The sequence below is a fragment of the Atractosteus spatula genome, chromosome 3 (genome assembly GCF_055471065.1).
Source record: "Atractosteus spatula isolate fAtrSpa1 chromosome 3, fAtrSpa1.hap1, whole genome shotgun sequence".
Classification (NCBI taxonomy): Eukaryota; Metazoa; Chordata; class Actinopteri; order Semionotiformes; family Lepisosteidae; genus Atractosteus; species Atractosteus spatula.
Window position 1 is genome coordinate 34,674,828 of NC_142708.1, and position 243,606 is coordinate 34,918,433.

The 243,606-nt window shown below is 36.8% G+C and overlaps 1 protein-coding gene across 2 annotated transcripts; it reads left to right on the plus strand.

The window, feature by feature from the left end:
* The first annotated feature begins 71,852 nt into the window (after positions 1–71,852).
* On the plus strand, positions 71,853–184,499 carry pdzd2 (PDZ domain containing 2). 2 transcript variants are annotated; one of them, XM_088911796.1, is made up of 24 exons: positions 71,853–72,186; positions 109,010–109,469; positions 124,014–124,159; positions 126,145–126,277; positions 129,024–129,194; positions 138,837–138,936; positions 139,332–139,480; positions 144,272–144,391; positions 145,062–145,176; positions 146,156–146,229; positions 148,545–148,767; positions 153,961–154,078; positions 156,292–156,424; positions 160,428–160,515; positions 162,645–162,748; positions 163,472–163,643; positions 164,689–165,560; positions 166,500–166,644; positions 170,785–174,010; positions 176,241–176,358; positions 178,145–178,246; positions 180,705–180,978; positions 181,518–181,658; positions 182,368–184,499. In XM_088911796.1, exons 2-24 carry the CDS (start codon positions 109,056–109,058, stop codon positions 182,532–182,534), a joined length of 7,305 nt encoding a protein of 2,434 aa, XP_088767922.1. In that variant the 5' UTR covers positions 71,853–72,186; positions 109,010–109,055; the 3' UTR covers positions 182,535–184,499. The 2 variants fall into 2 exon arrangements, with proteins under 2 accessions (XP_088767922.1, XP_088767923.1); XM_088911797.1 differs by having other exon boundaries at positions 148,548–148,767.
* The last annotated feature ends 59,107 nt before the right edge of the window (positions 184,500–243,606 follow it).

The window sequence follows — 243,606 nt, forward strand, 5'->3', positions numbered from 1 at the left end:
CTTATCCTGTACCACTTGCTTCTGTTGCTTCATTTTTAATAATGGGGATAAAACCATGTCCAATATATGGAGGGGGAGCCTTCAAGTTGCTTGTGGCAAGTTTGCCATTGTCTTGATTAATGTCACTCTCAAGATGCTGCATGCATTTTCTCTCCAGTTCTTTCTTCTTTTTTGTTCTTTGTGTTGATGTCAAGTGCATCTCTCAGAGTTGTTTTAGGATGTAGTCCTGTGCATGACATCACAAGAGGGGATGACAGAGCCTACTACAGGCAACTTGCGTGCTCTTCGGACAATTTTTGTGACATGGCCAGCTGCCATATCACCCTGCGACTCGCAGCAGACGACCCACTGAAGCTAAGCAGGTGTGAGCCTGGTCAGTACCTGAACGGGAGACCTGGGAAAAAATAAGGTTCCCCTGAAAGTGGTATTAGTGGGCCAGTAGGGGGAAGTCTGTGTGGGTCCTAATGCCCCAGTATAGAGATAGGGACACTATACTGTAAAAACACGCCGTTCTTCGGTTGAGGTGTAAAACTGTGGTCCTGACTCTGTGGTCATTGAAAATCCCAGTGCGTTTCTCGAAAAAAGAGTAGGGATGTTAACCCAGCATCCTAGCCAAATTTCCTATCCGTGAAGTGCCCAGAAAAGCACTATATTATAATGTTGTTATTAATAATTATTATTATAACAATTATTATAATGGTTATTATTATTTTTATTATTATTTTCTTTATCGTTACAAAAGGAGCATGAGAATGCAAACAATTACACAAATACAACCAAGTCTTAATAAACAGAAATTATGTAAATGGTTTTGTTGGTGTTATGATATTGTAATAATTGTAGTACAATAGTGCACACCACTGACAACTGACTTCTACAGTGAGAGTATTCATCCCCCCGGACTGTTTTACATTTTATTGTTTTGATATGGAATCATAATGTATTTAACTGGGAGTTTTTGCCATTAATTAACAGAATATGCTGTAAAGTGTGAATGTGAAGACAAAATTCTACAGATCCTTCTTAATTATAAAATGCAAAATAACTAGTTGCTTATGTTTTCACCCCCCTTTGAGTCAACATTTGGTAGAAACACATTTGGCTGAAATTACAGCTATGTGTCTTTTTAGATACGTTTTTACCAAATTGCACATTGCACAAATTGCACATTTGGTCACTGCAATTTTTGCCCCTTCGTCTTTCCAAAATTGCTCAAACAACCTCACATTGAATGGGAAACATAGGTGAACAGCAATTTTCAACTCCTGCCACAGATTCTTGTTGAATTGAGGCCTGGGCTTTGACTGGGCCACCCCAGGACAGTGGATTTCTCTGTCCTCTGCTGCATCTATTTTTTCCTTCTATCTTCACAAGTCTTCCAGGCCCTGTTGCAGCGAAGCATCCCTATATCATGATCCTGCCACCACCATGTTTCCCAGATGGTGATCTCAGGATTATGTTCTTTGATGCATTTGTGCCAAACATAACGCTTACCGTTGAGGCCAAAAAGATTAAGGCCAAAAAAGACAATAGACTCTTCAATTTGGTTGCAGAATTTCCTGCATGCCTTCTGGCAAAGCATAGTCAATGAGAGGTTTTTGTCTCTCTCCCATGAAGCTGAAATTTGTGAAGCACCCAGGCAAATGTCAAATGCACTTTCTCCATCTCAGCCATGGAAGACTAATTCCTTTACAGTAGTCACTGGCCTCTTGGCGGCCTCCCTGACTTCTTGCCTGGATTCTTAGTTTCGGAGAACACCTTGTTCTTCACAACTTCAGTTGTGCCATATTTTCTACATTTCTTTATAATGGACTTTACTGTGCTTTGGTGCTTCAAAATGTTCTTATCCCCTTCCTCTGATTGGTGCTTTTCAATAACCCTATCCCAGATTTACTTTGAAAGTTGGATTGTCTTCATGATGTAGTTCTGTTGGGATTTGTGCTTACCAACTGTGGAACCTCCAGTGAACTCCTGAGCTCATGTGAAACACCCTAATTGCACACAGGTGGACTCTATCCAACAAAGTATGTGACTTCTAAAGACATTTGGTTTCAGCAGAGCCTATTTTGGTGGGTCATAGTAAAAGGGGATGAAGACTCATGCTATCACTTACTTTCTGTTTTATATTTATAATACATTTCGGAGGATCTGAATTTTTATTTCAGTTTGACATTATAGAGTGTTATGTGTTGGTCAATTGGAAAAAATCCCAAATTAATACCTTGCGATTCTATATGGTAACACAGTAAAATGTGAAAAAGTCCAAGGAGGGTGAATAATTTTGATAGCCACTGTAGCCATAAAATTCACTATTCTAATGCAGAACCAGAGCATAGATGAATTCATGTCCAAACAAGATTGCTTTTAATAATTTGAATAATCGCACTTACCAGTTGTTTACAGAAAAAGAACACACATCCATGTCTTTATTGAACTGAATTGTGCGGAGGAAATAGAGGAAAAACAGTCGAGATAAGAGGCTTTGAGCTCATATCAATAAAAATCATATTTTCCACAGCTGTCTTGCCTTACATGTCTCATGGAAAAAGTTTGATCACAGAATTTCTATCCGGTAAAATCAGTTTTAAAATAAAGCTAATCTAACACACATTCAAATTCCAGTATGTTTTATTACATTTAGTAGAAAACTATTCAAATGTAGCAACTTGACTGTATCATGGATATACAGATTTTGAAAATTTGAGTATATGGTGTTTTCACTTGATATGAAAAAGACCATCTAGATCAGACATGAGACAGGCCACATCTCTTTCATTCCTATAGAATTTAAACTAAATGTTAGAACTGGTGATTAATTGTCATCAAGTATTATGTCATCACTGTTAAAAAAATAAAAATCAGAATCCCTTTTTAGATATGCTTATTCATGCCTCATTGTGCTGTATTACAATTTCTTTGAGGTTAATTTCTTTCTATAAGAAAGTCTGTTTAAAAATATTGTTTGTATGTATGTAGTAGGCAAAGAAAAATTGCCAGTCCTTGTCATGTCTGTTGAAACTGTGTCCTAATTCCTGGCGTTGCTGTGCCTTGTTTTTGTAGATGTTTAGATAAAATGTTCTGTTTGCTCAGACAACAGTGATAACATTCAGTAGTGAATCTGCCCACATCTTGGTCAGTCAGGTGCACTCTTGAGCATGCAGAAAATGACTGTTTTAATAGGCAGTTGACAATTTTGCCATGGCCAAATAAAGTGCTATACAATATCCTGATTATTTTAGAGGATTGTAATTGATACATGATACAGAATAACATGAGTCCAGACAACTGTTTAAGCAATTCAGGTTGTTCACTGGGTAAAGACATAAGCTTTAAAAATGTTTGTGAGGCTTGTGATAATGAAGCATTGAGGACAATGGTACCTATTAAGCTTAGGAGTTTCAGTACCAGCCAGTTTATACTAGTGCAGAATAAGTTTTTGCAAGCGTGCCTTTTTTTGGGGGTATGAACCATATCTTCTGCAAAGGGCTAAAGCACAGTTGTGCCAAGCTGTGCACTTGCTACTGTACTTTCACAAAATGACTTTGTAGAAAAACTAAGATCATTATCACCACTGGCAAACAAATAGATCCCCCCAATCATTTTCTAACTGCTTTATTCTATACAGGGTCATGGGGGAGCCAGAACCTATCCCAGCAAGCAACAGGAACAAGGCAGAATACACCCTGGACAGGATGCCAGTCTATCACAGGGTAGATATTGACACAACACACATACACTAGGGCCAGTTTCCCAGAAGACATGTCACCCATCAGTATGTCTTTAGACTATGGGAGGAAACAGGAGCACCCAGAGGAAACCCACACAAACTGCACACAGATACCACTCCAGGTCCTGTATTGAACCCAGGGCTCCAGCACAGCAAGACAGCAATGCTGACCACTGTGCCATGATGCTGCCCATCCTGGCGTTATTTCTGTAATATATTTCTAAGAATAAAACTAATTCAGAATTCTGCAGAGTACTCTACATACTGTACATGTAAATAAATGCGCATAACCAACACAATATAGTTGTGCTAGATATCACAAGATAAAAGAGAGAGGAAGCCATTAAGTCTGAAGGATGAAGCCAGAATGTAAAAGTCATTTCTCCTCTCTTTGCTAGAAAATATAACATCACACTATAAGCAAATGGTTTGTGTTTGCTTTGTGCTGGGAAAGAAGGCTTAAAAATAAGTTAATGGAAATTTAGTTTGTAGGCATAATACACGCAGCTGGTTAACTTTAGCAGTGGATACTTTATCACTGGTGATAAGTTCCACATCATTACTGTCAGAAAATCCCATCTACCTATGAGCTCGCTTTTGTTTTACTTTTTTTTTAATCGTAAAACTAAATATTGTCCAAGAACATCTTCTTCCTTTGTACTTTCCTGCTGCTGTGCTGCAGTGCTCCTATTTTCCATTACACAGCAACAAGTGTCAACTGGCACAAAAGACAACAGCATAAACACATTACTGCTGGACCATCAACGCTGGTTTCCAGTTGGGTTTTGAATCACATCCAAGACTTCTGCCAAGTGTCATCTTACCTTGCCCTCCACAATATTGTTCAAGTACTATGGTCCTTTTGGAGACACTGCTGTGGTTTGTAACTTGGATTGAATGGGAATTGACTCTTGAATATCAAGTACCCAGGTGGGTGCACTAACTACTGACTTAAGATAGCTGTGGTTATTTTAGCCAAGGTGCAGACATATATATATATAATGTGCAGTTCTGTGGAGTAGAATGAAGCACTCATTGAGGTGGTCTGGAATCTTTAACGGGGGACACATCTGCATCCATTCTAATTCAGAGTTAGATGCCAATTCTATGTCTGGAAGAGAATCAGTTTTCTAAACAGCAGTACATTAAAGACAGGCAACATCCATTCTGTTGCCTGTCTTTCCACAGAAAAAAAGGGCACATTGTCTGTTCAAAGCTAAAGCACATCAGACATCAATACACTTGCGTTAATTGCTCCAAGACTCATACCAATATATACCAATATTCTTTTGGTAGGTGAATACAGTGACTGAGCTGTTCTTTCCTATCCAGTGGACATTTTTCTTTTGGGTGGGGAGTTGTAACTGTGTAAACCATATATAAAGAGACATTGTCTGATGCAATTCACAAATTTTTGCCATGCAGACCACAGGAATGCTTTGGAAAGCATATTCTATCCAGTCCAAGCAGAACTGTGTCTAGAAAAAGAATAGAACCACAGGATTACTAGTTTGTCAGTTTATTGGTTACACAGGCAAGACCAAGAGGTTTTTTTTGCTTATAAACACAAAACCTTTCCATATGACCATTGGCACCAATGTTGTTTTCTCATCTTGAAAAATAAAGGAAAAAAAAACTTCATTTACACAATTAGTCAACTCCATAAGGAGACAGACTTCAACTCACTGTGCACATACACCATATGCATACGTTAGGAGAAACACTTCTTGTGTAATTTAGTCTGTGGTAGTGAACTCCCTTAAACTTTAGATGCAATCAAGGTCACATTTAATTGAACAAACACTTTATTTTCCATTTCCTATTTTATTAAGCAAGTCTTGAGGTTTCTATTTTATACTATATGTAAAATTAAATAGGAAGAATCATTTTATTGTAACAATATAAATATATGCTGTTACAATATATAAAACAATAAAAATACAGTATATCTGTCTAGAATAGAAAATGTCAAATCCAAGTAGTCTGATTTACATTAATCTTTACAATACAGCACTGAATTGAGAGGTCAGAAGTTAATCGATAGGACCCTAATGGTGGCTAAAAAATAAATAGCATATGACCAGGAGCTAAGAGTCTTAAGTACATGTTAAAATCATATAATTGGCACCATAGCAGCCTTACTGTAATTATATGACTGTGTGCAACTCTCTGTATTTCACCACCACAATGATGTAATTTTACATTCAGATTATTTACCTTTACAGCACAAACACCCATGCTTTATTTCCGACTGCATGGTGGTCATGGTTATTTAGTGTAGCACAACACATTGGACTGACTTTGGAAGACGTACTCTCCATCTAAATGTGATGAAATTCATTTGTTTCTTCTAAAAAACTAAGGCTTACATCACTAGAGCAGACTAGTTCTGTTGTATTCAGTAAGAGTTAATTGCCTGTGTATTTTAGCTGGTCCAATAAATCAACAAACATCTACATGAAAACACCTGACCAAATGGAGACCTCAAATCTTCAGAGAGACAATGAAGTGCTTCACATTACAATCATTCAGTGTATAAGAACATTTTCCTGTTATGGATTAATTGTCTTTATCAGGCCTAATTTTAATAATTTAATTATAAAAATATCCTAGTGGTATACATAATGGACTTTATCTAATGTGTCAAGTGTGCTGCTGAATATTAATAAAAGCTTGCAGTAGTCACAAAACTTCTTGGCACATTCCTAATGGAGCAGCAACACTGTTTTTCCTTCATTTTATCCAAAACATAAATTTAAAAACAGGTTAAACAATTTAACTCTATAGATTGTATTTTAGTACTGTATATACAATGAGAAAGGCTTTAAAAAATACCTACTGTATCATTTATTGTTAGTGTTTTTAGAGCTCTTTAATGTTTATATTATTTGTGGCATTGTAGCAGAATTGTTTTTGGTTTCAAGTTCTTGTATCCTGGGTAAACTATAGTCTGTAAAATACAAATATGTTGCACAATTCTAAGGATTTAAAAATCATTTTGACACATTTTAATCAAATTTTGAATTTCTCAAACTTAGAACAAAACAAAAACAGAACAGTACAGCACTGCTCTTCTAAAATACTGGTTTCTGAAAAGTAATAAATGCAGCATAACGTTTGCAAAGATTTGAAAGTTTCCCATCAACACTGTGGGAAGAGAATGAAAAGTTGTAGTGGAGGATCCAATCTGTAACTGTAATTCAGAGTGAGAGAAGTGTCATATGATCCTTACCATCTGTTAAACAGATGGGATTTTAAAATAATGTGTTAGACAACATAGTGATGAAAAGCAACTTGCCAGCAGACGTTTTAACAATAGGATGTTGCAGGATGCCTAGAGTGTGTTTGTCTAGGGACAGCCTATCGCATTACTGAAGATTATACTATAATAACTTATAAGATCAAAATGCACATTTTTAATATTACCTTAATACACTAAATCTCCCAATTAGTTTTTTTAATATCTTGCAAATGTCTTCAATAAGAGTAATTTTTTTTAGTAGTAGAACACCTGTTTAAAGCTGTTTCATTAGCTTCCAGTCACAGTGACCATCATCTACTGCATATTCCAGTATAGGAACCCTAAAAATGCCCAGAATTTGTGAGTGATATTTTAAGCACTGCCTTCGAGTCTGTTGTTAGATTTTAGCACAGTAAAGCAACTATCAAAAAAAGTGCCTTTGTCAGTAACAGAGTAATAGCAATAAAGCTGCGGAATATTTTCTCATTCCACCACACCTGTGTGGGTGTTTCTTTATTCCTAAACCTATCCCAAACTGTTATCACCTGCATCCTATTCAGTAGTATGTATCTGTTTACCATCGTTCCACTGAACTGGAGACATGACTGTGTGTAAATTTAGTCAGGTCCCTTCTGCAGGTCAGGACTGATAAAATTTAGTTAATATACAGTAATCTATTGTTCCATGACAATCCCCTTTACACTTGGGATTACTCTGGTCTTTTTTGAACTCTTTGTAGGATAAGGGTCTTTTATAGTAGAGATCACAATTGTACATAGTATTAAGATATTGTTATCTTAATATTGCTTCCATCCATCCATTTTCTAATTGCTTTTTCCAATAGAGCCTATCCCAGGAAGAAACAGCTATAAGGCAGGGTATTTCATGGACTTTGAACTTTTTGAAAAAAATGGAGAACATGGAGGAAATCAATGCAAACATGGAAAGAACTTACAAACTCAACACAGACAGAACCTCAGGTCTGGAACTGAACTCAGGGCTCCAGCACTGCGAGGCACGAATACTAACCATTGTGCCACCATGCTTTCATTAGTTCTAAAAACTGTTTCCAAAATCTTGTAGTAATCAAAATAAGACATATTGCTTTATAACTATTTGGTTTAGTTTTGTTGCCATTTATATGGAAAGGCACTGCATTAGCTATGTTACAGTGGGTATTACCCCTGTCTCGAGAGAACTTCTAAAAGAGTTTTGTTAATGGCTTATAAATAGCATCTCTTGTTTCCTTAAATATAATGAGTAGTATATCAACAGGCCCTGGAGTATTGTTTAACTGGTTCTAGCAACACTTCTGCTTCTCATATGCTAATTCTGTTAATTATAGGACTTTGTGTTTGCTCAGCCTGAAACATTTTGTCTGTTCCTTCTTGGTAAACACCTGAATTAAACATTCAGTTAAAGCATCAGCCATTTCCTGTCATCATCTAAACATTTCTATTTTTATCTCTGAAACACTTCATTCTTTACCATTCCTTTGCTGCAATAATCCTTTTTGACTCTCTCTGGTCCTATCTAATACTCCTTTTAAATTGTGCTTGCAGTTATTTCACTCCTTTACTAGTTTATTTAGCTATCTCGGTCACTGCATTCCTTATTTTTATTTACTTATAGCATTCTTCTGGATATAAAATGTATTTTCTTCAGCTTCTGTTGTAATAGGATAAATGTGTGCTGTGCAAAAATGTTCTATTTAATTCAGGATTTTTATTTTAAGGAGCTTTGCCAGTGGAAAGTACTCGCTGTATTCAACAGTTGTTATCCCATCTGAGAAAAAAAGCGTGTTAATTGCACAAAAACTGAATTCATAAAATCAGATAAGCATATTTGATTAAAACCACCTGGATAACAAAAAAGCTGTGTTTATCAGTGTTTCTTGTTCTTAGTGGTGAACAGTGCAGTTATGGATACAAAGGAAATTACAGTTACTGAAGCAAATTGCTTTGTATTTAAAAAAGTCGCTTGTGGGAATTTGCAGGTTTTGGCTGGATACCAAAATATACAGTGCTGGCATAAATGTCACTAAGGGAGAGAGATTTCAGGTTAAGATTAGTTTTCCTGACTATAGTCCAGATAAGTGCCTCTTAGATTTAATAAAGCCAGCCTCATCAGCTCATTAATTGTTTTTAAGTGAAAAACAGATCTATTTACAGTATACAGTACGAGAGCTGGGAGAGCTGGGATGTTAGTCAAAGTCAATTCAGAAATTTGATGAACTCCAGTTTTTATCCTTGTACTACTAAGAAATTGTTTCCCTATAAAATTCCAATGTGGAGGTGCCTGGAAAGGAGGTGTTAGATCAAGGATGGGATTTCTCTTTCTTCAAAGGCTGTCAGACGAATTCCAAATTGGACATTCTTACAAAGCTTTGTTTTTCCATAGATGTAAAACAATATGGGTGTAATCTACTTATTACTCCACATATAATGCTTTTTCTTGATAAACTTTACCTGTAATGCAAATATATAGTTAGGACTGGCAGTTGTTTATGCTGTGGATATACAGTAATTAACATGAATAACTGAAGTGAAAGTTTTGAACAAAAAATAGATTTTATTTAATTTATTTGTTGTCTTAGTTTAGGTATAAACTAAGGTGTTAGGTTTAGGCAACTGAGGTATGAAAGTTTGCTAACGCATATTATTACGTGTTAGCACGTTAGGAAGTCCTGATTTATGGGTGAATTGAATTGCTGTGTCCGCTCAGTGTTGGAACCCAATTGAAAACAGTGTGCAGAATTCTGGCAGGAATATACAGTTAATGTTAAATTGATATTTATACAGTGTCCATCTGTCCAATAGAAGGATGACAGTTGGTTGGCTAATGATAAGAAAGGTTAACGTAAAGAAAGAGGCAATTTGTCCCATCTAGTCTATTTAGTAATTAGTATTTTATAGATCCAAAGATCTCATGCATTCTTTCATTTCTTGAAAGAAGCCAGGGTATTGACTTCAACAACATGGCTAAGTTACTTGTTCCAAACGTCCACAGCTCTCTGGGTAAAGAATTCCTTCCTGTTCTTGGTTTTAAATGCTCTTCCCGTTGGCTTCACTCTGAAGAGGTTCACTGTTCTTTGGGGATTTCGAATATTTGATTCATTATAAAAAGCAGGACGGAAAGGCCAGTACCAGTGACTGCTGAGCTCTGCTACCTAGGAAGCTTTTCGAGCCTCTCTTATTTGTAGCACCAGAGCAAAAAAAGGAGCAAGGAAAGAAGTGACCAATAGAACAGCTCGGGGACATGGTGTTGTGAGGTTTCTTTGGAATTGAGAGATTTTGATTATGAAGCTGGTAAGAAGCTTATCTGAATTTGTGTGGATTTAGAGAGGAACATTCATAGAAGAAATAGCTCATAGAGTGCTAGGATTCTGTTTCTTTTTTAGCTTTCCTTGCACTATAAAGAATAGCACTCTAAATACTTCATGCTTGTCTTTTGTGCATCAGTTTTCCCTAAGACCATGCCTAAAAAAATCCCTGTCACACAAGAGAGTGGTGACAAGCGAAAAACCTGTCTTACTTTCAGGGTATAAAATACTCAAAATAAAAACCAAAGAACTTAAAGTAAAGCAGGTTCTTATGAAGCTGAAACGAAAATTTAATCAAAACTATACTGTAGCACAGCAGTTGGGCAAACCAAACAACAATATGAATATACTGAAGAAAGGAACCACATGTATAGTTACCACTCAACCACGTCTGGGTAAGCTGCAAAAAACATCTGCAGTTGATGACAGAACAGATATCATATTTGTCAAAGAAAACACTAAAACAACTGTCAGTGATATTGCCAACAACCTCTAGAGTCCATGGGGTGAAGGTATAAAAATCGACAGTCAGCAGAAGACTGAGACAGCAGAATTACAGGGATATAAACCTCAACTGGCACCGAGGACAAAACAGATCAGTACAAGAAAGATCCAGGAGAGTTTGACACAAAGCTATATGTATGAAAGAGATCAAAATAAACCTCTATCACAGTGACAAAAAGGAGAAAGAACCAAAAAACATGAACTCAGCTGTGAAGTATGATGGAGCTAATATCATGTCCTAAGCATGCGTGGCCACCTCTGAAATCGACTCACTCATATTTATTGATGATGTTCCTAATTATGGCAGCAGTAGAATGATTCTGAAGTTCATAAAAACATTTTTAGATGCACTAATAGTGATTGGGTGCAGCCTGTCCATGAAGCATGACATTGACCCAAAACATATGGTCAATACAATTAAGGCATTCACCAGGAGACAAAAGTGGAAAATCTTAAACTGGCCAATTCAGTCTCCAGATTTAAATGCATCTGAGTAGCTGCAGAAAAGCATTTCAAATGATTACTCAAAGGGTTTAGTGAACTCAGTTAGCCACAGGCTTCATGCAGATTTGGCCTTAGAAGAATATGCAAACAAATACTGACTTTTACAGCCTGAAATTTATTAAAAGGTATTAGATGTTTTTCCTAATATGATCAACATTATGCAATCACCCAAACATATTGTATTGCACTATTCTTTCATAATAATGATACTGACTGAAAATATCAATTTCATGACTAGTAGTTTTGTTGTACAACTACTTTTTGAAAATTACAGTTATTGTGAATAAAAAGTCAATTAATATTTGGATGAGTTAATGTTTGAAATGATTATGTCTTCCCAAATTTCTTATATTCCCTGTATGTACTTTTGTGTACCTTCTCTGCCCATAAATTTCCAATAAACACATCTCTCTTACTTTTGCACTATTAACAAACATTGGAAGACTAAACACTGTGACCTAAAAAAACAGCCATTTCCTGTAACTTCAAAGAAACACATACACATGGAAAAGTAACAGAGTTTCAACACTTGTGCAATTAAAATAGTGCAGAAATTTAAAGATCAAGGACAAAATAACTTTAATGTTAATTATTTATGATTTAAGTAATAAAACTATTGACTGCTCCGAAAACCTAATATAAACATAAAGTGCTTTAAGCATCTTCAATGGAGAAGTGATCTCGCTTTAGATTTATTTACTATGCACACTCAATTCATAGTTCATTTATTAAACAACAATGCATATTTTCTTGAAAACACTAAGTTTTAAACTCTGCTAATAAAACTATCCATCCATCCATTTTCTAACCACTTCTCCCAATTCATCCTATCCCAGCAAGCAATAGGCACAATGCGGGATACACCTTGCACAGGATGCCAGTGCATCACAGGTCACACCCAGACATACACACTCACACCTAGGTGTCAAGAAGTGTTTTTCAGGACCCTATGCAGATGGCAGAATCCGGAGGAGAGTGAGACCTACACGGGGAAAAAAGACTAGGATCCGGGCTGGAAGAAGAACGGGGGGCGTGTCCAAGGTGCACCGGTGCTTGGGGGGGGGGCGTGTCCAGGGCTGACAAGTCCGAAGGAAGTCCGTAAGAATATCCATTGGAATACAAATGTCCAGAGCTGGGTGGTCCATCCTTGATGAAGACAAGACGAAGTTAAAAGCCGCAGAGGGATCCGGCAAATGGTCAAGGGAATAAAAGGGGTAACAGGGCCAGGCGCTCCCAGCCCTGGACCCAGATGGTCAGGACATCGTTGCGAAGCCTATGCCGTCGAGCTTCTCCTGGACTCACTGGTAGGCGGGCTTCCGGATGTCCATTTTCCAAAGCTGAGCCTGGAATGGTGGGAACATCTGGCTTTTAAAGGGAAGGCTGGAACCGGAGTGCAGGAAATCTAAGGTAAACAAGAAAGGGCTGGAGCGTCCTTAAGAGGAGGGGTTTGCGATCGTGACACTAGGGCCATTTCTCCCAGAAGCCTATTAACCTACCAATATGTTTATAGAAACCACTGTAACCAGAGAAAACCCAAATGAACACAGGGAGAACATGCAACCTTCATGCAAATAGCATCTCACATCTGGAATTGAACACAGGGACCCCGTGAGACAGCAATGCTAACTAAACACTGTGCCACTGTGGACAAGGTTATGGGACAAGGCCAAGCAAACAGACCAGATCAGCAGAAGCAAATCTAATGAAGAGCACAGATGGCAGCAGTCTTTCAGTGTAATTAGAAACATTTGGTAAAAATTAACTGGCTGATGATCCTATCTGTCCTGTCTAGGGTGTATCCAGCCTTGTGCCCATTGCTTGATGGGATAGGCTCTGGCTCCCCCTTGACCCTGAATTAGATGAAGTGGTTAGAAAATGGACGGATTGATGAGTATATTGTTTAGTAAAACCTGAGAAGGGGTTTAAAGTTCATGAATATGTCTATTTCTAGTTGTGGGACTAAGTTGTGATATCTAACTATTCTACTGCTATTTACACATTGTAATGAGTTTAGTTAACAAATTAGTCATTAACTACCATATCACTGACTTTAGAATATCACAAAAGATTTATCTTTGAGTTTAAAATACGGAATATATATATGCATTGCGTATTTAAATTGTTATATGTTGCACAGAAACAGTAGTGTTTAGCCTACTTAACTTTATTAATTAATTCTAACGTTTGAAATCTCACTGATGATTGTGAGCAAAGCTTTTTCAAAACTGTCAGTTCTCAATATCACTACTTTAGTAGAAAGAAGAAATCACAAGAAATGACATGCTTCATTGTTAATTGGACTTGGCCAGGTGCTAATTATGTAGGACATTATGTTGCACCATTAAAGATAGAGAGACTATAACACACTTTACAAGAACAATTGTGAAGAAGTATCTGAAGGATCAGTTACAAAGAGGAGCTTTTCATTAATCATAAGGTTCTCCATCATTTGCAAAAATAATTGCCCTAAATAATTTGCATTTGCAGCTGGGAGAAAAGGCACAACCATTTTGCACCAGCACATCACATAATAGATATGCAAGGAAACAGCTCAAATGAACACTAGTGATTATTGAACATGTATCCACACCATGCTGGATGTACTGTATGTTACTTTAGCATTTTTTACTATGTAGGTCTGCATCCACAAATCACTAGCACAATAATCTTTGAGATAATGTGGATTCAGTCCTAGGAGTAACTGGGACTCAAACAAATGTGAGTGCATGACAATTGTATAACCAGTATCATTGAAGCAGCATTTGCTAAATCTTGTTAGAATCAAATACTAGCAAATGCTGGCTCCACAGTTTACAGCCAAATGTCTTAAAGTAATAGATAAATCCAGAAACCTTCAAAGCTGTTATCTGGGGATAAATGGAGAACCCCATTTATCGCTGGGTTAAGAGAAGAGACTTTCCTACATTATCCATAAGCGCAGGTATTATGTTTCAGTTAATTATAAACAGAAAACAGCAGCACATGGATTTCATGTCTCATATTTGTCTCATAAATTTGCATAGGTTATGCTGCACTAAGTAGATGGCATGTCTGGTCTTATCTGAAAGAGCAGGTTGCCATGGAAACAAAGTAAAACGTTCACATGAAACATCCGTAACCTTCGAGTGCCTTATGATGTGGCAGAAATGTTAACTGTTGCTTCTCTTTTTGACAAAATTCAATTGATTGTTTTAACCTGATTTGTTAAATATCATTTTCAGAAGTAGAACTTTCTGAGGTGAGACACTTATTTGTTAAAAGTAAACTATACAATATTTGAGGAAAATAAAAAAAATTGAATTAATGATGTCTTCCTGGTATGGCGTTATGAACATGTTCCAAGTGCATACAAGGTAATATTTAAAACCCAAACAGCATTTTTCCAACTATATTTTTCTAAGGCTGACATTACTCAGAGATCCATAGTATTATTGAGTTCAGTCTCTCTGAACAACTGGCCCATACTTGTTTGCAAAATGTACTTAGTTGTTCATCAGCTTTTGATCAATGAATGAATCCTATGTGGTTCAGTATGATATCCAGTATTAGTTTCATGTCAGATGGTAAGTTTTATCCAATGATCTTGATATACATTAAGAAACTATTTCTCCTCCATTTTCCTTTGCAGAAACTTGCAAAGTACAGAAAAGTATGCTCTGGCATTTTCAACATCAACTTCTATTCATTTTTTTTCAGTTTGAACATCACTTATGACTGCACAGCTTCCCTTGCGCTAACCAACAGTGGATTATAAGATATTATGTCATTGAAAAAGAGCGTACATATAATTAAACTCCTAATTATACTGTAGTACTACTGAAATCCTGCCCATTTTACCAAGCATTGGATTTCACCTGCCTGTAGGAACACATTCAAGATGATATGAATAAACTCATAGAAAACACTTTAAATGTTGAAAGAAACTGTCCTTATCACCCTATTGCATAGTCCAGTTTGACTTTAAATGAGGTCCATAAAAGTCTTATACAGTATATATGAATGAAAAACAGCATTGTCTAAGCAGATTTCTTGAATTCTTCCTGGGATTTATTTGAAGAGGCCACAACGTCCAGCATATAATCCAGTATGCATACTGCAAATTCAGTTTACCTTCCATTTTGCATCTGGATATTTCCAAAGATTATCCAATATTGTCTTAATCTGAAAGGTGGACAAAGCAGAATCCATATATTTCTAATTTACCAAAAGAATTGTTTCTGCTACAACTAAAAATATTAAAATGAGCTGTAATTGAAAAGACATCTGTTTATAATCAGAAAAGTCACTTTTAAAATCATTTTTGGGGGGTTAAATGGTGTGGAGCATAAACTAGTATCTTAATTATTTAATTCCAAAAATTTAAAATCTTGATTTGGCAAAAAATGTGAATGAGATTACCTCCGAATTGACCAAATTTTGGACAAATGCTGTAAATGTCATAGCAAATGTACCTGTTTCTACATAAACAAGGTTTAGCTTGTAACATTTAATACGAAACTAATTTCTTTCTGTATATTATTACAATATATAATTCTAAATTGTAAGAATGCTATAATTATATAAAACTAGCTAGAATTAATTGATTTTTTTTCTTTTTTCCTTGTGTTTTTAATTCATTTCAGATTTTATATACTGTACTGTATCTTTATTATAAGTAAATAAAATGTAATACCTTAATAACTCCTATAATAAATGCTAAAAAATTAAGTACATTGCCTTTAAATGCTGCCATTATTGTTGCTAAGTGAATCATGCCAGCAGATCCAAACTAAACAGATGGTATTAGGGTGCGTTCAGTTCTTAGGGTGCCTGTACCATATACACATACAGACTTCAATCTGATTCAACATGTGTGGTTCGAACTCAAGAAGGCAGTTCACGTATGGAAACCAAAGGATCTCGAGGAATCCTGCCTGGAGGGATTCAAAAATCCTCCCTCAGAAGTGCCAGAACATCATAGCAGGAGGCATCTTCTCAGTGTAATCCTTGCCAAAGGAGGATTTACAAAATACTAATTGAGGGGTGTGATGGAAGTAAGGTTTTCGTCTGTACAAAGTTATTAACAGAATTTTTAGATTTTTTTAAGCAAGAAACATTATACTTTATATTGCTTTTTTATTTGGGATATGCATGAATGCATCTGTATATATTGTATAGTAGTGCTATGCAAACGTATCTTAGAGATACTATAGATATCTAGATACTTTAACCAGATAGATACAGTGCAATCAGTAATAATACAGTATATGTATGACTATAAATTACTCAAAGCTTCCACCAGTAGTTTCTGATATCCATTGACTGTTTAGCAAAGCTAAGAAAAAAACGGCTTATCATTTAACGATTTTACCTGCAGATTGATTGTAATCGTCATAAACGGGATCCCAACAATTCAAAGTATGCATGTGCAGCTAATACAACGTGTGTAGATACAGACCTTTTCATAATGTTCATTGTTTTAACTGTTCACTTCAAACAGAATGGCAAAGATTTCAGTAGAACTTCCATTTCATCATTTCAGTAGATACCGTGTTCCTGAAAAATTCACTGAAAAGAGCAGAACAGTTCCAAAAATGTAAAAAATATCTAATGCTTTGCACAGCTACTGAATACTGTATGGCTACACTCTTTCTGCCTCTTAGGCACTGCGTTCAGATGTCTGCGTAGCTCTCCTGCAGCATTCCTGGGGTTTCGCCCTCTCCTCGGATCAAGACTGCTTCTGAAAGGTTCACCTTCGTTCAGCTTACTAACACACTGAAAAAAAGGTGCGAACTCAAAAACAAAAATACAAGGATAAATTCCAAAAAGCACTTTTATAAAGCCTTAAGAATGCTTTGTACATCAGGGATGATTTGTTACTCATCGATAGCATACGACATTCAACACTGTACATACTATTCATCCGGAAATATTCAAAAGATCATTCTTAATCTATATCGGAACCCCGTGTACACATGATAACAACTTGTGATTGATGATTTGCATTCAGGCATTTGACTTCCAAAAATAACGTTTGTGAAAGACATACTGTATATCGTTTGTAAAACAATATCCCTACGATTCAGAGCTTTAATTCAAAATCTCGAACAGCTTTGAGATGCTGGATTCTCAATCAAGCACAAACGCATCTGCCACTTGTACTAGAATACAATAACTGCGAAGTTAATCAGATACTTTCCTGATGTTTAAATCAGGCTCAGTAAAACACTAAGCCCTCTATAACACAACTATCTCGTTACATTCAGCTACAACATTTTATAATGTTAACTTTCTTGTGGTTTTTTTCTTTTTTCTCACATCCTATTGGCTTTGAGGACTTGTATCATCACTGCCTTCTTTTTAATATCGATTGCCGATTGGTCACAATTGTCATAAATCAAAAGTGAAGACTCCTCCCAAATCTAACAGCGCTGCTAGATTTAGAAGAGGAAAACTGGTGCGCCTAACTTCTGTCAGGAATAGAAGAGCTTCTTTGAAAATGACTAGATTCGGAGTTTTCCCCCCGTTTTTCTTCTCTAACGAAGCCGCACTTGGAAGCAAAGTACTGAAATTCAAGCCATAGTGTCCAGGTGATTAGCGATTGGTCTGAATCTCAAAGTAGAAGATTTAAACCTCTTGAAGGGCAGTAGCTTGTTCATTCTTGCACCGTAAAATTTGTTTTTTGATCAGAAAAGTAGTGGGCATGTGTTTTTCCGCTCGATATTTCTTTTACAGTTAAAGTTAAATAGCGGAGTGAGAGTTTAAAAAGTGAAGGAAGCGACAGTTCTTTATTCAAACCCTGAAATAAAAGTACAGAAAGTACTTCTGGAGATAATTATCCTATCTCTGTATCAGTCGCATTGTTTGATCTCAGTACTTTAGTTTCAATGAAGTGGGGGAAAAGTACGGTACATACAATGATATGTATATAATTTGTGTGCAAAAACACACAAAGCCCTTTCCAGGAATGTTTTGTTCAGCTCTTCACATTGTTATTCATCGGAAAGAACAAAGAAGCATGTCAATTTAATAATACAAAACTGTCCTGAACCTGGGAAACAACTGTTCTTGAAAAGAAAATAATTTAGCAGCCACAGTGGATTATCGTCCTGGATTGCTTCGGGGGATGTCAGGGAACGTCCACATAGAAGGAATAAATAATTTCCGAATGGAATATAGAAATGATGCAGTAATATATAACCCTGATGACTAGGTGGTCTGCTTTGTCGACCCAGATTATCAATGGGGAAAATACAAATAGCATCCAGCCCATGCTAAAGGTAAGTCAGCTACTCTTAAAATGCTAGCAATTTATATATACTAGATCCTTTAGAAAACAATAACCTAAATGTTTCTGTAGAAATATCCAATTTCTGTGGAAGGTCTAGCGTAGTTTTGTTTTGGTAAGGGACATCCAAGAAAGGAGACTGCTAATTTCCTACATCAAAGTAGAATTAAACAGAATGATTTGTTCAGATTAAGTTGAAATCCCATATTACATACAGAATAATATTCTTGTAGTATTAGGGATATTTGACATTTTAAACAAAGTTCGAGATAAGAGAAGCTTTCATTGTTTGAGCGTTCGATCTTTGTTAACAATGTAACAACATGTACAGTATAAACGTAAGCAGTTGAGACTACTGTTTGGGTGGTAATTGGTGACAGATGTACAGATAATGTAACAGTTCAGATCCTGAGCTTAAAATATCAAAACCATTGCGGCTTTAGGTGGTGTTTCCGACCATTTAAAACATTTTCAATAGCAACTCCTTTCCTTTGAATCCATTTTACCAGCTGTCTAATAATTCTATCTAGTCCTCGTTTTTTGTTAGAAAATACCCCCTCACGCAGTCATAAACCAATTGCATTAGATCACAGCTCCAGAAAAGTTTATTGGAAAAACGTTTTAATGTATCCTGTGAACTCCATATGGTTATGACACACTGAAGAGGTGGCATTTTTTCTGTTTTCTCGGTACTGGGTAACATTCAACATTTTCTTTTTTTAGATCGGGTTTCGAAAAGACTGTTCAAAACCATTATTTGACACTTAAGACACTAAACTGAAAATTGACTGAATTTTCATGCTTTCGTTTTGTGCAAAACTGTGAATGCAAATAAATACGAGCAGAATTCTTCAGTTATATTGGCCATGGAATATCTAATAGTGTTGAGGCGCGTTTCGTTTCCTATCCTAAATCCATTAATATAAAGTTAAAATGAGTGGTGGACTGTGGATGGTTGTGCTGTACAGTATGTCGAGTCTTTTCTCTGAAGAACACCCAGTGAGAAGCATGTTGCTTATTTAAGGAGGACCTAAACTTAATATTATATTACTGTAGATTTGCTAACACCTTGACCAACACACTTCTTTTGGGATATGATAGGACTATGATATGATAGGATTGGCTCTGCAATGCTGAGGAAAACGCATTAAGTATTTCACTTTTGTGTAAATGTGAAGTTGTGGAAATCTGCAAAGCACACTGTGGTAGTGGATAGGTTAAGCAAGTCCCTCAGTACCAAAATAAGTTTGTTATTCTGCACCAGATTTCCAGTGTACCAATGGAAAAACTTGACAAATGGATACTTTACTGGGCGGAGAAGACTTTTCAGCTTTTGCTAGCATGAGACTGTAAATTAAATGACAAATGTTAAGAGCTAGACAGCTCACTTCCATCATTTCCTTTACCCTTCAACATGCTTTTGGCCCAAACAGATCAAATTAAATATCTGTCCCTACAGGGCCTAAGTCAACACCACAGCCTTGAGGATGAGGTTGATACGTTGGAAAATCAAAGATGAGTCATGGTAGGGTCATACTGGAACATCAAAATTGATTAGTTTACTTGACAACTCTTAGACAATGCTTAAACCTTGTATGTTTATATTACATAATCTTTTTAACAATAGAACTCTAAAATGTGTCCAAAACATTAAACTACACTCCCAACTAGTGTAATTATATTAAAATAAGCATAAATTAATCCCCAACTGCTTGTTCCTTAAAGGGGAAAATAATTGAAAATGACATAAAGTAATCTAATCTGTTATACTGTATATTTGTACATTCGATCAGGAGTGAGGAGGTCTGAAATTACTGTGAGCATGGTATTATAGTTTGTATTTATATAATACTTTTACATTTCTTGTATTTTAAAAAACCTGGAAAGACTTTAAACCCGCATCTTTAATAAAATGTCTTACTCATAGTCTACTATTATTATGTACTGGTCTTATCTCTCTGCAATTTAATATTATGCAAAAGGTGAGGAAGTCCCACAAAATCTGGACATCCTACTACTCTGCCATATCTCTTGGCTCTGTGATTGCCCTGACATTTATTAATTTTAACTTGTTACTGTATATCCATCCATATTTTAACTGCTTCTTCCAATTCAGGGTCTCAGGGGAGCCAGGGCCTATACAGGCAAGCAGAGGGTACAAGGCAGGGTACACCCTGGACAGGACACCAGTCCATCGCAGGGCAGACAGACAATAACACATAAGAGCTCACACCAGCACCAGTTTTCTCAGAAGACAACCTACTGTACCAGTATGTTTTGGACTGGACTGGAACATGCAAACTCCACACAGTTAGCACCCCAGGTCCTGTATTGCACCCGGGGCTCCAGCACTACAAGACCGCAATTCTGACCACAGTGCCATCATGCTGACCATTCTGGTGTTGTTTCAGTAGTATACTGTATTTCTAAGAATAAAACTAGCTCAAAATTCTGCAGAGTACTCTACATACATGTACATAAATATGTAGAACTGTTAACTACTGTGCCACCATGCTTTCTTTAATTAAATACTGTACATACAAGTGATGAAAAGCTATAACAGTAAATGTGTACTAGACAGATGCTTATGAAGGCTGTATTTAATCTTAATTTACTGGCTGCTATGCATCACCCAGGTTGAAGTGTATTGCCTTCTGTATGCAAAAAGCTTTGAGATCCCTTCGGTTGAAAAAATTGCATTTGTGTTGGACGTTACTGTTTCAGCAGAAATGTTTGTGCATCTACAGACAGCATTAGCTTTTTCTGCATTGACTGAGACAAACATTTTGTCTTTCAGTCCCATTGAGATGAATATTTGTAACAGTTTAATCATTTCTGAACTAAAACTACAGAGAGTAGTTTAGCTTAGTGTTGCCTCCTCTCGGTACTTTTCTTCTTTTTAATCAAACTATTATATTGATGCCACATTCAAACGGTCTTACATTAACAGCTTCAGAAATAATATGCTTTTGTCATACCTTTTTAAGTGAATTTTACTTTGCATTAGCTTGTCTCTCTGATATTTTCAAATACACAAATAAGAGCTTAAGCAGTCTTGTGGTGTATTTTCCTGAAAGTGGAGTGGTACCACACATCTGAGGTTGCATTGCTGGATACCAATTAATCACCTGATGGAAGCCTAATATCACATGACTGAGAATTCATCCACTGAAATTGAAAGGAAAGTGGAACCACTGTCAATGTTTTTACAGCAGAGCCTTACTTCTTCCTCTTACAACTTTTCATGTTTTTCCAAATCAAATATGTGTTATTATGATTTACAAATATTATAGGCTGTTCTCAAAGGTTGTTCCTGTAATGTCTGTCATTATAACTGCCTTTATCGTTAGTCTGATTCAACAATTGTTGAATATTAAAGGAAAGCTGCCTCTGTGTTGTGCTATGTCACTAACATGAACTGTATTGAATGCACCACATTTGTACAGTATTTGAACATACAGGATATGTCTGCTGTATAAATAGACATGCAAAGTGTTATAGATAATTTTAGCAATTATTTAAGCCAGTGCTGCATCAGTGGAATAGATAGCAAGGCTTAAATGTCTGTCTGTTTTAGGAAAGAAGTCTAAAAATATATATTAGCAGCATAAGGAAGGAACCATGATGTTTTCTTATTATTCTTACAATGCAAAAAGGGACTGTGCTCAAAACATGACTACATTTCTCTGAAAGTGTAAATGGTACTGGCAGTTCTGAAGCAGTGTGTGAGTTTGACATCGTTCCCATGTTTGTCCTCTGGCATTTAAAACAGCCAGAGAAATCCATTGTCAAATGCCATTTTCTCCTTTTCCTCAAGTGTTCTTGTACTGGTGCTTATCTGAAAGTATTAAGAACACAGTTCTGAAAACCTTCCCCCTTAAAATAAACTGTAGTATTTGTGTCTTCTTCATGTTGCTGATGTTTTTAGAAGTGACATTTTAAAGACTGTGCATCAGATATTTTTTTGCTCCAAGATTGTTGTGAGAGGCATTTAAAATGTGAAAGCATGAAACCCCATTTTTGTATTACATAGGAACTTGGAGAGCAATACTTTCCTATGATACAAATGGAACACAAACCAGCAGACCAGACAGGTAGATTCACAAGGTCTTTGCCCACTGTGGTTTTGAGAACAGCTACTGTATGTACAGTACTTTTGAAAAGGGCGGTAGACTAGGTATAGGTGTGGAGTAGACTAACGAATTAGTCGTTCCACAATTAACTTTTGAAATTTCCTGAATACACATTGGGGACACGTGCCTTGAAATTATGGTTCTATTTATTGAAGAACTGCTTCACAGAATACAAAAACCCATTTAGCACTGAAAATACTAAATACTAAAATGTTTTCAAATTAATTGGTCTCGGATTTGATTAAAATATAAATGAAATATTAAAATGATGCATGCTTTTAAATCTGTGATTTGTTGTTTGTGTTTAATGAGAAACAGATGTTCTGTCATTTACAAAACATGGAAGTGGCTTAGATTAAGACAGATTTTCCAGAATAGAGTAAATGCATTTGCAAGGGAAAATGTAATGTATTGGGTGTTGTTAAAATAAAAAAAAATACAAATATGGGTATTCACTTTAGCTTATTTATGTTTTGAGCTAGCTTTGCCTGATTCCCTTGAAGCAGGAGTCTTTGGGGTCACTGAAACTGGAAAGTGCACATCGGAGAAAAAGATCATCATTGACAGTGCCCAAGCAATAGGCAGTAGTGATAAAAAGACAAAAAGAATACTTCTGAATCAAAGTCCAGAGATGTTATTTTGAATGTATACAATACCATGTCTACAGCACATCTGGAATTTTACATGCAGTTGCGGGCTCCATGCCATAAAAAGTATAGATGCCTTAGAGAGCAAAGTAAACTGACTGATCCCACTGCTCAAGGGCATGAGTTATGAAGAGAGATTGAAGGAAGTTAAAGACATATTCAGAAGAGTATTCCTGTAAAACAAATTGTCCTCCAAAAATCTGTTTTGTAAAAAGTTTGTCCCTATCAAATTCAAGATCAGAGTTCAATGTGGGGAAATAAGAAAAAGCTTGCAATAATTTGAAAGTTCACGTACAGTACAAGCACTTTACACTTTAAAATAACAAAGGGATGGTTTCACTGCCCTTAATTTACTTGCCAGTGCTGTGTAAAAGGAGAATCCTTTTTGTTTCATCTGGTTTTCCAAAATTCTAACCATAAGATCCTGGAGGGACAATATTAAGTTGCCTTTTCATGTGCCTCATTGACATGTGACAAGTTTACTATCCTTTTTTTTTTCAAACTAGTCTGCCAAAGTTTTTTAGCTCTCTCTTGCATTGAGTTTCTCAAAAGTAACATTTTTTCTGAAAAACAATTTTAATTATTATTAACATTTGTTTTTCAGTATAATTTGTTCTGAGGTTTGGTTTCTTATCTCATAAATTGTCATGGGTGATTGGGTTTAGTTTTCGGTTTAGTGCAGTTAGAGTTGCAAATGAGTTCTCACTTCAACTGCATTAACATTTGATTAATCCCATTTCAACATTTGTCACCCTTTTCCCTCATGTGTACTTTATTCAGTTTTGCTCACTTGTGTACCTAAGACGTGAGCAGAGGTGCTAAAAAAGGATACAAATGATTTAAAAATCTATTATTAATGCCATAATAAGGACAAAGTTGTATATTGTTATATGTTGAAATCTTTTCAAACTTAGCTTGAGACCAAGATAGAAATCCTCAGGACAGTGTTTCACAGTCCTGGTCTGGAGTAATCCCTGTGTCTTCTGGTTTTCATTCCAACTGATTTCTTGATCAATTAAGCTTTTCAAACCATCAATTAATCAATTTCCCTTCAGGATCAATAAAGTCTTATCTATTTTCATTTGACTGGTGTTTGGACTCAAAATTCAAACGTATCTCCTTTGTGTCTGGAATTTTCACTACAGTAAATACAATGGTCAGAATTCTGTTGCAACCTGTTTTATAAATATTATTTTAAAGTATTTTTAATGTTTAGTAATTGGAAAAAATAAAACTAAGTGAGAGAAGAGATTAAAGTTTCATGGTGAGCTTCTAACCTATTTATTATTTGCTTAGCAGACACCTTTATCCACGATGTTGTATGAAATATACATCAAATGAATGCAAACAAAGATATTTATAAACAGTAAAAAGTAAAACAAAGCACAGTATAAACAGTAAAAAAAAAAAGGAACACACACAAAACTGAGAAGTGCAGAGCAGTGTGAAATCAATGTCTATTGAGCAGTAAACAATATCTGCACAGCAATCATTGATTACAGTAAAGAAGGTTGCTGTTGGGGAGAGAGCTACTGTATATCTGTTGGTGGTAAAAGTTCATGACAGTGTGAGATACAGATGCTGTTTAAACAGTTCAGGTGGGTAGCTGCGTCAGCTTGCGTAGTCTGCAACGGAACAAGTAATAGGTTTATTCCATGCTGAAAAGAGAAGAGAGAAAACACAATGTTTCGGCTGTGAAGTCCTGAAGAAGGCTTCACAGCCGAAACATTGTGTTTTCTCTCTTCTCTTTTCAGCATGGAATAAACCTATTACTTGTTACTGTTTAAACAGATGAGTCTTGAGGTAATACTGAAAGGTGGTCGGGACTGAGCAGTTCTGAGTTCAATGAAAGACATTTTCATATAAGATGTTGTTGGCATGGGTTGTTATGTTAGGAAATTAACAACACACATAGCAAGAATGCAGAGAATAAGAAGGTGGGTCCTTTGAAAAATAGTTGAAATTGCACCTTGCTGTAAGTGTCCTACAGACATGTCCTTGTAAAGATTTTCAGTTTTATGGTTTAGGCTGTTATTTTGTTTTCCATTTCTAACAGTGTAAACATGATTTAAAAAAAAAAAACAAGCATCTAGGTCAGTTGATGTTCCCAGTTCTAGGTGAAACTGTTATTTATTCCATTTGCTTTGCTGCATTTATGCTCCTACTTTTTATTCAACAGTCATAAATTGAGCTGAATGCAGCAAACTGTCAATTATCTGGAAAGCCGTGTTGATTTAAATATTGCAAATTGCTTTGTTTTGGTTGTGTTCTTTAACTGGGGATTGGATAGAGATTAGTGGTGGCTGTTTTAAGCATCAGTAACTGATCAACCAAAAATAATAGTACATCGTGAAAACAAAATCCTGTTAAATTATATATTAAAAAAAACCTTACTAGTGGTTTGCATGAGTCATAGTTCTCTGTGAAAGATTACCATCTGGTATCTAGGGATCTCAGATACATTTAAGTCATATTTATTTTTCTTCTTTTTTTAGTATCTGATGCTAGTAATTAAGAGTGGCCAACTTTTCTTCTCCCACTGCAAGCTAAATTACTTCACCCACAGCTTGTTTCACTCACTGCGAAAAGCTTGTGTGCCTTTAAAGGCACAGATCACGACTACGGGAAATTATTGGAGCTGCAATGAGGCAAAGAAAATGTGTGTGAAAAAAAAGGCATCTACACCTGTAAATATTAAATGTGAGAAGTACTGGCAGAGGCAGCCTATGAAAACGACATGAATTTGTGCAGTATATTCTTGCTTAGTTATCTGTTGTGCAATGTGGGCAAGTGATAATGAAAGTCACTGTAATACTTGGATATGAAATAAAAAGTGCTGAATTCAAATCAACTGAGATAATGTTAAAACTGTGTAATTCAATGGTATTATACCACAGTCTATATTACAAAAAAGACTTTGATACTCCAGAAGGTGCTGAAAAAATGAAACAAATACAATAGTATTGTGGACTGAGTAGAATCTCTCTCTTTATCTGGCTCACAAAGACTTCCAGTAGGTTTCCGTCAGGTATTCAGAAACCAGAAAGGAAGTGGTGAAGTTAAACCAAACTACTTAATCTGGGGAAAACTAGAACCGACAGGAGTGAAACTGCTAGTTGGAGAACAGGAGGCCCTTTGTTTACTTATAGAAATGTTGGTGATTGGTACGAACTGTCTGTCTGAATTGTGGAGGATGATTCTGTGGAGTCATTTAAAAAGCAGTTTGATAAGGAAACGAAACACATAAGATAGGCCCACTTGCTTCATCTTATTATAACCTTCCTTAGATGTCAGTCAGCTACAAAAAAAAACAAGGAAAAAGCTATTCTTATACACTGAAATTTGAATAAAAGGTTTTGATCTATGAAGATCCATTTTTCTGTGTTTTTATTATAGACATCTTTCGAATACATTGCAGACGACCCTACTGAAGTAGAATTTTCCTGCTGTGGTTAATACATGCTTCACACAGCAGGCTTTGTTAAATAAAGCTGTTCGATTTTTGTGATTCAGTGTGTAGACAGAAGAAAACAAACCACTTGGAGAAACCTTTAGAATGAGCTGTTCCAATAAGAGCTTTAGCAGCTCTTTAGAATGGTTGGTTTAATAAGCGAATGTCATCATTATTTTTTTAGAAATATGGAATGTTTAGATCCAGAATAATCAAACAAAACACTTGAGAGCTACGTTTCTGTTGTTCCCTTTGGCAACAATTTGAAGACACTGAAGTGAACTAAGGTGAACAATGTGGTGTTATGTATTTTTATGGGGCAAAGTTGCTGAAAAAATGTTAATTATTGTTGTATTACAGGTAAAATTATGTTTTAAACATATAAAAATAAGCATGGATGCTGCACATTGGTGGTGGTGGAGGGGAGTCCCCATTACCTGTAAACATTTGAGTAGAGTGTCCAGAAAAGCTCTATATAAGTGTAAGCAATTATTAATTATAATTTGTAAGACAAATTCTTACAAGTGAGAGTCTTCATCAAGCCATGTTGTTAAAGCTGATATCCTAGCGTCTCTGAAGAAATGTCTGGGTTCAGATACTTGGATCAATCAGCTACTATCAAATGACCTATGATGGGCCAAAAGGCCTTCTCTTGTTTGCAATTCTTCCTGTGTTCTTAAATGTGAGGTTGAGTCACAAGATTATCATGTTTAATGTGTATACTACTGTGCATGTGAAATCATATCATATTCAAAATGCACCGATTTAGATGTATTCCTAATGCCCCCCACTACCCTCAGTAACAGGTTTAAGGTTTGGTGTTTTCAGGACATAAAAGAAGGGTTGGAGAACAACTACTTAATAGAAAAGCTTTTTGTAAAAGGATAAGGGTACATTTTTAAAACCCAGATAGTGGATTAGCTCCATGAGCCTTGATTGTCTTTTTCATGCATTAGATTTATCTTACATAATCTGTTTAATGGATTTCTAACTAACCAGTTACAACTGTGAAAGTGTGGTTCATTCATTCCCTCAACAGAATTAATAAAAATTGCTTACACTTATATAGCACTTTTACATTTTACATTTTACAGTACAGTGTCCCCGTCACTATACTGGGGCATTAGGACCCGCACAGACCACAGGCTGAGGACCTCCTGCTGGATTCTTCCAGCAGCAGCCAGGTGCTCTCACATCCAGGTACTGACCAGGCTCACACCTGCTAAGCTTCAGTGGGTTGCCAGTTGTGAGTTGCAGGGTGATATAGCTGCTGCCATTGGCTGAGAGTATACAGCCAGGTTCTTATCTACTAATTGATTAATAATTTCTTGCATGTATACTGTACTTTTCATCCCACAGGAACCTGTTTTTGCATGGGTTTTCTTTGGGTGCTCTGGTTTACTGTCACAGTTCAAAGGCATACTGGTAGGTTAATTGGCTTCTGCGAAAATTGATCTTTGTGTGAGTACCCTTCAATGGACTGGCATCCTGTCTACAGTAGGTACTTGCATGTTACTTGCTGGGAAAGGCTCACCCACCAACGTGAATTTAACTGAAGCGTTTAGAAAGTGGATGGATGGATAGATCTCAAAGCACTTCAAAAATCGGAGGGGAGCCTGTCAGGAACAGTTCTTTCCGGGCCCTATGCGGACGACACGATCCGAAAGGTGAAGAAACAATAGGGAAAAATATCATGCAGGAGTCGGTCAGGAGACAGGGGGGCGTGTCCATGCAGTGCTGGTGTCCGGGGGGAGTGAATCCAGGGCAAACAATCCAAGGGTAAATCCAGAGGGGGAATCCAAGATGGGAGGTTTAGTCCAAGACCAGGGGATCCATCCGAAGTTAAAACCAGAACCGGGTCGGGACCGGCGGGGCAGGGAATCAGGAACAGGAACAGGAACAGGAACAGGAACAGGAACAGGAACAGGAACAGGAACCTAAAACCATAACGGAGCCAGACGCAGCAGGACCCCGGGCTCTCACGATGCGGAAATCAATGAGAAGCCTCGGGCAAACGCCTGCGTCTGGCTTTAAGGTGGAACTAAAGAGGGGTTGGAATAAGGAACAGGTGTGGGTAATGGGACAGAACGAGGAAGGGCTGGAGCGCCCTTAAGAGGAGGAGTAACGATCGTGACAGAGCCTCGCTATGCAGCAGGTCTGGTGGACAAGTGAGAAGTTGCTCAGTTCAGTTAAGGGAAGATTTAGTGTGACCAGACTGTGTAAGCCCACGATGGCATTTAGCCTGGACGCTGGGGTTGACACCAAACATAAAAGGAAGGAGTTCTGCCAGTTGGTCCACTAACACTATTTGCAACAGTGAGCTGATTTTCCCTAGAGGTCTCCCATTTCATACCTGGCCAGGACTTGCCTTGCATTCCTTCTGAGATCTGATAAGAGCAGGCTACAAGATGGTAGCAGTGCTAACAGATTACAGATTTCCAGCAGGAAAACTTGCAAGACTCAATTCACAGGAAAACTAAAAAGACTAGCAAGTAATCTGTAAGGATTTTAGCCGCCCAATATTACAGGATTTCTGCATGTTTCCTGATGACAATGTTATAGCTAAGAATCCTGCACAGTAGGTCCCATCAATCATAATCTCCTTAAATAATTTCTCCCACAATCTGTTTAAATATATGTATTTAATTTTTGGGACACTTGTGTGAATTTCCTTCTCTTTGACTTGTTCATTAGTTTTAAAGAAGCTCTGTTGACAGTTATTTTGGCTTGTTGTTTGAGAGCTATTTTGACCTTGCAAACTTTGAGTTGGAATATTTAAATATGTACATATTTAAATCATATTAAAATATTTTGTTAAAACCCAGCTTGTAGCTTCTTTGGTTTTGGTTTGGTTACAGTATTAATGCTTTTCTTTCCACAGCTACTGTAGCCAACACAAAAATGTACCATGCCCTTAAAAGTCATTAAATGTTTCTGAAATACAGAGTTCCTGTCCCATAGAAGCAGGAGAGGTAGTACCTTACTCTTCTTTTTCTATAAATTCAAATTGTTTTGAACAAATTCCAAAAACATAAATAAAAAGAAAAAAAGCCTTAACAGAAGAATTAATATATTTTTGATGGCGGTACTACAGTAACTTTCAGGTAAAAACAAAAGGAAGTAAGAATCAAGATGGTGCCAAGAAAAGCAAAACACAAGGTTCCGGTACATCAGCTATTGTCAACAGATTACATCTGCCTCCTGCATTGTTGATATACTGTAATTCCAATGCATGTATTCCAAAATATGTTAGATGTTTAAAGTCACATGCCAGTTTTTTTCCAAATGCAGTGTCTGTGTTGCCTGGGAGATCCGATATTGGCAGCTTATCAGAAATGCACTGATAATACAATACATTCTTGTACAATCAGCCAAAATTATTATAACGTGTGAAAAGATGGACAGCATGGTAGAATGTGCACTTCAGTCCCACTATTAACAAACACAAAAATGATTCTGCTAGTAGAGTGGGATGGAGCTGCACTGCAAATGTTTCCAAAGCATGTACATCCAATTAAAACTGCAGCACATGTTATTTTTTCTGAGTCTGTAGTGTTTTGGCCTGGGTGTATATACAGGATATTACAAGGAGCACCAGCTCCATCTATAGTTATAATGGCTTTTTAAAAGACTGTAATCACTACGCCTTCTGGGCATAAACATGAAATAGCTCGTCTTGTATCATGATGCATGAGAGACGCAACTGTTTAATGACTTTTAATCCTGCCTTCTGCAAAATTTCCACACTTTATCTACACAAAAAAGAGGAATTAGGATTTAACAAAAGATAATCAATATTTTTGCCCATAATATTTGTGTGGCAGTTTATTCCTGGTAGAGTAATAATATTGTTCTGTCAGTTTCCTTCCATTCTCTAAGCCAGATGCTTCTTAATGCAAAACATTAGAAATCAAGTCTTTTATTGGCTCACTAATTTCTAGTGAAATTTCTAGTGAAAAAGCAATTTCACTACTTTTTAGTGATAGCTGTACGTGTTGCTGGCTGTCATTTTTTATGGCTAGAATTAAAAATGTGTGGCTTGACATGGATCAAGGCATCACATGAAGTTAGGCATTAGGTTAGGGTTAGGGCTAAGGCCAAAATTACAGCTACTGTATATTTAATTTTAGAATTAAATTTAGCTTTAGGCTAAGGATTCATTTCAAATTTAAAAATAGTCTTATAGTGTATACAGTGAGACAGTGTTATAGGATAGTGTTCAGAATTAAAGGTTAAAGGGCTTCGAAATACATATTTAATATTATTACATACAGTAAATATTTTTTTCCAGGTGGGCAGTTACAGTTTGTGTTTAGTTTTTCCAAAATAGTGTGTTCATGGTTGAAGGTTTCTTAACTAAGCATCTGCCTAATGAACTGAACAGAAGCATTGAGAAACATTAATAGAATAACTCTTTGGCACATTATCTCCAAGTTAGTACTGTAAGTGCAAATGGTGTGGGTCAGCACTTGTGCAGTGCAGAAGTGGCTCTTGGCATTCTACTGATGCCACACAGAAGCGCTTCCTTATTGTATTTATGTTTTTCAAAATGCTCAAGTAACAAGTAACCTGTGTAACAAGTAACAAGTAACCTGTGACCGAGGAATATTTTTTTAATTCGACTTATTTTAGATTTACGGATGAAATTGTGTCATTGTAGGTCAGCGCAGAATGCCAGGGTTAACTGCAAGTGTATTTTTTAGGGTCATTTCAAATTTAATGATGTACACAGAAGTGGTGGGAAGTGCAAATGAATGAGGTAAAAAAGCATAAAATAGATCAGCATGTAGCATTAGTACATGTGAATGTTACTCTATATGTTTAATACTGTAAGGAGAATATTGAAGTTTCATCGATTTGAAATGTAAAAACAATCCTTTCTTGGTTTTGAGGGATGTAAAAGCAACACTAAATCTATTAATTTCCCTCAAAAAGGGACCGTTATGGAAATGCTGCGTACTGTATGTGGTTGAACTGTATCCTTAATAGTGAAATATGTACTTATATTCAAATACATTCTGTGTAGCAAGCAGTCTTGTAAAAAAGGAACCATTTGTACAGTGATGGGGCTTATTTATGTTCTAGTATTAATGTTAATGGAAGATTTTATCCAAAATCAAGAATTCTGTCTGTGCAGCCCAGAGCCAACTAGTTATCATGCCATACTTCAGAAAAATCTTTGGAGACCTGATAATTACTGTAATTGAAATGTTACTTCTTGTGATGGACAAAAGTGATGGACAAAAGTATATGATGTGATGCATTGTTCATAAAACATACGGTATGTTTACTCACAATGTGAGTAAAATCTGAGTATTATCCAAGGAACTTGGCAAACCTTAAGGATTAAGTATTTTAAAATAAAATCTCTAGTAATGTGAAAAGCAGTTGAAAAGCAGTTTCCCTTTTTCAGACACTGTAAGGCAAGGCAGTTTTGCCTTGAGGTATTTTGTAGGTTTGTAAAGCTTTTGGACATTGTTTCAGCCAACACTTTGGGGGAAAAAAAAAGAGAATATTTACATGGAATCTTTTGCCAGAGGCAAAGGCGTCATTGCTTTATGTATACTCCATAAGAGATTTGAACAAAAATAAATGATCTCAAGATATGGTTTTGAAGTTGCTTTGCTCTGCCTTATTTAAGGAACTCACTGGGGAGCAGCTGTCTTGTTCTTTCCTTTACAGTACTTGAAGCATATAATATTACTTTTTAAGTGTAATGTAGATGTCATTTAATCAGTCTTCAGTGACAAAAACTCTGACAGTGAGTGGGAGAATGTACTGCAGTATAGTTTAGAGTGATACTCAGGAATACCTCTCTGCTACTATATTAAGTAAAAAGGTCACTAAACATTCAACCAAGTGTCAATCTTGGTTCATGTATTCTTGTATCCTTTTACGACTCAGCTTAGAGTACATAACACAGTAGAAGTGCTTTCATATCAGTGCTGACAGGATAATTTGTACTTATCTTGATGCAAAGCATTCATAACTCCCAACATTTTGCTTGCAAATAAGGTTTAGGATTGTAAAAATGGCAAACACAGTGTGGAACACATAGTTAAATTCTTGTTTGGAATCCTTTTTAAAGCAAATTTCTTGAAAACCAGAGTTTAATACAGCTCTGAAAGCCTTATACTATAGAAAAGAGATACTATGTACTTATACTATGTACAGAGACCACAATACAGTACTAGTCTGGTTTGAAATATTGTGTATCTCCTCATACATCAAGCTTTTAATTAGCTGCTGCTGTTTTAAAACTATTTAATGGCAGAAGTATTTTTAGTGATTATGAATATCTCCACAGTGAATTATAGTGACTTTATCAAGAAGCACACAACTCTGTCTGGATTAAAGGTAACAGTAAATGTGCCTACATTTAACCTCCAAAGTGAAGTAAGTCAAAGTGGTGCTTCAGCTAACATTATTATTATTATCATCATCTTTGGCCTGTGTTTTTAAATAGTAAAAATGGGGAAGACTTTTTTTCTGTGAATGTTATTTTATGGCAATCAGGAGTCGTAATAACTTGTTGTACATGTTTCATTGTGAATCTCCTTTGTTCATTTTTTTTGTCTTAACCTGTTCCCCCCTACTTCTTTATTGAATTAACATTTAGGCTCGTGGAATGGTCTTCCAATCGAAAACCTTTTCAACAGCAATCTTTGCTCTCTTGTTCATGCTCTGTTGCTGTAGGTTCACTGAGATGCTTGTGTGCAGCTGGCTGGCTCTGCAGTCTGCAATTAGAAAAAAGGCTACCGTTAGAGGATGCCTGGGAGGGGGCCTGATATTCAGTTACTTGTAAATACGTTCACCTGTTAGTGATTAAAATGTGTTTTAAGTTGCGAATGTTTGAGGTTATCACATGTTTTTTTGGAACAGAAAAAGGGTGTGGCACAGAGCACACTCTGTAGCATAAGTGTCAGTTTCTCTTTCCTCTGAAATCTCTTTTGATCATTGTATGACGTGTTTCCACTAACCTGTGAGGTGAAGGACAATCTTACAGGTTTCTGACCATTCCATTAGACAAACTAGCAAACTAGGGTTCAGTTATTATTTCACATACACCGATTCTTTATTTATTTCTATGTCATATACAGTACCTATAGAATTTCTTCTTAAAACACATTGAATTGGTAAATATAAGCCTTTCATGGTATAAAAAGGCTGTTGTTAATTAAACAAGAGTATCATGTTAAGAACTTGTAGTTCCCATAAGTACTGTACATGTATTTTAGACTTCACAAACTTTCTCTCAGCACTGTACGTGCATTAGAAATGCAAGAATATTCTATATGGTATAAATCAGTTGAAGAAATCAATGTTACCATAGAATAGTATTTTCTGCATATATTGCAGTTCTTTTCTTCTAGAGCAGATATTTTGTCTTCAAATTATTAAAGATAAGCTTTTGAAAATGTCATACCATAGTAAAAGCTTGGAATCTCAGACTTCCTGAAACAAATTTTAATGTCTTGTCTTAGTGTGCCAAGCAAACAATATTATACTCTTTGCAGTTTGGTAAGGTGTACCATGAAGCTGTAACTTTCTGGTTCAAAGGCCAGATAATGATTAACTAACAGCATAGTAAGCCTGCTGTACTACACCTGTTGAGAGTATGGAGAACCAAAATCAGACCACTGCTTGACTCTTCAGTGCTTGACCTCGGTGAATAATGAAATATCATGAACTTTGGACACAGATCAGTTTAAATGAATTAAATGCTTTCTTAAAGCCAAAACAGCACTAGCAATAATCACTTGTGGGATCTTCCTTGTATTAATGACATTAATAAATACACACAGGGCATGGGCTATGGTACAGTATTTAGGTTTTCAGAAAGCTTTTGATAAAGTTCTCCATTTAAGATTAATTCTGAAAATGCTGGCGGTAGGCAATTAAGGAAATGCATGTATTTGAATTGAAAATTGGTTAACAAACAGAAAAGTGAGAATACAGAGAAGAGGTGAATACTAAATTTGGGGTTATGTAATTAGTTGCAAACCACAGGGATCTGTACTAGGACAACTCAACTGCTTTTCTTAATTCTTATCAATAATCTAGATGGTGATGAAGTTAATAAACTAGTCAAGTTTGCAGATGATCACAAATTAGGAGGAATAGCCAACACTGGAAAAAAGCACATGAAATTCAAAAAGATGTAGCTAAAATTCAGGACTGGTCAAAGACATGGCAGATAACATTTAATGTAAGATGGTTTGCATGCAGGCAGAATAAACATAAACTCTGTATGTGAAAGAGGAAATGCTGGTCTACAAGACCAGGTTTAGGTATTTAATGTGTACATTATTTAGATCTTAAAAAGGGAAACAATGGAATACAAAAATAATATAATTTTAATCAATAGATGTTATGCTAAAATTGTATAAAGCACTATTAAGGTTTCATTTAGAATATTGTGTACAATTTTGGTCACCATGTAATAGCAAAGATGTTGCTGTTGGCTTAAAGGAATGTCACACACTAGCAGGCTGAAGGAACTGAACCTTTTTAGTCTTTAACGGAGAGGATTACCAGGGGACATAACACAAATATCCAAAATCCTCCAAGGCACTGGCAAAGTTCTTCAAAATGAACAGTGAAACACAAACCCAAGGGCACAAGAGGAAACTAAGTGGAAGTGCATTTAAAACTAAGGACACGAGGGATGTGTGTATCCAAAGGACTGAGGGAGTGTGGAGCAAGTTAACAGCCATATTGTTACAGCTGACACCCTGGCTTCTTTCAAGAAACAGCTGGATGAGTTCCTTTGACAATTAGCTGCTAAGTACCAAATGGACTAGATGGGCAGCATGCCGTTAGTAGGGGAAGCATTTCAGATGAATTTCCAAATGTTTAATAGATTGACAATTGTGGTCTTAATCCACCATGAGCACTTAAAAAAGGATTTGCAAATACTAAAACCAGATTTCCTTTTAGGGGACATAAACATACTGAGCCTGGGATAACATCCTAATACTTTTTTCCCCTAACAGAATCACAGAATATAAACTGTACTGACTAAAGCCATTTAAGGGATATACTGTAAAACTGAAGCAGAAAATTTCAAAAGAAACAAATTCTTCTTGCTAAAAATAAAGCAATTGTGTGTACCTTGCCAAGCTACAAAATACCATAGTGTATGGTTCATCTCTGATTCTGTTGTCCAAAATGCACTTTTTGGCTGAACTCTCAGTTAAGCTAGGGCTGAATTATGTCAGTAACTGCTAGGTCCATTGGGAAGGTAAAACATAGCTTGATCAATAATTGCTTAGTTTAAATCATTTCCATTTTCCATTATTTTAGAGCTCAAACTGCTTAAGAGATCAAAATGTAGAGAAATACAGGTAAGATCTAATAATTTTATGTAATCTTAAATTTTATGGTAAGTCTTTTAACTCAAGAATCCTAGGTATGAGATGAATGTAGTGATATCTCAGACATCAGTTGTATTAAAGTGTCTTGTATGCATGCCAAGCTGTCAGTCAGGCCAATCAAAAGCAGAGGTTCTCTTTTGGGCCTTATTGTTAGCACATGTGTTAATGTCTAATGAATGGCAACTACAAATTACTTCAATGTGTTTTTTTTATCTTAAGGTTTTTTATAAACCTTACGAAAAGGAGATGGGTATCGGAAGTCTGAATTTTAAAACAAACTTCTTGAAGGTACTGTAAATGATGTCTGTATGAAACAGGTTAAGTAGGAAATTATCACAACATATGTTTATTAAAGATAATGTTTCTGAAAATATCAGTGCTGGGAAAAAATATTTAGTTACCTAGGCAAAAACATTTGGATGTCACATCATCACGTTCAATAACCTCTTATCCAGTTCAAGGTCGTGGTGGCCAGTGCCTATCCCAGGAAGTATTGGGAGCAAGGCAAGCTCCATTCCAGGCAGGATGCTAGTTCGTTGTAGAGCGCACACGCCACGACCAGTTTTTTTATAGAAGCCAATTAACTTTCCAATATATCTTGGACTGTTGGAGGAAATTGGAGCAACCGGCGAAAAACCCATGCAAACACAGGGAGAACATACTGTACTGTACAAACATCACCCAGACTGCAGCCCGGGAATTGAACTGCGAGACAACACTGTGAAGCAGCAATGCTAGCTACTGTAACACTTTGCCGCCCTGGCATAATTATATTACAGAACAACGTCTCACTCTAGGCCGACAAGTTTAACATCTCCTTCCACTGCTACAAGAAGCTAATTTGAAATCTGTGTAAGATGGATGATGGACTCAGCCTGCAATTGAACTGCCTTGTCCTGTCTATACATTGTCATCCACAAGTATCACTGCTGGCCACCAAGTTGTCTCTTACCACCAAGTTGTCTCATACCCTTACCAGTTCCAGCACTTCTACCAGATAAGCCCCTCCACCAGTGATCCTTTGCAATATTTCCATCTTCATTGGTGTGAACAGCGCAGGGTTTTGTCTTATTTCAGAATTTTTAGTTTTGTTCATTACATGCTAAACACCAAACCACCAATGTTCTGGAACCTACTGTGGGAATTATTGATTGTACATGAAATAGCTATATTAATGTACAGTATGTCGGTAATGTAGGTACAGAGACAAAATGAAAACCAGTGGTGTGGCCTTAAGCCAAGATGGCTGCAGGAAAATCTGCAGAATGAGGTGGGAGCTGTTGTGAACGAGTCATTAGTATTCAGAGGGAATAAGATTTCAGGAAAGGGAAAGGAAGTGTCAGGATAGGCTCTGTGTGGAATTATTAAACTTATAAAACCAGATGGAATGGAATGGGTCTCGGCTCTAGGCTCTTGCCTGGAAGGAATGCGAGTAAGTGCTCCAAGGAAGAACTCTCACTAGTAACTGATGGAGCTGGCCTGTAGGACTTAAATACTGAGAAAATACAATCAAATACTGAGGGCATCACAAATTCTGGACAGGCAGGATGTGTTTGCCAGAACCACTGGAAATGAAGAGTGCTGCTGAGGAACGGGGTTGGTTTGCTGGACCAGTGCTGACTGGAAACCTTTGCACCTGGAGGAATGGGGCAATGCTTGGCAAGGTAGCAGTTTATCTTCTCCCCAAAAGCTGAGAAAGATATATCTAGAGGAGCTGGGTTCTCCCTGTACATTGCAGTCAGCAGACAGATGGTCAGAATCAGCAAATGAGAGAGAATGGGAAGCACAAACCCAGCTGCTGCTGTGTCAGGGATATAGGCCATTTAACAGAAAGGAGTCCTTTGCCAAACAGCATGGTCTGAGAAAGTGAGAAATTATTAGTGTGTGATGAAGAGTAGAGGTGAATAATGTGTAAACAGAGAACTGGACAACACAGAATTCATTGGGTATAATTGTATAATTAATAATAATTAATAATCATTGCTCATACTTATAGAGTGCTTTTCTGGACACTCCACTCAAAGTGCTTAACAGGTAATGGGGACTCCCCTCCACCACCACCAATGTGCAGCATCCACCTGGATGATGCGACGGCAGCCATAGTGCGCCAGAATGCTCACCACACATCAGCTATCAGAGGGGAGGAGAGCAGAGTAATGAAGCCAATTCATAGATGGGGATTATTAGGAGGCCAATTATGAGGAGGTAAAGGTCAATAGGAAATCTGGCCAGGACATCAGGGTTACACCCCTACTCTTTTAAAGAAATGCCATGGAATTTTTAATGAACACAGAGAGTCAGGACACTGGCTTTATGTCTCATCTGAAGGACGGTGCCTTTTTACAGTATAGTGTTCCCATCACTGTACTGGGGCATTAGGACCCACACAGACTGCAGGGTGAGCACCCCCTACTGCCCCTTCTAACACCACTTCCAGCAGCAACCTTAGTTTTCCCAGGAGGTTTCCCATCCAGGTACTGAACAGGCTCACACCTGCTTAGTTTCAGTGTGTTGCCAGCTGTGAGGTGCAGGGTCATATGGTCACTGGCTAATTATTATTATTAACTAGGTTTTCGGAGTGGGTGGGTGGTGAAGTATGTGCCAGAATTGATCACATTAGGCTGCTGCTTGGAACACTGAATCAGAATTGAGAATTAAGAACAGAGGAAGAATCATCCTTTATTAAATTCAGGGATCTTGGGGTGGCTGGACAGACACCTTTCCATGATTAGCTAAATAATTTATTCAGTACCTTATTCAGTGTCTCTTGATGACTGAGTTAAATAGCATTTTGTGGCTTGTTTTATATCGATGCACAAACCCACAACCCTCGAACCTCACACATTTAATTATTTAAAACAGATATGAATTAAAATATGTACAAAACATAAATCAGGCAATTACATTTCCAACATGAAATGTGACATTGTCATAATGAAAGCATTACCAGTTTAGTGTTGGCCATGACCTCATTGGGCATTTACACAGTGTAAAAACACTGATGCGCTTTAGATCAGCCTCTGTAATCTTCTGTGGCATGTTTTGACATTCTTCCTGTGCAGCTGTGGCCTGTTGGTGAAGTTTAGCCAGTCACAGTTGTCTAATGTTGATAGCACTTGTGAGATTATCCCACAAATATTCTGTTGGATCTGGGTCATATAAAAAGCTGGCCATGGTAAGTTATACCATTGTAATCCTCAAGATGGGTGTCCTTGCAGTGTCCTGTCTGGAAATTCCTGGATTTCCATCTTGACTTCCAGAAGCAGAATAACCGTTGGCTCAAGGACTCTGTCAAGACATTGCTAGACACTATAGTTGCCCTTAATGTGCATCATGAGCTGTTGTTTTCAGGGAGATTCCTCCTCACACTGTTATGCTGTTCTTGCTCTGTCTCTGCACTGGTTGACTTGAACAACACAATAATGAGCATAATGCTCACCATGACACCAAACATTCTGATTTTCAAGGGATATTTCTCTAGTTGTCTTTCATAGCCAGGCCTTCTACAGTCATGCTGATAGTAACCAGGTGATCTTCATTACTCAAGTAAGGAAGGGTTGTACAGCATCTTTTTGTGTTCTGGCATTGATTAACACAATTAGTTTCAGGAATTTTAAACCTATCCACTCACTATCTGAAGTGTAAATAACATATGCCCAACAGGCTATCATTGAACAATTTTGAATGCTATGTTTTTTATTATGCATCAGTATATTTTATATTTTCATAAACACATGTAGTTTTGAATACAGTTTTCCTTAATAAAAGGATTGTATTTCTAACACAGTAATTAGACTGATTTTCAAACATTAGACCACTCTTTAGACAGAAAGCACGCTCAGAGTACTCATATTAATAACTTTTATTAATAGCAAAAAAAACATTTATTATTATTTTGCATTGAATAAATATATATTTTTTGATAAGTAGTCAGCAGCATGCTGTAACCTGCTGCTTATCTAAAAACATGCCTCTGACGTGCTTACAGGATCTGTGGGAGTGCTACCCTTTCAATATAATTAACAGTCTGAAAGAAGGCTTTGTACCTTGTGAGATGAAAAGACATGAATGTGTTTTTTTTGTCTATTAAATTAATCACGAAAATACATTGGATTCTGTTCAATGGTTGCCTGTAAGGAGAGATTATTCATTTCTCATTGTGAAGTGAAGAAAGAGCTGTTGGTTTTTGGGGCAACTGGAGTACTTCTTTGTATGATGATGTGCATCAGCAGTGCAAGAACACTACCCAGGTGTGCTGCAGGTGCCAGACATGTTAGCTGAACTATTTCAAAATTTAAAAAAGACATATAACCTTCTCACTATACTAAGTTATGAAGGTAACATTGGAAGCCTGTGGAAGAAAGATTTTAAATGTTTTACACTGAGTTCAATGCTTTGTTAATTCACTTGCATTCCATTAATTGTTTTGTTTAATCGTTGTTAGAACTGTCAAATTCCAATGTAAGATTGCTATTAGTTACTATATTACTATTATTAATGTATTTTTCAGGAATTTATTCTGTAAATACTAAAGTTACCTGCTGAATTAATTACTGAAAATCAAAACCACAACAAATGACTCCCTGAACCAATAGCAGTTATTGGATATAAATTATAACTGCAAATTATACATTTCAATAATTATAAAAGATTTCTGCTGTTTCTCAGTGTATGGTAGAAATGCAGGTTACAGAGTATTCATGTCACCTTAAGTGTAGTGCTTCTATTCAATTGTTTCTTTGTGAACATTTACAAAATACAGTATGTAATTGAGAAAAGTTCGTTCTTTCTCTTCTTTTGCTAAAAGTAAATGATTAAATTGAGCTTTCTTTGTTTAATATGTTAAAATGGTGGTACTGCAGAGTATGGGAAGCTGCAAGATTAATATCTGTCTGCAGACAATTGTTATTTTCTTAATAACAATGTTATTCCATCTTAAGTTATAAACATAATAATAGCATATATTGTAAATATAAGTGAAGGCCATTCTGAATAAAAATGGAAAGCATGTTGAATACTTATACAATTGGAGATGTGGACAACTGGCTTTGGCGCAGAACATCTATTTCAACAGTTCGCCAGTTACAGGAAGCCGATCCTCTGTATCTAATCAACACTTGGCGAGTGTCCTTGCACCCTCACATTTACAATCTCAGAAAAACAAAAGTCTCTATGGATTACATGTCATGGCATTTTCTCTGCCAGAGGGAGTCGACAGCTGTAATGTTGGTTTTATATTAATTGTTGTATTAATGAAGAGGTTTATTTTGCAACCATCCTGCAGGAGTATACCAAAGCTTTGCACAATATGGCTTTATCTTAGCTCTCCTCTTCTAGAGTGGATGAAGGAACACCCACCTTCCTATCTAAATTAAAAAGGTTTTGGCCTTGATACAAGGCAGTAAAGATTTCAAGTTTTCACAAAAGCATTTAAAAGTACAAAGTCATACCTCATTTATTTTAAACTAGGTCAAAACATCAAACAGCCCACAAGTGGTCTAGTCTAGTTTCAAAGCAGTGTTGTGTTTCAATTTGCCTGCAATAAACATGCATTCTAGTGAAATAGTGGGTGAACTGTAGTTAACTAGGTATAGTATAAGTGCTAGGGTGTGCCGCCCCAGTAGTAATTGTTTATATGAAAAATTTGTTTTGCTTCGTCTGTTCTTTGGCTTTTCACCAAGACCTTTTTCATAATTAGTGTTTCTGATTTTCACTTTTACAATTACTGTACATATGGTAGTTCTACTTGAACCATAATGAATAAGCCTTGAGTGATCAGTGTTCAATTAAGAGCAAACGGTATTCAGCACCTGCCTCGGTTTAGAGTGCTTTATATAAATTATTGTACTACACCTGTCATTTTTAAACTGGATACAAGACTGAAGACTGAATTTAAGTATTATTGATCACCAAATCTTTTGTAAATCCAATCATGAAAATGAATGGAGGATTGAATTTATTTGAGGCAGAAGTAAAACATCTAGGACTGAAGAGTGAATTAACCTGTTTAAAGCTTCATCAATCAACATCTTCTTTAAACAGCTTTTGTAGACAGGTAGATGAGTTAATTTGTCAGTTGATTAAAACATAAAGCAAAAAACATTTGAAACTATGGCCTTGTTTATAATTTAACATATTCAATGCTGTGATATTTGTATCAATATAAACAAATGTAGTTATTTTCCATTTAATAAAAAGGCAAGGGATTCATTTTATATTGTACCTTTTGAGAGGGCAGTAGAGTCACACAGGATCTTGCCTAGACTACAACTTTTGTCTAGACTACATTCCCCAGAAACCTGTGGGGAATGACCTGCCATCCCCAGTCACCTGACCGATTGGTATAAGACAGTTGGTTGTGTGACAGTTTAAAAACCAGGACACTGAGGCTTATAGAGTCAATAAACATCTGGTGTGTGGAGACAGAGGACAGATCTCATGTTATGGAAACTGCACCACAGGGAGAGAGAGAAGGAAGTATCCGACTGAGTGACAGGTAGGAGTGAGAAATTTGTGAGTGCTGAAAAATTTTCAGAGAGAGAGAATACCTAAACCATTACACATTATAGGAAACCTTTCTATAAAAATTAAGTACTGCCTGTGTTATGTAGGCAGCCATGTAGGCATGGTTGTACCTATACATCAGTAAGTGACACACCACTTCACAGCTGATGTCAGTAAAGGCAATGATATCATTCTTGCCTTATAAATATATTTTAAACACTTTGGCTTTTGGCTGAAAAGGAAACTCACATAAGTATAAAAATAAGCCTAATGAAGGGTACTTTTGTCAGCAGATTGCAAGACAAAATCATCTTTCATCCAAACTCTTTCTTTATTGGGTCATGTAAACAAAAGAAAAAGGATTAAGCAGAAGTTTCTGAGAAGCCACAGACCCATTGTGACAATATTGTGTAGATACTGTACAAAAAGTTTGCAATGTTCCTTTAAAGCAACTTTTTTTTTATTAAGGAACTATTCATTAAGTAATTTGAGCGCTTGGCTGGAATTAAAACCAACTGGTTATGGGGTGCAGATTACCAGAAATATCACTGGGGCACATCAAGAGATCCAAATGAGATTTACAATTGTGTAAATTGTAGTCAGATGATGCAGACCAGTGTAGATGTTGAAGTTATGAATTTATCATCTTATTTTTTTTTTTACTTTTCAGCAAAAGAGTCATTAAAGTCAAATAGCTGTGGTATGAACAAACACTGGAAGCTGGCAGTATTTCTTTGTTGGTTTCAGATGAAAAGCCTCTGAGCTAACTAAACAGTAGTGATGTGATTTAGGTGCTCAAGGTAAACTTGGCATACTGTACATAAAGATGTTTGAGCAAATCTATGCTGCACAAAAATAGCTTCTTTAAACAATTTAATAATGTGGCTTTAGTAAGATGTGAAAATGATCATAGGCAACCATAACCCTTTTAATACTATTCATTTTAGAGTCTTTGAATAAATGTGTCAATTGTCCTGTTTAATTGTCCTCTATGTTTTTTTTTTCTGGTGCAGCTTTCAGTATTTACTGTATCAAAGGCAAGCATGGTGTTTTAGTTAGCTGTTGTTTTTACAATCCTCATTGTATTGGAGGAGATTAGAATGAAAGGATAGCTTTGCAGTATCGGTAAACCTTTGAGCTGGTAATTCAATCTGAATTGCTGACTTGAGTTGTTGTGAATATGAGATTACGTGAAGTGTGTACATTTGTTTGTCAGCAGTAAAACGTTTATACGTTTATCAGCATGTTCTGCATTTGGGCTTTCATCTGTCATTTAAGTGTTGACACAGTCTTAGCAAAACAATAAAGCCCAAAAACCAGTAAACATACTGTACTGACATATACAGTATATGGCATATTTTTATCAGAAATATTTATTATTCGCTGAATTACCACTATATTACACAGCAGAGGAGAACAACAGACTTGCAGTAAGCTGAACCCTTCCTAATCGGGCAGCACTACAGCAATATTTCTTGGGATTCAAATTTACAGTCTAGGTTTCAACCAGTGCCTCAAAGTTACTTTTTAGGGGACTAGATAAGAGACCTCACTTTCAATTCATTCAAAGAAATATTAGGTATGACACCTTAATTTTGAGATTTACATTATTTATATCATCTATACTTTGGAAAATGTAACACATCTTGAGCCCTAACAGCCTGAATTCAAGGCACATTTAACTAGAACTATTTTACCATTATTTACAAATTGTAACACACACGTTCTAAGTGGGGGGGAAAAAACAAATGCTCAAACATTCTGAAAGTAAAAACAAATTAAAACCAAGGAAAATGTGTTTCTAGAACCTGAGACCAGGGATAGAAAGTACCAGCCCAGGTATATTAACCTATCCCACTCTAACTTGATCTGTATCTTATAATAATAATAATAATAATAATAATTGTTTACACGTATATAGCGCTTTTCTGGACACTCCACTCAAAGTGCTTTACAGGTAATGGGGACTCCCCTCCACCACCACCAATGTGCAGCATCCACCTGGATGAAATCCACCTGGATCTTCCCTTTGTCTGGTCTGATATTCCAATAGTTTTAACTTTGGGGAAAGCAATGTCCTCTTTCTCAGTCTAACTGTAGCCCTCAGACTAATCTAACTAGATGACCAGATGATCAGACAGTGCTCTTTCCCTGTTTAAAGAGAAAACAAATCGATTGCAGGTGCTGCAGATTTCAGTCTCTCAATCTGCTGCTCAATCAAGTCACACACCTGCAGTGCAAACCGACACAGACAGATGGGAGAAACAGCTGCTTTGTATACACTAGGCCAAGTGTAGTATAATAGATACATTTCACAGTTTACCAGATTATTTAAAAAAAAATAAAGTTAAAATGGGGACGTATGGTGCATTTACTGTAGCTTTTAGCATCTTTTCTGATTAAAAAAAAAGTTTTAAGAACAATATTTAGTCATTGTTCATTCTACTGTATATAAAACATTCTGCTGGTTAAAACTTCTAAACTAAGATTTACAAACCTTAACACGAACTTGTAGTAATTCTCTGATTTAGCGGTAAACAGGAGAATTCAATAAGAAGAACAGTTTTTCCCAAAGTACTTCCAAACTTTCCATACTCCTTTCTGCAATTTCCTATAGTTTAAAGTTAGACCTACAGTATGCCATAGCACAGCAGCCTACATGATGCCTATTGATTGAAATTATTACCAACTTGAGCTGTGTTAATCAATACTGCGCTCAGTTAGGTTGTTAATGTGCTTACTTGAATTTACAAACTGTTTTATGTGACCAAAGGGGTAGTTTCTCTTTAATCATTAGATTATTAGATTTTGTAAAATAAATATTTTATTTCAGTTGCTTGCAGCACATTCATACTTCATTAGCAAATGTGATTTTAATTGGGGATTCTGTGGAACTGCGGGCAATATAATGCTATAGAATTCAGGGCAAAACTTTTACATTCTAAGTTACATTAATGCTCAATTTTATGATCAATGCATGATACAAAATCCAATGGATATTTTAATTTTAATTTTCTCATTTTTTTTCTCTAAATTGTCCTTGTCTGTGGGCCCTGATTGGATTGGAGTCCCATCCTGGATGTAGACCCACCCATGTCCACATTAACAGGCTCCCAATTACTGTAGCCCTCCTTTAAGTGGAAAACTTGGCTTTCTGAAAATGGATGGATTTTTGTATTGTATTAATTTGCCATTAATAACAGGTTATTAATCAGTCATTTCTGATGTTTAAGCTTGTTTGACATTAAATAAGTATGTGAAAACATATGAACTTCAAGTTTTATGTGGTGTTGACCAAGGTAATACATTGTAAATAAAGCGGCAAAGCAGACCCAGATAATCTTAAATGTACCAGACAAGCTGGTGCTCATTTTGACGTGGGAGAAAATGTTGCTCAATGTTTTTATCGTGCAGCTAGTATAATAGGTTTACTGTTAAATTGTGACAGAAATGAGCAGAAGTGGAGTTATTATTTGGGTGCATATCACATGTACCTCAATGAGATTTATAGAGAGCACTGGCACAAACATATGAAAAAACATGAGGATACACGTGACATATTTTGAGTTTCAGTGTTGTCAAAAAGGATTCCACTATAGCTTTCTGTTGTACAGCTATTTTAAAGTACTTTAAAGAATACACATTTCTTCATTGCCTAAAACAAATAAAACTTTCTGTATATAAACAGCTAATACACAATACCCTCAAAAGCTTGTGTAAACTGCAACCATTTCCCTTTAAGCAGATTGTTTTCACAGCTTTACAGTGAGTATCTACTTCACAGGTGACATGAAACAGAATTGTCATTGTCTCTCTGAACGGATTTACTTTGTACAGACTGTCCGTATTCTAGCATTGTACCAAAGACTTAACTTTTGCAAGGAATACCATGTAGTCTAGCGATACTGATGCAGAAAATATCTCTCTCAAAGTTGTTAAAAATTCCTTTTTCTTCACCAATTTGTAAGACATCTCCTTGTCTTTTCAGGAGAGTTATAATTATCTAAATTTATTTTGCCAGACGCTGTCAAGAAGCTACTGAACTCTCTATGGCTCTCTTAAATAAGCAGTAATTTATTGCTCTAATAACCAATTTTTGTTTGCAGACTTGTCCCACTGCATAGACTGTCCCTCTGCTTTTTAGAAAATCCTTAAACCACTGAACAGAATTATAGTGGTAATGTAGTCTTAAACCACAAGGTCACAGGAGTGGGTTCTTCCTTCAGTAGATCAAATCATTTCTTCCGCTGTATGTGTTCAGTTAAGGTCACTCTTAATGATTGATATTTCAATGAAACAAAACCCATGAAACTATATTCTCATGGTGGTCAATCAATCAGCCCCAGGCAGATAACAATAAACACGTTAGTCATCATGGTAGTGCAGCAAGTGCCCCTCTTTCAAGGATATACACTGACATTTTATAGGCTCAATTCTAGCCTGTGGCACAATGATCTCATTGTTGATCACGGAATGAGCATATTGTACATACAGTACATATTATATATAGATATACGGTACAGTATGCCATAACCCTCAAGCATAAATTCTGTAATACTAATCAGATAACCTGTTTTCAGATTTTCTCATTGAGATAAGAAATTGTGATATAGGAAATAGCCAGTAGTTTAATAAGCTCATCTCCCAATTTTGTGTTTCATTTACTTCTTGTATATAAGAGGACAAAAAGTGTAACATGTATGGTTGTAAATGTGCACATGAGAAAATGTGAGGAAAAGTTTCAATCAAGAGCCGATAATTTGTCTAATCTTGCCGGTATGTTTTGGTTAGATACTATCTAATCTAATTAAAAACCTCTGACCAGCCATTTATTGTAAGAAGACAGGGTATTGGATTGAACAACATGGCTCACTCTTGTTCCATGATCCCACAGCGCTTTGTGTAGAAACACTCTCCTTTTCTTCATTTAAATGCACTTCCTCTTAGTTTTCGTGTGTTTCCCTGATTAATGTTTCACCATTGATTCTGAAATAGTCCTTTAGGTTGATTTGAAGATTTTGTCTTTAAAGAGACATAGTTTGAATAGTTGAACAAAGTCCCTTTATAGGCATCATGTACCATCTTTAAAATACCATCAAATATTGAGTGCATGTATAGAAGGCATACAGCTTTGCCACTTTTAATTGTTCTGCAGCAATGCTATGGCTCAGTGAAATACAAGTAACATGTTTTGGGAATTTTGTGCGCAGGAATATGACACCATGGTTTTGCTACGTCATTTGGGATTCATTCATCCACCTTCTCTAGATTCTAGGAGCACTACAAACTGGCAGGAAGCGTAGGCAATTGAGCTAGTCCCAGTTGATTGAGTATAATTACAGAGCCAATGGACTGACTGCCTTATTTTAAAGGACACATAAATTCAGTTGCAGTCATCAGGTGCCCCTACAACAGGAAAATCATGGTTCAGGCTACACAGCTCATTGCACACCAGCATACAGAGTAGCCCTTGATTACTAGCAAAAGATTGTTTTTTGTTGAATCTCAATTCTGTTTCCCAAATGTCCACAGGAGAAGTTGCAAAGGGCTCATTGAGATCTGTATGGAGGAATAACATTGTTTTACTGGCAGTAACATAACAATCTGGAGTGTCAATTATCTAAGTTTTGGATCCAGCTTGTTGGCACTGACATTTATGTTGCTGCGCAGCATAATGTCAACAACATTTTGAGGCCTATTCTCTGTCCATCTTTACAGCAAAATCTATTAATCTTTCAGCACAGAAGTGCTCGTCTCCACATGATGGAGGTTACTTGCTACTTTATGTTCCTATCTGTGATCAATATCATGGATAAGCCTGCTGTATTGTTGGATGTGGTACAAGCTGGTTGGATCTGGTAATTACATTACATGTTGCATGGAGGAGCGTCTCTGTGCTCTGAGCACAACTTATCTGTTGGTCTGTGCTTTGGAGTTTGGATGGTCGTACCTGAACCGATGGTAGTATCTGATCAATATCTGACTTAGGTGTACCATGTAACCTGTACCATAAGTCATTTTTTTGGTTAGAAGTATACTCGTTTCATAAACAATATCACTTTTATCACATCACATAATTTTTAGTGACTGCTTATCCAATTAAGGGGCATGGTGGCCAGGAGCCTCTCCTAGAAAATATTGGGTGCAAGGCAGGGTGCACCCTGTAAAGGATGCCAGTGCATCGCAGGTCACACACAGACACAAACATACACACACTCAAAAAGGCCAAAGAAGCCAATTAACCTACCAGGATGTCTCTGGGATGTGGGAGGAAACGGGAGCATCTGGAAGAAACCCATATACATGGGGAGAACATACAAACTCGCACCCCAGGCCCAGATTAGAACCAAGGGCTCCAGCGCTGTAAGACAGCAAAGATGACCCTTGTGCCACCATATGTTTTAAATATGGAACAGAACCATAAGAGTCAGAGGAAGATGGGGAAATGGCTTCTTCCTGAGTCCTGTTTTTTTTTCTGCAGTTGATCACACAAAATCTATCTCCAGGTTACCTCTTGACCATAGGACGAGAAAGTCTCTGACTAAAGCAGATCCAGCTATCACTAAACATCCTACACTGACACATCACTCCACAGAGCATCATAAGCCCAGGATCTCCTAAAAGACATAGCTATTTTCTGTACTCGTCATTGTAGAGTCATATCAATAACATTGAATATCAATCTAATTTTTTAAATATAAGATCGTAATGTACAAAAGATAATTAGGGAACAAACCTCTGCTCTCTATATACACTCAAGACTGCTATAATAAATTAGTCTTTATAATAAACAGCCATCCATTTTGCATGTCTTAATTTATACTGAATATAAGCACAACCCCCCCTAAATCAGACTGTATTTCATAGCTTCACATTGACTTTTGTCACAGTTCTATTTGTTCAATGTCAATGTCATTGTAATTACAACATTTTAACGGGCCTGCTTTTGAAGCTCTAAAGCTGAGTATGAGTCTTTTTGGACTATTAATTCCAACTATTATCAACCAAAGAACAAAAATAAGCCATTCTTATCTGGTTATGGAAACCGTCAGGTGCTGTAGGTATGCTTCACTACACAGCACTACTTACCATGTATTAAAGAAAGGAAGGTAACACTAGATTTAAACATTAAGACTGTTTTTTGAGACAAGTCTGCCTGGTGTTTAAAAGATTGTATTTTCCAGCAAATGGGATCTCTAAGATATACTGTACTTAGAACATGGAGGTCCTTAACATAAAATAACACTTGTCTTTTTAGATGTATAATTTTATACAGTATGTTCTAGGTAAATTGTGCATAGTCAAAAACCTACTGGATAACTACAGTATATTAAAATCCACCTAAAACCACATGTAGTTTGCAATGCTGTCTGAAGTATAGAGTTTCACAGTTTTCAGTAGATCTGTATGTGTATAGAGAGTTTTACAGAGGCTCTTATCATCAGCTCCATTGTAAAGCAAACAGATATTTCAAAGTTTTACTGAAACTTTTGACAAACTTTCATCACATCCCTGACTCCTGTGATATCCCGAGCGTCTCCTTCAGTTTAGGCACTAAATCACAGTCCTAACTCCTTGGTTGTTAAAGATTCTTTAACCTAATCCTAAGAATATGGGTATTAACCCCTGGGATCCTGGCAAAATTCCACTCAGTGTGCCCGTAGTTTTACTGGTGAAGCATTTTTCCACCTGAGATACAGTGTAAAGAGGCTGCTGACTACATGATGGGTGCTAAACGTCCTGGAGACTGCACTGTATTGTATTTGTGTATCTAAAAATAATAGAGATCAGATAGCCATGTTAGTGTCTGTACAAGCTCTTTTTAATTTGTATTTATTAACTAATATCTCATTACTTGCTGACTGGTTTACTTTCTCATAGTAAAGTCAGGTAGCAAGTATTTGCGTTGTATTCTGATATTATTAATTGTGACTAGTGTCATTGTGCTCCTATTGTTTCAAGCGTACAAACACCAGGAGGGTACATAAACAAGGTTCTTGTTAAATTATTTTGCCAGGTGTTTGATATTGTCTAGACTGTGTAAAAAGATGCATGCTGTATCATATACAGATTTTTCAAATATATTTATCATTTTGTATTTCCAGGAACACTATATTTGACAGAGTGTTTCTAAAGATGCTGTACTGTATGCTCGCTTATATTTCAGGTTTACAGCCTGCAGAGCCACATTAGCATTTTTTTTTGTTTCTGTATTACTTTTAAGTATGTCTGTAAAAGTAAGTAGATGTAGGGTAGAATTACAGAGACTAGGGGATGTGAATTTATCTTAAGGCTCCTCTGAGCTTAAACTCCAAATGAGTGAACATGCAGAAACTGATTGTTTTTCAATGCACAGCACTACTCGGATCATAATGCAGTCATGTGTTTTCAAGTAACGTTTTCCAGAGTTTAGTTTACTTGAAACCTAGTATATTTAAACAAATTGTCAGATTCTAGGTTTTTGTGCTTAATATGTTTAAATTCTATGTCCTATCCATCCATTTTGTAACCACAACTTCTAATTCAGTGTAGTGATGCCTGGCCATCACAGGGCACACAGAGAGATATGTGCACTCACATAGGGCCATATTTTTTCAGAAGTAACCTACTAATATGTTTTTTTTTTTTCCCCTGTGGGAGGAAACCCACACGAACCATACTGTATAAAGCCCTGGAGATAGTACCCCAAGATCAGAATTGAACCCAGCATCCCAGAACTGTGAGGCAGCAATGCTAACCACTGTACCATCATTAGTTTCACTGTTTTTCTAAATGAAATGTTAAATCTACTATCTGAAAAACAGAAAGATTTTGAACAGAAAGGATAGAGCTCTGTCTTCCTGTACAAAAACTGGCATATTCAAATGTTTGTGCCCATCCATGTTTGTTTAAAATATAAGAGAAATTTCCGGTGGAAAGCATACACCATATAGGGTATTTTGAAAATGAGCTTTTAATCCTTTTGTTGGCCTAATATTTCGGTCATCTGTGAAAACTGACAGCTGTACTGTAACTCTGTAAGGGATGTTATCATTGGCAGCCATCCCTACTGTAGCAGCCCTGAAGCAGGATTGTCTGTTTAGACTGTTTGCAAACAGTTATGATGGAGTCCACAGGGACATGCGATCCATTACTCCAGTTTAGAATATTAACATGGGCCTACATTGTAAACCGAAGAGCAGATTGTGGCTCATGTCGGTGTTAAAGTTTACCATCATTTATCTAGTGACCCCAGGAACCTCTTATCCATAACTACTGTATGCCTCTTGTCCGGCTGGGTTTATGTGTATAACCTTGACTGACAGCTGCATTATTATGATTATGATGATGCTATCTGGTAGTGTATGTGTGTCATTGGCACGCTGGTGGGAGGGAGGACTAATCCTCACATGTGCCGTCCTCTCTCTATGTTGAGTGGGGGTCTGTAGACCTTGAGTTTGAGAAACGTAGAGATCTGTAAGAATGAGAGCAGTGCTGACTGATGTAATGCAGTTACTAGAAGGTTTCCTGAACCCACCTTGTCAAGAGTAGCAAAAAAGGTATGTAATTTTACAACCTTAACACCTTTTAGTATGATTTATTCTTTTTAATATTTTTGTTTTTCATTGTTAGGGTGTTTCAAGAGTTTCATACTTAAATAAAGCATGTACATTTCTTTAATTTAACAATTTATTTCAGTTAATCGTTTTGCCTCTACTTCCCTTTATCATTTTCCACAATGGAAAAATCACTTGATAAACGTGGAAAAGCCTAGTGCTTTAAATTAGTATGCATGACAAAACGTGAGTGCCGTAGCAGCAATGGTAAGCTGTCATGCAAAAGGATAATCTTGCTTACATGATCCAATTAATTTAGTGAGCACTTCTAGTTACCGTTTGCAAGCGCTCGTCTATCTCAGATGCACAAGAATGTTGTTGACTTTGATGTCACACTTTATGATGGATTGAGGTTAGGTAATTTAGACTGAGGGCATTCTGGGACAGACAAGGCGGCTTCCAAGCTCTCCCTTGTCCACTATACAATTGTTCATTTGAGAAGTTATACATTATATGGATGTCGACACATTTTATTTTCAGATTTTATTTACACGATTATTCATTTATATATTATATTGTATGTTGGATGCATATTGAGATCCACATTCGAATGAAAACCTGTACCAGAGATTTTAGCAGTACATATCCATTTTCTGTATAACATGCTTTCTGATCATGTTTTGTTCTTCTATAAGGAGAGCCATGATCAAACAAGAAGCTCATTAAAATTCACCAGATGATTGGAAATGTCACTTTCAGTACCCCTGCATGTACTGCAGAAGACTCATCTGTTATACAAAGTTTTTTTTAGCAACTGCATACAACATTTATTTCTAAGAATGGGTTTGTTCACTCAACAGGCAGAATTAAAGCTTCAACTGTAAATGCAGCATGTTACACAGCCCAGGCCTGTAGAGTATGTTTCTGCTGAAAATGGATGGAGGTATTTTCTTAGTTCATAAATATAAACTTAGGTGGACTGGGATAGGTTGATATATGTTAAATAAATCAGTTCAGCTGTGGACTTAGCCCATTGGTTTTGCCAAAGAAGGTGAAATATAGTCTTAATTAGGGGAATATTTGGTTTACTGTAAATAAAAATGAAAGATATGGACTATGTACAGGTATGTGTAGATGCCATGCAGTAGAAGAGATTCTGTTTTGTCAGAATAATACATTTAGCCTTTCTGACAGCTTTCCAGCATGTCAGTGAATGACGAGCATTGTGTAGCATTTTCTATCTGTACAGTCCATTGACTACACAGTTTAGAAAAAATAATAATCATGAGACATTTGTAATGATCAAATCTGTAAGTTGTTTTTTTCTTACTGTGAAGAGAGGGATTTAAACCACATGCAGGAGGAGAAAAAAATAACTTTCTGATATATACTGCTTTACATTTGTGCATTTTGCACTGCTTTTTCATTTAATTTGTACAGGTTATTTGGAACCTAAATCTCTTTGGATAAAAGCATTAATAGCAATAAATCACTGTTGTTCATATGTATGTAATATTAGTGATTTTGAAAATCTCTTCAATTTATAAACACATTAAATTAGCACTAGAGTTGGTTTTCACATCCCTAGTTGAATAAAAGTAGTTTCTACATCTGTTTTTTTTTCTTTGATAGTTCACCGTTATAAACAAATCCAGTTTAAGCAAAACAAATACACCTTCAGAGCTCTACACACTCCAGACACCTGAAACACGTTTGATAGCAATCTTAAACATCTAGGGGAATTTCTAAGCAAACCTTTTTCCTTTTCACTAACTAGCCTTTCTGTTTTTCTCTTTAGGTGAACATCTGACTTTTGTTGAAGACCTCCACCATTCTCCTGTTACAGTGATTTTGATATTTTCCACTTCAGCTCAGCTGGAATCCTCTCAACCAAGAAGCTAATGGCACACTTTCTTTGGTTACTGCACTTCACATAGCCTAGCTTTCTGGCTGCCGCGTTTTATGAGATGACATCATGTTTTAACTGCTGCCAAGAGCAATGGCTGGAGATGTTCGGGCGGGGCTTGATCTAACATTTGGCCTGAAAGGAGCGTTTTAACACGCACTGAGATGGAGGTTTCCCCAGCCAACAATTTCACTGTCTTTCCAGGGGTTTGTTGCTCTTCAGAATTCACTCCAACCCTGGAGGGAACTATGAGCACATGATGTGGGGTTACCCCCGCCTGGCGCCAGGATGCCCATTACCCAAGAGAATGCCTTGAGTCACCTTCCTCTGCTGGAGCGCTGGCTGCATTCCCAGTCTGAGCAGGGCCTCGGCAAGGAGAGTCAGCACCTGTGCCAAGCTGCCATCCAGAAGCTCGTGGAGTACATTCAGTTGAACTTCATCGAAGGGGAGAGCGGGCTCCTGCCCTGCCCCCCGCGAGAGGGAATGGACCTGGAGGTCCGGGCTGTTTGCCTCACCAAGTCCGAGGGAGACGGCGAGGAGTTCGGGCTCAGCTTTGGCAACATCCCCATCTTTGGGGATCCAGAGGGGAGGAAGAAAGGAGGGCGGCGGAGGCGGAGGAAGGGTGACAAGAGACCCGTCCTGGATGTGGGGTGTATATGGGTCACGGAGGTGAGGAAGCTGAGCCCCGCAGCCAGCTGTGGGGAGATCAAGCTGCGTGACGAGCTCCTGTCTCTTAATGGCCAGCTGATGGTTGGAGTTGATGTCACGGGAGCAAGGTAAGCACAGTGCTCATGTCTTCTGAATGCTTTTAAAGGTCAATATTATGTTGGGCTGGTGAATTTTAAATAATACATTGGAATTTGGTTTTAATTTTTAGACGGAAGGGCAGCACTGTGGTGCAGAGCTGGGGCCTTAGGTTAAATTCTGGTGGGGTGTTGTCTGTGTGGAGTTTGTATGTTCTCCCCTAGTTTCATGTGGGTTTACTCAGGGTGCTCTCCTCAACAGTTTAAAGATGTACAGGTAGGTTAATTAGCTTCTGGGAAAATTGGCTCTAGGTGTTATTGTGTGCATCTCTGTGTGTCTGCCCTGTGATGACCTGGCATCCCATTCAGGATGTATCCTGCCTTGTGCTTGCTGGCAGCCGAGAGGGTCTGGCTCCCCTACGACCCTAAATTGAATGAAGTGGTTCCAAACTGGATAGATGGATTTTTTTTTACAGAAACTAGTCTGTTTACCAAGTGCTTTACAGGACAGGTTAATTTCAAATGGTAGTTTATTTGATTTTAGAGAGGACTATAAATTGTTCAATAAAACCTAGTCAATCTTTTCATTTTCTGTGTAAGTTCTGTAACATTGTAGAATAATTGTGTATTTTGTTTGTAAAACTGCACACTGAGCTGAAACTAAATCATAAAACATATTTAAGAAGTTTTGACTCACACAGTTATGTACAGTAGCTTTAGAAGATTCAGTTTTAAAGGAAATTTGTTTTTCTTCCTATCAAAGGTAATAATTTAATGTGTAGAAGCTGTTAAAAGGCACATGAAAGCATGAAGAAGCATGAGAATTCAACTATCCTCATAATCATAAACAGTGTGAAACAGTACAAATTACAGGAGAGGAAAATCAACAGCCATACACAGGTAACATAGAAGATTCTGTCATTTATACCCTTGTGGCCTGTTTGAAATCCACTCCAAACCATAGGCTTAACTCCCCACCTTTTGTGTAGTTTTATTTCTCAACACAAGCCTCCAGCTGTAACTCCCTGTGGTGGCAACACCTGCTCTGAGGGAGGAAGGCCAAGAGCAACTGTCTGCAAGGCAACAGTAGGCCATTGTATACATCTTGAACTGTGATAGTCGTGTGAGCTCCAGAAACTGCTGATCATCTTCAGCTTTTTCCTTATCCTATTGTTCATGTCTGTATGTTGGTCTGCGTGCATATGGGCATCAAGCCTCACCCCAACCAATTGGAAGAGTTGGAATCTGCCTGAATAATGGCCCTAGCCAGAAGGGCCCAGTGACTTCTCCACCTCACTTGGGTAGAGGGAGGTTTTGCCGTTTGCTCCTTACTGTCCCTGCCGAAACACTGTTGATTGAGATAACTTTACCTTTCCTCCTTATCCTATGTCTATGCCAACTGATGTCCTTCCAGGCCTTTCTCAGTTTTTTGGTTCTTGTTAAGATTAGAATCGCCATTTTTTTTTTACTGACCCGATTTAGAGTAGTCAGCTTTTCACATTTTTTTTATATTGCCACTAACACCCCAGTGGAGAGAAGAAGGGAGAAACCGGACATGCACTGTATGCAGACTCCTAGAACTCGCCCACCTTCAAGCTACTTGTCTTGACATGTCACAGGGCAAATGCAGTCCCAAATGGATCAGTATCCATTTGAAGACAGGCTCTCACCTATGCTGAGTGCTTATCCACCAATGGCTACATTAGTACAGGTGTCTAAATGGCCATCTAAGTGCCTAGATGTTGTTGAAAACCAAACAAAGCACTGACTGACTAATCCCACTTTACCCTGAGTGGCGTTCAGTGAATTGTGCACCCATGTTTTGGGAATCTCGATGGGTCAGCTAGTGCCATGACCCAGGATTGAACCCATGGTCATAAAGCTCAACCTGCAGTGTGGTGGGAGCCTTTGCTGGTGCTCACTCGGGAGGCCTGCAGGCCTTACTCTGTAATCCAAGAAGCTGTTTTTTTTTCTTTTTTTTAACCTCAGGCCAAACCACGTCTGAGAAAGCGGAAAGATTTTAAAGAACTGTTTTCCTAAAACCAAAATTATGATTACCATTCTCATATCACTGAGACATACAAAGTGGATAGTTTATTTTTTAGTGAGACATTAAGAAAGTTGTTTACAAGTGAATACACTTGGAGAAGACAAACTATCATTCTCATTTTTTTTGGTCCTAAGTTCTGCAAATATCTTATACCAGTTGTTTTCTCTTGCTCGATTGAATCTACTATAAAAGAACATTCTGGACCTTGGCTTTAGCCACACAGTGTTACATGTGCATACCACGTTTCAGACATCTTTCTGGCCACTTCAGCTACAGTAGCAGCAGCCTTGAAACCCGTTTATTCTTTAGAAAAATGGTCTTGTGATGTTAAAGAAAATATTCTAAGAAGCAGATGATATCTGAATCTGAGAATCAGGATACTGAAATTTAGTAAACCAAGAAAAGGCAGACCATACAATCAAAGATTTGTTTTTATACAGTACATCAACAAAGATGTAAGTTAAAGTAGTTCTCCAAGACATTCCTTGTTTAAGAATTTGTCCTGTTTTATATCTATCTTTCATCAAAAATCTGTTACAAGGCTGAAGTCATGCTTGGCATTCCCCATCAACCTTGTAGCCCCATCAACTCAGCCAGTGCTGTAACCCTATCTGTGGATGGTACTGTATTTGAACTTCAATCTAAATTGAAAAAACTTGGGGGCGATATTTGATTCAGGCTTGACATTCGACACACATATGCAACGTATTGTCAGGACATCGTTCATTCACCTCAGAAATATTGCCAGTCTACGTCCTATGTTATTGTTAACTGTTGCTGAAAAGCTGATTGATACATTTGTCTTCTCCCAAATGTGCTACTGTAATGCTCTACTTGCTGGGGTTTCTAAATGCACATTGAACAAACTCCAGTATGTCCATAATTTGGCAGACAGAATTCTAGTGCAAGTGATCACATTACTCCTATCCTGGAGTCCTTGCACTGACTTCCTGTCATGTTTCATGTTGACTTCAAAATGATCATGCTCACCTTTACGGCTCTGCATGCTTGGCACCTCAGTACCTGTCTGAACTATTATCTCCCTACTCCCCACCTCGCAACCTTTGCTCTTCTATTGGTCTCCTAACTGTCCCCCAAGCCCGTCTACACTCTATGGGTGACAGGGCCTTCTCCTGTTATGCCCCAAAGCTCTGGAACTCTATCCCTAAGGATATCAGAGTCACCTTCCTAAACTCCTTCAAATCCAGACTCAAAACCTTCTTCTTCAGAAGGGTCTTTACTTAACTGGTTCTATTCTTTACCCCTCTGCTCCTATTGTATTCAATACCCCCATCTGCTGTTTCTTCTCCTTGTGCATTCTCATTGTGCATATCTTGTGTATTTTTTTGTTGTTGTCGTTCTGTAAAGCGCTTTGAGAAGCCACCTGTAAAGGCGCATATAAAATGTATTCTTATAAAACTATAACAAGTAGTCTTTTGACTCCTTGCAATTTGTTATAAAGCACTAGACAGCATATTTCCTTGCTGTACCATGTTGTGTCATACGGTGTAGTATAATTCATGTACTAAGACTCACTAATGCAAGAAATACTGACTTATTGAATCAAAGTTCACTGCTGGTTTTGTTAGGATTCTGCAGCAAAGACTCTTTCTATATTTCCAAAGTCAACCCCAAACAGCATCTCTTTGTGTAGGTGTTTGCTGTTGGTTAAGTAGAGCATGCTGTTCTAGTTCAGTGCTTCATGGCTCCTGTATGAAATTAATTTATTCGTGCCTTGGCTTGGGGAAACAAAACCTGTTTTGATGTTGCAATGGTTGACAAATACCACATAAAATGCTGACAAATGTCCCCTTCCTTTAAAGCTTTTGTAAGGATGGAAGGTAACTTCTAAGGAACAACTTTTTTGTAGATTCTCATGATTACAAAGATGTGGAATTTCAACTGTTAGAACCATTAATGTATCACAACATCATAAAAACCAGGGCATTAATTTAGAAGGAAAATATACAATTTAGAAGGAAATACAACAAAAACATGCATCTCTAATTATATACTGTACAACATGTTTATATTACTGTTATTCAGAATATAGTTATATACAGTACATTCTATTAATTTTACTTTGTGGTGAAACAGCTGCAAATCCTTGGAAGTATTTGAGAAGTCTTTAGGTCTTTAGTGCTCTACATCTTTATGTTAGTAACAACCAGATGAGTGAGACTGGCTAAACTTTTCTTGTGTTATTATGCTCTGAATTCCACAGACTGGCAATTATGGAAGTACAGATTTTTGGTATTTTCTTTGGATTTAGTAAACAGATTGGGGAAAAAAATGTGCAACGATTGGTTAAATTATGAGGCTGCTACATGTTTAAGGAATATTGAATAAATTAATTTATTGGTTTCTTATTACTGAAAAATGAATCTTTGCTGAAATTATTCAGGGACCTCTTGCTGAATCTGAGAGATCTTTGTTCCTATTTTTTCCTTAGTCTCAATATAGTTTTAAGTCATTTAATTATTTTCCTGTGGAAGAGTGAGTGAATCCAATAGGTTTCCGAACCAGTTGTTAACCACAATGTGAACCTCATTGTTTTAAAAAATGGAAACTCAGACATTTCGACATGTGGGACCTAAGTTTACCAAAATGTTTGTTAGAGAAAAGCTTGAGGTTTGGTACTTACTGTATTTCACTGTGAATTTATGAATGTGTTTAAAATGTCTTACAAATAATGGTTATATATGAAGAAAGGTTTGATATAAAAAGCCAATTATACCACATCCTAATATATTGTAAGCTTTAACTTTTCTTTCATCAATAGGTCAGGTCTCAAAATGTGTTTTTCCAAAAGAAAAGCTGGCATATACAAGAAGTGGTTAAGATAAACTGGAATTCCTTTATAGGGAGGTGATCCATCGGTTGCATTGAGGGTTTTAGTTAAAGGCATTTTGTAACAAACCTTTTATTATTGAGCACATTTCAAGTTAATAGTTTCAGTGAAAATGCCACATCCAAATGCTTACCACAAATACACATGAATCCCTCAATTTAATGCATCTTCCAGTGATTTTGTTCTCTGTATTTTTTCACTTACAGCTTGGCTCAACATCTGTCTACATACTGTACAGTAGTGAATGGAAAATAGTTGTGTGTTTTTTATTCAAGCTATCACGGCAAAGCTTTATAAATGTGGTTGACAAGATCCAGCTCTCTGTAGTGTAACTGACATGTAAATACTACATAAACACTGAGACAAATATGGCATTTTAAAACCTTTTATCTCACAAAAAATATTTTGCCTATCAGGGAGAAGCTTCTCTGTGACAGTACATTGAAAACATTGTTTTCTTGTGTTGTATCTTCCAACAGTTGATAAAAATATAACACTGCCTAATTTTCTAATCATTTTGTAATAGTAAATTGTATGTGGTATACCTTGCAACATTCATGATACATAAGTGATGAAGATAATAAATTGGTAGTCTTGTTTTGTACAAACCTTGCAAGGTAAAATGTTAATATCACAAACATAAAGTAAGTATTGTAGATTTATAATACCTGACCAGCACTGAATAGAGATTTTGTTCAAAAGTAGCATGAGTAAAATAAATAGATAATGTATGTAATCATCGGAGAAGCTTAGTACTTTAAATTAAAATTTAGCTTCATGATGGGACAATCATATTCTTGATAATGGTCCTATAGGAATACAGTATATTCCAGCAGAGTATTTGATAATGTACAGCCAAACCGTAAAGAAATAGTTCATTTTTACAGAAATTATAGTAGTACAGTAATTTTGAATTAAATGCACACTAATGCAAAGTGCATTTATTTTCTTACAATAAAGGGTGATAAAGGAAATAAAGGATAGACATTAGCAGTGCTTTAAGTTCATTAAGCAGTTAGTAGAGTACCTCAAGGGCTGTGTCAGAACCACTGCTCATTCTGATTGATGTCAATGATGCAGGTTCTGGTATAGTTTTTAAATTGGTAAAGTTCATAGAGCATACCAAAAGAGGACCACTAGCAAGCATTGTACATTGTAGAGGAAATTAAAGACTTAGACAATATGCAGGACATTTTGTCTTTCAAACATCCATTTTTTTAACTTGTAGTACAAAATGTTATAGATGCCCTGTGTTGGAAATCATGGTTACCCAGATTTTTTTTTTTAGAAAACGTTTTAATTAATTTAAGATGCATGTCTGTAGGTCTGTTTATCTGAAACACAGGAAACATGTTTGATTGTGACTTGTAGGACTGAAGATGGGATCCTTTGGTGTAAAGAATGATATAGAATTTGTGCTGTGGTTAGTTTTCAGAATTTGGTTAATTTAGTATTTCTCTTAGCAATATAGAACGTTACAGGTGTGTTTCTGGAACATTCTTAATGATTTGTGCATGTACTGTGCAACATGTCATCACCCTCACTAGGTTCTAGTCAGTCTGGTCACCTGTGGTAGCATAATAGCAGAGGAGGGATCGTTGTGAGGGAGGCACAGGGGTACAGTGGTTAGCATTGCTTCCTCACAGCACTGAGGCCCTGGTTTCAGTTCTAGACCTGGGGTACTATCTGTGTGGAGTTTGTATGTTCTCTCCAAGTTCATGTGGGTTTCTTCTGTGTGCTCTGATTTCCTCCCACAGTCCACAGACATTCTGGTAGGTTAACTGGGAAAAGTGGCCCAGGTATGAATGGCTGCATGTCTATGTGTGCCCAGTAGTGGACTGGCATCCTGTCCAAGGTATACCTGCCTTGCATCCATTGCATGCCAGGATAGGCACTGACTCCCAGGGATCCTGAATTGGAAGAAGCAGTTAGAAAATAGAACAGTTGTGAATTAAAGCACTGGGTCCTACTTTTGGTCCAGGTAGTATAACTGCTCTAGCTTACCAGGGAAGCATTCATTTTCTCCTTATTTGACCTTTTAAAACTGGTTTAAAGCAGGTTGCCAACACTTGTAGATGAACATGTCTGGAATGAGCCACTAGACAGCTACAGCATTTTGTGAAAAAAAGCAAAAGAGGAGAATCTCTAAAATATTCTCAAATCCTTCATTGGGTGCATACCTTATCATTGTTGGGGTTGCTTTACAGCTCCAGAGGAACACATACTAAAGCCAAGTTAAGGGAATTTAGCAAGAAAATTAGGAATACACTAGAAAATTCTGTGAATACACTACTCCTGGGTATATGTTCTTTCTTTTGAAATGTACTCTAATATATTATTATAATTATTATTTCATACTTTTTAAACACTCTTCTATCATCTTAATTCACTGATACTTCAAAAGAGACAAGGATTTGCAGTCATTAGAAAAATATGGAAATATGACCTTTTCAAATTATTTCCTAAGTCTTATAATGAATGCAGCAGACAAATGGAGCCTCTTGGTTCTCGATGTTTTGAAATATTACGACTTCCTTCTTGAATTACCTATTGTTTTATAAATGAAGGATTATTCGGAAATCCCCTCCTCCTTCCACAAAACAAACACACAAACATTATAGTGAATGAAACTTATTTTTAGAGCCTTTTATGTGAATAAAATAACTTTGGGATTTAAAAGATTTAGGTTAGTAAAATCCTCTGTCATGGCTGTAAAAATCAAATTTTCCATCATCAACAGAATCAAGATAAAAACGTAAAGTTTCCTTCCTCCTCATCACCTTCTTGCTAGATGAGCTCTCAGCACTTCTCACATACAGTAACACTGAAATAAAAAACAATGAATTCCAGAACAAAAAATAAACACAAATCCTGGCTTGTCCACCTGCAGACAGAATAAAGCATTAGGATGGAATAAACTGTGAAATCCGGATTGAAGGATATTACTGTCTGGTTGCTGAATGTCCAGTTTGAGCTGGCAAATTAAATGCCTTTTAAGCTGGGCTTTACTGTGATTAGAGACCAGCCATGTTTCTTTTGATTTCTATAAAAAAAGAGACAGCTGAATAGTGAGGTAGAAATCCAGAGCTCTCAACAGAAACGTTGTGTAAATATTGTGTGATAATATAGGTCCTTTTTCAGAAAATGTGTGCCATCAAAGATAAAATGACAAATCAGAAGGACGGGTCTTGTCTTTATTTTCATTTTGGATAGATCTCTTAAAATATGTAGGTTTGGCGCACCTGAGTGTCTCAATCAGTAAGCAGTGTTAATCCCTCGCCGTAGGATGGGCTCTATGGCCAGAAATATTGCAGGTTTGAGCCTGTGTCATATCACCAGCTGGATTCCCCAGGCATTGGGGCACAATTGTTAGCGCATCTACCAGAGAGGGTAGGAATGTGTTGAGTTGATTTCCTTGGTCCCCTCAGGCTTGGAGTGATGTCACTGAGAGATAGGTTGCCCCCATTTCGGTTACCTTCTTATTTATATAAGAGGACGTGTGGAATGTATATCCTTTAAGTCTAGTGAAGAGTATGCATGGTAAAGATTAAAAAAAAGGCAATAAAGAACTCAGTTTGCAAATAAGGGCTAAACAAGGATCTACAACAAACTTATAAATGGACATTATGCAAGAGATGTTACGAGTAGCTCTGTAAATAATAAATCAAGACAAATCAAGCCAGTTTCACCCAGAATCATTTTGGCAGTATGGAATGCTAATTCTGCTTCCCAATTGGCTTTTTTTACAATGATATTAAAATGTTATAATGCAATTCATAATGTTCTGTCAAGCTCTGCAAATGCCTTTCATGTGAACAAAGATGACATTTGTTTGTGGCCAGAAAGCAAGCATTCTTTGATCTAGACATCACCGTTCGTCACTTGGTGACGTTTGAGAATTCTAAATATCTAGGGAAGTAGTCAATGGCAGCAGAGAAGTATCACTTATGCTTCCTTTGTCAACGTGTCATCAATGTCTCCTTCTCTTCAGTTGCCTTGTACAGACCACTAGCTGGTTTTCTATATCCTATTCAATACCAGACCACCAGACACTCGGTTACTGTATGTTTTTCCTTGCACTTGGTAATACCTTGGGAACCTCTGTGGTGCAAACAGCTTGGGACTGTTATTTGGCTGCACCAGAAGTCCTCTTGATTCGGAGGGACAATTCCTGAATGAAGTAAGCCTAAGTAATTCTTTTCATGTATATTTTGGCCATCCAGAGACTTTGACAAAGTGGATCACAATCTGCAGTTTTGGATCCTAACTTTCATTGCTGTACCAACTAAAGTTTGCTTAGGGCCTGTGTGGGTGGTGTGTGTTGCTTTCTTATGCAACTAGATCTCCTCACTCAATTTGACTACTTCAAGCTGGACCACAGATAGAGGGTGTCCCATCTTGACAATGTGTCTGTTATGACTAGTGTCTTCCCCAACAGGTATTCTGCTTCTAAGTTGTATCTCAGCACTTACAGGAGTATTTGGTAATCTTTGTCTCTGCTGTTAATTAACTTATTTTTGAGTGAATTTTCTTTTTCTGCATGTGTGAGGGTTCTGGAGCCATAGCATTGTCCATTGTGGTTCTGTAGTAAGTCTTGTATCAAGCACTGACAGGAGTCTTTGTGTTGTCATAAAAAGCTTAGCCTGGGGCCTCTGAAATCGCATGTTTTACTTTTTCAAAAGCTTTCTCTTGTTATAATGTCTATTTCCTATTTGCATTACTCTTCATCAGTGCATTAAGGGGTTTTCTGATATCTAACACATTGAGTAGGACCAATCCAAAGTAGTGTATCAGGCCTAGTACCCTGCATAATTCTGAAATGTTCTCTGGAGACTGCAGCTCCACTACTTTCTGGGCCATCTGTGGGTGCCAGTTTCTGCATTTTTGTCTGTCGTTTACCTTTGAAAGATATTTGGTGAAAAGGTTATACCAAATGGAGGCTTGTGATACCTTCCAAACTGAGTTATAAATGTCAGTTTGGCACAATCCTCTTCCAGCAGAGTTTGCCAAACTCCACTTGCAGCATCCAGCCATCCACTGTACTGTAAGCTAACTTCAGGAGGATGTAATTGAATGTTGGACGATCATACTGTACTTTCCTCACAGTACTGTTTTGTTAACAAACAACGCAGCTTCAAATTGTCCTATTTTGTTTTGGAACTGGCACCATAGGAGCAAAGCATTCATCTGTGCTGGCCAGCACAAGATTTTTACTATGAACTTTTTCAGCTTGACATACTAGGCCCATTGATGTAGCTGTGCCTCATCCAAGCCAATTGTCCACTGATGTTCCACTAATCACATACAATGAAAGCTGGTCATTTCTCATTTCGTAGTGTGTAAGGACAAGAGCTGTTCCCAGATATTGCAGTTTTACTGTAAAGCTGGGACAGATCGTTCAGGCCAAAGCACATTAGAAGTAGAATGCTATTCTCTTTTCTAACCTCTATCCTGAAAGTCACACTTAAATGATTAATTCTACTATCCAAAGTTTGTTAGTATCTCTCATGTATGTGACTGAGAATTGGAATAAACATTTGTTTGCTTTAGTTCTATTCTGTTTGCTTGCAGTTACTGTTTTAACCACACCAACATGACAGAGGACTGCAATATGGCCTATCTTCTTGAATTTGTGGCACTTGGCATTTATCTAGGACTATTGTCGCTAGGCGGATGTGTTCTACCACAGTGTACAGTATATGTTTTGTAGCTTTTTCCATAATGAATTTCGGGCCTTTCTTTTTAAAGGCCTCTGAATTTCCTTTCAAATGCGCATGTTTTTGATAGTACTCTCAGATCTGCTCTTTCTTTATCTAACCTGCTCCCAAGCATTCGTCTGGCTTCCAAGATTCACACAGTGTTAAGGGGTGAATTGCAGTCCAAGTCCTAGTATTTTCACTGCAATGAAAACTGTCTTGGTGGTTTTCCCTCACAATGTATAGTGTTTCCCTCCTAGATGTATTTATTATATAAATACAATAAATTATTATTAATATTCACATGCCTAAAGAAATATCCACAGCCAAAACGTTGTTTTTCTTCTCTTTTCAGCATGGAATAAACCTTTACTTGTTCATTTGAAGCCTACCAAGTAGGTGGAGCTACCTACTTAAATTATCAATATTAAATTAATTTTCCTTTTTATATCCTGCTGTCTGTTGTTGGTTGTTATGCTTAGCCATTTAATATTTTACATTTTGTAAAACTAATTTTCCTCTGGTGTATGAATTTTGGTGTATGCCATTTTTTTCATTTTTTCCTAATCCAAAGGTTTTACCTTTTAGCAAAGTCCTATGTGTAGTACACAGTGATTTATTAAATAGTGACACATTGAAAACGACATTTCACTGACAATTATTTAAATGTTTAATGGCTCTCCACAAGGTGGCAGTACATGATGATAAGATGATACCTAAAACTGAAGCACTATCATTGCATAGCCTAAAGGTGTGAATTATATTAAAGGTTAGGTGATAATTTGAATATTTCTAATTACACAATTTACAAGGAAAACCTGATGTGGTCTGTATCAAGTTGTGCTGATTCAGATTTTGCAGGGGGTTTTGTGAATTTAAGTTTAGTTATTATGTGGTATCTGGTGTGTATTATAAGGATTTAGATCCAAATGATCAAATAACTAATAATTGATCAATATTACTACCTTTCTCCCATTTATAGCAATATTTTATTTTAACCACACTGTATTAAAATTGAAAATAACATATAATAAAATGCAAAAATATTTATCTGCATCAATACTATGAAAAAGAGAATGGGCAGTATTATACAGTTTAGAGTTGTTTTATATTTAATAAAAAGAGGTATAATAAAAAAGCAAACAAAATTGCATAGCAAAAAGTGATATTAAGCATATATAGAAATATCCACGCAATGTCATGGTTTACATTCATATTCAATCATTTAATAAAGGGTACTGTAGGTAGTCAGTCACACAAACCACATATTATCCAATTAACTAACATACAGCAGCAGCAACTCCCATAACGTTATGCCAAGAAAGTTCTATGAATTTCAGAATAAATATGCTCATGCTGGCCAAGACCAGACATCTCAGAGCCAAGTTATAATGTTACATCAACACACGTTATGCACAATTATACAAATGTGGCAAAAACATTTGGAAGGAAAGAAATATTAATTGAGGGAAAGAGGTATATCCAAGACCTTACCCAGATGTGGGATGTGAAATATAAGATCTGGAAGGGCAAGAAATATTCAAGACGTCTGTAAGAACTACAAAATTACTTAGCAGAATATAGGACTTTAGTTCATGCCAGAATAGAAAACTTAACAAGCAGGACATTACTGGATGTAGTCCAAAGGACAAGCCTCCTCCTGGGAGAAATCACAAATTGAAGCATCATCATTTGGCATGATGGGTCAATAATTGGTTTCCAAAGCAGAGACCAAATTTTTTATCACATAGATACAAAATGGAGAGGACTTCCTTGACATGTACAGTATGTTGTGTATTCTATCAGTGTTGGTGGCAGATCCATCATAATGATCAGAATGGCCATTTTTATTTTTCAGAGAGTGGAAACCTTTGTGATACATAAAGAAATGTAAATGTCACATGATGCAACAATATATTATTGACTAAAATTACATCTGGTGGACATGGGCACACAGCAAATTTAAGATGGAAGGTATTGGAGGAAACCCACACATACATGGGGAACACATGCAAACTCTACACAGACAGCACTCCAGGTGTGGAATTGAACCCAGCAGTGTGAGGCATCAATGCTAACCACTTTGCCACCGTGCCACCATTTTGAAGATAATACTTTGTTTAAAAGGGCATACTGCAGTTTTTAAAAGGACAAAAGAATTGACTGCAGTGAAAAGGGAATTCTGGCTGCTAACAGACTTCACAGTTCAGAATCTTGTCAACATGGTTTGAAGGTGTTCATTTGTTCAAATCTCATATGTCCAAAATGGCATTTAAATTGAATTCTGGTATCTCTTTGCTGGACTTGTTATGCGGTTTACTTTCTTCAGATTAAGAATAGATTTGCAGGTATACAAATCACATGTTTGGGCCCGTAAAATATTTAAAAGTAACCACTCTCTAGAACATGAACAATTTATGGAGATATGCTAGCACATAAGAAGGATATGGCAGGCTTCGTATGAGGATGGCACACTTCTGTCCGCATGTACAGAACAGATCCTCTCAACCAGAAAATTAAAACTACACTTGGCAGTGTACGATGACAAATAGATGACTGCTTTTAGGACAACATACAGGTGCTTAAACCAAAAGAGTTAAAGGTTTACAAATATGGGATGGAATGATGCATTGTAAGTAGCAGTGCCTCTTTATACACATGGATTGGGCTGTAAGAAACAGTTTTCTCTGAATTGGTGGGATCATTATCACAGAAAAAAGCCTTCTATTGTATCTGCACTACAGTATTTCTTCTATTCTCCACCGAAAAAAGACACCATACACAATACAGGTTTGCTTTGTCTTTATAAAGATACGATTTTAGCCTCTTGGGCACACCTGTTGATACTCATGCCTCCAATCTAAAGAAAATTAATCCACAACCAAGCCGTGGGAAAGGAAAAGTATAATGATCATGAAGGGAGATGACTCAAGCACAGCATTTTTGCCTGTTAGGGCTTGACTAAACGTATTTTCCCTAGACCTATCCAGATAAATGCTTCTTTGGGAATAAAATTTGGGGTTTTCTTTACTGTAATGTTTCTTCAGCTTTGTGATACTGTACTTGTTTCATTCCTTCAACAGTAAGCTGTAAAAGAATGAGTAATAGCCTGAAGCAATTATCGAAGTCTTTCAGTTATTATATTCATTCTTATTCTGGAAATGCGCATATATCTTTTCAAATATATACACTACTGTAAAGGTACAAGTAATAGGTTTATTCCATGCTGAAAAGAGAAGAAAGAAAACACAACGTTTCGGCTGTGGAGCCTTCTTCAGGTGCAGTATACAGTACTGTATATGTGTTTATATATTTCAGCCTTCCAAGTTGTTCTGTTGCTTTTAAGTAAACTGTAAATTTTATTAAAAAAATATGATAGGAATAGGAATTATCTTCTATATGTTTTGAAAATGCTCAGAGTGTTTACTAGTAATATTCAATGGCAGGCTAAACAAACTGTAGCCCCTTCACTTCACTCCCTTACAACATTCTAGTATGACTTTTCAATTTCTGTATCTTATACAGAATATAGTTCTGAGATAAATATGATTAATCCTGGGTATCCTGGTGTATAACAGCAAGTACAAAAATGAAGGCCACACAAAAATACAGGAATTGCACTTAGTTTACATTATTCCTTATGTCCTTGGTGTGTATTTTAATTTTTAAATAAAAAATAGAACTTCGAATGATTTGCTGTTTATTTTATAAATTAAACTGAAGAAAAACTTGTCCAGTCTTTCCTCTGCCATGATGCGTAATTAAAAATGTAAGAAACCTCCAAGCAATGTCTTTGTTCCCATATTATTTTAATAAGTTCTATGTGCCATTCAAGTACCTAATTAGGCCAGTGGCTGATACATATTCACAAAAACCTTGTTGTCTGGGTTTTTCCATTAATTGTTATCTACATTTTATGTGTGAATGGTAAGACGCATGTCCAGTCTACAAAATGCAAAGCATCTGTAACAAACAACAAAGGACCTTTGTGCTAGAAAACAAGCCTCTTACTGGTAGTTGTCTCATGTTAAAGCAGTCTATGGATTGAAAACCTGCAGTTAAGACATTTTGGGATAGAGGGCAGTGTACAGTACTTGTGCTCACAGTACAGTACATAATCCTCCACATAGTATACAGTAGGTTTGCTAAATATAGTGTTGCTTTTAGTTTGGTAGTGCTCCAAAAGGCTTTCCAAAGCATGAGTTTAACTTTGAAACTTAAATACTGTACAGTGACTTCACCTACCAGTACTTTTGATTTTAAAAAAAGGTGTTGCTTAAATCGATGCAGCTGGGTTCACCACAGCTGCTTTCATGAACATATATTTAATCCCTAGGAAGCAGTTCAGAAATAGTGTTTCCTTGTGGCACACAGCTGAGAAATTGGCAATTCAAGGAATGTGAATTTCCTTATCATATTTGGCATTATTGAACACGCCTCTTCAAGTTCAGAGATCATTCTAAAGTCCAATGGTAAGTATCGTGAAACCACTTACTGTATGAGCATTCTGGTAATACCCAGAGTGGCATTCTTCTTGGAAGTGCATTGTAGTGTAAAATAGTTTGAACAATCTATCAATACATGGGAGAATCCACTGTACAGTACAGGAGTGTGAAAATATTGTCTTTACTCAGTCTCATTATGTTCCAAATAATTTTGAAAGTGCATGAAAAAGCATTTACATTTCCTTATCAAAACTTTTCTCAGTAGCTTTGCAGTTTTTAAATAGTAACTGTTCCTGATTTTTGCAAGACCTCTCTGTTGGTTTCTGCATTTCTGCATAGTAACGTGCATACATCACACACACTATGTACTAGTTAAAGTATGTAAAGTTAAAGTACATTTAACAGAATTTTATGCTTTGAAAAAGGAGACATCTGAATATGTTAGATATGTTTTGAAAAGCTATCTTGGCTATTTTTTCTGAGAGAACTTTCAAAGATTCATCTACAGTAAATACAAGTTCTCAGTCTTTTTTGACAGGGGGATTCCTGTGTCAAGAAATAATTTCCAATAAAGACCCTATGATATACAGTAATACACTCTAATCCATCCATCCATTTGCTAACTGCTTCATCCAATTCAAGGTCCCAGGGGAGCCAGAGCCTATCCTGGCACACAACGGGTGCAGGGCAGGGTTCACCCTGGACAGGATGCAGAGTCTATTACAGGGCACACACACCAGGGCCAATTTCACAGAAGCCAATTAACCGACCAGTTTTCTTTGGACTGTGGGAGGAAACAGGAGCACCCAGCAGAAAGTCAGTTAGGAGTAGAACATACAAACTCCACACTGAAAGCACCCCAGATACAGAAATGAACCAGGGCCCCAGTGCTGCAAGGCAATAATGCTAACCACTGCATCACCGTTGACTCCCAACCCACAGATATATGCAATCAAATTGAAATATGTAATTCTTGATAATGCTCCTACTTAAAACATTAGGAGCAGAACTGCATTTGAGCAGGTCTTCTGTTAAGTGTGGAAAAGGTAATCCACTCTATGAGAGCATTTTATCCATTGCTGGGTGGGAAGAATAGTAGTTTCACCTTGTTTCTGGGGATCTCAGAGTAGTCACTGTGGACCTCCAGGAGTCCACGGATCTGACTGAAAATGTCAGTAATACGTATTTATGGGGATGCTTTATGAAAAATAAATCAACAATTGTGTTTATTTACTTGAAGACATTTTACCCTCTCTGTTCGTATTTTTCTATTTTTCTACATTTTTCCTTTGTTTCCATGGGTTTTGTGGTCCATTTATTTTTCTATTACCACACAATACTGCCCGTGCTGCATTACTGCTTAATACAGTAAGTCGCAACTATTCATCAGATGTTGTGTTACTAAAATGTATAAACCGCTTTTGGATCTAGTTCACTGTCTTTTTGCATAATTTAACCTTCACATTAATTTAGCTTTAAACAGGATGTTCGATGTGGGCGTGTTACAAACAATTCAGCTATCCAGGCTATTTCCTAAATATTTTGCAGCTGGTTTACGGGGTTTTGGTGGCGAAGAACTGTTTTCTTATACTGCCTACAGTGAGCAGCAATTGATTGAAGTTGAGAAAAGGGGTGGGATTTGCCAAGAAAGAGAGGAATCGCAAAAGCAGTTCAGACAGACGGAGCAAACTCAGTAACTCACTAGTAGTAGTTAGAGATAAATCATTGAGTTAACCTTTGGTAGTAGGACGTGATAAAAAAGGAATGTGACGAGTGATCTTAAATTTAGGAGAATTTACACAGAAGAGAACAGCTGCGCGCTAAAGTCAGAGAGGTCTGTCAGTCCTAAAAAAAGTCTTGCACGGAACGTATAAGGAATTCTTGTGAGCTTCTTTTAAATGTTGTACCACAATGAAAAATTCCTTTGAAGATTATGTCAAAACCTTTTCGTATCTCACTGGAATATAGATGGACACAGAAAGTGTGTCCGGCGATTCTCTTACGGTACACCGAACAACTCACTGGATGCGCACAATTTGTCTCCATCTGCATTTGGGTGAATTAGAATATTCCATGAGACAGTAACACTTAGTTCATCTTGGAGCTGCAGAGAACTATTTCTTCTACATTTCAACACTAGCAGGTGATTAGACCAATTAACGACCTCTGGGATTCTAAGCCTTTCTCAACCCAGATTAACCCCGGGTGCCAGCTGCCTGCTAGAGAAAACGCAGTGAAAACGCTCGTTGACCGACTGAAACATGGTCATATGAGAGACGCAGGTAGGGAAAAATAAGATTTCGTTATTGTCAGGTCAGCATAACAATTTGCGTGTGTTCGAGATTTGCCACTTGCATACAAGTAACCTCTGAATCGTGCTCTACAGCACTACTTATCACGTTCGCATATAAACAGTTGGGGTATTATATATATCAAATGGATACGTGTCGGTAAATAGATATTATAAACCTTTATTTCACTGGATGCATTCGAAGGGACTGTACTGAAAATGCCTGAATTAGGGGTGAGAAGTGATAGATTACTCTAAATCGGAGCAAGGTATTTTTACATTATTCTTTTTTATCCGGTTGATGATTCTTTTGAAGTTTCACGTTCTCTTGAGTGGATTCGGGAGAAAGTAATTTAGTTATTTAACATGACATTTAACGTGTTTACGTTTTCTTTAAATGTTGCACCAACCTGCAACTTTGTTTTGTTGCTTTCCAAAAGCGGTGGTGATGATTAATCGCTTCAGATTAGTTTTCTTAAACACTTGTTTGTGGAATACGGGCTGCCATCGGAATTAATACTATCCAATGTATGTTATGAGCGGGAGAAAGTTTTAATCAGTTAAAACCAAATATTTAACAACATTAAAAAAAACTCCTTTTTGGAGGTGCATTTTCTGTATGTGCCTGATAGGAAACCTTTTGCAAAATCAGGTATCTTGTGTGAATTATTATATAAGGTTGCATTGAAACCTACTCTTTTATCATTGAAAAATTCTAAGCCCAGGGGTTAAGGTTATGAATGTTCTTTTAAAAGAAGTAAAAGCAGAAGGATTGTATTTAAAAAACACACTACAATCACTTTTTGGGGTGGTGTTGTACATTAGAGTGTTGTTGAAAGTAAGTGTTTTATTTTTGTTTCTACTACTGAGTTGACTAGAATAAAAACAAAACAGAAATCTTTGTTGATTATATTGATTGAAGATAAAAGATAGACCTACTGCCCCATATCATTACAATAAACAGTTACTTGCTGAGGCCTTAGTAAAGGGAGGTCTGGCTAAGAGGAAGTGTCAGTGTCACATCCACCAGTGCTTCCACTAGCAACAAGAAGCTATTTTCAGGCATTCCTATCCAAGTGCTTCTTCAATTATTTATTTACCCCCACAGTGCTTTAAAATCTATGCAATCTTATGTGATGATTTAAAACATTTTAAATGTTCTATGAAACAGTAAACTATGCCATTAACTGTTATCTTGTATAACTTGGTCTAAACAGTGTCAAGTCTGTGCCTTGATAAATGTTTCTCCTGTTGGTACATTATTCTGTTGGTTTTAATTTGTTTTATATAAAAAAAAAACAATCTACTATCAGAAAATAACAACTAAAAGGAAAAACTGGTGGTATACTTTATGCTTCTTGCTTGTTTACTTTTGTTACAGTTGCTTAACTAATTTCTAATGAATCTCATTGACTGGTTATCCTGGTTTTTTTTTAGTTTGAAGCTGAATAGTCCTATAATAGTGAAAGTGTTGTACACGATAATTTACTATTCAGCTTCAGTTTTCAGAATAGGTGACTCACCATTTAATTTGTTGTTAATATCAAATCCTTAAATGCCTGAGTTTGAAATATCCAATGTATTGCAATTTGTGGTTGAAATATCCATATTTATCTCCTACCAGTTTACAAAATGCAGGTATTAATTCAAATTTGAAAATAGGACAAATACTTGATTCTTGTTTCCACAATGTGAGCTGTGTGTAACAACTTTGAAACTGCTAATATTTCTGCTCCAGTTATCACTAGACCAGTACATGCACTAAAAACTGTAACCTGAATAAAATATTTAGACTATACATGATGAGGGAGAATTGTGAGACAGACTTGGAAGTGAGTCGTGGAAAAAAACTTGATCCTAAGGGTAGTTCCTTTTTCATTTTCACAAGCTTAGGAAGTTTTGAAATTTGAGTTCAGTTTCTTTTGGTGTAGCCTTGCAATTTTTAAATATTTGAAATATTAAATATTTAATTTCTTTTGGAAGTATTCAGAAGTTGTTTAAGACTCACTGGGGATTTTGGAATTCAGGTTCACAGCGCAGACAAAAGCACAGAGGAAGGAATTTGCAGAGACTTGTACCTGCTGCCCAGGATTGATGGTAGATGTACGAGGGCCACATCTCTGAGTAATTGGTCTTTCTTGATCTCAGGTGTGGACACTAGCAGGTTGGACTTGCACCGACAGTTCACACCAAAACCACTTTGTTTCTAGGTCCAGGAATGTGGCCATTTAGAATAATGCTCCTAACACCTGTGAGAGACTCAAAGAGAGGGGCATGAGCTCTGTGTACCTGCCTACAAGTATAGTGTATCCAGACAACTGGGTTGTGCTCACAGCCAAGTTTGACCATCTTCTCTGACCAGCTTTGACTTCCTCTGCTGGCTAGTTGACTTCTGTAAACCTGAAGGACAGAAGGCTCCTGTTTTGAGACTCTCCAGGAGTACAGTTTCACCACAGAGCACAGGGCTGGGTGCAAGCCGTGTTGAATCAGCCCTGCCCTGAAGAGTAGTGCAGTCAATGTGACCGAGAGATTGCCACCAAGAGGCCGTGAAGACCATTGCAGTTCCAACCATTGCTATGCCAGTCATAGCCCTGGACGGTAGGGTAGTCCTCCGCTATGCTGGTGCATCTCCAAGCTGAGAACCCTGCTAATGGCTAGGGAGCTTGTAGCTGGTGTTCTGCTCCTGTGCAATTAAAAGGACTGGTGGCACTCAATGACTCGCTAAACATTAATTTTTGGCACACAGCTGTGCACCTCTGGTGACTCAGTGCTTGGCTATCTATGTGGCTTGAACCAGCAAAGGACACTGTGAGGACTTGCAGCAGTGTTTCTTTTTCTGAGCATGTAACAGAGGTCACATCTGTGGCATGCAGGTTAAGGAGAAAAGACATTGAAACCATTTCATTTGGGTCATGACTATGACATTGGGCAAGTGTGTCTGTGTTTACTGCCCCATCCACGAAAAAATGCAGGCCTACAGTAGGTCACTGCCCATCACCAACTATACTTTTGTGGTGCAGCAGTCACCAGTTTTGATTGCTGTGTAGGGAATCAATACTTTATAGGATACAGGCACCCCAGGACTGGGTGATTTATGTGGGAGATACTGCAGAAGTAAAAAAAATCTTGTGGGAGCTTTTTGAAAGCAATTAAGGATGTCAGTACACTGCCTACTGTCTCCCCCAGAGTAGTAACCCAATGGTCTTGATTACATTACTCACCTAAGGAGGGTTTTAAATAGAGGTACTGTTGCCAGGCTTGGGCAGCCTGTGCCATTCCTATCAGGGGTACACATTCTCTCAGTAACCTGCCAATTGGTGCTGTTGTTCATTTTTTTTATTTTCTCTGTTCGATATAGTGTGTAACTGCACTTAAAGTATCACATGGTCTGTCCTCAGTATTAACTTAACAAGTGACCAGTTACAACATTACCGTGTAAGTCACTAATCTACATCATTCGTATAAAGAATATCTCCACTGGGTTTCTAAAAAATGTAATGATAAAGCCTTTAAAACTTAGATTTAAACTTTAGATTTAGAAATAAATAAAAACATTTTAAAACATATATATGCAATAATTATCAGATGATATTATGGGTGTCTTCATAGAAATGTAGCATATATTGACTGTTTTATCCATTGTTCTCTCAGCTTTGTTGCACATGATTAACTAGAGAAGAAAAAATAGAGACTGTTGCAAGTCTGAGATGGGTTATCTATTGTAGATTTTTGTACTGACATGGAATACATTAAATAATTCTAATGATGATTTTTTTTCCTTATATAATCCATCACAGAAAAAGAGTTTCTGTAACCTTGTTTTTTTTGCAGCCAGCCTAAACCAAGCATATAACAAATACAGCTCCTTTTTTTTAAAGGTGGAAATGTTTCTCCAGTGTCTCTGCAAGATAAAATTAAATTACTTCTCCCAGCTCTGTTCATTAGGTGAAGGCAGCATCTTCCTCTGCTGCGTCTTCAGAGAAGGAGTTTCACTCCTCAAAACACACCTGTGTAGAATGGCTGAGATGCAAAGAACCATCTTTTATATTCTAATGATAATTCTTAGAAATTAAATAGGAGAGTAAGAATAAGTTAAATACTGTATTTATTTTGATAAAAATCTAAAAACTCTCAATAGCAAATGTAGCAGGCATACTGTATGTTTTACAGTGTGACATTTTATTGCACTTTCTCATCAGAATATTTTCCCCCTACTAACTGTCACTGCTCCATGTAACCTGGGCACTCTGCCACACAGGTAGGCATACAGTATATTAACATCTGTTTTTATCCATCATTCCTAATCATCTCTCAAAGCCTATTTACTGCATCCTGAACACCTTTTTCTTCATACTTTCATCAGTGTCACCCACCTTTCCTTTCTTGAGTTTTAGTGTACTGCTGGTTCTAGCCTATATGTATATACAGTATGTAAGGGTACGTACAGTAGTTTATTTAGCTCTTGCAATTGAGTTATTTGATATTATTTAATAGTTAATTAATTAAAAATATATACTTTTAGTTCACATCAGAGAAGCTTGACACTGCATACTATTTACAGTATCGGTGTGTTGTAATGTGGGGTATAGTCTGAGACTTGGATGGAGTCATCTAAGTGCTCATCAGATGCATTCAGAACACCCTCTTGAGATTTGAAAGCAGATTCACACAATTATGTTGAGCCAAACAGGAAAGCTACATTCATGTTGTTGTACCTCCTCTGCATCCACAAGACTTTGCAGCAGATTGATGTTTCAGTGTGCTGCAAGAAATCGCCATAATTCTTGCAGAAATAACTTGATGCTTTGGTGTTATTTGGCTTATGCACAGCTTGAACGATTCTAATGACAGTTGTCATTACATGATCAAACCCTGTGACTTCGGCCTGCTTGTGAATAATACAATGATAGCTCAAGAAATGAGAGAAGCTTTTAGATATCAATACCTTTGGTTGATAATTGCAGAGGCACTAACGTCAGAAATCCCTCTTTGATGGTGAAGTCAAACAAACACTGCCAAGTGAGCAATATCACTGGAGTCCACTGATTTCAACCGAAATTGAGAAACATTGGCAAGTACCTGTATGGTGCTCCACCTGCTTCTTTGTAATAACCGATAGAGCAGGAACTGTTTCAGTTGTGGTGCTTCCTCCCATATAAAAAATCCCCATAACTGCATGTCTGAAAAAGAAGCCGTGATTTTGGGACTGTTTTTTGTAATAAAGATTTAGCCATCTCAGTCACTTTTTTCCCTGAGCAATTTCACTGTAAATGGCTTCTTGTTCTTTATTTAATAATGAGTCACTTCAAATAATTCTTTGGTTGCCACATGGTTATTCTTGTTGGTTTATGTTGTTGTCTTTGCAATCCAGTGTTTAGTTTTTTTTTCCTTTTTTTCCTTTTTAGCTTTCAGTGGGGGAAAATCCCATTAGAAGTTCTTATGGATTGTAATGAAGTGTCTCTCCACATTGCATCTTTTCCCCACGGCAATGCTCACACTGCAGATTAAACACGCACTCCTGTTATTTGTAAACAAAAAAAAACATCCTGTTATTTGAGAATAAAAAGAAACTGTTTACGGATGGAAATAGTGAGTCTTTTTCTTTTTCTTTGATGGACCTGCCTCACTGTTCATGATGGCTTAAATTGGTGAAAAAATATCAATTTTAACAGATTAGCTTGTTTATCATTTTGAACTTCTTACAATATACTGTAGCTAAAATTTGACCTTGTTTAATATCTGCTGAAATGTAATTAGCAGATATTTAGTTTAGCTATTTATCAAACACTTTGGGATAATCAGGGGTGGAATAATGTCGAACGAACGGAAGAACGCTCTTTGAAAAATGTCCGGGAGTTTTCAGGGCAACATTTAATATGAGTGAGATTGTGGGGGAAATATTGTATTACCAATCAGAATCACCATCTTGTCTCCACAGACCACCTTCTTACAGTATACTATAAAACCACAACAGAGCTAGAGTAGCTGCTTAAATTATACTGTAACTGAAAACAGCTTGCAAAGTGTAGCTTTGCCTGCATTGTGAAATCTACCTTCCTCGTAGTAAAGTCTATCACATAACCCTTGATCATTTTTAAGTTAGAAAAGCTTAATTCTCCTGAAGACACTGTGACTGGTATTGTTGCACATTTCTGTCTACTATTGCTGTGTTTGAGAAGGAATTGTTTAGTTTTTGACAGATTTTATGAATGGAGTAGCTTGATGTGCACTCTTGGTTCATTCTGGGATGCATTCAAATCATTCTGCTTCAAAACATTTTTTGGATGAATCTACTCATCTCATTTTTCTTTGAATGCAAGTTCAATTTCAGGTGATATTTCTGTTACTGGTTTGTGCAGAGGAAAAACCAGTGTCCCCATATTTCTGGAGAGAGCATGTTTGCCCATTCCTTATATTCTAATGTAACAGCAACTTTGCCATTCTGCATATTCTGCACAGTGTGACTGTGAAGTATTAAAATATTAATTTCTCAAATACTTTCTTACTATAGTGGAATTAAATAACATAATTTGCAAAGAGAGTGCAATATCTACTGTAGTATTGAAGTGTCAAGCACCAAAGTACAGGAAATAGGGCAGTTACCCTGATTCAACACCCCTTGAACACCACTTCATATGGAAACCACTGAGGTTGCTACTGTATATCTAAGTTTATGTTGACACAGTACTTTCATTTTCTAGAGAAAGTGGGGAATCTGTAAAAGAATGGTGAGATATGTACTGTAATTCAAAGTGTATAATTGAATTGGAAATTGAAGGTTAGGGATAAGTTGTACAATACCCTACAAGGCAGATATGGTGGTGCAAGGGTTAGCATTGTTGTCTCACAGCACTGGAGCCCTGGGCTCAGTTCCAGTCCTGGGGTGCAATCTGTGGTTATACATACAGACTTTGTATGTTCTCCCCGTGATTGTGTGGGTACAAAGATGTAATGTTGGATTAATTAGCTTCTGGGAAAATTGGTCACGGAGTAAGTGTACGTGTTTGTGCCCTGAGATGCACTGGTGTCCTGTCTAGGGTGCTAGATAACCCATCTCGGACTTGAATAAAGTGGTCAGAAAGTGTATGTATGTATGGGATATTTTTCTAATATCTTATCTGGAATATTGTGTACAGTTGCGGTTACCAAGATACAAAAAAATCTTGCTGCTCTGGAATAGGTCTACAGTAGATACAGTACATTCTTGTGCTCAAAGGAATATCCTGCACTGATAGGCTAACAAAACTGAATCTCTTTATTTTTGGACAAACAGTTCTCAAAATCATAGTTAAGGGACTGTACCCACGGTAATGCATACTACTACTGAATGTTTTCCATGTATTACCTCTTTTTAAACCCTAGAGAAACAGAACAACTTCAAAGGCCTCTTTATTGCTCTGGAGGTTTCCATTGTACCACCAAAGAGCAGAATGTTATTTTAGATTTTCTATGCTGAATTTTGTTTAAAGGATAAAAGCCTCTTATTTTCTAGGATTCAGCTATTTCTGACACATGTGACTTTGCCTTGTGTAATGCTATTTTTTAAGTGAGACACATTACCCAATCTGTAACTTTTTCTGTGGAATATTGAGTTTTTTTGTTTCTGTTACATCAGGGTTATAAATAAATCTGGAGGGCACTGTATCTCTGGTATACCTTGTACATGGAAAAACCTCTAAAGCAGTTCAGCAGCGAAGATCACTGCCATATAGCTTTCCAGTTTGTGACAACTTTCAGCAGAGATGGAGCATAGAAAATAGGTGGGAAAAAACTGAGTCACAGAAAAGAATGAGTCAGAGAAGAGCTGAATTGAAAAAAAATAATTTACTTGTTGACATACTCATTCTTGGGGATGAGCTTAGAAAAATCAGGTTGAAATGATTAGAACCGGAACAACCAGATCTAAGCTTGTCAAAGACAAAATGAAGGTGTTATGTGGTAGTCCCTCAATAAATCTCCTATTCAGTTTTCCCTTTCTGTTGTTTTTGGGAGATATTGCCTGGAAGAAATACTGGAATATGTGACTTTACAAATACAACATTGTACGATGCTGTATTTTGTATGCTAACATTTTATAAAACAAAAGCAAATGTGTTTACTCAGTGTTAAAGTTTGTACTCCACCCCTTCCACCTATCCCAGTGCTAAACATCCAGTGGATAAGATTACTGGAATTACCTGTACCTGCTGGTGAGGGGGGCTGGAACAAGATGAGGATTGAAAATAAGGGCCTTTGAAAAGGAGGAAGACGTGGCAGCTGTAATATGAGTGTCATCTTTAGATTGAGAAAGTGAGATGAGAGGCCAGGTGGGGAGCACAGAGCAGGAGCCAGGCAGACGAGCTTCTAGAGTAAGGATTGCCACTGGGCCTGAAGCTGGGGGCCATCAGGAAGTGTGTGTGGGGGTGGGGCCACCAGGTGGTGTGATGCTATGAGTAGGAACAGAGAGCAAAATAAAACGGTGAGTTAAAAGAGACATTATGGGGCCAATACTGTGCTATTGTCAGTACCAGCAAGGGAAACCTCAACCTGACATGCTTTAGTGAGTGGGCGTGTGTGAGTTTTGGGAATGTCCCCCATTACCATTCCTTTTGTTTAAAACTTAATTACCCATATGTGAAGGAATGGGTCCCTCTCTTTTCCTAGCATCATGTTTTATTTCTGGAACTGTCTTCTGTATGTTATGCTGTGGATTGTGTACCTGCTTTTGGTTCATGTCCTGTGACTCTTGCATTGCAAGAGTAGATCTGATTCACCTGCTTACAGGTAATGAAATGCACATCTCAGTGTTCAGAAAACATTATGTACAGTTTGTGATGGTATGGATGACATGTTTCATAATAAATTATCCCTGTGCATTCCAGTCCATTCACAATTTATGGCTTCATAAATTGTATTAAAATTTTGGGTGTGTTTGGTTTTAATTTGCTTAATCTTACCTGGAGTGACATTTAGATTTCTACAGACCTTGGCGGTATGAATAAAAATTACGATTCAGCGTCATGTTGGAATGTGTTAGACTAGGAGTGTGAAAATGTGGGCTGTGAACAGAAATAAAACCTTTTTTTTAACATTGTATACAGTAAGTTGGTGGTAGAAGTTCACAGCAGTGTGAGGGAGATAGCAGGTGCTGTCCAAACAGTTGAGCTGTGGGAGGATACTGAAAGATGGTTGGAAACTTAACAGTTTTGATGTTGATGGACCGCAATGTTGCAGTGGTTAGTGCTGCTGCCTCACAATGCTTGGGGCCTTGGTTCAGTTCCACATCTGGTGTGCTACTGGATGTGTGTATATTCCTTTGGGGTCTCCAGTTAAAAAGTCCAAAGATATGTTGTAGGTGAATTGGCTTCTGGAACAATTAGCCCTGGTTTAAGTATGTTTGTGGCTGTGTATCTGTCCTGCAATAGACTGGTGTCCCATCATGGGTCTACCCTGCCTTGTGCCCATTGGTTCTAGCTCTCCTGCGTCCATGAAATTGAAGAAGTGTTTAGAAAAGGACAGACGGGAGATTCTTCCTGCTATTGCAGGGCAGGGATAAGAATGAATAGCCCCCAGAGGTGTGAGAACAAAGCAGTAACAGCCATCTTGTGGACACAAAGGAGCAAAGAAGTCAAAGAGGTTGGGAGGGGTTTAGAAGAGAGTGTGGTGAAAGACTGGGACAGAGTGGTTAAGAGGATGGGCAAAACCAAGCATTTTGAAATTAATGCTATATACAGTATGAGGCAGAGTGGTGGCTCTGTGGTTAAGGATCTGCGCCTGAGGCTGAAGGTTGCCAGTTCAAATCCCGCAGCCGGCAGAGGAATCCTACGCCGTTGGGCTCCTGAGAAAGGCCCTTAACCCCAGCTCCTCCAGGGGTGCTGTACAATGACTGACCCTGCACTCTGACCCCAAGCTTCTCTCCCTGTCTGTGTGTCTCATGGAGAGCAAGCTGGGGTATGCGAAACAGATGAATTCCTAATGCAAGAAATTGTATATGGCTAATAAAATAATCTTATATGGAGCCTTCCTAGAGGTCAGAGAAATGGCATGAGAGAAATGAGGTAAAGAAGAGAGAGGCAGAATTCTGAAGGAGCTGGGGTGGGTGAATAGTGCTAGACAGGATGACATCCAGGATTTGCTGAAGTCCAAGTTGTAACGACAATTAAGTGAGGAAGGGTGTGTGTGTGTGACAATTACTGGCACACACATCACCACAGTCTCAGCCCTACCAGGGTGTCACCTTATTTATGCATTTTTTCTTTTAGTTTCAAGTGGTCTGTCCTTTGTATAATATGACGCATGGATGGTCACTGCAGGTTTGCTTTGTCTGCAGTGTTTCATGCTGGTTCAGATTTTAACTATTAAGAATGAGTTAATCATAATACAATAAGTTTAACAACTTTTCCTAGAACTTGTGGCTTTTCGGATTTAAAGAGACATATAAAACTGGAACTGCTGCCCTCCAGGATCAGCACTGGACACTCCTTACCTAAGGAGTATCACATTATTCTGTTATACCAACAGCAAATTTTTAATGCGCTTAAATTTGACTTATTATTTGCATCCCTGATGCATATATAATAAAGATATTAAGAATGAAACATCAAACAGATTTATTTTCTTTTTTACTTTAAATTTTAACATGAAATTCAGAGCCCGGTCACTTCTTGCTGACGTGTGGTATATGCCATTGATTTCTATCATTCCATGTCTAGCATGCTTTGATTTTCCTCAAGTCGGCTCCAATAAATAACCCTAGAGTGACTGAGAAAATGATCATTCCCTACAAACCCCACAGTAGCGCCAAGCCTTTCTCTTTTATTATCAAGAAGGCTGTGCTGAGTGAACATTTTCTTCTCCTTTTCAAAGCTCAGATTATAGGCTTACTTATCTTTGTGTCCTGCAAGCCAGTTGCTGTACCATGAGACAAGCAAAGGCACTTTCGTTTGCTTTATAGTGATTGGAGTTGGTTCTTGGGAATCAGATGTAAAGAACTGCAAATAGACTTAAATGGATTTCCTTTGCATTGTGCTGCTTCTAAGATAAGATTTGTTGCAGTGATTCCAGACTTCTGCCAAATTTTATGATTATAAGAGTTGAAAAAAGACATTGAGAGCACTAAGAGTTATCCTTGTCAAGTAGGTTTTCTTATTTTTTGTGATGTTTGTACTCCCTGCTACACTATACTGTAGGTCTCTTTCTCCCAATTTACTAAAGCTACGTTTTGGTCAGATTCAGTTCCTTCTTCCCTTCAGTGTAGGACATTTCCTTAGTCCCTGGAATGTATCTGGTTGCTCTTCTTTGGACTGATTCTAGGACAACAATAGATTATCTCTAATGTACTGACTTAAATTGTACATAATATTTTAAATGAAGAGTTACTAGTGTGTTATACAATTTTATTGTAATATTTGTTGATTTAAATTCTACACTTTTAACTGTACTTTCTGACATTTTGTTTACCCACCTTCAGATGATGTGTCAATATGAAGTCTTTTTCATGAGTAGCTTTTTCTATGTCTTTCCTGTTATGTATTTCTAGATTGTTTTTGGAACCTGCAGGTAAAACCTTTTACTTGTGTACATTAAATGTCATTTACCAGGTGGTTGTCCAGTCTTGAATATGATCTAAAACTTTTGGAATTTCAGATTCAAGATTGCTCCTTTTACAGTGTTTGCTAATCTGCCTAATTTGGCATAATCTACAAACATGACTAATTTACCTTCAGAACAGTTCATTAATGCAACAGCAGCCATGGTGAGCCAGTACACTCACTACACATAAGCTATCACTGGGGATGAAGCCCCATCAGCTACAGTATCAGTGATGAAGCCAGTTCATAGATGGGGGTTGTTAGGAGGCCATAATTGGTAAAGGCCAATGGGAAATTTGACCAGGACACCGGGGTTACACCCCTACTCTTTTCAAGAAATGCCCTGGGATTTTTAATGGCCACAGAGAGTCAGGACCCCAGTTTTACATCTCCTCTGAAGGATGGCGCCTTTTTACAGTATAGCGTCCTTGTTACTATACTGGGGCTTTAGGCCTACACAGACCGCAGAGAGAACGCCCCCTACTGCCCCTACTAACACCACTTCCAGCAGCAACCTTAGTTTTTCCCATGAGGTCTCCCATCCAGGTTCTGCCCAGGTTCATACCTGTTTAGCCTTAGTGGGATGTGAGTTGCAGGGTGATATGGCTTCTGGCTATTTATTGCTATTTATTAACTAATTCTTTATCAGAATGCTATTTTCCCTCAATACCTGCCTCCTGTAGTCTCAGAATTAATATTTTATGTTGAACTTTATCAAGAAACGTCTAAAAATTGAAATAGATCTTATGTTTTTTGCATATCCATTACTGCTGTGGCTTGTTCAAGGAACTCTTTAACAAATTGGCTTGGCAAGATCTACCTTTTTACGATATGCTTGCTGGCCTTTCTCTAGTATCTGATTTCCATACAGGTGATCCTCTAGTTTAGTTCTACATGTAGATAGCAAGTACAATCTAACGATAAAATTCAACACAGCTGGAAAACTGCATAATACAAAGCAAAGAAGCAGCTCTTAACTAAAGCGTTTGAAGTTCTTCCAAACCGCATACAAATGAATCTGTTATTGTTGTGCATATGCACATGCTAAATATTCTTCTTAAAAAGAAACATTGCATTTAAATGCCAAATTGGTTATGATTTGCTATTTCTGTTCTATTATGAAAAATGCTGATGTATCTGGAGTAAAAGTGAAAGTTTCAGTCTCAATAAAATCATATCTGCTTTAAAAAAATGCAGGAAAAACAAATGGTTGAATAGGTTGAAGAATTTTTTAAGGGAATGCGATTGAATTGTCAGAAGCTAAGGAGCATCATTAAAGACAACTGTTGACTTTTGTGATTAACTGTAATGAACTACTGATGAGTGAACTTCAGACTGTAGTCAATAGGCAGGAGACATTTCCTTAGACTGAAATCAATGCATGTATGAATAATACACAGCATGTTATATCTGATAGTGAATAACTGCCATTGTGATTAAATTGGGTTATGACTGCCTGGCTTTTCTAATAAATAAAATTTCTTATCTTCACATTTACCTGAATTGATTACCTAAATTGCCCGGAGAGCAGTTTTGGAAGTGTCAAAGGATAATATGGATAGGGAAAAAAAAATTCTGACAAATTGTACCACCATTTGCATTCCCCTCAATTTCCTTATTACTGTAATTGGTCTAGAGATATTCACCATTTGTCCCCATGGCAAGAATGAACTCACTCTGCACAATCTTACAATGCAGTTTATAATTTTTCCTAAATCATTCCAGATTGTATTTGATGCAACATTGAACTTTTTTATGTTATTTGTGCCCAGAATCCAAAAATAATGACAGTGGAATTAAGTAGGTGATTTGTTAGTTCTCATTTCCTTGACAAGACAGTCCTTGGAAGACATTGCATTTCTAGTTATTGAGGGCTAGCAATGTTCAAGGATCAGAGCCTTGTAAACCAACAAAATCTTCTGCATATGTGTAGTCTGCCTTGTGTATGTAAGTTTTTTTTTTAATTAAAAGTGACTTCTTATTTTATTCACATGTCAGCCACTGTGCTCTTGGCTGAGATATGGCTAATGGATGCTGTAATTGTTTTTTGCTTTGATTTCTTAAGATTGATAAAAGACGTTAACACAAACCTAATGAGACTGAACATTTGACAGTTCAAAAATTAAATTTAATGAAGTACTTAGTCTTGCATGTTTATAGAGCTGTTAAAAGCAGTTTAACTTTGAGCTTTGCGGAGCAATGAATGGACATGTTCTCTTGCTACTGCCTGGAAACATTGAGACTGAAAGAGTCTAATCACTTTTAAACCCAGATAGAGTAATTGAAACAGTGTGTTAGCTGGCAATATTTAATATTCCATCTGGTCTATAAACTGATTTTTCTTCCAAAGGCAAAGCATAGCAGAGACGGGTAGAGAAAGAGGGATTCTGGTTTTAAATAAATAGGAAAATCGGTATTGTCTAGAAGTGAAGTATGAAGCTGTCTGGTTCTCCATACAAGTAATTAAACTGAATTTTAAGGGTATATGGGGGTGACTTTTCCCCTTAAGTATTTTCATTTTAATTTGCACTTTTGAACAAGGTTTTTGCATGTGTTTTTTTTCTATTTGGAATGTGTTATTCCGACATCATCACACTGATGACGCCTGAGAGCCTGAGATGTGAGGCCGGTGAATGCCAACAGTTTTTTTCCGTAGGTATTTCTACTGTTAGTTCAAAATAAATCAGTTATACCCATAAACATATCTCAGATTTTCTAATTAAACTTATTTTTATAAGCTAGCACAGATCACAATTTTAATACTCATTGCATGTGTTGCTTTTATACATATACACCTCTTAGAGATTTTAGCTTTACCCCTCATTGAGCATCCCAGATGTCATAACTCACATGTCCTTTGTACTTTTTTTTACTTTCACTTTAATATTGATTTATTGATTTTACATAGGTCTCCAATTGACTCAATCGAGAGATGTCTTGCAAAGGGCATAAAGAAAATAAAAGCAGATCTAAGTAATGAGTAATGATCTAAGTAAAGTAATGATTTTTTGTTTTTAATTAGGCTGATAGCTGTACAATGTATAAAACCTAATGGCTCTTGAAGTAAGTTGAGATTGCATATAGGAATCTTTATGTTCGAGATAGCTCTTGCCTTGGACTTGATAGACGGTGAATTCAAGATACTTTAAACAGTACAACAACCAGGCTGCTGAATTTAAATCCTGGGACAGTTAACTTCATCAGTACATAATTTGATTTCTTTTTATAGCTACATAAGGAGCAACCTAAGGAACTGGTAAAGTACTTACAGAAGTCTACTTCCTACTTAATTATATATTGACTTGATACAGAAATGTGTAGCAATCTGCTCACTTAAAGAAAGTCTTAGTGACAGAATGAATAAAATGACAAATTAGCTATGTGTCTTGAAAAGGTAATAAGCGTAGGGACATCTCTCAGATCATTAAAAAATAGTCATTGGCACTGTACATTTATGCAACTTCTGCACTTTTGTATGCCTTTCAAATTCAAATCAACAGTTCACTTTATGCAGTTTAACAAGAGTCGGAGCTTGATTGCAAGAGATTTACATTTAAAAGAAGGGAGTTCCTATTCATCAAAATTAAAAGACGTGTTAAATAGTAAGATCGTGATAAAGTGAGAGTTGTGTACTGTATGCTCTGAATTCTGTTGGATAAAATCGTTAACAACATATTTTGGAACTGCGCTCTCCCAGCGTTATTCTACTGCCCAGGAAAAAAAAAGCCTTTTGAAAATGTCATGTTTATATCTTCAATTAAATACCCGTGCAAAGCAAAATAGAACAGCATGCACATCTATTTCCTTGCAACCTTTTGTGAATTGCTGTTTGCAAACCCAATATACTGTACTGCTTCATAGGAATACTTACAAACCAGAGGAGGTCGTCAAAGTTATTATTATTTTTACTGAGTTGGTTTACCTAACTTTCTTATTCAGAAATGCTACTCCAAAAGCTGAAGTGACCAAGCTTCCTGCAATTCTAAAAGAGTTCAGCCATGTTCATATCTGTAATGCTAATGATAGTAAATGATGCCCCTAAATTTTCTGATATTATCATAGATTTTTGTTTTTTCATTGCACTGCATTGCTTTTGCTTTGAATTGGCTTATCAGGTTGCTTGATATTTATGTTAATTTATTTTGGGAACACTGTTAACAGTGTCTGTTTCTTTAATGTGTTACTTCTGTTCACTTTCTTGTATGTATCAGGAAACATCTTCAAAGTTCACAGGATATTACTGTATATTATATAAGGTAAATTTTCTAAACTTTATGCATTGCTTTTTTTATTCATATGAAATAATTACAAGTGGGGCTACAATCATTTACTTTGTTGTCGGGGAGAAAAAGAACTTGCAACGAATGCTTCAATGAATTCACAAAACTGTAAATGGAAAAATTAAAATATTAAAATTAAAATATATAATATAATATATGTTGCAATTGAATTTACACTGTATTGAACACACATGAAATGAGTTAAAATAGCACAATAAATTGACATTTATCAACAGGTATGATCATCAGGGGGTACTAGCATTTGTACCCACTACTAAGCAATACAAACTGTACGTCTGCAATGCATGCTTTGCATTGTGCTGCAGACGCTGTCTTGTTACTGCCCCATTATGCTCTTGGGAGCCTGTACAGACGGGCACTGTTCACCAGTCTCTTGGCCCTTATAATAATAATTGCTTACACTTATATAGCGCTTTTCTGGACACTCCACTCAAAGTGCTTTACAGGTAATGGGGACTCCCCTCCACCACCACCAATGTGCAGCATCCACCTGGATGATGCGACGGCAGCCATAGTGCGCCAGAACGCTCACCACAATCAGCTATCAGTGAGGAGGAGAGCAGAGTAATGAAGCCAATTCATAGATGGGGATTATTAGGGGGCCATGATTGGTAAGGGCCAATGGGAAATTTGGCCAGGATGCCGGGGTTGCACCCCTACTCTTTTCGAGAAATGCCCTGGGATTTTTAATGACCACAGAGAGTCAGGACCTAGGTTTTACGTCTCATCCGCAGGATGGCGCCTGTTTACAGTATAGTGTCCCCGTCACTATACTGGGGCATTAGGACCCACATGGACTGCAGGGTGAGCGCTCCCTGCTGGCCCCACTAACACCAAACCACCCTTGATGGTTCACATTGGCCTAGCTCATCCCCCATACATTCAATGACAACATTGTCAAATTTCTCATCTTGTAAGAAAGCTGAAAATCCACACCAGAGCTACACACTGTGTACTGTATGTCCATAGACAAATGTGCTGTTATGTTTTTGCTGTGGTTCTGGTACACATTAATCATCATACTGCTCTTAAATTGTACTAATGGCTGTTGTTAACCTAATTGCCACACTTTATGATATTAAGGAAAACTTTCCTTTCATTTGAAAATGTAGTAACAGGACAAGGTCTTTGGGTGAAAATCACCCACCTAAGGAAAAATAAATATTACTCCCTTTCCAGAGAACTACAGTAGTTTGTACAGCCTCTTAACCACCTCACTAGGTCATGTTTTATGCTTTCCATAGTGTAAACTGCTCCAAACTGCTTTATCAAATACAGGGTCGCGGGGGAGCTGGAGCCTATCCCAGCAGGCAATGGGTGCAAAGCAGGATGCACCCTGGACAGGATGCCAGTCCATCACAGATCACACACAGACTCAAACATGTACACACTCACAGCAGGGCCAGTTTCCCCAGAAACCAATTAATCCAGTATTTTGGATTGTGGAAGGAAATCAAATCATCCAGAGGAAACCCACATCAACACGGGGAGAACAAACAAACACATCTCCAGTCAATATTAAATAGTTACTTACATGTAAGTCTTTATATCATTTGTTGTTTTCTAGCATTCTGCTCCTTGGTCTTAGTGATTTTTATACACAGCTGTCCTAACAGTTGTGCTGTAGTACTAATCTGCTGTTTTCACTGACCTGCATCTGATGCAAAGCCCAGTCTCCCTTCAATAACGAAGATTGATGATGATTGTAAAGTAAAGCTAATTGTGTACGTCCGGTATAGGTTCAACACATTTATAGAATCATAATTTCTAATATGCTAAACGATTTCCTTTCAGTTAGATTGAATTTAGTAAATTCAAACTTATTAGTTTATTGGCCACTTTTTGAAGAATGTGCAGAAACCCAACCAGTGTGACAAATGTGATTACCTCATTTCTACACATACTACTGACAGAGCCAAACTGATGTAAAATGGTTTCCCGCAAGAATTTTGTGGTATTTAACATTTTGCTTAAAGGTGACTATGTCTTATTTAAAGCCTTCCCTAATGATTTTAGATAAGTCAACCTGTTGTAGCATGTACAGACTCAAATTCCGTTTTCGCCCTCAAGTACTTTTTTCTCAGCTCTCCTAAATTTTATTCACATTATGTATTCCGTATTTCATTTGCCTGAAGTCATACAGTTTACTGGTTAATGACTTCACACCATTCCGACATTAAAATGCCTTTGAAATCTGAACTAAAGCTTTTGGTTACTTCAGAAGAAACTCTTCACCGAAGACTCTCCCTGAGGCTTGAGTCATAATGCAGTTTTGATGAAACTTAAAAATAAGTTTCAACTGAATTTTACTCTAAAAGACCGTACATAAGAAGAGGTCATTAGTGTTGTAATTTGATGCTTTGATATTAAAGACGTTTTACCCAATCCCACCCAATAAAACAATAGTGGATACTTAGTCCTACTGTTAGTGTGGTAACTGGTCATAAGCAGGAAATGCCTTTCCTTCTGTAGGAAGTTGTTGTTTAGAATTTTGCTATATTAATTTGACACACCATTTGTGGGTTGTCTTGGTAATGAATATGTTTTATCAGTGGGAACTTATGTAGTCTAATTATTTGGAAGCCAGTTGCAGAAAATAGTCAGTGGAATGCCTCAGATTGTTGAATGTATGCTTTTAATGACATTACAATGTGCATCAACCAACCATCTGCAGTGCTTTTTAAACATTTGCATTTTTGTGTTCATATTATGCTTTGGGATTCTGTTTTAAAACATTTTGCATTTCCCCTTTTTAGATGCAATGGATCATTTATTTTCAGCTCATACAGTAACATTATTTACTGGTTTGCTATCAGAATGTTTCTCCTCATCTTAAATAATTAGTAACTTTTAGTTTAATATTTTTTTTCTGTTTGCATGCTGCATATACTATACATAACAAGAAGATGCTTAACTATTATTTGATATACCATACAGTGCAGGAGGGAGATTACTATAAAGCATCTGTGCCCAAAATCATAATCTAAAGATGATCTTGTATGTATACTATAAACTAGTGTTGGAGAATTGAAAATAAATACTGTATGTCTTTCAATATAACAACAATGTTTTTGTATAAAAGCTTCTGTCTACCTCAAAACGTGAACTTTTGGACCAAATGGGGAGAATTTACTTTTCTTACCAACAAATTGCTAGAAGCTGCTGTGCTTGGCTATTTCACAAGACGTCTTGAGAATGTCAGTTTCCAGACAAAAAAAAAATCTGCAGGCATCAAGCCATTGTTTTCTTTCTTTTGAAATCCACCACAGCCCATTTTTTCTGGTTTAAAAAGGAGACTGAAGGTGGTGGCTCAACAGAAATAAGCAGACGCAGGAAGGTGTGTGTGTGAAAGAATCTAACAATGTGGAATGTAAACACCACCAGTATTTGGTTTATGGAAGTGTGGCTTTTAGTGTGATAATGTTATAAAAAAACAAGTGCAATCAAAGTGATCTTGAATTTTTTGTGGTATTTTGGGTGGATAGAGGCAAGTATGGAATTGTATAACATTCTTTTATCCCCAGTCCTGTGTGGTTCGCACATGCAGCACACGCAGTGTTTATTTTTTTATAAGTGGAGAATTAAATTCTGTATTAAATCTTAAATCTGGAATACAGTACAACAGGATAATTTGGAATCCATACAAATAAACACAAACACAAAATCCAAATGTGTATTCTGCTATACACTGTAGATTTAGGATTATAGTCTTTAGTAAGAGTGTTTAGTGCTTTTTGGTCAATATTTAAATCACTACAGTACAATTCTAACTTGCCAGATGAAAGTGCTTGACATTATCAGTGGAGTACCTCATCTGTAGGTGTATCTGTGAAATTTGGCAACTCTAAAGACTGAGACTATGAAATAGGTTTGTGGCACGGTATGCTTTAATTGCTGCCTTCATGATAATGTGAAGATGCCAGCACCCATTCTTATCCAGGTTTTGACATAAGGCATTCAGGAAAAAAAAAGACTTAAAAAGCAAATCAAAAGCTGTTTCTGTTGTTTGGCTTACTGTGAACCATTAGTTTTTACAACAGTAAAATTCCTTGTCTTTATGCCAGCAATGATCTCATGCCTGTTTTGTTCTTGTTTGGTCTTTATCTGACTGTAATTTGTGTTGTGAGCTCTGTAGAGCTTAGAGTCTCCCCCCAACCCAATCAGATCCTGTCAGACCAGCAAGGCCAGGCATCTCCTAAAATGAAAATGCAAAACCCTCCTGTTATCTCCCAGGAAGCCCAGTATTAACTCTCTGCATAGACAACATGATAAGGAAGGTGCAAATAAATATTTCAGTATTGAGTGTTTTTTAACTAGTTCATCTCTCTTACAGAACAGTCCCCACAATGTCTGTGCCAAAAAGTTTCAGATTGGGTTATGGTATTGGAAAGTAAACTGAAAATAGGTGTGCTGTTACTTGATTCCCAAGTTTCTACTTAATAATAATATGAAAATATGCCCCACAGCTATAGGAGAAAGAGTCTATCGAAGGGAGGCCAGAGAAGGCCAAAGGCATTTTATGCAGGGAAAGTAGATAAAAAAAGAACTCAAGTTAAAAACAAAACATCAAAGGAACAGGTAATTAAGTGCTTATACTTAAAATACTTAAAATACGAATTTCAAGTCACAAAAGTCTAGTATCAAGTTCACTGAAAGTTCTAGTGATTCTAGCAATTCTAGTGATTCTAGCAATTGATACTTATGAACATATTTTGTTATTTTTTTTGTCCCTCTATGTAACTTGTATACGGCATTCTTTGGGTGTGTCTTTGGCTCCACAGCCGAAACGTTGTGTTTCTTTTCTTCTCTCTTCAGCATGGAATAAACCTTTTCTAGTTCCTTTGCAGCCTACACATGCTGACGCATCTACCTACTTGAAATATATACAGTAGATATACTGTTTTGTTTTAACCACATACAGGCCTTGGCATTCACAAATTTAACATACATGAATTAGCAGTATGGATGCAGAGGGATGCTATTCATGACAGTTCTCTGCAACAAGCCCTTGCAAATATTATGTTCCTATTGTATTAATAAATCACTTGTTTACCAGTCATTCTTAAAAAACATTTTGATATAATAAGTGACAGTCGCTTGATGAAAATAAAAAAAAAGGATTTTTTAGATTAAATCTAATATTATGCATGGTTATTTGAAAGTTGAATATTTGAAACTGACTTGAAAAAAGACGCCACAGAAACACTATGTAGGTAACAAGATAATTGTGACAGCTATGAGAAGATGGCGACATTACCCTGTCTAGTTAGGAATGCATACCATTACTAAATTTACACTTAGTAAACATACGTCAGCCACACATGTACCAGAAAATTACTCTGTCATGTCAGGGGCAAGACTGAACTGAGTTGCCCCATAAGGCAGAACTATGCAGAAATGAATTAACAGCTGTCATCAAAGGATGACCAGGGCTGTTATTTGTTAATTTTGCAACATACTTTTCAGAACAAAACAGTCCCATATAAAGTGAAATAAAAATATTACCATTATCTAGTATTGTCAAATATACACAATGAACATTAAATGTTTTAGCTGGGTGTTCTATTATTTTTTAAACCAAGAATTCAGAAATTAGGAATTTCAAGCAGATATACAGTACATGCCTGCTATTTCTATTTCATTATTCACAAATTTTCCAGTACTCAAAATAAATACATCCTGATTGTGTTCTATTTATTTCAGGTTCCCAATATTTTTTATTATTTAAAAATATTTTTTCTTAGTGATATACTGTAATACTTGGATAAAACCTAGAGAGGCAGTTAGTATTCCCACTGGAATTTTAAGCAGTTTTGTCAAGCTCCAGCCTTGGATAGAAGTGGTGCTGGAAGACACTTTAATTGATACATCTTAAAACATGAAAATAAAAATATGCCCTTTAAGTATTCATGCAGGTGATGTATATACTCATTTGCTTTTCTTCTCACAGGCTTTATGTCTCTAAGTTTGGCAGTAGATGAATTTTGCTATTTAATTATTTTTATGGAGTAGAGATTTACCCTGAACTGGACATATGTAAAAGGCTAATTTCTTACACTGTTTTATTGCTTTTGATCATTATTTAATGTGGTGTTTTTAAAAGTAATGTGCTATACAATACATTAAAAGCTTATATCATAAATTAAAGAAAAGCAATTTTAATTCGGGCCAGCCGGAGGAACTCTCACCTTGTAAATTTAGTAATATTTGAACATGTTCGAATCTTATTTTGTAGTACACTGTTATACACTGTGCCAAGGACAATGCCAGGAAATCCTGAATAGTACTTTGAGCTATTTCAATATGTAGTTTAAATATTTTTCTATTCCTTATGTTTGTTTGAAACAATTTCAACAACTGTGTAAATAATACATTTTGAATATGCTATCACTTGTGCAAAGTGGGATGATTTAAATCCCCTTAGAAATTGCAAACTATTGCAATCAGTGCAATCTATTGCTTAAAATGAGTTTTAAAGTATTTGTTAATGTCTTTGAGAGGCCCATTAGGAAAATGTGGTCATATTTCTAATATTCCAAATTCAAGGTTTATGAGTTTAAAAAAATAATAAGGTATAAATAGATTGCAAAATCCTTGAAAAAATATAAGCAGAAAGAAAGCACTTTATAAAATAATTACCAAAAACAGGACACAGGTAAAGAAATATATGCATCCAGGTGGGTGCTGCACATTGGTGGTGGTGGAGGGAAGTCCCCATTACCTGTAAAGTGGTTTGAGTGGAGTGTCCAGAAAAGCACTATATAAGTGTAGGGAGTTATGATCATAACTACAGTATTGATTATTGTTTTAGTAAAACCCCAGCACAGCTAAACAGCAATATTAGAAAGGGCAAGAATGAGAAAAAAGAAGACTTTAATAGAGGCTAAATTGAAGGTTTTTCTAGTACAACACAACAAGGGCAAAAGGTTAGTAAAGGATCTTCTAGTCACCTCCATCTGTACCATCAATTTCACTCTCTTACAGCTGAGTTTCTGCGATTCTGGTTAGGTGATTGTAGGCATATGTAGACGATTACAAAATAAAAATTAATCACTGTAACTGATGAGAATATCAGCATTAAATATGACAAGGATAACAGTCTGCTGTTTTATCTACATAATTTATAAAATATAATTTATTCCATTATTTCAAACATTATTGCTAAACTGTGTGAGGTATGCAAAATTCTTTTGAAGACCATTGTTGATACTGGACTTCATTCATGTGGAATTTGGCAAAACTGCTCTTACACCACAAATGTTTAATTTTTTATTTTACAACCCACGATATCCATTTAGCAGTGATTAAAATGTTTTTAAACGTTCTTTTAATTGACATGACTGTACATAATATATCAAAGACATCTATAGACAGGTGCTACAGCTTATTTCTGTTTCTGTTTCATAATATAGACATACTGTAACACATGATGACTTTCAAAGTAAAGAGTTTATAAAAGTCCCTTTTATCATTTATATTGTTTTCTAATCTTTAATGTTCAGGTAAAAGGGCCCAATTCAGTTTGTTTCTGTTTGTATATACAGTATATTGAAATCCTAATGATAAGGAGTTACAGTATCCCAATTCAATAAAATTAAAAACACTTAACACGCAGCATGAAAAGAAAGTCTTAGGCTTCAAAATATTTCTGGGTCAAGTCTGTTGTTTGAGATAACTGCAGAATACAGATATGTAAAATCCTTGTCTTATTTTTCCATTGCCAGTATGTGGCCTAGCATTTCATTCACTCTGAGCATAGGCACTTTGCCAAGAAATTCTACTCCTCTGTTTATCAGACTTGCTGTAGTTTAATAAATATTACTATTTCATGTGATGGAAATGACATGTTACACTTGTTCCTGTTACAGCTTGTTATTACAGGTTTGAGACTTATTTTTTTAAAATAAAAAAATAGTCAAATGAATGAGTTATACCTCATTTATACTGTATGCAACTTTATACAATTTTGGTCACAACCTTATAAAATAGATGATGTTGCTCTGGAATCAGTCCAAAGAAGAGAAACCAGATACATTCCAGAGCTTAAAGGAATGTCCTGCTTTGACAGGTTAAAAGAGCTGAATATTTTTATTCTTAGACAGGGCATGGAGCTACCTAGAAACTATGTGGTTGTGCGTTTAAATCTGCGAATGAGAGGAAGTTCTTTTTATGCTGAGGGTTGTGGGAGCATGGAAGAAGCTACCTAGTCATGCTGTTGAAGTTGATACCATGGCTGAATAACTGGATGAGATCCTTGAATCAATTAGCTACTAAATATGAAATGAGATTGATGAACCGAATGGTCTCCTCTTATGTTTTTATATTTTTATTTATGAAGACTTTCACAAGATTATCCGTGGTACACAACACAACCAACAGAGATGTTGTTTGTGTTTAGGAACTTATCAATATTATCAACCTTTTAATTCACAAAAAGAACGGTGTAATGTGTTGTGGTACTATGTAAGTAACACCTGTGAAGCAGCCATATCACCCTGCAGCTCACAGCTGAGAACTTACTGAAGCTAAGGAGATGAGAGCTTGGTTAGTCCCTGGATGGGAGACCTCCAGGGGGAAAACTAAGGTTGCTGCTAGAAGAGGTGTTAGTGGGGCCAGCAGGGGGTCCTCACTCTGTAGTCCATGTGGGTCCCAATGCCCCAGTATAGTGACGGGGGCACTATACTGTAAAAAGGCGCTGTCCTTTGGATGAGATGTGAAATAGAGGTCCTGACTCTCTGTGGTCATTAAAAATCCCAGGGCGGTTCTCAAAAAGAGTAGGGGTGTAACCCCAACGTCCTGGCCAAATTTTCCCTTGGCCCTTACCAATCATGGCCTCCTAATAATCACCATCTATGAATTGGCTTCATTACTCTGCTCTCCTCTCCAGTGATAGATGATGTGTGGTGAGTGTTCTGGTGCACTACGTTTGTCATCGCATCATCCAAGTGGATGCTGCACATTGGTGGTAGTGGAGGGGAGTCCACATTACCTGTAAAGCGCTTTGAGTGGAGTGTCCAGAAAAGTGCTATACTGTATAAGTGTAAGCAATTATTATTATTATGAAAATAAATAACACAGCTGTGCTGCAGGGGTGCCTTCCTCACTGTTTTTGGCTATATATTCCTATCATTCTTTACCAAATGCAACACAGTGATTTCATGACAATCCATTTTTTTAATTGGTATTTTCTAATGTTATCTCTTTCTCTTTCAGTGTTTTCTTCTTGAATTATAAAATGTGAAATCATATTTTGGTACTAATCATGTGATACTTCTAGGTGATGCAACGTAAGAGGGATAGCAAGCTATTTAGAAGCAGCTAAGGAAATACGAGACCTAGTCACTATTAAAGACTGAATGGACAACTGGGCATTGAGTTCAAATGACTGCAAACTCAGCTGCTGGTGTTTTAAGCAGATCCAAGCCTCATGTGAATGCCACTCCTGTTCTATCCTCCCTCATTGGATGTCATACAGGATTGCCTTCAAAATCATTCTTCTGACCTAAAAAATACTAAACAATTGAACCTCTTCCTGTCTAGAGCTATTATGCTTGACAGCTCAGCTTTTTAAATTCTGATTTTCTTTTTGTCCCCATAACAAGACTTCATTCTGTTGAACAATAAGTTTTTCAAGGAATAAACTTTGGAGCAGTGTATTTCTTAACTTTTCATACAGAAATGGTTTTTCTTTCATGTTCTTTCTACCTATGTAGTGTTAACCTCCACTGCAAAGGGTCCTTGAGATGCAGCAGCCATATCACCCTGCAACTCACAACTGACAACCCACTGAAGCTAAGCAGGTGTAAGCCTGGTTAGTACCTGGATGGGAGACCTCCTGGGAAAAACTAAGGTTGCTGCTGGAAGAGGTGTTAGAGGGGCCAGTAGGGTATGATCACCCTATGGTCTGTGTGGGTCCTAATGCCCCAGTATAGTGACGGGGACTCTATACTGTAAAAAGGTGCCGTCCCTTGGATAAGACATAAAACCAAGGTCCTGACTCTCTGTGGTCATTAAAAATCCCAGGGCAATAGAATCTCAAGGCAAATCTCAGGGAAAAGAGTCCTGGCCAAACTTCCCATTGGCCTTTACCAATCATGGCCTCCTAATAATCCCCCTCTATGAATTGGCTTCATTACTCTGCTGTCCTCCCCACTGATAGCTGGTGTGTGGTGAGCGTTCTGGTGCACTGTGGCTGCCGTCACATCATCCAGGTGGATGCTGCACATTGGTGGTGGTGCAGGGGATCCCCATTACCTGTAATGCGCTTTGAGTGGAGTGTCCAGAAAAGCGCTATATAAATGTAAGCAATTATTAATTATTATTATTATTATTTTTAGATGTCATGACATTAAAAGTACTAATAATGCTCTGGGATATTCTGACTTGGAATGTTGTGTGCAAATATTTTATTCCGTATCTAAAAGATTGCACAGAAAGGTACGAAGAACTGAATCTCTTCAGTATTGGGAAGAGGAGATTATGAGGGGACTTGAAACAAGCATTGGAAATCCAGAACTGTATTGAACGAGTGAGGCTAATGGATTAATTGAAGTTCGGCAACTAAACAAAAACAAGAGGAAATATACAGTAGGACTGAGAGCTAAGCACATTTTTACTCTAAGGGGTGGTAAGTGTTTGGAACACGCTTCACTACGAGCCTTCAACAAATATCAGGTTTAGATCCTCCAATCCACACGCTACTAGTAAACTATTGAGCATAAACTGCCTCCTGTCATTTGTAACATTCCTATGTCGTTAGCTTTTCAGTGGAAGCTGGGTGGACGTTATTGAGAAACAAAGCACAATATGTAAAATTCTTCAGCAGCCTGAAGTGTTTTTTAAGCAAGACATTTAGAAATTTCTATTGCAAAAGCTAGGCATTTAACAATCTGCTTAGTAGATATTACATTCGATCTACAAATTAAAACTGGCACAAAGTTGACGTAACATGAACATAACAAGGTTATACCTCCATTACCGTCCATTTAGACTGGATATATCCTATAGTAATCACCCTGCTGCCATACATATTCTTCATCGGAAATAATTATGCGAAAGAACAGTGCCATCTAACAGAACTGTAAAAATCTCTGATAGGCGAATCTTTTTGTGTATGTTTTGTATCTCCTAAGTACTGTAATACTTGAAAAGTGAAAAGAGCAATAAGAGCTATTATTACACAGTGCAGCGGCTCTGTGGCTAAGGATCTGCGCCTGTGGCTGGAAGGTTGCCGGTTCGTATCCCACGGCCAGTAGAGGAATCCTACTCCATTGGGCTCCTGAAAAAGGCCCTTAACCCCAACTTCTCCAGGGGCGCCGTATAAATGGCTGACCCCAAGCTTCTCTCCCTGTCTGTGTGTTTCATGGAGAACAAGTTGGGGTATGTGAAAAGACAAGTTCCTAATACAAGAAATTGTACAGTATATGGCCAACAAAGTGATCTTATAAGATCATTTTAGAATAATAGATAACAGATAGGTAACATAATTTTAAATAAAATAAAGTTAAGTTACAATTAGGAAAATTGCAATTTTTAACTGATCCCTTTTTCCAGTATAATATAAATATCAACACTGCTTATATCATCCATAGTCTTCCTTACACCATTTGCACAAAATTGCTTTGTAACAACCACATGTAATGAATGTAGGGTTTTGAATCACAGTTTTTAGATGTTGCTTGTAATGGAGAACAAATACTTTTATTTAGTGAAATTATATTTAAATTAATAAGGCCACATAACTGTGATATCAATATGATACCTACATTATTAGAGTTATGTTTCTATGTAGCAGCTATGAAAGGCCCAAGAAAATTGTTGAAACTCTTCATCTTACTGAATTTGCCAGGAAGCCTTAATATTAACAGGAAACTAAAAAAGCATTTAAACATTCTTGAAAGGATTTTTTTAGCAATTGAATCATCTGTCCCTATTACCCTATCACAATACTGACCATTAAAAGAAATAGAAATGTTTGAACAGAAGTGGCGTTCAGTAACTTAAAAGAGAGATTGAAGAACTGGGTTGTCTGGAAGCCTTTTTGTTAACCGTTAATGATTTTGTTGTTTTAGTAATGATAGTGATGCTTTTCAATCAGATCGTGTATACAAATAGGTGGAAACATTGGCAGAGAGGAAAACAATAGTCTGCCTTCCCACATCCTCATGTGTCTGTAGGTGGATCTCGCCTGTATGTCTAATAAGATTGTAAAATGCCCTTTTTATCAGTTGTCTTGGTAACACATACTAATTCATGTTTAACTGGGTCTTTGAAGACCTCACATTGCTGCTTTTGTCCCCCTTAGCAAACAGGCTACTGTATATGCAGTTACAGTGAAAACTGGACCTCGGCCTTTAATAATCTGTAGGAAGGTGTTACCTTCTCTTGTTGGGCCTGGCTTAGGTTTTTGTGAAGTCTAATACAAAATAACTGTTGTATTAATGATTAATTTGCTGATGAAGCACAAATACCGGAAAAACAAAGATTAGGCTTTCTGTAAGCATTAAATTCTTAGCACCCTGCTGACAACAGAGATCTGTTATCCTGAGATGAGATTCAATCTCTTTTGGGCTTGGGGCTGTTAATTTTATTACCCACATTTACTTGTATCTGTACTGTATTTGGAGGCAAACACCTCTTAATAACGGGTATTTGTTTATGTAATGTGCATGCTGTGCATTTTACAGAAAGTAACCTTCAATCACTGCTTTGAAAAGCTAATGGAGACAGCATCAAGTTCACCCCACATTGCTGGTCTTTTAGGATATGACTTTTTAAACAGAACTGACAACCACTTCAACAATATAAAACAATAAGGACAATTAATAACAAGAGAGCAGATCTAATCCATCTGGTACTTTGTAGTTTATTGATCTAACCATCTCATCTAGCCTTTTCTTGAAGGAAGCCAGGATATCATCTTAAACAAGATTATTTCATACTTCCACAACCCTTTGTGTAAAGCACAAAGTCTCCTTTTCTATGTTTTAAATTCAGTCCCAAATAATTTCGACTTTTGGTTTCCGTGTAACTGTTCATTGTGAAGAAGTCCACTGGTTTGACTTTGTCAGTCCTTTGACAAGGGCATAAAGATAAATAAAGTTCAGTTCTTGCAGCCTGTCAGTGTAGGACTTGCTTTAAGTCCAGGGATGCATCTGGTTCCTCTTCTCTGGACTGATTCCAGTGCAGCAATATCTTTTCTGTAATTGTACACAATTTTCTAAATGAGGCATTGCTAGTGTATGCAATTTTAATATTAACATCCCTTCATTTGAATTCTCCACTTCTGATTATGTATTCTAACATTTTGTTTTACCTATTTTATTGCTTCCTCACAGATGTAAACAATGTCAACGTGATCACTTTAGTCTTTTCCATAAATTGCCTCTTTTATCTCAGTGTTTCTCATTTTGTATTTATAATTTGTTTTTGCTTCCTGCATGCAAAACATGTGAAACATAATTGTCATTTGCCAGGTGTTTTTTCCAAGTTTGGAATTTTATCTAAATTGTTTTGAATTTCATTTGTACCTTCTACATTGTTTTAAAATTAGGAATAGACACGGTCCTAGTACAGATCAGTGTGGTACACCATTAATTTAATCACCTTTATCTAAGTATTCAACTCTTATCTGTACTCTGTTTTCTATTTGTTAAAGCCAAAAAGAAATATACTTACAGGCAGTATTTTGACTAATTCATGTTGACTAGTCCTAGGATATAATTTCTATAACCTTACGTATAATATATGGCAGTCATATAGGTCTATAACTGCTTTGGTTATTTTTGTCACCCTTTTTGTGGATGGACATGGCACTGGTGATTTTAATTTTAATTTGAGTAATTTTGAATACACTGGGATCTACACATAGTTCTATACCTCATTCTGCTTGAAGAAAAAATATATTAGATGGATGTAATTATATACAAGCTTAGAACAAAATGTGCCATAAGTAACAAATAAAGTCTGAAAGCAGCTTTAAGCTTGAGTGGTTTATTATAACATTCAGTAAAATAAAAAAAATGCTGATCAGCTAAATCTTCCACAAACAATATACTGCAGAACTGCAATTTCATTAAGGGTCAAAGTATATCGTTCTGAAATAGCACTGTTTTTTGTGTGTGACTGTGCAGTCACTTTTGCACAACAGTCTTTAAAAGAAGAGAAAGAATCATAGGTTCATTATTTTAATTTCATGGACTAAAAATATTTATGAAAAATATTTCATTTTGTGCCATTAGATCTGAGATCTGTTAAAAGAAAATGAGTGCTGTAAGTTAAACCATTAGGAGCTGGCCTTTAAATGCTTTCAGGAAGGACAGCTTCAATTATGTTTGATTAGAATAGATTTTTATGCTTCATTGCCAGATTTTATGACACATTACCTCAAGCATCTAAATGCATATTCTAATACAATTAGACAAATATGTATTTATTGGATTCTCTTTGAAAGGCTTCCCTTCATTGTTTTTGATTCTGAGTATACTTTAGAAGACCATTTTCCCCTTGATTTATGTAACTGATTAAAGTGGTTTTAAATGGAGCCTGACAGGTCAATATTCTTTCATGTCATGACCCAGAAAGCTCTTGTCAAGATGAATGTGGTAGATTGTTTGTCTGGATAACTGAGATCATTAAATGTGTTCACAGGTCCATCCCATCTTTTACTTATCAGTTTATTTTTTCAGCTTCTTACTGTTGACTTTGTGCTCAGCTCTATGTTACTCCTCAGATGGTGTGCTGAGTATATATCTCCATACTGCAATTACAGTTTACAGAGTTACCATTAATTCTAAGAATATTCTAATCTTTCGAATGCCATATTGGCCCCATTCTCAGCAAAACAAAAACACTATCCTGTTATTATTTTGGGCTTTCTCTAAATTGGGTAATTGAAAATTATTTTAGAAATACAAAGTATGATTGTTTCCTTCAGTTTCAATTTTATGGCAAATTTAAATATTTTTCTGAATATATAGCATGTGCTATTTTGGCTTTCATGCTCACACTAGTATGAACATGGGTTATTCTCATAACTGGGCATACTGTAAGTAAGGGTATAAATTGTTTGCAAACAGAAAGTCCCCACTTGTGAGCTTCATACTGATCCATTTAAAGAGGAGCTCAATATCTGCTTCTGTGTCTGGTTACTTCATGAAGGCAGTTACATGCGTACTTTTCTCATTTGCATAGACTGTCATTTTGGAAGGATCTAAGGAAGGCCAGCATTCTCCTGTCTTGCATTACAATAGGAATCACTTTTAAAGTTAAAAAGGAATGAAACCACTGTAACTTCAAATGTAATGAAATGCGCTGCCTTATAAAAATAGGTTTGAAAGCTGTCTGCCAAACAGAGAGGATGTTTGGTGAAAAGAATCAGTTCTAGTAACAATGGAAGTGGGGCTTTGTATACTGAAAATAACTGTATAATGAAATGGACTTCAGAATTGTATGTGAGTTGACAGTGTTCATTAGAATTAAATGGAGCAGCAGATAACAGCCTGGATATTTCAGTACGTATCTGGCAACACTGTAATTGAAATAAACTCTGTACACAATGTGCTATTGAAGCATGATTGTCCCATGTTTGAAGTAGTAAAATGAGGTATGTAGAATGAATATGGAAACATCTAATCTAATTTTAAAAAAATTACATTGTTTAAAGTATGTTCCTTTGGCATTTTCTGGAACTTTCTATATTAACTGTTGCTTAATTGATTGATCTGTGCCTATTGCAGGCAGTCCTGCATTTAAAACGTGTCTCCTGTTCAGAGATTCAAGCCTACTCCCCCATAGTTTATACAGTAAAAAGACAGAGTCTGTGCCTTTGGGGATTTTGAATACTTAAATCAGGTAATCGTAGTCAAAATTGAAAAGGTTTTGTGTATGGCAAAAGGTTATGATAGACAAGAACAAGATAATAGGATACTATTAATGACAAATCAAAATATGAAGAGTAAGTTGTTCATGACTTAGTCATGCTATCTAGAAGGGCTTGGCATTGATAAGAATACATGGCTCATCAAGTAAAATTATATTCTTTGGGTAAATGTAAACCAATCATATATGACATCATTTTTCCAGTTCAACTTTACAAGGAAATGGTGCATTAAAAACTCCATATTGAATGTATATCTACTGTAGTTCCATTATTTGGAGTCGTAAATCTCACTGAAGTTGCAACAGATGTGTGAGCTACAGGATACGGCAGTCCCCAGGAACGTCAAGCTGTCAGGCATTTTTGAAATTAAGAAAGTGTCAGGGTCACCTTCCTTCACATATTGAAAATAACTTTTATCCTCACAAAATGTTGTGCAAAAATCATTAATATTGCTACTTTCTAACTCTGGTTCAAAAATGTGAACTGTAGGAATATTATGAGTCAGGGTATTAAGATGAAGGATGAAAATATGTAAGAAAATGTACCTCATATGCAAGATTTTCATTTGTTTATGAAGCTGTTTAGCGTATGGCTAAAATAATTAGTATAAAGTGTGAGTACCTGAAATAGTTTCTCACATTTTACAAGTATAAAGCATGAGTGGTTTGAAATAATTCATTGTCTAATATTGGCATCCTTTTAAACATCCATTAGCAGAGTGTGACCTTTTAAAAACTGTTAAAAATTGATCAGCATTAATCCAGCGCATTTATGATTCATTTTCACGTCACATATGACATTTAAAAATGTACTGTAGATCTAGTGCTTGATTGAAATTTAAAAATCACTGAGGCTGTAGTCTTTTCTTTCTTAAAATTAAATTAGTGAAAAAACAATTACAAAAATAAGAAAATAACACGGTGTCCATTTTCTCTAGCTGTGTTTGTACTAAATTTAATCACGGAATTCAATCACAGAATTTATTCGAATAGTTTATTTCTATATTTTTAAGATTTTAGTTTCTTTGCTCTTTAATAGTTTGTTTCTATTAACAGACCTGGTTTGTACAGTATGTCAGTTTAGCTATTGCTGGAATAGAAAAACAGCTGTTTATTATTGAATGATTTTGTAAAAGTAAAAGCATAGTTAGATTTAAATCTGACCTGAAGAATGTTATTGCTTGATGTGCGACACACAAAATTAATTTGAAAAATGCTAATCCTTGTTTTTCAGTAAAAAAGTATCATATAACTTGGGATCTTTTCAAATCAAAGCAAGACTGAATTGATTAGGAGTCTTCTGTTTTGTCAAAACATTGTGTTTACCTAGGAACAAAAAATAACACTCATGTAAAAGGCTATGATTTAAAAAGTTAAAGAAATGATCAAAAATCAAAAGGAATCATAAATGGTGATTAAAAAATCAGTTTCCTGTCTCAAGCTTATGAACAGTAGTTGTAGTCTACAGCCCTACAATTATTAGGCTTCTTGTTGTCACAATTACTTTAGATTTTCCTGTACTTGAAGCCTTAAAAATATATTACTCTTAAACAATACAGTAGAGTAACAAGTGTCAAATTATCCAGAGCTGACCAAATGTTTTGGAAATATTCTAATTGCAGTATTCCCTGTCTTACTGCATTTTATTATTTCTCATGTGATGAAAGAAATCCAATTGCTTACACAGTCTTGTAGACCTGCAGTATGTCTATAGTTACATTGGCAATGTGTTACAGCATGCTGCTTGTGTTTTGTTAGTCTTTCATTGAAGTCAGTCAGCACTTGGTATGTTTTTGCATAGTCAGTGGTCAGCTAACTTAGACTGAATGTAGTGACAGTGATTGACATGTAGTGGATGCATAATAAAACTAGATTGGTGCTTTTTTTTCTTTGACCTGAACATAATAGCAACATATGTATTTGGACTATCCTTGTGTTTTCCTGTTTATTGAAGCCCTCTATTAATAGTGTTGACACAGCAATATATAAAAATAAGCAATCCTGAGAAAAAAAAGGCCATGCTACTTAGAATTCATCAGCTGCTAGGTCTAAGAGGTATTTGAGTTTCTACAGTGCAAGCACTTTTCCTGTCCTAATCTTGAACCGATTACATCCGAGCTCGGGATATATTTATTTTTACTGTATCTGTCTCTCCTTTCATACAATTCATAAATAGAACTGAGTAAGCCATAAATAAGTAGACTTAAGAACTGAAAATACATTCTGTTCAATTGGAACAAATGAGCAACCAATATACTTTATTATGCATTTATATTCTAAATATATTATATATATTTATATTATACCTCATTTATTTCCTTCCTGCCGCTCTACATTCCCCACATGTTAATAACGTGCAGTTGATTACAGAACTCTTTTGAGGTCACATGGGGTGTTATTGTTATATTGTGTTTCGTTTCACTGAATTCCTGGGTCTTAAAATGCCCAGTTGCAAAGAGCTCATGTGACATGGATGTTTTCCTTTTGATTTCCCTCCATTCGTCTTAAAAGCTGTTTATTGTTTGTTTTTGTTTTGGTTGCTTTGTTTTGATTAGTTCTGGCTCCTGCTTCGTCTGGCATTCCATTTAGGGATGTAAGCAAACACTTTGTTGGTGGAGTGCATTTGGATATGACGATGACCAGGAAACCAGCATAAAGATATGCAAAGAGACTTTTAAGTGATGAAGAAAAAGGTTATAACAAACAATAATTAAAATTAAACGGGTTTTGACTAACACAATTTACAAGTAAAAGAAAAAAAAGAGGAATGAAGTAACTTAAGTCAGTAGTGGTTATCATGTTTAAATATGTCATCTGGGAAATATAAAGTATAAACCTCTTTTTCAAAAGCTCAATTTTTGTCGTTTTATCCATTTTAATTTTATTGCCTGTATTGCATTCTGATTATTTGTTGCTCTTATTAACATTTTTCCACTGGGTTCCACACCGCTGTCCCAAACTGTCTGTGACTGTATTTCTTCATGCATTACTCAAATTGAGTACTAGTTACAAATTGTACCAGTTTCAATGCAGATGAATTGGATATATATGCATGTTTAGAAATAACTTTTGTTTCTGTCTTTATTGTCATTAAACCAATGTGAATTTGTAGGAACAGTGTGTGGAGAAGTGTTTGTATCCCTAAGTTCAGCATGAATGCTATGATAGGCCAGGCAGTAAAGATTATACAGTACGTTTTGTAGTTTATTTTAATAAGCTTTTAATTATTCTGTGGATTATTTATAATGGAAAAGACATCAATAATACCATACATCTCAGCCTGACACATCTACAGCATACATTCATACATCTACAGCAACAGATTGACTTTGTTGCTGTAGATATGAAGTTTGATAATAAATAACTGTGATTAACAAGGAATTTGGTGGATCTATTCAACCATTCTAAATCTCTTCATCTATTATGGGATTGTGGGGGGGGGGGGGGAGCTAGAATCTATCCTAGCAAACAATGGGTGCAAGGCAGGATACAACCGGGATGGAACACCAGTCAATAAAAGGCACACACAGACACAATTACGTATGCACTCACTTCGGGGCCAGTTTTTTACACAACCCATTTACTCTAGCATGTTTTTGAACTGTGGGAGGAAACCAGAGCACCCAGTTGACACTCATGCAAACATGGGGAGAACATACAAACTCCACTCAGACAGCACCACAGGAATTGATCCCAATGCCTCAGCGTTGTGAGGCAGCAATGCTAACCACAGCACCACCATACACCTCTGTATTTGTACAGTTAAAGTCCTAATGTGATGGATATTTTACCCCTTTTTTAAAAGGTTATCTAGTTATCTACTTTTTTAATGCTTTTCTAGTGCTTCAGTATATCTCCCCATTCTGGTGAAAGACTTCCCTGCTTGGGACTCTGTAGTGATCACAAGGACCTAGTGCATATATATCCATTGAGGTTTGTTATAATTTTACCGTTTCTCAGGGCCTATAATGCCAAATGAGCCAAAAGTGAAATGTTATTCTCATGATTTCTTTCTGTTCGACTTATAATAGTATTTGGCCTTAGCTTCCTGCTCTATAGGACTACACTATGTAGACTTAATGTTTATTCACAGCACTGCCGACTTCCTACTTCTAACCACTGACCTTCCTGTTTTCATGGGAATATTAAGTATTTTCTTGTGAATTTGTGGGGGGGTGTTTTGTTTTTTTTGCTCTTTTTCCCAAAGGCCAAACACATGGAGGCTATTTTAAAAATTATACAGTGGGCTTTGGTACCTTTGTTTCCATACAGTAGGTATTTGAATTCCATTACCAAATAATGCGATGGCACCTTTATTATGTTGTCAGGTCCAGCCTTTCAAAAAACAAACACTCAGAGAAACATGGCTGAATCATTAATTTTGCAGTTTGCATTTTCCAGAGTGATTTATTGGTAGTTATTCTTAATGTGATTAATGCAACACAATTCATAACATGTTATCAGTTATTCTACATGTTATTATTTAAATATGCTACTTTAAATTCTAATTCAAATTTTAAGTTAGCTCAGTCATTGTGCGATGAAACCTGTATGTTCTTCTGGACTCAATTTTATCTTACAAAAAAGGGTGGTAGTTTAAGTTTTATACATAAGATTAAAATCAGACTTGGAATCAACACAGGAAATTATAGATACTGTATGAACTACATTTAAGGCAGTATTTACATTAAAATAAGTCATGCCTGTGTTTAATATTATCTACATTGTAGTATTTTGTAAAGCATAAAACCTAACAGGAATTTTTAAGAGTAGTAGCAAAATTGACAGTTTATTTTAGTTCACATTAGACATCTTTTATCTGTTTTGTTAATGAGAAGGTAATGAGAAAAATCAGTTTCTGTCTGCTGGTAAGATTTGAGGACTCATAACATTGTTTTTTTGTTTCTAAAGCACAAACTTAATATTATACTTACAGTATAATGATAATTAAACTAAACAGAATAACATGAATCTCCTCGTGTTCATCTTTCTGTCCTTGGCTCATTCGATTCTTTAAAACCCACATACTGTACAGTTAGTGCACTGATGCTCTTTTTTTTTGCAGTTACCTGGCTGACCAGTGCTGGAATGGCGGATGTATCTACCTGATCATGCTGCGTCGTATCAAACGCAAAGCTCCTCTTCCTCCTTGCAATGGCAGCAGCAGCAGTGAGCACAGGATCAGCGTTTCCTCTGAGCCCAGTGGCAGTCCAGCACAGAATGGCAAAAGGACTCGGAAATTTGGGGTCATCTCTCGGTCCTCCTTCACCCGGGACAGCAAAGACAGCCGGGACTCCGAGGTAGATAATGGCCGTTGTAACTCTATGGATGCTGAGCTCTTGCCATCACAGACCATTGGCCCAGGAGCACAGTCTTCAGAAGTGAAGACAGGGGACAGCAGTCCAAAACCAGAGCAGTCCCTGCCCAATGGAGAAGCCACTTCACCTCTGAGTGACAGCCACCTAAGGATTCATCTTTTGGAGGGTGGGAAAACCGAATCTCTGAACAGCGATCACTCCTCTCAGGTACGCTGCTGTTTTCCATGTCATGGTTTCTCCACAGGTGTTAAAAATCTTCAGTACATCAAGATTGATTCGATTCACCTTTGAATGTCTGCAGAGAATAATTTTCTCAGCAGCACTAATGTATTTCGTGTATATTGTTGAACGTAAAGTCAAGTAGTTTTCAAAATTAGTGCAGGTGGGTAGCTGCATCAGCATGCGTAGGCTGCAAAGGAACAAGTAATAGGTTTCTTCCATGCTGAAAACAGAAGAAAGAAAACACAACGTTCTGGCTGTGGAGCCTTCTTCGGGTGTGCTTCTTCACACCACAGCACCACGGTGCAATGGCCTGTACTTGTTGAGCCACCCAGGAACCCCTCAAGCTGATACTATTTTATTAGGGAACTACACTGGAATTATGGAATCAGCATGATGTACTAAAATGCATCTGTTCTCTGTTTTATTGCTAAAACTAAATTGGAGCATAAACCAGTACAGAGCAATGTTAGTACAATTACTTTTTCAATAAACTATGTTTATAGCAGTTAGCTTGTGCAGTGTTTTGGAATATGAATCTCATAAATAGCAATCTGATTCTGTTTTATAATGATTTACTCATACAGTTCTGCATTTTCCTGTCCAAATAGGTTAGAGATATTTCTTCTCTTTAATTGCATAATTTCATATAATCCATTATTTTGTGTATATACTGTTAATTAACTTATTCTGAGCTTCTTATTATCCATCTTGTGAGGAGATGGGGATATGAAACTAATTCAATTACCTATACACATTAAACTGTCACTTCAGTGAGACTCTAAGGTCAGGTTATTCTCAGCACCTGCACCTGATTTCAAGAAATGTGATACAGGACTGTATGAATCTACATTTAAGGAAACTGAGAAGTAAATCTATTTTAGTTTATAGCTTTTGCCATGTGTGATTAAACTTCACTAATAACAAATTTCTCCTCTACGATAAAATGTTGAACATGTCTGTGGACTTGTAACAATACCGTGTTAAACATATGTTGTGTGTTTATCATTTGCAATACAAGGTAAAGGAATGAGAAAATGAGCATAACTAAAATGGAAGTCAATTTAATATAAATGTTAAATTCCAGCATAGAGTCCTATTGTAGCACCTGTTACTGGCTGCTTTATTGGTCCAATAAGCAATGTAGCTGCTAGGAAGGTTAAGTAAAGTATATGAGCATGTCTTAAATATTTGTTTGTGCTTGATAGCACTGAAAATAACTACTTTAAGTACTTTAAAGTGTCAGGTGACAAGTAAAAATCTACCGTACATAATAGATTACAAGGGATTGTGGGTAACTATAACTATTATTATGACTTTAATGTATTAGTCTTAGTGTAATTTAAGGAAATGGCACAGTTTGTCCTTTGGTTGTTCATACTTAATATGCTGACTTGATAAGGATCAGTATATTTTTATGAGAAACATTAATTAATCTCCTAGGTAAAAACTTCAAAGACCTGAATAGAAAAAGGATAAACAAAGAGAATCACAGATTAAGAGTGCCTCATGGAATCTGCAGATACCAAAGATATTATAGACAGTCATGTATATCTAAATATCATGTTAGACTTCTGTTCCTAAACGTTTGCTGATGGTTTACAAATATCAACATCTGCCTTGCTTATAAAACCTTTGCACCTCATTTTTCTGTTTCATATCCGAAGGAGCACTGCTGTTAGTCAGTGGATGGAATACTAGGGAAATGTTCTGATGTGAATGTTACCTGGCTGCTTCATTCAACATACCTCTTGAGACAGACACATTTGCATGATTGTAAATGGTTCAGGATGTAGCTCCAGGTGGTAAAAAAAACAACTTGTACAACTTGTACAGGGAAAATAAAAACAAATGAGAAAACTGACAGCCATACATCACACTGTTGCTCAATGATGGTAGTCTCATGAAGCCTGCCTTCAAAGAGAGACAGACTTGTTATTCTGTTTCCATGTTCAGAGAAGTCAAAAAAACCCTACACTTTACATTAAAAGCCATTGAGCCGGTGAACACTTGCTATACTGCTTGAAGAGCAGAGGAGATTGTAAGACTGGATCTCCAGGATAATTTCAATGAGCCAAAAAGTAACTTCATTTTAGTACAAGAATAATACTCTGGTAGCGTAGTGCCTAGTGATACAGCCTTACAACTTTTGGATCCTGGATTTAATTCTTTACTGGAGCTTCCCCTGTCTGGATTTTTCCAGATTCTCTAGTTTTTCCCAGATTCTAAACGACCCACAGATTGAATCATTAATCTTTTCATCGTGTTTTTTTTAGTTTGCATACTGCAATGAAATACCCTGTCCAGGGTGTAGTCATGCCTTGTGTATTATTCTTCCAAGATATCTTCTAGGTTATAGAAGCCTTTACCAGGAATAAGCAGTTTGCTGATGATGGATGGCTTAATGGAATAATACTCCACTGGAATTCATTATAAGTATTAACTGCATAGATTTTCTTTGTCTAAGTATGGCATGTAAAGAAATTCTTTCCTCTCTTTAAAAAAAACTGTTACTGTGGTTTCCTGTGGCAGGATTTAAAATGCAAGGGTGCTTCACGTTTTGTGTAGTCTATTAAACAATCCAGGCTGATTTTTCTTTTTGTATTCCAGAAATTCATTGTTGACCACTTTTTGTCAGTATATGACACTCTCTTTTAATGCTAATAGCTAAACTATTAAGTAAAATTATGTAGGTAGTAACAAGCATACCTCATTTACTGCTAGTTTAATAAATTTTGATTATATGATCATTTAAATTGCAGCAAGGAGTGGTTTCACAGAAAACACAATGAACTTATATTATACTGATATTAAAACAACCTGTATCCGATCAATTGAAAGTGTACAGTAATCTATCTTTAGTAAAATCAGTAGAAATCTCAGTGTTTGAAGGTCGACTTAGAATGTCAAGCTGTTTGGTTAAAAACATACAAAAAATGAAAAAATGAAAAAATAAGAATAAAACATAGCACTTTTTTCATGTTAAAATACAGTTATCTTTAATTCATAACTGCAGACATTAAGTGTTTCTGGATTGTGTTGAAGGACTAATATCACATTATAGGCAGTAATCTGTGAAATAAATACAGTAAATGAAGTACAATACTTTTTAATATTTTTCTTCATGTAGCTTTCTTTCTTAATGTACAGATTCTAATAAGCCAAAACCACACAAGAAAATGCTACAGTACAATTTTTAAGTGATATTCTGTATTACTTTCTTGGTGCAGACATCCACAGGTAGGAATTATTGAAATGTTTTGATATGCTATGAATATTTTTAGCCTGCATTCGTTTTGCAGCCAGTGGTCTCCATTATGTGGCTGTCTGCATATGTTTCTGAACGGCTGCTTTGCAACATGTGCTCAATTTCTGCTTCTGTTTTGACATTGCAATCTTGCAATCTTTACATCATGATGTTATTACTCCTAAAACAGCACATTTTAATTGACAATTGGTCCAAAATCAAGTTTACACTAATGCTGTATGTTTGTACTAGTGGAAGAGTAACAATGCTGAAGAACAGTACATATATCCTGTTATGCTGCCTGTGACCGTTGAAAAAACTAATACATTGAGAAGATTAACACATCATGCCTCAGTTACCTTGGATTTTCATCATAGATGCTTAAGGAAAGTGGGAAGAAAATGCTTGAACTGTCAGTAATACTACACATTTGAACTTTTATGCTACAGTTGGTATGCTTGAGTTACTTGTCATGTCATTTGCCAAACTACTTATACCATACGGTATCGCGGGAAGCTGGAGCCTAACCGTCAAGCAATGAGCGCAAGGCAGGGTACACCCTGGACAGGGCACCAGTCCATCACAGGGCAAATGCAAGCCATTCATACATGGGGACAATAGAGGCCACGGTAAAGGCCAAGGGGGGAAATTTGGCCTGGATTCCGGGATAACTCCCTACTCTTTTCGAGAAATGCCCGGGGATCTTTAATGACCAGTGAGAGTCAGGTTTAACGTCTCATCTTAAAGATGGTGAGTTACTTATTAGTCTATATACAGTATATTTGATATACTGTACATGATTTCATGTTTTAATATAATGAAATGCCTTATATAGAATTCTATTAGCTTTAATATAGCTTCTAATACTGTATATATCATATAAACTGTAATAAAGACAATAATGTATTCTCGATAGAGCTATATTTTAATAACTGTGATATAAGAGAACACTTTAAATAATACTAATTCAATAATATTTGTTATTGACATTAAATATTTTTTTTCATTTTGACTTTTAAGGAAGTAATAAACATGTTTCTCTTTCTTTTTAACATGACTGTACCTGATTTAATTTAGGAGTTTTAGGGTAGTTTACAAATTACCCTTTTTTCTATTTTCAGTTATATTTTATAACAATTATTAAAACTCACAAGCAGCTCAACAGATAACATCAAAACAAATCATATTTGCCCTTTAAGGCATTATTTAGCATAAGTGCAGTTTTAATAGACTTCATTGAGCCTTGTCTGGGGTCAAGTCAGCTGTACTTAGTGTAATAATTATTATATAACCTGTATGAAATGACAGGGACAGTTGTTTATATGTGAATAAGTTTTAATAAAAAATAAATTAATAAAGTTACATTTGTTCAGACTTATCACTAGAAATTCCACAAACTACATGTCACAAGACTAATTGTCCACACCACACACATCTTCTATGTACATTTGGTATCCATTAAGGAAAATGTAATGTAAACTCTATTAATTTGAATATACTTTATTCCTTTCTGGATATAACCAAGCTAAGAACTTTGCCTTGAGCGCCCCAGAGCTTGTTTAGTATTTGTTGTGGTGATTCCCATCAGGTGCTGAAGGAGGTGTGAAATCCTGCTAAAGTACTGATAAGAGGAACTGGTAATCTGTAATGACTCCCATGTGATCCATGTGTTAGTCTTGTAAGAGGTTTAAGATCTTTGCTGCTTTGGGGCTCCATTTCAGAAATATTCCTATAGCTGCCTAGCAGGAGTAACAGTTTTCACAGTTGGAATTCTGTATTGTTGTAGAAGTGGCTGGGCTTCTTATGGAAGTTAATTCAAGAAACAATCAAGTGTGAAGATGTTTACTGTACTGTACATGATTTTCTGAAATAATATTTGTGCTTTGTCTTTCAAATACACCCATTTAACTGTACTTTCAGTTCGCCTGGACTCAGTTTCTCTTTTGATAGTGGTAGGCTACACAGGAGAAAAGAAAAAGGGCAGTTCTACTGTGAAGGGAAAGTTGACCACATTTTGAGATTCATTTGTTGTTACAGCCATTCCATATCAACATATAATCCCTTAATCTTCAACATGATAATGCTTATCCCAGCAAGGCAAGGCTCATCATGAATTTCTGATTCAGTCTGAGAACAATGTCTTGCACTTGCCTGAAGGTTTGTAGGGTCTTAACCATCCATCCGTTTTTGAACCACTTCATCCTATTCAGGGTCACGTGGGAGCCAGAGCCTATCCCAGCAAGCAAAGGGCACACCCTGGATGGAAGACCAGTCCATCACAGGGCAGACAGATACAAACACTGATATATCAGTATATCTTTGGACTGCGGGAGAAAACCAGGGCACTCAGAGGAAACCCATGTAAATATGGGGAGAACATATAAACTCCCCGCAATAGCACTCTAGGAATTAAACTCAGAGCCCCAGTGCTGTGAGACCGCAATGTTAACCAATCCTGCAGTTGCTCTATGGAAAAATACAACATTCCAGTGGTCTCTGTACAGTGGGACTGTCAGCGCATGTCATAGTGGTCACAAGCTTGAGCCCAAATTAATGGAGTTACCTAATATACTGTACAACCCACCATGTGATTATTTTAGATTAAATCATAATAATTATTGCTTACATTTATATAGCGCCTTTCTGGACACTCCACTCAAAGCGCTTTACAGGTAATGGGGACTCCCCTCCACCACCACCGTGCAGCACCCACCTGGATGATGCGACAGCAGCCATAGTGCGCCAGAACGCTCGCCACACATCAGCTGTCAGTGGGGCGGAGAGCAGAGTAATGAAGCCAATTCATAGATGGGGATTATTAGGAGGCCACAATTGGTAAGGGCCAATGGGAAATTTGGCCAGGACACCAGGGTTACACCCCTGCTCTTTTCGAGAAACACCCTGGGATTTTTAATGACCACAGAGAGCCAGGACCTCAGTTTTACATCTCATCTGAAGGACAGCACCTGTTTACAGTATAGTGTCCCTGTCACTATACTGGGGCATTAGGACCCACGTGGACCGCAGGTTGAGCACCCCCTGCTGGCCTCACTAACACCTCTTCCAGCAGCAACCTTAGTTTTTCCCAGAAGGTCTCCCATCCAGGTACTGACCAGGCTCACATCTGCTTAGCTTCAGTGGGTTGCCAGTTGTGTGTTGCAGAGTGATATGGCTGCTGGCCAAATCAAATAGATTTGATTTTCAGACATTGTTACAAACATGTACAAATATTTTAAATGGAGATCCATTACAAAGGCATAAACCTAATAGTCCTAATACTTCAATAGGGTTTATGTTTCCAAGGTTTTAGCTACATTTCTGTTTTTTTTGTTTTAAAATGAAAATGCGAAATTGCAACATTTGCAAAATTGCCTTTACCATAAAAAGCTGTAACCCGTTCAGTTAGAGCCTAACAATTTCCTGGCATCAGCTCTATGTCGCAGAATGTATCCAAGGCATGTGGGTATGTCAATATTTACCACTCCACATCTTGTGTTACAGTCTTGACTTGAATGGACTTAAAGAAAACTTAAAATGATTTATGAGCCTGACTGGCACTCTTACAGTATATGACTTCTTTTTTTCATATGGAAAATTTCACTCTCCAAATCTTAATGAGCAGACAAAATACTTTGAGATCTTTCCAGAATGTTGCCATGGTTTTGCCTTTTATCTTGATATTTTATAAGAGGCAAAGGTAATTTTCAGAAACACAATATTCCTGGCGTTTTTACTTTTAGGATTTTAAACATCTTTTGTGGTCGGAGAGTGTGGACAGTGCGGATTCAATCCAATAGACTAATCCACTCTGTTCTGAACTACAGCTCAAACTTGCTTGAGGAGAGCTTGTGGTATACTACCAATATCTGTGCCAGTCTATCTATATTGCACATCTTGCGGTCTGATTTTTGTCTTCCAGTATCTCTGAGGCTGTCAGGCTTGCGGCAAACTGCAGTTTTCTCATCCCGGCACATATGCAAAAACCCATTAATGGCAGGACCTGGTTATGACTGGTATTTGCTAATCCTCTGCTTTTGCCCCAACAGTTCCATGCTTGTCTTCTTCGCTCCATGACTGTACCCACTGTCTGTTCCAGTCACACATCCTGCTCTTGGTTTTGGATTGTAATTGAATCACCAGAGAGGCACCTACTTTACTTAATACACATATACACATAAACACTTTGAGGTGACTCCCTTTATCAGATTACCTTATAAATATAGAAATAAAATATGGTACTGTATATATGGTACTATCATTTCCTGTTTTGTAACATTTTCTGACATTATTTCTTTAATAGAATAGAAGAAACTCAGACACTTCTTCTTCTTCATCCTAGCGTTAATCCCGCATTGGCAGGGTCCGCTTGTCGGCACGCCCGTCTCCATTTGGCGCAGTCATAGGTGTCCTCCGGGGCGACGTTCACTTTCCGCATGTCTTCAGTGATCCGATCTATCCACTGCTTCTTGGGCCGCCCTCGCGGCCGTCGACCCTGCGGGCTCAATCGCATCGCTGTCCGTGCCACCGTGTGCTTGCCACTTCTCATCACATGTCCATACCATCGCAGTCTTCCTTCTCGCATCTTCTCCGTTATTGGTGCCACTCCCATGCGTCGACGGACATTGTCATTGAGGACGTGGTCAAATCTTGTTAGGCCGAGACACCACTGGATCATCCTCATTTCCATGACATGGACATGGAGGGCCTGCTCATGCCTGGAAGTTGCTGGCCAGCATTCCGATCCATACAGGGCGACAGGACGGACAACGGTCTTGTAAACTTAGAAGAAACTCAGACACTTAAACCCTTATAAATTGGAAATCATGTCTTTGCCACAGTGGTTTTGCACTCTTTCTTAAATTATGTTGTGATACCTGAACAAAGTCATTCCACAGAACTTCTGTTAAGTTTATATCTAAAATAACAGTTCATTACTCTTAAACACATAATTTTCTAAAGTTGTCCCATGTTGATTCTTTGATGGTATTAATTTTGGTTTTTGCATTTTACACTTCAGTAGACCGGCAGGTTTGTTATGAAATGTCTACATTTTGTATTTCTGCTCATGATTTGCCAGTGGTTAAAGGTGGTTTCTGGCTTAACACAATCAGAGCTAGAACTGCAGAGAAGAGGATGTCATTGGACTTGTGATTGTTTGGTTAGTAGTAGCTCCCTAAACTGAGAATTTCATCAAACCTTTTCTTGGAATATTCAGAGAGCTGGCTTCCATATACCAAAAAAAGGTACTAAGTAAGTTAGAGTGATCCTTTTCCTGCATTGTAAGTGATTGTTATTAATGTAACACACTAGTCTGGAACTTGTCTGGCTGCTGTCTTTCCTTGTTGAACTTGACTCATCAGGAAGTGTGCAACTGAGGCAAGTGTCTGTGCCCTTAAGAATCTCAAGACAATAATCTAATTCAGATTATTGAATACAAAAATACACACATGGTTTATTTGGAAACGAATAACATAATTATTTCTAACCTAAATTCTCTGAAAAAGTTCTATTAAAAGTATTACCATTATTCCTTTTTCATACTTGCCTACAGTAATTCTAAATTAGAAAGTCTGCCTTGAAAAAATACATTTCTGGTATTTTCAGATTTCTTTTGATGTGAGCATAAAGTTATTACTATATTAATTTTATTCAGCATATTTACATTTTTCTCATCCATTAATTAGCATACTCTATATCACTTACAATTTTATACTGTAGTACCTTCCTATAGTTGGCCGAACTATTATAACTATCCTTCCTCAAACCTCTTTCTATACATTTTTATCTGTGAGCATTGTTGTAGAACATGATTATTTAGGGCTGGCTGTTTTATTGTCTTTCAAAAAGTGCTTTTCCATTTATTTTTTTCTGTTTTTGTGGTACATAACTGTTTCGAACTACAGTCCATTTCATTTCATTGTTGATGTGTGGGTTGTGTTATCTCCCTCACCAAGTCTGAGTTTTAGATCTGCTTTGAAATGACTCAGATGCATATGTGTACACCTGCTTCTAGTGTTTATGTGACTATGAAAGTTTTTTTCAGTATTTCTGCTTTTAAAAATATTCTGTTATAAATGATATTATAGCTACGTACATTGATGTACTTGAAGACGTTACTCATCCTCAGTTAAATGTACCTTACTGATAGATGAGGTATCATATTCCTCTCATCATATGTGTTTGAGGTGAAATAATAGTTTGATGGAATATTGTTTAATTTATTATCTCCACTCTGTCCTTCTACACCCTTCCACCCACTTCACCTCCACTATACACATGGACATGTAAGCAACAATTAACATGAGTAATGCAAAGCAAGAAAAGGGCTCCATGCCTTTCTCTCTCTATTGTTATAATTGGACACATTTTATATGTGTTCATTTGCATTAAAAAGAGACTGTTAAATTAACAATTATTTTTATGCGTCTATGCTAAATTAGTGGTCATATACCATGATAGTGAGGATCACTATGAGCATATTGTTACTTTTTAATTATTATTAGCATTAATATCAAAATGTACAGTATATCCGAGGATGTTTTTTTTATAGAGAACCTATTTTATTTTGTTTCTGTAAATTTGTCTGTACTGCTAAAACATTACATTTTCAGGTTACATTTCAGGTTTATTTCACCCGCAGTACTCAGTGCTTAGCTCAGATAGGTTTGTAAAAACTAGGGACTACATGACATTTTGGCTCTTGCTCTATCTCATGGTGAAATATTAATACATATCTACATCTCATTAAAATAAGTCTTCTATAATGACTTGTTTACTTGGATATCCACTAAGTTACTAAATTCTGCAGCTTGTGTGTTGACTAAAATCACTTTTAATCAGCATTTAACTTACATGTATTACTTTGGTTTGGCCTTTAAAGTACACTTTCAGATTGTTCTGCTCACATATAGGGCAGTGAATTGTCTGCCCTATATTTATTTTAAGGGGTTATTGCATTTCCAACAATTGCAGTACTAGTAATTGTATTCTATCAGTCCAGCAATTAATGTGAGGTCTGCTGTTTCAGGCTTTCTTACTCTACATAAGACCAGACACATGTATAGCAAAACATCAGTGGAACTTATTGCCCGATTCCATTGTAGACTCTGTGTTGTCAGCATTTTTAAAACTCTGCAAAGACCTATGTTTTCAGAGCTATAAAGAATATGTAATTTAGTTTTACTCTTGGTTTTATTGGGTCATTTTATTATGCTCTATTTTCACTTTTTTTTAATTTACAGTATGTGTATCACATGTGTATAACATGTTTTTGGAAATTGCTTCAATCATAATGTATGAATATTTTAACTTTAATTTCTAATTGGTTATATAGTTTCTTTAGAAAGTATTCATTCTCCCTGAAAAATTGCAAATTTTATTGCAATTGAGAATGTTTTTTCTACATTGTCTTAGGTTCTGCCATGTGCCTTATTGCAAACTCCAGGTGTGCTATTAACTTCTGTCTAGCCACTCACCAATTAAAGCTTAAAGGGGAACTGAAATCCCTATTTCTCAGACTGGTTATTTAAATCTCGGTAACAAAATAAATTCATTGATGGTACAGAAAAAAATTACAAATTTAGAATTAAGCACAAAATTGGGAAGTTTTGTGAAAATACTGTATGTTGCTGTGTTGTTGCAAACTGCTGGTCTCATCATTGGCAAGCGTGAGAGTTTGCACAAGTTAAGATAAGATCACTTTATTAGCCATATACAATTACTTGCATTAGGAATTCGTCTTTTTTGCATACCCCAGCTTGCTCTTCATGAGACACACAGACAGTGAGAGAAGCTGGGGGTCAGAACTCAGGGTCACCCATTGTACAGCGGCCCTGGAGCAGTTGGGGTTAAGGGCCTTGCTCAGAGGCCCAACGGAGTAGGATTCCTCTGCTAACCGTCAGATCTGTGGTGCAGATCCTTAGCCAGAGTGCCACTGCTCCGCCCATGTTATGATGTGAAGCGGCCCTTCCTGCTCACTAGTCACTGTAATGACCAATGTAATGCGATGTACAGTACAGTATGAGTGAAAAAGTACAGGCTGTGTTGCAGACATTTCACCACATAAATGTTGCAGAGTTAACAGGTAGTATTTATTAGCAAAACTGTCTCGAAGTCAAGAGACATATTTCTATTGGATTAAAGAGATGTATTCACAAACCTGCTTGTTTACAATGTAACAGGGCTTTATGTCACTAGGTGTTTTGTTGCATTGTTCTGAATCATAGAACATGGTGCTATACATACTGTACCAAGAACTCAATCTATCTTGTAAAGTAAATTTGAGGTTTTACAATTTACTGCGGTTTTTATTTTTATTGTGGTTTGAAATGCACGCATCAATGTTGATTCTTTCTAGCCCTGAAATGTAAAAATAGCGTTGCAGTTCCCCTTTAATCTGTGCAGTGCTGCAAAAGTTGTTGTCCTTGGACAGGTTCTCCAGTCTCAACTATGAGAATCTGTAGCTCTTTCAGGGAGGTCCCTGGGTCCTTGGTAACTTCTCTGACCAAGGTCCTTCTTCTGTTTGCTCAGTCTGGAAAGAGTTTGTGGGGTTCTGTATTCTTTTCATTTCCTAATGATGGACATGGCTGTGTGCTTTCAGCAGCCTAGATAGGTAATAATAATATTAATAATAATGACTACACTTACAGTATATAGCTCTTTTCTGGATACTCCACTCAAAGCACTTTCTAAATAATGGGGACCCCCCTCCTCCACCGTCAATATGCAGCACTCAGCTGGGTGATGCAACGGCAGCCATAGTGCGCCAGTACGCTCACTACACATCAGCTATCAGTGGGGAGGAGAAGAGAGTGATGAAGGAAATTCACAGATCGGGGATTATTAGGAGGCCATGATTGGTAAACGGCCAATGGGAAATTTGGCCAGGTAGCCATGTAACACCCCTACTCTTTTCGAGGAATGCCCAGGGGTTTTAATGACCACACAGAGTCAGAACCTCACTTTTACGTCTCATCCGAAGGACGACACCTTTTTACAGTCTTGGGTTACCGTCACTATACTGGGCCATTAGGACCCACACAGGCTGCAGGTGAGCCTTCCCTGCTGGCCCCACTAACACCTCTTCTGGCAGCAACCTTCCCAGGAGTAGTTCTGCCATCCAGGCACACACATGCCTAGATATAGTGGGTCACTAGTTGAGAGTTGCAGGATGATATAAATGGCTGCTAGCTTTCATTTTAGGTATTTATATTGCTCCCCAGATCTAAGCCTCCTCACATTTCTATTATTGATTATGTTGGAGTTTCTGGTCTGACATGCTGTCAACTGTGGGACCTTATATAGACAGGTGTATTTCTTCTGAAATCATATTAACCAATTGAACTGACCACGGGTGAATTCTATTCATGATTTCACAAGGAAGGTAGATACATCTGGGCTCAATTTTGAGTATTATAGCATATGAGTGAATACTTATCAAAACAAGATATGTCAGTGTTTTCTTTTAAATTGCATGTAAAAGCTTCCAGAACATTTGTTTCAGTTTGACATTATAGAGTGTTTGTACTGATCAGTTAAGGGGGATTAAGAATTTCTCAAGGCACTGTAATGGTTGTTTTAACTAGTATGTTAAAACAGTGATATCTTAATCATGCAGGCGTATATCATTTGTTAAGAGTTGAATGCTGGTCACTTTTACATAAATGTTTGAAGTCTCCATATTTACATCATATTTAGTTCCTATTTCTGTAAACTCTTAAATTGACTTAACATACCTCTGTAGTATTGTTTTGTATTGTAATCCATAATCTATTAATGCATTAATGCAGCAGTTAAGATTGAATGCATTGGCCTTCTCATGACATAAATGTGTCCAACTTACGTTACCACATTAAAATACATCATCTCCAATCCAATCTATTACTGTTTTATGGAAAATGTACAAGTCCACAAAGAGCTGACAAGTACCCATCAGATACAGGTGCTCCAAAGAGTTGTTAATGAATTATTTATAGTAAGCTGTAGATACTTGAAAGGGCTTTTTTTATAATGGGTTTAGCTGATTTTTCTCAGACATCCAACCTATATAATGTCTTGTTTTTAAAAAGATAAAAATGCTCCAAGAGATAAATTCAAAGTTGATAATCTGTCATTTTCCTATAGCAGTGTTTTCACCACTCTGGAATAGAAGAATACTTAAAGCAAAGGTTACTTTTCTCATAATTGTGCTCCACAGAGTGAGAACAAAAGCAGCAGTTTTAATTGATTTTTGAATGAGAGTACAATGTGTTATGCAGCATACATTTTAATTAAATAAAATATGAATTTTAAATATGCAGTCAGCCTGAAATATAAATAAGATATGCCTTTATGGACAGTATGTGCTCCATAAACTAGATTAGATTATTTAGTTCTATATTTGGACTCACAATAAAGTTTGTGTATACCTTAGTAAGGCCATTTTCAGACCTAAGATGCCAAAATTACAACTAGTTCCCCTTTCACCAAAACAGCATGCATATACTACAAACCAAATAATCTGCTGCACATTACTCAAGACAATAAAGTTAGTTAAGCAGAGTATTTAAACTTTACACTCACAAGGGTGTCTCAACTGCAAAAATGGTCCTTAATTATGTAGTAGAATACTTTTTTTCATTTTTAGAATGTACAGTTTCCTGTGCACCTAATGTAATATAAGGCTGAGCCACTAAGAGTGACTGATGTTAATAGGGTGCTTTGTTTCAAAATATCAAACCTGGGTTAAAAAATAGACTTTTTAGGGGTGACACGAGTATCACAAATAATGTTCTAAGAGGAGAGATTCTGGATAGGAACTGAAACAGATCACAGTAAACAAATGCAAATTGGTTTTGTGCCCAGCAAGATTTCCTTTTTCACTTTGCTGTGTAGAAACTGCTCAGCGAAATTTGGATTAACAGTGTGCTTTTTTACACCTTTTATGTAGACAAAAATGTAAAGCATCATTTAGACTTGTTTACATAGGTTAGCACACCTCCTGGCGAGAGTGGTGTCCTCTTTTGTGTTTTCGGAAGGTAACCGCATATACCATACTAAGAAAAGGCAAGAGTGGGTGGTGACTCTCAAGAGAATGAGGCTGTTTGCATTTTGCAGCCCTTTTAAAGCTGAAAGCGGTTTCTTTAGCAACCCAGTATAGGCAGTGAAGAGCATGAGCGACGCTGCCACTTACTGAGAATGATGAAGTGTGAATTGTGTTAGTGAAGCTGGAGCTGAAGAACAACTGGCTTGAAGAACAAACAGCATGAATATTCATGAGCTTCTGATGTCCACTTTTGTCCTCTCAGCCCAGAGAAGGCAGTCGCATATGGAAGATGCACATGGTGAAAGGGCAGGATGGCCTGGGGATCCAGATCACAGGAGGCCGGGGCTCCAGGAGGTCCCCCCATGGCATCATTGTGGCCCATGTGGAGGAGGGGGGCGCAGCTCAGAGGTAACAGCCTCTTCCTCCTCTGATTTCCTGTGTGGATCCGGTCGACAGTCTCTGGATAATAGTGAAAGCACCCCCCTGAGAAATAATGTAGTTTCAAGGCAAAATTGACAAATTTCTATTTGAATTTTTTTGTCCATTAAAGGTTAATGTGTCTGCATTTTTTTTTAAATCATATGTGCCATCCACACTAAAATATAGTAAGTAAACAAATAGGATCATGTAGACATAAGCTCTTTCTGTTCACCTTAGAAAGAATTAAAGAATGGCCTACTTTATAGTTAAAATTTAAGTTTTAAAATAGGGTGCCAAACTGCCCTCATGTATTGTTAATGGAAACCAAATCAATACATGTCATGGCAAGCTATGCAATAGATTTACTTGGCTGATTTACCATGTAAAAGTGAATTCAAGGATTGTTATAATAAAAAAAAAAAGTTGTCAGGCCTGACAAAGAGCTTTAATTTGCGGTAATAAGCCAAGAATTGAGCTGGGGAAACTTAGTTTATTTTAGAATGTTTCTCATCACTCCCAGCTGCTAATATTGAAACAAAATGCGAGTATATGTCATGTAGAAAAGAAAAGGGAGCCTGCAAAGGTTAAAAAGGGGGTCATTCTTTAAGTGTAGTGCGCACAGTGCAAATCACCTCCTGACATATTTGCAGACAGATTGAACAGGAAGACTGCAGGGAGTGTGCACAGTCTTTTCATAAGACTTGCCTTCAGTATAAAAGTGAATTGAGGGTGAGAACTAACTGCCAGAGCCAAGACAATGGACTTCAGTGAATTGCTGTGATAAAAAGCCTTCCATCTTCCACCTTCAGATTGAAGCCAACTTGCCTGGAATGAGAATTAACTTATCCATTGACCCTCCTTGATAACATTACTATTGCCAGGTCTAGGGCTATTTATTCTACAAGGTACAGACAGAGACATTACCTCAGCTTAACCGCTCCGTTTTCAGCTCCTTTAATGTTGGTGCTCAGCATGCTTTTCTTTACGCCTTTCAAGTCAAAGCATACTTGAGGTTCACATAGGCTGGCCTTTCTGTATGGGGATGTGAGCACCTCAATTAACAAAACCCCTTTCTTCATATTAGGATGAGCATAAGAAGTCCTCATAAGGGAGCAAAGGTCTCATCTATACAAGATAATCCTTTTGATGGCAAGAAGGGCATTAGAAATCAATTATGTATACAGCTTGTTTGAAGTGTATCTTTTTTTTAGAGTGGAATAAATTGTCTTAACAAAGATTACTCCAGAAAATTTCCAAGGGGGACAGTGCCTCTTAGAATGAAGGATAAAAGATCGAAAAAAGCCAAGCTAAAGTGCAGCACTTAATAACCAATAAGATTCCAAACTAACCAGTAAGAATCTAAGAACTATTGTGCTTGGATTCATTTAAGTGTCCAATTTCTTTACCAAACAAAATTTTGATATGTGGAATTGAATTTCTTTTGCAGCAATTGACAGCATGAAGATGGCTGTTTTATTTGTAGGTTTTTTAGATATTTCTTCTAAATCTTCAGTAAAGGGACAGTGCACTCGGTGCTAATAGGAGCGTTCCTCATAGTTCTGTAATATTTGTAAATGTAATAAGATTATTTTTTTAAATTATATTTGGTTTATGCTGAGAATTTTAAATAATAATAAAATGTATGAATTGCTATATGTAGTGAGCTGGAATGTTACATTGAGATTGCTTGTTTTCACTCTTTAAGAATTAAATAATGATACTTACCTATAACTGGATGTGCTAACAAACTAACATGTCTATTTGTATTTTTTTATTTGTTATTAATGGACTGTGCTTCACACTTCTAAACTGAAGTTGCTCGCTAATTTTTACAGATGTATTGCTGTATACAACTTCAATAATCTTGTAATACTTGTCTTATACGTTTCTACAGCTTTAATACCTGTTGAGCACAGATATTTTCTATATATATTGTGCATGTGATTTTCTCATTTATTTATTTTATATGCCAGAGATGGGAGACTGAAAGCTGGCGATGAGCTGCTGATGATTAATGGCCATTCCCTGGTTGGTCTCTCCCATCAAGAGGCTGTGGCCATTCTCCGCTCCACAGCTGGACTGGTGCAGTTAGTTGTTGCCAGCAGGGTGGGTGTGATATTCATATTCTTTTCTCAAAAAACTGATTCAAACCCATTCACAATAATAAGCAACCTTTTTTCATATTCTCGTGGGGCATTGTCAAAGTTGGCTCTATGTTACTGACATTGGTGGGTTATACAGAAATTTATTTATTAGTGGTAATTTCTTTCTTCTGTTATTTTAATATGACAAGACGACAGACCTGTATGAGTGATTTTGGAGTAGGATTGTAGAACGTATTAGGAAATGGAAGGAGGAAGGAGGAAGGAGGAAAAGAAGAATAGAAAGAGGCAGCAGTTACAGATTTATTTGGTTTGCATTATGAATGCATGCTTTAATGTTCATTTTCTTTTTTTGGAATCTTGGGCCTAGTTTAAAAGGATATTTAATAAATCAGTAAAAAGGAATGGTGTTACAGGCCATTGTAGTTTGTGATTTGCATGATGACTAGCTTTCTGGACTATGTGCTAAACAGAACCCAAGTGTATAATGTTTTCTTGGTCCAAATGTAGAACAAATTAGGAGAAGGTAAATTGGTGATTCAGCTAATTTAAAGATTTTGCTTGTAAACTTAAGATGAAAACGTTAACACTGGTCTCAAACTTACACTCAATATATGCAAAAAGATACTAGAATTTCCAAGACAAAAAAGAATATTGCAACAGAGGCAAAAAATAATTCAGAGCATTTTCCACTATTCTCAACAGTGAAAGAACTGTAAAATCTGAGATAAATAGTTTATGAGATTATAGAGGATTTGGTTTTAGTTTGACATTGAAGATTTACAGGGGTGAGGGCAGTTTAGAACTAGTAAATCATTTTAGCCTGATGGTGTTTTTCCAGTCGAATTAAAGAAATGAGAGACATTATTCATAGACTATTGGCTAGGATTGTTCAAATCTTAGTCTGTACCCAGACTGTAGAATTGTAAATGTAACGCCAATTCATAACAATTGTGACAGAACTGAATCAGGAATCCACAGACCAATCAGTCTTTCTTTTGTTACAGGTAGAGCTGTAATGGAAATATTAGTGAGGGATAGCCTGTAACAGAATTGCTGTCATTTTTAAGTGGTCTTAGTCAGTTTAGGTATCTAGAGAGTTGGTTAAGGCAATAATCATTCAAAAAGAAATTGGTGCAGATATTTGCATATGGTTTGAGTTCAGTCCTTTGCTCAAGGTAGCAGCCAAGCATTCTACAGCAGCTGAATATCGATGAGGATTCTGTGGGAGGCTATTACTGACATCCCATCCAGGGTGTATTCTGTCTTGAGCCCATTGCTTGCTGGGATAGGCTCTGGCTTCCCCAGGATCCCTATGGCATGGAAATCATTGATTAGGAGAGGCGGTATCTCTCTTGATAAGAGAAAGGATTGCTTCTGGCAGACAGGGTAAAGGAAGCCCTCCCTGTCTCGGCATTGGACCTATTTTGGAAGAGAAGTGTAAGTGTAAGAAAAAGAGATCTGAAGCTTCTACTAATACCCATTGAAGCTTAGGGTGTTACCAAAGGCTGGATGTGTGTTGCCAGAGATAGTGTGGCTACAAGACCTTCAGCTCATATCGATACCCATGCAATGTTTCCTGCACATAGTCTCCTGGAGCGGTAAAGCCCCAGGATGGAAGAAAATGCTAGCCTCAGATCTGCCTAAAATGGGCGGAGAAGTGGCATTGTGACTAAGGATCTGCGCCTTTGGCTGGAAGGTTGCCAGTTCAAATCCCGCGGCTGGCAGAGGAATCCTACTCCGTTGGGCCCCTGAGCAAGGCCCTTAACCCTAGCTATTCCAGGGATGCCGTATAAATGGCTGACCCTGCGCTCTGACCCAAGCTTCTCTCCCTGTTTGTGTGTCTCATGGAGAACAAGCTGGGGTATGTGAAAAGACAAATTCCTAATGCAAGAAATTGTATATGGCTAATGAAGTGATCTTATTTTATCTTATCTAGTTCATTTACCAAGCCCTGTGGTGAAGAAGAAGAGTTGACAGGAAGCGTTAGCACCTGGATGAGTTGATACTGCTACCTTGCCACATAATCTGCTCAGTACAGATGAAGGAACAAAAAACTAAACTCTAGATTCCACTGACATACTCCATGTTATAGTAGCTTTAGATAGATGGGTGGACTGGAAGAGGTAGAGGCAGACTGTGAATGAGAGAGTTTTGAAGACCTTAAAAAGAAGAAGAGAGAATTAAAGATTAGTCTAAGGGAAAGAGTGTTACTGGGGATTCAGTTTTAATAAAACTGGGCTCCATAAAGTAAGGTGGATTGGGAACATTTACAATTAAAACTCCTATGGCAATTTTCAGCATGGGCACTACCCTCATTTCTACCGACTGTTGGAAGATTAGTGTTAATAGCTCATGAATTGTGCTGTATATTCATATGTATTCATTTGTATAATAATAGCATCTTATTTCCTCAAGCATGATTTGTAGACCTCTATCAGGCCCTAGAGATAACTTAACTTTAAGTGCTTCTATTAATGGTAATAAGTGTGCCTCTTCAGTGCTTTGTGCTTCTGAATCTTGAGGCAGGATGTTGATATCTTTCTTGGTAAACTCAAGAGAGACGTATTCATTTAGTGCATCACCCTTTTCTCTTTCATGGTCTATCAATTATTATCCCAAATACTTTTTCATCCTTCACCCTTCTTGCAAATCCAACATGTAGACTAAATGTGGAGACCTCTCTAGAGATTGAAAGTCAAAATACAAATGGCACTGAAAGGTTTTTTCCAACATGTTCTCCACTGCAGGAGGAATCAGAGGTTGATTTCCATAAATATCCTTCAACCAGTTTGCCCGATTTAGTAAGTACATGCTCATCCCAGGGCAACTCTCCTTCTCCCACTGAGGACAAAGAGAATGTGGAGCCAGAAGTGGAGGATGTAACAGCCAGCAGCCTCTCCCTGCCCACTCAGGACTTGGTGAGTCTGGATTATATATTGGTTTTGCAAGGGCTGTTGTGTAAGGTGTTGGTAAATTGTACATTAAGCAACCTTTTTATGCATAAGCTTTTATCAAGGTAAAATGATCTATATTTTCTTCATCTGGAACAAATTATGCTTCCTGTCAACATGATTTTTTTCTTACAACAAAATGACAGATGGATTACTGACGCAAATTGTCTTGTAGCAGTGGTTTGGGAATCCCTGTATCTTTTACTGAGTAGGATGTGACAGTCATGCTGGATGACTCCACCGTTAAAGCTTTGGTTTTTAAGCTGGAAATGTGCACTGATTGCTAAGTAGGGCACTGCATAGTTTTTTTCTGTTATTCTGTGTATTTTACTTGAAGGTAAATTAAATTGCTTTGGCTTATCAACATTAACATTTAACCTCTTTGTTTATTATAGTTATCTGGTATCCAGATGCGTATGCTTCTCATTTTTACATCTTAAATGCACAATTTAATGTGTCATTTTATTTTTCTGTTAAAAGAAGATGCTGCTTTCTCAGTCTTTTTTTTATTTAAAAACCCAGCCACATGGATGTGGCATGAAAAGTTTAATTACTTTAGAACTTAATGATGATTCAAATACCTTAAACTACTACAGGACTGAAAAGAAATTCAGAAGAATAACAGTGCACAATTTATTCCACTGTTATTAGTCCAGGAAATTGTTTACGACTGGGGAGTGACTTGAGTCTGTAATTAACGCAGGGAGGAAATAGTGCCAATTATGTGTCTCTTCAAAAGCCTTTTTTGAATCCAGCAAACTGGGTCAGTGTCCCCATGGTGCTCCTTGCTGATCACTATTCCCATCTGCAGCTTAATTAACTGATCATTCTAGGGTGTCTGCTTGTGATACATACAAATCCGCACAATTAAAAGATGGTAAGCCTCATCGTTAAAGGTTAAAAGTACATGCCTTCTTTTGCAAATATTTGCAAAAATTATCAACACATTATGCTTGAGAATCTTAGGTTTAGTATTTTTTTGTGTCTGTCTGAGCAGTAGCCTTTGCGACAATAAAACGAGACTACATATTAAAAGCATCATTACAGTGCATTAGTAGGAAAACAAGTAAATGCTGGCATTATGAGCGGGGAGTTCCATGGTATGGATGTTCGTTTTTACCATATACCATACTATACTGACACTGTTACAGGTATTTTTATAGGCAGTCAACAAGACCCTCTTTAAAAAAATACATGTCTGAACCAAAATAGATATTAATTTCCCCAGCTTTTTGAGTAAAATATTCAAAGTGCACAGCTGAATAAATTTTGATTTACTGAAATTGTTCTGGGATTGTTTCCATTTTTCTCCCACTCTTTTTCAAATACACAATGTCCCTCATATAAGAAGCTGTAATGCACACAAACCTTTTCAGATAGAATTTGTATGGTTTTGGAAGTACTTCAATTTTTTATGTTCAGAAAATCACAATTGCTATTTTTTCACAATCTTCAAAAACATGCGTCCAAATCTATGATATCTGAATATAGGATAGCAGTAAATGTGTTGGTTTTTTTTCAAACATTGAATATTTTTGTAATGTAGGAATGGGCATAGAATGTCAGAAAAGATAGTCTGCTACAGTGCCAGACACTCTCCAAATAAAGTTCAGAAGTCTCCCAGATGCTGCAGGTATTATCAGTTTTCATTGAGTGCACATCACTTGTTATTATGTGGGTGGCTTGCAGAAGCAGGACAGGGAAGGTATTTTTATACAGAACTGAATGTCGGATCCATTTAAACACAAGGCTTAGTTTCCTTTAAAAAGAAAAGAAAGAAAAGGAGGGAATTATCAGGGCTAAGCAGATAATGCACACAACCGTGTCTGTCATGCTGAAACCTAAAAGTTGTGTAGGTGTTTAGATTTTCAAAGCCAGCAGGCTGCCTGGAGACTGAGCTGTTATTAAAGTTGTTCAAGCAGATGAAGCAAGTGTTTTTGACAACTGATAACTCCCAGATCAGTCTGATCAAATTAGTTCCATTTCTGTCTTCCCAAATTAAACATCAAGTTCTCTTAGAATAATTACTTTTACCCATTAAAGACCACAGAACATGGATTTGAGGTACTTCTGTAAAATAAGAATTAATTATTCTTTACAAGTTGTGTGGAATGAAAGCTAGATTTTTTTAAATGCATTGTCAGGATACATACTAGGCAAGAGTCAAACTAAAATATAGCAAGTTAATATGGATTAGTGTGTGAAAAAAGACATGGATAAACATTTTAACAAATTAAAGATAATATAATTAAATGTTATTAACTGCTTACTACCAGTAATCCCCTCTTTTTAAATTCATATGCTTTTATTTTCTATTAATGACATTCATACAGTGCGCTTAGTTGATTACAGACATATAAACATTGAATTAAATATTTTTAATCAAAACTCAAGATAAACACTTTTATGAGTGGAAGGTGTTAAATATCAGCATGAAATATGAAAAATTTGAATATGTTGATTGCATACGTATTTACTCCCTTTGCTATAGAAAACTAAATTAGTTCAGGTGCACAAAATTACTTTGACAATTATCAATTTGCTGAACAGGAACTGTATACTTGCGGCAATAATGGTTTATATGATTTCAGAATAACTGTACCTGTCCTTTTAAGGTCTGTCAGTCAGGTAGTTAATTTTTAGCAAAGATTTAAACATGACGAACTGTGACATGCCCAAGCCTAAATAACACGGGTCTGAATACATATAAAAAAAAACACAAAAGGACTAAACTGCTCCATCCAGGAGGTTTTAATGTAGCAAAATCTTCCCAGACACACAAAAGGCCTTGTTATTCAAAAGCCCAACCATGAATAAACACCGTGAGCCCCTCTATATACCAAATATAACTAATCACTCTCATGTGAGAATGTGTCTTCTGGGCCCTTCACCAATTATCCAGGTAATTATATTCACCCAGTGTGTCTATTAGCATTGATCAGAGGCCTTTGGCAGCCTCTAGTGGTAGTGACATCAGTCTTTCCTCTAGTGGCAGTAGTATCTGCCTTTTCTAACCCAGTTTGCCACAAATGTGTAGAAAGGCACAGACTACATTAACGATATTACAGAATTTCAAAGATCCTGAATATCTTTGCACGCAGTGAAATTAATCATTAAGAACAGTGTACCAACCAAACACTGCTTAGATCAGGCTATCCATCCAAACTGTGCATCTTAGCAAGAAAGAAACTGTAAGGAAGGCTGCTATGAGGCCAACAGAGACTTTGACCTACAGATCTCAATGGCTGACATGTTGGCCTATATGACAAGTATAGATCTACACGTTCCATGGTTCCATCATAGACACTACAAGGCAGCTGTGGCTGCAGAACCCCACAGTTCTACTGAGACAGTAAAACATTCTGCCACATCAGAACACCAGGTTTATTTTGGGATAATTCAGCACCATCTAAGTTTCAATTCGGTGGTCACCTATAAGAACAGGCAAGAGATTAAATGGTGTATAGGCCTCTGAATTAGCACATTCACATTTCACAGACAAAAAAAGAAGGTAGCAGATGTTCTGTTAATTCACATAACTGATAAATTACAAAATAACCAAACACAAGGGGAGGGTATTTAATGGTTATTTTGTAGAGAACAGAAAGTTAGAGCTACAATGTCAGGGAAGTTTTCACACTGCTGCTTAAAGGACATGCATCGATATGAAAAACATGAGTTTGTTACAACATCTGTCCACTGGACAGCTACAGCATACAGTACATAGAGAGAGATATTTTGGAGTGTAGTTTCATCATTTGAAATGGTCAATTCTGATTAAACCTTGTCTGAACTAATTAAAATGTGTTCGGAGTCATGTGATTTGCAGTGTTTACTCAACATGTTGATCAGATGAAAAAAGAGTAGCATGGAGATAGGTTTTGCCTTTGCCCTTAGCCCTGCTACACAAGAACTATGGAATACTTTTGAAGGAATGGCAGAAAGGTGTGGGAGAAATTCAAATATATAAATACCAGTGTGCAGATATAGATGGTGGGATACAGGTCACTGAAGACAGATATGTCACATGCAATATTATAGTTAACACTGGAAGTAAATATGATATTTTAAGTAGTTCATGACAAGCTTTGTTAAAGAAACGGTTTGCTATCCCCATAAAAAAAAATCTTTTTAATTTCATGAGAATTATTTTGTTAACTTTTGGTAACACACAAAAAACTCTTTTTCTATTCTACTAAAATATATTTTTTTTCTGAATGTTGAGTCTCTTGTGTATTGTACATCAATGGTGAAAGCAAGGTTTTCATGGCAGCTCAATTTCATGTGACTAAGTAGCTGTTTTGAAATGCATCTGGCTGATAACCCTTCTAGTTTCACTCTACGAAACAAATAAGGGGATTCCAGAATGCTTATCAGCAGACAGGTTATACCTGACAGATTTATGAGACCCAGTGATTTCTCAAATTTAATCAGATTTTATTCTTATTCCTTACAAAGGGATCAGTTCCAGAGTTGATGTTAACCATATGGCAGCATCTCTTAAAATGGCTTCAGCCCAGTAAAAGCAAATCCATTTAAGTGATTTCAAAGTTTGTATGGAAAGTTAATAATACACAATTTTATCCTCAGGATGCCAGTTAATCTATTATATTGTCAGTATATTGAGTAGTACAGAAGAGAAATAAAAATGTTGCCTGTTATTAAAAATACCCCAAACAGATTTTCTTTGCACACCAATAACAGTGAAATAACAGAATTAATTTTCTGTTTAACAAAGACTTCTCTTATTTCTCCTTGGATTTCTCATTTAATTCAAATAATGCAGTAGTGGATTTTTTTCAAACCTTTGTATTTCGAATGAAAAAAAGCTTTAGTTTACAGTATTTACCATGTAGCTTTCCTTGTCATTTGTGAGCATTTCTACCTTATTTCAAAGAGGTACATTGAAGTAATCTGAGTGTCACTTTTATTCTGGGATAATGAACTAATAGCACAATGATACCCCAGATATATTTATTAAGTCTGAAAAAATCATGCAACTATATACTGTATGTTAGTGAAATAACAAATCTAAAAGATAATTTTCTAATGTGAATATAAAGTTTCGTTCTCAGCGTTATGAATGCCATTGAAGATAAGATGCATTTTTTTTATGGTGCTTCTCATATTCCACAAGAAAAAATCTTAACTGTTTACCACTACATACTTTTCACATCAATGTATATTACATTTTCTTATCCATAATATAGCATAAGCTTTATGTCTTTTTTAACACACATACCAAGGGATTATAATTTTTAATACTTACCCAAGCAGCTGGGTAAGCTTACAAGTCAGGATTGGGTTGATTTACCATTAGACCATAGATCAAATAAATGTACCATTGGAGTGGTGAAGCTTTGTTTGCTTCTGACAGGTATTTTGTGTACTGCTCCTTTCTTTATCCTAAAGGGTTCATGAATATGGTGCAGATATTACTGAAGAGGAGAGATGAGAAACATTTTGTAATTCAGGATCCAGTCGTATGAATTGGACTACATGGCCTGCTCTTAAATATTTATGTTCTTGTCCTAAAATAGTCTCTTCTACAAACCTGTAAGTCTGCATTACTTTTGAATACAGCTGCCCAGCTGAAACCAGGCAGGTCCTTGGTAAAATGGATTTACAAGTTGAAAGCGAGTGCTGGGGAGGGAGTTGGACATTTATCCTGCAGAGAGAACAATATAGGACTGCAGTTTCTGAAGAAATACAAGTTACTGGGGACTGTTTTCAAGTTAATGTACATTTTGTATGTGGAAGATTTTGGCATTGCCGGGGTTCCAGTTTTTTAAATTCCAATTCTCTCTTTAATACTAATTCCCAATTTAAATACCCTTTTTACATTGGAATATACTATAACATTATTTTCGCATTAACCATGTATTTGCTCAGCTATTACTTGGTTGTTTCTAAAAAGTGTACTTGAACACACACACGTTTTTCTCAATAGATGCTTACATTATTTCCTTTTTGTTCCCTTCTTTAAACAAGCATTGGGCAAACTGACTACTGGACATTTTTCAGGTTGTATTTATTATTGCAATCTGAATAGCAATATATGTTTAACCAAAACAGGTCTTCTGAAACATATCTGGATAGAAGTGTATTTATACATGTTCTTAATCAAAGGCAAGATCTTTGCATGGCTTAGATTTCATCTCAGGTTTTGTAACCACAGCCTCAAGATAGTGTGGACATATGGTTGTACTTGAGACAATGGGACTGCTGCCAAAATATTGTGGACTTGTAGATTCTTGCAAATTCTAGAAACAAACTTTGCTTTAGCACGTAGCAGAAATTTTAGAAGGGGAAATCATTCCTTTGCAACAGTGCTGTCACAGCATGGGCATGCAAAATAAGTTATAATCACTTGGAAACACACTTTACATTTGTGGCTAAAATAGCCTTTTGTTCAATGTATTAGTAGTTATGGGAAATAAGAGAGGCAAGAGGCATGCATTAGATTGTGTACACAGTTGTACAGGTGTTGTTGCTTTATTTAAAAAAAATGCAAATCTGGCTTTTCTGTTTTTCGACTTGCTAGTAATTCAGAGAGTAAATTCTGCAGTAGGCTGTAAAAAATGGAAAACAGAGACCAACTGTACAGTAGATGATTTGGAATTTCTACAGCTCTGCTGCAGAGAAAGGGAGAGATACAGAGTCAGTGATCAAAGCTCAATTTTCTTCAGAGCTTCCTAAGCCTTGGGGGAGATTTAACTCGCAGTTTCTTCCTCCCAAATTCTCCATAGATCTGAGAAACCATTTGACTACCCTTCTTTGTGCCCTTAGGCTTAAGCCATTTGTCTGAAGTTCACTCACAGGAGCTGTTCCCGAAAGCCAGCAGCATAGCAGACTGTTGCAGAAGCTAATTGACCAAAACATCCCCAAAAAATGCATAGGCACAGTGTGACTGTGAATGTTTTTGTTTTCATCATCTTCTGAAAAACAAAGTTCATGAGTGTGTTTTTCACTAAATGTTAACATCGCAGTCAGCTTTCTTTCTTCACAGCACTAGTACTTCAATTCTACAGGAAATGGTCAAGATCTAAATTATGTAATATATAAAATATTATGTAATGAACTGAGAAAGGTTGAATTATAAATCCAATTAATAGTTGCTCAAGCAGTCTGTATGTAGAGTAGCTCATGTGAGCTATGATCACATGAAGCTGATGAAGGGTTTCCCCTGCCACCCTGCTTTTTACACATCCTTATAACTTTCCTTCATCTAGTGAGAGGTTAGAGACCAGTCTCGTAAGGTCTTGTGAAATGTGCTTCCTCTGTGTTTTGCCACCACAAACTCTCTTTGGATTTTGGGTAATAAACTGCACACAATCTGTCAGGCTGTCAGCTTTTCTATGAAAAGCATTTTCACCAATCTGTTAGGCTGAAAAAAAAGTATTTTCTGGCAGCAGTGCGTAACATTCCTCAAATGCTTAAACTGTTTGGGGAATATGAAAACTAAATCAAGTTCAGTGGTTGATACAGAGACACGAGTTCAGTTAAAAAAAATATCCTTCCTCAGGTATATGCAATGTTGCTGCTATTTTTTCCACTATGAGCTCATCATGATGGAAAACTGAATAAATTCAGTTTGAAATTCAGACTGTATAAATACTGTTTAATAGATGTTGGAAAAGGTGTTGGGACGATTATTATTTGTAAAATTTAGGAGCAGTCCTGAAATATTTTTTGGCATACATTAAAAGTAAATGTGATTGTATTGTAGATTTATGTAAGTCATTTTTCAAATGCATCTTATGTGAAACAAATACAAAACTAAAAACTCTCAAACATTTCATTGACATTTCCTTGGGGTTATTATCATGCAATGAGCTTCTTCCTAGGTGAAATAGAATAATGTTTTAAAATACAATAATATAGTATCTATTCACCATCTTGTGACAATGATCAATGGTGGACTTTTCAAAAGAGACTGCTTTCATGTGTCTGTTGTCAGTACATTAATCTAAGTATTTTAATTTAATAATTGGCAAATTATCCCTGGCTATTAATGAATGCCATATGAGCAATCTTGTCAGTTAAAAAATAGATTTATTGCTGCTCTATTAATGTTTGATTAAAAAATTTGAATGTATGAGTGTTCAATAAGCTTAGAAGGGATATTATTGATATATAATAAATGAACATTATAATTAGCATGTAGGGTCTAGAGGAAATCACCCCTTAATAATTTATACAGGTGAACAAGATTGTAGGAAATTCTATTCAACGTATATGATTATAAGTATATATCATGCAAAAAGATGCACTCCCCTCCCATTAAGGTCCATTTTGTTGAATTACCCTTTTGTGGAATTCATGTCTACACATTTTTAAAAGTAAATATTTTTAACAAACCTGAGGTGATTAAAAATAATGTTTTTATGGATGAAATAAGATAAATGACAGCAAAATATGCAAACTAAAAGCAAAAACTAAAATATGTTGATTTTCATCCCCTGCTTTGCTATCGAAAACCAGATTACTTTGACAAGTCACACAGTTAGTTGAATGACCTCTGTCCCTGTGCAATAATGGTAGTTAACATAATTTTAGAATAAGTGCACCTGTAACTGTGAGGTTCTTCATTCAGGTAGTGGATCTCAAGTAAACCACAAAGTCCAAGTACTTTTCAAAATAACTCCATGGTATAGTTGTAGAAAGGCACACATCAGCAGAAGGGCATAAAAATAAAATAGAATGAATATCATTTTCAGAATGGTGAAATTAACCATCAAGGACATTGTACAACCCACTTTTTTGGCTAAATGTAAAACATAAAGTCTGGCACACACACCACTGTGTGTGGGGCCTGGAGCAATTGCCCTGATTGACCTGATTGCCCTTGGTTAACCATGCTGTCTTTACAAAATTAAGTGTAATAACTTGCAAGTTATGCATGCTATAGGAAAACAGAATGATAGTCATGGTAGAAGGTAACTTTTTTATACTGGTATGATTTATAATAATTATCCTAAATTACTGTAAGTTTCTAAAGACCTATAAAGTCTCGGACAGATTTTTAATTTATACTGTTTCTGTTTTATTTTATTTTTTGTGTCACTCTGGACGAAATCACTAGTCTATTTTGAGCGTCTCTGTGGTAAAATAGTAACACAAAACTGAATGAAGCTAAAAGCAATAAATGTAAATATTGGAATTCTATCTAGCTTCTGCTCTTTGTCATGTAGATTAAGAGGTCTCCAAAGTCTTTCCACAGATCAGAAACATGTTTGCTTTGCAACAGACTGAATGGAAGCTTTTAACTCTCTTTTTTGGCTGGCTTTAATATGGAACAAAAATCATATTTTTGACTTTCATGTTAAACAAAATGAATATAGGCTAGCGCTGTGAAGTTTATATGCACTAAATGAATTTAAGGGTTGCTGAATTTTTCCTTATACAAAACATTAGCAGGTGGCTGCCTGCAGGTGCAACTGATGGAGTAATGTTATTATTTAATCCAAAATTATAGTTGACCTTTGAAGGTGAAATTTAGCTGATTTGTTAATTCCTTTTGCAGCAATACTCACGTATAAGTGGCTACAAGCTCTGTCTGGTTGGCGGTCTTTGTGCCACTTGTGTTGTGATGCCTCCTCGATGCAGGTTACAGAGGCTGACAAGCTTGAGGACCGAGGAAGGATAGAAGGGCACAAGGGATGCTGTCGCAGTCCCACTCCGATGAAATTTCGAAGCCGATCCCAAGGTCAGAGTGATAAAAAACGTAGAATAGCCTACAAAAGACATGACCTTTTGCTAAACTAACATCAGGATATATTCATGGAGTTGGTCATAACCTTTTCCTCTTTGAATTTTAAAGTGTCAGGGAAGAGGCCAAATGAGTTACAATTAATAATAGAAGGCAATGTTAATGAAGTCGTGTTTTTAGTAAAATGTGCTTCTTCCCCTATCAGTATTTATAACTAGATAAAGTGACTTGAGCTGTGTAATCATTAATTTGTGATCTGCATTGTTTTTGTATTAAAATAGAAAAAATACAGTCCATTAAAAAAGAAGGCACCGGTGCAAATTAAGAATCAACTATAAGTTAAAAAGCAGCTGCTACAGCAGGTATAACCATCGCTGACTGTGACCCACTAGGTGGAGGCAGTCGTCTGGAGTCAGTCGGAGAGGATGATGAGCTGATCGTAGAGAATGGGGAGGCTGGCTGTGACATGACTCAGAAACCGTCTCGGGGAGGACGCAAACACTCTCTGCCTCAGCAGCTTGACACTGTGGGCATTCGACAGGTGGGTATGTTCTGGGTATGCGTCTCCGGCATGTTAGTGAACCTCGAGGACAGCTTCTGCTTCTTAACCGATTTGATTAGAACCCCAAAATTTGTGAAGTGGGACAACAGAGTTGTGGCGTAAACAGACTTCCATAGCCATATGCCTTTACTAATGCAATCAGGATTGGGTTCAGAGTCATCGTTAACTACTGCAATCAGATGAAACAAGCTGCAGTAAAATACATTTCTTTGACATACTGACAGAAGCAAAATAATAGCTTTGAATTTGCCTGCAAGAGTTTCTGAATTCACGACGTTTAAGTGATCAGATCTTGAAAACTTGGGTGGCACAGTGGAGCAGTAGTTAGCATTCCTACCTTGCAGCACTGGGATCCTGGGCTGCTTTTTTTGTGGCGTTTGTACGTTCTTCCTGTGGTCGTGTGGGTTTCCTCCAACGGTGCAAAAACATACTGATAAGTTAATTGACTTCTGAGAAAACTGGCCCTGGTGTATTGTGTTTGTGTCTCTGTTTTGGTATGCCCTGTGATAGAGTGGCATCCTATTCAGGGTGTACCCGCCTAGTGCCTTCTAAGTTTGTTATCTTCAAAACATAACTTTTTCTTGCTTAGTAATAGGCTTCTTTGGAATAGTTAGACATATAACAGCATTAAAGGAGCCCTTCTGAAAAATGTTCATGTTAATTAGGCTATTGTATTTTTCATGCATACAGTGAATTAGTTATTTAATTTTTATTGTACCTTGATAATGCAATATTTAAATTCTGATAGGTGACTTTAATAACGAAGTCAGCTGAAATAGAGGTGGCCCATTTTTAATATACTGTACTAGAAAGGAGTCGTTGTTCAATAATAAATTGCCCAATAGATAACTGCACTATTCAGGCACTGACATACTCAAACAACTAATTTTGTGCTGTAACGTCAATTTTTGATACAGACAGATTTCAATGAAATTGGACAGGTATTGAATGAACTAAAACCACAGAAACATAATATACTGTATATACCATCAACCCAATTATTAAAACCGTAACCCAATTTCATTTGAAACAAAGGCTAAAATAACTTAAAGGACAGTGTTTAGGAACATCTGTGTTGTGCATGCCACTACTAAAATACTCAACACATTGTGGGGCATTTTAAAGTACTACACACAGAAATTGGTTACCCAAGTGTTAAACAGAAGCTGATTTTCATTATTTCTCTTAAAATATACGTTTTATTGAGGATGAGTACCCTGAGCCTCAAAGCATTAGTGCTAAATTCTCATCTTCGGTAAATCTCAGAAATATAATAATAATGAGTTAAATGGACTCATTTAGTTAAATTAAGTGAACATGATCTTTACATAAGAACAAAGGAAATGTTACTAAATTAAAGGAGGTAGACTCAGCCCATCTACCTCATTTGGTAGATAATAGGTAATCCAAGAATCTCATCCAGCTGTTCTTGAAAAAAGTCAGGGTATCAGCTTCAACCACATGGCAGGATAACTTGTTCCACAACTCTTTCTGACTATCAGGTCCCCTTGTAATTTCTGATCAACGCTAAAAATGTTCAGTTTCTTCAGCCTGTCGCTGCAGGAAATTCGCTTGAGCTCTGGAATGTATCTGGTTGCTTTTCTCTGGAGTAGTTCTGGAGCAGCAATATAATATCAATAATATGGTGACCAAAAAAACTATAGTAGTGATGTCACTTGGCTGAGCTTTTTCACCCTAATATTTGACACTGCACCCCTAGGTGTACGGTACGTACTTGGTTTGTTAAAAAGACAGCCGATAGGAAACAACTCTTGTTTTGTTATATCTGGTTTAAATTTAGTCTTTAAGAGAGGCAGTAGTATGCTTCAGTTAGTGAGCAGAAGAGAACCGTCAGAGCCTGATTTTTATTAGAATAGCAAAATGGCTTCATCATACGAGCTGGAATTGTCACATCAAATTTATCACTTTGATATTTAGACCACCAGAGTTTATATCTGTTTGATTACAAGCTAATTGGTAATTGCCTAATAAGACCATAATATTTAAACTGAGGAGGGTTAGTGGGACTTGTTCTGTGTGCCTCTGCTGCCAGCTGTGTCTTTTGTCTGATTTCTTCAATCTTTGTTGTAAAAGTTAATTGAAACTGCTGCTTGTCTCCATTGTCTCTAGGGGGATTGGTTGTGACCACCGGGGACTTAATGCATGCAGATATTTCTAAATAGCTTCAAGGACAGTGACTAGGTCAATAAGACGTCATTGTATCACTAGCAACAAAAAAACAGCAGCAGTAGTTGTGTGATTTTATTTCTTGCTTTTATGCTTAGGTTTTCAAAAACACTTTTAAAGATAAAGTTCAGGGAGAGGAACTGTAAATGAAGTTGATCCCTCATTGTATGCCCCTTTTTTTCAGATTCCATCTCCATGGCCTTAAAGTAAACAATTCTAAAAAAGCCCACTTGGGGATGTACTCCAAGCAGAAAACTAATGTTAAGAATGTTGCTATTTTGTGCCAGGTCTCTAATAAAGTCAATTATGAAAGCAGTGCATATTAGTTATTGTTTTGTATTTTTTCTGAAACCAAGCATTTATTGTTATGCAGTTGTGGCTAAAGAAATCAAAGTGCTGCCTCCCCTCCCGTAATTGAAATAATTATTTCTAGCGTGTTGTTTTCGTTGTAGCATGTATAGTAATATATATCTTTCATCTTTCTGTAGTTCAGGTGGGTAGCGGTGTCAGCATGTGTAGGCTGCAAAGAAACAAATAAAGGTTTATTCCATGCTGAAAAGAGAAGAAAGAGCCAAAACATTGTGTTTCCTTTCTTCTCTTTTCGGCATGGAATAAACCTATTTCGTATATCTTTCATCTTTCTAACACCCGAAGAAGGCTCCGCAGCCGAAATGTTGTGTTTTCTTTCTTCTCTTTTCAGCATGGAATAAACCTTTACTTATTCCTTTGCAACCCACCTGAACTAGTAATATATATGTACTACATGTATACATGTATATATGTATATATGTATAATAGCATCGTAAGACATAAAAAGGAATCATGACAACCCGTAGTATAGTAAAACTCCATTACTGTATGTTGCTCATTCTCTACAAATCATTCTCCTCTTTATTATTTCCTGGGTTAATAGTTTTTATTCTGACAATTTTTAGTCTTTGAGGTTTCAACAGGTACTTTTGCTCTAACAGGTTGTTTTCACATTTAATAGGGTCCCAACAGGTTAAATTATTTCTTATTAAGCTTTCCATGTTATTAGAATATAATAATTGTTTTTTATTAACAATTAATAAATTGGGGGGGGGGGGTTGTTGATTAAATCCTTAGTTTTCACGATTTTTAGCAGTATTCTTGTAAATTTTTGTAATTTCTCTTTACTAGGTTTTTATTTACTAACCCAAAATGTTTGCTATATCTAAAAATATAAATGGTATTTTACAAAGAACACAGGCTGCTTTTGATATCTTGATAGTAAAAGAATAATGCATCTTGGTTTAGCTGAACATTAAATGAGTAAGAAAAGAATGTAACGAAAAAGTAAAAAGGACAACGCACTGATTCCTTTTTTTTTTCTGGCGTGCTTTACATGTGTTTGCCCTGCCCATGCTTTGGTTTTAAAATTAATACACATGTAAAAAATAAATTCAGTCATAACTGTCCTTCCTTAACAATGTTTTTGTAATATAAAAACTCAGACTATAAAATACAAGCCCCATTGATATAGTGCTTCTCTGAAATATTCTTAGGTGATTTATTGACTTTTTCTGAATACGCATACTGTATACATTTAAAGGAAACCAAAGGTTAATATGACCTGCATTTAAACTCTTTCTTATCCATTCCAAATATAATCTGAATAGTCTGTCTGCTATATGGGATAATACAGCTTCAAATAAAAACACTCCATTCTATGTTAATTATTTAACTTTATGGACCTTTTATCCATAAAGGATCAATCACAAGTAAAATAAAATTTACAATACAATTTATTATACATCCACAGCGGGTATGCAGGTAAATACTTATGCTTGTTCCTGTGCACAAACCTGCATTATATGAAAACACAGCTAATTGCTGGCAATATACAAGTATACAAGTGCTGGTCTGTAACTCTTTAATTGTTATGAGTGTGTTATTGTTGCTATTTGGGGCACTGGTCTTTGTTTGTAAACCAGCTACATGGTTCTGCCCATATAACATAAACACAAACTAAAGGCTGAAGAAAATTGTAGGTTGCACTGTGAAATGGGCCACAGTGCTTCTAGGCCTGGGCTGGATTTAATCGGCAGAGGGATTCTCATCTCATGGCACAGCAGTCAATCTTGTGGCTTGCTGGGTGCCTGCAGCACTGAATGTGAGTCTTGTCCTCATGACACTTTGTCATGGTGAATGCCGTGTCTGTCATTGGTTCCCTAAGGTCGTAAAACGGAATGTTGGAGGTATTTTGTTGATAAAACATCATTATACATTAGTGAGAAATAACTGTAGGTACAATGTTTTTTATATGTTTAATTTATACATTGCAGACATACAGTAGACATCGCTTTGAGCAATTGGCAATGTTTGGACTAGGCCTCTAGTATTATAGTTCTTTAACTTTTTGATATTTTCTGTACACACAAACCATGGCCTAAACAAACAGATGAGATGGGAGATCCTACACGCAGGCCATGCCTGTCAAAAATGTTGTGCCATATGAAGCAGTTTTTCAGGATTGATATACACACATTTACAGTAGGTTGCTTTCAGAGCTTAAGCACTGAGTTCATTTCCTCTTGGGCTGTGTTTATTTACCCTGTACAGGAGTATCAAATAGTGAAGAAATCAGCACGCTCCCTAAGCACTGTTCAAGTGGAGTCTCCATGGCGACTGGCCCAGCCATCTATTATCTCCAATATAGTTCTCATGAAAGGACAAGGAAAGGTGAGCATCCAGTTCCTTTTCACTTCATCTCCATTTTCTGCGTAGGTTTTCCACACACAACATTGGGATTGGTGTAGTATCCGCACCCAAGGGCTAGGTTCCTTTTAAATAGCCTGATAAATGTATCAGTGTCTTTTGAATTTGCAAATGAGGGAATAAAGAAATTTCCTTCTATTTGAAATAAAAGGAAGTAAAATCAAATCAAATAAAAAGTTGGTTCAGAACTGTGTTATTTTGACATCTGGGATGTTGTCAGTCATATAGAGTAACGTGAGCCATTTGTTGCCTAATGCACTTTTGAAGTAAACATTTTCTGTGCAAGCTATTTCTCTGTCACACTTAGTAGGCTGTGTAAATATTCCATTATACCTTAATTTGCTTTGGCAGATTTACAGACATATAGACTATACACACACGTACACTAACAGTAAACTGATCTTTTTGTACAATCTGAAATTAAGCTTGATAATACTTTCTTGTAATAAGAAATTCTATGCATCTGTACATCGTTTAATTATGAATGGCAGTGCAAAACTACTATTATAAATGTCAAACCTCCAGAATAGTCTGGCTCGTGTGTGTACAGATTATGTAGGTATGTTGTAAATAGAAATTCGGTGCAAATCTGTTTTTTCTTTTTACACTTTTTTAATTTCCTGTTGTGTGGTAGGGTCTGGGCTTTAGCATTGTTGGTGGCCAGGACTCTGCTCGTGGACGGATGGGAATTTTCGTCAAGACCATTTTTCCCAATGGAGCAGCAGCAGCAGATGGAAGGCTTAAAGAGGGTCTGTTTTAGAATATCCCCTTTGTATTCAGAATACAAACTTGGCCCTAAGACACGATAAGGCATCTGTAGAAAAATAAGATGTATAATAGATTTCTGAAAAAATCCTATCCAGCAAAAGGTCAGTCGAAGGCTGGTACTTTAAAGACTATCCCTCCAGACACAGGCTTAAGACACTAAGCTTCATGGGTTAAAGAAAATGGAGAGACTTGCCATATTAAAATAAGCAACTCTGACAGGCCGACAATGGACCTTGCTTTGGGCAAATTATGGTCAAAGTGAGCTGAGTAAGCAACACAAGACCTGTCACAAAACTGAGTAAACAAAAACACGGACATGCTCTGTACAAGGGCTTTGCATATCAGGCCATGGGGATGACAATTCACATCTCCACCGTCATGTGCTTAACTCCAGTTCTGCACGTCTCATCCTTCAATACATCAAATGCCCACAATGTGCACCCCAAATTGGACAACAGAACCACTTCTGCACATTATGCATGGTCTGATGTATATGTTAATGCAGGAGAATAATATACCGTTGACTCCCAAATGCTGTGGGAAAACTGCAGAATCCATTGCTTTCAATATTGCTGGCCTCTGTAGTCACAATACTTTTCAGAATCAGCACTTTTGGCTGTAATAAAAGTAAGAATAAAAGTTTGATTTAATATGATTTTAGAGATATCTAGAGGAAGCTCTTTAAGTATCCTATTAGTTATGGAGCGTTTTTCATATTTTTCTAATGGAAAAAGAGCCTTTGAACTATTAATATAAATTTTGGTCTTATCAAAGTAAGGAAAAAAAAAATAAAAAAAAGTTTCTTTAACAATTCCACTTGTACATATCCAAAGATGTTTCTCAGCTATGATATCATTATCTACCCAAAATGTCTGTTTTATGTTTTACAAGAAATGTCTTAGGTGTTTTCTTTTGAGGTGTCATAGTAACTGCTTTTGTCTGCTATTGTCTTGCTCTCAGGTGATGAAATCCTAGAAGTAAATGGCGAGTCTTTGCAGGGCCTGACTCATCAGCAGGCAATCCAGACCTTTAAGGTAACTACTGTACATGGCAGACTCTCCTCTCTGAACGTCAACAGCAGAAGCACGTTAATGCTGTAGGCTCATTAGGAACTGTATGTGATCTCAATTATGAACATCACACATCTTTTCCTGTTGTAAAGAACATACAAACATAGTTTTTTAAGTAATTGTATTTTTAAACCTATTTTTTTGTATATCCTAAGTTGTATTAGAAGACAATGTCTGTAAAAAATCAGTGTGTATATGTACACATTTCTAGCTGTTCAGTGCAAATTTATTCTAAATTAATTTAAGCCTGAACTTTTAAGAAATGTTTCACAATATAATTGACATAAAAAACAAGTTAAAAATCCCTATATTTTTAACCATATGTTTCAGGAAACAGATTAAAAATACTAAGACACTAAGATTAAAAAAGTCACTAAGTTATCACATCTGCTTCTTCTTGGCTGGAAAGGCATGATAGGCAAGAACAACTCTTCCTGAAAGCTCATCCCTGATATCATCTATTTTGTGAACATGACTAAGATCATATTTCTAAAACAATCATTGGCATTTTAACTTAAGTGGTTGTATATTTTTTCTCTATTTGTATGTCTGAAAAAAATTAGCCTAATACTGTATACAATATAGTAAGTTGTCTAATTTTATATTTTTCTAGTTTGACCTTGCATAGAACTGTTATAGCAGAAACAATAGAGTTTGTAAAGAAGTTTGCACGCTGATGTATAAAGTGAGATTTAATATAACATGATTCCTTTTTTAAAATTTAAATTCCTGTTTGCGATTAAACCCAAGCTCCCAAAAGCATTGGAAACTTTTGTACTGGAATTAAAACCTAAAACAATTTAGTTTGTAACTAAAGCAGAAATAAATAACTGTACAAGAAATAATTCTGTAAAATAAGGTCTGAAATATAACATGATGGGAATCATATTAAAGTCTTTCTTATGGTTTGAGGAACTGTTATGTAAATAGCTGAATGTTGATACAGTATAAGGAATATTGTACATTATATTGCAGTTTTTTTTTCAAATGAAAGTACAGCAAGTGAATTAATTAGATTTATTATGCAATGTATTATGCAAATAGTATTTAATTCTTACAGTTTATTAAAACACATCTTATATTCTGATTCTGGTAAATTAACGGAAAGCAAAGTCAACTGTAATGTTTCTGAAGACGTGACTTGAAAGTTGTCTTCTACAGCACTTTTGTGAGAGTTTTGTCAGTTCACTTCACTTGTTCTGGGCTTTTGGAATCTTAAGAAGGGTGCTTTTATTTTAATTCTGTCAGAGATTTAGGACAATTCTGCCAGGAGTGTTTCAATATTACTGCATTCAAACTGCTTGCATATTCTTTGATGAGATGTTGTGAAGAATTTTTAGGGCAGAACAAAAAAGAGAAAACTCTCACCTATGAAGTGTTTTGCCAGGTTGTATGGCTGGCAAACCAATCTGTTATCCTAGCACAAGTATTTGAGAATCTGTGGTCTATTTTAGAGACTTGCTGAAAGAGCCAAAACATTTGTGGAAAAAAAAAAGTTGTCAGTTTTAAGAACAGAATATACCTGCTGCATGATATGTGGGTAATGAACATGTGTGGAATGCTCAAGTGGATAGCTCTCTTAGTTTTCCATACACACAGTTTGAAACCCAATGCATTTACATTGATTTCTGTTGTAAATGATCAGAAATCCATTGCAGTTGGCAGACATTGTTGAAAAAAAACACTGTATAATCTTTAGTATTGCAGCCTTAACTTGAGGTAATTGATTTCTGTAGTGTGCGGTTGGCCAAACCTGGGATAATGATGATAAGTCCTGTCTTGTACATGTCGGTTGTCCATCAATCACATTAAATGCTTGTAAGAGCTAACATTTTAATACAATGGGAGTATTTTAGGAGATGGAAGAGGCAAGGGATGACTAGGGTTAACTCTTTCTGTTCCAATTAGGATGCAGCAAGTGCACGTATGGGTCCTGTCAAAGGAGGGCACAAATTCATTCGGCTTAATCGGAGGAGACAATACAGAAAACCAAAGATTGAGCTACGATACATATTTCATCTACAGCAACTTTGTCTCATACAGGTCAATTAATGTGACAGGCACCCAGTTTTTTTGTAACATATGAAGGTCTCTTCCTTCTGGATAATTTAGGTAGTTCCACTAGAGAAATCTATAATTTGAAGAGTTTATAGAAGTATCCTTTTAATACAGTTGTCAAAGGTTATGTGAAACAATGAGATCAACATTTCTTGGAGGACTCTTTAAAAGGAGGGACAAAGACAGCTGTCTTTCTAAAATGTGATGGATTGGTCCTCCAGCAGCTAAAGAAGGGGGTGGTGACCCTGACAGTGAGGACCCGATTGCGGAGCCCCAGTCTGACACCCTGCCCCACCCCCACCCTGCTTAGCCGCTCCAGCTCTCCCAACTCCAATGCCAGTGGGGGCACCCCTGTCCCTCCGAGTTTCGAGGACGGAGACGCTGCCTGTCGGAAGGGTCCTGGGCCGAAGGACCGTATCATCATGGAGGTGACTCTCAACAAAGGTAAATACCCTTATATTCATCTGACTAGACAAGGCCTGAAGATTTAGCTTTTAACTTAAGTGTGAACTGTTATGTACGTATGCACGGTGACCATCAACAGCTGTTCATACTATTGTAATAGTAAAGTAGGGCCATTCAGTATTTTGAAGTAAAAAAGGGCAAAACAATTGGTCTAGGTAATTCAGTCCAAACGAATTTAATAACAGAGACATTTTATCTGAATTTTGAATTTACCTGGAATTGACAAGTTTCTTTCCAAAACAAAATAAATAAACAAAATACACCATCTGGTAGTTTCAGTTTTGCTCAAATTTCAGCTGAGGATCCTTCAGGCATGGACCAAATGCTAAATAAAAGTTAGTGACTTCGGAAGGAATGTGAGAGTGCAGAGAAAAGGTGAGAAACCATATCATGAAGCATATATTGTGACACTGCTAATCTGAGCCTCCGGTATCCTTTGCTAGCTGCATCATTTCTAGTTCTAATTTCCAATTTACTCTCTATTCACTATTCACTCTCTATTCACTAGGTCATTAATATTATTACATTAATGTTTTCAATTAATGTAAATCATCGCTTTTGTAAGCTTCTGCAAAGCAATTAAATAATTACTAGTATTAATATCCAATTGTCTCATCAGAATCCACGATCTTGTAAATATATTCATAACAAATCTAAGACACCAAAATGAATCTGAATTTGCTACTGTTTTTGCTATTTTAATCTGAATTTGCTACTATTCTGACATTTAATCGAAGGCATCGCGATGATAGAAGGTGTAGTCAACCAAAGGTGTTCATAAACTAGATTATAAGAACCAAGTGTGTCATTCTTGCAACATTCCGGTAAAACTTGCTAGTTGTCTGCAGCAATTCTGCTGATACACATTCATTGAAGGCAGACTGTCTCAGGATGAATTACTTCTTCGTGTGGTTATTGCACACAGAAAAGGAAGGAAAAATGGGGCAGATGCTGACAGATAAAAGGGATGTTCCAAACCCTAACATCCAGTTTCCCCCACAATAAATCCCCACTCTATCAAGCGATATTCATCAGTGTTTAGGTAAATTCATAATTGTGACTGGTCCTACATTTCCTTGTAATCTAAACTACATGTAGGGCATGTTATTCAATTTTAATTCACGACTAAGTTTATTTTTAAGTGATCTTCTGTTTGTTGCTAAAAAAAATTTAGTTGAACAGCATGGTCACATGGTAAAATAACATTTTACAGACATTTTTTATTCATTTTACTTACCTAAGTATTCTTGCGCTTTCTTGTGCTTTTCTCAGTATTCTTCTATTTACTAAAGAATTCCTTGCTACGCAAATGTGCTTTGCAACCTGAAGGCTAGAGACCTACAAACCATAAACTGTATGCAGTTATGATTTTTAAAATTTGAAAGCATTTTTTTGAGAAATACCTGTCTGTTTCACCACAAATATATCTAGCTTTGGTGTCATTTTACTTTCTACATTGGATCAATATCTCACTCTGCTTTCATCCCTCTCTTCAGCAATGGTCTCTGTCATGCACTTCTATTTTCAATCTATAATCTAGATTTCTGTCAACATTTCTCTTAAGCTCTTCACCTTGTCCTCCCTTCTTTTTTTTGTCTCACTCAATGACCTTGCCTTCTCTTTTAAAATGCCTAATATGCACAAATTCTTCAACACGTCAACTTCAGCTTTCAGTCACCTCAGTCCCTACGTTATCCCACATTCCTCACTGGTTCTGCCTTGTTCTCCTCCTTCACACCTCCATCAAACTCTGACATCTCCTACTTGATCGAGGGCCATAAACTTATCACTTCCACTTAAGACCCTCACTTATCTCTTCATGGCTGCTGCCCCCAGTCTCTTTTCCTATAATTCCTCTGTTTAATCACCTCTTTGCTCTCACGCTGCTTTCCCCTTATTAAAAACACTTCTTTAGAAAAAAGTCACACTTGATCCCTTAACCCTAGTTATCATATGATTACTCTTCTGGCCTTTCTCTCTCAGATCCTCAAGTTGACAGTCCACTACCAGTTCTCTGACTTTCCTCTTGTACTGCTTAAGTAGATGGAAACTTCTCTCCTCTCTCTTATTGATTTTTTTCACTCAACTCATTCTGCCTCACTCTCCTTTGTCTTCTGTTTTAATCCTTGTTGACCTTTTTGCTGCCTTTGACATAATGGGTCACTCTGTTGTCCTGGCAACACTCGTTGACCTAGGATTTTTTAGCATGGTCTACACCTTGTTCCCACATACTGTACCTGTTACACTGGTAAGGCTCCATCTCTGCTCCTTACCCTAAGTTAGGGTAAATCTTCCCTAAATTCACTTCCACTTGCTCCCCTGGTCCTCTCATTTTGTCATTTTGTTTTGTATGTTATTTTAGTTGCACAATTGTTTGTTGTACTTACACTTAAAGGAAATGGAAACATGATTAACTCAGCTTTTTTCACATCTTAGACATATCTGCATTTGTCAGATTGGATGAAAGTAACTACTGAAAAATAGAGTAACTTTCAGATTTGCTCAGAAGTCCTATATTTACCTGATCTCTGAGAATATAGACCTAAATTGGAAACTGCAATGCTATTTTTATATTTCAAGGTTAGAAAGAATCAATATTGATGAATGCATTTCAAACAACAATGAAAGTAAAATGTACACAGTAGGGTGTGATACCTCCATTTTACATCACAAAATAGGAGAAATTTCCAGATATGTGCAGCACCATATTGCTGTCATTGTAATTCAGAATGGGGCAACAAAATGTCCAGTGACATGAAGTGGGTCTATTACATTGTAAACAAGCAGGCTTGTGAATGCATCACTTTTAATCCAATACAAATTATTGCTTTCGATTTTGAGAGTTTTGCCGACAAATACTACTTGTTATTTTTATGTCCAGATCACATTAAAACATTTCTACAATGAAATGTCTGCTTGCACAGCGTGGACTGATTCACTCATATATTGCATTACATAAGTCATTACAGTGACTAGTGAGCAGGAAGGGGCATTCATGTCACAATTTGCACATGACTCTCGCTCCCACCCATGGCGAGACCAGCAACAACATGGCAACTATATGGTACTTTAAAAAAGTTCGTGATTATTTGCTTAATTCAGAATTTGTTAAAATTTGCGATACTGTCAATTAATATATTTTGTTACCAAGATTTAATATCTGGACTGAGAAATTTGGACTGCAGTTGCCCTTTAGTACATACATACTATATATAGTACAAGTTATAGAGGCATGAGAAATCAAAAGATATGACAATATTATATCAATTCCATTTTGCAGAGTACTTTTTGTTATTGTAAACATTATACATTATTTGACTTTAGAGCCATCTTTTCTCAAATAAAATCTGTCTTGTACAGTTTATCTATATACACCTTGTAAGGTACGTGGCTATGAAAACATTTAATTTACATCTTGCTGGGTTGCTTAAGACAACTGTTAAAATTACAACTAGTTATTTATTAAATGTTTTGAAAAACAAATGAAACAAATTGCAGTTAGGTTTGCAGTTACTTGCAGGTTCTGATTGAGTATACTGTATATAATAGTTTAGGCTTGGTGAGTAAGAATAAAACAAAAAAAACTTGGATTCCATCAGTGGAAAATAAAAGTGCACTGATCTCTAGTATGTATCATCATCACTCAGTGGCAAGAATGTGCTGAGAGTGTGGATTATTCTCTCATCCCCACATCTCTCACCTGCACTTCATGGGAATTTGTATGCATAAAAATATAGATTCCTTATATACTGCACATATTATGAGCAATTAAAAAAATAAAGAGGGAAAAAATAAAAACACACTGTGGACACATGTATTTAATAGGTGAAGAGTCAGGGTCTAAAATCATATCACTGAATGTTTTGATTTGCAACAATATCCCTCTATGTGGTATTGCTATGCACATTTATTCATATCTCTGTTGAAATAGGAACAATGAATTTTAAAAAACGGAATGTTTTACAGATTGGATAATGTTTTTTGCTTAAAAATGTAAAACGTTTTACCATTTATCCATGTACGGTTGATTAAAGTCCTTAAAACTCTTTGAACCCAGTTCCATTAGTAAACTGCCATCTTGAGTTTGAATTACAAATGTTCAACTGGGCTGAGGTCTGGGGATTGAGATGGCCTGTCATTTAATTTGTGTGCAGGTAACCATTCCTTTACCAATCTGGATATATGCTTTTGATCATTGTCATGCTGAAATATCTATTTCCAGCCAAGCTAGATCTTCTTGGCACAAAAAACAAACAAATGTCTGGCCAGAATGTCCTGGTATGTGTTGGAGTTCAGGAGTTCCTATCTTCCTATCTTGAGGTTTCAGGACCTGTAGATTCAAAACAACCCCAAAACTCAAACAATATCGTGGGCATGAGGTTAATCTTTTTTTAACTCTAATGAGCCTGTCCAAAAAGTTTATTTTTCATTTCATCTGACCATGAAATGGTAATTTCATTATTTCAATTTTCATTCAAATTAAATTTATTAAGTCTGAGTCATCTCTTTTTTTGTGGTTTGCCCTCAGAAGAGGCATTTTCAGTGCAGCCCAGCTAGGAATACTAAATTCACGCAAGCCTCTTAAAATTGTAGTTTTCAACAATTCAAAAAAAGATGTTTCTTGCATCTTGAAGCTGACAGAAACATACACTTGTTTAATAACCAGGGGTGATCAGAAACAATTACTGCTGTACATCCTTTTCCTAGCAGGGTTGCTACAATACCAATAAGTTTAAATTCATTTTATGGACACTAGAGTTGATTCAGCCTTTTGTGGATATTTTATTTCCATCCCCCAACATGAGGAGGTCAAAGACTACTTTCCTGCAGTCTTTGAAGACCTTTCTGAACCTTACCATGTTGATGCTTGCTGCTATGAATGTTGAATGTTTTCAGTTAATTACCTCCTTTTAGACCCCAAGAAAACAGGAAGCCTTCAGAGGCCTCTATGTAGTTCCATTGGCTTCCATTGCACTTCCAAGAGGAGAATGTTATTGTAGTATATGTACTGTATATCAGAATCTACAGAATATCAGAATAAAAAGAATCAGTTCTTCTGTATGACATTTTCCTATTTCTTTTGGTATATGAACAAAGCTGTAATGCATTGTGTCTGGGATACACTGAGGTATGCAAATTAACAGTTTATTGCCCTGGCCCTTGTATGTTTAGAGCCAGGGGTTGGACTTGGAATTGGAGCCTGTTGCCTCACTTTGGAGAACAGTTTTCCAGGCATCTATATTCATAGCCTTGCGCCCGGGTCCGTGGCAAAGATGGATGGCCGGCTAAGGTGAGCTGCTCCTTCAATACACTGTATTGTATAGTTGAAAATGTTAATGTATTTACCATACAAAGTTTTTTTCTAAAATAATGATGTATTTGAATTACATTTCAGGAGCAATTGATAGGGCTTTAGTGTGCTCGGTAGATTTAAGGAGTTTTCCAGACAATATAGTTAATATAGTTCATTAAAAACTGGTGTGTATTTAATCAGTTGCACATCCTACAATACACAATAAACAACTGTGTTGTTTAGCCATTTCATTTGTTTTGCCACTGCTCTGTTCTCCTTTTAATAATATGTATTATTGAATACATTGTATTTTATTCCAGTTTGATTAAAAAAACACACTTGTCTCTTTAAATGGATACTTATGTTTTGTGAGATCTGAATGATGAATTAGAATTAGAATCAAGAATGGATCATTTAATAAATAAGCAAGCATATAAACAAGGAAAATAAATGGCAATAGTTTCTAAATCTCAGTTCTGCCAACAATAAGAAGGTTATTTAGCATACCAGCCTCTCAGCACTAGAGTCCTGGGTTTCATTCCAACTTTGAGTACCTGCCTATGTAAAGTTTATATGTTTTTTCTGTGCTCACAAGGGTTTTGCTGAGTGTTCTGGCCTCCTTCCTTCACCCAGTGACATGCTGCTTAGGCTGAATGACTCTAAATTACACCCCTAGGGTATATTTATCAATTAAAAATCTTCCCACCTCATTAACCAAGCACTATCCCCCATCTGCACTACATGAGATCACACAGAGACCTCACTTTAAATGGTAATCAGGGATCGGAGTCCTCACTACATCCCAGTTTAACTAAGGGTTTTGGTATGTTTTTTGCCACCATAAATATTGTAATATAGTCATAATTGTGTTACACTACCTACACCTACTCTTGGTTAAAAATAATACTCCTGCCAGAATTCTGCATGCTTTTCCCATCTTAGCTCCAGGCAGAGACAGACATGGTGTTTGAAATCCTCATTAAATTACTAAGATATGAGCAGTAATAACAAGTAAACGAAACCATTATTTTCCATGTATCTTCCATTATTTGCTTTATCTTAGAGAGCAAGTTCCAAAACATCTTAACCCATGTGTTTCCACATACTGAACACCTGTGACTAGTTAGCTTTTCTCACAGGTTTATTTTCACTGTTCTCATGAATGAAGCAGCACAATTAATACAAACGTGCAATTGGGTCTGTCAGTTCCTTTCTTTGTTCATTCTGCTTGTGTTACTTAGTAACAAGTACATCACTTGCATGAATAATGCCAGTGCATCTTTTTCCACTTTTGGTTTTTAATTACAAGCTTTGTCAGTTGAAGAATGAACGTTTGCTATTGCCTTTTATTATAAATTGTAGTCCTGATTTAGGGGAAACATCAAACACCAAGGCTGCTCAAGGTTGGAGCTGGACTCAAAACACTTGCAGAATTCCAGTAAGAGTAATATATCAGTTGGTAAACTGAAATGAGAGTACTCATGAGTACTGAGTAATCAGCAGCATCTGTATTCTATGCTTGAGAGTTTGGTGAAGCAAAGCCCTCAGAAGCTGAGATGTGGATTGAAAGCAGCTCTCCTCATTTCATAATTTAAAGATTTACTGTGTTTTTAGCTGGGAAATAGAATTAACCCAAGGTAAGCTTAAGGGATTCCAAAAGAAGCAAAATAAACACTGAGAAGGCAGAACAGTAAATATAGTGCTATTAATAATCTTGTTGGCTTTTTAGACTCATTCATCCACCTCATTCAACTATGACCACTTAGTTTGGTAAAGATGGTGTTCTTCCAGCTTGATCAAAGATTTTTAGACTGTATTAACTTGGGGAAACTCTTTTCCTTATGATGCCTTGAACTGACACCAATGCTAACTCATTGTATTATATCAATATGAGTAATGTTGATAACTCCTGTTAATCAAATCAATAATGACATGGCAGGAGGCTCAGAATAAATGACTCATGTAATTTTCCATTGATAAGTATAAACAAGGTAGATGTCACATGCTAGAGAAAAAGATTTCTGGTGTATCCCCCAAGATTTTCCTCAGAACCCAATCTGAGAACCACTGATGTTTTACTCTTCTAAAGATGAGCCGGTTTCCTTGTAAGTATAACGAGTCATAATGTTGGGAAAGGTAGACATTAGGACTGCAAAGAGACTGAAGTACTTGATAACCAATTCCATCCTCTCTTACTACCCCATGGATAGCCGTGGAGACCAGGTTCTAGAAGTGGACTCTGTAAGTCTGCGCCATGCTGCCCTGAGCGAAGCTTATGCCATTCTCAGTGAGTGTGGGCCCGGTCCTGTGAGTCTGATCATCAGTCGACATCCCAATCCAAAAGTAAGACTTGATTCATTTTTTTACATATGGCGTTTGTGTTGAAGCACTCTGCTTTTCTGCCACAGGCAGAAATAGTTCTTTTGGAGGCCAAGACTGCATAAAGATAAATGTGTTATTCAGAATGAGGGAATACCGAAAGTCCAAGCTGCCTATCATTTTTTAAAGCCCCGGATGACATCTTAATTTTTTTTTCCCTTGCCAAGAGAATGTGCGTGTCTCTTAAGGATAGCAAATCATATTTGATGACAGTCAAGAACAATCCCATAACAAATGCAGACAGAAGGAGCACTTAGACTGGCTACAGTCCAAATAATTACTGTATATTGCTCGTTTTCCATGTTCGTTCTTTAAAGAACCAAAATGCAAAAATACCTTTCAGAACTTATAGAAGGAAAGCTTGTACTCAAGCTGTGCTCCTTTAAACATGTCAGTAGTGTAATTGGTTGCAGAGGCTGGACTGGTTAATGTAATGGCTTTCTACCTGTTATTGAAGAATTCATAGTCATATCTGTCAAGTTTTTATTCAAACATCAGACATGCTGTAATCCTGTAAAGAAGCAGCTGTAACTTGCTCTAGTTTTCAGGTTTAAAGGGAAATACTACTGACACTTTTTCCGTGGTTTTGGTCACAAATCATTAGTGGGTTCTAGAATGAATGACGTGCACTCAAATTAGGTCAAAGTGGCACAAGTGCACGTTTTATTGAACAGCCAGTAATGAAAAAGAATACATGAAAAGACAGCTCTGCTTCATTTGTCCTCCAAGCCAGGTGAGGGAATGATTGGGAGTTTCCTGAGCGCAGGAGAATCTTCCATTATGCCAAAAACCACCAGTACAGTGGGCTTCATTCACTCCATCCACCCATGGGTGCTGCATAACCTTTGCATGCACATAGCTCCAGGGCCCATTTAGAGAACAGCTTGTCCCAGCAGCCACAGACAAACAGGATTTCATCAGAACATGCACAGAATAGAAACCACAAATAACAGTAAGGTGTTGATACACAGAAGTTCTTTGGGGCTCAATATCTGTTAGTTTTATCTCTTTCAGCTACAACAAGACTAGTGTTTATTCCATTATTATGCATAATTATCTTATTTTTTGATGAGGAAACCCAAAATAAAAGTCATATGAAGTCCTTCATACATAAAAATTCCTCAACTTCATGTTCAGTAGTTAAGCCTGAATTTTGAACACTACTGTATATGGAGCTCATATGGGACAAGGTTATTATCTGAAATTTAAGCAGAAGACTGAAGCTACATGGAAAACAAGAGTCCTAAATGTAAATATGTTACAGGAAAGGAAAAAGGTAAAATCTCACATGCCCTGCACCATTACTACAGTTCGCTACAAAATATAATTTATTTTTTCACTGTTCAATTTTATTTCGTCACTAAAATGAGAACAAAATCTAGAGCAGTACAGCAAGTGATTCACGTAAGTTGCAAGCTAATACCTTCCCTTATTCAAAGTAAGCTTTAGTGTTTCATCACATGATCAGGCTGATACTATCAGAGATGTATAAAAACATGCCCACTCCTCGACATTATTGTAAAAATGTAAATAGCTACCAGAAATTGTGAGGACTTTGTATTCTGACAAATAAAAAAACATTTGACATTATTATCAGGAATTTTTACATTGACTGAAAAGTACTGGTCATTTGGTTTCAAAAAGGTACTTTTTTTCTGCCGTTTAGAAGAATTTTTTTGTCACAAAACGTCTGCTAAAAATGTGATGTTGAAACATGCATTTTTTTGGATTTACAAGGTTAATTCAAATATGGCAGTGTTCATTTGTACTTTGTAAGTTTTAATAGTAAAAGTAAGAATGCACTTGAAGCAACAACTGCTGTTGTAATGGATCTACTAACCTTTTTGGCTGCCTTGTCAGTATGTATTTTTATATGATTTAAAATACTGTAAGATACTTATGATGTGTGCTAATATACTACCTGCTTTGTATCCTATTAAGATGGAAGAGAGAGGTTTAAGGTCTCACGTACTTTGTTTGGTTGACTCCAAATCAGTTGAAAAAATGGCATTTCCTTTGAAGACCGTTTGCTTTTAGCTGAAATGCAACTTTCAATTTAATTTAAGCTTTTTGTACACATCTAATATTTATTACGATCTTCTCTACTTTCTGTTTCACTTTCATAAAATACTTAACATTTTTGATAATATTTTCTATTAATGAACAATTCTTAGCTCTGTCTTACTGTGTTCACATTTAGCTTGTTTAATATTCCCTCCCTGAAACTCCAATCCTCTTACGGCACTGACAGGAAGTAAAATATTTGCTCTACTTATGATGGAAAAAAGCATATTTCCTTTAGGGGCCAAATAATTATTTTCATAAGGTTCAATTTTCAGTGATCCCTAGCACAACTTGCATATTTAAGAAATGATAACATTGTAAACCTGATACTGAGTTTGGCTTAAATGTGTTAAGTGCGATTTAATTGGAAAGTCCCAATACTGGCACAGTTAAACAGAAAAGTCGAAATGTATACTCAGGTGGTGGGAAAGGGTGTTTTTTCTAGACATACAACAATGTAAGGTATGTGCAAGTGAACAAACACATCAGAGCCCTTCACAGATCTGGGAGACCACATAAGATACAGCACTTACAGCAGAGAATTAACCAACTCGTTTTCTTTGAAAGTGTATCATATTTTCCTAAGAAAACAATGCAGACGTTCACTCTAGGCAGGTGACACATCAATGAATGAGGCCAAGGTGCAAACTTCTTGTCAAGAAAATACTTGAAGCATTTAGTATATGCCTAATTACAGATGCACAGGCCTGATAAGTTTTTTTTTAACAGCATCTTATGGATCATTCAGTCAGTGTTGAATTGTTTCAAGAGCAGAACTTCAGATGGAGATGAAGCATCTCAAAGATCTCATTGTACTGTCAAGCAATAGTGGCAGTTCTATTTTGGTTTAGGCCTACTGCCACTCTTCAGAGGCTAGAAGCCTTTGTGTAACTGTAGAAAATTTAGATATAGAAAATTGCTTTTGCTTCGCTGAAATGATGCCCTGCAGTCTAAGGCTGTCTGGACATTGTCTAAGATTAAGCCTGAACAACAATACAAAGCTCACGGCCAAATAAATTTTGTGAAGAGTAAATGGACCAAAGTGCAGCACTGGTCATTCAGATTACCGGACTGCAAGGTACTTGTAACAAGTATGATAGCACAATTCTACAGGAGTAACATGAGTGACTCACTGCAACTTATTTGCATGTTGTAACAGTGACCAATGAGTACCTTCTTTAATTGTAGACCAGAGGCATTCTATCTGGGATTTGATCTCATGACCCTCTGATCTGAAGTCCAGAGACCTTACTACTTAAATGTAACTCAGCATGTTTCCACACAAAAAAATTTACTATGAATTTTGCTTGTTTTGCATAATTTGTATGGTTGGATTAGCACCATTGTGTTCAATGTACTCCAAAGGAATCCCGTAGATAGGTTTTTATTGCTTGGCACCATCTGGTGGTAATATCCAGTATTATGTAGGAAATGTGATTTTATGATTTTCTGTTTCTGACCAAATGTCAGAGTGTTTCATATTAGCTCTACATTTTACTTCATTAATTTCATTTGACATCATTTGAGTTTTGGAGGTCTTAACCTCAGCTTTTTCAATGAAAATCATTACACTACCCACTAAGATGCCATAGTAATAATATAACACAATTTAACTTGAGGATTTGTGTATATGAACAATAAATGCAACAAGCAAGCTTCTCATTATAATTAATTTATTTTTTCTTTGTACTTGACCACGATTCACTGTGTGACTGAATACATGAAACATTAACTTTAATCACCTGTGCTGATGGTTGTATTGATTTTCTTCCAAATAAATCTACAACTATCTGAAGGCCCCCCTGGAGCTGCCATAATAGATCTGTGTCATAGCAGCATATATATATGTATGAAAGGAAAACAATTTCCTTTCATTTTTTTAATCTTTTTTTTTGTCTTTTAGGTTTCTGAACAAGAGATGGATGAGGCAATTGCACGCACCACACACAGGGAAAGCCTGTGCAAAGATGGTCATTCTGCTCATGTGCACGGTATGTTAAAGCAACCAGTTGTTTCTTGTTAACATTAAAGTCAAAAGGTTTGAGGACTCTAGATCTGAGCTCCCTACCATCTGTATCTGTTTATGACTATCTTCTCCATAAGTACAGGGGCGCATTCATCTGAATCTGCTGTATGCACAGTATTCTGTGAGAAACTATTTGCCTGAATTGGTTCATGAAATCTTAGATAAGAGCACATTAAAGTCTGAGCTAAGGTTAATACTGCTTTAATGAAAATAGTGAGAAGTTAAAATGAGAGATATTTATGGTTCTATAGACTGGACAATCATATGTAAAGAGTTACTATAAACTCATGAGTAGAGAACTGACACTGATAAAGACAGCTGGTTTGATTGCAAGCCCTATTACTGTAGTAGTTTTGACAGATGTCTTAATGTGCTGTGAAGAGTAAGAAGTGGGAGGTTGCTATGCTGCTGAATGAGCCATGTTTGTCACAGACTTCTTTTCTCATTTCGGTTCATAATCATGGTTGTAGTAATAGATAGATACCTTATTGATCCCGTGAGGGAAATTGCAGTGCAACAGCAGCTTAACACAGTCAACACACCACAGTGTCAAGTAATAGTGAAAATAAAGAAGGAAACAGCATTCAAAGTACAGGCGTGGGTTCCTGCAAAAGAAAAAAAAAGCCTTTGAAACACTTCATAATACCGATACATTTAAATATATACTAAATATACTAAAATTACTATATTATACACTGTAAGAATAAGACTCATTCTAAGTAACTTACTGTAGGTGTAGCAGCACATACTGTAAAGTCACATTGGTGAACATATAATTACAACACAAGCTAGAGACACATAGTCTGCCTTCCTAGCTGCAAATGCTGGTGTTACTGTATAATGGCATATGTATATTTACACACTAACTTATACCAAATACATCACTTGAAACACTGCACATCACATTGTTAATTTTTATAAATAGATTGTAATTAAAGTCTTCTTTACGCATCTGCATTGTAAAATGTTTCTAAAGCTACTATAGGCCGCTACATAACTTAAAAGACCAGTCAAATGTAACTTAACCACTGCAGTCTGACTGAAAAATGTGAAAATGTTGAAATCAAGTTCAGAATACCTTAAGTACATAGGAGTATTTAATTTAAGGTGTTTTGGAAAATAAAGACAGACTGAAAGTCTCATTGCAAATATTTACTGCAAAGAATACACTAAGGAAACAAAATATATACAGGATGTGTTTTTTGCTTCCATTGTTCCAGATCATTTTGCTATTCTCCCCAGAATTACTGACAAGCTGTGTGAATCGCTCAACCACTAAACATAGATTCTACCTGGAGTCTCGTATTTACCCTCAAGCTTTCTTTTGCATTTATTAAAATTATGAATAAAGAAAGTTGGAACCTCAGCCAAACTGTGTGTTGATGATTGGTCAAGCATGGGCTCTAACTCAGAATAATGCAGAATAATGTGTGTTTGTTTGTATATCTCCTAAACAATGTTAGAAGAATAACTCATAGTACTTTATGACCCCCAAATCATTAATCTTCATCGTTGTACCAGGGAACACAATTGGGAACATTAAAGCCTGATTTAAGTAGGCAGATTATGAAATGTGTTTAGACTGCAAACATAGCTGGATTTCTCAACAGCTGCAAAATTTCCATGCTTAGTTGATTTGAAGAATTTTATTAATTCCTCCTCATTACTAAGAATGTGGTAGTATAGCAGTCTTTTACATTCCCATATCAGTGTCCATTAGCTATTCCAGTCATTTTTGTTTGCTACCAATACTGTTTTTTATCACGTTCTATGCTGGAATCTTCTCTTTTCCTTGCATGAAGAGAGCAGAGGTGTGCAGGGTCTCTTCACTAGTAAATAAAGTGGATTTGGCTCACCTCGACTGGCTATGAACGTCACCCAGTGTAGCCCTACTTTTTGTCTAGAAACTATGAAGTTTGCTGTTGTAGATATACTCCCCTGGAGAGGGGCATTATGACTTACGGGAAAGGAGTAGAAACTTATAATACCATGCTTTTTGTGAGTTTTTGATTGGTCAACAAATGTTCATTGGAAGAGTTCTACCAGCCTTAATTGTCACTAGTATCTAGCCAACATCTTGTTTTCTTTCCTTAGGTTTGCCCTCTAAGAGCCCCTCTCCGACAGTGAAAGCTAAGCAAAGCGATGGGTCCACTTCTCTAAGCTGGACAATGAAACGTTTCCTTGAACCAGCCAGCCGGGTAACTAGATCCATCTAGACAAGACAAAAAATGCTGATTGAACAATACAAGTTAATAGATTATTTCATGGTGAAAAGAGAAGAAAAGAAACAAGTGTAAAGGAATAAACCTTTACTTGTTCCTTTGCAGCCTATGCATGCTGCCACAGCTACCTACTTGAACTACTTCAGTTTAATAGATATTGACATTGTAAAACAATCTTAAATTGTTACCTAAAAATTCCATATATTTAGATGTATATCACCAAGATATAACAGATGTTCTAAAGATCTGTTATCTATCCTAATGTTTGATGTTCAAAGTAAAATTCAGAGAAACAGTGGTTGAACAGAGAAGAGACAAGTCCATTTTTTTTATTTTCAAAGATTCCTGTACATGTTAGTTTCTTGTATTTAAAAATTGACAAGAAATGTTAGTATCAAATCTCATAAATCTAATGGTACTGCATGTATATTATTCAAATGTTCATTTCAGTATGCTTTTGCCCATTGCATTGTCTTTGATTTTTTTAAAGGGGAAATACTTTTTACATCAAAAAATGCTGTGTTCTTTAGTGTCCAGAGTTAACAAAGAGTCCCAACTGAGAAGTTTTAGATAATATTACCCTTAAAGTAACATTAATATTAACCCTTACCTATTTGACATGCCAAATATCAAATCCTGACAAGTTCTAATTGTATTAATCTGTAATAATATTAACTTTTTATGTTTTACTGCGTGCAGCAAGGGTCACTGAGTTCAGAAGCAGAACTCTCTCAGTACTTCTCACATGATGTCCCTAGCCAGTCCTCTCTCTCCGAAACCATGGTAACGGGGTCCAGTGATGAGGAACTGCTACGTCACAAGAGCTGCAGCACCTCACTGGACGATACTATAGCTCCACCCCTTAACCTAGGTACGTATCCCTCCTCTAAGAATTTAAAATATGTTTTTTTCAGTGATGAAACATATAAGCTATAAACACGTGAGTAATTTTTTGTTTTTATTACTTTTTAGTGAAAACTATTGCCCTTTCAATATTGGAACGGGAAAGAACTAATGCAGTAAAACAAAATAGATTATTAACATTTTTTTTAAGTCACAGAGGTACAGAGATAACAGAAAATGTATTACGCATTTTATATTAAGCATGCCTCATATATCACATTACTCATTCCACCTTAATGTAACTTGCCAATTTCTAGCTATACTTTCCAGATCATTAGGGAGTCAGGCCAAGAAAGGCCAATATGAATAATTATGAAATATTTTCTGAAATTACTTCTCATCTTGCAAATGCTTTCAGCTTTTCTAGGGTACCACTATAAAACTCTCTATGCCACTGATTCATAGTTGTTGGATTTATTTTAATTATTTATCATGCTTTTTTTAGAAAACTAATAATTTGTTTCGCATGTTTTGGCCAAAATAGGTTCTATTAGGTCAGTTGTCGAGCCACAGATCTGTTGTTCTGTTGTTTAGCATTTGTTGCTAATTCTTGCTTTATCTTACTTGTACAAGTTAGCTCTTAGTTGACAAGTCCAAAATAAGTGCATACTGTATGTATGTTTCAGTGTGATTTATAGCAGTTATGGTTGCCAGCTGTCTGGTTTCTGGAAATTTTTTTCAGTGCCTTTTACCAATTGTCACCTATAATTTTATCTTTATTTTTTATTGCCAGAGGCTAGGCATGGATTATTATGATGTAATAGAGGGATAACTGTTTTATGGTTATATGTTAACAGCTCATTAATAAGTTACTGAAACAGAAGAAATAAATGTACTTGCATTTAGTGGGGAAATTAATGGTTCATGTCTTTTTTGTGTTTTGCATCATGACATGACAAATACTAACTGCAAGTACATTTTAAATGTCCATAGTCCTACATCTGTCATCCACATGTGTTAAAAACTATGTGTGTCAGAGTTTCTGCACAGAACCATTTTACTCCTCTTCACAGCATTCAAGGAGCCAGTCTATGCCAATGTGGATCCAGGCAATGTCTCTCCATCGGGCAGCGGAAGAGCTTCTGTGCCTGTGAACAAGCACGTGGAGGCGGCCCGGCAGGCCAGTCTAGGAAGCAGCCCCAAATCTGTCCGCAGCCCATTGCTTAGGCAACGCCGCGTCATCTGCTATGAGGACGAGGTCAGCGATGAAGAGATCGAGCCGCCACAGGTGGAGGAGACAGGAGCCACGGCTCTGTACAGAAGGACCAGGCGGGGTGGGGCGGAAGGTGGGAGAATGCCAGAGGAGGATTCTGGGATCATCATTGCCACCTCTTCAGTGGAGGTGGACGATGAAAGTCAGGATGGGGGAGAGCTGCGCAGGAACTTCAGCAGCGAGACTCCGACACATCTCTACAGCAGCTCCCTGGAGTCAGAGGATGGGGGAGGAGCTGAGCAGCCGCCACTGGGAACGGAGTCTCCCTTCATGCCAATTTGCTCCTTTGAATATGATGGTGGCACTGGGAGCAGCAACCTGGGGGTGAAGAAGGACCCCTACCGTGAGGGCCAGCTGGAGTCCAAGCGCTCTCCCAAACTAGAGCACAAAGCTGTGACCCGAGTTAAAAGTATGATGAGCATCGAGTGCCCCAACTTGCCTCACCGCCCCAAGAATGAGGAGCAGCAGTCCCAGGCGGGGACCAGACCTGTGGCCAGGCCCCTGCCCCACAGCAGAAAATCTGAAAGCTGCGATTCTGCTGGGGCCTACACTGTAGAAACAGTTGTCCTGCACAGGAAAGTGACAGAGTCCTTTGGCTTGGATTTGGAGATCAAGTCCTCTCCTCTGAAGGTGTTGATAACGGGGTTGAGGCCAGGAGGTGCCGCTGAGAGAGTATGCAATATTTATCTATGTTTTTAAGTGCATGTTTAATCAAGATCTGGGTTATGAGTCTTTATATAAGATTGCTTTATATAAGAAGTCTTTTGAGTTCCTCATATAACATTTATTGCGTAATGAATTAGTCATCAAGTGAAATCTGTCACATCATGCTTGCTGTATTTCTCTCCCTGTGCTATCAAAGATTTACTGGTGGGAATGAAGCATTAGAAATTACTGTAACTACATTACAGTTTGTTTATTTTAGATGCTAGCAACATTTTGTTTTATGATAATCATTCATAAAGTTTTGGTTCCACATTTATAAACCAGACATCTGATTAAAACCCCTGGGAATACTTCCTTGTGCACAACAGTGCAACAGTGAAGCATTTTTTCAGAAAACATTTAAGAAATAAACACACATGATATGTTAAAGACAGGTGCATAGATATAGAATTTCCAAAACATTCTTATTAATGTAATTGTTACTATAGTTGGAATTTCCTTTCAAAATAATCGTTTAATATTCTGGGATTATCATTAAGATACCACAGAACAGCATTTTAAGGGTCGGAAAGCTGCAAGAATATCTGGACTCTGAATTGAAGCTGACTTTTAATGTATACTTTAGAGTGGATTTCTTATCCATTTACCATTTATCATGATATCACGTAAAGAGTTAAATGTATGGATTTTGTTGCATTCATGAAGTATTTATCAACTGGCAAACACATTCTCAATTTAGAAATTTGCAACTGCATTGCTACACAGTTTTTATTGGTCACAAATTTAATGTTCAATTTTACTTTTTTTTACAAAAAGAAGCAAAGTCCTTGAACCCCTCCTAAGTACATAGGTCATTTTCTTTTAATTACCACAGACTTTACCCTTTGCTTGTGTTGATCTGGCATTGCTTTTCTGTATTATTCAGCTGTTTTATGACACTTTCAGGAATCTATGGGCAGACTGAGCGTTGGTGATGAGATTGTATCGATCGGCAGCACCCCAATCAGCTGCTCATCGTATCAGGATGTTTGTAACCTCATGCAGAGCCTTCCAGTAGCTCTTACATTAGATGTGAAAAAGCCAGTTTCAGGTAAGAACAGATTTTTTTTTCCTTCTGGTAAATATCCAGATTTACGAGACGTTAGATGGTGTTTCCACTTGAAGTGGTAGACTCAGATTTGCCTATTATAATAATAATTTAATTATAATAATTATTCTAATATTATTATTCTAAAATAGGGAATGTTGAGATTTCCACACATCACCTGAACGTGAATGCAAATGATGGTTGAACCAGCAATGTCTTTTGACAATGTTGCATTTACAGAAAAGTAATGTGTAAGAGGGATTTTTTTGGATAGGGACTGAAGTATTTTTTTTTGTAAATCTGTGTTGTTTTCCCTAAAATAGCATTGTCACATTTGTTTCTGCAGCCTGCAGGTAAGTCTGTAGATTCTGTACATGATCAATTTTTTTTTTTTGCGCTACGTGACATGTATTTAACATCTCAGTAAAAAATATAATTAAAGAACTATTAAACATTTAAATTGCATTTCAAATAAAAGGCAAAACTCAGTATGTGAGTACACAAAATATATTGCTTTTCTTACTTCTATTAACAAGAAAAGCTTCTAATCCCAAATATTCTGTAATATTCTGATCACAATCGATGTGATCTATCTGTAGACGTCCTGTATACTGTACTTTCCTTTCCTAAAGAGTCTGTAGTGCTCCGTTATATTCTTTTGACATTTTCTACATGTTGAAAAATACATTTTTGTGCACCTCAGGTATTGAGACTGGATTCTCCTTTATGAATTTGAGTTGATTTGAACCATGTAGAATGTTACTCATTAGAGCTACCTTTCTGTAGCAAAGATCAGCATAATAGCGTTTAAGTCTATTTGGAGCCTACACGGTTGAAAATAAAGAGGTCAATCTGTCTTTCTCCATGCTGCGCAATGAAGTAGGAGCACAACAGGCTTTTCCATGCTGGCAGTACCCTTCTCCGCCAGAAAGGGAACTGCAAGCAGCTGCCTTTGTTTCAATGGTGATTATTTCATTATTTTATTCATTTATTGTGATAATAATCATTTAATATTTCTGTGTTTATAATTGTGGTACACTATTTTCTTTCTTCTCCATCACCACTTAGGGTAAGTAAAGCAGTGTTTTGGCCTTTTCCTCAGGTATCTCTAGGGACTGGTCTCAGGTGGAGGTCTTTGGCGTTAGGGTCTGATATTTTGATATCCTGCCTTCTTTATGCATTGTGTTTAAATATATGTATTTAGGCTGCTTGTAATGTGACTTTTAAATAGTGGACAGGATTTATAAGGACCTAATAGGAAGCTGCTATCATCCATTTTTGTGCATAGATTATTTCCAAGCTGCATTTGAGCTGAATGTATGCATTTCGTAATGAAGGTTTATGCTTTTGCATCTGTAGTCCGGGATGTCTGATGAAGGCATTGTGTTCCTTCATGAATTCTTTTAGGCTCTTGCTGCCATTGGCTGCTCCAGAATGTGAGGTAGTTCTGTATGCATTTTATAGTTGCTCAAAAGCCATGTGTGTTGTGCAGAAGTTCTATCATTATTATTAGTTTTGTGTTTTGATCCCCAAGTTAAGGGAAATCTTTGCTGATAGTGTCTGTTGGTTTGAGTGATGGTTTGATGTGGTCCCTGGTAGAATTAATCTGATTTCTTTTGTTTTAAAGAAATATGGGAAGATACATTTACTTTCTCTTTTTTAAAGTTATACCTAATACCCTGTGTTGTTTTCTTTGCTGTATTGCATTCAGGAGCACAATTGTAATAATTTTAACTAAAAATATTGGAAGACCCTCGGCTTAGTCCATGTGTAAGATTGCATCACTTTCTCAAAGGACCTGCATCTGGTATCAGATGTTCTGAAGATGTTGTTCCATTTGTGGAGACTCTATAACTCTATAATGGAGACCCTCCTATCCATTTAATTGAACCTTCAACTAATTAAATGTTTTATCCTCTATTTTTTTCATAACATTAATTGTTTTCATTACTAAAAAATGATATAATAACTATAAAAATACAAAACATACTGGTAGGTTAATCGGCTTCTGAAAAAATTGGCTCTAGTGTGAATGTGTGTGATTGTGTTTGTGTCTGTCTGCCCTGAGAATGACTGGTGTCCTGCCTAGGGTGTACCCCGCCCTGTATCTGTTACGTGCTGAGGTAGGCCCCAGCTCCCCCACAACCCTGAACTGGAAGTTAGAAAATGGATGGATATATAATTTTCATCTCCTGCAAAGTTTCTGGTTTCAAGTAAAATGACATTCTAACTGTAAGGGAACATCACACAATCTGTTGGTACATGGTTGGGATGTACAGAAAACTGTGCACCAAATATGAAGACTTCCTTCCTTGAATAGGCAGGTTTTATTTAAAAAAGCCAATCACCAGTTTTGTCTTTAGTGAGAAGATGAAAGTGAAGTAAAGTCCATTTATATCCTGGAGGGTTTTTCTTTTTCATAATGGGGAATTGAGAAGAGGCTGGTTTTTGCCTATAGCCATGGATATCAAGGGGAGTAAGATTTCATCAGGTTTCTTCAGTAGGCAAGCAAATCAAAAACTCCAATGGTGTCTCCCTTACATAACTAATGGGATATCGGACAGTATCTGCAGTGACATGTCTTAGTTTGTCCATGAAGATACCATTGCTATGCTGAATTTCTGCTTCCATAAGCCCTTGCTAATCCATATGAGACAAAAAGAGTTTGCTGCAATAAATAAAAATGTTATTTTATATACTTATATATTATAAGTATATAACAATTATTTTACTGAAAAATTATATATATATGTTTTAAATAAAAAATAAATATTTTCTGAGACATAAGTATTCTGTTTCCAAGAAAGTACTACCCTGTTCTATATGTATACTTTCAGATAGATGTTCAGGTATAGGAACAAAAATGTGAATGCATAGACCGTTACCTTAATCATATTCCTTTTTCCAACTATTCAGTTGAAAACTGTTTATGGCACACATCTTCATGTACTGGATTCTGATCATTCACATTACATAAGGAAAAAATAAACAAAGTTGAAAGATCGTTGTGATGTAACTTGTGAGTACAACCTCACAGGTCGAACAGTAAATTATCAGCAAGGAGGCTGTCTGTAGGAGTCACAGAAAAAAATAAAGGTTACTCTGTTTTGTTTAATACAATCACAAAATATGTTTAGGCAGGAAATGTGGAAGGTTGTCAAGAAAATGTCGCTTATTGCTATTGCTATTTATTTATTACATAAGGACACGTACAGGAAGTGGAGTCTAAGTAACCCATAGATATCTATTGAGGAAATTTGATTTTGTCAAATTATCTTTTTAGATAGCAAATATTACAAAGTTAACTCTTGAGTTAGTGAATTTTGTTAGAGAATGTGTCTGGGTATTTTGAGGTCTCAAAGTTAATTGCATCTGTTTCATTAATTGCATTAATCTGCATCTGTTTCTAATAACATCTTCCATACTTTTTAAATGTCATGTGGTGGTTATATATAAAATAAAATAACTTCTACCTTGCAATGGTGAAACAAATTGTTGAATATTTTGGAAATCAGAAGCAGTAGCTGCAAGGAAGCTAAAGAAAACTTAAAATTAAGTAAGTTAGAAAAGCTAAAATCTTAATGTTAATGTAACTGAGGTATGCATACAGATGCATGTATGGAGACAATTATATCGCAACCTCCTTTGCTGGAGTTAAAAATTGTAACTTTTATGCAAGGAGTTCATTAATTTGAAAATAATTTTTCAACCACCTACTGTAACAAGGTCTGTCACATCCTATTGTCTGGTTTGGCTAATATAATAATGGTGATTAATAATATGAAACACATTTAACATTTAATGTCCTGGAATATGAAAACTATTCCTGAAATATGAAAATCTCACAACTTCACACAGTGTATAATGTGAAGTATTCCTTCATCTAACCAAAAAATTCTTGTTTTCTTCCTTGAATGTTTTGCTGGTTTTTGTATTGTGTATCTAAAATTAGAGTACTTGAACCTACAATACCTAATGAAAAGAAAGATGTGTGGGTCAGTCTTCAGGAGTGTATTTGTGCAATACAGCAAAAATGTTTCATTGTATCCCTCCAGGTTTAACCACCCAGTCTTTAAATTCCTTCATTATTTTATTTGGAGTATGTCTTGTAATTGAATATTATTTTTCGTTTCCCCTCCACAGCTGTAGATCGATTGTCTAGCATAATGATGTCATCAAGCACCGATGGAAGTTCCAGAATGGATTCCTCTAAGACTTTCATTTCTGAGGAGAGTGTTGAAGATTTGACTAGGAAAGAGCCTGTTAGTACAGAAAATGAGCTATCTACACATGAACATTTAGATTCTCAGACCTGTTTAAAAAACTGTGAAAAGACAAGCCATAAGAATGATATTCCTGTCACCTATATTGATGACTATATAACTGAACTAAGTGCAACAGATGAAGGGGTTCTTTATGCAGTGGATACAAATGCAAGCCCAGATTTATGTGAAGAAAGAAGTACTTCAAAAATATTAGAAGGCAGTAAAATGCAGGAAAATGATTGCAAGTTGGGTCATTCTAATTCGCAACAAAATACATTGGATTTTTCAGTTTTGGATTCTGGGAATAAAGGCCGGCTTTTGACGGTCAGTAAAACATTCTTAAATAGCTACTCCAGGAACTTCAGTAATTTGAGTGAAGACACAACTCGTATTCCAAATGGTGTAAATGAAGAAAATGTTTCATTAGCTCCTAAATCTATGTACAGTACGGTAGATGATAGTGACTCAGAAACAGATTCTGCTACTGAAAATGGACACCATGTGGAAAAACCACATAGTCGTGATTCCAACCAGTACACGGATCTTCAGATAACAGACTCAGATGAGGAACATGTTGAGATCTGTTACAATGAAACACATAACTCCAGCTCTCTGAACCAGTCTGAGGCACTAAAAGTTGAAGAAAGGGTTCACAATTTGATGCCTCAGCATGAGAATTCAAACTCTCTTAGTATAAAGAAAGCACATTCATTTGAAGCAGATCAAGAAGCATTACCTTTTTCACTGCAAAAAAGGTCTTGCTCAAACCCGGCTTCTCTATGTCAGACAGACAAAGAAGTTCCCCTTCGTTCTGAAACTTTACAATTGCAATGCACATTATCTTCTGACTCTGACAGTGCTGGAAAAAACAACGGAAATTCAGAAAGAAACCCCTTCACAAAAGATGAAGAAATGGTTTGTCAGTCCACCAGAGACATTTCCCCAGACAACCCAAGTGAGTTATCAGAAGAAAGTGGCAAAAAAGTTAACTGTTCATCTAATAAAGGGGTAGAACCTGCTTCACCAAGTCAACGTAATGCTGGAAACTCTGCTTGCATTCATTCAATCTCCCACAATGCCCCAAGATCTCAAGATGCAGTTTTAAAGCTTCAAACAAATTCATCAGTACCTTTGAATAAATCTAGTAATCATGTCTCATCACAAACATCTGCCCCCGAGATGAAGAACTCCCTTTATACCAATTCCAAATTGGGGGGGAAAATTCTTACAGCACTCACATTAAAAGATAGAGAGAAAGATAAGGCATTTCCTCTAGAAACAAAAATGGATGCTTCACAATTACAAACTAATTCCTCTAGTCCCTTACCTAGGACCTCAGGAATGAAAATGCATTATGAAAGTGCCAGTTTGTCACAGATAAGCAGTAGGAGCAAACTCCAGGATAAAAGCCAGAGAGCAAACACAGCACCCAAGCTGAAGGGCTTAAGTATTAAAAGTAAAAACAAGGTACAAGATCCCTCTACAACAAAACTTTCAAAGTCTGAAGGTTTTTCTCAAAAGAAACAGCCAACATCCCTCATTCAGTCTCCAAAAGTTCAACCCAAGAGAGTTTTCTTAACATGCAGCTTAAAGATAGGTAAGCAGCCAGAGAAAAATGCTACATTGCCAAAATCTTGTCAGCAGAGGCAAGACAAGAAGTCGGCTGATCTGGACACCACCTTCAAAGATAGTTCCAAACCCAAGGTGAGTGATTTGGGTTCTGAACCACAAAGGGAGGAATTTATACCTGGTCAGGGGAATGAAGAAACAAACATATCACAAGAAAAGAAATTTTCTCAAACAGTGCCGAAACCCAAGGAACCAACTGAAACCTTTACAACACAAAGAAGTTTCATTGAAGTGCGACTTTCATCCTCTTCCTTACCATCATCTTTAACGTCCACGCCAATTTTAGGGCGTAAGGAGACTCCTCAAAAACCTGCAGATCCTCCTATTCAGGATACAGCTTCCCAATCTTCTAAATCTATAAGTACAACAAGTTTATCCCCTAAGAATACTGTAACAAGTCTTGTAACACAGAAGGATTTGTGCAGTAGTGCAAAACAAGAAGAGTCTATACTCAGGACTCAAGAAAGTCATGGTAACCTTTCTAGTCTTTACGTTAACACAGTAGAAGTTGGCACTACTACGGACGATACAGCAGAAGAGACAACTCAACAGGGTTCAGCAAGCAACGACATTTATTTTATCCACAGCCAATCCAATGATGTTTTTAAAAGTCCTACAAAAATGGAAATTGATGAGCAAGTCAAGGCAGTCAGGTCCAGGCAGGAGGTTATGAAGACTGACAGAAAAAGTTACTCCATTGAAACCAGTGCTCCCCCAGACCACAACTCTTTTTCTGTTAGACAAAGAATCAAGTCTTTCGAGAACCTGGCCAGTTTTGACAAACCAGTTATTCGGACTATTGATATTCAGTCCTATGCTGCCACTTCCAAACCTCTGATGTGTAGGAGGTCCTTAGGGTATGTAGTGCCAACAAGTGTCCATTCAATGGATGGTTGTCGCTCCTTGAGAAGGAGTTTAAGCTCCTGTGCTGACAATTCCAGTGAAGCTCCAATGAAGTCTTCACAGCATCTGAGGAAGTCTCCATCCAGTATGACTCTGTTAAATTTTGAAACACCACCTACAAAGAATCCCATGGAATCAAATGCAGAAGAGAAGGCTATGAGTGTTGTACCGGAAAGTGAGTATGTCAGCATACCACAAACTCCTCCTGTAACCAGAATCAGGAACATAAGGGATCGCTCTGGCTTGTCTCGCTCCAGACTAAGAGAACTCAGGGCATTAAGTATGCCTGACCTTGACAAGCTTTGCACTGAGGACTTTTCTAATGAAACTGGCATTGCTACTTTCAAAACTGAACTTGAAGTCACACCCAGGAAGTGCCTAGGGAACCCGGCAGACAGTCTTAATAATTTGCACTCTGTAGTCTCGAGTGGTTTAGATGTCATGAAAGTGACTGAAAGCGCATTGTCTGGTTTCACCAGAAATGTGGGGAACCATGGTTTGGGCTATGATGAAGATCCTTCTCAGAACAAGGCCCATGAGGCAGAGTCTTCAGATAAGAGCTGGTCAGTCAGGTGAGTGGGATAGATGTTTATATTATGTATATTTTTATATTCCATATTCGGTTACATATATCTGAAGTGCTAGTGAGCCTTCTCCCATATGCTGACCAGTTTTAGATTGCAACACATTTTTGTTTTTCTCAGGAAAATGAATATCAAATTCCACCCAGACAGTACCCTCATTAATTCATCTGTACCCAATATGGAAAACTTCAGCTTTTATATTTTGTGAAAGTTTACTTTCATAATGTAAGATAACCTGGATGTTTACCATGGAAAAGAAGTAAACCTCTTGAGGTATGACATTGAAATGACCCTGAACAGATTTGGAAAGCACTGTGTTTTGGCTCAGGAAAATTCATTGCAAGGAAACAGTCTGTAAAAACATTAAACAATATCCATTATTTTAAAATGTTTGAAAATTGTGGTTTGGACAAAAGTATAGCTGTATTTATTAGACTTGTTTTTTAATAATCATAGAGTGGGGTTACTGTTTCATCATTATGAGTGGGATGAATGTTTCAGTTCACACACTCAGTACTACTGACAAAACAGTTCTGTAAATATGCACCTTCATGATCTCCTGAACAAACATGGAATGCTTTGTACATTGCAAGATTTTGTAATAAAAATGGTTTACAGTTTAAAGGAAATCTTGATCAGGACTGGAAACACGTAACAATGTAGTTAAGGAAATCAAAGCCTTAAACTGTTTTTTAAAGTTTAATGAATTGTGTTACTGAAAATAATTGCTCAAGTTTGCCAAGCATCAGTTACAAGAATTTCTACAAGTTTTTGTGCTAGTGTGAACAATGTATTATAGTTCTACTCAGCTGTATCCCCTCATACTTACAAAGAGCTCTGGGTTTAAACAGCTCATTGACTACTCTCACTGGTCAAAATATTAGGAACCTGCACAAAATGTGTTGTGCGCAACAGGAAATACTTGAACTTGGAATTGGAGGTATTCCGTAATGTCTTTTCAATACTTTTTTTTAAAGGACTGCTTGCAGTCGAGGTTTTGATCGTGATAAAGATCTGTGGGATTCAGGTACACATTCCACCATCATTAAGTTCTCGCATGCTTCCTAAGCCAGCAACAAAATACATGTCACTAAGAGAGCTTGTTTTGAGCAGTTGGGTGTATAGAGGGTGTTTTTATCAGACCTCAGAGGGCAGTTATGAGTATTTAGCTGTTTAGATGATAAACAATAGTAGAAAATAGTAGAAAAGTAGTAGTAGAAAAAACACAGAATTTGTGTTTCTGCATGCATTGAGTTAAGCCTGCTTTTTATGCTGGCAAAATCAGTGAGTATAGATACCAGTTTAGTTATTGAATACCAGTGAACAACATATTTTCTTTGGTTAATGTTACTGCTCTGGGACCTACTGTATTTGCCTGAATTCTGGAAATTACCCTTTCATGCTCATAGCCAGATGGCTTGAGTTGATATGAGAGTACGCCAGGCCACAGAAAACTTGAAAATTCTTGACCAAGCCAGTGTGGCTGCAACAACCTGGGAAAAAAGAACACACAAGCTAGAGGACTAGGATTTGGCAAACTATAGGTATTGCTTTCAGTTGTAAATGTAATCACTATTTCCATTACCCTGACATATAGGCACAAGTATGGGTTTTAACAGTATATGAAAAATGAATCATTTAACTGTTGACTTTATAGTAAATGTCTGTTCATACATAATTAATATTTATTAAGGGAAACAATTTGAATTAATGTAGAATATGCTATGAATGTATTAACTTCATTTGCTTTTAACATGCACTTAATAAGAAATGGATTGCTTCATGCAAAAATGCTTCACAATATCAAGAAATTTTATATTTAAGATATTTAAAGAGAAAGGTTTACCCTTAAGCTTTCTTTTATAAGCTTTCTTATATAAAAAAAAACAAAAGTGGTCTATACAATACTAAAACTGTGAAGAGTATTCACTGCAATATTGATGAGCATGCATTATTAAATTCAAAATTCTAACCTAATAAATGGATATGAGGTAATAGAAAAAATATTATTTTGGCTTAATTTCTTTTCACTATTTCTATATTCTGTGAATATAAAGAGTCTTATATAAGATAACCACAATTTGTACAGTATGTCTATCGATTTCATAGTCAGCTGTGACAAAGTTCATTATTTAATGTCCAGCTGTTGTTTTTTTTAAACTTGAGAGATTGTGATGTTTTTACTTTTAAGGAATTTTTATTTTTTATTTTCTTTTAGTTTAAGTGAGTTATCTGTCTCCACCTTGGATCAAAACAAGCTGCAGTGTATTCTCACCTCTGTGAAGGATAAACTAGATGTGTGGACCCTAATTCAGGAAGCCAAGACTCAGGCAGAGGTAAACAGAACACAAGACTACGGCTAACATCTATACTATATCTCACACAACAATGAATCTTATTCTAATCATATATTTTGAGAATCTGTTTTTTTCTCCTTATGAATTAGCCCCCCAAAACATACCTTAAACCTCCCTACCAGATCATCTTGTATCAAGTTGTATCGTGCTCTTGGTTATGAGCAATATGGAAACATCAAAAAAGTGAAACAAGATACAAGATAATTTCTTTTCTTCCCATTTTATTTTTCACAAATGTTAGCTGGAAAAGCACAGAATCAGCTTGTTCAATGTGTCTTGCATCGCTTTAATTATCCTTGCTAGTCAAATTTTTATGCAGTGGAATATCAGGACCATTAAGTGACTTGTACCAGACCTACAATGTTATGGAAGACTACCACAAGACATAGATGAATTGGATCCTTTTCTTTGTTTTGTTTAAATTACCAAAATTTGAGCTTACATAAACCTCCATCATACCTGCTCTTATTATCAAATTGTTTGAAACTAAAATTCAGAGCTTTTCTTCTTGTCTTCGGAGCTTGGTTAACTATGAAATAAACAGAACAAATCAGCTTTTGCATCTCTGTCATTGTAACATTTCAGTTAAAAGTGACAAATTAGAGGAACCATTCATCCCATCTTACTTGTTTGATTGTTAGTAGATTGATTGGTCAGAATCTAGTACATCTGTTTCCTTAAGGAAACTTGTGTATCGTCTTCAACCATATGGCTGGGTAGATTGTTCTAGACTTAGTCATAACACTTGGACTGGTCCTTGAATTAATTCCTTCAATTTGAACATTAACAGTGCCTAAACTAACATGCCTTTGAATTGAAGACTTATTAAATCCAGGGTGACTATCAAATCCCTGCTTTCAGCAGAGGAATACTTGTGCATACTTGTGCTGCCGGAAAAGTGTTATAATAACAGGAGATCCAAGCTGAGTACATTCAAATTGACTGAAACAAAACTTAATGTCAAAATTACCAATGGCAAGTGTTTATTGGATTCCTCCATAACCTAAAGAGTAATAGACAGTAATAATAACAAAAAAAATATTTCTGTACCTTTTTATCATTCCTAAAAAAATCTACCTTTCTTTGAAGTAAATATTACACGACAAAGGAATAAACTGACAATTTGCTATATTGATATTCACTTCAAGTGTGAAACACTGAGAATGTCATTACATTATACTTCGTTGTATAATTTCTATTTATTTAAAGGTTACTAATAATGGGATGCCTCAGTATTGTTTCACAATATGTGGAGAAGTGAATTAACCCTTAATTAACCTTTTTCCTTGAACACGATACTAATTACAACTGGCACATAGACACAATTTAGGACACTAGTCAAACAGCCATGTAATAAGGAAGTGAGTGTTAATCAGATTAACCCCAGAGAAAAACCCATTCCAATGCATGGAGAACCTGCAGACTCCTCACAGAATGTGCCCCAGCCTGTAATCAAACCCAATAGCTTAGAATAATCAACTATTACTACATCAAAGAATAAAGCCAAGGTATAAAACGTAGGTTTTAATTTGGATTTAGAAGTACTAACAGTGTAACTGTCCCTTATGTCCTTCAGAGAACTCTTAAATGAAGTAAGTGAAAAATAGAAAAACAGTGAGTCACTGAAGAGTCATTATTTTGTTCTTGTTATAAATAATGTAGTTAGTCATTTTTGATCCTGAAAGAAGACAAGTTAAAAAGAGTGTCATGCAAGAGCTATTTTGTGGTCTGTTTTTTATGTTGTTTTTTTTCCCTGTTTTCACAGGTTAAAGATGATATTTACTTTGTGGTCTTGATAAAAGAAGAAGGTGCTGGTTTAGGCTTCAGTATTGCTGGAGGAGTTGATTTGGAGCAGAAATCAATAACTGTAAGTGACTCATGCGTAAACGGGTGTGCATATGTATGATTCAATGTGTTAGGGTGGCTGTCCAGTACTGGTGAATTTTGTTTGAACATTGTGTTATACTAAAGTACTTGGTGTACTTGGTAAATTCCAAGAATCAATATTCTGCTAGTATCAGATGGGCTTATCATATTAGGGAATTTGGGGATATTTTTGTAAATGTCATAATTTTTAGTTATGTAGGATCATTATACCATTTTTTAAATAGCAGCTCAAATCCATGTGGAATAAAGGGGAACTGCAACACTCTTTTTATGTTCCGGGGTTAGAAAGAATCTCCATTGATGAGTGCATTTCAAGCCACAATAAAAGTTAAATGTACACAATAACTTGTAAAAGCCGTAACATCACAAAATTTCCAAGTATGCACAGTGCCATGTTCTGCGATTCACAACAAGGCAACAAAACTTCCCATGAAGTGAATCGGCCCTATTACATTATAAACAAGCTGGCTTGTGAATACATCTCTTTTAACCCAATAGAAATATTGCTTATTTTGAGACAAATACTGGTTTTGCCAACAAATTGTTAACTCTGCATGCAGGTCACGTTGAAACATTTCTGTGGTGAAATGTCTGCTGCACAACTTCGTATATCACATTACATTAGTCATTACAGTGACTAGTGAGCAGGAAGGGCTGCATCACACCGCAGTTCGTAGGAACTCAAGTTTGCAACAACATGGCAACTTACAGTACTTTTACAAAGTTTATGAATTTGTACTTATTTCGAATTTTGTAATTTTTTTCTATAAGGTCAATGAATCTATTTTGTTACTGATCTTTAAAAACCAGTCTGAAAAATTGGAACTACAGTTTCCCTTTAAAATGTAAGGGAACATGAGATCAATAAATCTTAATCTACTTGGATCTATGATATTATAAAAACAAAGGTAATAATGTTATTTTGTATTTGGAATACAGATAAATCTCCTTTGAAATTTACTGAATTTTTTTCTTTAGTTATAGGTGCTGTTCATTGTATAGATTTGAATGTATTAAGATGTATTAAGATTTTATGCATTTTCATTCTGTAAGGTCCTGGATTACACCATTAATTGTGGCATTCCTATGAACTATCTGGATTTTTTTGCAGGTGTTGCAGGTCTTTGTTGGTATGAATATTATTTACAGTATGTAATCACCAGCATTTTCTTACGGTGGGAGATTTGACTTCAAGATGCTGTGGGACTCTTTCATTATCCATGTTATTTAGTATATATATGTGTCTATTTGTCAACCCAGTTTCATATTCATTGCCCTAAGGATGACACTGAAATTTCTATACTGACTAAACCTACAGCGTTTGTGCTAGAAAATTATCTGACGGTAATAATATATAGATTCAATTGCTTATCTCAAGAGACCCTCACTTCTTTTTTAGTATTACCTGCTTTACCATTATTATATTTTTACCATTATAATAGTATTACCATTATAAGAGATCACTTTATTGGCCATATACAATTTTGTGTATTAGGAATTGTCTTTTCACATACCCCAACTTGCTCTCCATGAGACACACAGACAGGGAGAGAAGCTTGGGGTCAGAGCACAGGGTCAGCCATTTATACAGTGCCCCTGGAGCAGTTGGGGTTAAGGGCCTTGCTCAGGGGCCCAACGCAGCAGGATTCCTCTGCTGGTCGCGAGATACGAACCGGCAACCTTCCAGCCATAGGCACAGATCCTTAGCCACAGAGCCATCGCACCACCACCATTATACCTCATATTATATAATTACTTTTTTATGTTTGACAGTTGGTGAAATGCTTGTATGTGAAAGGATTAATGTAGATATCTTGTGAATATAGTTTTACCCATTCCTAATTTTTATATGAAAAAAAATATTCTTTGGCTCCCCTGTAAGTTGAAAAGTGGAATTGCAAGCTTTGAAATAGTTTAAAGAAAGCTGTTATGAATTGAAAGGAACCTGGCTTGCCAGAGGCCTTGTTTAAGTAAAATGAGTTAATTTACACAAAGATAACTTCAGTGTATTTTATGTGTATACAGTGATAGGTCATAATAGGAAATATCCTGTAGAATACAAAGGATGAAATGGTACTTAAAAAGTGAGAAAAATCTTAAATATAATGATTATTATGTTATAGAGATTTTTTTTTCAAATAAACCAATCCAGAATGTTTTTCCCTAGGTCACTTGTTGGGATGGGCCCGATTGGGTGTACTGGACAAACAGACACTGCTGGAAAAAGTGGCTCCTTAGTACTTGTGTATTAGCTGCAGTAGAATGGTAACACTAAAACTATCAATTACAAATAGGATAGAATATGAATAAGTGATACACTTTAAAAAAACCTTAAAATTGTCCGTGTCTGATAAGGTAACACACTGACAAAATTCATTTTGTCATTTATTTTTTGCTCGTTTGAAACTCAGCTCTGTGCTATTTTGTGTGTCAAACAGGTTCACCGAGTATTCTTGCGTGGGGTAGCGGGTCTGGAAGGCACCATTCAACGTGGGGATAACATTATCTCAATCAATGGAACTTCCTTAGGAGGTTTCTCCCACGGAGAGGCTCTGTCTGTGCTCCATCAGGCCCGGCTACCAAGGCATGCTGTGGTCATTATCAAGAAAGGAAAGGACACTGAATCCACGTCTCCCAGACAGGAAGTGGCCTGTGTTACAGGAAGGCATTCACAATCCACAAGAGATGTTGCCGTAACAGAAACAGGAACAGGTGGGGGAGCAAGCCAGCGATACATCCGCTGTGAATTTACAAATTTCATGAATTCTTAAAAACATTGACACCGACTGTTCTGTAAATAATTGCTGACTTTCAGTGGAAAAAATCAAGAGCATTTAAAGAATTTTAAAGCAGGATAATGCAAGTCTATGTACAGAGTAAACTGATGCAACATTCTCAGAATATTAAACCATCCCTTCATGGTTTAAATTTCCCTCTTAGTAATTAATAATAATGTTATTTATATGTTCTCATTAAACAACTTTCCAATGAGGTGATCTTCACATTTTACATAAAAAAATATGTCCCCACAATGTGCTTTCAATTAATGTTTATGTCATATGCACATGCCTATACACTGACAATCAAGGAAGTAAAATAAGTTTAAGAGTAATTTTGAGAAGGGTAATAGATCTGTGGTCATTAAAAATCCCAGGGCATTTCTCCAAAAAATCCCCGGCATCCTGGCCAAATTTCCCATTGGCCCTTACCAATACCAATGCACAACACTACTAATTAATGCACATTTACAGATGCAGGCCTGGATATGTCTGTGGATGGTGCTGTGACTGTAGAGCTCCAGAAAACATCAGCAGGCCTCGGTTTCAGCTTGGATGGAGGAAAAGCTTCCGTGCATGGGGACAGACCTCTTAACATCAAGCGAATATTCAAAGGTACTGTGCCACACTGCTCACGAGCTAAAGGTCACCAGTGCTACCATTGCTTCTGATGCAACACTAGGGTACAGGTCATTACCGTGTGAATAGTGACAACTGACAACTGTGCAAATATTAGCCTGTAGTGTCTGATGAATTTACTAAAATACTAGCCTTTAATCCTGCAAGAAAACAGAAGACAATGAAAGTAAAAAAATACAACTTTCCATATACTATGAATAAAATGTGCCCACCTTAACATCAAATGAGGTTACTGGGCTCATCATTGGGCAAAAGCACTGCCTGTTGATGTTGAAACAAATAGCTCATTTTGTAGTTCAAACAAGCAAGGTAAATTTCACATCCTGAAATTTAAAGGCTGCATTTTACATGTGACCTATAGATGGAGACATTCTCAAAGCAGAATGAAGGATTGCAGAAATTCCTTCAGGACAAAATGTAGTATTAACAATTCATGTTAATTAAATTCTTTAATCTCCAGTGTTGATATTGTCAGAGGAAAAACATTTTCTTTGGAAAAAACTAAATATGAAATGGTTTGAAGTTCAAATTTGCCTGATGACTCCTTTCTTTATTGATGCCCATCTTTAAATGGGCAAATAATCATGTGCCTTCAACCTTGCATATTCTTCAGATAATACTTTCAAGCATGCATTTTGACCCCTGACCTTTTGATGTGCTAAAAAAATTCCTGTGTTGCCCGCAGGCGGCGCTGCTGAGTTATCTGGAGCCATAGAGGTTGGAGATGAGGTCTTGGCCATCAATGGACGATCCCTGCAAGGCCTCATGCACTATGATGCCTGGAACATTATCAAGTCGGTCACAGAAGGACCAGTTCAGCTGCTTATAAGAAAGCCTAAAACAGCTGTATGACAATAGCGCCACTTTATATTCTGTATATATAGTGAAATCAAAACTTGTTTGTGCCATAACATGGGAGACTGGTCAATTATGTAAATAAGAGACTTTTATAACTAAACAAATAATCATATTTGCTATTGTAAATATATAAATACATCTGTGTGTATTATGTATATATTCTTGTTTACACACATTCTTTTTCAGACCATCGGTAGAGTTAGCTCTGTTTTTATAAAAATCTTGACAGAAACCAGTAATCATCTGATCTGCCTGAATATTAAGGATATTAAATAACAGCTTATGCAAGTCCCCAGTTCAAGTGTTTTTAAATATAATCACTTAACCAACCTGTACCACTGTCTTTGGAAATTACACAAGAAAGGATACGCACTGAACCAATTCATAATCTCACTGAGGTGTATCATGCATAATGCAAATAGATACCAGTGCTTTTCAATTTGACACTGAACAAAATTGCATTTGTGATAAAGGTGTGTGAATTTGATCTATCATAGCACTGTCAGATCCAATAAGAGTTCATTTGAATTTTGAAAATGAGTCTTTTAACCACCACAATGATAAATATTACACTCGGTTATATAGAATTTTTAAATGTTTTGTAATCCAAACCGCTTTTGTACATGTTGAGTGCATCAAATGTGATGTGATTTTCCTCATCTTAATTTCGGTTAATCAATCCAACAGTGAGAACAAACTTACTCAGAGGCAGCAAAGAGACAAGGAAAGGTTTATTCCATGCTGAAAAGCGAAGAAAGGAAACAACGTTTTGGCTGTGGAGCCTTCTTTAGGTGTGAGAAAACGGTTCCACAGGCTCCACAGCCGTAACATTGTGTTTCTTTTCTTCTCTTTTCAGCATGGAATAAGCCTTTACTTATCCTTTTGCAGCCTATGCATGATGACGCAGCTACTGTACCTACTTGACTTACTCAGAGGCAGGTTACTCTACATTGTTGGTCTCTTTTAAAAGCTGCTGTGTTAATTTTTGCTTTTTGTATACAGGGATTTGCTATTTTTGAAAATCATTTGCGCTGTTTTAAAATCATAAGGGTTCCCAATGCAGTGTAAATGTACTAACAAGATCTTTCTTTTATTAAGATTTCCACTTAATAATAATATTTTGTTAGATTTTTCAAAGATGTGTACATAACTCAAAACAGGAGGCACTTATTTCCAGAATATGGAACAAACTACCAAACTATATGAATCCTATCCCCTGGCCTTCTTTAAGAAAAATGGATAAAAAGAAAAAGTTAACTAAAATCAAATGTGCTAATTGGACTGAATAGTTTCCTTTTATTTGTAATCTTTATGTTCTTAGTAGCTTAAATATTAATATGAGAAATTGAAGCCAATAATGTGTGTTTTTTTTCTGAAAGGTTTATATCAGTAATATATTTTTTAAGGTTTTATTGAGCAGGAAGGTACTTTGCATCTTTTTATGTCCCCTTTTGATGTCTAAACTTCAGATGTTATGCACTTCTGCTTGCAAAGCTAGGGTGAGAGAATTTGGCAAGTGGATTACCCCCAATTACTGGGGTTTTGTTCCTAGACTTTATTTTCCATTTTATTGCAAACTAAAATCAAAAGCAATGTAAGCTAAAATGAGGAATCTTTTTGTGTTATTTATAAACTTGGACTTCAGAAGATCTTAGAAAGCAGCAAATATGGTCTGCAAGTGTATATCTCCTGAATGTGTGCCAGCTTTATAGTGCTGGTGTGTTTGTGAAGGTAGTAGCAATGAAAAAAAGAAGATGAGAACTGTGCTGTATTTTGTGACATGAATACTTTAAAAAGTTCATTCCCAAGTTATTTTATTCAACTGACATTCTTTGCTGTAGCATTTTTCTAATTATAGCTACATTACATTGAATGGTTTCAGCTGATAACAGGTTGCATACAATTAGAGGTTTGTTGGAAACTTTTATTTCCAAAAATAAAAAAAATCTACAATATCAATGTATTCAGTTTTACCATATGATCACACCAGACACATTTACTTTTCTCTTATTAAAAAGTTCTTGCTGTCATAAGGTGCCAAATAAGAAATATTGTGAGCATCTTTCATGAATATTTCACACATTGTAAAACGGATAATGAACCAGGTAGTTAATTTTGTAGATATGGGTTTTACCGATTATAACCTTATGCTCTGAAGTAAATGAACTAATCTGTTACCACTGTTAGAGGATATTGGAAAATGTAATTACTCAAGACATTCATAGATGATGAAATACAGTGCCTATAGAAAGTCTACACACCCTTTCCTAAGTAACACATTTTGTGGCCTAACAGCCTGAAATCAAGAATCAGAATTTTTTTAACCTTTATTTAAATATTGTAACACAAACTAATGAAAAATTGTGAAATGAAAAACAAATGTCCAAACATTCTGAAATGTAATTGCAAATGGAAACCTAAAAAAATGTTAAATAAGTCTACACACTCCTAAGCACTTAGTGGAAGCACCTTTTGCTTGAATTACAACTAGAATTCTGTTTGGATAGGTCTGTATCAATGTAACACACCTACATCTGCCAATGTTTCTGGTCATTCCTCCATATCATTGATTGACTGCAACCTTAAAGTCATTCCACAGATTTTCAATTTGATTAATGTCAGGGCTCTGTCTGAGCCACTCAAAGGCATTTTTTAATGTTTTTTAGCAGCTCCACTGTTGCTTTGGTTGTCATGTTGAAAGGTGAAATTCCATCTCGGTTTTAGTTTCTGTGTAAAGGGCAGATTTACACAGATCAGTGTCCTAGTCAGGGGCGGATTAACGAACAGGCTAGCATAGACTGTAGCCTGGGGGCTCCTGATTGGCCAGAGTATTTTTTTTAAACGGACCTGTGGGACCAATAAAAACATTGAATAATTTGTGAACCAATTATTGGTTAGATGCAATGGGTTGGCGGATTCATCGGGTGATATCTGGTGCAAGTTTATGGTAGCCTGCCTCAAAATGTGCGATAGAAAATATGATAGTGGGGTGCAAAAATGAAAAGCACAGTGGTTAAAACAGCAGTGTGAGCAGGATCTTCTTAAAAAGATCCCCAGATTGACTGGTTATTTCAAGTTTGCAGAGCCGGACCCCGATCCTGAGTTTACGGCTAATGTTGCAGCCAGTGCTACAACAACCGCGGTTGAAAAGTTAGCTGCAGCTAACTCTAGCCTGGGCGCAGTCTAAATCAATGCCGATCATGAGGACGACAGCTCCTGCAACGGAATCAATGGAACATGAGTCAGAAGCAGAGCCATCTGAAACGCCACCACCATCCGCCGCCATTGCTGTTGCACCTGCTGCCGTGGAGCTAACAGAGGCCGCAACACCAGCTCCCGCTTCCTATAGCTTGGACCCAGCATGTTGGGGTAAAATAGATGAACAGATACGGCCATACTGGGTTAAATTGGGCCCAAAATCGTGTCAAAACGAAGATGCGGATGTTGCAGCACTGGAAAGACAACAAACACCAAAAGAGGTATTTCTCTAAAACCCTCTTCAAAGAACACACATGAGTGTGTGTCAAGAGAATGGCTGCTGTATTCCCCTTCGAAAGGTGCAGTGTTTTGTTTTGGGTGTAAATCTGGGGACAGCGATAATCGGTCTGGACTGACCATAGGCTATAGTGACTGGAAAAATGCAGCCACATGCTTGGCTGAACACGAAGTGTCGGAGTGCCATAGAAAGGCTATGGTTGTATATGTCATGCGCTGTGCTGATAATGGTCTAATAGATTCAGAACTAGAAAGACAGTTTGACAATGAATATGAGTATTGGAGAAATGTTTTGAAAAGGGTGATTGCAGTGGTGAAGTTTTTAGCAGAGCAAGGGCTGCAATTTAGGGAACGCAGCCTAGGGGCCTCTGATCACCTTAATCCGCCACTGGTCCTAGTCCCTGCTGCATAGAGACACACCTGTAACAGAAAGTTTGCCTCCATCATGTCTTCCAGTATGGATGGTGTTCTCTGGGTGATGTGCTGTATTGTTTGGTTTTAAGCCAAAAAGTTCTATCCTGGTTTCATCATACACAAAACTTTTTTTTTTTATTCACACAGCTTCAGAATCTTCACAGTGTTGTTTTGCATACCTCAAACGAGACTCAATGTGGGCTGTACTGAGTAGTGGTTTTCTTCTTGCAACCCTCCCATACTGAGCCTGAGATGTGACGTGTACACAGTGACCAGTCTTTGACTTAGAGGCCTGCAAGTCCTTCAAGTTGCTTTTGAATTTTTGGTGCCTCTCTGATTAGTCTCCTCCTTCCTCGATCATCCATTTTGGAGAGACGACCTAATCTAGACAAGGTCTTGGTGGTGCAATATGCCATACACTTCTGAATGATAATATTGACTGTTTCAAGACTGAATTTTATATCCATTTTCTGCTCTGTGCCATTCCAAAATGTTATCCTAGTATTTATCCCTGTGAGGTGCACTACCCACCACAGGAGACCTACAGGAACAGATGTTTTCATTCAGAAATACAACAGAATCAATACAATTGAACGCAGGTAGAGTTGTGTGTTTTGGAAGACAACTGTTCACACCAGAGCTAATTTCCAATCAAATTACAAATGGATTACCCATACAGTTTTGCATATGTGATATCTTTCCTATAACTCTTAAAAGCACAAATTCATTGGTAACACTTTAGATCAGGGTGTTTTTTAAATCGTGTTTATAAGTATGTCATCAATGAAATTAGAATTATTGGATGTATAGTTAACCAAGTGTGCCTGGATTATTACTCTTTTCACCAAAGCTGTGCCAGAGAAAAAAAGGAATTCATGTGCCTCTAACTATACCAACTGTATCCTTACAAGTTGGGGATTATGATCATTTATTTTAATATTGGCTAGTCTGCTGAGTCAATTCCTGATTTTCTTCATTTTCGGAACCACCCCCCCCCCCCCCATTTTTAAACAAATAATTATAAACAATGACACGCACTACACTATACAAAGAATAAACATACAACACACAAGTTGCTCTATTTACAAATTTACAGACAAGCCATTTCAGAAGCCTTACATTTTGGTGAACCAGAAAACCCCAGACTGCTACTAAGCATTAAATTCCTCAGGCCTACAGAGGCCAAATAAGAGATAAGCTGACTTCTAGCTAAATACAATGCAACCTGCAGTTAAATCTCTCTCTCTGCACCCCGAATGACACAAAATGGGCAATGGGAGCCTATATCCCTATCCATAAAAATGCACCCTAAGCAGGAAAGACGTTTCTGAAGTATCTTTTAACAAGGAAACCCAAGTTCCCTAAAAACACAGAGTAGCATACTCTCTCTAGTAAGGTACAGATAGCTCCAGTCAGGTTTGGTTTGGATGATCGTGAAGTAGGGGCACTCGCCTGGTGCAAGCTTCAAGTTCCATCTCCTCTCTTCTCTCTTCCCTCCTTCTTGTCCTCTTCCTTCTTTTCTCTCTGCTCTTAATGTGATCTTTTATTGTGTGTGTTTCTGTACTACTCCCTGATCCACAGATCTTGCTCATCTGAACTGGAGTAGCTCAATATGAAATGTCACCATTTTTCCTACTGAGGGAATTTTTGGTAGTTATTATGACCACCATGTACATTCACTGAGAAGGAAGTCATTGACTGTTTTGAAATGACTGATTGGTGTATATTCAAAGATTCTTCCACTGATCTAAACAATTATACAGAGGTGGTCCCATCCTACATCAATTACTTTGTGGACAGATGTGTTTCTACCAGGAAGAGCCAGATATATCCCTCCTTTACAGCAATCTTAAACACTGGCGCTCCCCAAAGCTGCTGTCTCAGCCTTAGGCTGTACTCCTTGTTCACCTATGACTGTACAGCAATATACAGCAGCAACCGCATTATTATGTTCTCTGATGACACCACAGTTATCAGGCAGATCATGAACAATGATGAGCAGGATTAAGAACATCATGTACCATATGGCAATGCACATCCTTAACAGCTAACTTAAAATCTAGAATTTAACATATTCTGTACTTTTCACCTTTGATGTGGCTACCATGTATTTATTATTCTATTTGTTTATTGTCTGTACATACTGTCACTCATTATTTACTGTTTTGTAATGTACTGTCTACATTGTATTGTGTTGTCTTTTGTACTGTACATGTCCTGAGAGAATCGAGCAAATAAGAATCCCGATGTAGATGTACATGCAGTATGGAAAATAAAATCCTCTATCATCTAACCCTCAGGTAAGGCCAAATTACCACAGACAGTTTTGGTCTGTCCTTCATGGGAGCATGCCCAGTTTTCTTCAGCAACATTGGGTGTCAGAGATGGCGTTAGGAGCACCAGGTTGGACCTTATGTGGCACTGAGACGGAAGGCGATTGCAACCAATTGGCATCCAAATCTCAAAAGCAAAAGGCAAAAGTCATAGTCGAAACAAAAGAACTAGGTCAGGTAGCCAAAAGAATCTGTTTGAGTGAATCCAAATCCAAGACGAGAAGCAAGGCGCAGTTGAAGCAAGTGGAAACTAGGTCTGGTAGCCAGAAATCAGGTCAAGAGTTGAAGCGCGCACCAGAGAAAGCCGAAGAGTAATTCTCAATAGTGAGCGGGGACTGAGTGGAGTGAGAGAAATAGGGAAGAGCGTGAGGAATGACAATTGATTCATTAGTGTGTGGGTGTTGGCGGTGAGAGGTGCGCGTAGGTATGCAGTTTGTGACACTGGGTTATCAGGAATAACTTTGGTATAGCTCGAATCAGTGCCCAATGTCTCCTGTCAACATTGCAGTGAGAACTCACAGATGAGCTCTGATTGACACTGAGGAATCCATAGCTTGCTGCTGCAATTTGAAGAAATGTCACTGAGGCTGATGTTGCCTGGAGAAATGACGGGCTCAGTGACTTGTCTGTGCCTCTGCTGCTAGGGAGGAGGAAGGTTAAAAGGCTGAAGGTTCAAGAGTCTCCATTACCTTCCAGTCTTGTCTGCAGAGGCTGAGTGACCCTCCATGCTGTCCTAATTGCAGATGCAGATGGAAAAATTGGGGGAGACAGACAGTCTGCTTGAGATAATGGCAGACTAAATAGAACATGCAAGGGAAAGCATGTTTTGTGCTTTGTGGCACTCTGTTGTTGCTACTCCCAAAAACCGAATGGGATTCAATAGAAACCATAATGTAATTTTTTGGGGAGGAATGACATCTGTGCTCTGGAGCAAGGAAAAACTGCTAAAAAAAATAGCAGACAGTCTCTAGGGTGACAGGGCAGAATTACTACTACAGGGTGCTTTGCAGCTCACCCTGTCTTCTGGTGCAGCCAGGCTGTAAAAACGACTGGTTTGGTAATGACACAGACCACTCACATTCTCTCCCTGAGTCCAGATCACAGGTAAAACTCTGGCAGTCAATCTACTGACACAAAGTCAGCATTACTGGCTATGTTAAGGCTGCTTTTGCTGGTGCCATCTACTATGTCTTCTGTCTGCCAGAGCTCTCCTTCTCAGGTATGTTGTACAAGCTAAGTGATGGTGAGAAAGATAGAGGTTCACTCTCAGTTTCCATCCCTTTAATGTAAAGGACTGTTTGGTTTCATGGTAAACTCTATCTTGAGCAGTGGGTCGCTGAGTGCTCTCTTTTGTGCAGCTTTCAGTTGGTTTCTGTCCTCTCTATTCTATTATCCTATAAAATAAGATATCTTATCCTATGCTATTTTCTTTCACAAAAAAAAACATCTACCACATTCATTCAGCATTCTGCTCACAAAACTAGAGAATCCTGCTCTGATACCAATTGTTGCAATTAGGAGGTTAACAAAATTCCAAAATAGAGCAGAATAATCAATAATTAAAATAATCATACCCTGAGAAACTGTAAAAAATATTCCAAGAATATAACTGAGCAGTTGTCATAGTTAGAGGCACCTGAGTTTTTTGTTCTCAGCATAGCTCTGGCAAAGGAGTAATAAATGAGAAGCAAATGAAGACAAGCAAATAATTATTAATAATGACAATAATTAGATGACAAGCAATTTAAGTAGAATTATGTTTCGTGCTGTAGGCATGTAACAAACAAGGCATCTCAGAGGCCTACATCCTCACCAACCAAGACTGCTAACCCTGTACTCAGAAATCCTATCTAATGTGTAAAAAGCCCCACAAGAGAAATAAACCTGCTCCAAAGTGAGTGGGTAACTCTATTTTAAAAACACATCACTTAACAGGAAAGAACATCTTTAGCCTGGGGATTCCTTATAAAAGAACTTGCCGTTTAATAAAATAATAGACTGGCAAGTTCTCTTAAACAAGGTTCAAATACTTAGCTAGAATCTATTCTCTATTAATCTATACTAACAAGGACAATACAAACACAATACAACACACAAGTTACTCTGAGTATATAGTGTGTACAGACAAGGTGTTCCAGAGGCCTAACATTCTAATTACCCATAAAAACCCAGACATCTACCAAGTATTTGATTCTTAAATACTCCTATAGAGGCCAAAGAAGTGACAGGCTGCCTTCTAAATTTAATGCAGGTTCCCTAAAAACACAGAGTAGCAAGTAGTTCAAATACTTGGCTTCAATTGGGTTTTATCTGGATGATCATAAAGTAGGGGCTCTTGCCTGGCACAGGCTTTAACTTCAGACTCCTCCCTTTTAATTATAATAATTATAATTGCTTACACTTATATAGCGCTTTTCTGGACACTCCACTCAAAGCACTTTACAGGTAATGGGGACTCTCCTCCACCACCACCAATGTGCAGCATCCACCTGGATGATGCGACGGCAGCCGTAGTGCGCCAGAACGCTAACCACACGTCAGATATCAGTGGGGAGGAGAGCAGAGTAATGAAGCCAATTCATAGATGGGGATTATTAGGAGGCCATGATTGGTAAGGGCCAATGGGAAATGTGGCCAGGACGCCGGGGTTACACCCCTACTCTTTTTGAGAAACGCCCTGGGATTTTTAATGACCACAGAGAGAGCCAGGACCTCGGTTTTACGTCTCATCCGAAGGACGGCGCCTGTTTACAGTATAGTGTCCCCGTCACTATACTGGGGCATTAGGACCCACATGGACTGCAGGGTGAGCACCCCCTGCTGGCTCCACTAACACCTCTTCCAGCAGCAACCTTAGTTTTCCCCAGGAGGTCTCCCATCCAGGTACTGTGTTCTGTGTTCTTTTGTGTTATGACCTTATTTCTCTTCTTCTTAATGTGTAAATACAGTGTGTTTCTGGACTGCTCACTGACAATCATTTACCCACAATGTAATTATCGAGGTAAACCAAGTTACTTTCTAATAGTTTTTGATCTTGTGATTGGGACCCCTTACATCTCAGCCAATATCCCCTCTGCTTTGAAGGTGGAAATGTTTACACATTGCCAGCTGTTAAACACTTTATCTAAACTCTTTAGAGACACTTCCTAATATCCTATAGCTGTAACAGTTGATTCAAACAAGATCCTCTCACTTGGGATGCTTCTTCTCCTGTCTTTCCCCTCTTTTTCCTTGTGTCAGTGTCTCTTATCTCTCTTTATTGGTGTTGAATGTTTACTCATATTATAATTAACTAGAGTAGTTCCCCTGAAAGCAACCTTTGATCTTTGCCTCTCTAATCACCTTTAGCCCAGAAAGCATTTTGTCTTCTATCCATTGTTTCTACTCAGGCTTCAACCTGAAGCACAAATATTGACAATTAAGACCTTTGTAATATCATCATTACTATCCATCTATCCTTTAATTTTCTAACATCTTTCTCCAATATATGGTTGTGTATTGCCCCTGAAGAAGGAAATTATTAAATAATCAGTTACTCAACTCGTTGTTTCCTCATCAGTGGCTTTTAGTGCGAATGAGCAAAGGCAACAGGAGCTCCCTCTCTGTGTTTCACAGACATAAGCAGTAAATTACCTATTGAAACTGAATGTAGACTCTACAGGCAGATAACAGATTGAACAAAGTAACATCCCAGTGAAAACTATATGAAATAACAGCGTCCATTACAACCCTTTACAGTTGCAGGAGAGCTGGTCATCATCCCAGCAAGCAACAGGTGCAAGGCAGGATACACCCTGGACAAGACACCAGTGCATTGCAGGATACAAACAGTAACACATTTCACATGAGGGCCAATTTTCCTAGAAGGCAATTAACCAACTCTTTGGACCATGAGAGGAAACCCACGCGAACATGAGAAGAACCAACAAACTCCATGCAGATAGCACCCAAATTCCGCAATTGAACCCAGGGCCCAGAGAGCTGTAAGGCAGCAATGCTAACCACTGCACCAAAGTGCCACCTTCCTGCTTTCCTTAGTGTCTTTTTTAAGTCTCTTATTTAGAAAAAAGAAAAAATCAATTCCAAGTATTGTTGTGTGTAATATTGTTGCAACCTTTTTAACCCTCTTATTCTTTGTTGCTCCTTTACTTTCTTCCATTTAATCCAATGCCCCCCACCCCACAATCTGTTGAAAAAACTTCCCTGAGTTTTTATCCACTTCTCACCATGAGGTTTGTGACTCAAAGAAGTCCTTCAGCATTGAATTCTTGTCTTGAATTTTTCTCATAAACTATTACTCGGTCACCAGTGGCCCCATTTAAATTATTTTACTGTATTCGTCCACATTTTATCACTTTACTATTTTTTATCATCATACCTTTAGAATTAATATAGCAACCTCATCTGCTCTGTTTTAATTGAAACCACTCAAAAAGAAAGGTCCCTTGACCACAACTTTTCCCTGTACTTATAATCCATTTTGTAAGCAAGGTAGTATTCTTGTAATAACAGTACACACACATCCATGTCTCCCAAACATGACAATACTCTTCCTGCTCTTTGTGATGACAGACCCCCTTTCACCTTTAGTGTAGAAACAGTGAGAGCCATGAATACCCAGAAAAGAGTGATTTTATACTTCAAAGAAAGAAAAACTTTACCATCATTCATTTTTCTCATCCCTTGTCTTGTAAAACACTTTTCCTCCCTCCTCTACAGTCTCAGGGGATGATCGAACTCTGGGCACCAAATAACACAGGGTGACCATCCCTCCTCCACCACAGAATCTCCATCTTCTCCCTCATGCACTTTCCCAAGAGGCTCTTTATCATCACCCATTACATCTTTCTCTTCTGAAGAAAACAACTCTACCAAAGACACCTGGCTATAATCTCTCAACTCCAGTAACTGACCATTAGTCATTTTTCTGCCTAGTTCTGGTTTTCCTTTGTCTTTTTTTAAACTCTCATCTACTCATTCTCACATCCTCTTCCACAGATTCATCTACCACACCTCCTCTATGTCAAACTCAATCGTATTTGAGTCTTATTGCCTCATTTTCTTTCATTTCTTTATCCATATCTATCCATTCGCTCTTCTCCCCTTTTACCCATCACTTCTTTCCCTCTCCATAACTTTATTTGCAAATAAGTTTGGACAAATTCTTAATAGTTTCTCCACACAATTTACATGTTCTGTTATTCAGGGAGTTCTCCATCTTGTGACCCAACACCAGACATTTTCTACATAACACTTAAATAGAAAATCATAACCAGATGGATTTCTTCCATATCTTCTATACAACACCATTTGATCACAACAAAAAGAAAACATTCCCCCCCCCGAAAGAAATATTTGAGAGGGGAGATGCAAAGTGTGTTTATGCCCTTTAGATCTACAGTGGTGTGAAAAAGTGTTTGCCCCCTTCCTGATTTCATATTTTTAGCATGTTTGTCACACTGAAATGTTTCAGATCATCAAACAAATTGAAATATTAGACAAAGATAACACAAGTAAACACAAAATGCAGTTTTTAAATGAAGGTTTTTATTATTAAGGGAAAAAAAAATCCAAACCTACATGGCCCTGTGTGAAAAAGTGATTGCCCCCCCTGTTAAAACATAAATCAACTGTGGTTTATCACATCTTTGGAAAGCTGAGTTCAATTTCTCTAGCCACACCCAGGCCTGATTACTGGCACACCTGTTCTCAATCAAGAAATCACTTAAAAGGACCTGCCTGACAAAGTGAAGTAGACCAAAAGATCCTCAAAAGCTAGACATCATGCTGCGATCCAAACAAATTCAGGAACAAATGAGAAACAGAGTAATTGAGATTTATCAGTCTGGAAAAAGTTATAAAGCCATTTCTAAAGCTTTGGGACTCCAGCGAACCACAGTGAGAGCCATTATCCACAAATGGTGAAAACATGGAACAGTGGTGAACCTTCCCAGGAGTGGTCGGCCCGCCAAAATTACCCCAAGAGCGCAGCGACGACTCATCCAAGAGGTCACAAAAAACCCCACAACAACATCCAAAGAACTGCAGGCTTCACTTGCCTCAGTTAAGGTCAGTGTTCATGACTCCACCATAAGAAAGAGACTGGGCAAAAATGGCCTGCATGGCAGAGTTCCAAGACGAAAACCACTGCTGAGCAAAAAGAACATAAAGGCTCGTCTCAGTTTTGCCAGAAAACATCTTGATGATCCCCAAGACTTTTGGGAAAATACTCTGTGGACTGACGAGACAAAAGTTGAACTTTTTGGAAGGTGTGTGTCCCATTACATCTGGCGTAAAAGTAACACAGCATTTCAGAAAAGGAACATCATACCAACAGTAAAATATGGTGGTGGCAGTGTGATGGTCTGGGGCTGTTTTGCTGCTTCAGGACCTGGAAGACTTGCTGTGGTAAATGGAACCATGAATTCTGCTGTCTACCAAAAAATCCTGAAGGAGAATGTCCGGCCATCTGTTCGTGACCTCAAGCTGAAGCGCACTTGGGTTCTGCAGCAGGACAATGATCCAAAACACACCAGCAAGTCCACCTCTGAATGGCTTAAGAAAAACAAAATGAAGACTTTGGAGTGGCCTAGTCAAAGTCCTGACCTGAATCCGATTGAGATGTTGTGGCGTGACCTTAAAAAAGCGGTTAAGGCTCGAAAACCCTCCAATGTGGCTGAATTACAACAATTCTGCAAAGATGAGTGGGCCAAAATTCCTCATTGCCAGTTATCGCAAACGCTTGATTGCAGTTGTTGCTGCTAAGGGTGGCCCAAACAGTTATTAGGTTTAGGGGGCAATCACTTTTTCACACAGGGCCATGTAGGTTTGGATTTTTTTTTCCCTTAATAATAAAAACCTTCATTTAAAAACTGCATTTTGTGTTTACTTGTGTTATCTTTGTCTAATATTTCAATTTGTTGGATGATCTGAAACATTTCAGTGTGACAAACATGCAAAAAAATAAGAAATCAGGAAGGGGGCAAACACTTTTTCACACCACTGTAACTGCATTATAATTGCATTTAAAAGGCTATTCCTTTTGAAAAATATATCTAGAAAAGTGCCATAGCCTTCTCACTTCCATTCAAGGGAAACAGCTGTTTTAGTCACCACCTCCTACTGCTCAATTTCAGCAAGAAGGGGAGCTCCTTACAAACCTGCTAGCCATAATTATAAACAACCAGTTCTGTCCAGCTTTTATATAAATGAACCTAAATATGCTGGGATGTTATTTGGTTAATTTATGCATGAATCATACCAGCATTTTCTTTCAATATATTGCTTTCCCTTATTTACCCAGGTGTTTCCATTTTGTTGTCAGTACATATGTCAAGTGCAATAAGTCCCAATCTGTCTAATCAGAATTAGAGTTTAGTAGCAATGTCTCTCTGTTTTTTTGTGCAGCATTTGTGCTTTCAATTTTCAGCGTTTGTCATTTGCATTAGTACAACTTTGCTTTAGATTTCACTTTAAGCCACCAGAACACTGTTGCAGATCTTCTCACTTGAGTAACTGTTCCTGCGTTTGTTCATCAGGTCTTGGAGTCCGAGCATGATTTGTTGCCACTAATATTCTTCAAATGACTCTGTCTCCTTTTATCTCCAAGGAACAGCTATGTAGAGCTTCCCAGGAAGATGATTTGCTTACGAAGCTCTGTATGTACTTCACAGAAGGATGACCATCTAAGGGCAATGGAAGGTGAATGGAAGTGAAAGGTTACCATGCCATAGCGTGAGAGATGGGTTATCCTGTTGGGAGGGTGACTGCATTGCAGGAGCTCAACATACCCTAATACCAGAATCTCTTAGAATACAGGCCTTAAGACGAGACAATGTGCCTTCTCTTTGGTGAATAATTGCACTATATTCCAGCCCCTCTATACACATACACATTGGCCAAAAGACTCTTGGAAGCATCTCTAGGTAGATGCTGCATGGTGCCCATGGTTGTGCATAACTTTCATTAAATGTGGCCTGAAGCTCTACTGTTAGAGCATGTCTATACTCAATCTTTCATCAGAAGGCTGGACTCACTGTTTGTGGTCATAGCTGATTTTGCTGGTGACTTTTAGTTCTTGTTCACATAAAACATTTTGTAATTAGCACATTTAAAAACCACAATAAACATATTTTCCACAGACCTTTACATGGTCACTCATGTACGTTTTGTTAATTTTCTAAGGTAACTAAGTAAGTTTTAACTACATTTTTTATCGAAACGCCCAACCCCACACCTAACCCTGGCCTTGAGTAGGGACACGTTCTTTTAAGAGGTATAAATATATGTGGATCACAAATATTATTGTATCTTCTAAATCAAGCAGTAATCATCTCACCATGCACTGCACCACAAGTTAAAAGTAAGCCCATACTTTGATGTAGTGGGAAAGTCCAATTGCTTAGGCTGCCCCATAGGTGGCACTGCCCTAGTAGTGTGAAGCTAGCGACACTAGCTAGTTAGCAGTGCTAACTTGGCTGCACCTTTTAAAATAAGTCCCCTGAAACCTGCCTCAGAAAAAAAAATCCTGGACAAGGTAAAGTCACATTTATAGCACAAAAATGTGTATATCCTTAAAACTCTGTGGAATGTGATAAAGAGACCCACAGCTAATAGGACATTGCTGTTATTCATTTACTTTTGCTTTCTTGTAATCTTTTTGTTTGTTTTTTTTATATCAATTCCTCTTTGCACATTGACACAGTGCTGTGCACTGCCGGACAGGGAAAAGTCTTATTCCTGATCAAACAAAAATTTGTGCCTCTCCAAAAGTAGCACAAATCTATTCTACAGACCCTCAGCTAACAGAAAATCACTATGGTTTTGTCTGATAAGTGTATTTGCCAGTGTTGCTAGGGTTTATATACCACTTCCTATTCCTAGTCCAGAACAGTGCAGTGTAGTGCTGGACAGGGAAAAATCTCACTCCTGACCACATAAAAATTTGTGTCTCTCCAAAAGTAACTGAAAGCTATCATAAAGACTCACAGCTAATAGAACATCACCATGGTTTTGTCAGATAAGTGTCTTTCCCAATGTTGCTGGGATTTATAGACCACTTCCTGATCCCAGACTAGGACTGTGCAGTGCTGCATTGACACGATAGACAAGTGACATGACAAATGATAGACCCTCCAATTTATACAGTATAATTATGTTTAAGAAAAGGCATAAATAACATTTTTAGCTTTTTTCAATTGAAGTGGTATTGGTTCAAGTCCATTTCCTCAACGTAGAAAAATAAAATCAGAACATTAAAGTCAGTGAATTACTTTTTACTGATGAATTTACTCCACTTTGAATTTTGAAACATACACTAGAACGTTAAGATAAAATGAGCAAATATGACAAAAGATTTGTACAAATTACATTCTCTACTACCGTCTTTTGTTCTTTCATGCTTTAATAGCTGTGGTTTCACTCTCTTCCTTACACCTAAAGAAGGCTCCAAAGCCAAAATGTTGTGTCTCTTTTCTTTTTAGCAGGGAATAAACCCTTGCCTGTTCCTTTGCAGCCTACACTTGCTGACGAAACTACCTACTTGAATTTTTTGTACAAATTATACAAGCTAAACCTTTAAAATGGTATGTTTCACCAAATCAGACATTTGATTGTTGCAGGGTTTGAAATGCACCAGTCTAGTATTCTGGGCTACAACTGGGGGAATAGTAAACAGATTTAGCCCCCCAAAAATATTTTTTATGTTATAAGTTCATTGTATGCCGTTCTGTCCCACAACATATGGTTGTTCCCATAGCTTTTAAGTGATGAAAACACTCCAAAGTGTTGTATAGTGCAACTTTTAACATTTATTAAAGAGCAAGAAAAGAGAGTTTTCAGGCATAATACATTAACTTTTCAAATTAATAGTGATTGGTCCATCGTGTTGCTCAGAGCCTCGCCAAAAATGTTCAGCAGGAACAAAATAGAAACAAAATAGAGGTGTTGGCAATTTGTCAGTGGGACTGCACCAGAGCATGAACTAATATTCACTATAATCCGGGCTTTTAAAAGTCATGTTATGAGGCAAGGTGGTGAACAGTTTAAAAAACAGTACAGTGGAAAGGATCAAAGATATAAAGCAGTGTATATCTCTAAGGTCCTAGTAAATTCTACTGGATTAGAAGACCTGTCAGCATGTGCTGTATTTATGATGCCTACATTAGCTTTTAGCATTGGCTAAAATGACACCCTTGTCACACTGTCCATTTTGAATCTTAAAAGACAGACTTTACAACCAAATTCTAATAATGTCACCACTGTCACAAGTGTCAAAAAACTCTTATGTTCATAGACAAATATTGAAAGCGTAGAGAGATTAAAATTGTCTATGCCATTTCTTGATAAATTTCAAAAGATTAACATTAAAACTTCGGCAGATATAAACAAACAGGAGAAAATTGGTGTAATTCAAAGACTACATATAATTCTGAGGTCAAGGTCAAAATCTCTAATGTTTCAAAATAAAGAAAAAATAAGGATTTATGAATGCATGGAACTTGTAACATTTTTTTTCAAAGCATGTTATAGGAAATTCTGTGACAAGATAAGATTGAATTTATCAAAAATAAGTAAGTTTCCTAATTTTGTGGAAGAGGAAGAATGAAACAAAATGGAGAATTCAACAAGATCTCGGCTCTTCATTCCAAAAGCCACCATCATAACAGTCAAAACTGTTTTATCTAAATGATAAATGCAAAATTAATGGTTAGCTAAATGATAGAAAGTAATGTGCCTGCAAATTCCCAAGTAAGGTCAATGTGGCAGTTTGAATGGGTCAACAAAACATACAGATTGAAGAACATTCTACACAATTGTCACGTAAACCCCTCCTCTTCAGGACACTTCAGCCCTTCCTTGTTTGCTCCAGATTTCCCACAACTGTCTCCAGTTTCAGCCCCTTTCCTATAAGAGCCAGATGTTCCTGCCAATCTGGGCTCAGCTTTGGAAGATGGATGTCCGGATGCCCACCTACCAGCGAGACCAGGAGCGACTCAACGGCATAGGCTTCACAACAGCATCCTGACCATCTGGGGCTGGGGCTGGGAGCACCTGGCCCTGTTACCCCCTTTTATTCTCTTGACCCTTCACCGGATCCTGCTCCGGCTTTTAACTCTTGTCTGGTCTGTCAGGATGGATCACCCAGCTTTGGACATTGGCTTACTCAGGTTATTCTCACGGACTCCCTTTGGACTAGTTTGCCTTGGAACACACCCCCCCGAACATCAGCGCACCTTGGACACACCCTTTGTTCTTCTTCCAGCCCTAATCCTAGTCTTTTCCCTGTGTTTTCTCACTCCTCTCTGGATTCTGCTCTCTGCATAGGGTCCTAAAAAAAGCTTTGTGACAACAAGTGCTGAAGTAATATTGTCATGTAAGAAGTCATTTGTATGAATGAACAAAATTAATTTAGATTCCTCTCCAGAAGATGTCATCAAAATTCCTGTTTACTGTTTACTGAAGTTGGTTAAAACCATCATCAATAATCCTGTCAGCAGCTTTCTCATGAATGTCCCAGATAGAGCCAGGGTTAGATGAGATATATGTACTGTATAAATGTAAGCTTTGCAAGGCTCCTTTTGATTGTACAGATTGGAATGTTCAGTTCAGTTCAGTTTATTTGTCATGCTCCTGTAATGCTTAAAAGAATGATGGGGTGATAAAAGTAAAGGCACTGTTGTGTCTTCTTTGTAGCTCCAGTTCCCTGCTGAAACAAAGGAAGAGACTGGCCTGTACAGGGATCAAGCCTGCCGATCTTGGCGTTATGCACCATACTCTAACCAACTGAGCTAACCGGTCACTTGCAATCAGGAATCCTAACTGCTAGACCATATGGGTGCATGTCTGTTTTTGACTGTGAGGATGTTAATGACCAGGCTGATTTTGTTACCTCCTGCATAGTTTTTGTTTATTTTGATAATATGATGCCATACAAACAAATTATCTCAGCAAAAGGTAAGCCCTGGGTGTCCTCAAAGATTAAAACATTGCTTACAGGGAAAGAGTAGGCATTTAAAGCAAATGGTAGATTAAAAAGGAAAGTGATTCAAAGGAAGAAACAAGAAGAATTGAAACAGGCTAAAAGAAAACGTGTGGTGTGGGATTAAAACCATGATTGGTCCCCATATTAACAGCATGCTTAACACACCCCGCCACGTAAATGAACTGATTTTTTTTTCCTTGTTTTTGTTTCCCTTAGATTAACCCATTTTTAACAATGTAATTGGGCCCGCTTTGAGTCTCCCTTTACTATGAGGTCTGAAAAAGTGGGGTGTGTGATTTCACGAATATTCAAAAAATCAATTGGCCCACTACTTTGCAGAAATGTCCTGAACAACTGAGTCCTATATTCTGTGAGCTCTGTGACCAGTGAGAAACTCATTCTCACACCTGAAGAAGGCTCCACAGCTGAAATGTTGTGTTTCTTTTCTTCAGTTTTCAGGATGGAGTAAACCTTTACTTGTTCCTTTGCAGCCCATGCATGCTGACGCAGCTACCTACTTGGGTTACTGTTTGTTTATTTTGTTTCCTGCTCTGTTTGGCTTTTTCTCTGTATATGTATTTCTGTTGTTTTTTTAAACCATGCATGTGTACATACTTCATCACTCTGGTGTCACGTGAGCAGACTCACCAATGGAAGAAGGAGAGGAGAAAAAGGGGAGCTTTGGGACCCTAGGAAAGGCAGTTGCCTGAGACCGGACTCCAATCACAGCAAAAAGAAAGCTGGTATATCACTGGTGGCTGGGGGAGGCAGCAAAAGGAGTGACCAGGAAGCACAGTATAAGCCTGTTGCTAAGGCTTACGCTACTTACTGCCCTTAGCAACAGGCTCATACTGAGCTTCCTGATTGCTCCAGGAACAAATACAGAGAAAAAGCAAAACAGAGCAGAGAAAAAAAAAAACAAGTAACCCAAGAAGGCAGCTGCATCAGCATGCGTGAGCTGCTAAGAAACAAGTAAGGATGTATTCCGTGCTGGAAAGAGAAGAAAAGAAACCCAACGCTTCTAGACGCTGTTTCTTTTCTTCTCTTTTCAGCATGAAATAAACCTTTCCTTGTTCCTTTGCAGACAAGTAGCCTACACTTTTCACTGGATTTTTGATGGTGGCATTTTTGCCCCCCAAAGGATGGGGGGATGGCAATACTAGTGAGACAGGGAATCCTGGGAAGAGGTCAATCAGTCTACTGGGGGCGCCCTCACTCACCAGCTTCCCAGTGAACTGCACATCTGCACACTGGGGCAGGGAACAGGCCAACATAAATAACAGAGGAACTATTTATAATAAACTTTCATACATCATCAGGTTTGGTGACCATTGCATTTAACCTAGTTAGTTATTATCATTTCCCGTAGTTCAGTCAGATCTAAATAACTGAGATACAGAGACAAGACAAGAGATAATTCGCCTAGCTGAGGAAATGGCAGCCTAATGGTAAGCCACACTTATTTTTTTGTGAGGGATGCGTTAGGGAGCTGCTGCATGGCTGAAGATGGGGTATTGGAATGGGTGCAAGAAAGATGTGCAAAGAGAATTTGGGGAAGTGATATATGAACATAGCTGAAGTGGGCAAGATTAGAGTTTTAACTTCCTCTCGAATTTCTGTAACAAACTCTATTACTCAAAATAGGATGGCACCTTTGAACAAGTATAACAATATCAATAATCCTGTAGTATTAAATAGAACCAGATTTATTTGGTTAATCCTTTAGTGTAGAACTCCTGTATGCTGAGTACTTCTGTACTGTAACACAGCTTTTTGAGTGCTAGTAAATGTTAAATTCAAGCCTTATTAGTGAAACATAGGTTAAATATTGTACAACAACAGTCAATTAGTACGAAATAGCTTTTGTAAAGTGGTTGCTGATGATTTGTAAAATTGTAGTATTTAATTAATGAATACCTAACACATGGTTTACAGGTGAATCTATAATGCCCTACCCTTCTTTGAAGTTACAGATATTTACACAATATTTGATTGCATGTTGAATGAGTTTATAATTAAAAATAAAAATTAACACCAGCAGCAAGATAAAACAACTCATCCAACCATTTTCTTACAGCTCTATCCAATTCAGGGTTATAGGAGAGCCAGAGCCTGTCAGAGCAAGCAACAGGCATAAGGCAGGATACAGCCTGTACAGGACTCTTCAGTCCATTGCAGGGTACTGACAAACACATGAAGGTTAATTTTCCAAGAAGCCAATTAACCTACCAGGCTGCCTTTGGATTGTAGGAGGATATCAGACCATCCAGAGGAAATCCACACAAACACAGGGAGAACATACAAACGCCATGCAGATAGCACTTCAGGAATTAAACCCAGGGCCCCAGCAGTGTAAGGCAGGGCCACTAACGACTGCACCACCTTGCTACCCACTAAACCAACTCACTACCACAATAATAATAAAGTAGTAGTTCAGGTGGGTAGCTGCGTCAGCATGCGTAGGCTGCAAAGGAACAAGTAATAGGTTTATTCCATGCTGAAAAAAAGAAGAAAGAGAACACAACGTTTCGGCCGTGGAGCCTTCCTGAAGAAGGCTCCACGGCCGAAACGTTGTGTTCTCTTTCTTCTTTTTTTCAGCATGGAATAAACCTATTACTTGTTCCTAATAATAAAGTATCTTTGATATTATCTGTGTTAATTCTACGGGACACCTTATTGTCTACAGTGTTAGCTAATTTGTTTTTTAGAAAAGAATCCTGTGTCCTAATAATATTTTTTTTCTCTAGAAAAAAAGTAAGATTTACACTTTTTTAGTTTTATGCTGTTAACACTGCGAAAAACCTCCTAAGTAAAAAAAAGTTCTACTTTGGGAAAGGAGATGAAAGCTTTATTTTACAATTATGCAAACCAAATTACATTTCAAAATTGACCACTCTTACAGAACAGTTAGGCTGAATACAGTCATGATCCACACCACAAATCCAAATATTTTCAGTTTACATTTTCTTCACAACGTGAGCATTTTTAGTAACATAAGATCCCAATGTGTCATATATGAAAGGGACGTTTAGTTCTAAACAAGAATTAAAAAACACAAGAAAACAAATTATTCTGGGTATGTTCAGATACCAGCTGTGAAATAATAGGAAAAAAAACGTAGGAATGCCCCTTGGCCTAATCTAGTTTGTTTTTTTGGGGGGGAGGGGGATATAATAACGGTTATGTTCACAAATGCCTTCCATCTCCATCTCCTTGTCTTCATGACCACCGCACAGTGTAGGTCACTGCAGACTACATGCAGGTCTCATTTACAGCAGCCTTGCAAAATAACGCCTCCTTTGTCCATCACAAACCCTTCTTTTAAGATGTCTCCTCTTTTGTAATAAACAGGAAAACTCGCAGGGAAAGTGAAGTTTTCGATGGCTTTAACATTTTTTCAGGATTCTGCGACACCTGCTTCTTTTGCGTGCCATTTGGAAGAAAACGATTCTAGTGTCCCGTTTTCCTTTTTTCCAAAGCAACATGTAAAACACATCCACTGAATCCTGTCTTGGTTTTAACGGCTACCTCTCAGAAAATCTCATCGCCAGACTTTCATAACGAGGGTCCACCGGCTACCAGCCCTGGATTCCGAAGCATTTTTCCGTCTCCGTAAGGTTGTGTCATAGTTTCGATGTCTGTTATGTCCTTCATTTTCCCAATTTTTTTATTTTCGTTTTTGGCAATAAAAACTCTTCAACAAGCATTTTTCACTTCTTTTTTAGAAAAGTTCTATTATTTTTTTCCAAGAAGTACAGAAGTTTGTACTTTAAGTTGAAGACGTCTCCTATCTTCCGGAGATGAAGAGCACATTCTGCAATGGCTTTCTGATCTGAAAAAAAAGGAAAAAAATATTCTCAATAACCATACAACTCAATTTAACAACTCTTAAATTACACTTAAAGAATCCCGAGACTGCAACAGTATCACTGCGCAAAAACATTCAGTTACCGGTGTCAAAACAAGTTCTGACTTGTTTTCAAGAACGATACTTAAAGACACTAGCAGGTAATTCCTGTAGCATCTAGATACAAATCAAACACATTCTTTTTTGCGATTTGAAGAACTGCCTGTAGTGAGAAGTACAATAAAAACACCCTTTCCCTTAAATTCACACTAGGATTGGAAAAACTACGCTTAGGTATGTAATTTAAAACGTACCTTTCATTGATAATTTTTGATTTTCGTTCTTCTTGATCGAAGACTTTCTTGATTCTGGTTTCATTTTCTATCACAATTTTTTATATATTTCTGTTACGATTAATACAAAGAATAATTCCAGCGCTGCAGTTGCCAACACTCTGTCAGTGTACTAGCTGCTGTGAGGCAGTCTGCATTTCAAGAGCTTTTAAAAGCTGTTGCTGACAGCGAGGCTCTGGGAATCCCCTTAGACGTCACTATTCCCCATTTTAAATTCCAACTTGTTCACTTTTGTTTTCGATACCTATCTGTTCAGAAAGTGGAAAAAGGTTATTAGCAATTTTATGGCAGTGAAACTAGTTGACAGCGGTCGTTTGTTAATTCTAAAGACATTTCCTGATTGGGCAATGTGGAAATCCATAGGTAAACTCCTTGTACAAATTTTGCTGTGAAATTCAAGTTATCAAGGGACGTTTGAAATAATTCAGATTAAACCGTGATACAAAAAATGGTCCTGTCATTTTATTTATAGCAAGAAATTCCCAGGGCTGGATACATATTTTAGTTAAAGGGGGGTATGTATTTTCTGAGTCTTTAAATCCTATGCATACCCGATGAGCTTTTATAATAATGACTTGGGGCAGTTTTACACTATTGTAAAAAAATGTTTAATATTTGCGATCACTATAAGGACACAAACTAAAATAACACTGCAAAAACAGAAAAGATAGTTTCCAAATAAGGCGTTTTAGAAAGAAAGCGCCCAAGTGAAATAAGCAGCAAATGCAGCGAAACTTTGCATTGCAATTTTTTTTCTCCGTGGATTAATGTGTTTCCAATCATCATTGATGTATTTACATTCAAGCCTCTCTGCCTGGTAAAATCTGTCAATACACTGGTTTCAGTGGCAGTTTACAAACCATTGATGTTAATAAGATGTTTTCTTTATGCATAAATAAGTGATGCGGGTGGGTGAGTTTAAAATTAGTCAGAAGATGAAATAATACATCAAATTCTATCTTCATTTCCTTTAATTGAGCTCTGCGTTAGTTTTAAGACAATTTATGCGAACGAAAAAAAACCCAGCTGCATAATGTTAAGAAACACCATTTAACAGGATTTACACAGAATTATGGATGAAGAATGCCAAAAATGATTACATATTTTGATTAATGCTGCTACCAGAAGTAGGGCAGAGCAATTTGATTCCAGCAGCGTCAGAAATGTTTTTCACTTCCCGAAGAATACGTCTCTTCGAATGTGCTATTTTTAGTTTGCAGGTAAACAGCTCACTACGCAATACCTTGTGACACAGCTGATAATAATAGGAGACTATAAAATGCCTGTTCCATCCACCCAATATGTTCGTAGTCCTTGTTCGCGAATAAATGGTTTCTTACTTTCCTTGATTGTTAATTTAGAGGATATACCGTACCAGCTCTAACCAAATTTGTTTTTAACTATCTGACCACGGGAAATATAATTTGTCCTGACGTGTAAAAATAACCATTTCTGTAGTCTGATCCAAGAATATGACTTTCCCGTTTGCCACATGGTTAAATACCACCACTTACTCAGAAGAGAACTATAGAATAATTAAAGGTTTCTGTGCCTGTAAATTCAGAAATAGTATCAGAAAGCCTTATGCTCTTAATTTCTTAAATATTTTACATTTCTGGCGTGTCTTTTAAAGTTTATATACATTGTACAGTACAGTACTTCAGCATTGTTTCTCTTGAACACCAGGAACAACATTTGCTAAATCATTTTGCAAACAGCCTTAATAATATATTAAAAATGTAATCAAACTCATTATAGATTAGTTTTACTGTATATAAAAACTATTGTCAATTTCCATAAGTTCAACTCTGTTTAAAGTAGAGATTCCTGTTCCTAATTTCCACTTCAATTGTACTTTATGTTCATTTACGTCCTCATTTTTGTCCTGGGTACAAATGCTTCATTGTCTTTAGTCACTTCTAGGTATAGCTGAGATGTACTGTAGCTGCATGTATTTCCATTGCATTTTGCTTAGAGTATACCAGACCCAAGGACTAACTGTACCAAGGTCTAAGGAGAAATTTGATCCTAACAAGAGTTTTTTCTGTTTTATTTTAATAATTGACTAAACCTCATTTACACAAATACAGTTATAAAAGGTAACTGCTATCCACATGTCCAGGATTTAAAAAGTAAAACAAAAACACGGTCCTGTTGTCAAAACTGAATGTTTGATTAGTTTTAGAAGTTACTTTTATATAGAGCAGGGTCACCAACGTGTAGCTTGATCGTATCAGTTCTCTGAAGTTAATATAGTGCTGGGCCCAGTCAGTAATGGAGTGGGAGACTTCTAAGGAAAGAAAAAAGTTGTTACTAGAACTTTTGCCAGTTCATTTCCCTTGTATAATGACTGTGGACAATATGTGGTAAGAGGTGCCATCCTTTGCATAAGATGTTTTACCAAGGTCCTGCCTACTCAGTCATTAAACCCCCTACAGCATTTTACATTTTACATTTTTTGTAAGTGCAGGGATGTTAATCCCAGTTAATACTATGCTCCTCTTGAATGATCTGCTCTACCTTAAATGTCCACTTTGTTCAAATCGTCAAGCAACTTTGCACCACACCATCTGATGTGCTGGCCTCAGTGTTGCACTTCTGTGAAAGATGAAGTGGGTATCTTGGTGAATGTGAAGAGCCTTGTAATTCGTTGAAATGAAAAGTGCTGTAAATATATAATGTATTATTTTTATAAGCCCCTGCCATCCCACATGCTCATTTCCATCAGAAATATACTTTTGGTAAAGATTAACAAATCTTTCTTTAGCTCAGTACTCCAGCATTCCCTGTTCTCAAAACAACCTTCCTCCCAAAACCTGTTTAACACCTTTCCTAGTTGTTGCTGTAGTCTGTAGTCGAGGTAACCACACCCTCCTGTCTTCAGGCAATGAAAGTCTCCCACTGGGCAAAGTCAGACATGTAACTTTTTTTAGACAATAGAAAGAGGCCCTGTTTTTCCCTGTCAGTGGGACCTTTGAAATAAGTTAACTTGGTGTTGTATAATTATCTAGCCGAAACAAAACACATTGAGAGAAAATTAAATTGATTTTCATTGTATTTGGTCTGAAGTGCTTGTTTCTATATCAAATATTTTTGTTTTAAGCACAAATCTTAGCAAAATCAAACTTATACAATACTCAACAAGAAAACAGCCAACATTTATTGGTCAACTTGCAGATCATACATAGTATATGTTTTAATATAATAAAAGGTTAAAAAAGGGTAGATCTTACATTAACGGAGTGGTTGGTATAACCTTTAGAGTGGATTGGGAAATTTACAAAGATGTGTCATGCAGGAAACTTTTGTTTTATGCAATATGGTAAAGAGTAATATTTCCTTCCTGTATGTATAAACTTTACTGTCTACTGTAAAGTGTCCTGTGCATTTCTATGCATTGAATATTTACCTGTGCCATATCAATTTTCTGTTTGACTTACCATATTTGAATTGGTGTGAATTAGTAATGACATATGTAATTTGATAAAGGCTCTACAAAGAAATAAAACCAGAACACTACAACCCAGATTTAATTAAAACAACAATAAGATAAACAGCTTGGAGGAATGATGTTAGTGTCTTCAGCTATGTAGGACCTTTTCTTAATTTATTTAAATATACATTAATAGATACTGTATATACACATTGAAATGCAGAGCATGGGCTTTGAAATGCTTATTCTTTGAACTACCTTTATTTAAGATTTTTGTATTTGCAACTCAATACAAGTTTGGACTAACATTACCCTGTTCTCTTATTTTACTGTTCTAACAAATATCATATACAATCTCACCTTTGCAAAAGAAAATATTAAACATTTACCCTTTTTCTTTATAAATGTGGGTAATGGCATAACCTCAGTTAAAAAATAAAGTAATTCTGTTTCGTTATCATCTGACTTTCTGACAGTACATTTTTTTGCTGGTTTTACATTTTTTTTTCATGTTTTTCAAAGAATACCTGTTTCAATATTTGTTTTGTATTCTAATTAATGTTAATTTAAATCATTATTATATTGACAAACAAACCATTCATATGCGTGATGAGCAATATGGACTCTTGGTTTCACGCAGTTCATTGACATCAAGTCAGAAGCAGATTCTTTAACACGTCAATGAATCCTAGAAATATATGATGTATGTCGGACAATTTCTATTTTCCTTTCCTATTTTCGCCACAACATTATGCTTATTTCACCTCATTTTGTATGCTTGGAAAATCAAAACTAATTACATTTTTCAGTACTATTTCTCTAAGTCAATAACAAGACTTTCAAATTATTACCCTGTCTGAGAGTGCTTCAGCTTTTCATGTAATGGCATGTGACACTGGAAGTTCCAACTGCTGTCTGATTAATGAACTACCCAGCCCTACCACGTGGACATTGCTTAACACAAAATAACCCTATTTCAATCACCGTTGTTTCTGTGAACCTGACCTTAAGTTTTTAAAAGGGATTTTGATTCAAAGCTAGCAGATGAAAAAAACACTGTGAACATGTTGAGGTTAATAACTCCACCCTAAAAGTAAAAAGTGAAATACACAATGTTTTGGAAGGCTCCACGGTTGAATTGTTACATAGTCTTCCCTATTTTTGTTTGACTTTTCCTTGTGGAATTAACTTCTGCTTTTTCCTCTTCTGTTTCCCAATTTTTCTACATATTCATTTAATGAGAATTTATAAAAAAAAAACTTATTGGGCCCCTAGAAGAATTATATTTCTTTTCCTTACTTCATGCGCCCCCTACTGATGACATACATTATGTACGTATAGCAACTGGAAGTCTAGAGTCAGCTAAAAAATTTTGGCGTAGTTGTGAAAACATTCTCTTGTAAAATAATTGTCATAAATGCAACAATATGTTCATAAATGGTACTAAATAAACAGGTATGATAATTTGTGTTACAACCTAAAATGCTAAAATGTTTTTCTTTGCACCAATTTTCCAATATTACCATTTTTTAATATTTTCTTTCAATTCATAATGTATTGTCTTTCTAGACCAGCAACCTTGTGTTTCCTCTATATTAACTATGTTATTTACCTTTTCAGTAGATCATAGATCACATGACTGTTCAGAGGCCTGGGGAATATCTCAACAACTTCCTGGAGAGAGACAAGTTTGAAGAGGCAGCAGTCTGAATAATCATTATCATGACAATCACTCAACATCCTTGAAAGAATTATCTTTGTCATCCCCTTTCCTGGAACTAGTATGACACTGAGAGTATTATTATAATGCAAATTTTAACTTTGTTTAGATTATAGTCAGGTGACTTTTGAGACAACATTAGCACCTAAATGTGTATTCAAAAAGAGCTATTAAATCATTTACATAACAAGAGCACAGGTCAATGAACTTAAGCTGTGAAAACAGAAGGCAATCAAAATGCCAAACTAAGAATTGAGGGGAAAGGGTTCTCTGAAAAAGTTTTTTTTTTTCAAAGTGATTTTACTGTGTTAGAATGTGAACTTAGAGCAGATAATAATGCGCACCATTAATATTATAAGATATAAACTCTACATGTACTTGCATGCCTCAGATAATTTTATTTATTTTTTCTTTAAATATGATGAATTGTTTAAAACACGTTATATTGTGTTTCACTTTCAAGGAATAGGTGTTTTTCTCGTTTTTCTGAAACAGCTTCAACAAGACCCATTTACCAGCCTTTTGTGAGCTTTTTGTGGTTTTCTGTTTTAGTCTGCTAATGGTCTTTAGAACTTATTAACATTGTGATAATTATTATATTTAAGGTTGAATGTATATTTGAAATCATTATAAACGTTTGATTTTTGTTACAAGAAATACTTTAATTGCTCTTATCATGGATCTTTATCACAGGTATAATGTCATTAACATTTTGTAAAGAATGTTAAGCATTTTGTAAAACTTTCACCTGCTGGAAAATGTTATTTTTATTAGCTTTGTAACTATAATACCACACTTCTGCTTCAAAGTCATGTTAAAGTGCTGGTTCCTTTACAAAGAAACATGGAAAGGGTTTCTTTTGGGCTGAACACCCGTAAAATCTGTTATTTGATTCTTTATTGTCTTAGTCTTTATGTCCAGGGCATGATTTCTTTGCTGTTCTCATTTTCACTTTTTCTTAGAACATTGGCAATTCTAAGACAATGGAAAAAAAAATCATATACCTAATTTCATTAAAAGACATGTTTATCAATACAAGATTAACACATCTTTTAACGAAAAATATAAGATTTCAATCCAGAAACATCATGCTCATTTGGTTTAATGTCACTGTTGTTAGGAACAATGCCACCAAGTATTAAGTCCCCTTGAAAAACTTCCTTGGAAGCGGACCACTTACTAGCCAATCAAACTTAAACAGCATTTATCATGGAGGAAACCAGAGCGCGATGTTAAACCAGGGAGAATAGGCAAGACCCCTGAAGCTATAAAGCAGCAGCACTAACCACCCTGCTGCCTTACAGTGGTTCCTGAAGAGCGGAAACGTGCTACCCAGACCTCAAATTCAGTCGGAGTCCTCAGTTACGTTTGAATAAAACCCCAACTTTATTACAATTACACTGTCACCAATCACTTAAGAGCAAAATCTTTTTCTTAAAATGCTTAGAGATTTGCTTTGCTTTTCATTTGTGGATTTGTGTAGTTTATCATCTTTAGTTATATGACTTTAGTTTAAAGACACTAATGTACCTGCTATATTTTGTTATATTTGTAATATTTATCATAATAGCCAAAATCATGTTTATTTGGATTTGAGTATATTATTATTTACTTAAGTGCAGCATCCTGCTGTGTTCATATTTACAATTACGTAGGAAGAGAGTGTTTCGCTATGCTATTACACCTTTAATGTTCAATGGAACATTTCTTAATGCTTAAATAGAAGGATTGTATTTTACAAAGGAACAGGTAACGGGTTTATTCCATGCTTGAAAGAAAAGAAAGGAAACAACGTTTCGGCTGTGGAGCCTTCCTCGGGTGTGGATTGTGTTTTAGTATTTTAGTAGCCCAAAGATTTAATGCCTGTTAAAACCTTCCTTATTGTTTATGACCAGAAGGGGGAGCTATAAAGCCTGAATACCCTGAGTAGTACAAAAAGACGTTAAGATGTGGAAATGATGTCATTTCACTTTGTTTCACTTCTCCACTTGGCCGTTAGCTCGTCTAACATAAAAATAATTGAATGGTGCTCAATGCTTGGAAAGACAGGAATGGAGATACATTAAAACCTTACAAAAAAAATCTTACAAGTTCCTTTCTTTGGCAGGCCTTGGTTCCTTCCCCATTCTCTCATTAGGTGTACAGTAGTCCTTGAATGTAAGTCAGCAGAGAGACAGACACACTCCTGTATCAAATCATAACTCACCTAACCAACACATACATGTACCACCACACATTCTGTGGCAGTGCCCCCTGGTATCCATTCCACCAAAACTCATAATTGTGAAATTTAATGAGTTACTTTATCTGGAACAATTTTTCATTTTTCCCAGGTATTAAGCATCTGTCTGGTGGGGGTAATGAGATGGGCTTGACAGATATTTGGCACTCATTTCTGGCACCCCCTGGAGGAGGGGTGCAGTAAGCTTTCATTTTCTGAGTGGGAATTCCCTCCTCCATGTTTTTCAAATATCGGTGAGAACTTTAAAGGAGGAGGAATGGAAGGTAGATATATTTCTCATTGACAGGGGACACTCAACACATATTATTGACAGAGCCCACACCTGAGCCAAAAATAGTCTCGGATCAGCAACCCAAATAGGAATAACCAGACTCACAAACACATTCAATTGGTGCTTCTCAACCGTCCTAATACCTTTTCTATTTCCAGGACCATGCATGGAAATTTCCCCATCTTACAACATGACCCTTCCACTGGAACCATCCTTCCTGCCCGCCTCATGACCACCTAATCTGCTCAACCTTCTTCAGCTCCCTTAAGCGCCCACAGCAACCATCCACACCAGAACCCACTGCATCACCTGCAAATAGATGTGGAAGACAAGACACATTCAAGGCCCCTTTGGACAGTTCTGAGTCACCCAGGTGACATCATGAAAACTGGCAGACCATTTTAGAGAACATATCAGAGCTTTGAGGATCAAAGATCTCGCCAAACCAACAGTTCACCATTTCACATCTACCTGCCACAATCTTCCTGATCTCTACATTTGCATCCTCACATGGGTTTCAGAACTCCTGCTGGAGAAAGACATTTGAAACCGAAATCATTCCTACATTTGGATCACACCTTCCCCTTTCTCTCAACGACAGACTCATCTCCTTCTAAATCCTATTCATTCATTTGCAGATTTTGGCTTTCCTTACCTCTCCTCCTGTTCTCCCTGAATTTGACATCCTCATTCTCATCTGCTATATGCACATTCCTCATGCTCCCCACCCCTTCTTACTTTGTCTGTCTTTTGTTCTCCATATTTCTTTTAAACTTTCCTTCTCCCCCTTACACCTGAAGAAGGCTTAAATGCTGAAATAGTGTGTAAACAATACAGAAACACAGGACAAGTGCAAGTCAATCACACATGGGGACAATTTGGAGGCCACAGTAAAGGCCGAGGGGGGAAATTTGGCCTGGACACTAGGATAACTCCGTACTCTTACCGAGAAATGCCCGGGGATCTTTAATGACCACTGAGAGTCAGGACCTCAGTTTAACATCTCATCCGAAAAAGGGCCCCAACTACAGTATAGTGTCCCAACCACTATACCGGGGCATTAGGATTCACACAGACCGCAGGGTGGGCACCCCCTGCTGGCCCCACTAACACCAGCAGCAACCATAGCTTCGCAGGAGGTTCCCCATCCAGGTACCGACCAGGCTCAAGCTTCAGTGGGTAGCCAGTTGAGAGCTGCTGGCTCTTCTTCTTCTTCTTCTTCTTCTTCTTCTTCTTCTTCTTCTTATTATTATTATTTGATTAGCAAAATTTGTATCCACACAATAAGGGAATTAAAACATCATGCATTAAATATGTATATATAAGGTTTTGTTAAGGGCAGTGAAGATGTACTAATAGTGTGTTGGTTTACTCATTTCTATGGACCAAATTTTGATAACTTTTGACCTTGGTAAGACATACAAAGTAGTTCCTTTGCCATTCTTCTCTAAGAATTAATGGAAACTAAACTATGCTAAAAAATTACACTTCTTGACTTTAAGGTAAAAAGACAAAAATTACATTTCTTATAGGAGTAGTTAAATCCTGATTTAAAAAAAAACATTGACCCAAAAATGAACAGATATTAGAGATGTGTATGCAACCATCATTACAAAATGTACTGTGCAGATGTTTCGACATAGGTCTAACATCAGATTTGCCCTTTGTAGTTGGGCTGCTCACAGGAAGTTTGGTAATATACAGTATCAGCCCAGTAATTATTTACTTACTTTTTACTCACTTTCTGAATATATGTAAGTTTTTACATTGTTTCTTTTTCAGTTTTTTCTGCAAAGGGTTTTCCTTTCTCTCATTCCTTTTGTCAGCTGTAATACCTGACAATAACAACTATTTCCTTTGTGAGAAGCACAAAGGAAATGACATGACACATGACAAATGAGGCAGCTGATATGAAAGATCAAATTTACTCGAGAAGGGATAGACAGAGCTATTTCATAGGTCTGCTGCCATTTCCTTTACCTTTGCTGCACCCCAATAGCAAGAGTGTGTAAGACTCCAATCTAAGTAAGACACCTTTTCTGTTTCCAAGAAGGGACCCCTTATCTCTGTAAACAGTAAATGTGATCTAGTTAGGAAACAAAGCCTGTGAACCTGGATAAGGAGAGCAGACAACTTCCTACTGTCTTCTGTTTCTCCTATGAAATGTGCGATACAAACCTGTACTATTGTTTCTGTTGGGCACTTTTCTTTAGAAAGTCAAAATGCAGATAAATGGTTCAAAATAGAACCTACAGCAGAAAAACAAAGCATTGTATTGAAAACAAGTAGAGGTATACAGGTCTTTGTTATATATTATCTCTACTTACTGTAAATATGAAATGTTTTCCTGATCTTTTCCACATTCCCTGTCCAGATGGCAGATATATTCCCAAAAGATTTCCCTGCCAAGTCCACCAGGTGTTACCAGCCAACTTGGCTGACTTCATCAGACTCCACTCTTCCTCTTTCAGCATTTTTAAAAATAAATGTCTTTGCTGAATTTTCTTTTAAATGCATCCCATCAAACAACTGAAATACTGAACAGTAAAAGAATATACTTTATATCCCAAGAATAACACTGAAGTGAGAGAAAGCACAACAAACCAAGGAAAAGGACTACACGTTTCATTAGCAAAGACTGAATCCTTGAACATATTTAAACTATTATATGACTAATTAATTAGCATGATTAATTAAATCTTCAAATGGGAGATCCAAGGAGTTTTAGTAGTATTTTATTCTGCAAAGACATAAGAGATGATATAGTAAAAAGTGAAATCTAAAACTATATTTCATTTGCACCATACAGTATATTACAGAAGGATTCCTTAGTTACAACAAGGAACAAATAAGACATTTCACATTTGTTGTCCCAAAACACTGTGGCAGACTTTGTAACTGAAGGGCAGGGAACTAACATGAATGTCAGGCAGCAGTATTATTGCATTACAAACTAGTTTTTTTTGTTATTTATTAATTTATAACTTTCCAACTTTACTTTGAAGGGCACAAGAATTTGAAATCTACTGTTTAATGTGTTATAACATAAAACAAATGAAGCGCTAATGAATACTACAATCTCTCATGATTGCAAATGAAAATCACTCTAAAATCAGTCCAATGGGCTTCTTCACAATCATCAGTGATAAAGGAACCAGTGAACACAAGTGCAAATTATGCATTTCAAACTGAGCACAAGTGCACAAACTGAGCACTTTTTGACACAAAGAGGGAAATTGTGGCACTGTGGAACAAGTAACCGTCATGTTTGTTAATGACAATACACTGACTCTTAATAAATAGCAGCCAAACAGGTTAGGTACTGTAGGAAGAATGACTTCCTCTTGTTTGTAACCTTTTATTCCTTATGTATTTAGACAAAAAAAAATATTAGATTTGCAAGCCTCAGAAATGGTTTCTTTGAGAAACTCTATCAAGGAGTCTTGCTTCTTTCAGGCTATGAAAAACTATATGTAAAGATTTTGTGTGTTTTATTCAATGTCATAAAGCTTTGTCAGTTTTCCTCATATCTCTTAAATATTAAGTCTTCAAATGTCTTGGATGTTTAGGTGTTTTTCACAGTTTTATTGGGCTTTTTGTTGTTTTTTTTGTGTGACTTCAATGTATTCCATCCATCCAGTTTCTAACTGCTTCATCCAAAACAGGGTCGCAGGGCAGCCAGAGCCTGTCCCTTCAGGTAACAGGAACAAGGTGGCATACACTCTGGACATGCGCACACAGACACAAACACACTCTCAAAACAGGGCCAATTTTCTAAGAAGGCAATTGTCACGATCGTCATCCTTTCTTTTAAGGCACTCCGACCCTTTTGTATTTTAGTTGATTACGTGCACCTGCCCCATGTTTTGCCTGTTAATATTTAAGCCTGGCGCTCCCACTAATCATGGCTCAGCATTGGGAGATGGACGCCGGGAAGCTCGCCTATCAGCGGGTCCAAGAGAGACCCGACGGCATAGGCTTCATCACGGTGTCCTGACCATCTGAGTCCAGGGCTCGGAGTGCCTGGCCTCATTACCCTGGTTTTTACTCCCTGTTCCTGTTCCGGATCCTGTTCCGGTTTTTAATCTTGTTTGTCTTGGATTGATTCCCTGGTTCCTGGACTCTGGACTGCACCCCGGATTCCCCCCTTGGACTGTCTGGATTTGTTTGCCTGCACCACACCCCCCGAGCACCGGCTCACCGCCATCATGCCCCCCTGTCTGTCAACTCGTCCTGATCCTCTATGTCTTTTCTCTGTTGTCCTTTTTCACTTACTTCCGGATTATACCGTCTGCATAGGGTCCTGAACTAGTCTTCGTGGGAGCTTGGACTGGCTCCCGTTACATCAATTAACCTACTAGTATTTCTTTGGACTGTGAGAGGAAACTGAAGCAGTGGAGATTATATAGCTCTCTGCTTTCTTCAGCACCACCTGGATGTCACGGTCTTCATTTTCCACAAATGTGTCTATTGCAATGGTCAGGACAAGGAGGCAAGCCTTGGCAGCAAGGCAGCAAAAACTTTCCACTTTTGGAGAGTTATCAGAATATCAGTCTTTAATCTCTAGGACAAAGCAGCCACATCTCCATAGTTGCTGTTGCGATGGAAGTCTTCCAAGTGAGCAAGGGATCCAGCAGAGCTGGAACCAGCAGCGAAAGTGACGTTGTGTCACTCTGAAGGATTTGTGTGTGCTTAGCAAATGGAAATAGTAACTCTTTTGATGAAACAAGAAAAGCTTTATTCCATGATGAAAAGAGAAGAAAAGAAACACAACATTTCTGCTGTGGAGCCTTCTTCAGATGTAAAAGAAGGCTCCACACCTGAAGAAGGGTCCACAGCTGAAACATTGTGTTTCTTCTCTTTTCAGCATGGAATAAACCTTTACTTATTCCTTTGCAGCCTAAGCATGCTGACAAAGCTACCCACTTAAACTATTTTAATGAGCTCAATGTCTGCCATTAACTAGGCAACAGACCATCCCACTCCTCTGACCCACTGGTCAACTGGCAAATTACTTCCCTCTTCTGGAGCAGCAATGTAATCATATTATATGTTCTACTCCATCTTGTTGGGCAGTCCATGATGACACACAGTCAGCAAACTTCTACAAGCTTTTCTGTTAACTTAGAGGATTTTTTAAAAACCCCCAATATTCTGCAAGCTTTCGCAAGTAGATGAATCAAATGGTCATCTTTTCAAATCATATTTACCACCAACTTGAGGTTGTGAAGCACACAAGAGGTCTTTTCCAAGCAACTCTATATGTGCTCTATATCCCCTTCAGCGTTCTCTGTTACCATCCTCTGAATTCTCATTGTCCCTTGAAATTGTGCTGTGACCGTCATCCATTTGGGTTTTGAAAGCTGCAACCTTGTTACTTTTATTGTCTGTGATTGTGAGAAAGTTCTCCTGTGTGACTCTCAGGCCACTAAACAGCGATCAACACATTCTTTTATCAATTCTCCAGTGTGAATATTGGTAAAATTGTTGAGGGAAAGCTTAACACGCTTGGTTTAGCTCTCTTTAGTGCAGAAAAAACATGCACTAATTGCAAGAAAATAGGCTGTCATACCCCTTTTTGTTTGGACGTCCAACCCAATGGTAACTCGCTGAGCACTAGCCAAGGCTCCTTTTCATCACATTATAGTTTCTCCCCAAGACTTTCCACTTGGGTCTTTTTTGGAACAGCAAATTTCTCATGTGTGTATCATGTTTCGGAATGCTCCATCCTCCACTGTTCTTGATGGTGAGCTGATCCTGCCAATCCACCTCACAATAGCAGCTTCACTTATAAGCTGCTCGTTTAAATCTAGTTTGTACTGTGTTGTCAGAAATAAATATGGTTGGACATTTTCTTTAATCTTCTACAGATTGGGGTCTGTCTTCTGTACTGCAGATCTGACGATGAGCAGGGAAAAACAAAATATAAGACTATCACAGAATAATGCCAACTCTCAGTTGTACTAAATGCCAAAAATGGTGATGCACATGATGTGTACGGCAAGCTTTCACATTTTAAGAGTAATTATATTTGTACGTTTAGCACTAGCCAAGAAAACCCTAGGGATATGCCAATATGCAAACTGATTTCAGTTTACTTGACTGGCTACAATGGAAACATTATCTCTTACCAGTTCAAAGATATCAGGGTGCTGTTGCTTCAAATTAATTGTATTTTTTCCACTCATAATGTAGCTGCATTGTGTTTCTTAATATTTTACAATTTACTTGGTATTCTTAATATTTTACAAGTTGTTCTCTTGGTTTGCTGGTCACATTTGAAGTATTTCCACACTCCAGATCCTCTTCTTCCAGCTGGAAGTATAGTTGACCTGCATGGCTTAGATTTAGCAATCTAATCTGTTTGTTTTACTCAGTCATATGTTTGAGTATAATATCGATGACATAGAAAAACAACAGGTTTAACCCCCCATAAGGTCAATACAAGTCAACAAAAAGATTTGAGAAGCATGTGTCCATTAAGCAAAACTAGCTTGTATTGTAGTTGTACTGTGCCAAGGAAAGAGTAACAAGATGTGCTCTCTTCCAACCTGTTCACTGAAGCTCTAGAAGAAAATTTTATTTTTATAATCCATGTGCTCTTGTTTCCTTACTCTAATTAGTGCATTGTATAAATCTTCTCATTGTTTATCTGGGTGCCAACTGAGTTGACAGTAAGAGATCGTGATTCTGGGAAGTGGACAAGACCACTTCGAAATGAGGTACATATACAAAACACAAGAGAATAGAAAGAAATGGCACACCCCGATACCTGCCAATTATTATACAATAGTAGCCTAATATAACTTTACAATCTGCACAGTAGCTGCCACCCTAAGATTATGCCAGACAGAAAGTAAATACACGATTGGTGAAACTGCGTGACGAAATTCATTTTCGTCTGAGTTAAACAGGTGATTTCATTGTCTTAAATTAATTAATTTAATTTAACACAGAACATTATACATGTATAAGATGAGGAAAAAACAAGTAGGCAGCTTAAGTTATCTTCACAATTAAAAAAAAAGAAATGTATGTGAGATACATACGACACATGCGTGATGAAAAATATGATGAAGTCCATTCAACAACTTCTTCAATTTTAGATCCTCAGGGGAACCAGAGCCTGAGCAAGCAACAGCCACAAAGCAGGCTAAATCTTGGACAATCCATCACAAGGCAGACAGACAGATACAGACAAACACGCACTCGCACGTAGGGCCACTTTTTACCCAAAGCTCAGTATTTTTTGGACTGTGGGAGGAAACCAGAGTACCGAGAGGAAACCCACAGAAACACAGGGAGTACATACTTTACACAGATAACACTCCAGGCCAGGAATTGAACCCAGTGCCTCAATGCTGCCAGGAAGCAATGCTACCCACTTTGCCACCATGTCACCTATAAATAAACAAAGTAAAAATTTCCATCAGTTGTCCAAATTAAGCAGGTAAATTAAGTATAAGCATACTTAAGGGGCTGTCTTTTTATTGTCAATGATAGTTTCACACTCCCGTATAGCATTTAAAATCCCTTTTACAGCAACATACAATCAAAGCAATCTTTTAATTTTAATAACTAATTTAATAACTTTAATCTTTAATCTTTTTTAATCTGGTTTGAGTGTTACACTTTGAGTGTTACAACATTTTTTTTTCAGTTTATATCAAATGCAGAACATTCTGATCAAATTGCATTCTGTTCAGTCTTTATTTGTAGATGCACCTTCTCTTAAATCTAAAAATCAAAATGTTTTTGTGTTTCATAGATTGGGAGTGATTACCAGTTTTTTCAATAATTAATAACAGCTACTTAATAACTTTAATGGTAATATTTACATTACTCGTTATGCAATGATATTGGGGTTTCACTGTTAATTTCAGAAAAGGTTAATGTATTGTAAAAAAATGTAGAGAGCAAGTTTCACAACTGCTTGACTTTGTTTCATTTCTAAATATCAGATGCAATCAAATTCACAGGTTTTGTAAGCTTTTAAAAATATGGCAACACGTTTGTGTCTGGCAGTGCAAAATACACTTGAAACTAAATATATACGTAGTCAACATTCAGTGTTGAGAAATATCATTTTGGGGGTTATTTTTGAAAAGTATAAATAGGCCAAGTGTTAATGACTTGGAGATTTTATTACAGCATTGTGAAAATGTTCCAACTTAAAATATTGAATAATTTATGGAAAACAGTTGATTCATCATATTTGGAAAGCAGGCACAAATAACCAATGTTTGTCTTTTGTAAAATGTTGCAATCTGGTATTTTACAATTTTGCCAGCTGTGTTTCTCTTCTCTCACAAACATGGAATTTCAGAGAAGTGTATTTTCAACATTAATATAAGGTAATAAGGTATTTGAAAGGTTTGTATAAATTGTTCAATAAAACTAAAACTATCGTGCACTTAATGTGCTTTCAAAAGCTATTTTCATATATTGGACACTTTTATAGATGAATATTATAAATGATTATCATATCATATTACATATCATATAATACAATGTATATAATATAAAAACGATTAGATATATTTATTTTGCTTAAAACCTGGTTGGTGCTGTGTGATGAATGCCAAACTCCAAGCTAAAGACTGTAGCCCTGAGCCAGCATATCATGCACTTTAGGAGTGCACGTTGGAACCCCTCCGGATGCCTAAGATGTGCCAGTGGTCCCCTTTTGGAGAAGCCTGCTTTAGTCCCAAAAAACAGTCCTTCACTGTTAGAGATATTAGTTCCCAAAAAATCTGCAATTCCTCTTCTCACAATTCTTCTTCTCATATGGAAGAACTCTTCACTCCTCTATTCCACAGAGAGAGCTGGAACAGACAAGCTCCTGACAAAATCCCGAATTTTGTCTTTCTTTCCTTTACAACTTTAACCCATTAATTCCCTGGAACCCCTGGCACACTCACCTGGCCTCTGCTATCCATGGCCAGTCTTCACTTTTACCTGGAAGAATCCTGTCCCCTGGCACACTCAATTGGACTCACCCTTCCAAAGCCAGTCTTCTCTTCACTGGAAGATGCATGTTCCCCATCTCTTCTGAGACTTATTGGCACACCTCACCTACTCAGTCAATTGACCTCATCAGTCAATCAAGGCAGGTGTGTCCAATTTACTTCGGTAAAGGAAAAGGGTTTGACTAAGCTTCATCTTGCTCCATCACATGTTGTCTGCACTGTTATAAACTGGTAAAGTAATTTGGAACATCTCTCTTCCAAAAAACGTGTTTGGTCTATTCATTTAGCAAAAATATCTAATCAGCTTCAGTATGATGTGACACATATCTTCTATATTCCAGGCATCACTTAATGTTACGTGCTATTTCAGTAGTTTTGTCAAATTCTAGTTACTAAGTAGTAGAGAGGAAATGTCTATTTGGCATAACTTTCCTGGCTGTGAAGACGCAGCTGACAGGACCTCTCCTCTCTTCCTGAAGAATGAGCCAGGGAGCTGCTGCAAGAGTGAATATGAGGTGGAGGAGTGCTAGGAAAAAGTGCAAAGGGTGCTCTGCATAAATATGTATTGTGACTGGAGGAGACAGGAGGACACAGAAAATAAAGTGTGTGGCAGGCAAGAAGTCCTTGTGTATATCATTCATAAATACTTAAATTGGAGTTAAGTATTTAAGCCTTGTTAAAAAAGCCTGCCATTCAGTTGTTGTTGGGAACTCTGTTTTCCTGTATAGAGAATCCCTCGGATAAAAACGCCCATCTCCTAGTTAGTGAGTACATTTTTAGAATAGAAAGATGGGTTCCCATTTATATTGTACCATCCAGGTTTACGGAGATGGTTTAACTGTAGGTCATATTCTGTTTAATTCAGAAGGGAGCTTCCTCTTCTTTTGGCTTTTGTAAGCATTATATAAGAGTTGAATACTTGGTAGGAGTATGAGATTGTTCTGGATATGTTAACAAATTTGTACATAGTGTAACGTGTGTTGTATATTTATGTTGTGTGCCGTTTAATGTGTCATTGTCATTATTAACTAAAGCTTGTTTAAGCCCATGTGCCTGAATTATTACTCTTTTCACCAAAGCTGTGCCAGACAACAAAGAACTTGTCCCTCTAATTGTACAAACCGCTCAGGTAGATTCTTGGCAAAATCTTTACAAGTTGGGGGTTATGATTATTTTAATTATTGATTAATCTGCTTGGTCTTTTCTTATATCCACTATTTTTGTAACCCCTTATTTGTAACAATATTGAAGGAGGTTCCCACTAAGGTTTCATCAAGATTTTCATATTCTTGATATGATTGTTTTGGTTGTTAAGAAAATGTTCTAAGGATTTTTATTTTCTTATAAGATGAAATGCAATGTTGTTTTATTAAAATGTTCATCAGTTTTAATTTGTTCCGGTTTTGATTTTGTTAATTTAAAAAATGCGTAAAACATGTTTGGAAAAGTAGCAATGCTTCAATTAAACAAACGTCCAAGACATTTATTTATTTAATGATTTGTACCTGGTATTGTTGAGATTCTTAAGAGAGTAATATTTCTATTATTTAGTGGTTGAAAATGGAGGGAAAGTAGATTTTAATGTTGATGTCATACATTTTCCTTGGAGGAGATGTCAAAGAAAAAAAAAATAGCAACCTGGAAATATTCTATTATATTTTTTAATAAGAGAAAAAGAGCAGTGTGTGGGTGTTGAACAATTTTCCAAATGTCACAGTTTCAAAGGTCTCTACAGAGTTGTCAAAACTTTTCAGCTATTGCTGCTCAGTCATGTGATCAGGAAATGCATCACGGGCTAACTGAACATATGGTCACTTCAACCGCAGCTGTCAAACAGCAGTAACAAGCGAATCACTTTACAAGTTTGAGACAGGAGACTAACAGAGATGAAAGGACATTGTTCATAGTGATTGTTCGTTACAAATTAAAGATGAATTCAAAGGAAAGATATAACTTAGTATTTAAAAATATTTAAATAGATTATCTTTTTATTCACATATGGGAGAAACAATTTGTTCTAGTTTTCGTTTTTAGTGCAGTTGCTAAATTAAGTCTTAGTGTTTCAAGAGTGTGTTGTAGAAGGAAACATGCAAAAACAATTATAATAAGATCATTTTTCCTGTGGCCGTGATACAGAAATTCTGTCATACTGTATGTATTTTAAAAAATGATCTTATATATTCATGTATAGTTAATACTATAATCCATAAGGAAAAAAAACTTAAATTTAAATTAACTCATTTTATAGGTTTGAGCATTTTACTTTAAAGCTTTAGAGGTAGGGGCAACTTTAGGGATGACAAAGCAACAGTGTTTCACTTCCCATTTCTTAAAGTAATCTGATTAGATTTTATAATGTGGTTCCCAGTTTGATCATTTGTTCAATTAATGAGTGTAAGTCAAGGCATGTGATTTATTGAGACATTCATTCATTGCTGATATAATTAGTCCAGCAATTTTATTCAACAACAGTAATGCGTAGACAATCACATCTCGAGTTACACGATGGCCTTCAAAAAATTATCTGTATCTTGGAAATAAAGTTTTATATATATGCGATGTCCTCTTAAGGACCACAAAATCCAATCGACAATAAGGTTTTTCTTTTCTAAGTCACAAAATACTTAAATGGGGAAATGTTATACCCCATTTATAATTACATTAATCAATCATAAGAACCATTATTAAGTTCCATGTATTCTCATTGTCAGAGAGCTAATCACAAGGGTAAAAAAGCAGCAGTCAGCCTGAAATAGTCAACCCAATGTATGTCAATCACAATGTATGCATATTTTAAAAGCTGCAGCCCAGCAGAATGTTGTAAAAATCACATCATTAAAAATACAAATGAAAAAATGAAAACTCAGGAATGATAAATGGACTCATCAAAAAGATAATCCACAGCCTTAAAACATTTTCTGAAACAAATACAAATTCTAGAGGGCATTTAAATCTTGTTCAGATCCAATGCATGATGGCTAAAGCTGATCATTTTCATGGACAAATCAGCCTAAGACCCTGATTAGATCTTATATAATTATTATTAAATTTGTGATTATTAGCACACCTTTTTAAAATACTTTGAAACATAGGTAATTGCACCTTCAGAAATTAGTTTCCTTTATTTGTTATTTAAGACAAGTGGGATTGCTGTTTAGGCATAGTTGTTTAAAATCAATTGACACATTTATTTTTATGCATTTCATCATAGTAACGTAAACAGGGTGATTTACTGGGATACAGAGATTTTAAACATAATGTTCTGCTTTAGGCAGCATGGTGGTGCAATGATTAGCATTGCTCTTGTAGTGCTAAGGCACTAGGTTCCGTTCCTAGGGTGCTATCTGCATGGAGTTTGTATGTTCTCTTCATGTTTGTGTGGGTTTCCTCCAGGTGCTCTGGTTTCCTCCCACAGTCCCACAGTCCCACAGTCCAAAGACATGCTCCTAACATAGGTTAATTGGCTTTCGGGAAAAATGGCCTTGGTTTGAGTGTGTGCCCTGTGATGGGCTGGCATCCCATCTAGGGTGTATCTGGCCTTGCACCACTTGATTCTCGGGATAGGCTCCGGGTCCCCTGCTACCCCTGTATTTGATAAAGTGGTTGGAAAATGAATGGTTGGATGTTCTGTTCTTTCAGAAAGTTCTACACATGTGATCCAAATGGAGGAAAATTACAGTCTCAAACTCTGCTCTCTTTTGCATAAATATCTTGCCTGCTGAGACCTAGTCTCTTGCCACTTGGCATTGCTAAGCCTTACCTTTTGATCTTTCATTGCTCCTTGTTTAGCTCCCACTACAAGAACTCCTCTTGTTTGGCTGGCCTTCCTAGCACAGCTGGAGTTGGTGGTCTGTTCACCATTTGCTCCTCCAAGGATGAAGTGTCACTTTCTTGTCCCAATTCGAATAAGCTTCTCTTTGACATCTGCCTCTCCATGGAAAATAACTGCCCCCCTGCACCTGCCATGACGTCTTCTTTTCTCTTCTGGTTCGTCTGATGTTTTGATGACTCCTGGATCTTTGGTAACTCTGCTGTTGCCACCTCTCCTCTGTCCCTTGCCCCCTTCCCCTTTTCTGTAATCCCTCCTAGCTCTAATCTCTATCACCCTTTCTCTATTCTTCTGATCGAGTGTCCAACCTCTCATCTTTCCCCAATCCTCCTTTTCGCTGTCTCCATTGGACCCCCCCACAGTCACTGGCACTCACTCTGTCCCGAGTTTGAGATCACACGGCATCAGTCTGCACTGGACCCCCCACCCCCACTGTTGTGAAGTTGCTATTCACCACTACTACTACTACTACTACTACTACTACTACTACTAATTATCATAATGATTCCTTACACTTATGAAGTGCTTTTCTGGACACTCCACTCAAAGCGCTTTACAGGTAATGGGGACTCCCCTCCACCACCACCAATGTACAGCACCCACCAGATGATGTGATGGCAGTCAGAGAGCGCCAATACGCTTACCACACATCAGCTATCAGTGGGGAGGAGAAAAAGAGTTCATAGAAGGGGATTATTAGGAGGCCATGATTGATAAAGGCCAATGGGAAATTTGGCCAGGACCCTGGGGACGCAGACTCCTACTGTATTCGAGAAATGCCCTGGTATTTTTTTAATGACCACAGAGAGTCAGGACCTTGGTTTTACATCTCATCCGGCTGCTTTTTACAGTATAGTGTCCCCATCACTATACTGGGGCGTTGGGACCCACACAGACCATGGGCTGAGTGCCCCCTACTGGCCCCCTAATACCTTTTCTAGCAGTTTGTTGATTCTACTACCACCTTCTTCACTGACTGGTGTTCCATCACCTGTGTCATACATGGTTCTGTTTCACTCCACAGTATACCTCAGACTCTTCCATCAGTGTTCAAGGACTGTGACTCCTTGTATAGCTGCATTAATGTAATCAAACCAGACAACAATAGCTCCATCACTGAAGAAATCTGCAATGGTTTTATGAGATTCCTTTAACACTTTTCTGTGATTTTGTCAGCCCTTTACCTTACAATAAGGGCTATGACTTTCTCATCCAAGTGACATTAAAATAATAACTGGTTCCTGTACATTGTTCTTGGCAAAAATGCATCCATGCAAGCAGCACTGGTCATGGGGAATTTTAACTCAGAGGCTAACCAGCACACTCTGTAGGGTTGATGTAGACTGGAAGCAATAAGAGGGATAGTTCTTTGTAGTGCTTTAACACCCCTGTGGATTTATCTTCATTTGTGATATGTACATTGTGTCAGTTAAAGATTTACTGTGTACTGCTTTGTGCCTCCATGGAAAAGTGGTCAAAACTCACTTGCCCTCAAGCTTGTGCCAGTGATGGAAAGTCAAGGTTTCATACACTAAAGGGGGGTAGGACAAAGTTAATGTTCTTGTTCTCAGAAGAGTCCTGAAGGTGGTTTGCATGCATAGAAAACCTCACAAGGAAACCCACAGCTGTCAGGTGACTTCACACTTCTTTTATTTTAAGAAAAGTGTTGAGATGATAAAACAAAGCTGTGATGTGTAAGTACTTTTTATCTGGCGGTTTAGCACTTTGTGTAAGAGCTGTTTTCTAAATCACTTTTCATAGCAGGCCATTTCTCGCTCTGTCAAGGTAGCCAAGTCTAATGCATAGCCAAAGGAAAGTTTAGATACACTGTCAGAACTAGCTTGTTCCTGTCTGGCATTTGTAGTAAAGTTAGTAAAGAAAACAGTGCTTTCATATTGTTATGTTAAACTGGTGTTTCCTTTAGAGTAATAATAATAATTGCTTACTCTTATATAGCGCTTTTCTGGACACTCCATTCAAAGCGCTTTACAGGTAATGGGGACTCCCCTCCACCACCACCAATGTGCAGCATCCACCTGGATGATGCGACGGCAGCCATAGTGCACCAGAACGCTCAACACATCAACTATCAGTGGGGAGGAGAGCAGAGTAATAGATGGGGATTATAAGGCCTTGATTGATAAAGGCCAATGGGAAATTTGGCCAGGACGCCAGGGTTACACCCCAACTCTTTTCGAGAAACACCCTGGGATTTTTAATGACCACAGAGAGTCAGGACCTCAGTTTTATATCTCATCCGAAGGACGGCGCCTGTTTACAGCATAGTGTCCCCGTCACTATACTGGGGCATTAGGCCATGTAGACTGCAGGGTGAGCACCCCCTGCTGGCCCCACTAACACCTCTTCCAGCAGCAACCTTAGTTTTTCCCAGGAGGTCTCCCATCCAGGTACTGACTGGGCTCATACCTGCTTAGCTTCAGTGGGTTGCCAGTTGTGAGTTGCAAGGTTGTATGGCTTCTGGTGTATATTAGAGTGTACTGTATTCCAAAGTTTGCTTTCAGTATATGAAATTCAAACAAAAGTTGTTTAAGAGTCTGTATGCCCAGTAACTTTATGTCTCTGATTAATCTCTTTATACAAATAAATTGGTGAGTATTTAATAAAATATATAATTCTGTGTTTTAAAACAAAATTTGTTTCACATCTGCACCTGTAGATACTATGAAGGTTTAGTCCAATTCTATCATTTGCCTTCAAAAGTAAATGGTTTCTAAAAAATGCCATGCAGATTTGATATTTGTAATCAGCCAAGGATGTAAAATGCAGGTTAAAGCTAAAGAGGGAAGATGATAAATATGAAGACACAGTATCACTGAGCTCCAATGATCATTTATTTGACCCTTAAGTTCCCTGCAGGAATTTGAAAGATCATATCTCTCTAAAGTCTTATTTGTATGGCTTTAAAGAGATAATGTCCTCTAACCTGTCTGAATATTACTTTCCCTCTTATCGTACAATAATGCTTCTGGTTTCATTTCATTTTGAAAAATAAATGCAGTTCTTTTTAAGTTATGTATTGTATTTTATTCCAGTATTCTGTTCTATCCGTTTAAAAATGGATAGGCTTCAGACTCTAGTGATTTCTTATTTTTTACCCTTATGGCCTTTATGACTTTCTTACTTATTGTTTCCTTAGTTATGGAACTGTGAAGAAAAAGGAGAGATCCTTACTATGAATGAAACTTGTGATGAGAGTATTAATGTAATCACGCTTATTTAGGTATTTTCAGTAAAGTGAATAACAATACTCTCTGTGCACATGCGTATGACTCATTTCAGAGCTTATGAGCTGTAGTTGCAATGAGATGATTATTTAACTGAATTGCAACTTCATTTATACCAAAATTTGTGCAAGAAAAATTTGTGTAGGTTGGATATAGGGTGAAAATTGTTTAGATTGTCCAGTCATATTTGTTTGTTTGTTTGTTTTTTTGGCACAGGGTAACAGCAGCGGTTTTGAAGGCCATAGTAGTCAAAGACTCATGTATTATGTTGAGGACAACAGAGCAGAGAGAGATGAAACAGGATTGAAATAAAGCAGTGGAAATGGGAGTGGTGGACTCCATACGTGAAACCAATTTTCTGAGGCACGCAGAGTCAAGTAGAGCGAAGCTACAGAGAAAGGAGCCAAAAAAACTAGACAAGCCTGGAGGAGGTGTGGAGGTAATGGGTTGTGAAGACAATGTGATGTTGTCGATCTTGACGCTAAAGACGTTGGGGACATTATTATTATTTTCAATAGTAGTTTGTTAGGAGAAAAGGAGTATTGTAACTTTAATGTCTACAACTATAGGAACAAACTTAGGAAGGGCTTTGGTAAAAGAGACTATTAGTTGGGATCTTTGTGATTTGTGTATGGAGCATCCCGAGTCCACAAGCACCAGGACATGAATTCAGTCAGGAGAATGCAATGTAATACAGTAAATTCTTTACCAAGCATAACAATGTGCTCACTGAGTAGACTCACAGCTCTGCTATATCAAGGGAGAAATCAAGAGTGGGGAAGACCCAAGCTAGGTCAAGTCTTTTTTCTGCTTGGATAAGAATTTGTTTACCAGACAGGAGTTAGTCAGTAATTCACCTTTAAACACAACTACTGTAATTTACCCTTTATTTAACTGATGGCCGTTAGACTAGTTTGCATGCCAGCGTCACAGAGGAGTTGAAAAGGTGTTAATTTTAGACAAGGGGGCTCACAGCTTTCAAGCGGCTGTAGAGAAACAGCACAGCTGCTGCAATACTTAGCTAAAACTTTAATTCTTCAGACATCTAGATGATGCAAGTGAAATGGCTGATATACTAAAAGCAATTTTCACTCAGGTTTTCACTAAGGAAGAAGTCAGTGGAAGGACATAGTTCTGTATTAAACTGTATATGTATTGCAGAGGCAGAAGGACACTAGAAGCACTCAAATTAATAAACGTCCAGGGCCAGATGCCAATTCCACACAAGGAAACAAGATGTTATTCAACTGATGCATATCTTCCAACAGTTTCTGAAGACAGGGATTGCACCCATGGGCTGGTGAATTTCTAGTGCAGTGCCCATGCGTAAGAAGAGTGAGAAAATCAAATTATTAGACCTGTACTAGTGGAATACCAATATGGGAACAATATCATGGGAAATAGTTAACATTGATTTAGAAAATGCAGATTTGGACTAGATAACTTGATTGAGTACTTTGATTATGCAACAATTTGCATCAATAATGGATACACCCAGAGCATATGATATGATGTCTTTAGATTTTCAGAAGCATTTTGGTTTTCTATTAAACGTTTTTCATAAAAGAAAACTTTTATGTCAGATGTAGATCAATAAGAATGTATTGATCCTGAAGGGAAATTAAGGTGTTACAGCAGCCCAGCCCAAGACAAGCAAAAAGGTGGTAGACATTCAGGAAAACAGGAGTGCTTTGATTTTGTAGTAAATAGAAAACAGAGCAGAGAAAAAGGGTGGACACTCAAATTGGAGTACTGTAATTATTTGAAGTGTTGCGAGGATCTGTAATAGTACCACTGCTCTTCTTGCTTTATATCAGTAATCTTGACTGTGGTATATTTAGTAATCTTTTCAATCTTGTCAAATTTGCAAATTTGCATTGCACTTGAAGGATTAGCAAATACTGTACAAGCAGTACATAAAATTTAAAAAAGATTTAGACAAAATTAAAGACTGGGCAAATACCTTTCAGATATTGGTTAATGTAGACAAGTGCATTGTTTTGTATGCACCATAGCAAGAATAAACAATATATAAAAATTGAGAAACACCGAGATATACTGTAGTAAAAGAGGCTACTTGGCAAAAAGACAATCTATCCAGTACTTATTTTTATACTCAAAATAACAAGGGATTGGTTGGAAAGACTTGGACACTGCTGTTTATTAACTACCAAATGAGTGACTGGGACTCTGCAGGGGATGAAATTGTACATGTAGTAAGTGGAAGTCGGATGTGCTGGGAATACAGCTGACATGCACTGTTGTATGAAATAGGTGTGAGTGAGGTCGCTGACTGAATCATTGCTTTGCGTGACCTTAGCACAGCATGTTACTACTTCACAAAATGCTCAGATCCACTTCTGAGGTGAGTATTTAATCTAGCTGCCCCACTACGTATTTCCTGCTCAAGCCGTGTCACGGTTGTTTCCTGATAGACTTATCGCAGGATGGGTGGCTCATATGATCTTATAATAGAGTTGGCTACATCTTCCCATTTTTGACTCTGACACTTAACCATTGCAAACAATAGAAAAGCCAAGACCAATTTGTTTTCAGAAATGTTCATTTAATTTAATTTTATTGCTGTTATTTTCATTGATTTGTTTTAACTAAAGTCATTACTGTAAAAACAAAAATACATAAATAAAAGATGCCTCACCTCAGACACATTGATTTAAGTGCTGTATTACTCTTCTAATTTGTAAATTCTATTACAGTCCTGTACATCCTATAAAAGTTCATTTTACATGTGTATGACTTTAAATATTTTTAATTTAGCTGCCAGTTTTATCAGAGAAATAAACTTCATACTAGTCTAAATGATCAAACAAGCAGCACATTCCAAATAAATAATAAACCTTTCTTAAGGTTGGAAAAGTTTGGCACTTCATTATCTTCTGTATGCAACTTATTGATTGAGATTTATAAGAATTGTTATAAGAATTGTTTTATTCTTAGCATTTATTGTCAACTTCACAGTCCAGTTTTGTTTAAAAGTGAACATTTTAAACAATACAGCGATATTTGCATTCTGAAGAACACCACCCTGAGTTAAAGAACCAGAGCATCTGAATTTAACTTTACAAGTTATGAGATTAATATATCAGTGGATTTCCTCATGGACATATTACAGATAATGTTGTAAAATATATTTATATATGTCATTCCAGCTCACTAGACTTGTTTAATGTCTATTTCCAGTATATGTAAAGACTAAAAGCTAGACATTAAAGCACACAATGGTATGTGTGGAATATTTGGAGTAGAAATGTGACTACAGAGTATTTACGCAATGTGGTTATTTTCAGTTACTGATTACCTTCTCACACGGTTTATTTTACTGTTCTTTATCTGTTTTAATATATTCATATCACAGTTTCAGTTTCATTTCTTGGGCTTACCTAGTTAAAGAGAGAAAGTTCTCGTTAAAAGGGTATTTCTAAAGTGCAGCTCTGGTAATGAGAAAGAGCCATCTGAAAACTGTTATTAATTGCAACACGTAAGACACAAGCAATAGTGAAACAAACTGCAAAACCTTCCAGAACCAGACAACATAACCTTTAATGGTTTAATGTCAGCTGCACGTTGTGGTCTGTATATTTTCATTCAGATTCACTAAAGGTACAATACCGTGGCTGAGGTACAGTCTACTGTATATTACTATTTACATTTATCAGTTCATAGAATGCTGTAGTTAGGTACTATTGAACAGTGCTGAGTGCAACAAAATTTCTATAAAGTCTTACAAGTTGGGAAAAATACAAACAATAATAAACAACACATAAGCTATATATTGATGCACAGTATAGAGTGACAAATTGAAGTAATGGCCTTGCTTTAATGGCAAAGGCCTATGCACATTTCAGGATCTGAGGGAGAGTTCATCTTTGCCTCTCTTGGTAATCCTATTTTATATAAGATAAGATAAGAAAAGAAAAGATCACTTTATTGCCCAAATACAATTTTTCTTGTATTACGAATTTGTCTTTTTGCATACATATTATATGCCTTAAACTGTGCTAAGTCCTTTGTGTCTAGATTGTGCAGTATGTTCCTCTTGCCTAGTGGCTGATATATTTGATTCAACATTTACTACAAAGGGTCAAAGTTCTTCTTGGTATGAGTTTATTTTTCATCTAAATTCAAACATCTCCTATTTACAGTACCTTTATAGTATACAAATGGAATATTCTCTTGATTAAGTTTTAGTCTAGGATAATACTTTTTTTTCTAAAAAACCTTATCCGTTTGAATCTTGCACATATACTGTATGCAGTAATATACTTGTGATTCCACATGAAGATCACTCCACTCTCTGTCACAGATGTACTCAGGATGTACTTATTGCCTTTCTGTATATTTATGCATTATCCTGTCATACAGTCTCTTGAGTGTTTATGACTAATATTTGTTTTGATGTGACTGGTGTTTGTGTGCTTCTGACTCACCAACTACTGCTTCTCAATGATGACTCAAGTTACTATAAACCTTTAGGCTTTTGTTGGCGGTTCTAACTGCAGCCAAACTTACAAGATTGGAAGAAGGCTGATATTCACTTAGGCCACATTATGTAATATTAATTCACAAAAATTGTGAATTGTGAAACACTGTAAAAATATCACATGGACCATTCCTCTTCTTTCTTTCTCTATCCACACCACTTTACCAGGGAGTTCCTGGTAGTTCCTCCAGGGCCCAGTGACATCTTACCAATTGCACTCAAGGAAACAAGAGATGTTATTATTAAGTCTTACCATCTTGGAAGATGCAATTTTTCCAACAGTCCCTTAAGACAAGGTAATACCTGTGGACAGGAGAATAGCTAATGTACTGCCCATCCATACGAAGGGTGACAAAACTTAAGTAATTAAGTAAGTAATTGCAGACCAATAAGTTTAATTTCTGTTGCATGTAAGGTTAAGCCTCATTGGAACACTGTGTAGACTTTTGGTCACCAAGTTACCAACAAAATATTGCTGCTCTGGAATCAGTCCAGAGAACAGTATCCAGATATGAAGGGATGTTGTAAATAAAGTTCTGTTTCGGTAAATGCTGTGTGGTCCTCTGGGGTTTACCAGGTCACATTCAGCAGTGTTTGACTTGAATGGACAAGGCTGTGCTCCACAATTTGGTCACCTTTCCTATTTTCTATGCCACTTTGTCACATATCCAGAAATTATTACAGAAAGAAGTATGACTGGCTACATGTTGTTGGTGCAAAACCTTAAGGAGCATAGGCAGATACTTTCTTTTTTAGACCTGCTGGATTAATCCACTATTCCCCTTACTATTAAATCTGTGATTTTCTATTCTCTGTATTGGTTTATTTTATATCTGCTGTTGCTTTTCATTGAAAAACAGGAACTATTAAAAATGTAGTAGATATTATCAATCGGACTACAGTGTCTGTTGTATCACTGTAAATGGCAAATTGTAGGGTACTTTTCAACAACCAGGTGTGGATTTCATTCTGTTACAGTTACACCCCCAACTACCCAAATAACTTTGCTCCACGGAATTATTACATGTGGGTGCAGAACTATTCCCTTTTCTGTTTTTTTTGTAATTTGAACAGTCAAAACAAAACAGTCAAATCAGTTACCAAAATCATGAATACATATGAGTACAAATGAGTACAAAGTCAGCTGATTAAATTACATCTTTTAACTTTAAGGAGAAACAGCAGGTGCAGTACCTCAGAGATAATGTTTACTAAACTATACAGCTTTGATTAACGACTCTAATACAACCTAAAGTCACCTGAAATGTTTTGCAATAATTGGATTTTGTAGCAGGTAGTGACACATTTTGCTACTGTATCTTCTGACGCATTAAACTACCTTCATTATTTACCATTGCTTTGTTTCACAGTAACGTCTACCTCGCCCCTGTTATATTTTCTAGAATATGCTTTTGGAACAGCCCTCCAATTTAAAATATAAGTGTAATTGCTTATGAGTAAACCAATAAAACAACATGATGGTAACAAGATATTTAATGCACATAATGTTAATTCAGATTTTATTATCTAATCTGCATATGTCAGTATCATTCATTGAAGATTAATAAGGCAAACACTCCATACTTCAAATTGTGTAAAGTATGCATGCTTGTAGTGTGAGTTAAAATATATTTTAAAACAAACTTTTTTGAGGGTGTGACTTTTTAATTAGATAAGAATAATGACCCTTTTCAGTCACATTTACATATGAAATAAGGCAGGACAGATATTTTTTAGCTTCCCTTACTTAAATGGCACCCCTGTAGCGAGCTGATGCATGATGCAACCAGAAAACATTTTCATAAACTGATCCTTACTAAATAGTCTATAGATGATCCACTGTTCTGGATACCTTTACTTTACCTTTAGACATTTCTGTAGCAGATTTTTCATATTTTCACAAGGAAAGACTATATTTTTACTTCTAAGGTTTAGTTTGGGCAAAATATTATGAAAATAAGCCACATAATGAAGTAAATTGAGAGCTATCAGAATAATCTTATATCATTCCTCTGTGAACATTGTAGAATTTTCATGGATAGACATAATATGATTGTGAAGAAAGAGGTATTTGAAATAAAGATCTTGCATTCAAAAAATAAGCCACATTTACAAAATAGGACCCTATTTGATTTGATTTGATTTGATTTGATTTTACTGTTAACAAACATTTTGAAAATGAAAAAAAAAATAGAAATACCATAACCATTTATACTTATGGGGATTTGTAATAAGCTTTTGATGTACTTATCAATTACTGTGTAGTAAAATATAATTGCTTTCAGCGTCTGAGTATTTCCTATTGATATATTTTGGTGCAATTCAAGGCTAATTATATAATTAAAATTCACTACTGGACTGAATCTAACAAACTGCGGGGATTTGATGAAACTTCATTGCAACAAGCATTCTATTATGTCTTAGAACATGCAGCTAAGAAACTTACTATTTCTATTAAGGTTGGCAGTTTTGGGGAAAACTGGAAACTGCCTCTATTCTAAATAAACTAAATTGACACTGAAACTATTTGTAGATTTGTTGCCTTAAAATGTAGAATTTACATTATTTGTCAATAGAGACATAGAGTTCTGAGAATATGCAGATGGTTTAAAATGATACAAGGGAGATTCTGGTAGGAAGTATCATTCCTGGATTTCTTTAACAGTTATTCACTGTTATTCAAAGCTGTTTGACCAAATCATTACATCATACCCTGGGCACAAGGCAGGATACACCATGGGCAGGACATCCATTGCAGAGCCAACACAGACAAACACACGTGTGTTCACACCAGGGCCAATTTCAGAATCCAGTTTACCTACCAGTACATCTTTGGACTGTGGGTTGGCAACCAGAGCACCTGGAGGAAACCTAAGCAAACATGGGGAGCACATACAAATCCTCACAGACAGCATCCCAGGAACTATGCCCAGGACAGGGCAAGGCAGCAACCATTGTGCCACCCAGCTTCTTCAACATCAGATATTAAATATATGAAGCGAGTCTATTATTGTTAAAAACAAGTCTTTATTCCAATTTGACCAAATCCAAGGGAAAGAAATCATCAACAAAGGGAAACAGAGAGCCGAAGCACATACACCAGGATGTGTATTAATTTAAAGTAAAAGGCAAAACATGGAAACAACTGATGAGCAAGTGACTGCAAATTGACAAGGTGCAAACAACTAGTTTGTCTCCACTGAGAGGGATACAATAGTCATGTTATATAAGATCACTTTATTGGCCATATACAGTACAATTTCATGTATTAGGAATTTTGTCTTTTCACATCCCCTAACTTGTTGTCCATGAGACACACAGACAGGGAGAGAAGCTTGAGGTCAGAGCGCAGGGCCAGCCATTTATACGGCGCCCCTGGAGCAGTTAGGATTAAGAGCCTTTCTCTGGGGCCCAACGGAGTAGGATTCCTCTGTCGGCCGCGGGATTCAAACAGGTAACCTTCCAGCCACAGGTGCAGATCCTTAGCCACAGAGCCACCGCACTGCCCCATATATATTGCAGTGCACACCTGATTATTACACCTAAGAATGGACGCTTTATCCAGTTGTACGAAGAGCAATGTGATATGGTCAAAAGAATCATACTTCACAATGGATGAGGGAACTATGGCACAAACCTAGAAAACTCTATAGCCCTGAGAGTTATAACAATGAAGGGGTCTGGTTCTGTAGTGTTGTGGGGTGCATTTCCTTGGCATGCTTTGGGTGCTCTCATTCCCTTTACATTGGTGTTTCCATCTCTTGTCCAATAGCTGCATTTCAGATAATTGCAAGGTATTTGTAGAACGTAACATTCTGGCAAAATATTTTTAATGTATTTCTTAAAAGATTTTTTTTTTAAATTGAATAAAACTAACAAAAAAGAAACACAAAAACAACAAAATACATAAAACTCATAGAAAAAAATAAAGAACCAACAGTCAGGCAAAGATCAAAAAGTTCAAACTTGCTTCTGGTGTTTTACAGGTTTCTTGATCAGATTAGAATAGAGTCCAGAGCTATGATAAGAATCAGGGATAGGTACAGAACTCAGTCTTTTTCAACCATTTTAAAAAAGGTTTATTTGTTTATCTATAGAAACACATTTTCTCCATGTAATTGTGGAGAACATCTCATTGAGTCAGCTCTTGATACAGCATACACAGTGACGGATTTCCATTCTTTAAGAAAATGTTTTGGCCACAACCATTCCAAACATCAGTGCTGATTGTTCTTCCTTTGTTCATCTGAGACTTGCCTCTGAATAGCCAAAGAGTGTTAGTCCAGTATTTTTCACATAATACAGTGTAGACTGAAACACCATAGACAAACCAGATTAGAATAAAACTTAAGTTTGTTTGGCTACTGTGTCATTTGTAAGAAAGTTTGATGATCACATGGGGTATGTGTCACCTTCATGTCAGATATCTCTGTACAACACAGATGAATAGCTGGTGTATACGCTACTAGATTACCCACAAACATGAAAACACCATGGCACATATGTTGCACAAGGAAGACAGGGGTGTCCATATATTCAGTCTGTAAGCACCTGCTAGATCAGTGTCATCATTTTAATGTTTAATGTTGATACCCACCCAAGTCATTCCCTAAATACTGTGTTGATATTGCTGCCATTGAATGATGATTACCTCAGAAAGTTTTAGTTGGCCATTAATTTATAGTAAAAAACAGTATTACGATGGAGGATTCAAGGATTGTCTTGTATATGTTATGCTTATATGTTTTCATTTAATACAGCCCCTGTAACAACAGGTGCAGCATAAGCTTCAAACTGTGGTCAACATACTGTAACATGGCAAAGTGGACTAGGACTGCAGGACTGACTGCAAGCCAGCTCTTAAACTTAGTATTAATGGTTCTACAAAACCACTGACTTATGCCAGCAAAATAATGTCATTCCTTATTAAATTATGATGGTTCTCTCTCTTTACCAGTAAGTCTTGGAAAGTTTCCAGTGTGATTAAAACCAGTGAGCCTCCCTGCTCCCTTAGCACACATTTCTCTTGTACTTTGCACACTCACTAACATTTCTTACAACACATTATCACACTTTTTATGTAATGAGGAGTGCAAAAGGGGGGACTGAACACTTGTATTTTACAGAGGCATATGCCAGCCTCTTATAATATGAATAAGAGGCTGCTTGGGTGCTGCTTCATAATTAACAAAAAAAAATGAATTTATGAAGTATTTCAGCATATTTCATTGTAAGCAATAAAGGACTTTGTGTCACATATACTGTACCTAATTATTTTCTGCTTTTTATTTGTTAAAATTATTAAGATATTTATTTTCCCCCCAAACCGTAGTGTTTTTAAGATATGTTTTATGAGTTTTTTTACAATAATAAAAATAAACCATTCAATGTTTATGATTACTGAATGTGTTTGTACAAAGCTCTTGCAGTACAGCCCGTCCACATATTTCTCCTTACACAGTTCGTGGGTGTAGTGTCAAAAACCATCTTGGTGCTGGAATCAATCATGCATGCAGTTATTTTTCCAGCAATAAGACTCATGATACTATTTACAGGGCTCTCATAAAGCACTACTTTGCATGTTCCATTTCAAAAAAAGAGTTGCAGTTTTAAAAGCATTCCATTCATTTATTTAGTGGGTGTGGAAGATTTATACTAGGCAACATTGTCATTACATTTTACATGTTCCATTTAATACTGTATATTTTTATATACTGTACAAAATGTGTACAAAAGCAAGAATGAAAATAATAAAAAATTGCCAGTGAAAAACTTGTTTTTGAAAAACAAATTATTGTTGTCTTCTCTCAAAGTGGCTCAAATCTTAACAACAAGATAAAGTTTATAAATGAGAGGACGCCAATCTGTCCTTTTAGATTTTAGTACCACATTGATTAGAGGCTTTTGCCCATCTTATTTTCGAAAGAAGCCAAGGTATCAGCTCCAACAACATGGTTGGATAGCTTGTCCCAGACTCCTACAGTCTGTTGATAGCTTTGATACTTTTTGCCAATGTTTTATTGTTGATTCTGGTGGGTGGACTATCTTTATATCTTTGAGGATTGTGAATACTTGAATCGGGTCCACTTGTAGTTTGTTTCTTGTCAATACTGAAGAGATTCAGTCACTTTCAGGCTGTTAGTAGAATTAATAGAATACTGGTCCTGAAGGACCAATAAATCAGCAGGCTTTCACTTCTAATTTACCAAACTAAATCAGTTCATTGTTTGCTCAATTTAACAGCTTCTCCCAGCTCTTTCAGTGCTAGTGCTTTGAAGAGATATAGAAACAGATATGCCAGCCCTCCAGGACTCGGATTACCTGGAAGATTCTAGAAAAAACAAGGCGATGAACAAACAATGCTATATGATGTATTACTGGAGCATTACACATGTTTAGCATATTTAAATTGTGCACTTTGAACTGTACATTCTAGCATCCTTATATAGGTTGGAAGTGTGGTTTCCAGACCTGATCCAAGAGTACACCTGCATCTTTTTGGTTTTTATCACACATGAGCTCTTTGATTATGTTTACTGATCTTTTAATTGAACTATTTGGTTTTTGTTTCTGCACACAGGACTTAATCTCACATGTAATATCCTTATATATTTAATTTACAAAAAATATAGAGATCAGAATTTCATCTTGGTAAGCTATTGTTACCCTACAGGTTTCTAAGTACCTCTTATTGTTGCTGTCAAATACTCATATTATAAATGTTTTAAACCATTAGTCAAATTAAACACATTCTTTGAAGCAATAAAGCTATGTCAGAGAAGATCTGAAACCGCCGATCTGGTACAGATTATATGCTTATTTGTACCCTCATTCTATTATTTAAGAAGTAAAACAGTTCTAAAACTGCATGAACTCAGTCCCATTTTTTTCCATTCCAGTTTTAGAGTTTTGATGAGTTAAACTAACAGATTTCAGTCAGATTGAAAACCAAAAGACATTGGAACAAGAAATTAAACTAATATGTCAATATACATAACAGTACATCAGTCAATATACTGTATGTATAAATTATCTAAGTGTTTCTTCCAATTCAGTCTATATTGTTAGTATATACTATACTACTTGTATATATCACCTCTGTTTGAGAATCCATTCATTATATGTACTGTTTTATCTCTATTAACTAGTTTTCAAGCCTAAAATTTGCATTATCTTTAACACCTACCACCAGCAATTTAAGGTATATTTTTTTTCTGAAGAACTTTCACAACAACCTTCTGAATAATCTTTTCCATAACCTTACACATAATATAAATAAGATTTATTGGTTTATAATTGCTTGATCCAGTTTTGTCACATTTGTGAATGGATGCTACATTGGCAATTTTCCTGTCAGTGGGTAGTCTATGAATAACAGCTTTTATTTCCGTAGTAGAATTGGTGGAGCACCACTCCAGAGATTTGTTTATCTTTAGTGCTTCTAGTACTGTAAAACATCTGCTTTTGCCAGGCTAATAGTATTTAATATAAAGAACTTTATCTTTCTTCACTCTGAGACAATTTGTCAGATTCCTCACTGGTAAACACTTGAATTAATTCTTAGACATTAATTTTATAGTATAGTATTTTATAGTAGGCATTTGCTACAATGTCTCAAGCTTTTCCATTAATATTTCTTAGACACGTCACATCATCCTTCACTGTTCTTTAGCAGCTGAAATACTGAAAAAATATGTTAAACTCTGTTGAAATGTGCCTTTCTATCTCTCTCTTAGTTATTATGGTATTGTCTCACACCCGGGTGGTACAGTGTCACAGTGAATAGCATTGTTGTTTTGCAGTGTTGGGGGCCTGGGTTCAGTTCTGGGGTGCTTTCTACATGGAGTTTGGATGTTCTCCCTATTTTCTTGTGGACTTTCACCAGGTGCTCTGGTTTTCTCCAACACTCCAGAGACTTTTTTTTTCTCCAAAAAATCAGGACTTTTATTTTTATAAAAAAATATTACACTCGCAATGCATGCACAAGGGGGATCATTAAAAAGAACTTAAATAAATTAAATTACACCCATTTCCCTTGGTGAGATTTACATCTATTAACTGACCACAATGACCAGGGCCTTGCAAGAACTGGACGATAATCAAATAAAATTAACAGAATATCAATTCACAGAGATAACACATCCCACCAAGACCACAGAAGTATAATAAGTGTTTGAAAACCAAACATGTTTCAGACTCATTTTTCGTAGGTTCACACGTCTCATATTTGTAACTGTTCTTTTATAAGCCGAAGGACAGTTGGACAGTCTCAGTTTTAACAACTCCAAAGACATGTTCACAGACTAATGAATGGCTTCTAGGGAAATTGGCCCTGGTGTGAGTGTGTGTGTGCGCCCTGGGGTGCACTGGCATTCTATGCAGGGTGTATCCTACCTAGTGCCTGTTGCTTGCCAGGATAGGTGCTTTTGTTCATTTTTATTTTTATTTCTCTTTTATTAATTGATTTTCATTTTCTCATCCTAGGGATGAACCTGTTCTGTGCATCAAGCAGAGTATCTTTAAAATGTAGCCGTCCATTCTCTTCATAGGCTGCTTTCCTGTAATTGTAACCAGTTTGTTTCCAAAGTCTTCACATGTGTTTCTTATGGAAAATATTGTATTTGTGCAAGACCTGAATACCGTACATCAATGAATAACATAATCCTTTTCAGTTTGAGTGCCAAGCACTCAGCACCACTTCGTCTCATAAAGAAAAAAACATATATATATAGTACTTCAAGATAATCATAAAATGCTAGAACTTTATTTTAGTCCTGATACTGAATTTCATTTATTAGGTGATAAAAGCCAATTTAAAAATGTCTTGAAACAATAATTGTCTTTATAATTAAAACTGCTGGGGATAATATCAAACTCTGGGCCAGTAATGACATCATCCTGTAGTTTTTTTTCTTACCACATTCCTGCCAAAGTATTGTGTGTTTTGGAACAGAAACATAAGAACAGTTACAAACCAGAGGTAGCCATTGGGAAGTTAGCAGGCAATTGATCCAAACATCCCATCCAGCTGTTTCTTGCATGTTGCCAAGGTACTGGCTTCAACAACATGGTTTCTTGTTCCATACTCCCACAATCCTTTGGGTAAAGAAGTGCCTCCTGTTCTTGGTATTGAATACATTTCCAAATAGGTTCCATTTTTGTCCTCTGGCTCATATTTTTGTTTATTCTAAGGAATTCCACTTGGTTGACTTTGTCAATACTCCAGTGAAGTTCAGCGTTATACTGTATATTATTATTATTGGTTGTCAGAAGGAACATTTGTTGCTGGCAAGTTAAGCCTTAATGTCTAGAAATGTTTATGGTTAAAGAGATTTTCTGAATATGTGGAGTTTAAAAGGACAGAAAAAAATCTTGTGTTACTTTAGACACCGTGTAGTCATCTGAAGATTATGTTAGGAAGAGTTTTTTTTCCATTTGTATAAAGGTGTGGAGCGGTGGCATTGTAGCTAAAGATCTGTGCCTGTGGCTAGACAGTTGCTGGTTCAAATCCCACAGTTGGCAGAGGAATCCTACTCTGTTTGTCTCCTGTACAAGGCCCTTAACCCCAGCTACTCCAGGGGTGTGATACAATAGCTGACCCTGTGCTCTGACCCCAAGCTTCTCTCCCTGTCTGTGTGTCTCATGGAGAGCAAGCTGGCATATGCAAAAAGATGAATTCCTAATGCAAGAAATTGTATATGACTAATAAAGTGATCTTATCTTATAATATTGCTTGGTTGTGGCCCTATTTCATCAGATACATAAAACATGTATCTTATGAAATATTGATATTTAATTACGATTAGATTACTAAGATTCCTTACTTACTGGTACAGTATCTACTAAATTACTAAAAGTATGCAACAAGGCTGAATAAATCTGATTGTTACTGAGACAGGTGGAAAAGAACTGGCTAAAGGCATAGTGAACTCTACCAAAGGATGACCTTAGTTATTGTAGCTGGGATTTTAGTATATTCTTATTTATTGAATTTGGGGACATTTAAATTATAGAGTAATGTAAATTCTTTGAATAATTAAGTCTTTCAGTAAAATGCACAGCTGTTATCGTGGTAAGCACCAGGAAATTCTTTAACAATAAGTGATTTGGATTCTGAATCTTAATATTTAGCAATTGAGTGCTTGCTATTGTTACATGTTGCTTGAATTCTCCAATTAGCAATAAATGGGAGATCACACAGTTGTAGGGATTTTTCTAATGTCAATTTGTCACTTCTTTCACAGTTTGTTTTTATAATTACAGATCTGATTAACATACATCAATCAACCCTTTTCTAGTACTTGGGCAAAATCAGAAGAAATCCAAATAAATCTCCTAACCAAACCCACAAAGACAAGAAAATTGCAAGAAATGTGTTCTAGGCACGAATCTATTTTTTTTACATAGTACATGACATAATAATTCCTGGAG

What these genes read in the sequence shown, in the direction of transcription:
- pdzd2 (XM_088911796.1), top strand. Translation starts at nt 109,056, where the DNA reads ATGCTGCGTCGTATCAAACGCAAAGCTCCTCTTCCTCCTTGCAATGGC. An exon ending in GTCGACATCCCAATCCAAAA is followed by an intron (nt 156,425 to 160,427) that starts GTAAGACTTGAT and finishes TTTGTCTTTTAG; the next exon opens with GTTTCTGAACAAGAGATGGA. An exon ending in TGGAGCAGAAATCAATAACT is followed by an intron (nt 178,247 to 180,704) that starts GTAAGTGACTCA and finishes TGTGTCAAACAG; the next exon opens with GTTCACCGAGTATTCTTGCG.